The following is a 285,855-nucleotide window of genomic DNA, read 5'->3' as shown; positions in this document are numbered from 1 at the left end:
ACAAGTTAGAGAAGTTGAATATATAAGATTAAAACAAATGTAAAAATAGAATTGCAAAAAACAAAAAAAACCAAAAAATATTTTCATTGGCTTTCTAATCAAAAACAACCAAATTCACATAATGAACACCATTGAGTGTAACAACTTGTTTACTGTAATACTTAACCAGCGGCGGACTTACCATTAGGCAAACACAGGCAATTGCCTGAGGCCCCGAGATTTCCAGGGGCTCCCACAGGAAAGAAAAATTGATTAATAGAAGTTTCTTCGATTTAAAGTAATTATTATTGTTTTAGTCTTAATTCGCGCGCTTAAAAAATACATACAAATGCTTAATCTATCATGATCATTTTGACTTCTCCCCCCTCCCTTCTCATGCAATGGACTATTCCATGATACTGCGCATGTGCAGGCTTGATTCAGGAAGACGGTACCAATCGAAATTTGGCGCGGTTTTGAGTTAAAAAATTAAACGGGGTCACAGTGGAGCGGAGAAGAGGAGAAGGTGAGAGGCAGTAGTCGCACTGCTGTCGGATGAAATGGAGAGTGACACTAGTGGCGCTTTTCATCATGAAGATGTGAGTATTTATATAATATATATATTAAAGCGGTCGAAATGGTAAACTATATTAAATGCTGATTAATGTTCTTATCAATTACACTAAAAGCGTTGAGATGATTCACTTGTCAGATAATAATCCTCAAGAAAGATTTTAAGGAATTTATCTAGCTCAGGAAATAGGAGAATTTTCTCAAATTCACACTTTTTAGTTGATTCAAAATCTTTGTTTGGTGATAAATATTATTCACTGGACAGGGGGACATATAAAAACGATTATGTAACTAGTAACTTAGCTGTCAGATAATTGTAACAGATTTCAAAAGCAGCACAAAGTGGCCTAAATTATTTACTCACCTTTTGTCAAAATTTAACTGAAATACAGCACTTGCATTTAGGATAGAATAGAATAGAATGTCTTTATTTGTCATTGCACAAATACAACGAAGTTAAAAGTACCTTCTCTTAAAGTGCATAAAAAAGAGAACATAAAAGAAAGAAAAGGATAAAAAAAAACATACCACATGTGCACTAGCATTCACATTCACACGTTCACATTCTGCAGTATTGCACGAGTCATAAATATTGCACAGCAGGAGAGGGATAAGTTAATTTAATGCAGTTATGGCTTTTGCATAGAAACTGTTTTTTAGTCTGTTTGTCCGTGATTTTAATTAATGACCTGAAACGTCTGCCCGAGGGCAGCAATTCAAAGTATGAGTGTCCCGGGTGGGATGAGTCCCTGAGAATGTTTTTAGCCCTCCTGAGACAGCGTGAGCTGTACAGGTCTTCCAGGGTGGGGAGAGGGCAGCCGATGATTTTTTGGGCCCTGTTGACAACCCTCTGGAGCGCTTTCCTGTCTGCTACTGTGCAGCTGGCGAACCACACACACACACACAGTAAGTCAAGATGCTCTCTATAGAGCAATGATAGAAGGACACCAGCAGTTTCTGAGTGAGGTTGTTATTCCTGAGTACTCTCAGGAAGTACAGTCTCTGCTGTGCCTTCTTGATGATGGTCGTGGTGTTGATGCTCCAGGTTAGGTCCTCCTCAAATAGCCTTAGTTATTGTGTTGAGGTGAGAATAAAACTTGTCAGTGCAGTACGAGAATGTGGAGGGCCCCAATGACTGGGTTTGCCTTGGGCCCCCAAATGACTAAATATGCCCCTGTATTTAACTTCTTATTTAGATTCACTGAGTGTTTGTGGTTAGTCCTCTGACTGTGATTCCTGATTCAGGAAGAAGAAGAGAATCTTTAAAAATGATGTGAATCAAAAAACCTTCAGCTGGTAGCACCAGGAACTACGTCAACTTGCTGCCCAAGAAATAGGTGCAGAGGAATGTCACGGTTGGATAAGGCATGCAAGAAGATTTTTCCTTCGGTGCATTGCAAGAGAGGACATTGAATGTGATGTGGATGAGGCCATGTGGCCCCATCGTCATGACAGAAGAGACTGAATATCAATAGTGGCTATTTCTTATACTAATAATAATCTTAATAGATTTTTGTTTACATGTATTTTCTGTCATATTTACTGTATTTCAGTTTCCAGCCACAGTTTGAAAAAAAAAAAAAGAATGTCATGGCATCAATAAAAATTGCATCAAAGCATTTCTGATTCTGGATCCACTTTTTGGCAAGAAGGCAAATTTGACACAGCCTATGTAGAAAGACAACAAATGGCACTGGCAATAGGCTACAGTGATTATTGTGTAATGATTGGTTGAAAGAGCTCATATACGTGTTTGAAGGCAAAATTTGCTTCTGTTGCATATTTTAAATGTTTTGGCACGGTTAGAGCCTTTTGCAAAATTTGAAATGTTAGGCCTGTGTGTTAACTGTTTTGAAAATGTGGCGTTTGAGATGAAGGCTACATCAAAGCAATCAAGGAAAATTGTAAGTTCTCAATTTATTTTGTTTGTATTTTAAAAGTTCATTGGTAGAGATTTAGGATTGAATTAACTGCGCTTTATAAGAGAATGTGTCCACTGTTAATAAAACATTTCATGTCTTTAAGTATAATTGCTTTCGTGATCACCCTTTTACTAAAAACACCAGCACAAAATAAAAAATGTAAATGTACTTTATTTATATAGCACCTTACATCGACCCACAGGTGAACCAAGGTGCTTTTAAAAAAAATTAAAACAATGATTTAAAACAACACACCGGAAAACAAGCATATTAGTAAAACTAAAAAAATTAAACGTTTCTCGTGCGCACGAGAAACCTTAGGTTAAGCACAGGTAGTTGTGCTTCCTGTGCGTATGCCTCTAGTCTAGGCTCATTAACAAGGGCCTAGAGGGACAGGGGATTTCCCCGGTGGGCCTGTGGGCCGGTGGCCCGGGCCATGGGAAAAATAAAAATAAAGAGGGAAAAAGCGTCCAACAGCGTCGTGGTCCGCTGGGGGGCTGGGTCGGGCGACTATTATTGTGATAGGCTATACCTGTGTTCACGTATCACTACCTATGCTGATAGCCAATCACATTTCGTCCATGTGGGTAAGTCCCACCCATTTCCTCAGGCTGCTGCAGCTGTCACTTGTAAATCACACTACGCTAACGGTGCAAGACAGCTTTGGTGGATTGAGAGCCAGTGCTGTCTATTTTTAAATAACATTTTTATTGAAATGGGCTAATTGTTGTAATTATGTTGCCGTATACGGTCCTTTGTCTGACTCTGACCGGCCCGCGTAAAGCTTGTCATTTGTTCTCGACAGATCATCCGGACAGGGTTTTTGTTTGTTTTGTTTTTTGCGTGGTGTCCTAAGTTAACATGCTAATACCGTGTTAAACATGCTGCTGTTATTTGGCTAACGGTCACTTTCAGTGTGTCTGTATGTTAGCATGTATGCTAACAGACTGGTGTTTAGCTGCAGTGGTGTTGTCATTTTCCGTTAGCCGTGTGTGCTACCATGGAACACTAGGCTAACAGATTTAGCCTGTTGTCTGCTAACTGGTTACTAAGGGATAATGCCCAACGAGGTGTCCATTAACAGAAATGAATAGACGACGCGGAGGCGTGGTTGCTTCCGCGAAGTGCATTCATTTCTGTTAATGGACACCTCGAAGGGCATTATCCCGCTTATACCATGGTCACTTAGTTTAGTTTAGTTTATTTCGAACATGTGCGGGTAACATGACAAAGTAAACAAACAAATACAATAAGAATAGTCAAAACAAAAATAATAATGTGAACCCAACATGTCCGAAAAGGAGTAGGATGAAGCATATGCTTATTGAACCTACCCCTTTTCCACTACTCAATTAACAATATTTTCTCTCCATATATATATATATATATATATATATATATATATATATATATTTACATAAAAAAAGAAAAGAATTAGAGAAAAAATAAATAAATAAATACATTTTGATTAAATAAACAAATACATAAATCATTTATGAAAATACCGATTGTAAAAGCCCTTCTTCCTCCCTGTACCTCGTGAAAACCATGCTTCTGTACCGCTTTTTAAACTGGATCATGCTTGGACATTGCTTGAGCTCCACACACAGTCTGTTCCACAGCCTCACTCCACAAACTGTAGGACAAAAACTTTTCAATGTTGTGCGTGCTCGCTGATGTTTTAAATTGAGCACACCCCTCAGATTGTAACCCCCATCTCTGTGAAAAAACTATTTTTGAATGTTTCCAGGAAGTAGATTGTTTATTGCTTTGTACATGATTTGTGCTGTTTGGAAATGAACCAGGTCAGTGAATTTTAATGTTTTTGATTTTAAGAATAGTGAATTTGTGTGGTCTCTATAACCGGCATTATGAATTATTCTTATGGCTCTTTTCTGCAGTATGGATAGAGATTGTGTTGTACATTTATAAGTATTGCCCCAAACCTCTGCACAGTATTGTAAATATGGTAATATCAGTGAACAGTAGAGAATGTGGAGTGATTTGTGGTCCAGAATAGGGCTGAACGATATTGTAAAATAATCTAATTGCGATTTTTCATGCCAATATTGCGATTGCAATGCGATATGCGATTTTAAAGGTCTTTGTCTTCTGTATTATTAAGCAAAGACATGCAATACATCATATAGTATGGCCAACACTGTATTAGATTAAAAAGAAACGGTTCTTTCCTGGAAGCCAGACCTGTTATGATGACATGAGGTGATGCAAGAATTGATGACTGACATTTTTATTTGACTAATTCAATCACAATAGTATTTTGAACATACACAATAGTATACTGTCACGTGACCAGAGTGCAGCCTCTGTGATTAGACAATCTCGTTTGCTCACACGTTTTACACGTGCATGTCACGCGCATGTCACGTTGTAGCGGGTTTGACTCGTTTTAATGTTGGGGTGCCAGTCAGAGTCAAGTCTGACAATGTAAAATAAAACAGAACAAAAAAATAATTAGTCAACCCACACAAAATAATAACCACAATTATGATCATCAGTGCCAAAACAAACAAACAAACAAAAAAGGGTGCGCCTTAGTCCGTCTCTTAATTTCAGTTCAGTCCGGTTGGAAAAGTCTGTTTCAGTGTTCCGCAAAATCACAGTTCAGTCCAGTACCTGCGCCCCCACAAAACAACAACTCAAAACTCCGCTCCGGGTTTTACCCATTGACTGTTTTACCGCGGGCTCCGACACAAAATAAGGAAATAACTCAAAATAACGAGCGCCTCTCGTCGCGGTGCAGCAAATGGCACATACAAAACAAAAATGCACACCGAGTACTCACGGTACCGAAGTTTTTTAACGTAGTCAGTCAGTCAGTCAGTCAGAGTCGGACTTGCTCCACTGGAACGGTATCGGCGGGGGCTCACCGGTGACTTGCACTCATCATAAATGTCCTTCCTGGAGGACGGATTCAAACTACGCGGGAATCGGTGGATTATCTCCATTGGAGTAGGAGATGAATGTGGGTGGATGACGGAGGAAGCCATGAATGGAGGTGTGTTTTGTGATTATGACTTTGCGGGCGCTACAACGTGAGCAGGGTATAATCGCAGCCGTAATCGCAGCCTTTGCGGTTAGAAAATTGCACTTGATCATATCGCGATATTATCGCAAATGCAATATATCGTTCAGCCCTAGTCCAGAATGTGTTTTGCTTTGCTCAGGACTGAAATGCTTCTTGACAGTTTGCTTTGTACATGTTTTATGTGAGACTTCCAGTTTATTTTATCATCGATTGTTACCCCAAGAAACTTAATTTCATGTGACCTTTCAACGTCCACCCCATCTACTTGTAACTGTACTTGTGTATTCTTATTGCAATTGCCAAATAACATGAATTTTGTTTTACTTAAGTTTAACGATAATTTATTTCTGTCAAACCACATTTTCAGTTTGCGCATTTCAGTAGTGATCCTCCCCAGTAGTTCACCTAAATCCCCCCCAGAACAAAAAATACTAGTGTCGTCTGCAAATAATACTAATTTTAATGTACTTGAAATTTTGCATATGTCATTTATGTAAAGGATAAATAGTTTTGGACCTAATACTGAGCCCTGTGGGACGCCACGAGCAATGTCCAAGCATGATGATGAATGTTCCCCCAACTTTACAAATTGTTTTCTGTTGCTTAAATAACTTCTCACCCAGTGCAATACTAACCCCCTGATCCTGTACCGTTCAAGTTTATTTATTAATATGCTGTGATTAATTGTATCGAAACCTTTTTTGAGATCTATGAATATTCCAAATTGTTTATGAATTTGTCTAATCTCTTATTGAATAGTTTTTCTAGAATTTTGGAGAATTGTGGAAGTAAAGAAACTGGCCTGTAATTTGTGAAGTGGTGTTTATCCCCAGTTTTATACAGCGGCACAACTTTAGCTATTTTCATGTTGTTAGGAAACGTTCCGGTTTGGAATGATAAGTTACAGATGTATGTAAGTGGTTCAGAAATCCCTTCAATGACCTTTTTTACAACTGTCATATCAATTTCATTTGAATCAGCCTGGAGCCCGGTGCTCTGTATATACAGCTGATTATTATATTTTTCTTTTTTTCTTCACATATTTCAATTGTTATACATTCTAATAAGTTATCAATGACAGTTGTCATATTTTCTACTACTGTATAATTCAAGTTATTATCCACATACACAGCCACTCTTGTTCTTTCTGTTTACACAGTTAAATTCATATCCCTCCAGTTCAAAATCCATTCCTTTATCTGTATTGATCCATGTTTCTGATATTGCAATTATTTTAAATGTTTTTTTTTAACTTGCCCTAGATTAGAGCCCGACCGATATTATCGGCCGATATTAGGCATTTTCAAAACTATCGGTATCGGCATTTATAATGGCCGATAAATGAATATTTCAAAAATAAAATAAAAACGAAACACCCTTCAACCATGTCATGAGTGTTCAATTCAATTCAATTCAATTTTATTTATATAGCGTCAATAACAATACAAATCGTCTCAAGACGCTTTACAAAAACCCGGCCTGAAACCCCCAGAGCAAGCCTGAAGGCAACGGTGGCAAGGAAAAACTCCCTTTTAACAGGAAGAAACCTCAAGCAGAACCCAGCTCATATGGAGGGACCCATCTGCCTAAGGCCAGCCGGGTACAGACAGAAGAAAGAGAGAAGAGAACAGCAAAGAGAGAAGAGAAGAGAACAGCAAGATAAACATACATCTGTCATAGATACACATATCTGACTAAAGTGTACATGTGGAATCTTATGATACAAACTGATGATGTTACATGACAGTTTGAAAATGTAAGAGGAATCATAGGCAGGTTGGAGAATTGTTCATTCAGGTAGGAGTGGATAACTGCAGGATTCCATGAAGACTGGGCAGACTGATGAGACCACGACAACAGATGTAGTATAGAGCTCCACAGGAAACACACCACTCCAGGCCAGAGATACTCACAAGAAGAGGGGGGAAGGGGGGGAAGAGGGGGGAAGGGGGGGAAGGGGGGGGAAGGGGGGTGGGACACACACAGCAGTAAACATTCTACATAGTAATAGCACAGAATTGTATGACTAGTAGTATATAGGAAATTAGAGGGCAAGAGCTCTGTGCCAGAGAAAAGAAAGTGGAGGATGCGAGAGAGGAGAGAGAAGAAAGAAGGAGGACATGTGTTTGGTGCATCGTCCCCCAGCAGCCTAGACCTATAGCAGCATAACTAAGGGATGGTTTAGTCCAGCCCTAACTATAAGCCTGATCAAAAAGGAAAGTCTTAAGCCTGACCTTAAAAATAGAGAGAGTGTCTGCCTCCCGAACCCAAACTGGGAGCTGGTTCCATAGGAGAGGAGCCTGATAGCTGAAAGCTCTACCTCCCATTCTACTTTTTGAAATTCTAGGAACCACAAGTAGGCCTGCACTTTCAGACCGAAGTGATCTGCTGGGATGATATGGTACAATAAGGTCTTTAAGATACGATGGAGCTAGGCCTTTAAGGGCCTTGTATGTAAGGAGGAGGATTTTAAATTCTATTCTAGACTTTAAAGGGAGCCAGTGAAGAGAAGCTAAAACTGGAGTAATATGATCTCTCTTGCTAATTCCTGTCAATGCTCTTGCTGCGGCATTTTGAATCAACTGGAGGCTTTTTAAAGAGCTATTTGGACAGCCAGACAGTAATGAATTACAATAATCCAGTCTGGACGACACAAATGCATGAACTAGTTTTTCAGCATCACTCTGAGACAGGATGTTCCTAATTTTGACGATATTACGCAGGTGAAAGAAGGCAGTCCTGGTCACTTGCTTTATGTGACATTTAAAGGACATATCCTCATCAAATATAACACCAAGGTTTTTTACAGTAGTACTGGAGGCCAAGGTAATGCCATCCAAAGACACCATGTGATTAGATAATGAATCTCTGAGATGCTTAGGACCGAATACAATAACTTCTGTTTTGTCTGAGTTTAAGAGTAGGAAATTACAGGTCATCCAAGCCTTTATGTCTTTAAGGCATGCTTGGAGTTTAACCAACTGATTAGTTTCATCTGGTTTCATAGATAAATATAGCTGGGTGTCGTCTGCATAGCAATGAAAGTTTATGCCATGTTTTCTAATAATCTTGCCTAATGGCAACATGTATAACGTGAAGAGTATTGGTCCTAGCACAGAACCCTGAGGAACTCCATAACTTACTTTTGTATAAGTAGAGGAATCATTATTGACATGAACAAACTGGAATCTGTCAGATAGATAGGATTCAAACCAGTCTAATGCAGTTCCTTTAATCTTGACCTCACTTTCAAGTCTCTGTAGTAAAATATTATGATCAATAGTGTCAAATGCAGCACTAAGATCTAGCAGAACAAGTATAGAGACAAGTCCACTGTCTGAAGCCATGAGGAGATCATTGGTAACTTTAACCAGAGCTGTTTCTGTACTATGATGAACTCTAAAACCTGACTGAAACTCTTCAAACAGACCATTCTTGTTTAAGTGGTCACACAACTGATTAGCAACAACTTTTTCTAGAATTTTGGAAATAAAGGGAAGGTTGGAGATTGGTCTATAGTTGGCTAAAACATCTGGATCTAAAGTGGCTTTCTTAAGTAAGGGCTTAATTACAGCAATCTTAAAAGACTGAGGCACATATCCTGTTAATAAAGATAAATTTATCTGGTTCAATATGGAGATGTTAATTAATGGAAAAACTTCTTTGAGCAATTTAGTTGGGATTGGATCTAGAAGACAGGTTGATGGTTTAGATGCTGTAATTGTTGAAGAGAGCTCAAGAAGATCTACTGGGGAGAAGGATTCCAGATATTGATAAGGTCGTACAAAAGTTTCTAATGTCGCTGTACTTGCATCTTTAACAGCTGTTGGAAGGATGCCTTGAATATTTTCTCTAATGCCGACAATTTTATTAGTAAAGAAGCTCATGAAGTCATTACTACTGAGGGCTAAAGGAATAGATGGCTCAACAGAGCTGTGGCTCTTTGTCAGCCTGGCTACAGTGCTGAAAAGAAATCTGGGGTTGTTCTTGTTTTCTTCTATTAATGATGAATAATATGCTGTTCTAATACTACTGAGAGCTTTTTTATAAGTTGTTAAACTATCTTTCCAGGCTATGCGAGCTTCTTCAGAATTAGTGGAATGCCAAATTCTTTCTAGCTTTCGGGCTGCCTGTTTTAAACAGCGCAACTGTGAATTATACCATGGAGCTAGCCTCCTCCTATTTATGACCTTCTTTTTCAGAGGAGCAACTAAGTTTAAAGTTGAACTAAGCGATGCTGCAGTGCCATCGACAAAATAATCTATTAGTGCAGGGGATAAATTGTGGTTGCTGTCGTCCACAACATTGGTACATGGCACTGAGGTAAATAAAGAAGGAATTAATTCTTTATATCTAGTTACAGCATTGTCAGACAAACATCTACTGTAATGAAATGTCTTTTCGGTTCCTGTGTAATCCATTATTGCAAATTCAAAGGTTATGAGGAAATGATCAGACAAAAGAGGGTTATGAGTAAATACTGTTAAACCTTCAGTTTCTATGCCATATGTTAGGACAAGATCTAAGGTGTGATTAAAACTGTGAGTTGATCCATTTACATTCTGAGAAAAGCCAATCGAATCTAATAATGATGTAAATGAGGAGCTAAGGCTGTCACTGACAACATCAACATGGATGTTAAAGTCACCTACTATAATGACTTGATCTGTTCTAAGAACTAAATCACATAAAAACTCAGAGAATTCAGCTAAAAACTCAGAATAAGGAGCAGGTGGGCGATACACCACAACAAAAAGAATTGGTTTTTGTATTTTCTGTTCTGGATGGGGAAGACTAAGAGTAAGACTTTCAAATGAATTAAAGCTCTCCTTAGGTCTAGGATTAATAGATAAATCAGAGTGGAAGATTGCTGCCACTCCTCCTCCTCTACCTGTGCTTCTAGGAATATGATAATTACTATGACTGGGTGGAGTAGACTCATTTAAACTAACATATTCATCATCCTGTAGCCATGTTTCAGTCAAACTAAATAGATCAATCTGATGATCAGTTATCAGATCATTCACTAAAAGAGATTTAGATGAGAGAGATCTGACATTTAAAAGACCACATTTAATTTTCCTATTCTTCTGTTCTACCAATGAACTTGTACTGATTTGAATAAGGTTCCTATGAGAAACTCCTCTTTTGTTATTTATTGGTTTAAATAATCTGGGAGCAGACAGAACATCTATAGAGTTGATAGAGTTTAGGGTGTGAGACAGTCCTAGAGAAGCGGCAGAGAAGTGTGTAAGACTACAACTCCGCCTCCTGGTCTGAACTCTGGGTTGTCATGGTTTCGGGGGGTTAATAAAATCGGCCATATTCCTAGAGATGAGAGCAGCACCCGCTAAAGTTGGGTGGATGCCATCTCGCCTAATCAGACCAGGCTTTCCCCAGAAAGTGTGCCAATTGTCAATGAAGGCCACGTTGTTTTCTGGACACCACCTAGATAACCAGCGGTGGAATGACGACGTGCGACTAAACATGTCATCATTGGTCAGGTTGGGCAGGGGACCAGAGAAAACTACGGAGTCCGACATAGTTTTAGCAAACTTACACACCGATTCCACGTTAAGTTTTGTGACCTCCGACTGACGTAACCGGGTGTCATTACTGCCGACGTGAATAACAATTTTACTGTATTTAACCTTAGCCTTAGCCAGCAGTTTGAGGTAAGATTTAGTGTCGCCCGCTCTGGCCCCTGGAATGCATCTAACTATGGTCGCTGGTTTCTCTATCTTCACGTTCCGCAAAACAGAGTCGCCAATCACCAGAGTTGGTTTCTCAGCGGGCGTGTCGCTGAGTGGGGAAAATCGGTTGGAGACGTGAAGGGGTTGGTGGTGCTCCACGGGCCTTGTGGGACTATGCTTCCTTCGAACCGTCACCCAGCCGCCCTGGTTTCCCGGCTGCTCGGGAGCTGTCGGGGGACAGCTAACTGGAGCTATGCTAACAGGAGCTACTCTTGGTTGGTCCGCACCGGCTACAGGGCCCTGGCTAGCTGCTGGTTGTTTTTCAATGGTGCGGAACCGTGCTTCCAATTCGGAAAGCCTCGCCTCCAGTGCTACGAATAAACTACATTTGTTACACATACCATTACCACTAAAGGAGGCAGAGGAGTAACTAAACATGTGGCACGAGATGCAGGAGAGAGAAGAGGAAGCAGAGGGAGAAGCCATGTTAATTCGCTAACGTTAGCAGACAAAGTTGATTAGAAGAGAGAGTGTGTGGTTCAAAAAGTAGCTATAGAGGACAGGTGGTTGAAGATACGTAAGAATTCCCCGCAATAAACAGAACGTTTTTTGGAAGTTGAGCGACGCTAACACTCTGTAAACAGCAATACCACACAGTGCAGAAGCAGGAAATGACGCAATACGCTTACTCACGTGACGCTAGACGCTTCAGACGCAGAATGAATGGCGTTGTATAGTTTAGTTTGTCCACCAGAGGGCACTCTACACCGTCCCTGTTGGCAACACTCGTGTATAACTCGTGCTGATCCAGCCAGAGTCGGGCAGAGAGAACAAGTTATCCGCGAGTAAGATCATCGGTGAAGTGTGTTCATGGTGAGTTGGTCACGAGACATACATTGCTTGAATAACAATTAAAAGAACATCCCCATCAGTTCTCTTAACTCAAATAAGCATGACAAAATTCGTGACTATCATGTCCTTTGCTGCTGTTAAATAAGCCGAGAGTGAAGCGGAATTAGCTAGTAGCTAATTACGTTACGTTGTTACAGTGTAGTTGACTGACTGTCCTTTTAACTTTTGACAATGTGACTGAAGTATTTCTTTAATAGCGTGACAGTTATAGCAATGAGACGTATCATCTCTCCTTGGCCTGTTATATTGAAAATGTATGTTTTACAATTTGCAGTATGACGTTATCCATTGCTAAATTATGGCTCATCATAGACTAGCTAACCACAAAGCTAGCTAATGCCACTATCAGTGGAAGACCGCTAACGTTAACATTAATGAGCTTGGAAACCACAACGAACTTATTCTGCCTAAATAAAGTACTGTAATGATTACTGTATTTATAACTAGCATATCTCTAGTTACAGTCCCTGCATTGTAAAATGTAAGTTAGACTTGTGAGGAGTGAACATTTAGACACAGAGAAAAAGTATCAAACGTAGCTTGTGCAGCTTTTCTTTTACACGTGTGTGAAATCCAATGTCGTTCAGCCGCAGCATTAACGAGTCACATAATGGATTTAGATCGCTAAATAGTAGGTTTTAGAAGGCAGGCAGCAACTGATGATTGAAAATGGTTTGATGTAGCTTGATGGAAAGAATTTAAAAAGTGCAGGTAAAGGGATGCATTATCATATTATTTTAGTTAAAACTCATAAATAACTACAAATAACTAATGTTAGGGAAATCAGTTAATGTTTTGTTGCGCGTTTCTGAAAAAAAAAATATCGGCCGATATATCGGTTTTTAAAACCAACAAATATTTGTATCGGTATCGGCCTTCAAAATCCTTTATCGGTCGGGCTCTAATTTAAATAAATGCTTTCTAAACAAAAACAACCAAACTTAATAAAAAAGCGTCATCATATCCTGTGAATAAAATATATCAGCCACATGATGAACACCAGTGAGTTAAACCACTTGTTTACTGCAATATTTAACTTATTTAGATTCTGTTGGATATTAAAGGGTTATGCGAGATCAAAAACAGGAAGAAGCTCTCTTCTTCTATCATATCATACATGGGGTTACTAACCGCTTTGCTGCAGCCCAGCTCACTTAGATAGGATGCACCACACTTTAATGTTTCACCTTGTAGAACCCAGTTAGAGCCGGGGTGGAAAACTACTGATACACGAAAGGCCGCGCTCCTCCCATTGTCTTCGGGTGGAGCCTAGTTAGAATATAACTTTTGTGCGTGCTCTGTTCGGGTTTCCTCTACCAGACCGACCGCCACTAAGGAGGTTGATGAGAAGCCCCAGCGCTGGATCTGTACCAATTCTCTGTGTGAATCTAAACTAAACCTATCGACAGGGTCAAGTTGTCGAGTGATTTGTGCGTAGTTAAACTAGCCTTTCCATTAGGTATAAAGAACCTGGGCTGAAGGAGAGGGAAAAATTCCTCCTTCGACAATTCACTGAGTCGAGTGAAGTCTAGTCTGAGTGTTTTTGGTTTGTCCTCTAACTGACGAAGCATAATTCAGGAAGAAGAAGAAAATCTTTAAACTGACCCCTTCTTTCGCTTCCTTTTTTTCATGGTGTAGTCTTAACGTTAATTTGTTGCGTTGCGTTTTGTTGGATTTTGGTTTCTATGTTGGTCATCGTCGCTAAGTTCCTCATGGGTAATTATGACTCATCTAATAGGATTCAACTTCTGTATATGACCTGTTAATACTCTAAACGATGTCTCTCTGTTTTCCAGTACTATGGCTCGTCTCCCTCTTCATTAATACCAGGGTGGAGTTGTCGAACAAAGAAGTACGACACGAGTGAAGGACAGAGTTGTCTGATGTAACACGAAGGTACGGAAATGTAAACGACAGCCGTTAGAAAACCAAACTACATCCTCCATTTTGTGTTCAGACCTCAGACAAAAGTAATTTTTAATCTATCCGTAACAAAACCACCATAAATCTCTAAAGGAACAATCAAAAAGATACACGAAAAAATGCGCAAGTGTTAAGCTGGTTGCGCAACATCTTCAGCGTGGTGGAGAATAAGCGGAGCTTGACTCGGTCTTTTCTATTTAGCCTTCAGGCACATTTTATTAAGGCCAACACAGCAGGTTACATCTGCATTAGGAATGAACAGAGAAAGTATTTTTTAACGACCGTTCTCGCGGTACCTCCCAGCAACCGTGAACTTAAAAATAACGTGGTGACATCACATCCACACGCACAAGAGGTAAATGCATACAATGAGTAAGTGCGCCCTCTGCTGGCAACACTTAACAGCCCCACTCGCACTTAGCTCAACTAAGTAAAATGAAAATAAAGTTCCTCCTTTACCTGAATAACATGGACATACTTCTGCACTTCTACGTGCCAAACATGTCTTGTGCAAACTTCTTTAGTTTTAGCTTTGTAGCTGGCTTTGTCATTACATCAGTGACCATTTGCTCAGTAGGACAGTACTCCAAGATTACTTTCCCAGTATTCACTGCTTCCCTTATGAAATGGTACTTAATATCGATGTGTTTACATCTTTGCCTGTTTACTGGGTTTCTGGCTAATGCTATAGTACCTTGGTTGTCTTCGTACACCTTTGTTTGTGCATACTGGTAGCTGTCGATACCTTGAAGTAGTTGTTCCAAGTAAGTGCATTCTTGTATGGCTGATGCTAAAGCCATGCATTCTGCCTCACAAGTAGATAATGCTACTGTGGGTTGTTTCCTTGTTTTCCATGAAATCAAAGAGCTTCCTTCACTTAGACTAACACAATACCCTGTTGTGCTACGTCTGTCAGTTACATCTGATGCCCAGTCAGCATCACTGTACACTCTTAATCCTGGTTTCTCAGTGTTATTTCCTTTGAAACACAACTCCTGTTCTGCTGTACCTTTAAGGTATCTGAACACATGTTTTACTGTGTTCCAGTGTTCCACTGTTGGTTCAGCAAAATGCTGAGATAGTTTACTGACCACAAAATGTATGTCGGGTCGAGTACATGTCGATAGGTAAATTAAACTTCCCACTGCTTCTCTGTACTTTCTCGGATCTTTCATCTTTTCAGCATCTGCTGTGTACTCAAGTTTTGGTTCACATGGGGTTTTCTCTGGTTCTGCAATCTTGCATTTCAAATCTCTCTAGTATTTTATTTACATATCTCTTCTGTGACATTTTGACCTGACCTTCTGTTTGGTCAAAATCTATCCCCAGAAAATGTTTCAGTTTTCCCAAATCTTTCATTTGGAACCTCTCAGTAAGCATGCTTTTTACACTTTTTACTATACTCTCGTTACTGGCCGCTATGATTAGATCATCAACCCATATGATTAATATGACTTTTTCATTGTGTTTTTCTTTTGTGTACACGCAGTGATCCGCAGGATTCTGCACAAAACCGTTTTCACTCAGATATGTATGTAACACTGTATTCCAGTTGCGACCTGATTGCTTTAAGCCATAAAGTGATTTTTCTAACTTCCATACAAGTATTTCACCTGTTTCTGATTTTTTCTCATACCCTTCTGGTTGTTCAATATAGATCTCACGATCAATGGGTGCATGCAAATAGGCTGTCTTAACGTCCATTTGATGTAACACCAGATTTTCTTGTGCTGCCTTTTGCATGACCACTCTCACACTCGACATATCAGCTGTAGGTGAGAATGTTTCCTCATAGTCGGTTCCTGGTTTTTGGCTGTAGCCTTTTGCCACAAATCTCGCTTGTATTTGTCTGATCCATCATTGTCACTTTTGAGTGCATAGACCCATCGTCCCCCAACTGTCTGTTTGTCCGGTGGCAATTTGGTGAGGCTGAAAGTCTTGTTCTCCTCCAGTGATTACATTTCTTCATCCATGGCATTTTTCCAGTGCCTTGACTTGGTTGACTCTATGGCGTCCTTATAGGTCTGAGGAATGTTGCATACTGCCCTGTAACATGAATCAACACGTCTGCAGTTTGTCCTCTGCATCATTAGTCTCAAAATCCTGTAGGCGAACTGGTTTTCTCCTAGTTCGCGGTGGATTCCTTCGGATCACAGTAGGGCTGTCAATCTTCCTCTATTACCCCATTCGAATTTCATTCATTATTTTTTTTTAATATTCGAATTATATTCGAATATTTAATGCTCAGTTTACTTATTAATAGCCTATTTAGGCTACTGATCTATCTAAACACACACACTGTAAAAACGGGCTTATGCATTGCCAATGCTAGCCTGGTCGTTACCATCCTACGTTTCCGCCCAAAATTTGATTTCGGTCTCGCACAGAGTCTGGTCCAATTGCACTTCCGCGGTTCGCGTGTAACCGCGCCAATCAGCGAACAGTTGAGTGATGACGCGGAACTCGCCTGCCGAGTTGCTTGTAGTCCAGCAAAGCTTGTAGTTCAACAGCATAGCAACAATGGCGACGGAGGAAGAGACGCTAGAAGCCATCCGCGAAGTTGTCTCAACTCTCTAGAGCATCACGGAATTAAAACCAGAACAAGCATGTTTGCTCGCGGTACAAACTAGCCAGCGGTCTGTTTACTACTGAGAGCGGAAGCCCTGAACTCCGGCGCACAATATACGTCATTACCAAACGTTGCTGATTGGTTAAGGGAACTCCAATGATTTTAAACCTCAAAATAAGCATCCGCCCATTACGGAGACAGATTCCTAGTAGTGATCTCCGTCTCCGTGTGTTCACCGCTGTCAGCCATTTTTAGATTGTGCATCAGGAGTGACAAGCAATTTGTTATCAAACGTTCGCTAAAGATAGTCAACACATTTTTTTTTTCAACACATTAAAAAAAACACCATTCGAATAGTAGTTTTAACATTCGATTAGTATTAATTTTTTAAATATTCGAATTATATTCGACTACCGAAATTTGTTCAAACAGCCCTAGATCACAGCCTCAGCGGCTTTGCCTGGCTGTGTGCATTCAGTCTGTTCGGGTTCAGTCACAGAAACATCACTTTGGACACCCTGACCTGATACATTTTCCACATTTTCATTTTTGTTATCTGCCCTGGGTTGTACAACTCTATCGTTATATTCTGTGTATGACTGGGATGTTTGAGTTTCTTTTTCTTTGGTTGTCTTGGTTGCGAACTTCACCAACCTGTGTTTCTGAACCTTCCCTGAGTCTGGATAGTAGACTAGGTAAGCAGGGCTGTTTTTATCATAGCCAACAAAAATACCTTCCTCGCATCTAGAGTCTAGCTTTCCTTTCTCTTGTTTGTAAGCAAAACACTGTGACCCAAATTTCTGTAGCTTGGCTATATTTGGTTCTTTACCCGTGAACAGTTCATATGGCGTTTTCTTTGTGCGCCTACTGAAGCACCTGTTTCTCACATAAGCTGCTGTCTGCATAGCATAATTCCAAAGCTTGTTTGGTAACTGGCTTTCTAGCAGTAAGCATCTAGTCATATCATAGAGCGTTCGCCAACTTCTCTCTGCTGTTCCGTTTTGGTGTGGCGAATAAGGTGCTGATGTCTCATGCCTAATCTTATTCTCAGTTAACAATGCTTGGAAGTCACGACTTGTAAACTCAGTACCGTTGTCTGAACGGATACACTTGACTTCACCATAAGGTGCTACGTCTGCTATGCACCTTTCTGTGGCTTGTAGCACATCACTTTTGGACTTTAGGAAGTAAACAAACATAGTGCCTGAGTAGTCGTCTGTGAAAGTCTGTGCATACTTGTGTCCTTCTATGCTCAGTGTTTGCATGGGGCCGGCTAAGTCAGTGTGAACAAGTTCCAAGGGTTTCTTAGCCTTTGTGTCTGGCTCCCTATTTCTTGTCTGGGTGAATTTGCCCTGTGTACACACTTCACATAACTGTGCTGGCTTAGCTGTATTCCCTTTTATCTCCATGCCTTTCACTACTGCTTGTAACTTTTGCACATCTTCATAGTTACAGTGACCCAATATTTCATGCCAAGTTTGTATATCATGACACCCTTTACATTTATCAACATTTTCTTCAACAGTTGGCAAGTAATACAAATTTCCACTCTCATGGAAGTCAAACCTGCTGCCATCTTTGGTGACCATGCGACTGTCCCCCCTCCTGAAGGGGACTGTCGCTCCTCCACTCGCAGCTCTTGCCACCGAGAAAATGTTTTGAGGGTATGAAGGTATGTAGAGTGCATCCCGTAGTTGTGCGCGGTGTGGCCATCCAGCGTTGTCCAGCAGGCATACCATCGCCGTTCCCCTCTGCTGTGCCACTCCGCTGCACCTGGTCCCGTCAGCCAACTCCACAGAATGGGCTTTTGGTTGGAATGAGCTGTCAAAGCTTTTGAACTTGTTGATGTCATTAACAATGTGGGACGTCGCTCCTGCATCCACCATGATGCCTTTCACTCTTATGTTGTCTGGTAATGTCTCATTTTCAGTGTACTTGGCCTTAAAGAGGTGGTCATGGTTGTCATTTTGTTCCTCCATGACTTTTCTGGCATTGTCTTGCCCTCCCTTTTTCTTGCATAGGGATTCTTTGTGTGTATTACTTTTACAGTGATTACACCACACTTTGCGATAACATTTTCTTGCCTTGTGGCCTTGAACTCCACACTTGTAACATATCACATTGGCATCTTCATCTTTTCTGTTGCTAGTGGGTGTCTTATTTGAGTTACGACCTTGTTTTACATGCATCTTCATCACATTATCAGTGGACTCTGCCTTGTTCATTTTCTCTGACTCTTCATAGATCGGTAGTCTCCTTTTAAAGTCTGTAAATGTGACAGTATCTTCATTTTGTGTCACATGTACAGCTAGTGGCTTGAAGGAGTCTGGTAGCCCGTTTAGCGTCATGGCTACGGTCAGTCCGTCGCTCAAAGTTTCGCCGGCGTCTCTCAGCGCTGTAATGGTGTTCTCTGCTCTTATTAAATAATTAGTGACGCTCTCATCGTCCGTCATGCGTAGCTTGGTTAACGATGTGTATAGGTTTATTATCCGTGGCTTGCTTTTGCCAGAATAATGCTCTTTCAGTATCCTCAGAGCCTTCCTGCCATCATCTGCGGCCTCATGTCTGATAAGTGATAGGCTTTTGTCATCTATCAGTCTTATTAGCTCAGCGGAGCAGTCAGCATTTTTTCGTGCATCTTCTGCTAGTTGCTCTGCTCTAGCACCGGGGGCAGGCTCATTCAAGATAGTCTCTTTTAGGTTCAGAGTGTGTAAGTTGCCTAGGAATCTTGTCTCCCAAAGGTCATACTTATCTTCTGTGCCGTCGAACAAAATCTGTAGTGTCCAGGCTCCTGCGGCTCTGTTAGCCATCGTGATACGTGTGAGCTAGCTAACTATACTTTTTAAGCTACGCTAACCTAACGCTCGCCGATCTCCAAACCGATTTACTGGGCCCATAACCTGTTAAGCTGGTCGCGCAACATCTTCAGCGTGGTGGAGAATAAGCGGAGCTTGACTCTGTCTTTTCTATTTAGCCTTCAGGCACATTTTATTAAGGCCAACACAGCAGGTTACATCTGCATTAGGAATGAACAGAGAAAGTATTTTTTAACGACCGTTCTCGCGGTACCTCCCAGCAACCGTGAATTTAAAAATAACGTGGTGAAATCACATCCACACGCACAACAGGTAAATGCATACAATGAGTAAGTGCGCCCTCTGCTGGCAACACTTAACAGCAAGCCATATATATCCATAATGCTCTTTTTATTTAGTTTACCTACCCTCCGCGACCCATCACGGAACAAGTGGTTACAGAAGAGGATGGTGACTCAATTTCAGGCAACATAGGGCTTTGGAGAAGTGGTAAAATACAAAGAAAAGAGGAGCTGATTGAGAGAATAACATCAGTCAGCAAAACTGTCGTCAAAACCAAAGGTGTGATATAAGATATAAAACACATTTTCATTTCTATACCCGGTTATTTCTGTTAAGGGTCGCGGGGGTCTGCTGGAGCCTATCCCAGCTGTCATCGGGCGAGAGGCAGGGGTACACCCTGGACAGGTCGCCAGTCCATCGCAGGGCCACACACAGAGTCACACTCACACACACACACCTACGGCCAATTTAGAATCACCAATTAACCTAATGAGCATGTCTTTGGATGGTGGGAGGAAGCCGGAGTACCCGGAGAGAACCCACGCAGACACAGGGAGAACATGCAAACTCCACACAGAAAGGCCAGCCAGCCCATGGATTCGAACCGGTGACCTTCTTGCTGTAAAACACATTTTAGTTTTCTTAATTCTTCTTTGTTTCCTACACAATTCCTCATGTGTTCCTTCATAGTTTTGATGTCTTCTGTATTAATCTACAATCTAGAAAATAATAAAAATACAGAAAAACCATTGAATGAGAAGGTGTGTCCAAACTTTTAGTGAAATCTATAAACTGAAACTCAACTGTACAGTGAATGTACACTGTTATTGATATTTATAACTGTAACTACAATGTATAACCAGGATTCCTGCTGGAAAATGCAGTTTTTGTTAAGATTTAATTTTTCTTACAGATGCTGTTCTGATGTCTTGGATGTTCAAACTCACCTCATCCCAAATCTCACTTAGATGTCTTCAGATCAAGAAAAAATGTACCTGTTATATGACAAGACTTCAAGAAGAACATCTTTGAGAACTTCATCTTTTCTGGTAAAATTCTTTACTGCAGAAAATCACAGGATAATAAATCATAATGCTCCTCCTCTAATCCTCCTAATCCTGGGAGATTCTTTCTATTAGTGGGATAGAAGCAGTGGGGTTGTTCTTGAAGTCCTGTTTACATCTCACATGCATCCAACAACTCAAAGTCAACTGTATGTTCTCTAGTTACCCTCTGATGAGATATGCTGTAGAGCAGAGTTCAACCAGTCATAATACATTCAGTAACACTGAGTGTTATATAGAAAACTCATCCACCATAACAGTACAGAATGAATCCTCTCTGCATTTACAGACCAATCTATTCTATAGTTTAACTTGTATTAGTGTTAAATAACACAAATATCAACAACTCTTATGTGACAGTGTTTGATAAATGACCTGTAACAGAAACTTTCATTATTATAGTAGAACTGATTGTCAGGTGAGTGACAGGATAATTGTTCCACTCTTTAGGAGTTGATTTTTTAAAAGTCAGTGATTTAAACTGTTCTTGAAGTGGAACTGACAGTGAAATCAAGATATTTATGTATATACTTTAACAAATTTACAGTGTTTTAAGAAGAGACTGTCCCCCTGTAAAGAATGCCTTCATCGATTGCTTGTGTAAGCTTCCTATTATGATCTAGACAGGTTTCATTGTTAAGAAAAGTCAGAGGAGAGAGATGGACGGATCAAAGAAACATGAGAGATGATCGTTTTTGTGACGTTGTTTCTTTTAACTTCTCTTCACAGATAATTGTGATGAAAGTCTTGTGCTGTCAAACCTCCATATGTTTTCCAGAGGAGTATCAGATAGAGAATAAATGCTGCCTGAAGTGTCCACCTGGTAAGATCCAACTGAATACTAAGAGTTCCTTGTCCTTTGCCGTTAAATGTATGATCACAAGTGAAAACTGCTACTGAACAAAAAAAAAAAACAAAGAAGTTTTATTTATACTCTTTTTTTAATTTGCTATCATCTGATGGTAGTAATAATAATGACAGTATAACAGATAGCAGTGTGTGAATCTTTGCTTCACAACATGCTCTTTATCCTAAGGTTTTTAAAAAAAAAAAAAAGATTTCTTGAAACATAATCACTGGTTGTCTTTTCAACAGGAAACAGAGTTGGCATAGATTGTACAGAGTTCAGAAGTACGTCATGTCTGCCCTGCATGAATGGAACTTATATGGATAAAGCTACTGGACTTAAGCAGTGCTTCCCATGCACCAACTGTGATGCAGGTACATTTCTGTTAATATTATTTATTTATCAGTAGAAATGTTTTTCCTTTTTTCAACTAGTGAATTTTAAATCAAATTCACACCAGACAAGTTAATTTATGCAGATGTTTCCTGTGAATTCATAAACTGAAGAGACTATTGTGTCACATTTTCTAAAGTTGTTCTAACCACTGGAGGTATCTTTAAATCAGAAACAGATTAAACACAATAGGAGTTTTGTTTCTGCATGTTTTGTAACTTCCATATGTGTTGATAGGTTCTGGTCTGAAGGTAAAGAGGTCATGTACACCAACATCAGATACAGTTTGTGAACCACTTGAGGGATTCTTCTGTATTAACTTAATAAAGGACCAATGTGAAGCAGCACAGAAACACACGGTCTGTCATCCAGGACAATACATCAAGGAGAAAGGTTGGTTTTCTAGTTTTAAATGAGAACAAAGTTTAAGGAAACTGATCTTTGTGACAGTTTGCTGCACATGGTGATTTCTGACCACTAGATGGTAGTAAAGATCACCAAAAGTCTAATAAAGATGTTTCTATCCACATTTACTGATGTAGTTCAGTAAATGAGTAGCACTCCTGTGTTTTTTAGGTTCCAAAACTACTTTGTCATATTAATCCTAAGACGCTTTAAGACAGATTTAACAAGCCATCATGTGGACGTTGCTCAGTTGTCCTGTCATATTGGAGTTTAAATAGGAACGTCTGTGGGTGTTTATCCACCTGGAACTCCTGAAATTGGAGGAATATCTTTTCATCCTGTTTCCTTTTCGCAATGAATGATACTCAAATGACTAATGGTCTGAGACTACAGACTCATGTTATGAATAAGGCTCTATGTACTTAAAAAAAATAAATAAAATAAAATAAAACATTACTTCACTGTTCCGATGATTAATGGTGTAATTTCAGGTGCTTTCTCATTAGTGTGTCTCATCCAATGATGTAAAGCCTGCACTCTAATGTTGTCTTGATAACTGAAGATTTCCTGTCTTTGATTGTAAAACATTGTTCTTAAGTTGTAAACATTACAAGACAATTTGTCATTTAAACGTAGTTAAACATGACATGAATACACTCATCTAGACCATGTTTCTACATTAGTCTGATTCTTCATAGATTAACAAACCACATTCCAACACATTACTTACTCATTAATTCATCTCTTCATACTTTAGACTGAACTAGTTTCAACTTCCATATAATTTGTGTCTGTGCAGGCTCAGCCTCCTCAGACACTGTGTGCTCTGACTGCAGTGATGGAACATTTTCAGATGGAACATTAACATCTTGTCTCCAACACACACAGTAAGTAAATCTTCACATCACACATGGAGACACATTTATTTTTTTATAATAGCCATGAATTTGTTGTATCTGTACATTTCTCTATAAAATGTCCCTTTATTGTTCCAGATGTGAATCAAAAAACCTTCAGCTGATAACACCAGGAACTACGTCAACTGATTCTGTATGTGGAGAACAAACTTCAAATGTTGTAGGGATCATCACTGGTGTGGTGGTTTGTTTAGTCAGTCTAATAGTAGTGGTACCATTGTGCTGCATCTGCAGAAAGAAAATCTATTCAGCAGGTAGGTTTCATTTATAGCAGTAAAATGTTCTTCTTTTCTATGTTTTGTCACATCTTTAATGGATGATAATGTTTTCTGCTGAGTCATGACAGTGCTGGTAATTATGTTTTTCACTGGTTTTGTTCAATTATAGACAAAAACAGAAATGCAGACAACTCCAGAGAGGTATGTTTATTTCTCACTATTTGATTATGTGCACTGTTACAGATCACAGCACTGGGTTTATCTAAGGAATTAAATTATGTCTTTTTTTTTCTTCTCAAAAGAATACCCACGGTACACAAGAAACATTGCTAGAACCAGTCTAAGAATCAGTGCCATGACAGGAGGTAAGACAGCCGTGTGTTCTTCAATGAAATGTTTATTAACTGAGGATCGTCTGGCTGTGTGATGTCTCTACAAATGTTTCTGCTTTAAGTGAATGTGTTTCTCTCCTCAGGGTGAAGCTGAGCAACCAGTCTAAACTCTCAGATGAAACCATTCTCTGTGGAGTATGTTTCCTCCAGAATCCAGTTATTATACGTTTGGATGCTGTCAAATTATCTTTTCAGAGAACAGAAAAGACAGATCAGTAGATCAACTTCTGTCTTGGAACACCCTGCCTCAGTCCACATGAACACCCTGCTGACAGTGACATAGAGACGGTTTATTTTATTTGGAAACTGTGTTATGTATGAATGGTGACTGATTGTTGTATTACATGAATGAAATCTATTGATGCCTTTGCACATGGAAATACCACATATGCTTGTTATAACAGTTTAAATATAAGCTAGTAAGCCTTAAAGTATTAGTAAACATTTCCTAAGATATCATAGATATTTAACTTTTTCATTTTATTTTGTATTTTGCCAAAGAGACTGTCCTGGCTGAACCTGTATGACTTGGCAAAAAAGATGAGCATTAACATTAACGTGTTGCACTGTCAACCCCCCCCCCCCCCCCCCCCCCCCCATAAGCTGATACAGAAAATGAATGTATGAATGAATGTTCTCATGTTTGTATGATTGTAGATACTGGTGGCTGTGTGAATGGGTATCTCTGTTTGTGTTTTTATCTTTGTACTGTTCAGATGTATCATACTATTTTGTTGTACCGATGTATAATGACAATAAAGCATTTAATTCAATATAGAACACTGTCTCTGTGATTTTACACCAGTGTAGAGACTTAAACCTTAGTTATAAATACTTTAATATTTGAAGATACTTCACAGTAACAAAATACCTCGAGGTCGGTGCCAGTCACAACTGTACAGCCAGGAAACCACTTGTGTTACCATGACTATTAAATATTCAAAGTACATATGGAAAATATTAAAATTAAGGTTAGTGAGTTTGATCTGGTTCACTTGAGTCACTTGAACCAGTAGAAGAACAAGTTAGAGACATTGAATATGTCAGATTAAAACACAAATATAAAAATAGTGAAGTCCAGTCTGAGTCTGAGAGGAGAATCTTTAACTTTCTGGTTCAGGACTTCTATTGGCTGAACCAACGGATCACATGACCTCAGAGAAATACAAGACAGTCTTTGACTTATTTTTTTTCTACTTTTCAGGGTGGTGTTCTTAATTAGTTGATCGTTGTCAGTAAGTACCTCATGGGTAGATACCTGTACTGATTCTGACTCATCTTCTAGGATTCAGCTTTTATATATGACCTGTTTAAACTCTAAACCAGGGATGTCAAACTCAATCAGAGAGGGGGCCAAAATTAAGAACTGACTCCAAATCAGAGGCCAACCAGAATGGAAAGTAGTTAGAATAAAACTTGTGGATGTGTTTCAAACAGTTTTCCTGGACAATCAGTCTGCCTAAAATATTATCTTGCAGGCTGGATACAAGTAGAATAGAATAGAATAGAATAGAATGTCTTTATTATCACTGTCCAAGTCCAATGAAATTAAAGTGACCTAATAAGGTCCTCCTTGGTGCCGTAGAAGTACTGTAATAAATTAAAAAAAAAAAAAAAAAAAAGTAAATGTAAAAAAACTACCATGACATAACAATCCCATTCACACATAATAATCAGTCACTGTCACATGAAATGATTGCACTTGTTTGTGTTGCACATTGTTGTGAGAAATTATTGTTTGAATTATTGTTCATTCACATCATTATTTCTTTATTGTTTGAGTTGTCCAGTGTGATTATCGCTCTTACAACACAAGTGAAGGACAGAGCTGTGTGATGAAGGTGCTAACGTATAAACGACAACTGCTAGAAAACACAACTACGGCCTGTGGAAGGAGCTATCAAGAAGTTATCAGCTCTCAGACAAACGTCTCAGACATGGCTCCACCTACTTCTGTAACGGCTCATCTTTCGAAGTGAAGAAGGGAAGGGAAACCCCAGTTCTTTTTTCTAGTTTATTACTATTAATTATTTTTTTGTCATTTGTGGTGGGCAAACCAACCAACTCCCTCCTACTTTAGGATTCCACTTTTATTTATTGTGCATTAGCACAGTTCTGTGCTAATGCACAATAAATAAAAGTTGAATCTGGAAATCTAACACATATTTCATATATTTGCATGTGGAAATACCACATATACTTGCTTTAGTTGTTGCTTTATGAGTTATTTAAGTGAATAAGCATGTCTGCCATATTTTTTTCTTATTTTTTTTATTTTTTTTATTTTTTTTTACCAAAAGCTACAAATGCTGACAGAATTTGTTGAAACGTGAACTGTAACCTTTCATAGAACACTTATTATTTTATTATTTTTTTGTATATAAAAAATACATTAAACATTAAAGTGCTATATTTGCATATTTCAAACTATAAAATGTAAAAGTAAACATGTGGTGTTGTGTTAACATCTTCTATATGTCTAGAGAGCTGACAGTACATGGGATGAAAAGTGGATAAACGATGGGTTTATAGGAACGAGGAAGAGCAGAAGAAGCAAATGTTGTAGCTGGCGACATTTTTAATCACCTGAATATTTTTTAAATTAAAGGAAATCTCTAGAAGCCAAGCAAAGTGAATTTAAAAGCACTGACTCTAAAACTCCAACACTTCACTGTAGATATTTATATCTGTTCAGGATTAAACATTGTGACAACATGTATGTGAACCAGCTCACAAAGGAGATAAAGAGAAATGGAACAGATCACTCATTAGTAATGAGAGACTTTAAAACAGGCAGATAAATGTGAATATAAAAGAATTATCATTAAAGTGAGTAAAGCTTAGTCTGGCACACTGGATTAATCTTAAAGGACATAATGATTCACATTCAACAAGGAATGTATTAAATGACTGAATGAACCAAACATTATAATGCATCATAATATTTTTATTATGTAGTCAAATGATTTATTTTTTTTGTTGTTTTCTATTTAAAGGTGCAGTAGGCAACGTTTATAAAACTAACTTTCTGTCATATTTGCTGAAACTGACCTTATGTTCAAGTATAATTGCATGAAGCAGGTCATTTAAAAAAAAATTCGGCTCCTCTGGCCCCTCCTAGAGCCTGTAGCGCGATTTGCAAGACATCCACCGCTCCACATCCAGATGCACCAATCAAGTCCAGGGGTGTATCTAACAGAGTGTCAATCACTGCTCATGGACACGCATTTCATAGCGCCCTCCCCTCCCTCCACCACCTCGCACCACTTGTCCGTGGGCGTGTAGAAGGAGCCGGGACGTAATCCTCCTCCGAGGCCTGTGCCTCAGCTTCACTCTCAAACGTCTAACCACATCAACAGGTAGCGGTCATATATCTACCACATAGCAAATTGATAAATCTAAACTGTGGAATAAAACGCCACAATGAATGCTTCTAACTGTTATTGATAGCAAACATCACCGATGTAGGCTACTTTCAGAAACATCCTAACCTTGGTTTTGTCCTAAAGTTGACTATTGCTAAATATTTTGACCTAAAATTATTTAGCAATAACGAAGGGTATTATAAAAAGTATTTTGTTGCTGTTACGTCAGTGTGTTCCATGCTAGTTTGTTTATTCGCTCTCTCTCGGTTCTCTGCTCGTGCACAGTATTCCAGGGCCAATATGCACGCGCTCTATCGTGCACAGCTCTCCCTTGTGGGGGGGAGGGGCTTGCGAGACCTTTTTGGGCTTTAGCGGAAAGTGGGGAGGGACTGAGGGACGTCCACACGGAAACGCAAAAACGCTGAAACGCATAAGTTTTTCATCGTTTTGGCCGATCGTCCACACGTATCCTGTAAACGCATAGCCCTAAAACGCACTTTTCTGAAAACGGGTCCCAGGGTGGAGAAATTCGCAAACGCAGCTCTTGTGTTTCTATGTGGACGGCGAAAACGGGGAAAACGATGACGTCATCGCCACACCCCCGAGCAGCCTTCCACCTCCCGCGAGACGTCTAGTAACAACATCAACAACAATGGCGGACTACATGCTAGTTTTCATGCTGGAGACTGGGACTAGGGCAACATATCATGCTCCTGTGCCACCACGCTGAGCAAAAAAGGCGATTTGTAAACAGCGCTCAAGATTTGTGCGCATGCTCCGCCACTTCCTCTCCGTTTTTGGTGAATTTCTGAAACTGAAACAGCGCCACCTATAGGCCTGGAATATGAAGTAGCGTTTTTGGTCGTGCTGAAACGCACAAAGAACAGCTTTGTTGTTAAGTTTGGGTCAAAATACGATAAATATAAAGCGACAGTTCCATATTTCTACATTTCCCATCTGGGAACGCTGAGATACAGTCTATCATTTACACTCTTGCAGTTTTGCAGCGTTTAACAGCTAAAATTAGAACAAAAATGAACCGAGAGGACACATCTTGAATATCATGAGAGGTTAGTTGGTGATTCTAAATTGGCCGTAGGTGTGCATGTGAGTGTGAATAGTTGTCTTTACATGGTGGATGCATCAGTTTAAATCTGAATGAATTTTAATGACTTTTAAGTGTTTTTGTGATTTGCCTTTTGGATTATTAATCAGTAAAAATCCAGTAATGAGGGACTTTAAAGTATAAGTAAACAGAAAATACTTTATTATCACAATAAAAGTTTTTGTTCAGAAACAACACAAAATTGTCACTTGAGAACAAATAAAAACAAATTCTTTTGTTCAGAAACTACACTACAATTATAAAACTAAATCCCTCCCTTCATTGCTCTTCTTCTTGTATTTTTTTCTCTAATAAAAGTGTACAAAATTATTATTAAACAACAAAGGAACACGTGATAGTGTTGGAGTCTGCAGAAACAGGAAGAAAATGGACTGAAAGACAGAAAATAATGAGGAGGCTAGCAAAAAAAAAGGGAGGAGGCACGCGATCTACCCGCACTGCCTTCGCAATGTACCGGTCTATGCCGATCGACACGTCAGGACAGGCACCCCTGCACCATCACTGGGAAACTTTCTTGCTTGGATGTTTGGATTTTAGGTGATAAATTAAACCCGACATGGAGACATTATGTGCAAATGCACACGTCTTGAAATTTCGGCATTACACATTTTGCAAATCGCTATCAGTGGGTGGTATTTATATAATATTTATATAATACTTTATATACAGAAATACGTCCACACGGCAGACATGTCTGTGCTGGCTGCGTTGTTGCTTGCGTCATCACAACATCCTCTTTCTGCCGTGTTGTTTCGGAGATAAAAGTCTTTCAAATAAATAAATAAATAAATAAATAAAACAGACTAATATTTAAATACTTTCAATAGACAAAAAAAAAAAAAAATATATAACCCCCCCCCCCATCCACCCTAGTCTTAGTGTGTACAATGTTCACTTCATGTGGTAGATAAAAGGAAAAGTAGAATAATAAAAAAAGACAATAATAATAGTAACAACAACAATAATAAATAATATCAATGACAATGAAACACTTACTCAAGAACACAAACAGAAAAGAAAGAGAGGTTTTTGATCAAATTTAAGAGTCTATCACAGTTAGAGAGCTAACATAGGAGAGAAAGGGGTCCCATGTTCTATGAAATCGTTCCACAGATCCTCTGACTGTATGTTTGATTTTTTCTAAATGAAGAAAAGACATTAAATCTTTTAACCAAGAGGTTGTGCCAGGGGGATTAGGACTCTTCCAATGCAGCAATATGCGTCGCTTGGCTATGAGGGCAGCAAACGTAACAAGGTCAGCTTGATATTTATTAAACCTGCCCACAGGAGACACACCAAAGATAGCAATTAAAGGACATGGGGTCAGGGGGATGCCCAGAATTACAGAGAGAGAGTTGAAGAAAGACGACCAGAAGGAGTCGAGCTTAGGGCAGGAGAAAAATGTGTGTGTGTGGTCTGCAGGGGAAAGAGAACATCTGATACAAGAATCGTCCGTGTCAGGGAATAATCTCTTTAGCCTGGCCTTAGTGTAGTGGATCCTGCGTACCACCTTAAACTGAATAAGGCTCATACGAGCACAAGTGCAAGTGGAGCTGATCCTAAGCAATGACTCTCTCCACCAGTCCTCGTCTAGCGCCAGCCCAAGCTCTTTTTCCCATGTATCCTTTAGCCATAATTATTGGTTTTGTTTGACAGGGACCTTGCATAGAATAGCCATAAAAGGGAAGATACTTGCGAAGGGAGTAAAAGGTTGTAAATTGACCCAATGGTGTTTTGTGATGCTGACGAAGACATTATATTATCTAAAAGAGTCTCCTCGGGTAGTTTAGGAAAAGATGTCAAATTAATTTTAACAAAACTACAAAGTTGGAAATATCTAAATCGACCATGAATTGATAAGCCAAATTTTGTAACAAGGTTTTCCCAAACTACCAAATATTTTGTCTAAAAAAGATCACAAAAAGAGACCAGTCCTTTCTTTTTCCATAATTTAAAAGCTGGATCTAGCAAAGAAGGTAGAAAGAGGTGGTTATTGCAAATAGGGGAAAGGACAGAGGAAGATTTTAATCCAAAATGTTGCCTGAACTGTTTCCAGATTTTTAGCGAAGAAAGTACAACAGGGTTATTAGTATACTGAGAATGGCGCGTTGTGAGTGGAGCAAAAGCAGTGCGGGTAGAGATGAAGTGCAAGAGTTAGCTTCTATAATGCACCAGTTAGTGTCAGGGGAATGATACCAAGTTTTAAGCTTTTGGAGGTTAGCAGCCCAATAATACAACTGCATATTAGGAAGTGCAAGGCCCCCATCCCGTTTGGGCCTCTGGAGAATTGATATTTGAATTCTGGGGGGCTTGCCTGCCCAGATGTAAGAAAGTACAGTGGCGTTAAGTGATTTAAAAAAAGATTTGAGGAGGAAGATAGGGAGAGTCTGAAAGAGAAATAGGAACCGAGGTAATATGTTCATTTTAATTGTTTCGATACGACCCACCAGTGAAAGTGAGCACACTCCATCTCTGAAGGTCTGATTTAATCTTCTCAGTCAATTCCACAAAGTTATTCTTATAAAGTGAGCTAAGGGAGTGTGAGATGTTTACACCTAAGTATTTAAAGCCACTAAGAGATAAATGGAAGGGTAGTGCGTCAGGAGAAATCAATTTCGCTAACTGGTTAACAGGAAAACATACACTCTTTGTGATATTCAGTTTATAACCAGAAAATACTCCGAAGGCCTCTAACAGATTTACTATTCCGTCAACACAATTTACTGGATCTTGAACATATAATAATAGATCATCAGCATATAGTGCTACTCTGTGTTCGATACCTCCTATGATTATACCTGAGAATAATGTGGACCCTCTCAGGGCTATAGACAGAGGCTCTATAGCGAGTGCAAAGAGCAATGGTGAAAGGGGGCATCCTTGGCGTGTGCCACGCGAGAGAGGAAAAGGAGGTGAGGTTTCTGAATTTGTTTTAACTCTTGCCACTGGAGCAGAGAAGACGAATCCATGAGACGAACTTAGGGCCGAATCCAGATTTTCGGAGGGTTGTAAACAAGTATTGCCATTCCACCCGATCAAATGCCTTCTCCGCATCAATCGAAATAACCATCTCAGGATTTGGAGAAGCAGAGGGAGTCAGAATCACATTTAGAAGTCTATGTACACTAGATGACAGTTGACGGCCCAAAATGAAGCCTGTTTGGTCCTCTGATATAATATCAGAGAGGCAGGTCTCAAGTCGGCATGCCAGTATCTTTGCCAACAACTTAACGTCAATGTTAAGCAAGCTAATTGGTCTATAGCTACTACATAGGTTGGGGTCCTTATCCTTCTTTAGTATAAGAGATATCAGCGCCTTGTTAAATGTTGGTGGCCGGGGCTTTTGTTATTCTGCATCAAAGAAATGCAAGAAGTGATTTCTTGTAGACGTAGTGGTTTATCCAAATTTTAAGCTGTTTCTCTACTTACAGATGGTATATCTAAGTTATTAAGGAATGATTCCATGACCGAAGTATCAGGGGGAGGTTCTGATTTGTAAAGGTTAGAATAAAACGAAGAGAACTCCAAATTTATGTTTGTTGGGTCTGCAGTCAGTTTCTAGGAAGAATCATATATTTGTGAAATAAAGTGAGAGGCACTTTCAATAGCTTTAAAGACAAACACAACCAAACCTGAAAGAAAATGCAAAGTGTCATCACATCATGTGAATAAAATGTATCAGTCACATAATGAACACCAGTGAGTTTAACCACTTCTTATTTAGATTCACTGACAGGAGAGAAGTTCAGTCTTGAGTATGACATGTTTGTGGTTAGTCCTATGACTGATTTCTCATTCAAGAAGAAGAAGAGAATCTTTAACTGTCAACGTATTAAGTGACCTCAGAGAAACACAAGATCATTTTCTTTCACTTCTATTTCTTTATTTTTTTGCCTTTGCATGGTGTTGTTCTTAACGTTAATTATTTGGTTTCTATGTTTTTTGTTGGATTTTGGTTTCTACGTTTTTTGGCAGTTTAGTTACGTCCGTCGTCGTCGGTAAGTTTCTCGTGGGTAGATACTTGTACTGGTTATGAATTATCTTCTAGGATTCAACTTTTATACGTGACCTGTTTAAACTCTAAATACTGTCACTCAGTTTTTAAGTGCTATGGCTCGTCTCCCTCTTCAGACTACCAGGGTGGAGTTGTCAAACTAAGGAGTACAACACAAGTGAAGGACAGAGTTGTCTGATGTGACACGAAGGTACTGAAATATAAACGACAACTGCTAGAAAACTAAACTACATCCTCTATTTTCTGTTCAGACCTCGTGTTCAGTGCTCGGACAAAATTTTTAATCGATCTATAACAAAACTGCCATAACTTTCAAAAGGAACATTGTTAAAAAGTTACATGATAAATCTATATATATACATGATGCATTTTTCCATCTAGAGTTTTTTGATTTTTTTTTTTTAAATAAAGATGGTGCCCTGTTAATTACTAATTAATTACTTTTATGCCATTTGTGGACAAACCAACTACTTCCTCCTACTTTAGGATTCAACTTTTATTTATTGTGCATTTATCAAAGAGCAGCTATGACCATGAACTAGAAGGTACTGAGGAGTACTGTAGGGACTGAATGTATCTTTGCTGTAGAAAGGACAGCAGGCTTTTTATTTTTCTGCAATGATAAACTGCACATGAGCTTTAATTAGAATTAACTCATGACTATTTGAGGCAGCGTACAAAGGTCTTGTAGAGACATGGTAAAATACAGGGGAAAAAAGGAAATGAGCAAAAAAACTAGTCTGACATTGAGGAGCTATTGAGAGAATAACATAAGTCTGCAAAACTGTCATCAAAGCCAAAGATATGATATAAGATATAAAACACATTCTGGTTAATTCTTCTTAATTCCTCATGTGTTCCTTCATAGTTTTGATGTTTTCTGTATTAATCTACAATCTTGAAAATAATAATAAAAAAAATACAGAAAAACCATTGAATGAGAAGGTGTGTCCAAACTTTTAGTGAAATCTATAAACTGAAACTCATCTGTATAGTGAATGTACACTGTTATTGATATATGTAACTGTAACTACAATGTATAACCAGGATTCCTGCTGGAAAATGTGTTTTTATAAACCTTTAATTTTTCTTACAGATGCTGTTCTGAAAATTAGATGTTCAAACTCACCTCATCCCAAATCTCACTGAGATGTCTTCAGGTCAAGAAACAATGTACCTGCTATATAACAAGACTTCAAGAAGAACATCTTGGAGAACTTCAGTTTTTCTGGTAAAATTCTTTACTGCAGAAAATCACAGGATAATAAATCATAATGCTCCTCCTCTAATCCTCCTAATCCTGGGAGATTCTTTCTATTAGTGGGATAGAAGCAGTGGGGTTGTTCTTGAAGTCCTGTTTACATCTCACATGCATCCAACAACTCGAAGAGAACTGTATGTTCTCTAGTTACCCAATGATTAGATTTGGTACCCTTACGTTAAAGAAAGAAAACACACAGTGGTCACTTAAATAACTTGAAATAGACGAAATTTAATAATAAATAAATATGTACTGAAAATTAACAAATGGAAATCAGATATTGCTTCTGAATTGTGGTTCAGCAGAATCATTTTAAATAACAGACAGTACCCCCGGAAAAGGCTGGAAATAATTTGACCATAGGGACATGTTGAACTAAGGTGGGTCCTGTAATTAGCATCACAGATGTCTTCAACCTTGTAATCACTCAGTCTGCCTATTTAAAGGGTGAAAAGTTTTCACTGTGCTGTTTGGTATCACGATGTGTACCACACTGAACACAGGCTACGAGGCCATCTCCAAGCAGCTTGATATTCCTGTGACTACAGCTTCACATATTATTCAGAAGTTTAAGGTCCATGGAACTATAGCCAACCTCCCTGGATGTGACTGCAAGAGGGAAACTGATGACAGATAATATGAAGTGTCCTTTGGACAGATGAGACAAAATTTGAGCTTTTCGGCAAGTCACATCAGCTCTATGTTCATGGAAGCAAAAACACCCAAGAATCGCACTTCAACTTCTAAAGTGGCCTTCCATGAGCCCTGATCTAAATCCTGTTGAACATCTATGGATAGAGCTGAAACATGCAGTCAGGAGAAGGTACTATGTAAACCTGAGACAGCTGTAGCAGATTACTCACAAGGAGTGGGCCAAGTCACCTATTATTAACCATCTCTTCACAGATAATTGTGATGAAAGTCTTGTGCTGTCAGACCCCCCTCACATGTCATCCAGAAGAGTATCAAGCAGGGTATGAATGCTGCCAAAAGTGTCTACCTGGTAAGATCCAACTGAATACTAAAGTGTCCTCGTCCTTTCCTGCTTTTTAATGTACGATCACAAATGAAAACTGCTATTGAACAACAGCAATAGATTAATATTTATTTATACTCTCTTTTATTTGCCTTCATCTGATGGTAGTAATAATAATGACAGTATAACAATCAAAAAAAAAAAAGATTGTTTGAAATATACTAGCTGTTGTCTTTCAGGAAACAGAGTTGAAAGAAATTGCACAATGTCCAGAAGTACATCATGTGTGCCCTGCATGAATGGAACTTATATGCATAAAGCTAATGGGCTTAAGGAGTGCTTCCCATGCACCAACTGTGATGCAGGTACATTTCTGTTAATATTATTTATTTATCAGTAGAAATGTTTTTCCTTTTTTTGTGCATCGATAACATCAACTGGTGAATTTTAAATCAAATCTCCATCAGACAAGTTAATTTATGCAGATGTTTCCTATGAATTCATAAACTGAAGAGACTATTGTGTCACATTTTCTAAAGTTGTTCTAACCACTGAAGGTATCTTTAAATCAGAAACAGATTAAACACAATAGGAGTTTTGTTTCTGCATGTTTTGTAACTTCCATATGTGTTGATAGGTTCTGCTCTGAAGGTAAAGAGGTCATGTACACGAACATCAGATACAGTTTGTGAACCACTTGAGGGATTCTTCTGTACTGGCTTAAAGGACCAATGTGAAGCAGCACAGAAACACACGGTCTGTCATCCAGGACAATACATCAAGGAAAAAGGTTGGTTTTCTAGTTTTAAATGAGAACAAAGTTTAAGGAAACTGATCTTTGTGACAGTTTGCTGCAGTTTGCTCCTGTGTTTTTTAGGTTCCAAAACTACTTTGTCATATTAATCCTATGACAGATTTAAGACAGATCTAACAAGCCACCACGTGGACGTTGCTCAGTTGTCCTGTCATATTGGAGTTTAAATAGGATCATCTGTGGGTGTTTATTCACCTGGAACTCACACCTGAAATTGGAGGAATATCTTTTCATCCTGTTTCCCTTCCCCAATGAATGATACTCAAATGACTAATGATCTGAGACTACAGACTCATGTTATGAATGAGGCTCTATGTACTTAAAAAAAAAAAAAAAAATAAATAAAACATTACTTCGCTGTTCCGATGATTAATGGTGTAATTTCAGGTGCTTTCTCATTGGTGTGTCTTATCCAATGATGTAAAGCCTGCACTCTAATGGTGTCTTGATATCTGAAGATTTCCTGTCTTTGATTGTAAAAGCAAAGCAAGTAGAGCTCCCCTGGAGACTGGATGTAGTACAGGTCATAACCTCCACCTCAAAGATTCAAGGAGTTTTATTGTCATTTCAACACATGTTGGTACATGAGGTGGAACGAAATTAGTTTCCCTGGTCCCGGTGCAAGGAAAAGCAGAAACTGTAAAGGTAAAGAAAACGCAACAATATACAGTGGAGCAATGTACAGTAGAATTAAAGTGACAGTTGTGCAGTACTGGAGCCTGTGCAAAACGTCTGCATTCAGTGCAAAATGCATCTGTGGTTGGTTGGGTGGGTGGTGTCTCTCCTGATGCAGGTAGCCCTTTTCTTGCATCTGGAGTATCTGGAGGTGGTGGTGGATAGACTGTCCCACAGTCTTCTGTGCAGCTTTCACCACACTCTGCAGAGCCGTCTTCTCTGCTGCAGAGAAGCTGCCATGCCACACAGTGATGCAGGAGCACAGGACGCTCTCCACCACACATCTGTAGAAGGATGTCAGGATTGAGGTCCCAAATCCGGCACGCCTCAGCCTCCTGAGAAAATAGAAGTGCTAGTGTGCCTTCCTAATCAGGCAGGAAGTGTTGGTGCTCCAGGTGAGGTCGTTGGTGATGTGGACGCCCAGATACTTGTAGCTGGAGACCACTTCCACCGTTGTCCCTCCAATATGCAGGGGAGGGGAGAGGGGTCTGCCCCTTCTGAAGTCCACGATCATCTCCTTGGTCTTCTTCACGTTGATGCAGTGGTTGTTTTCCCTGCTGAGACATCTCGTCATTTGCCTTAAGTTCATGTCTTGTTTTTCTGATTACTGCCCTTGCCTCTTCCTTTGGACTTGTTTGCCTTTGTGGACTGTCTTTCGTGTACCAAACCACTTTTCTGGAAGTAAACTGTGTTAATTGGAAACCCAAGACTGTTTGTTTGAGTCGTGCATTTGAGTCCTGAATTTGTGGAGCCCCAGTCTTAACACCTGCACCAACACTCCAGGTGTTCTACCTCCTTCCTGTAGTCATTGTTGACGATGTGTCAAATCACAGCTGTATCATTCACAAACTTCACAATCAGACAGCTCGGATGTGAACAGGAGGGGGCTCAGCACACAGCCCTGGGGGCAACTGGTGCTGAAGGTGATGGGGGAGGAGGAGACATTGTGGATCCTCACAGACTCTGGCCTGTCAGTTAGGAAGTCCTGGACCCAGTTGCAAAGGGTGGAGCTCAGTCCGAGTGTTGTCAGTTTATGTACCAGGGTCTGTGGTATGATGGTGTTAAAGGCTGATGTGAAATCCACAAAGAGCATGTGAACATAAGAGTCCTTGTTCTCTAAGTGGGTGAGGGTCATGTGGACCACAGAAGACATGGCATCCTCTGTGGATCGGTTCTTCCTGTATGCGTACTGGTGCGGGTCCACAGAGACATCGATGCAGTCCTTGATGCGGGCCATGACCAGTCTCTCGAAGCACTTCCTGACTATCGGGTCATTCAGGCTTGTCCCTGTGGACGTTTTGGGAATGAGGATGATAGTGGCAGCCTTCAGGCATGGGGACCATATCCTGGGAAAATAGCATCAGTTTGGCCAATGCAAAGAAGTGGGGACCTATTGTCCATATTTATATACAGTCTATGGTTTAGACAAGGTGGATTTTGCTCAGCTGTCCTTTCATATTCATTATTTATCGATTGCAGTTTGATTCTTTGAGGAAGCAGAAACTGATCAGGTTAGGCCAGTTGTAGCCTGAACACCACTTTTTGATCATTTTATGTAACATTACTATAATGGTATCTGTCTTTGATTGTCTATGCAGGCTGTATATTGTGTTCGATCGTCACCAACATTTTCAGGAAAAGCTTATTAGAAAAACATTGTTCTTAAGTTGCAAACATTAAAAAATTGTTTCTCATTTCAGTTTAGGTTAAACATGACATCACACTGTACACTGTTGACCTAACTAGTTTCAACTTCCATATCATTTGTGTCTGTGCAGGCTCAGCCTCCTCAGACACTGTGTGCTCTGACTGCAGTGATGGAACATTTTCAGATGGAACATTAACATCTTGTCTCCAACACACACAGTAAGTAAATCTTCACATCACACACTGGATGTTTTTCTTATAACAGCAGTGGATTTATAGTATCTGTGCATTTTTCTATAAAATGTCCTTTTATTGTTCCAGATGTGAATCAAATAACCTTCAGCTGATAACACCTGGAAACACGTCAACTGATTCTGTATGTGGAGAACAAACTTCAAATGTTGTAGGGATCATCACTGGTGTGGTGGTTTTATTAGTCATTCTAATAGTAGCAGTACTGTGCTACGTCTACAGAGAGAAACTCTGTTCAGCAGGTAGGTTTCATTTATAGCAGGAAAATGTTCTTCTTTTCTATGTTTTGTCACATCTTTGATGGATGATAATGTTTTCTGCTGAGTCATGACAGTGCTGGTAATTATGTTTATCGGTTTTGTTCAGTTATAGTCAGAAACAGAAATGCGGACGACTCCAGAGAGGTATGTTTATTTCTCACTATTTGGTTATGTGCACTGTTACAGATCACAGCACTGGGTTTATCTAAGGAATTAAATTATGTCATTTTCATCTTTTTTTTTTTATTATTATTATTATGAAAAGAATCCCCAAGACGTGCTAGAACCAGTCCAAGAAACGATGCCATTGTCACAGCAGGGGGTGAGACAGCCGTGTGTTCTTCAATGAAATGTTTATTAACTGAGGATCGTCTGGCTGTGTGATGTCTCTACAAATGTTTCTGCTTTAAGTGAATGTGTTTCTCTCCTCAGGGTGAAGCTGTGCAACCAGTCTAAACTCTCAGATGAAACCATTCTCTGTGGAGTACGTTTGGTCCAGAATCCAGTTATTATACATTTGGATGCTGTCAAATTGTCTTTACAGAGAACAGAAAAGACAGATCAGTAGATCAACTTCTGTCTTGGAACACCCTGCCTCAGTCCACATGAACACCCTGCTGACAGTGACATAGAGACGGTTTATTTTATTTGGAAACTGTGTTATGTCTGAATGGTGACTGATTGATGTATTACATGAATGAAAGCTTTTGCTGCCTTTGCACAGGGAAATCCCTCATATACTTGTTTTAATTGTTGCTGTGTCTTTATGAGTTATTTCAGTTAATAATAAGCATCTGTCTTAATAGACTCAATGGCATGTGTTTATAGCATTAACATGTGTTTTATGATGATATGACTTTTTTTTACATTAAATCTAACATTGACAAAAGGTGTGCAAATGCTAACAGAATTTATTGAAACATGATTGTATTGAAACCTTTCATAGAACACTGGAAGTTTATTATATTAAAAAAAAGACAGTAAAGGACTGTATTTGTACATATTTTGAACTATAAAATGTAAAAGTAAACATGTGGTCTTGTGCTAATATCTTTTATATGTCTTAAAAAGTGGGAGGCACATATACAAACTGTTGTAATTCCTACACCGTTCACCTGATTTGGATGTAAATACCCTCAAATTAAAGCTTAAAGTCTGTAGTTAAAGCACATTTGTTCATTTCATTTCAGATCCATTGTGGTGGTGTATAGAGCCAAAAAGATTAGAATTGTGTTGATGTCCCAATATTTATGGACCTGACTGTATCTGTTCAGGACTGAAAACATAATTATTGTGCCAACATACATGTGAAGCAGCTCACAGAGAAGATAAAGAGAAATGGAACAGTTCACACATTAGTAGGACTTTAAAACAGGCAGGTAAATGTAAATATAAAAGAATTATCATTAAAGAGAAGAAGAGTAAAGCTTAGTCTGGCACACTGGATTAATCTTAAAGGACATAATGATTCACATTCAACAAAGAATGTATTAAATGACTGCTGGGAGCATAATGAATCAAATGTTATGAGTTCTGGATGGGTTGGTGATGTGAAAGCAGGAAATATATGACTGAGTCAGTTACGATTTAGTCCCACAGTTCACATTTCACCCATACCCCTCCCTGGTTACTCCCCATGCCACCTATAGATTTCAATATACAGCAGGAAATAAAATGAAAAATCTAAACCTTTATGCTACGTAGTTCAAAAATACTGTAAAAATCACTTCTCATATTTACAGATGGCTCCAAAGATCCTTATACAGCTTGTGCAGGTGCAGCAATTTATATGCCAGATGAATAAATATACATGAAGACAAGGGTTTCTGATCAGTTATGTGTTTATTCCACAGAATGTTTAGTAATAATATTAGGACTGCAGTGGGTTGAGGAGAGTAAGATAACAAACACTGTGAACAGATCTTGTGAATTAAATATTTCACATGTTATATGTCATGGGAGTAAAGAGACTGTCTACTAGCTTCCACTGGTTTCCTCCCTTCCACATCTTGGCCAAACAAGCAGTGAGAACTTCAAGTTCTAAAAAGTGAAAATGAAGCTAAGTCAAGAATTAAATCATATTCACTTTCAGTCTGTCAGGATCACTGGGACAACAATGAAAGAGGGAGACAGCTATACGATCTAGAAAAACTAGTTGGGATTGGGCAGAAAGAAGAAAACATCCGTCACAAACGTCTGAGAATCAGTCATACAGGTCTTAATGACACGTTATATAAAACAGACAAACACCCAACAGGAAAGTGTTGACGCTGCAACCAACCAGAAACTGTTGACCATGCTTCATTGCACCAAGTCCAGTCCACAGAGAAAATCATCTATTTCAGTCATTGAGGAAGATTAAGCTTTGTGATTTTTCATTATCTGGCATCTGAGATGAGACAAAAGACAGAGCAAGAGGTTAAATCATAATATTTTTTATCATGTAGTCAATTTTGTTTTCTATTTAATCTCATGCTCCACACTCCAGTCCAGATGGACCAATGTACCAATGTTTTATTTATTTGTTATTTTTTTGCATCCTCACCCACACAACACCAGAAACAGCTGACGTCTGTGTCAAGAACGTGATTGCGCATCTCCACTGGCACAGCTACAGGCTTAATAGAAACTGAAAGTGAACATGGATTTGGACTCGGAGGAAAAAGATTACTAAAAGAAAAGACACGGACACCGGTAAGAAGACGTTTTACTTTTCTCCTATAAGATAAGATAAGATCTGACTTTCGGACTTTATTTATCCCCGTGGGAAATTAAGGTTATTAGTGATTGTAAATTGGCCGTAGGTGTGGATGTCATTGGTTGTCTCTCTGTGTTAGCCGTGACAGACTGGAGACCTCTCCAGGGCGTATCCCCCCCAGCATCCTTACCACCGCAACCCTCAATTTACACTAGTTGTGTTTTTTTTTTTTTTTGTTTGTTTGTTCCTTTGTTCAACTTTTGGTTAGCTACTTTAAATCTGATGCAATAAGTAAATATTCCACGTTGATTGGAATGCACAAAGGAAATGTGCTTTTGGATCTGAGCGTGCCTCATGTATAGGCCTCTACTTTATTTTACTTGCAAGCACTGCAGTGAAAATAATATAGTATTTTAATTAACTGAAATCTGAAAATTCCCCATCAGTGAAACAATGGATTAATGAGCTCATGTCCTGCTGCACACCTGAAAAGATAGTATATAATGTGAGGGGGAAGAATACATCCTTTGAAAAAATCTGGGCCCCTTCATAGACATTCTGGCTTCTTTAGACTTGGTTGACCGTGGTGGTGTGAACCTTCTTTAGACCGGCTTCATATTAGTAAACTCTGTAAGTTCTTCTCGTATAACTTCCTTATTGGTATTTTTTTAGTTTTGTTGTTGATTTTATTTTTTTTTATTATTTCATTTCCCTTTTGATATTCAAAACTTATCCTTTTGTAGTGTATCTGTAAGTTTATACATTTATGTATATTCCCTCCATAAAATGCGTCTTAATTCACTGTAACAAATTGTAGATGCTTGTTAAACACCATAAATATCCTGTAAAAGCTTCCATTAATAAAAATAAATCTAAATATCATCCATGCAGTAATTATCCAATAGGAGGCTCGTACCTATTGGCTTAGTTAAATCCAGGAGGTGACTTCTTTTTTTGGCCAGACAGTGTATGTAACCAGGATTCCTGCTCAAAAATGCAGTTTTTGTAAACCTTTAATTTTTCTTACAGATGCTGTTCTGATGTCTTGGATGTTCAAACTCACCTCATCCCAAATCTCACTGAATTGCCTTCAGGTCACAAACAAAAATGGACTTGCCAAATGATAAGACTTCAAGAAGAACATCTTGGAGAATTTCATCTTTTCTGGTAAAATTCTTTACTGCAGAAAATCACAGGATAATAAATCATAATGCTCCTCCTCTAATCCTCCTAATCCTGGGAGCTGCACTCACTCCCTCTCCTTTCAGGTCAGCTCTTTCTTTATTTATTTGAATGTTTACTTTTACTTACAGTTTATTTAGAATATTTCTTTGTGCTACTTAAATGAATCCTATTTAGTTGATTTATACTTTTAAGTTAATATATGTTCTTCCAGGTGTTTGTTTGGTTTGATTTTTAATCCTTCTCTCTTTTGGAGGTTTTCCTGTCACATATCCACCAGGTGTTTCCAATCTAGACTGCACCATCTAGTATTCAGAGAGGGAGAGAGGGGGATTGCTTTATTTTGTATTTTCTTTTGTTAAGCCTAATTAATTTAAGATTAAAATATTTGTTTTGAAGTTAATGTATTTAAAAGGGTTTGTTTACATTTGTAGTTCCTTGGTTTGGTGGTTTTCATTTTAACCTACACATCTCAGAGATGGTTTAGTCCAAAAGTATTTAAGATCATGTGTGAAGGCATTCTGTGTCTTCTTCCTTTCTGTGTGTGGGCTTGGGAACATGAGATCCTTGACCTCTAGTATCACTGCTGCCAGGTTGTAATTTATTTTTTTAAAATTTTGTATTAAAACTATCGGAGCTCTGAGTTCGGCTGTGTCATCATTTTGGGGAACTTAATGCTTCTTCAGAAGACTGCCCTCATTCTGTCGGGGGTAAAAACATCAATCCCTAACATAGTGGGATAGAAGCAGTGGGGTTGTTCTTGAAGTCCTGTTTACATCTCACATACATCCAACAACTCAAAGTCAACTGTATGTTCTCTAGTTACCCTCTGATGAGATATGCTGTAGAGCAGAGTTCAACCAGTCTGTACATTCAGTAACACTGTGTGTTATATAGAAAACTCATCCACCATAACAGTAAAGAATGAATCCTCTCTGCATTTACAGACCAATCTATTCTATAGTTTAACTTGTAGTAGTGTTAAATAACACAAATATCAACAACTCTTATGTGACAGTGTTTGATAAATGACCTGTAACAGAAACTTTCATTATTATAGTAGAACAGGTTGTCAGGTGAGTGACAGGATATTTATCCCACTGTTCTGGCTTTTGTTTTATTTTTTTAGACACGGTACTGTTAAGGAGACTTCAACATCATAATGTAATCTTAGTGTGGTAATGGTGAATGTTTAGTCAGTCCACAAACTCCTTTTAGTGATTTGACTGTTCTTGACTTTACTATATAACCAACAGTAAGTACAAATTTACAGCCTGCTTGTACGAGTCACCTTATATGATCCAGATTACATTTTAAAGAAAAGTCAGAGGGGAGAGATGGACGAATCAAAGAAACACGGGAGATGACCGTTTTTATGACGTTGTTTCTTTTACCTTCACAGATAATTGTGATGAACGCCTTGTGCTGTCAAACCCTCACATGTCGTCCAGGACAGTATCTGATAGGGAATAAATGCTGCCCAATGTGTCCACCTGGTAAGATCCAACTGAATACTAAAGGTTCCTCGCCCTTTCCTGCTTTTTAATGCATGATCACAAGTGAAAACTATTATTGAACAACAAAAAATGATGAATGTTTATTTATACCCTTTTTTTTTTATTTGCCTTCATCTGATGGTAGTAATAATAATGACAGTATAAGAGATAACACTGTATGACACTTTGCTTAGCAACCAATTAAACAAAAAGACTGGTTGAAATATAATCACTGGTTGTCTTCTCAACAGGAAACAGAGTTAAAATAGATTGCACAGAGTTCAGAAGTACGTCATGTCTACCCTGCTTGAATGGAACTTATATGGATAAAGCTACTGGACTTAAGCAGTGCTTTTCATGCATCAACTGTGATGCAGGTACATTTCTGTTAATATTTATTTATCAGTAGAAATGTTTTTCTTTTTTTCCAACTGGTGAATTTTAAATCAAATCCACATCAGACAAGTTAATTTATGCAGATGTTTCCTATGAATTCATAAACTGAAGAGACTATTGTGTCACATTTTCTAAAGTTCTTCTAACCACTGAAGGTATCTTTAAATCAGAAACAGATTAAACACAATAGGAGTTTTGTTTCTGCATGTTTTGTAACTTCCATATGTGTTGATAGGTTCTGGTCTGAAGGTAAAGAGGTCATGTACACCAACATCAGATACAGTTTGTGAACCACTTGAGGGATTCTTCTGTATTGACTTAACAAAGGACCAATGTGAAGCAGCACAGAAACACACGGTCTGTCATCCAGGACAATACATCAAGGAAAAAGGTTGGTTTTCTAGTTTTAAATGAGAACAAAGTTTAAAGAAACAGTATGTAGGATTGTGGCCAAAAATGGCCAAAACTGGTACTGCAATCACTTTCAAAATCCAGCAATTACGTTTCACATTGCCATAATCGACGTGCTAATGTTGTTTTCCTCGGCGTTTCAGCATACTGACAGAGAAATGGGCTCATAATGCATCGCTAATGTTAGCAATGACGACACGCCGTTTTTATTTCCTTTATTTCCTTTTCAATTCGATGACCCACCTCCTCTGTATGCGCTAACGTAACGTTACTTTGTACGAACATGCATAACTTTGTTCGACTGTCGTGAATATTTTAAATGTCCATTTACATTATGTACAAGTAAGTTAGCCAGGAGAAAATTAGCAACGTTGGCGTCTGTCTTCAAATTCTTCCCCGTTTTCAGCCGTCTCCATCTTTCAAAGGCATCTCCTATACAAATCCTTGTTTTATTTCGGACTTTTTCACGACGTAGTTCGGATTCATAACGAGGTCTTTTAGGTTTCGTAACGTTATACGTTTTATCCAACACGTTCGTAGCTGCAGCTGCGGTAACTAGAGCAGAGCTGGCAACCCGGATGACGAAACTCTACTGACTTCGTGATTAGTAGACAGGTGGAGGGTGGCGCCTCAGACCAAAACACAACATGACAACAATAACATCAGTTGAGGGCTGCAACTCTCACTTTTAAATGACAATATCCTGGCCGGACCACTGTTGTCAGTGATATAAGTATTTGAAATGAACATGATTTCTTCATGTCTAGTGACATATCAGGGCCATTTTATGATTAATTGAAATACATTTCTTACATACTGTTCCTTTAAGGAAACTGATCTTTGTGACAGTTTGCTCATTAAAGCTGCACATGGTGATTTCTGACCACTAGATGGGAGTAAAGAGCTAAAAGTGTAATAAAGGTCTTTATCATGGAGCTGCTCCTCAAAAGTGAAGCCAAGGCAAGTTCCCCCTGGTGACTGACTGCAGTATAGGTCATAAGCTCCACCCCCTCCATGTTAGTGGATGGAGCCAAACTAAAACACTAAAATACATGTCTGTTTTGTTTTTTTCAAGGATGGTTTCAGTCATTTTAGGTAGTTAATATAATGTTGATGCATGTTCAAGTATCAATTTTTGGGATAAGTTTGGTATGAGTTAGTTATTTGACGCTATAGAAACAGTTGCCATGCCAATAGCTCCATAAAATGTCCCATTGGACCATGAGAGTGGTAAAAAAAAAGAAAAAGTGTATAGTTCAACATTTCTTTGTGACTGGTGGACTCTACTCTTGGACCGTAATGACTAGGCCACTTGTAGCCTGAACACCACTTAAACATTTTAATCTGTCTCATCTATAGTAAAACCTTCACTCTAATTGTGGCTTGAGGATTTCCTGTCTTTGATTGTCTATGCAGGCTGTATTTTGTCTTGATGTCCAATCTTTTTTTTTTTTTTTTTTTTAATTCCCCGATCTTTGTACAGTAATTAAGATGTCATATAACTGGATGACATTTTCCTTAATGACAAAGACAAAGCCTCACCCCTTCACATTTGATATCACTGAAAAGCTAAATGTCCTCTGCAGATAGCAAAATGAGTTAATTCAGTAGTATCTAGTGGGTGGGAGATATTCAGGTTTACAAAGTTTACAAAGGTCAGGAGGATACAGTAAGATTTTCAGGAAGAGCTTATTATTAGAAAAACACTGTTCTTAAGTTGTAAACATTAAAAAATAGTTTCTCATTTCAGTTTAGGTTAAACATGCCATCAAAATACTCATCTAGACCATGTTTCTAGATTAGTCTGATTCTTCATAGATTAATAAACCACATTCCAACACATTACTTACTCATTAATTCATCTCTTCATACTTTAGACTGAACTAGTTTCAACTTCCATATAATTTGTGTCTGTGCAGGCTCAGCCTCCTCAGACACTGTGTGCTCTGACTGCAGTGATGGAACATTTTCAGATGGAACATTAACATCTTGTCTCCAACACACACAGTAAGTAAATCTTCACATCACACATGGAGACACATTTATTTTTTATAACAGCCATTAATTTGTTGTATCTGTACATTTCTCTATAAAATGTCCCTTTATTGTTCCAGATGTGAATCAAAAAACCTTCAGCTGATAACACCAGGAACTACCTCAACTGATTTTGTATGTGGAGAACAAACTTCAAATGTTGTAGGGATCATCACTGGTGTGGTGGTTTTATTAGTCATTCTAGTAGCAGCAGTACTGTGCTACGTCTACAGAAAGAAAATCTATTCAGCAGGTAGGTTTCATTTATAGCAGGAAAATGTTCTTTTCTATGTTTTGTCACATCTTTGATGGATGATAATGTTTTCTGCTGAGTCATGACAGTGCTAGTAATTTGAAATAGTTTTTCACTGGTTTTGTTCAATTAAAGTCAAAAACAGAAATGCAGACAACTCCAGAGAGGTATTTTTATTTCTCACTATTTGGTTATGTGCACTGTTACAGATCACAGCACTGGGTTCATCTAAGGAATTAAATGATGTCTTTGTTTTTTTCTTTAATTCCTTCTAAAAAGAATCTCCAACCTACTCTAGAACCAGTCCAAGAAACGGTGCCATTGTCACTATAGGAGGTAAGACAGCCGTGTGTTCTTCAGTGAAATGTTTATTAACTGAGGATCATCTGGCTGTGTGATGTCTCTACAAATGTTTCTGCTTTAAGTGAATGTGTTTCTCTCCTCAGGGTGAAGCTCTGCAAACAGTCTAAACTCTCAGATGAAACCATTCTCTGTGGAGTACGTTTGCTCCAGAATCCAGTTATTATACGTTTGGATGCTGTTAAATTATCTTTTCAGAGAACAGAAAAGACAGATCAGTAGATCAACTTCTGTCTTGAAACACCCTGCCTCAGTCCACATGAACACCCTGCTGACAGTGACATAGAGACGCTTTATTTTATTTTGAAACTGTGTTATGTATGAATGGTGACTGATTGATGTGTTACATAAATGAAATGTATTGATGCCTTTGCATGTGGAAATACGACATATGCTTGTTATAACTGTTTAAAAATAAGCTAGTCAGCCTTAAAGTATTAGTAAACATTTCCTAAAATATCATAGATATTTCATTTTTTCATTTTATTTTGTATTTTGCCAAAGTTTGAGACTGTCCTGGTTGGATTTGTATGCCTTAGCAAAAAAGTTGAGCATGGAGAAATGTAAGTTGTTGCACTGTTTAAGTGAACTTAAGTTTTATCATCTGAAGTTAATTTTACTTGAAGAAAACAAAATGGTGGCGTGGTGGTTAGCACTGATGCCTCACAGCAAGAAGGTTCTGCTCCTTTCTGTGTGGAGTTGACATGTTTTCCCCTGTGCCACCCACGTTGCCACAAGCCGTTACAGAAAATGAATGATATTGGTGGCTGTGTGAATGGGTATCTTTATGTTTGTTTGTTTTTTTGTTTTTTTATCTTTGTACTCTTTAGATGTGGCATACTATTTTGTTGTACTGATGTACAATGATAATAAAGCATTTTTCAATATAGGACACTGCTTCTGTGATTTTACACCAGTATAGAGACTTGAACCTTAGTTATAAATACTTTTAATAATATTTGAAGATACTTCACAGTAACAAAATACCTTGAGATCGGTGCCAGTCACAACTGTACAGTCAGGAAAACACTTGTGCTTGTGGAGAATATAAAAATAAAATCCATTGTTCATACCTGCCTACAGGTTAGTGTCTTTGATCTGGTTCACTTGAGTCACTTGAACCAGTAGAAGAACAAGTTAGAGAAGTTGAATATATAAGATTAAAACACAAATGTAAAAATAGAATTGCAAAAAACAAACAACAAAAAAAACCAAAATATTTTCATTGGCTTTCTAATCAAAAACAACCAAACCTGAATAAAAATTCAAAGTGTCATCATATCATATGAATAAAATATATCAGTCACATAATGAACACCAGTGAGTTTAACCACTTGTTTACTGTAATACTTAATCAGGGGCGGACTTACCATTAGGCAAACACAGGCAATTGCTTGAGGCCCCGAGATTTCCAGGGGCTCCCACACGTCTCATAAAAACTGATTAATAAAAGTTTCTTCAATTTAAAGCAATTACTATTCGAGCCCTTAAAAATACATACAAATGCTTAATCTATCATGATAGTTTTGACTTTCCCCCCTCCCTTCTCATGCAATGGACTATTCCATGTTACTGCGCATGTACATGCTTGATCCAGGTAGCGGTACCAAAACAAACTTGTTGGCGCAGTTTTGAGTTGAGAAAAACGAAGCGGAGTTATCCCAATGGAGCGGAGAAGAGGAGAAGGCGAGAAGAAAATAAACAGTTTTTATCAAAACTACAAAAGGTGTCAACATTTTTCACAGTGACACCGAATCTAGATACTCGAAAACAGCAAGAGCCAGACGGTCTGTCCAGTTGTAGCACTGCTGTCAGTGTCAGCTGAGGAGGAGATGAAGTGGAGAGAGTGACACAAGTGGCGCTTTTCATGATGAAGATGAGAGTATTAAAGCGGTAGAAATGGTAAACTATATTAAATGCTGATTAGTGTTCTTATCAATTACAGAAAAAGCGTTGAGATGATTCACTTGATAGATAATAATCCTCAAGAAAGATTTTAAGGACTTTATCTAGCTCAGGAAGTAGGAGAATTTTCTCAAATTCACACTTTTTAGTTGATTCAAAATCTTTGTTTGGTGATAAATATTATTCACTGGACAGGGGGACATATAAAAACGGTTATGTAACTAGTAACTTAAGCTGTCAGATAATTGTAACAGATTTCAAAAGCAGGACAAAGTGGCCTAAATTATTTTCTCACCTTTTCTCAAAATTGAACTAAAATACAGCACTTGTAGAAATGCATTTAGTTATTGTGTTGAGGTGAGAATAAAGCTTTTGTCAGTGCAGTATGAGAATGTGGAGGACCCCAATGACTGGGTTTGCCTTGGGCCCCCAAATGACTAAATATGCCCCTGTATTTAACGTCTTATTTAGATTCACTGACTGGAGGGAAGTCCAGTCTGAGTGTTTGTGGTTAGTCCTCTGACTGTGATTCCTGATTCAGGAAGAAGAAGAGAATCTTTAAAAATGATGTGAATCAGAAAACCTTCAGCTGGTAGCACCAGTAACTACGTCAACTTGCTGCCCAAGAAATAGGTGCAGAGGATTGTCACGGTTGGATAAGGCATGCAAGAAGATTTTTCCTTCGGTGCATTGCAAGAGAGGACATTGAATGTGATGTGGATGAGGCCATGTGGCCTCATCGTCATGACAGAAGAGACTGAATAGCTATTTCTTATACTCCAATAGATTTTTGTTTACATGTATTTTCTGTCATATTTACAGTATTTCAGTTTTCAGCCACAGTTTGAAAAAAAAAAAAGTGTCGTGGCATCAATAAAAATTGCATCAAAGCATTTCTGATTCTGGATCCAATTCTTTGCAAGAAGGCAAATTTGACACAGCCTATGTAGAAATACAACAAATGACACTGGCAATAGGCTCCAGTGATTATTGTGTAATGATTGGTTGAAAGAGCTCATATACGTGTTTGCAAGTTGCGGTGTTTGAAGGCAAAATTTGCTTCTATTGCAAATTTTAAACGTTTTGGCACAGATAGAGCCTTGTAAGTTCTCATTTTATTTTGTTTATATTTTAAAAGTTCATTGGTAGAGATTTAGGATTGAATTAACTAATTAAAGTACTGATGCCTCACAGCAAGATGGTTCTGGGTCTGAATCCTTTCTGTGTGGAGTTTGCATATTTTCCCTGTGTCACCCCCTGAATGAATAAATGAATGTTGTCATGTTTGTATCATTGTAGATACTAGTGGCTGTGTGAATGGATATCTCTCTATTTTTTTTTTTTATCTTTGTACTGTTCAGATGTAGCATACTATTTTGTTGTACTGATGTATAATGACAATAAAGCATTAATTCAGTTCAATATAGGACACTGCCTCTGTGATTTTACACCAGTGTAGAGACTTAAACCTTAGTTATAAATACTTTTAATAATATTTGAAGATACTTCACAGTAACAAAATACCTCGAGGTCGGTGTCAGTCATAACTGAGCAGTCAGGAAGCCACTTGTGTTACCATGACTATTAAATATTCAAACTACATATGGAGAATATAAACATAAAATCCATTGTTCATACCTGCCTACAGGTAAGTGTGTCTGTGATTGGCTTCACTTGAGTCACTTGAACCAGTGTTGTCGTACGCTGCTCCCTCCACCACCCCATACAAAATATGTCAGAAGTAAAAAGACAAGTTAGAGAAGTTAAATAAGTTAAATATATAAAAGCAACAAGAATTGCAAAAAATAAAAAAAATGCTTTCTAAACAAAAACAACCAAACTGAATAAAAAAGTGTCATCATATCCTGTGAATAAAATATATCAGTCACACAATGAACACCAGTGAGTTAAACCGCTTGTTTAGTGGAATATTTAACTTATTATTTTGATTCTGTTGGATATTAAAGGGTTATGCGAGGTCAAAAACAGGAAGAAGCGCTCTTCTTCCATCATATCATAAATGGGGTTATTTACCGCTTTGCTGCAGCCTAGCTCACTTAGATAGGATGCACCACACTTTAAAGGAACAGTATGTAAGAAATGTATTTCAATTAATCACAAAATGGCCCTGATATGTCACTAGACATGAAGAAATCATGTTCATTTCAAATACTTATATCACTGACAACAGTGGTCTGGCCAGGATATTGTCATTTAAAAGTGAGAGTTGCAGCCCTCAACTGATGTTATTGTTGTCATGTTGTGTTTTGGTCTGAGGCGCCACCCTCCACCTATCTACTAATCACCAAGTCAGTAGAGTTTCATCATCCGGGTTGCCAGCTCTGCTCTAGTTACCACAGCTGCAGCTACGAACGTGTCGGATAAAACATGTATAACGTTACGAAACCTAAGACCTCGTTATGAATCCAAAATACGTCGTGACAAAGTCCGAAATAAAACAAGGATTTGTATAGGAGATGCCTTTGAAAGATGGAGACGGCTGAAAACGGAGAAGAATTTGAAGACAGACGCCAACGTTGCTAATTTTCTCCTGGCTAACTTACTTGTACATAATGTAAATGGACATTTAAAATATTCACGACAGTCGAACAAAGTTATGCATGTTCGCGCAAAGTAACGTTACGTTAGCGCATACAGAGGAGGTGGGTCATCAAACTGAAAAGGTAAGGAATTGTTTGGGAAATAAAAACGGCGAGTCGTCATTGCTAACATTAGCAATGCATTATGAGCCCGTTTCTCTGTCATTATGCTGAAACGCCGAGGAAAACAACATTAGCACGTCGATTATGGCAATGTGAAACGTAATTGAGACGTATTGAGTAGCCTAACGTTACCTCGGTAACCTGGCAACCTCGAGTCAGGGGGGAGGTTGGAGGGGATACACCGTTCTACAGTATTTTGAAAGTGATTGCAGTACCAGTTTTGGCCACAATCTTACATACTGTTCCTTTAATGTTTCACCTCATAGAAACCAGTTAGAGCCGGGATGGAAGACTACTGATACACGAAAGGCTGCGCTCCTCCCATTGTCATCGGGCGGAGTTAGCATAAAACTTGTGTGCGTGCTATGTTCCGGGCTTCCTCTACCAGACCGCGCCTAAGGAGGTTGATGAGAAGCTCCAGCGCTGGATCTGTACCACTTCTCTGCGTGAATTTAAACTAAACCTATCGACAGGGTCAAGTTGTCGAGTGATTTGTGCATAGTTAAACTAGCCTTTCCGATAGGTATAAAGTACCTGGGGTGAAGGAGATGGAAAATTCCTCCTTCGACAATTCACTGAGTGGAGTGAAGTCTAGTCTGAGTGTTTTTGGTTTGTCCTCTGAAGCATAATTCAGGAAGAAGAAGAAAATCTTTAAACTGACCCCTTCTTTCGCTTCCTTTTTTCATGGTGTAGTTCTTAACGTTAATTTGTTGCGTTCTACGTTTTTTGTTGGATTTTGGTTTCTACGTTGGTCGTTGTCGGTAAGTTCCTCATGGGTCGATATCTGTATAATTATTACTCATGTAACAGGATTCAACTTCTATAAATGACGCGGTTGTTTATACTCTAAACGCTGTCTCTCTGTTCTCCAGTCCTATGGCTCGTCTCCCTCTTCATAATACCAGGATTGAGTTGTCGAACAAAGAAGTAAGACACGAGTGAAGGACAGAGTTGTCTGATGTAACACGAAGGTACTGAAATATAAACGACAGCTGTTAGAAAACGAAACTACATCCTCCATTTTGTGTTCAGACTTCGTGTGTCAGCACTCAGACAAAAGTCATTTTAATCTATCTGCAACAAAACCACCATCAATCACTAAAGGAACATCATCAAAAAGATACACGATAAAAATGCGCAAGCCATGTATATCCATAATGCTCTTCTTATTTAGTTTACCCCCCACGTCCCTTCACTGGACACATGGTTACACAAGAGGATGATGACTCAATTTCAGGCAACGTGCAAAGGGCTTTAGAGAAGTGATAAAATACAAAGAAGAGAGGAGCTGATTGAGAGAATAACATGAGTCTGCAAAACTGTCATCAAAGCCAAAGCCAGTGATATACAATATAAAACACATTCTGGTTTTCTTAATTCTTCTTTGTTTACTACACAATTCCTCATGTGTTCCTTCATAGTTTTGATGTCTTCTGTATTAATCTACAATCTAGAAAATAAGAAAAATACAGAAAAACCATTGAATGAGAAGGTGTGTCCAAACTTTTAGTGAAATCTACAAACTGAAACTCAACTGTATAGTGAATGTACACTGTTATTGATATATGTAACTGTAACTACAATGTATAACCAGGATTCCTGCTGGAAAATGCAGTTTTTGTAAACCTTTAATTTTTCTTACAGATGCTGTTGTGATGTCTTGGATGTTCAAACTCACCTCATCCCAAATCTCACTGAGATGTCTTCAGGTCAAGAACAAATGTACCTGCTATATAACAAGACTTCAAGAAGAACATCTTGGAGAACTTCAGCTTTTCTGGTAAAATTCTTTACTGCAGAAAATCACAGGATAATAAATCCTAATGCTCCTCCTCTAATCCTCCTAATCCTGGGAGATTCTTTCTATTAGTGGGATAGAAGCAGTGGGGTTGTTCTTGAAGTCCTGTTTACATCTCACATGCATCCAACAACTCAAAGTCAACTGTATGTTCTCTAGTTACCCTCTGATGAGATATGCTGTAGAGCAGAGTTCAACCAGTCTGTACATTCAGTAACACTGTGTGTTATATAGAAAACTCATCCACTTTAACAGTACAAAATGAATCCTCTCTGCATTTACAGACCAATCTATTCTATAGTTTAACTTGTATTAGTGTTAAATAACACAAATATCAACAACTCTTATGTGACAGTGTTTGATAAATGACCTGTAACAGAAACTTTCATTATTATAGTAGAACTGGTTGTCAGGTGAGTGACAGGATATTTGTTCCACTCTTTAATTTTAGGAGTTGATTTTTTAAAAGTCAGTGATCTAACCTCAAAATCATGATATTTATGTATATACTTTAACAAATTTACAGTGTTTTAAGAAGAGACTGACCTCCCGTAAAGAATGCCTTCATCGATTGCTTGTGCAAGCTTCCTATTATGATCTAGACATGTTTCATTGTTAAGAAAAGTCAGAGGGGAGAGATGGACGGATCAAAGAAACATGAGATGATCGTTTTTATGACGTTGTTTCTTTTAACTTCACAGATAATTGTGATGAAAGTCTTGTGCTGTCAAACCCTCACATGTCGTCCAGAAGAGTATCAGATAGACAATAGATGCTGCCCTATGTGTCCACCTGGTAAGATCCAACTGAATACTAAAGTTTCCTCATCCTTTCCTGCTGTTTAATGTATGATCACAAGTGAAAACTGTTGGTGAACAATAAAAATAGATTAATATTTATTGATACTCCTTTTTTTATTTGCCTTCATCTGATGATAGTAATACTAACGTCAGTATAACAGATAAAAGTCTATGAATCTTTACTTAGCATGCAGCATGCTCCTTACCCTGAAGATTATATTTCAGTTGAATTAAAACAAAAAAATTGTTTGAAATTAAATTGCTGGTTGTCTTTTCAACAGGAAGCAGAGTTAAAACAGATTGCTCTAGTTTAGAGCCCATAACTATGTCATGTGTGCCCTGCATGAATGGAACTTATATGCATAAACCTACTGGACGTACGCACTGCTTCCCATGCACCAACTGTGATGCAGGTACATTTCTGTTAATATTATTTATTTATCAGTAGAAATGTTTTTTTTTCTGCATCGATAACATCAACTGGTGAATTTTAAATCAAATCCACATCAGACAAGTTAATTTATGCAGATGTTTCCTATGAATTCATAAACTGAAGAGACTATTGTGTCACATTTTCTAAAGTTGTTCTAACCACTGAAGGTATCTTTAAATCAGAAACAGATTAAACACAATAGGAGTTTTGTTTCTGCATGTTTTGTAACTTCCATATGTGTTGATAGGTTCTGGTCTGAAGGTAAAGAGGTCATGTGCACCAACATCAGATACAGTTTGTGAACCACTTGAGGGATTCTTCTGTATTAACATAACAAAGGACCAATGTGCAGCAGCACAGAAACACAAGGTCTGTCATCCAGGACAATACATCAAGGAGAAAGGTTGGTTTTCTAGTTTTAAATGAGAACAGAGTTTATTTTAGGTAGTTCATATAATGTTGGTGCATGTTCACGTGTCAAGTTTTGGGATAAGTCTAGTATTAGATAGTTATATAATTATAATTCAACATTTCTTTGTAACTGGTAGAGAAAAAGCAGAGCAAAATTGTGAGTGAATCTGGAGGAAGTGTGGTCGGGTCATCGGGATCACGACTCTGCTTGGCTCCACTCTAGGACCGTAATGATCAGAGTCTGGCTCCAAAGTCGCAAGATGGCGCTGGTCATCATCTGGGAAATAGCGTCAGTTTGGCCAGTGTGAGGAAGAGGAGACAAATTGTCCATATTTATACACAGTCTGGTCTTAAGACAAAGTGAACTTTGATCACTTGTTCTTTAATTTCGATTGTTTATCAATAGCAGTTTCATTCTTTGAGGAAACAGAAACTGATCAGACTCGACCACTTATAGCCTGAACACTACTTAAAGATTTTAATAAGTCTTATGTATAAAGCCTACACTCTAATGTTATCTTGATACCACACTATTTCCCGTGATTGATTGTCTATGCAGGATGTATTTTGTGTTACAGTAAACCAAGATTTTTGGGAGAAGCTTATTATTAGAAAAATATTGTTCTTAATTTTCAAAAATTAAAAATTAGGTTTTCATTTCAGTTTAGGTTAAACATGACATGAAAACACTCATCTAGACCATGTTTCTACCTTAGTCTGATTCTTCATAGATTAATAAACCACATTCCAACACATTACTTACTCATTAATTCATCTCTTCATACTTTAGACTGAACTAGTTTCAACTTCCATATAATTTGTGTCTGTGCAGGCTCAGCCTCCTCAGACACTGTGTGCTCTGACTGCAGTGATGGAACATTTTCAGATGGAACATTAACATCTTGTCTCCAACACACACAGTAAGTAAATCTTCACATCACACATGGAGACACTTTGAATGTCTTATTTTATTTCTGTACATTTTCATGTAAAACACGTCTCTGTTATTCCAGATGTGAATCAATAAACCTTCGACTGATAACACCAGGAACTACGTCAACTGATTCTGTATGTGGAGGACAAACTTCAAATGCTGAAGGAGGGATCATCACTGGTGTGGTGGTTGTTTTAGTCATTCTAGTAGCAGCAGTACTGTGCTACGTCTACAGAGAGAAAATCTATTCAGCAGGTAGGTTTCATTTATAGCAGGAAAATGTTCTTCTTTTCTATGTTTTGTCACATCTTTGATGTATGATAATGTTTTCTGCTGAGTCATGACAGTGCTGGTAATTATGTTTTTCACTGGGTTTATCTAAGGAATTAAATTATGTCATTTTTTCTTTAATTCTTCTAAAAAGAATCTCCAACCTACATCAGAACAAGTCCAAGAGTCAGTGCCACAGCATGAGGTAAGACAGTCATGTGTTCTTCAATGAAATGTTTATTAACTGAGGATCGTCTGGCTGTGTGATGTCTCTACAAATGTTTCTGCTTTAAGTGAATGTGTTTCTCTCCTCAGGGTGAAGCTGAGCAACCAGTCTAATCTCTCAGATGACACCATTCACTGTGGAGTACATTTGCTCCAGAATCCAGTTATTATACATTTGGACGGATCAGTAGATCAACTTCTGTCTTGGAACACCCTGCCTCAGTCCACATGAACACCCTGCTGACAGTGACATAGAGACGGTTTATGTCACAATAAGTTAGGGATATATTTATTTAAATGAGTGCTTTTCCTATTTGGTCTGAATTTTAATGGAATAAGTAAAAATTCCCTTTGATATAACTAATAATGAATGAGAAGAAACACCATTTTCATTAGTTTAACATTCATTACCCCAAAATTTTAGACAATAACAAGGATAGCCCCAAATTACAAAAATTGACAATGTCAGTAGCGGGTGTGTCCACCATTTGCCGCAATGACAGCTTGACAGCGACGTCTCATGCTCCTCACTGGCCTCATGATGTTGTTCTGAGGCAATGTGTTCCACTCTTCCACAAGTGCTTCACGCAGTTCTGTCAGGTCACGTGGGGATGGGTACGATCATCCAGTCTCTGCTTCAGCTGGCCCCAGACGTGCTCTATGGGGTTCAGGTCAGGGGACATTGCTGGCCATACCATATGAGGCACTCTGACTTCCTGAAGTTGAGCTGTGACAATTCTGGCACGATGTGGTGGAGCATTATCATCCATGAACAGAAAGTTGGGGGTGTGCTGGTGGAATTGGGGGATGATGATGGGTTCTATGATGTCTCTGAGATAAGAATGTGCAGTGACTGAGCCATCTACAATAACCAAATCTGTTTTGCGCTGACTGGTGATGCCTGCCCAGACTGTTGCACCTCCTCCATCAAAGCGAACCTTGGGGACCATGTTCACCTCGGCGTATCGCTCACCTCGCCTTCTCCAGCAACGCTGACGACCATCATTTCTGTGCAAGGTGACCCGACACTCATCAGTGAACAGGACGGTAGACCACTGCTGCATTGTCCAGGTCACATGATCTTGTGCCCACTGCAAACGTTCACGGCGGTGTCTTGGTGTCAGTGGAATCACCTGCAACGGTCGTCTGGCATTCAAGCCAAAGCGGTGGAGTCGGTTGTGAATGGTTTGTCTGGAAACCCTAGTACCCTTCACATCTCGTAAACGGGCCTGGAGCTGTGTGGCAGTTGCATAACGATGTCTGAGTGCATAGGTCCTTAGGTACTGGTCATCGTTGTGGTCTGTCACTGGTGGGGCTCCACTCCTGGGTCTGTCTCAAACTCTGCCAGTAGTTCTTTGTCTTGATGCAAGTCTGCTGATGACACTTTGAGACACACCAAGTTCACGAGCAACATCTGACTGCCTGCCACCGACCCGGAGGCGCGCTATGGCCAGGTGGCGCTGCTCGTCCGTTAAGTGACGTCGTGTGTTCATGGCTGTTTGAATGATGAACTTGGAATGACTTACTGACAATACCAGCTTTTTATACCTACAGAATGTTGAAACTGATGCCACATTGAAAAGGGTTGTCTCTTAGTATTTTTTGGTATTGGCCCCAATATGTAAGGCACACTGTACACAGTGAGACCATTACGTGGAAAACACAAAATGAGGTGTGTCTATCACCCCAATACAATTGCCTCCCTATCCCAAAAATCTCTGAAGTGAAACAAACACCGTATGACATCCGCTGAGTCTCTCACAATATCCCTAACTTATTGTGAGCAGTGTTATGTATGAATGGTGACTGATTGTTGTATTACATAAATGAAATCTGTTGATGCCTTTGCACATAGAAATACCACATATGCATGTTAAAACAGTTTAAAAAATAAGCTAGTAAGCCTTAAAGTATTAGTAAACATTTCCTAAATTATCATAGATATTTCATTTTTTCATTTTATTGTGTATTTTGCCAAAGTCTGAGACTGTCCTGGCTGAACCTGTATGACTTAGCAAAAAAGATGAGCATTAACATTAACGTGTTTTATCAAAGGAAATGTAAGTTGTTGCACTGTCACCCCCCCATAAGCTGATACAGAAAATGAATGTAAGAATGAATGTTCTCATGTTTGTATGATTGTAGATACTGGTGGCTGTGTGAATGGATATCTCTGTTTGTGTTTTTATGTTTGTACTGTTCAGATTTAGCATACTATTTTGTTGTACTGATGTATAATGACAACAAAGCATTTAATTCAATATAGGACACTGCCTCTGTGATTTTACACCAGTGTAGAGACTTAAACCTTAGTTATAAATACTTTAATATTTGAAGATACTTCACAGTAACAAAATACCTTGAGGTCGGTGCCAGTCATAACTGTACAGTCAGGAAACCACTTGTGCTACCATGACTATTAAATATTCAAAGTAGCCTACATATGGAGAATATAAAAATAAGGTTAGTGTGTTTGATCTGTTTCACTTGAGTCACTTGAACCAGTCGAAGAACAAGTTAGAGAAGTTGAATATATCAGATTAAAACACAAATATAAAAATAGTGAAGTCCAGTCTGAGTCTGAGAGGAGAATCTTTAACCTTCTGGTTCAGGACTTTTATTGGCTGAACCAACAGATCACATGACCTCAGAGAAATACAAGACAGGCGTAACTTAATTTTTTTAATTTTCATGGTGTTGTTCTTAATGTTAATTAATTGATTTCTACGTTGGTTGTCGTCAGTAAGTCCCTCATGGGTAGATACCTGTACTGATTCTGACTCATCTTCTAGGATTCAGCTTTTATAAATGACCTGTTTAAACTCTAAACCAGGGATGTCAAACTCAGTCAGAGAGGGGGCCAAAATTAAGAACTGACCTCAAATCAGAGGCCAACCAGAATGAAAAGAAGTTAGAATAAAACTTGTGGGTGTGTTTCAAACAGTTTTCCTGGACAATCAGTCTGCCTAAAATATTATCTTACAGGCTGGATACAAGTAGAATAGAATAGAATAGAATAGAATATCTTTATTGTCATTGTACAAGTACAGTGAACTTAAAGTGACCAATAAGGTCCTCCTTGCCATAGAAGTACTGGAATAATTTAGTTTTTAAAAAAAAGTAAATGTAAAAACACTACCATGACATAACAATCCCATTCACACATAATAATAAGTCACTGTCACATGAAATGTTTGCACTTGTTTGTGTTGCATCATTATTTCTTTATTGTTTGAGTGAAGGACAGAGCTGTGTGATGAAGGTACTAACGTATAAACGACAACTGCTAGAAAACACAACTACGGCCTGTGGAAGAAGTTATCAAGAAGTTATCAACTCTCAGACAAACGTCGTTTTTAATTGATCTGTAACAAAACCACAATAACTTTCAAAAGTCACATTGTTAAAAGATACATGATAAAAAGGCACAAATTTTTATATCTATAATGCTCTTTTTGATGATGTTTGTTTGAGTTTTTGGAGTTTTTTGTTTTTTAAATAAAGATGGCTCCACCTGCATACTTCTTTAATGGCTCATCTTTTGAAGGGTGTCATGGTTTGTTTAGTTTCCTGGGTTTCTGTTTATTGTATTTTAACTTCTTGGTTTTTCATAGTCGTGGTTTAGTGTTTAGTTTTTCTGTTTCCTGTTTTATTTTGTTAAGTTCTTGATTTCCTGTTGTGTTACTTCCATATTTTCCTTTTGATTAGATCATTGGTTTCACCTTGTGTTATTTCTTGATTTACTTCACCTGTGTCAGTCACCCCTCTCTTCCTTTTGTGTATATATAGCCCTGCCTTCCCCTTTTTTCCTTGTCGTGTCATACTGTTTGTCTGCCATGCTCATGTGTTCCAGGTCATAGTTTTTTCATGTCTTGTTCTTGAATGAAATAGTGTTTTAATTTTTGTTTTTGGAAATCCTGCCGCATCAGCAGCGCTTTTGGTCTTTTTTTTGTGAAATACTTTTTCACCTACTCCTGCCTCAGCCTCTTAAGTCCTGCATTTGGGTCCGAACCTCCATTCCCCGCTACCTCAACTTGACAGAAGGGTTTAGTAAGGAAACACCAGTTCTTTTTTCTAGTTTATTACTATTAATTTTTTTTTTTTTTTGTCATTTGTGGCGGGCAAACCAACTTCTCCCTCCTACTTTTAGTCTGCATATTTTTAGAAATATTTTTACGTGTTTTACTTCTCCATAATGTGTAGTAATACCTTCTAAAAGTGGTTGTAATGAAATCATATGACTATTATATCATTTTGGTCATTTTGGTTTGGCATTGAGAGGAAAGCATCTTTTCCATCACACCAAAAAATGTGATTTTAAAACAAAATTACTAACATGCATTTTCAAATTAACAATTTCAAAACTCCTCAATATTATTAGTCTGTGTTATTATGAATGTTATGTAAAAAAAAAAATGTGTTGTGATGGAGATGACACTGCGTGGTGGAAAAGACATATGACACGGAGCATTGCAAAACAAAGTTAATTTTTATTATCCTTGACACAAAATAGCATCATCTTTGAAACATAACATTAATTAAAAAATTAATTCAGATGGTAAAAAGAATAGCTCCTTCCCTGCTTCCCTCTATGTGCTGAAACCTACAAGCAAGTTGCAAAAGTCGAACTGGCTGTTGGAAGAGAAACATGAACAGTTTACGGTGATCAGACTCAAACCACAGATTTTTCCATTATCAAATGACTGGACCTTGTTTCTGGCATAAAATACGATCGAAACACATGGTCTGTCATCCAGGACAATACATCAAGAAAAAAGGTTGATTGTAAATTAGAACAAAGTTTAAAGAAACTGATCTCTGTGACAGTTTGCTCATTAAAGCTGCACATGATGATTTCTGACCACTAGATGGGAGTAAAGAACACCAAAAGTCTGATAAAGGTCTTTCTGGGTTAAAACAAGGTGGACTTTCTTTCACATCAATTATCTGTCAATTACAGTTTGAAGCTTTAAGAAGCAGAAACTGATCAGACTAAGCCAGTTGTAGCCTGAACACCACTTTTTAATCAGTCTTATGTAAAGTAAAGCATACATTCTAATGTAATCTTGATACCTGAAGATTTCTTGTCTTTGATTGTCTATGCAGGCTGATTCTGTATGTGGAGAACAAACTTCAAATGTGGGAGTTATTGTGACCATCATCATTGGTATGGTATTTTTTTTTAGCCACACTAACAGGTGTATTAATATTTTACTGTTACAAAAGTAAGACTTGTTTTCAAAAATTTATCACATCTTTGATGCAAGATGTTTTCTGCTGAGTCATGACAGTGCTGGTAATTGTGTTTTTCACTGGTTTTGTTTAGTTACAGACAGAAACCTAAATGCAGACAGCTCCAGAGAGGTATGTTTATTTCTCACTATTTGGTTATGTGCACTGTTACAGATCATAGCACTGGGTTTATCTAAGGAATTAAATTTTGATTTAAAAAAAAAAAAAAAAAAAATCTTCTAAAAAGAAACACCAGGGTTCATTAGAATCATTGCTAGAACCGGTGCAAGAAGAACCAGTTCAATAATTAGTGTCACTACAGGAGGTAAGACAGCCGTGTGTTCTTCAATGAAATGTTTATTAACTGAGGATCGTCTGGCTGTGTGATGTCTCTACAAATGTTTCTGCTTTAAGTGAATGTGTTTCTCTCCTCAGGGTGAAGCTGAGCAACCAGTCTAAACTCTCAGATGAAACCATTCACTGTGGAGTACATTTGCTCCAGAATCTCGTTATTATACATTTGGATGCTGTCAAATTATCTTTTCAGAGAACAGAAAAGACAGATCAGTAGATCAACTTCTGTCTTGGAACACCCTGCCTCAGTCCACATGAACACCCTGCTGACAGTGACATAGAGACGCTTTATTTTATTTGGAAACTGTTATGTATGAATGGTGACTGGTTGTTGTATTACATAAATGAAATCTGTTCTTTATTTATTATTCTTTATTCTGAAAGTATTTTATTTGATATTTTGCTAAAGTTTGAGACTGTCCTGGTTGGACCTGTATGACTTGACAAAAAAGGTTGAGCATTAACTTGTGTTTTATATAAGTTGTTGCATTGTTCCTAACTTCAGTTTTAACATTTGAAGTTCATTTTACTTAAAGAAAAAAAAAATCTAATAACACTTTATATTAAGGTACACCTATTCACCATTAACTAGTTGCTTATGTTGGGCCTGGTACTAAGGCACTCAGTATTGGGGTTTGGCTATCATGAATAATTAATAATTATCAAAAATAATTATTTATTATTAAATAATTGGATCTGAATTACTAGATCACCTCGGGGCACCACCCTTCTAGGAAGGGAAAAGATAGCCAATTAATCAAAACAGTCTCATAAATTATACTAAATTGTCAATTTGGAGTTCGGATTAATAATTAACTTAATAACTATAACCAAAATTACCATGTTAACAACTAGTTACAGTTGAAGGAATTTGGAGTTCTTGACAGTGTAGAGGTTGGCAACATTCACTCTTGTGCAATATTAAACAGACAGGTATGGTTAAAAGACATTTATTAACAAGAATAAAAGTAAACATACAAGCTAACTACAGTGTACTCAATACAGGTGTGTGTGTGAGCCAAAATGGCCGCTGGTTGTGTGTGAGCCAAAATGGCCGCCGGTTGGGGCGTGTCAAGATGGCCGCCGGTTGTGGGCGTGCCAAGATGGCCGCCGGTTGTGGGTGTGTCAAGATGGCCGCTGGGCCTTGAGGTCTTGAACACAAAGGAAACAATGGCTGCTGAGTGGGGACACTCAGACCATGTGCTGGCTAGTAGATATGTGGAATGTGATAAGGGTTTTATGAGGTGCCAGGTTAGAGGAAGAGTGGTTAGTTAAGCATGCAAGACCCTGAGTCTATGTGTTGCACAATCTAAACTAACATCAAACCACTATACTATAAACAACTCAATAAACACAAATATCACATTCAATCAAAGTTTAAGTTCTGTGCTTTGCTTAGCTTAACTAGGCCCAGGTCATACTACCAGTTGGTGGAAAGTCCATTTCTGGTGTGTTGCTCCTTAAGCTGGCTGATGGAAGGGCCGAGCTGGGAAAAGTTGTAGTCCTTGCTGTGTTTTCCTGATGGCAGACGATGGAGGGAAACTGGCCGCTCCTTGAAGTCCTTTGAAGTGGCTTGTTAGCAGCTCGGTGCTAACTAGCCGTGTGGCTCCTGTTGTTTGGGAGTTTAGCCTGCAAACCTTCTGTTTGTTGGCTAAAAGACCTGGTGTAGATTCCTCAGCAGGATCTCGCTTCGCTGCTGTATGGAGAACAGGCCTGCAAGTAGTTGCTCTTTGTTAGCAGACTACCTGGCGCCCAGCTGCAGCTTAGCAGCTGGGGGTCTCCACCGGGGAGGTGTGGAGTGGAGGAGAAGAGGTAAGAGAATAAGAGAGAGAACAAAGTCCAAACGGTGCATTTTATATGACCTGATGACCTCATAGGTCACATGCCACTGTCAGCCAGTGAACTGCTTGGTCAGTTTTCACACCTAGAGGATTGTGGGATACTGGGGTTTTTCCAGGGCTCCTTTGTTCCCAAGACAAAAGCAGCCATGTGGTTACCTGATTATGCACCACCAGGTTCAGATCCCAACACTTATTAGCATGCAAATTAGTAACATATTGGCTCTTAAATAGTCATTATTCAGAACTTATTAATGCCTTATTCTGCATGGCCTTATTACACAACCAGTAAGCCATTAACTAAGAGTTTTCCCTCAGTAACCTCAGAATTATTGCTTATTAGCAGTAAGTTAAGAAGTTGTTGTATATGAATTACGATCTCAAAATGCTTTGCTTAGTATGGACTTTATAAGGTGGTAGTACCACAAGAAGTTATTCTCCCTTAATAACACTTAATGAATACGGTCTGTTCTTATATAACAAAACATAAAACTACAAGTGTTAATAGTGTCCAAATAACTCTAAATTAAGTCTTTGTTACTTAGAATATGTTCCCCATACTAAAGTGACATCTCGATCATTACTAATTCACTAATAGTTGAACATTTATTAACCAACACTTGTTCCCTAATCTAAAGTTGCCTCATTTTCACACTTAGTTAATATATTATAGCACGTAACTACTGCAATGAACAAGTGATAGGTTACACCTTTGAAAAAAAAGGATCCATCTATAGGTTCCCTCTCATTCAGTGGTAGAAAAACAAAGACAGCACAAGTACAAATACCTCATTTATTAAACTACTGGTTCGGGTTTTGCTAGATGAACTTGCTGTGTAGTTTAACTTACAGGTAATGGGGTCAGCTTGAAAGTTCAAGCACTGACAAGTATCAGTGTATATAAACATGTCACAAACATGTATCAAATGTATAAGCAGGTCATACTGTATGATAATACAGGTAGTCTTGTAAATCTGTTGGATCCTTTAACCAAAATCTGCCTTTTTTAAAAAAAACAAAACAAAACAAAACAAAAAGGACAATATAAAATACTGCACAATTTTAAGTACAAAAATACAAGAAATATCACATAATTGCTCTTTATCATCTACACTACACTTGTCAACGCTTAGAACAAATGTACTGAACATTTTAATACTTTACCAAGGGAAGGAGTTGGCATTTGGCCTTCATGTCCATGATAATAGCCTTTTTCTCAGAGGTAACAGTACATTTAGTGTGTCAAAACTTTTGACTGGTAGTATAAATTTCAACTTGATATCTTTATCTACATTTCATACTGGATATTTTTTCCTAATGTCATGCAAAAGCATTCCAAGTGTTCCATTACTGTGATGGTTTCCACGCCAATAGGTCCACTCAATTACATCTAAGTGATCCCTCAACAGTTTCTGTGTGCGGTTCCCTCTTTGTCTCCAGATAGTTGACTTGCAAATACCCCAAAATCTCTCCAGGTTTTGTGTATGTGCACCTGTAACAGGGTCAACAAAAACATCTTGATGGTTGACAGTCAGGTGATTGTAACCTTCATCCTGAAGACGACGGTAAGACCTCCACCCATCTGAAATGATTGAGCTTCCACGACGAACGTGCTTCTTTATTAGAGGCAAGAGATGCCTGGCTGAACGGTGATGCACAATCTTAAGAATGGGTCTCCTCCTGTCATCCTTAATCCCTAGCATTCCGAAAACCCAGGAACTCCTGTTGCTTGCCCGTCCTCTGTTGTACTGAAATACACAAGAGCAAATACTTCAAAATGAGGACAATGGCACTTACAATACAATGATTCTGCAATAATGGTGGGAAATGGGAGAGAATAAATCACAAATCAAAAATTCAAAAGTTCTCTCTAGCTCTAGAGTATTGGTGCATGTTTACAAATATTGAACTGTTCTGGGTAGGAATAATCTTATCCCATAATGCAGTAGTTACTTCTCGAGATACAGGAGATACACCTCCAAGCACCTCAGACAAAAACAGGTTTTAAATGTATGTATATTGTCTCTACTTTTAGTAGCTGAGTTTAGCCGAGTAATTCCTTCCTGCAGCATGTCCACTTGTCTCAGTCGAAGGCCTTGGGCGAATCTGTAATAGATCAACCAGATTAATATTTCAATGAAACAATTTAGAAGTGGGGGGGTTAAAACCAATTTCTTAAGTTGTCATTGGTCTTTTTATAACCGTAATTATAACCTTTCTCAGCATTTCTCATTTGCAGTCCCATTTGCAGACACAGCAGATACACATAACCTGAGTATAAGAGTGTATTTAACCTGAAACAACAAATCTCAAAAACAAAGCAGGGTGAAGAACATTCCTTGTAGGAGGGGAGGAATGGAATAAAACCCCAAAACAAATTAAATCTGCTGTATCTTTGAAGAGTTTTAAGAAACAACTGAAAAATGGATGTTGAGTAAATCAGCACAGTGAAGTGTCTGTTTAGAAAAGTTAAGTTCTTTTGAACTTGTGTGGGTTTTTTTCCCAATTAAGTTCTTTTGAGACAATTTCCGGGAACCACCTAACACCTAAAAATCCACAAGACCTTTGTACTACATTGGACTCTTCGCAGCCGAGCACTTATACAATAGCACATACTTGATTAATTCAACCAATATTCAGAATTCTTCTCATATACTGTATAAACTCATGTCTCGTAAGCATTGGCTCTTATAGGACCCATCCCAACCAACAGTATAGTGAGAACATTAAAAAAAACATTATGGTCTGAGTTAGAGTTTGTCTTTGATGGCTTTTGTTATTATACAATGTAAAACCACGTACCTGTAGATATAATGCATCCACGTATGCAGTTGAATGTGAGAATTCTCAAATATGGAGCCACTTCGGATGGATCTCGACACCGTTTTCCCTTTGTGACAGGAATCTCGGCATATCCTGGTGATTAAATACAGGTTAATGTAACAAAATAAAAACCCATAATACTGTACTGATTTCACTAAATATTCCTTGCATGTACAACATGCTTGGCAATAAAGTTGATTCTGATTCTGAAATAGAGGGGGACATAGATGTTTATGTATAGGTGTTGAAACAGCTAAGATTGGGACTGAACAAGATGCACTTGTACTCTTAGTAGTCCTTGTGTTTCTGTCCCCCCATGCAATCTCAAAGCACAACAGAACAGTCCCATTTCTAGGCCTACTTGACAAGTAATATCTACAACTGTTACACCTTAAATTGGGTTAGACATTTGAGTAAATGTAGCTGTGTCTACTCTACTCTACTTGTCACCACTTAACAATGGTGCATGATGCTTCCGTGCCATGCAGCATGAAAAAGGTGATATCAAGCAATTAATCCCTGTGCATACAAGTCTAAAGTCAATCTGACTGGTGGTATTTATTGTTAAATAGATTAACAATATGACCAGGAATGTTATCTGAAATTGTTAAAAAGGCATTTTTCATTTCAGATTTTGAACACATGTAGAACACCCCTATCTCTACCAAATAAACAGTAGCTCACTTAAAAATTAAAATATGCAGCTGTGTGATCTGTATTGTGACTTAGCATATTTTGTGTGTACACCACTCATAGCTTCTGTATTAAAAAATTGTCGTAAAATATAGGATTTGGCACTGAATTCTAGCAGATACAATTTGATGGCTGCATGCTGCGAACTCCCCTATGCTTACACACATTAATTAATAAATAAGGCACATGTCTAGTTGTTCTACTCACCATGCTGCCTCCTTTTTGCCGTAGGGCCGTTTCAACTTCATAACATGAGAGCAAGAGGGGCATTTCATCCATTTTCGAAGTAGGCCTTCTTTCATTAATCATTTGGTGAACTTGTAGTTTTCCTTGGGGCACTGTCTAAAATGTATTCGACTCAAAAACTCATAACCCAACAACATACTTGTTAAACCTATAGCCTACCTATGAAATAATGTCAGATTCAAAGCTCCTAATATTGCACTGCGCGCCCTTCTTCTTTTATGTCTAAACGGTGTCGTGTCGGATTTTTTTTTAATTTTTTCTTTTTTAAATTAAGTCCTGCATCAAAAAAGGCGCAAAGTGACATAACAATCTACCAATCCGTAGCCGTGCTCCTCCGATGTGTTGCTCTCATCCAATCATTGACTGTTACTAGCTGTCATGTGACATCCTCATCCGAAGGGAGCCACCAGTCACGTCAAAGATCCGGAGAAGGTGGTAATTTGCCGTTCTATTTCGTATAGGCTACGCCCTCTAAGAGCTATCGCTGTTGGGTTTATCCCTCGCGCACCTGCGCAGTACTGAGAAAAAATAGTCCACGCCCACCCACAGGGGGCCCCACCTAGACGGAGTATAAATACCCGTGTTAACATACAATCAGCTCCCATTTTCTTTCAGCCACCAAGCTGCAAGTACTTTTGAGAACTAAAAACTCTTCAAGAAGCTAGCTAGCTAGCAAGAACTCACCATGTCGACGGCGACGGCAGCCTCCTCGGCGGACGAGGACAGGCCGTGTTCTTCCTGCGATGGCCGTGTCTCCGGCTTCGACCTCCACACCCGCTGCGGGATCTGCCTGGGAGCCCAGCACGCTGGCTTGGCCTTGACCTCGCGGTCCTCCTGCCCGTACTGCGCGCTCCTCCCTCCTGAAGAGAAGCGGCGGCGGGTTGAACTCTTCACCACGGCGGTGGACGACGTCTGGCCTCTGCGAGAGACCTACACCGTGGAGGAGGCCCTGGATGTCCTGGACCCGCCTGACTTATCGGACTCGGACGAGTCTGAGCTCTCGCAGGCTGACTTCCCTGTCCCTCCCCTCTCCCAGCCGGAAGAGCTGGAGCACGCTGGGACAGGATGTGTCCCCGGGATCCCTTCCTCTGCCACCACCGCCCTGCCATCGATTGGCGGTCTAATTAAAGAGCTGCCAAACATCATTAAGCAGGCGGCCGCTCGCCGGGAGCTTCCGGTTCCGCCGGCTCAAGAGTCCGCACAGCCGGACGAAATGTGCGGTGTGTTTCCCCTCGCTCAGCCGAGCAGGCGAGACGCCGTGTGGCCTCTCTTCCCGCCCATCCGGAAGTACCAGGAGGGCGCGGCGGAGGACCCGAAGAACCTGAAGGCACCTGTCTCCACCTACGTGCCAATCACCAAAGTCGGTGGTTTCAGCGACAGAGGGTTCCCGGCGGTACCTCCGCTGGAGGACAACCTCACCACCTTCTTTGGTGTCAGCGGTACGGCAGCCGGACGGCGGCCCTTACTGCCTGCACCCAGAGACCAGTACGTCGCTCGGCAGGCAGACCGGATCCACCAGTGTGCCTTCCAAGCATCTGCTGCGACGAACAACATCGCCCTGCTGCTCTCCAGCGTTCTGAAGATCGCAGCAGATCCCGGGATGCCTCCCGAGCTAGCCACGGAGCTAAGCAACGCAGCCAGCGCCGCCCTCACACTCTGCGCTTGCTCCGCCGTCTGCATGGCCCGACAGGCCGCCTGGGCGACTCTGCAGCACCGCCGCCTGTGGCTGGAGCAGACTCGCATTCCCGAGGCATCCAGAAGAGAACTCCTGGAGGCTCCGATCCACCCGGACGGGTTGTTTGGGCCGCGTTTTCGTGCCATGGTGGACTCCATGAAAGCTGCTTCCGAGGAAGCGGAGTCCATCAGACGTCACGTGCGCTGGGGCCAGCCTCCTCCGCGCCAGCAGCGCTTTGTGGAGCGTCGTCCGAACCGTCCCGGCGGCGGACGGTACGACAACGAGCAGCGTCGGGGCCGGAGGCGACCTCCTGCAGCTGCGGGAACTGCACCTCACCACTCGGCTTCCTCCGCCACACCGGGTCGGCCTCCCTTCCCACCCTCCTCGGCTGGTCGGCAGGCTTTTCAGAAGGCCCCGAAAGCCGCCCACTCTGGCTACGGCGGGGCCAACCCTCCCTTTGAGCCTCCGAATAAGCAGGGCCGGAGACGCTGACGTGAGGGGGGGGACATGTGTGTTAATGTTCTTGATGTTAACGCTGCCGTTAGTGGGACAGATTGTTTTGAAATAAAACAAAAACATCTCCCCTTAATGAGCAACATCCTACCGAACAAACAACCTGCACCTGTCTCTGCTGACACAGCTGTAGTTACTCACATGTTCCCCACAAAGAGCGAGCCGGCTCTCCCTAACCTGCCGGTTAGCGGACAGCTCGGTCTCGAAGTGTTGAAGCACTACACAACCTCTGTTTATCAAACAGATTTTTCCCCATCACAAGGAAACCTGTGTGACAATGAGCCCACGAGAGCTGCACGTGCGCCTCGTGTGGACAACGCACACTCACACACTCACCTGCCCGTAAACTGCGGCTCCTCTCTCTCAGCAGAGAGCGAGTGCGCTGACATGTCGCATCATCGCGTTTGTGGACCTTCTCCCACTAAACGGCCATGTAAAGTCACTGCTGTTAGTGCGTCTAACGCGGCTTCAGGGAGATCCTCCGCTGCAGCGCAGCTCTCGGGGATTCCCTCTCAGCCCTTTCGTCAGCAGCCCCCCATGGGTCACTTCCGGGGTTTCCCCGCCTCACGTGACGGCGGCGAGGGCTCTGTCGCAGCTCGTTTCCATGACAACGGCAGCGAAGCAGGAAAATGTACGCCCGCTCTCCGAGCGCTCCTCGGTGTGGCAGCGCGTTTGTGTGATGGACAGATGGATGAGCAGGCTGATAAACAGGGGCTACACCCTGCAGTTCGCCTCTCCACCTCCCCGCTTCAACGGGATTGTGGAGACGGTTCTGTCGTCTCAGGACCAGCGTCTAGCTCTCCAGTCAGAGTTGCAGGAACTTCTGGCGAAAAATGCAATCTCCAGAGTTCCTCACGGGGAGGAAAACCGGGGGTTTTACTCCCGTTATTTTCTGGTTCCCAAGAAAACAGGGGGAATGAGACCCATTCTGGATCTGTCCCTGTTCAACAAATCAATAATGGTCAGACCTTTCCACATGCTGACGGTCAAGAGAGTGCTGGAGTGTGTGCGTCTCGGAGATTACTGTGTGTCAGTGGATCTGAAAGACGCATATTTTCACGTTCCCATCATCCCAAAGCACAGACAGTTCCTGCGCTTTTCATTCCAGGGGATTCAATATCAGTACAACCGCCTGCCGTTCGGTTATTCCCTGGCCCCTCGCACTTTCTCCAAATGTGTGGAAACAGCTCTGCAGCCGTTACACAAAAGAGGGATGAGAGTGCTGTTTTACTTGGACGATCTACTGCTGCTAGCTCGATCCGAGGAAGAAGCTCTGGTGCAAACGACAGAGTTGCTGTCACATCTGTCAAACCTGGGCTTCACCATAAACTGGGAGAAAAGCTCTCTCTTCCCCTCCCAGTCCATCACATACCTGGGCGTGGACTTGAACTCTGCCAGCATGACAGCACGGTTGTCACAGCAGCGAGTGGCTGCTCTGACAGCCCTGTTGCAGCGTGTCGCGCCTCCCCGGGTGGTGACAGCGCTGTCGCTCATGCGGCTGCTGGGGATGATGTCAGCAGCTCACGTGGTTGTCCCTCTGGGTCTCCTCCACATGAGGCGTTTACAGAGATGGTTCATTCGGTTACGCGTCGACCCCGTGCGTCACCGGAGGAGAATGATCTCCGTTCCTCCCTCCGTGGGTCCCGATTTGGCTTACTGGGGAAATCCCCGCATCCTGTCGGGCGGGATTCCCCTGGGCAGAGCTACGTCACATATCTCGGTGTTCACAGACGCATCTCTCTCAGGGTGGGGGGGGACGTGTCTGTCTCAGGTGGTGAGTGGCCGGTGGCCAGCTCACATGTCTCTCCACATAAATGCTCTGGAGCTTCTCACAGTGTGGAAAGTGGTTCAGCACTTCGCCCCTGTGCTGCGCGATCAGCACGTGCTGATTCGCACAGACAACAAGGCTACAGCGGCATACATAAACCGTCAAGGGGGGGTTCGATCTGCTCGGCTGCTGAATATAGCGAGACAGCTCTTATGCTGGACGCACACACACTGTCTGTCCATCAGAGCAGCGTATATACCGGGCGAACTGAACAGAGGCGCAGACATCATGTCGAGGGGAGGCCCCCGTCAGGGGGACTGGAGCCTCCATTCCGATCTGATTTCCCAGGTGTGGATCAGATTCGGCAGAGCCGAAGTGGATCTGTTTGCTGCACTCGGGAACGCACAGTGCGACCTGTGGTTCAGTCTGAGCTCACGGGACAATCCTCCGCTGGGAGTGGACGCGTTCGCACATCGTCCGTGGCCCAGGATGTTTCTGTACGCTTTCCCACCGGTTCCGCTCATCCCTCGGGTTCTGGACCGAGTGCTGGAGGAGCGGCTGTCCATGGTTCTGATAGCCCCGGTGCGCACGAATGCGTCATGGTTTCCGTGTCTGCGGCGGCTAGTGTCGGGCCGGCCCTGGGAACTGCCGTGGCGCGGGGACGCGCTTTCACAGGCAGAAGGGGTAATCAGGAGTTACCCGGTGCTGGGGCAACGGTTATGGGCCTGGCCGCTGAGCGGCAACGTTTAGAGAGGTTAGGCCTCTCTCAGGATGTTGTGCGCACGATACAGGGCGCACGGGCCGCGTCTACTAGAGCGTCATACACGGCGAAGTGGGCGGCCTTTCAGCGCTGGTGCGTAGAAAGGAATTTAGACCCCACTGCGTGTCCTCTGCCTCATGTGCTTTCTTTCCTGCAAACACTGGTTGACAGGAATCTGGCTTTCAGCACGGTTAAGACTTACACTGCGGCTGTGTCATCCTGTCACGAAGGTTTTGGCGACAGATCAGTTTACAGTCATCCGCTGGTGAAGCGTTTTCTGAGAGGTGTGCGGAGAAATCGACCTGTGTCTCGCTCATTTGCTCCTCAGTGGGATTTGGCGCTGGTTTTACGCGCGCTGATTAAACCTCCTTTTGAGCCATTGGATCAGGTTCCGCTCAAGTTTCTGTCCATTAAAGCGGCCCTGCTTTTGGCTTTAACATCTGCAAAAAGAGTCAGTGATTTGTCTGCTCTTTCTGTGGCTCCATCATGTCTCAGAATACAGGGAGATGGCAGTTCAGCTGTCCTGCGCCCGAACCCAGCTTTTACGCCTAAAAGCATCACCAGTTCGTTCAGATCAAGAGTGGTAACGCTGGAGGGGTTCTTCCCCCCTCCTCACAGATCAGAGGAAGAAGCCATGTCTCATCTTCTCTGTCCAGTGCGTGCGCTGTCATGCTATGTGGCGCGCACGGCTTCTACACGCCGCTCTCAGCGTCTATTTGTTCATTACAGAGACCGATCTAAGGGGCTTCCTCTGTCTTCACAGCGCCTGTCACACTGGCTGTGTGAGGCGGTTACACAGGCGTACGTTGCGTCCGGGTCGGACCCCCCGGAGCGCATCAGGGCGCACTCCACCAGAGGAATCGCGTCCTCCACAGCTTTATATGGAGGAATGACGGTGGAAGACATATGCACGGCGGCATCTTGGTCTTCCCCCTGTTCTTTTGTTCGCTTTTATCTGCGGGATGTGTCCCAGTTTTCCATGACTCACTCTGTTCTGAGTGTTCTGTCAGAGTGATGTGTTTATTCTTGTCTCTGCTTTGTTCCTCTGTTGCAATGCGAGACTTCATCATTCGTCTTGATTTTTCCCAACTGTCCTTTCTCCTCAGTATATTCTGAGGAATGTGGACTGCGTCATTACGCACAGCGTAATGGTTGGGCATGGATGGAGCTGTGTTTATTTAAGTAGCGGGTATGTTTGTGCTTCTGGTACTGTATGGAACCAGTGTGGCATAGACTATATCCTGCTACGCCCTTATCCCAACAGCGATAGCTCTTAGAGGGCGTAGCCTATACGAAATAGAACGTTAGTTACGTATTGTAACTCCAGATTCTATGAGTATAGGCGCAGCCCTCTAAGCTAGGGGCCCCACTGGTTCCCTGTGGCTAAAAGAAAAGCCTTTTATTTGGGAGCTGATTGTATGTTAACACGGGTATTTATACTCCGTCTAGGTGGGGCCCCCTGTGGGTGGGCGTGGACTATTTTTTCTCAGTACTGCGCAGGTGCGCGAGGGATAAACCCAACAGCGATAGCTCTTAGAGGGCTGCGCCTATACTCATAGAATCTGGAGTTACAATACGTAACTAACGTTTTGTTCACCGCTTGGAGAGTGAAGAGGAAATTCGCGTAACAAAAATGGTAAGTTAAGTGCTAGCCTTTTAATTGAAACTCCCTCTGAGGTTTGTAAGCACATCATAACACCCGTCTCCGGGCCGTTTACATAGTTAAGAGTAGTAAACCCTCCTATTTATCTGCAGCGTAGAGGCTAATTAGCTAATGTAATGTTAAGCTAGCCGAGTGCGCGAGTATGCACGTGAGCTGGATGAATAGTAGGAAATAAACAGTAACATTAACATAAAATGTGAATGTAGGTGCATGCAGTGCTTTATTTAATGAAAAATAAATTATGCACTATGCAGTTGTAACCAAATACTGTAATAGAATTACTCAGAGTCCTGATAGCAGTTTACTATCCCCAGGATTTATTCACAGTTCTGGGATAGAAATGTATCTCACACTCATACTTCTTTTCGAACACTCAAAATATACGGAACCCACTGTGAGTAGTAATAATCCCAAAAGACAGTGATATTCAAATTGACAAAATGTAATATTCACTGTTGTATCTATATAATAAATGAACTTAAACTCTCCCTCATGAAAAGGAAATAAAAAAAACACTTTACAGTTCTGCTTGAGTTAATTGTCTCTCAGGGTAGGGAGTTATTTACTCCATAAACAAAAGAAAAGAAAATCACCACTCAGGTGTAAAGAGTCTTTCAATTGTCCAGGAAAAAAATAAAAATTGGCTGGCCAGCAAAAAAAAAAAAATAGAGAGCGCTCTTTTATTTATGTGGATGTGTGAGTGTGTAATATGTGCAGGGGAAGGGACTGGGGCTGTATGTCTGTGTGTTTGCCTGAAGAATGGTCAAGGGGTCTGAAGACGTTCTCCTCTGCGGCCGCAGGGGCACCTTGGCAGTCTCTCTCTCCGAAGCCGACCGTCACCGGACTAGTAATGGAAACACCACAGTAATATACTTGTGGAGGCATGGAAGTAACGTGCTCTGCTGCAGCTACAGTAAATCCCTCTCTGAGCCCGCGATACACACTAGGGGGCGTAAAAAAACAGCTGGCAGTCGTAAAACTGCCGTGATGCGGTGCTTAAAGGGCAATGCATTCAAAACAGACCTGCAGACATTACAACATTACAACAACAGTAACTGTAGTTACCTCTGGGTTACATCCTCCCCCACTTAGACTGTGACGTCCCCGTCACTGCTATTAGTCATAGCATGTGCTAACCATGCAATTTGCTGCTGCAAAGATAAAAAAAAACAATGCAACAGTGTCTGCTGTGTGGAGGGACCTACACTGTGCTGTTTACAGTGTATTCTGCCACCTACTTGGTAATCACTAAGGTAAGATGGTGGTACCCTTCGTCTCTGTGGCCTAACCTGTGGCGGAGTAGGACCAACCTCTGCATCAATATCTGACAAATCTGCCTGTTCTGAAATGAAATCAGGGGCTTCAGGATTCAGAGGATGTTCAACCTGAGATACAGACTGTTCAATGGCTTCAGGTGATGAGCACTGGGACTCCCCGTTTGTATTCTCCCCCACAAAAGACAACTCATCTGCACCACTCTCTTCTTCAGGTGTCTCAGGCGCCTGCGCCTGACTGACCTGCACATCATTATCCTCCTCATCTTCCCTCACTGCTGCAGGTAAGAACCCACAGGGAAGAAGCATGTCGCGATGCAGAACCCGTTCTCTGCCTTCTCCATCTTCAGGCTTTACTACATATACAGGGATACTCTCATCAGGCTGTTTGACAACGACATGAACAGTATATTCCCACTTATCTGAGATTTTGTGCTTTTTCCTCAGACTCAGATTTCTCACAAGAACTCTGTCTCCTACTTCCAAGGGCAGAGCAGTCACTTTAGCATCCCAGCGTCTTTTGTTCAACAACTGTCGTTTTTCTGCATTTCTTGACGCCAACTCATATGCGTGTCTGAGTCTTTTCCTTAGGTCTCGCACATACTGTGAGTGTGTTTTGCAATTGTGGCCGGGAGGGCTGATGCCAAAGCAGAGGTCAATGGGGAGACGTGGTTCCCTCCCGAACATGAGAAGAAAAGGAGCTTCCTTAGTCACATCATGCTTAGTACAATTGTAAGCGTGAACGAGGGGTCTGACGTATTTTCTCCATTCCTCTTTCTTTTTCTCCTCCAGAGTTCCCAGGAGATCCAGCAGCGTCCTATTAAACCTTTCCACCGGATTCCCTCTCGGGTGGTAGGGAGTTGTGCGAGATTTTGAGATCCCAGCATGCTTACAGAGCTCTGCTACAACTTCTGACTCAAAACAGGCTCCCTGATCACTGTGCAGTCTGCGAGGGAAGCCGTAATGACTAATAAAGTTCTCCCATAACACTGTGGCAACAGTTTTTGCTGTCTGATCTCTCGTTGGATATGCCTGTGCATATTTTGTATAGTGATCAGTTACTACCAGTATGTTCCTGGTGTCTTTTGAGTCAGGTTCTAGTGTCAAAAAATCGATACAAACTAACTCTAAGGGACCAGTGACCTTGATGTTAACGAGTTTGGACGCTTTTTGGACCCTAGATTTACGCCTCACACATCTTTCACAACTCTTACATTTAGTTTCAATATATTTTGACATCTTTGGCCAGTAAAACCTTGCTCTGGCTAGCTCCAAGGTTCTTTCTATGCCCATATGGCCTACCTCATCATGAACACCTTGAAAAGCCCTCTCTCTGTGGCTACTGGGAATGACAAGCTGATTAAAAGCTTCACCTCTTTGGTTGAGAACTTTACGAAACAGTACACCATCTACCAAAAGTAACTTTGTCCTCTCCCTCAACAGGAGAGCTACCTCTGGTTCCTCAGACTTTTTATCTACTGTTTCAGCATCTGGGTCGACTTCTAATATCTGAATAACTCTCCACAAGGTGGCGTCTTCCCTCTGCAGCCTATGCCAATCCTCCATAGACATTTCAGGCAAGGCAGAGTGGCCTGGCCCTGGGAGGGGGTCTTCCAGATCATCAGGGACAGCACTTTCATCACATAAAAGTGTCTCAACTGCTGGTATCCCATTGTCAGACTCCTGTTCATTTTGTGGGACTGTATGAATATAGACACCATGACGCATGCAAAGAGTGTGAACTGTCTCCTCATCCAAGAAATTGAAACCCTCAGTTGACAGGCGGGCTCGATCCATCATACTGGAGATTCTCCTGTCCATCTCTTGAGACTCCTCATCCTCTTCAGACGGCTCCTGAGGCCTCCTTGAGAGTCCGTCTGCATCAACATTTTGCTGACCACATTTGTAACGAATGTCAAAATTGTACAATGACAGAGCAGCGAGCCACCGGTGGCTTGTGGCATCCAGCTTTGCGCTTGTCAACACATATGTTAAAGGATTATTATCTGTCATTACTGTGAAACTAGCCCCATACAAAAAGTCGTGAAATTTCTCACTGACTGCCCATTTTAGGGCCAAGAACTCTAACTTATGCACAGGATAATTTTTCTCACTTTTGGAGAGGCCACGACTAGCATAAGCTACGACTCGGGTTTGCCCATCTTGAACCTGATAGAGGGCTGCACCTAAACCAGTCATGCTGGCATCAGTGTGGAGCAAATATGGGAGCTGCCAGTTGGAAAAAGCAAGCACAGGTACTGATGTTAACTTTTCAATGATGAGATCAAACGCTGCTTGGCAGGTGGGGGTCCATTCTGCTCCAAGTGGGTGCGACTGTTTGCGTTGCCAGTGATTAGGGCCTTTGTGCCTGGGGGCTAAGTCTCCTTTCAGCAAATCATTTAAAGGTCTGACAATTTTGGCATAATCCCTGACAAAGCGCCGATAATATCCGGTGAAACCTAGAAATGATCGGAGCTCTTTGGCTGTTTGAGGCCGGGGCCATTCTCTGACGGCTGCAACCTTGTCAGGGTCAGGTTGAATACCCTGAGCCGATATCACATGGCCGAGGTATTTTACTGAGGTCTGAAAAAACTTACATTTGGAGGGGGACAGTTTGAGACCAAAATCAGCAATGCGTTTAAGGACTTTCATTAATCTTTCCTCATGTTCCTCGAGAGAGCTTGAGAATATTATGAGGTCGTCGAGGAAAGCAACGACTTCCTGGAGGTTAATGTCTTCCATCACTTTCTCCATAGTCCGCTGAAAGGTTGCTGGGGAGTTGGTCAGACCCTGCGGCATTCTCCTGAATTGCCATGTGCCAAAGGGGGTTGTGAATGCTGTCTTTGGCCGATCAGCTGGTTCAACCTCCAGCTGGTAATAACCACTCTTGAGGTCTAGGACAGTAAACCATTTTGAGCCAGACAGCAGGGTGAATGTCTCCTCTATACGAGGTAATGGGTAGGCATCTTTTTTAGTCAAATTATTTAGTCTGCGGTAATCTACCACCATTCGCAAGTCTCCATTTTTTTTCCGAACAAGCACAATTGGAGAGGCGTAGGGACTGTGTGATTCCTCTATGATGCCTGCAGCCAAGAGATCTTGAAGATGCCTTTTCAAATCATTGAAGTCTGCAGGTGAAACACGCCTGGTTCGCTCTTTGAATGGTACATGTGGCTCTAGCTCTATGCGATGAGTGACCCCTGCTACACTTCCAACGTCCAGATCATGTCTTGAGAATGCACTGGGGACTTCTTTATTTATCCTAGCCTCTATGTGCTCCTTTAACTGTGGGGATATGGGGCTTTCATCAAAATCAAGGTGGAGGGTGTCGGCCACAGAACTGATTTTTTCATTATGAGAGACCAGCAAAGCTTGTACCTGCTGCTGTGAAACTTCTGACTGGATGCTCGGGTCCGAGGGAAAACCAGGCACAGCCCACTCAATGGCGGAGCACTCAGCAATTACTGTTTTTGGATACAAAATGATGTCATGTTGGGAAACATTTTTGACGGCAAGCTTGAACCTACTGTGGGATTCTGATTTTACATCAACTATCTGATCATAAATAATCAGGCCTCCAGGTGCGGGAAATTCCTCTGCACCACTCACTAGAGCTTGGAAATCACCACGGCCAGGCTTAGTGTGACAGATGCCTTTTAGTGTGTAAACCCTGCTGCGCTTGAGGTGTACGGGTACTTTGCTGCTGAGTGTCACACGCATAACCTTAGCTTCTGTTGTTTGAGAATCTATCAGTTTATGGCACTCTGAATATGCCATTTGCCAATTAGCCTGGATGGGCAGGACTTCCTGGAATTTGGTTCCAGCCTGCTTTATGCAGGCTTGCCTCATTGGGCGTAGGATGTTTGTGCCAACGAGAAGGGGATACTTGGTGTTGTATGACTGATCTGGGCTCACTAAAGCCAGAATGTGAAAATTTTTGTCTGTGCCACACATATTTTTAGGGAACTGCACATCAACTTCTACATATCCCACATAAGGGACCTTTTGTCCCGCTGCACCCTCAATGTCCAGTGCCTCTTTGATAGAGAATAACTGTCTGTGAGTAAGATAATGGGAATAAAATGACTGAGATATGATTGTCACTTGTGACCCCGTGTCAATAATGCAGTTGCATTGGACGCCATCCAGCCATGCTTCACTGTCACAAGGCTCTCCCACCAGCCCGTTTGGAATCTTAAAAGTCTCTGTCCCATTTGGGGGATGCATGGAATGGCTCAACACAGAGGAACTAGTTGGACAGTGAGCTCCTGCTTGTTCCACAGCAGGAGCCCCTACCTGTTTAAAGGCAGGTTCGGCTGGGGGCTTGTTTGTGGTGAGCTTAGTGGACGTGGATTTTGTCTAGTCTGATGCCTCTCACACAGTTTCTTTTGTACTAACACAGCATTAGTTGGATTAGTGCATTGGGGTAGCATATGGAAGTCGTCGCCACAGTTGTAACAAAATTTTCCAACTTTTGTGAGGGTCTCAGCAGGAGCAGTTGGGACGGGGGGAGCTGGGGTGCTGCTTTTAGCTCTTTGGAGAAACCTCCGACCAGCTTTTTCATTTCTGGGTGGGGGGTCAGTTGGAGCAGGAGTATTCTTCCTAAGCTCAGCCTCAAGTTGCCTGATTCTCTCCTCAAGTTGCTCCCTAATAGTAGAATGTACGTCTGACACTATGGGGACATTGTTACTAGGAGGTGCAGGCTCAGCAGTAGTTAAATGTGTCTTAGTATGGACTTTGGTGGAGTTTCCCCCCATGTGTCGTTTTCTCCTCATTTCCTTTAGCTGACTTTCTTTCTCATAAGTTCTGATTCTGAATAGCAGCTCTGAGAAGCTGAGAGTCCTCCTGGAAAGGCCAGTCAGGGGTTCTTTTAGGTGCAACGTGGTTATCAAAGAGTCGTCCCAGCAGCCCCTAAGAAACTGTTTCAATAGCTGAGAGTCAGCATCTTGTTTAGTCACTCCATTACTTTCAACAACTTCCTGCAATAGAGTTTGAAGTCGGCGCAGATAGTCAGATGCTCTCTCCCCACTGTTCTGATGGGTTTCTAAGAACTGAATATACAACTCCTCCCCTCCTGTTACATTGCCATAAGCCTTGTCTAACTCCTGGAGATAGGCACTTGGTGGGGCTTGTGCTCCAATAGAGAGAGCCACGGTTAGAGCTGGGGCCAATAAACTATCAAGCAATGTGCGGCGCTGCTGTACCTCGGAGACACTGGAGTCATTTAGTACCTGCTTAGTACGGAGCCGCCACACGCTGTAGTCTACCTCAGAAGGGGGTTTGGGGAAGTTTCCGGAGAAAAGACGTAGCTCTCTTGTAGGAGGAAGATGCACGGGTGAATCATGCTTCACAATATGCTCTACTATGACTTTCTGGACATCTGCTGGCAGAGGGTTGATAAGAAGAGAGTCATTAGGAGTCTGTTTACTGCTGCACGGATGATTAACATCACTGGAAACTACAAATCTTGGGCTGTGGGAAGGCTGTGCCTTGAGTGCAGCTGCTGGGGTTGATGTTGCTGGCCCTTTAGGATGATCAACTTTTCCACAAATCTGATTCACTGCTACCTGACTCAAGGTAGTGGGGCTGACATTATACACAAACGCTAGCTCATCTACTTGTTCTTTGAAATGAACTGTCATGTCACCAATAGCTCGGGCAAGGGGCACTAGACCATCTCTGAGTGGCTCACTATCTGGCTGGGGTGGAGTGAACTCATCAATCTGGATAATCTCCCAATGCGAATCATCAACTACATGCTCATTGTCCAGTAGCATTGGAGTTATAGACTCACTGAACTGGCATAGGATAGTGTTTGGAAGACTACCAATAGGGTGCACTCTGACAACGTCATCTAATGTTGCAAAAGCCCTTTTTACTGTTTCTGTTTCTAACTTGTCTGGAACACCCCTTATGATTACAGAAAACTCTGGGTCAAAGCCATACCTGTCACAAAGCTCCATTGTTGCTAAATTCTCAAATGATAGTACTGAAGCAAAGAAAATAATTGAAGATGAGGTGGATGCACTTCTAGTCCCTGTTCGGGCGCCAATTTTTTTTTCTACTACTATTGGTGTAACCAAATACTGTAATAGAATTACTCAGAGTCCTGATAGCAGTTTACTATCCCCAGGATTTATTCACAGTTCTGGGATAGAAATGTATCTCACACTCATACTTCTTTTCGAACACTCAAAATATACGGAACCCACTGTGAGTAGTAATAATCCCAAAAGACAGTGATATTCAAATTGACAAAATGTAATATTCACTGTTGTATCTATATAATAAATGAACTTAAACTCTCCCTCATGAAAAGGAAATAAAAAAAACACTTTACAGTTCTGCTTGAGTTAATTGTCTCTCAGGGTAGGGAGTTATTTACTCCATAAACAAAAGAAAAGAAAATCACCACTCAGGTGTAAAGAGTCTTTCAATTGTCCAGGAAAAAAATAAAAATTGGCTGGCCAGCAAAAAAAAAAAAATAGAGAGCGCTCTTTTATTTATGTGGATGTGTGAGTGTGTAATATGTGCAGGGGAAGGGACTGGGGCTGTATGTCTGTGTGTTTGCCTGAAGAATGGTCAAGGGGTCTGAAGACGTTCTCCTCTGCGGCCGCAGGGGCACCTTGGCAGTCTCTCTCTCCGAAGCCGACCGTCACCGGACTAGTAATGGAAACACCACAGTAATATACTTGTGGAGGCATGGAAGTAACGTGCTCTGCTGCAGCTACAGTAAATCCCTCTCTGAGCCCGCGATACACACTAGGGGGCGTAAAAAAACAGCTGGCAGTCGTAAAACTGCCGTGATGCGGTGCTTAAAGGGCAATGCATTCAAAACAGACCTGCAGACATTACAACATTACAACAACAGTAACTGTAGTTACCTCTGGGTTACACAGTCATTAGAACAAGAAGAGCTTTTGATCTTGTGTAGATTATCTAAGTTACATTTTGCTGGTTATAGTGACATGAATTTGTTATATTATTACAGCCTAAGGCCAAGAAGAAAATGTCCCTAAAAGTCCCTAAAGTTGACTCGATGACAGAGGTGACCAAAAATGATCTGGATGGTAAATTTTTCTTTGTCAACTTTCAAGGAACCTTAATACTTAAATAATTAGCTTGTCCAAATGTGTTTAAACATTTAAAGTCCTTAGTTTATATGTTGATTTTGTTGTACCTATGCCGTACTGTAGGTCCTGAAGATAAAGGAAGCTCTGCTCCAAGTTGCAGCAGTATAAGCAGCATTGGATCAGGTAATGATTTCTCATTTTCTAGCAGTGTATCTTTGTTGTCCAAAATGACAGAGTTTCATTTCTTGCTGGAGATTTTTCTGCTTGAGATTAAGGTTGTTGGCAGGTTTTGTCAGTATACCTGTGCTTACAAATCAAGTTAAGGCACACACCATATCTGGTCCTTTGTTGTATGCATGTCATTCTCTCTCTAATAATAATACAGCAATAATAATAATAATAATCTTTTTTGTATCCTGCTCTTATTTTTGTTTTTAAGGATCAGTCTCCAAAGTGGAGTTCCTAGAAGCCAAGATCCAATGGCAAGAAAAATTAATAATGGATCTTGAGCAAGAGCGCAATTTCTTGCGTGAGCAAGTAATGGGAAAGAAGAAATCATGTGAGTGATTTGGGAGCCACTTGTATCTGCAAAATATAATGTAATTGTAATGAAAGGTGTGATATATCTTCATAACAATCTGATCTTTGTCTCATCTATCCTCTATTTCATCAAAGCTCAACCAAAAGTATTTACTTTGGAGGACGACGATGAGGATGACAATGGCAACATGGATGAAGATGACGTCATTCCCCAATCTTCTCCAGACATCAGTGAGTCCTCAGACAGTGATGTTGTCATCCAAAGACGGAAGACACGTCGGACACAGCCACCTGCATCTGCAACTGTGGCTGTGCCTGGAAAAGCTCATGTGAGAGGTAAGAATGGCATAACTTCAACCACCTGCCCTGTTAGCAACAAGTGGTCATGAAAAGTAATTATTAATAAAAGCGTTGGAAGAGCTGTTAAAAATATGTTCTGAAGTAATTATGAGGCAAAAATACAGATTTTCAGTTGTAGTTTCTGAATATACTAGGAATTTGATGATGAATAAAAATTAAATGTCTAAAGTAAAAAATGTGGCTCTCATCAAGAATAAAGCTCCACTTATTTTACAGCATTCACACTAATTATTATCCAACATCAAATGTATTGCTAGAAAGATTTGTCTCTCAGAAATAAACATAATTCTGAACTGTAAGACTTACCAACTAAACAGATCTGAGTATCATTTTTGTATTGAATTCTGAACCACATATTGTGCATGGAATCATATCAGGAGATGAGCAGATTGTCCCATTCCTAGAATATGCTTCATACTTTTATCAAAAGAGAAGTGACCAGTTTTAGCAATTTCAGCTGACCTTAAGCTGTTGTTTGTGCTCATTTCTCGTGTTCTTTTGTTTTTGTTTTATATCTTTTTCAGTGAAAGGGCCAGCTGAGGTTATCAGCAGATATAAAAAAGTCTTGAAAAGCTTCAGCAAAGTCCGCACCATGACTGAAGCCTTCAGAATCAATGGCGTGGACCGGGGAACCATCAAGATGACTGCTGCAATTGCAGAGCTCAGCATTGTGGATCCTGAAACCTTCAAGACCCTGAAGTATGATCCTGCAACTGAGACCCTGCAGTCCTTTGCTCAGAGATGTGCAACCCACATTACCCCTGAGAAGAAGAGCATTATAGAGGACATGAAGGTCAAAAGCCAACTCCTCCCCTTGTTGATGAAATATTAAGACCTGATGCAGTAATTATAAAGCAAGTTTAGGCTGTGAAAGTGCAATGTTTGTACAGTTCAGTACATTTGTTCTAAGTGTTGACAGGTGTAGTGTAGATGATAAAGAGCAAGTTCATGTTGAGCTGTGAAGGTTTTATATTTTTTAGATTATGCAATATTTTTGTATTTTTGTGCTTAAAATTGTGCAGTATTTTATATTGTCCTGTTTTTTTGTTGTTTTTTTTTTAAGCAGGCAGATTTTGGTTTATGTTTATATACACTGGTATACAATGTTTGAATTTTCAGGCAGATCCCATTACCTTTAACTTAAACTACACAGCAAGTTCATCTAGCATTTGTTGTCAGCCTACCCGAACCAGTAGTTTAATAAATGAGATGTCACTTTAGTATGGGGAACATATTCTAAGTAACAAAGACTTAATTTAGAGTTATTTGGACACTATTAACACTTGTAGTTTTATGTTTTGTTATATAAGAACAGACCGTATTCATTAAGTGTTATTAAGGGAGAATAACTTCTTGTGGTACTACCACCTTATAAAGTCCATACTAAGCAAAGCATTTTGAGATCGTAATTCATATACAACAACTTCTTAACTTACTGCTAATAAGCAATAATTCTGAGGTTACTGAGGGAAAACTCTTAGTTAATGGCTTACTGGTTGTGTAATAAGGCCATGCAGAATAAGGCATTAATAAGTTCTGAATAGTGACTATTTAAGAGCCAATATGTTACTAATTTGCATGCTAATAAGCAACTAGTTAATGGTGAATAGGTGTACCTTAATATAAAGTGTTACCACATATGTATATTATTTATTTATTATTTGTTTTTCAAGTTAAAAAAAAAAGTACTGATGCCTCACAGCAAGATGGCTCTGGGTCTGAATCCTTTCTGTGTGGAGTTTGCATATTCTCCCTGTGTCACCCCTCTCCCCCCCACAACCGGTTACAGAAAATTAATAAATGAATGAATGTTCTCATGTTTGTATGATTGTGGATACTGGTGGCTGTGTGAATGGGTATCTCTCTAATTTATTTTTTTTATTATCTTTGTACTGTTCAGATGTGGCATACTATTTTGTTGAACTGATGCATAATGACAATAAAGCATTAATTTAGTTCAGTATAGAACAGTATAGCCTCTGTGATTTTACACCTTAAAAGACTCAAACCTTAGTTATAAATACTTTTAATAGTAATATAATATTTTATATTATAATAATATTTGAAGATACTTCACAGTAACAAAATATCTTAAAATATATCAAATATCAAAATATCTAGTTAGCATAAAACTGTGTGCTCTGTTCCGGGCATCCCCTACCATACCGCGCGTAAGGAGGTTAATGAGAAGCCCCAGCGCTGGCTCTGTACCAGTTTACCAAATACTCTGCGTGACTCTAAAGTAAACCTATTGACAGGGTCAAGTTGTCGAGTGATTTGTGCATGGTTAAACTAGCCTTTCCAATAGGTATAAATAACCTGGGCTGAAGGAGAGGGAAAAATGCCTCCTTCGACATTTCACTGAGTGGAGTGAAGTCCAGTCTGAGTGTTTGTGGTTTGTCCTCTAACTGACGAAGCATAATTCAGGAAGAAGAAAGGAATCTTTAAACTGACCCCTTCTTTCGCTTCCTTTTTTTTTTTTTAACGTTAATTCGTTGGTTTCTATGTTTTTTGTTGGGTTTTGATTTCTACGTTGGTCATCGTCGGTAAGTTCCTCATGGGTCGATATCTGTACAATTATGACCCATCCAATAGGATCCAACTTCTATATATGACCTGTTTAAACTCTAAACCAGGGGTGTCAAACTGATCCGTGAAAGGGCCGCTGTGGCTGCAGGTTTTCATTCCAACCATGCAGCACCCATGCAGTGGGTGTGGCTGGCAAGTTTTTGTTCCAATCAAGCAAGAGGACACCTGAAATGACTGCGTAAAGGCAGTTCAGTTGATTGATTAAGCTAAGTCAGGTGTGCTGCTGCATGGTTGGAATGAAAACCTGCAGCCACAGCGGCCCTTTCACGGATCAGTTTGACACCCCTGCTCTAAACACTGTCTCTGTTCTCCAGTCCTATGGCTCGTCTCCCTCTTCATAATACCAAGGTTGAGTTATCGAACAAAGAAGTACAACACGAGTGAAGAACAGAGTTGTCGGATGTAACATTAAGGTACTGATGTCCAGAACTGTCAGAAAACGGAACTACATCCTCCATTTTGTGTTCAGACCCCCCCGCGTCCCTTCACAGGACAAGCGGTTACAGAGGAAGATGACTCAGTTTCAGGCAACGTACAAAGGGCAGAGGAGCTGATTGAGAGAATAACATAAGTCTGCAAAACTGTCATCAACTGTCAACTGTCATATATATTTTTTGTATTACCTTAGCAACTGTCACTTTCTAGGAGCAACAGCAACAAAACAATTTCCTTGAAGGATTAATAAAGTATTCCAATTCTGATTCTGATTCTGATTCTGAAAGCCAAAGCCAGTGATATAAGATATAAAACACATTCTGGTTTGATTAATTCTTCTTTGTTTACAATTCCTCGTGTGTTCCTTCATAGTTTTGATGTCTTCTGTATTAATCTACAATCTAGAAAATAATACAAATACAGAAAAACCATTGAATGAGAAGGTGTGTCCAAACTTTTAGTGGAATCTATAAACTGAAACTCATCTGTATAGTGAATGTACATTCTTTCATTCATTCATCTTCTATACCCGCTTATTCCTGTTAAGGGTCGCAGGGGTCTGCTGGAGCCTATCCCAGCTGTCATCGGGCGAAAGGCAGGGGTACAGCCTGGACAGGTCGCCAGTCCATCGCAGGGCCAACACAGAGAGACAGACAACCATTCACACTCACATGCACACCTACGGCCAATTTAGAATCACCAATTAACCTAATAAGCATGTTTTTGGATGGTGGGAGGAAGCCGGAGTACCCGGAGAGAACCCACGCAGACACAGGGAGAACATGCAAACTCCACACAGAAAGGCCAGCCTTCTCGCTGTGAGGCATCAGTGCTAACCACCTCACCACTGTGCCGCCCTGAATGTACACTGTTATTGATATATTGAGAGAGAAACTTTTAACAAAATTACAAGATTTTTTTTACAAGAACCATCTCAAACTGTAAAAAACCTGGGTGTGATTTTTGACTCTGAGCTTAGTTTTATCCCACATATCAAAAACATAACAAAGATTGTTTTTTACCATCTTAAGAATATAGCCAGAGTCCGCCCATTTCTCTCTCAGGCCAGCACAGAGGTGCTGATGCATGCTTTTATCTCTTGTCGTTTAAATTATTGTAATGCCCTGCTCTGTGGTCTCCCCAAAAAAAGTATCTCTAATCTCCAACTAGTATAGAATTCAGCTGCACGAGTGCTGACGAAGACCAGAGGGCAGGAGCACATTACACCGGTTTTAAAATTGCTGCATTGGCTTCCCGTGTGCTTCAGGATTGATTTCAAGGTTCTTTTACTGGTTTTTAAGTGTCTTAACAGTCTTGGGCCTTCTTATTTATCTGACTTACTTTTACCATATCAACCCTCGCAGACCCTGAGGTCTTCCGGCACTGGCCTTTTAACCATACCAAAAATTAGATCGAAAACACATGGGGAGGCGGCTTTTAGTTATTAGGCGCGTTCGACTTCATGCAGATCTGAGCAGATCTGACTTGACGTGATGCATGCTGGGTAGAACAAGTTCATTTTAAGCAATCATATTCGAGATCTATGAGCATGACAACCCAGCATGCATCACGTCAAGTCAGATCTGCACAGATCTGCATGAAGTCGAACGCGCCTAATATGGTGTTGTGGCTGGAATGCAGGGTGGACCCAAAATGCAGAGATATCAGTTGGCAAGGTTTAACAAATGTTTATTTTCCAGTTCTTCAACACAAGGCAAAAACTACAAACTCAAAATAGTCGCTTAATGTAACAAAGCACGGCAGGCGGCGACCGGAGGTTGGCAGACAGCAAGGAACTGAAGCAGTTGAAAATGGAATCATCCGACAGTGGTGTCGAGGGTGAACCGGCTTTTATGGGGTGGTGATTGTGAGATGGAACTCAGGTGTGCTCTGCAGATCCTAAGGAGAAAGTGGGTCAGCCACGCCTCCGAGCCACCACCTGCACTGCTGGAGAAAAAGAAAAGGGAAAAACTGAACATGGCCACAAACCAAGAATATAAGACAAAAAACCTCAAACCGTAACATATGGCCCCCGATTGTGGAACAGCCTGCCGGAGAACCTCAGGACCGCAGAGACTGTTGATGTTTTTAAAAAGAGGCTCAAGACCCAGCTTTTCAATCAGGCTTTTAACTGATTTCATTGATTTCCTTTATTCCTTTTAATCACACTTTTTATCATATTTAATCTCTATTCTATACTACTTTAATTATATGCTTTAACTACATGTTTTAATTTTATGAGCTGAAAAGCATTTTATTTATTTTGTTCATTTTTATCCTATTTTACAGTTTTAGTCCCTCAGTTAGTAGTAGCTCCAGTGTCTCCTCATCGGGGCCTACCACACTGGGAGTTGCTGCTGGTCTACTGACGGGGGTGCTGTCCTGTGGGCGGCTCTGGCCCAGGTGGCTGGAGGGCTCTGCACCTTGGTGTGGGGCCTCCTGTCTGCCCGGGTCAGGACTGTCTCTATGGCGGCGCTCCCTGTAGTGGTGGGCTGGAGGCCCTCTCGGTGTGGTCGGCCCCCAAAGGTGGCTTTTTCCTTGCTCCAGGTCTAGGTGCCCGGCCATGTCTCTTTTCTAGCGTGTACAGTGAGCGTGAGCTTGTGTGTGGGTGTGGGTGCGTGCGTGTGTGTGGGTGTGTCTGTATGTCTCTGTGTCTCGGTTACTCTCTGTGTTTTTACGGGGGTGGGAGGGTTGGGGTTTTGTCCTTGCTGTTTTTAGCCGCTGTGAGGTACTTTGTATTGCTTTTAAGTATGAAAAGTGCCATATAATATATAGTAGAACTGGTGAGTGGCAAGATGTTTGTTCCACTCTTTAATTTTAGGAGTTCCTGATTATTTTAAAGTCAGTGATTTAAGCTGTTCATGAAGTGGAACCAACAGCAAAATCAAGATATTTCTGTATATACGTTAACAAATTTACAGTGTGTTAAGAAGAGACTGTCCTCCCATAAAGAATGACTTTTCTCATCGATTGTACAAGCCTCCTACTATGATCCAGACAGGTTTAGAAAAGTCAGAGGAGAGAGATGGACGGATCAAAGAAACATGGGAGATGATTGTTTTTATTGTTTTAATTATGTTGGTTTTTTAACTTCTCTTCACAGATAATTGTGATGAAAGTCTTGTGCTGTCAAACCTTCACATGAGTATCAGATAGAGAATAAATGCTGCCCCATGTGTACACCTGGTAAGATCCAACTGAATACTAAAAGGTCCTTGTCCTTTCCTGCTTTTTAATGTATGATCACAAGTGAAAACTACTATTGAACAACAGCAATAGATTAATATTTATTTATACTCTTTGTTTTATCTACCTTCATCTGATGGTAGTAATAATAATGACAGTATAAGAGGTAACAGTGTATGACACTATACTTAGCATGCAACGGATTGTATTTTAATTGAATTAAAAAAAGATTTCTTGAAATATAATCACTGGTTGTCTTCTCAACAGGAAACAGAGTTAAAATAGATTGCACAGAGTTCAGAGCTACGTCATGTCTGCCCTGCATGAATGGAACTTATATGGATAAACCTAATGGACTTAAGCAGTGCTTCCCATGCACCAACTGTGATGCAGGTACATTTCTGTTAATATTATTTATTTATCAGTAGAAATGAAAAAAATTTCTGCATCAATAACATCAACTGGTGAATTTTAAATCAAATCCACATCAGACCAGTTAATTTATGCAGATGTTTCCTATGAATTCATAAACTGAAGAGACTATTGTGTCACATTTTCTAAAGTTGTTCTAACCACTGAAGGTATCTTTAAATCAGAAAAACATTAAACAGAATAGGAGTTTTGTTTCTGCATGTTTTGTAACTTCCATATGTGTTGATAGGTTCTGGTCTGAAGGTAAAGAGGTCATGTACACCAACATCAGACACAGTTTGTGAACCACTTGAGGGATTCTTCTGTATTGACTTAACAAAGGACCAATGTGAAGCAGCACAGAAACACACGGTCTGTCATCCAGGACAATACATCAAGGAGAAAGGTTGGTTTTCTAGTTTTAAATGAGAACAAAGTTTAAGGAAACTGATCTTTGTGACAGTTTGCTCATTAAAGCTGCACATGGTGATTTCTGACCACTAGATGGGAGTAAAGAGCACCCAAGATGTAATAAAAAGGTCTTTATTATAGAACTGCTCCTCGAAAATGAACTGGTGGCTAACTGCAGTAAACGTCATAAGCTCCAGTTATGGTTTCAGTCACCATTGGAGAATATAAAAATAAAATCTATTGTTCATACCTGCCTACAGGTTAGTATGTTTGTGATTGGGTTTATCATTCGAAACAAAAACAACCAAACTGAATAAAAAGCCTAGCTCACTTAGATAGGATGCACCACACTTTAATGTTTCACCTTGTAGAAACCATTTAGAGCCAGGGTGGAAAGCTACTGATACACGAAAGGCCGCGCTCCTCACATTGTCTTTGGGTGGAGTTAGCATAAAACTTCCGCGCGTGCTATGTTCCGGGCTTCCTCTACCAGACCGAGCCTAACGAGGCTGATGAGAAGCCCCATCGCTGACTCTGTACCAGTTCTCTGCGTGAATCTAAAGTAAACCTACTGACAGGGTCAAGTTGTCGAGTGATTTGTGCATAGTTAAACTAGCCTAAACTCCTCCTTCGACAATTCACTGAGTGGAGTGAAGTCCAGTCTGAGTTTTAATGGTTAGTCCTCTAACTGACGAAGCATAATTGACCTTTGGCTAAGCCCCGCCCCCCTTAGTTACTGTTGCTACGTCCGACATTCTCTTCTGGGCTGTGGTTTTCTGGTTATCTATAAGGCTCTGGTATCAATATCAAGGAGCAACACTGTTCATGCAAAGCTGGGTACGTCTCTATTCACTTCTATAATCGTTATTACGAAGCAAACGGACTAACGTTACGCACGTATAACGTTGTATTTCTTCAGCGTGTGTTAGCGTATCAACAACTATGCAACTTAAGCTGTAACGGTGATGTTTTGGTTAGCTCCGCAGGGTTTTGCGCGCACATCATTGGGCTTATCCATACCCTGGATGCTGGATATATACCGACAGTATAGCCTGCCGAGACCGAAAATATGAGACGCCTGCGTTAAAGTCAATGGAGCGCTGTGGAAAAAGTGTCGGACCCCTGTGGGAGCTCTCTTGGCTGTGACTGGTCAATCTACATTCTAGGGCGGGGCTTAGCCAAAGGTCAATTCAGGAAGAAGAAGAGAATCTTTAAACTGACTGTTCTTCTTTTGGCGGAGTCAACGTATCACGTAACCCCTCCTTTCGCTTCCTTTTCTTTTCATGTTGTTCTTATTGTTAACTCGTTGGTTTCTACGTTTTTTGTTGGATTTTGGTTTCTACGTTGGCTGTTGTTGGTAAGTTCCTCACTGGTCGATATCTGTATAATTATGACCCATCTAATAGGATTCAACTTCTATATATGACCTGTTTATACTCTAAACACTGTCTCTCTGTTTTCCAGTACTATGGCTCGTCTCCCTCTTCACAATACCAGGGTGGAGTTGTCAAACAAAGAAGTACGACATGAGTGAAGAACAGAGTTGTCGGATGTAACATGAAGGTACTGAAATATAAACGAAAACTGTCAGAAAACGAAACTAAATCCTCCATTTTGTTCAGACCTCGTGTTCAGCACTCAGACAAAAGTATTTTTTAATCTATCCATAACAAAATCACAATAAATGTCTAAAGGAATAATCCAAAAGATCCAACCCCCCCCCCGCCCCCGCGCGTCCCTTCACTTTCCAGCGGTTACAGAAGAGGAAGATGACTCAGTTTCAGCCAACGTACAAAGGGCTTTAGAGAAGTGGTAAACCACAAAGAAAAGAGGAGCTGATTGAGAGAATAACATGAGTCTGCAAAACTGTCATCAAAGCCAAAGCCAGTGATATACAATATAAAACACATTCTGGTTTTCTTAATTCTTCTTTGTTCACTACACAATTGCTCATGTGTTCCTTCATAGTTTTGATGTCTTCTGTATTAATCTACAATCTATAAAATTATAAAAAATACAGAAAAATCACTGAATGAGAAGGTGTGTCCAAACTTTTAGTGAAATCTATAAACTGAAACTCAACTGTGTAGTGAATGTACACTGTTATTGATATATATAACTGTAACTACAATGTATAACCAGGATTCCTGCTGGAAAATGTGTTTTTGTAAACCTTTAATTTTTCTTACAGATGATGTTTTGATGTCTTGGATGTTCAAACTCACCTCATCCCAAATCTCACTGAGATGTCTTCAGGTCAAGAAAAAATGTACCTGCCATATAACAAGACTTCAAGAAGAACATCTTGCAGAACTTCAGCTTTTCTGGTAAAATTCTTTACTGCAGAAAATCACAGGATAATAAATCCTAATGCTCCTCCTCTAATACTCCTAATCCCGGGAGATTCTTTCTATTAGTGGGATAGAAGCAGTGGGGTTGTTCTTGAAGTCCTGTTTACATCTCACATGCATCCAACAACTCAAAGAGAACTGTATGTTCTCTAGTTACCCTCTGATGAGATATGCTGTAGAGCAGAGTTCAACCAGTCTGTACATTCACTAACACTGTGTGTTATGTAGGGTAGTCTACACCTTTTAAATGTCTCGTTAGGGCACCACCTCCTGTTATCTAGGAAGAACACGGTTTAAATCAATTTATCAGTCTCAGTTAAATAATTTGCATATCTGAAGGAGTGAATCCTTTTCTACAATTTGTACCAGTCATTCTCTGCCGTAAAACAACATCACAAACAACTTCTTAAGTGTGAACAAATATTTATTTAATAAAGTGACAACTATGAATAAATGAGGGACTAATAGAATATAGGATTGTAATCAAATAAACGAATATGATAAGGTATGAAATAGTTAATTTCTGGAGCGATGGTGAGAGATGGAGATGTTTTAAGTCCTAAACTAAAGGGAATAGATTTGATCTCTAATCTAATCAATCTTCTCTAAAAGATGTTAGTAGGGAGTTTCAAAGTAGTGACACCAACTCTTTGTCTTAAGCGGTAGGAACGATTCAAGCCTACTTTTGTCGAGTCTTCTTGGCGTCGGTGATGGCGGAGCGTCGGTGTGACGACGTGGTGATGAAGCGGCACAGCTGATGCAGGTCTCTCTTGGACCGGTAGATAGGACTTGTTGCTTGATCTGCAACTCCAACACCCAGCTTTGCTTGAGAGCGCTGTAGGTGTTCAGTCAAAGGCAGATGACACTTGGCAATGTCTTTGTGTTTGAAGAAAGAAGTCGGATCGTCACGTCTTCTTGATGTCGTTGCTATGGCAACAGCTTCTTGGTTTCTTGATCCGTCGAAGAGAGTGGGTCTTTCTCTGATATCCCAGCTGACTACGCTGGCTTACTTATAAACGACATTGGTTAGTACTTCGGTTCGTAGAGTATAAAAATGCGTAGAACTAGAAAAATATTTAAGTCACTATAAAAATCGTACGTCGGGAAAAACATCCGACAAGAAACAAACAGAGCTTGAAAAGGACCGGATGGTCAATTTTCAAGTTGTTCTTAAAACAAAATTACTAAGTATAAACGTGACTAAGTACGTAAAGAAGAAGAGTGAAATAAAAGTGAAACGTGAACGGAAAGTGGAAAGTGCAAAAGTCCGGAGAAAGAGCAGCGTCTCTCTGGTTTTATGAGTTAATTATTCAGGGCGTGTTTGGATCGGGTTTCCATAATCTTCGCGCGGAAAGAGAAGAGCACGCCTAGTTCTTTGTTTCGAGATGTCTTACTGCCTGATCTTCTTAATTTATTTTATATTACTAAATTTAATCATTCCATCACTCATCATGGCTCTTTAGCAATGTTTTTCGTATGCGACAACACTCAACATTACAACATGACAAGATGACGTATCAGAATGACCACATCAAAATAACTCAAAAGCATCAATAAATTAATAAACTCAAGTTCTCTTTACAGTGACATTTTGCTAATAATAAAAGTTGAGGTTTCTAAAATAACAATTTCAACAGTTATGATTTCAATAGCTACTATTAGTATAAGAACATATCAAAGGTTCTGCATTCTTTAACTTCAACAATCGATTAAAAGAGAGAAAATACTTTTAAAGATAGCCACTTGATGGCAATGTTGATCCATCCTTACTGTGACAAATTATGTGAATTTGGGCTAGCTTTATCGTACAAGGATCAAAATCGTCTCATTGTGATCGTAAGCACTTCCTTAACAATAATATATAACTTACCAGGTTATTACATTTTCAATAGTCATATTATCAAACTTAGGCTCTTTTAGAGAAGAGAAATGCAGATCAGGGTCTGGTTCTGGGGAAAGAAAGTTATTTACGACAGGCTTATCAGTGTTTCACTCTCTTTGTCATTCTCGGAGAGGGGGCAAAACCTGTGTATAAGCATGTTTGCATGTATGTCTCTGAAAAAGGAAAATTAGTACATCACAAGTTTAAAACATAATTGAACATAACATTAAGGTTTCTAGACTTTGTCCATACGAAGTCAATTAATTCATTCTTTGTAGTTCCTGATATCGTGTTGATGTTCTTTCGATTCAGGACTAATTAGTCCAGAAACAAGAGTGGGAAATTCCACAAGAAGTGTAAATCTGTCTTTTTGGCTCAGATGACGTCCTCAGCATTAGGGAGTTCCGATAGCATGGGTCTGTCCAGCATCTGGACATGGCACATTTATGGCTAAGGTGTAAAAGGTTGATCTGTTAGAAGAGTTCTTCTGCAAAACAACTTTGTAAATTTAAATTCCAGAGAGGGGGAGAATTGAGAGGACACTGGTTCCCCTACAGTTATATAGAAAACTCCTCCACCATAACAGTACAAAATGAATCCTCTCTGCATTTACAGACCAGTCTATTCTATAGTTTAACTTGTATTAGTGTTGAATAACACAAATATCAAGAACTCTTATGTGACAGTGTTTGATAAATGACCTGTAACAGAAACCTTCATTATTATAGTAGAACTGGTTGTCAGATGAGGCAGGATATTTGTTCCACTCTTTAATTTTAGGAGTTGATTTTTTAGAAGTCAGTGACTTAAATTGTTTATGAAGTAGAACCAACAGCAGAAAGATATTTATGTATATACTTTAATAAATTTGCAGTGTGTTAATAAAAGAATGTCTTCCTTTAAATAATGACTCCATCGATTGCTTGTGTAAGCTTCCTATTATGATCCAGACAGGTTTCATTGTTAAGAAAAGTCAGAGGGGAGAGATGGACGGATCAAAGAAACATGAGAGATGATCGTTTTTATGACGTTGTTTCTTTTAACTTCTCTTCACAGATAATTGTGATGAAAGTCTTGTGCTGTCAAACCCTCACATGTCATCCAGCAGAGTATCAGATAAGGAATGAATGCTGTCAAAAGTGTCCACCTGGTAAGATCCAACTGAATACTAAAGTGTCCTCATCCTTTCCTGCTGTTTAATGTATGATCACAAGTGAAAACTGCAATTGAACAACAGCAATACATTCATATTTATTTATACTCTTTTTTATTTACCTTCATCTGATGGTAGTAATAATAATGACAGTATAAGACATAACAGTGTATGACAATTTTGCTTCACAACATGCTCCTTACCATGAGTTTTGCATTTTAATCCAATCAAAAAAAGAAAAAGATTGCTTGCATTCATTAATACACAGGATTAGATGTAACAATCCCTTGTGCCAAAATCCCAGGCAAAACACATTTAGAGGCCCTGTCCAACTGAGAAACCCTGATAAACTTATAGTTATGTGATAACCTACAATCTAAATTAACTAAGTAAATGCTGCTGGCTTGTATGGCCCGCTCAGCAGCAGACGCTAACTCAAACCTTGTGAAAAATAAGCTAACCAAATACTGCTGGCTAGCTTAACCCTCATATTGTGTAGAAAGCTGCCCACGTCTTTGGTGTTAGCGGGTCAAAATTGACCCGTGGCTTAATCCAGCCCAAAATCATCAAAGAACATTGTTTGTCAACCAGTTTTGTTTTTCACCTCATATCTAACTTGTTTTGCATTCATATCCATGTAATCATTGTATTAAATGTTATTTTTTGGCCAAATAGAGCTTTTATCTTAGAATACACCACTCGTTTTCATTTGAAAAAATATTTAAATTCACTTTGTTATAGTGAAGACAATGGACAAATATTCCATCTGACTATCATAGATTAATATTAGAACATAGCACCAAAAATAAATTACATGTGGAGTTTTTATACTTAATATTATTAACCATAGTGACATCTGTTGTGTTACAGGTAAAAACTGACCCGTACATATTTATAGGATAGAGGTAAAAAAAAAAAGTCTGTTTCACAAAACCAAACTTTATTTTGCTCAAAATTGCAAATGCAAATATAGGCCCTGGTTTGTACATGTATGGCAAGTTTGTCATTTACACTGGGACCAGCTGGGACCAGTTTGTCGTTTCCAATCCAGCTGTTGCACAACACTCTTCTACCTTCAATGTTTGTCATCTCAAGAAAGATGTTCTCAACATATGGTGGTATAAAGAGCTCAAATGTTGTCTTGATGTCTTGAACATGTGACACAGCATATCTGGTAGGCCCTTCTTCATGATCATACTCAAAGTCATCCTCATTCTCAGACACATCTTCCTCAATATCACTTTGGTTTCTGTCTTCATCAATTTGTGAAGTGGGGGATGAAATGTCATCATTTTTGTATTTTAAGACCTCACTTTGAGCATCTTTGTCCCCAAAGATGCTTAAATCACATGTTCGGAAAGTTGTGTTGCCCTGGGATGAGGTGCCCCAAGGGGAGAGAGGTGTAGCGGAATGGGGAGGGGATGGGATATGGTGGGGGGTGTGGAAGGGTGGTGGGGGGTCTGGTAGGGTGGTGTGTTGTGGGGAGAGTGTAAATTGAGCCAAATTTGATCGGTATCCGATTGGTAATCCAACAACCCAAAACTGTTTAAATGATGCATGGATACATGCAACTACCAATATTCTTGGCGGGTCATTTTTGACCCATAACACCACAGATGTCACTTTTTTTTTTAGAGGCTTTTAGAATTTACTAAAATGGTGAAAAACTATTTTGTTGTGTTAAGATAGATGTTCCTGACAATATCATGAAGTCTTGTTCCAATCAAAACAAGGAAACTGTACTTTTTACACATTTTAAATGGTAAACGGGTCAAATTTGACCCTAACACAATATAAGGGTTAACCTACAATATAAATAAACTAAGTAAATGCTGCTGGCTCGTAGGCCCACAGAGCAGCAGAGGATAATGCAAACCTTGTAAAATATAAGCTAACCTAACGCTGCTGGCTTGTAAGGCCCGCTCAGCAGCTAACCATAGCTACCAAGCAATATGTAGACATCAGGAACCTGGCCTAAACAACAGCAGTATGCAGCATGTCATTGGGGTTCAAGTGGGCACCTTCCTTCACCGATGTTTCGTTAAAGGAACCGTATGTAAGAAATGTATTTCAATTAATCACAAAATGGCCCTGATATGTCACTAGACATGAATAAATCATGTTCATTTCAAATACTTATATCACTGACAACAGTGGTCCGGCCAGGATATTGTCATTTAAAAGTGAAAGTTGCAGCCCTCAACTGATGTTGATGTTGTCATGTTGTGTTTTGGCCTGAGGCGCCACCCTCAAGCTATCTACTAATCACGAAGTCAGTAGAGTTTCGTCATCCGGGTTGCCAGCTCTGCTCTAGTTACCGCAGCTGCAGCTACGAACGTGTCGGATAAAACATGTATAACGTTACGAAACCTAAAAGACCTCCGAAACGTCGTGACAAAGTCCGAAATAAAACAAGGATTTGTATAGGAGATGCCTTTGAAAGATAGAGACGGCTGAAAACGGAGAAGAATTTGAAAACAGACGCCAACGTTGCTAATTTTCTCCTGGACAGGTAAGATTCATCTATGTTTGGCTAATTTACTTGTACATAATGTAAATGGACATTTCAAATATTCACGACAGTCGAACAAAGTTATGCATGTTCGTGCAAAGTAACGTTACGTTAGCGCATACAGAGGAGGTGGGTCATCGAATTGAAAAGGTAAGGAATTGTTTGGGAAATAAAAACGGCGAGTCGTCATTGCTAACATTAGCAATGCATTATGAGCCCGTTTCTCTGTCATTATGCTGAAACGCCGAGGAAAACAACATTAGCACGTCGATTATGGCAATGTGAAACGTAATTGAGACGTATTGAATAGCCTAACGTTACCTCGGTAAAAATGATTCCTCATTCGTTCTTCGCGTATATTGTGGACTACAAATGCTGCAAGTTGACCTGTATGACCATTGCTAATGTTATTTAGTTACTCTCAATCTTCTCTGATGGGACTGAAAACAACCTTGTGATAGCCATTGGTGATATTGAACGCCGACATGGCGTAATTTGCAATTACACCGTTCTACAGTATTTTGAAAGTGATTGCAGTACCAGTTTTGGCCAGTTTTGGCCACAATCCTACATACGGTTCCTTTAAGTTAGGCCCACGACACCTCGAGAAGGCTTAACAGTGAAATATAATAGCTTGTTGTCTTTCAGGAAACAGAGATGAAAGAAATTGCACAATATACATAAGTACGTCATGTGTGCCCTGCATGAATGGAACTTATATGGATAAAGCTAATGGACGTATGCAGTGCTTCCCATGCACCAACTGTGATGCAGGTACATTTCTGTTAATATTATTTATTTATCAGTAGAAATGTTTTTCATTTTTTTCTGCATCAATAACATCAACTGGTGAATTTTAAGTCAAATCTCCATCAGACAAGTTAATTTACGCAGATGTTTAGTATGAATTCATAAACTGACTATGAATGAAGACTATTGTGTCACATTTTCTAAAGTTGTTCTAACCACTGAAGGTATCTTTAAATCAGAAACAGATTAAACACAATAGGAGTTTTGTTTCTGTATGTTTTGTAACTTCCATATGTGTTGATAGGTTCTGGTCTGAAGGTAAAGAGGTCATGTACACCAACATCAGATACAGTTTGTGAACCACTTGAGGGATTCTTCTGTACTGACTTAAAGGACCAATGTGAAGCAGCACAGAAACACACGGTCTGTCATCCAGGACAATACATCAAGGAAAAAGGTTGGTTTTCTAGTTTTAAATGAGAACAAAGTTTAAGGAAACTGATCTTTGTGACAGTTTGCTCATTAAAGCTGCACATGATGATTTCTGACCACTAGATGGGAGTAAAGAGCATCAAATGTCTAATAAAGGTGTTATCATGGAACTGCTCCTCAAAACTGAAGCCAAAGCGAGTAGAGCTCCCCCTGGTGCTGTTCTACTGATACTGTTGCTGCAGTATAGGTCATAAGCTCCACATCCTCCGTGTTAGTGGGCGGGACTTGGGCCGAATTAAAACACTATAATACACGTCAGTTTTTTTTTTTTTTTCAAGGATGGTTTCAGTCATTTTAGGTAGTTCATATAATGTTGATGCATGTTCAAGTGTCAATTTTTGGGATAAGTTTAGTATGAGTTAGTTATTGAGTCCTCATCAGGGACTCTTACTTGATGGTACATCGCTTCAATGTCGGAGATGAGTGCGATGTGTTCATGTCAAAACCTCGTCAGGACTCCAACCAGACCGTTAGTGAGGTCTGGACCCTGCAACAGTTCCTCGTTCAGCGACTTCCCTTGAAACGAAACGGCACAATCAAAAACAACCCGCAGCTTTCCCTTTTGTGGATGGGTCACGCCATGATGGGATATGTACCATACTCTGCCGTCGTTGCGGTTGGGTTCGTCTTCAGGAACTTACAATGTGTAGCCTTTGTTCAGCAGGTCTGACATGAAGGTCTTGTAGTCATCGTGGAAGCTGGAGTTCTTGGGAGTTTCCTTTTCAGGTTAGATGCTCGTTGCTCAGCAACACATTTGTTGTTTGGCATTACCACATTTTTGTTCCTGAGAGGCATCCCAAGGCTGTAGTGCCCATTGATTTTCTTGATTGTCTCAGTCACAGACTTCATGAACTGAACGACTTCCCACGACATTTCTGACTTCTCTTCACAGGCTTGCACCGGAAAGTCATGATTGTATTGTTTCAGCAGCATACTGTCCAAGCTGCTGACTGAGATTCTGTTGACTGAAGTCCTTTGACTGTAGTCGCTTGTCTTGTGGTGATCGTCACTTTTCTTGAGAGGGCCATTAACTACCCAACCGAGGATGGTCTTTACCGCGTAAGCCCCGTCATCTTGGCTGTGGATTATCTTCCACGGCTCCATCGCAGAGGGAGCGTTCATTGCGTCGATCTGTGGCAGCCTTACTTCTTTCTGCAGATACGGCCATCTTTCCAAGTCCTTCTCAACAGGAACATTGTGACGGAACAGTTTCAGTGGTGATACTCTGGCTGTGTCTATACTGGCCTAATCCTCCGGTCAGAGAAGACGCAGCAGCTTCTCTCCTTTAGATGACTTTATTGACCTCTATCCAACTGAACAGGACACTGTAGTATGAGTGTGTGGTTTGTGATGTCTGCAGAGGACAACAATAATAAACAATAGTAATGATAATTAACCTACTATACAGTAGCATTAATAACAGAATAACACAAATTACGGCAGACGTGTCATACTGCAAATCACCAGTAGGAGGCAGTGTAGGATCATTAAACAGCACAACAGCTTGGCGCAACAGGCAGGTCACATGACCAAGCTAAACTGAGACAGCCCCGTCGGCTACCGATCGGGTCAATTTGACACGCTAGCATCAATATAATCATCCCGTCCACCGCTTATACACCCTACAACTGCAGAGTCATCAGAAAATTTCTGTTTCTGACATGAGTTGTGCTGAAAGTCAGTGGTGTATAAGGTGAATAGGAACAGAGAAAGCACAGTGCCCTGTGGGGCTCACACACCACTCACCACCACATCAGACAGGACATGACCCAGACGCACGAACTGTGGCCTGTCTGTCAGGTAGTCAGTGATCCAGGAGACACCCATCGGCCGCAGCTTCTCACCCAGCAACAAAGGCTGGATGGTGTTGAACGCACTGGGGAAATCAAAGAATGTGATTCTCACTGAGCCTCCACCACCATCCAGGTGTGAGTGAGCTCGGTGCAGCAGATAGATGACAGCGTCATCCACCCCCAGACACAGCTGGTAGGCAAACTGTAGGGGGTCTAAAGAAGATCTCACCTGTGGCTTTAGGTGGGCCAACACCAACCTCTCCAGCACCTTCATCACATGGGACGTAAGGGCAACTGGACGGTAATCACTGAAGCCAGATGGGGACGACTTCTTGGGCACAGGAACCAGGCAGGAGGTGTAGTGAGTTTAGCTCCCATGGTCTGATCCTGGAGTCTCACCGCAGGGGGAGGAGCAGGGGGCATGAAATGTGGGAGCGTTGGCGTCAGTGGGGAGGTGTGGGGGAAAGGGGTAGAGGAGACAGAAGTCTTGGAGCTAAACCTGTTGAAGAAGGTGTTAAGCTCGTTCGCACGCTCCAAGCCTGCTTCTCCCCCCACAGCCCGTTATTTCCTTCATTCCTGACCACACCTCCCTCATGTTCTTCTGCTGGAGTTTGGCCTCTCTCAGCTTGTCCCGCAGTTGGTGCTGTACCCTCCTTAGCTCCTCCTTGTTTTCGGACCTGAAGGCTCTCCTCTTGTTGTTCAGCAGAGTCCTCTTGTCGCTAGTAATCGATGGCTTGTTGTTGGAATAACAATGAGCCGTCTGGGGTGTTATGACGGTATTCTCACAGAATTTAATGTATTCTGTGATGTAGTCCGCCATGCTGCTGATGTCTTCCCCATGAGGCTGGCAGAGTGTCTCCCAGTCAGTTCACTCAAAGCAGTCCTGAAGGGCCTCCTCAGCCTCTAGTGTCCACCTCCTTACAGTCTTTTTGGACACAGGCTGCCGTTGGACAAGCGGGACATACTTAGGAGTTAGCAGGACAAGGTTGTGACCTAACCTGCCGGGGGGAGTGGCACTGTATGCATTGAGATGACAAACATTGAAGGTAGAAGAGTGTTGTGCAACAGCTGGATTGGAAACGACAAACTGGTCCCAGCTGGTCCCAGTGTTTTGTTGTCACGGGTGTGGCAATCCACATACTGGGTGGAGTCTGTGAGGGTTCTGTCCAAGGTGACATGACTGAAGTCCCCATTTATCACCATAAAGGCGTTTGGCTGCTGCGTCTGCAGACGGGAGATGGTGGTGGTGATGACGTCAGCAGCCACTTCGGCCTCAGCTGATGGGGAGATGTAGATGGTGATCACTATGGCGGACGTGAACTCCCTGGGCAAACAGAGAAAGGTACCAAAGCCTCACCCCTTCACATCTGGTATCATTAAAAAGCCCTAAATGTCCTCTGTAGATAGCAAATATACCCACAGCATACCCACTTGTGATGCCTCCTCCATGTCTGCCACACTGTCTGTATATCATACTTAATATAACTCTTATTACACAGTGCAACAGTAACGTTGATCATATGGAAAAAGTAACGTCAACATGACATAAACGTTTCCTACTTTACGTGGTGGAATAAAAATTTCCAACTTCACACAGATGCGCTGTATTTAAAAGTATCATCCCTCTAAATTCTAAAACTTCAATATTACGTTTTAACTTGGGTGCCGGTTTGATAACCGTGACAAGCTCCCGCTCCCGTTAGCCTCGCTAACACACCGAAGCTATGCTGGAAGGCTACCCTAAGGTTAATTCATTAGCCGGCTAGTTATCTAATTAACTTCTGCTGCCAGGCTAGCTATGTTGGGCACAGACACTTTACATATAAATAATCCTCAAAATTAACTCAGTGAATAAAGTTCTGAGATGTTCTGTTAGGAGTTGCAGCAAAGCAGTCAGGTATTATTTGTATTTAAAATGATCAAAATGGACCAAAACCTCAAACACTGCCGAGAAGGAGTCATTAACTCCTCGCGAGGATCGGGGTTTGAGCAAACGAGGTCCATCGCTTTTTAGGTTTTTTTGCAGCGCATTTCTGAACTTGCACGTGATTTTTATTGAAAAACAAGATAATTTCAGCTGAGTTAGGCTTTAGTATGTTCCTCTTGTATGTATGTATACAGGTATGTAAATCAGTGTATAGTGTGTGAATGCCTATGTGCCAATGTGAGTATGCAAGTTAATCTAATGTTATACTAATCTTACCTTAAGCTTCACTCTCCCTCGTTCTAAATGAATGAAACTATGTAACATATGCAAAACTCTGCTCCTCTCAAAAACCCACAACCATCTGAGGGATTGTGCCCATTTATAAGCATTGTGAGCAGTGGCGGTTCTACATTGAATTACCTGATGGCTTTGACCTTTTTCTGTCCATCTCTGTTTATTTGACACTCAACAATCAAGAGATTTCCATCCCCCAGCGCTGTCACTCAAGACCAGAAGTCAAGACTAAACCAATTCACCTTGGTAACCACATAATCGTTTTGTATTACCTATTTTTATTTGACCATTTCACACAATTCATAAAAACAAAAATGTGCAGGAATTATAGGCCTGTATTTATAATATTATGAATGAAATGTGCGTTATATGGAAGAAAGTCAAGGTGTGATTGACTTTAGCCCTTTTATACAGTGGACCCCCCTACCGTCCTTCAATTTGGGAGAGACCCAGAGGTGAACTGTCCCCCGCGTCCCCCTTTCCCTTTCTCACACACACCTTCTCAGCAAGCAGGGGCGCCTGCAGCTGCAGGGGGCGACAATATCCCCACACAGATATGACAGATAATAGAAAACTATGTAGCGGCGCAGATTTATTTGTTTATTTTTTTCCAAGTGCTCGTGCCGCCCCCTTTGTGTCATGTAAAAATGCTGCCCCGGGCGACTGCCCGGTTCGCCCGTGCCTAAAACCGCTACTGATTGTGAATTTGACAATCCCGTGACACGTCGCCGATGACGGCCAATACGCGTGTGACGTAATGAAGCTTCATTTGGGGAGTCACGTGATTTTTCAACTGATGAAGCGAGGTATCGAAACATCTTGTCGCGATACTTCCGCTTTGAATGCTCGACACTGACGAAGAAGAAAAGAAGAGAATCTTTAAACTGACTGTTCTTCTTTTGGCGGAGTCAACGCATCACGTAAGCCCTTTTTCATGTTGTTCTTAACGTTAACTCGTTGGTTTCTACGTTTTTTGTTGGATTTTGGTTTCTACGTTGGTCGTCGTCGGTAAGTTCCTCATGGGTCGATATCTGTATAATTATGACTCATCTAATAGGATTCAACTTCTATATATGACCTGTTTACTCTAAACACCGTCTCTGTTCTCCAGTACTATGGCTCGTCTCCCTCTTCATAATACCAGGGTGGAGTTGTCGAACAAATAAGTACGACACGAGTGAAGAACAGAGTTGTAGGATGTAACACACCCGTCAGAAACTAAATCCTCCATTTTGTTCAGACCTTGTGTTCAGCACTCAGACAAAAGTAATTTTAAAATGAATCTATCCGTAACAAAACCACCATAAATCTGTAAAGGAACATCATCAAAAAGATGCACGATAAAAATACGCAAGCCATATATATCCATAATGCTCTTTTTATTTAGTTTACCGCCCCCCGCGTCCCATCACTGGACAAGCGGTTAATTAAATTCAATTCAAATTTATTTATATAGCCTCAATAACAATACAAATCGTGAGCAGAAGGCGGCAACCTCCGGGTCTGAAAATTGAAGCCAATGCGGAAGTGCAAAAAACTGCAGTTCATCGAGTGACCGCTTGAGGCTGGCTCCAAAAGGGAGCAAATCCCCATAGACCCCCATGTTAAAATGCCCAACTTTACAGTCAATGAGCAGAACCCAGCTCATATGGAGGAACCCATCTGCCTAAGGCCAGTCGGGTACAGACAGAAGAAAGAGAGAAGAGAACAGCAAGATAAACATACATCTGTCATACAGTAGATACACATATCTGACCAAAGCATACATGTGGAATCTTAGGATACAAACTGATGATATTACATGAAAGTTTGAAAATGTAAGAGGAATCACAGGCAGGTCTGAGAATTGTTCATTCAGGTAGGAGTGGATAACTGCAGGAGGCCATGAAGACTGGGCAGACTGATGAGACCACGACAACAGATGTAGTATAGTGCTCCACAGGAAACGCACAACTCCAGGCCAGAGATACTCACAAGGAGAGGGGGGAGGGGGGGGGGGAACAGTAAACATTCTACATAGTGAATGGGCAAGAGCTCTGTGCCAGAGAAAAGAAAGTGGAGGATGCGAGAGAGGAGAGAGAAGAAAGAAGGAGGACACGTGTTTGGTGCATCGTCCCCCAGCAGCCTAGGCCTATAGCAGCATAACTAAGGGATGGTTTAGTCCAGCCCTAACTATAAGCTTGATCAAAAAGGAAAGTCTTAAGCCTGACCTTAAAAATAGAGAGAGTGTCTGCCTCCCAAACCCAAACTGGGAACTGGTTCCACAGGAGAAGAGCCTGATAGCTGAAAGCTCTACCTCTCTCTTCCTCCCATTCTACTTTTTGAAAGTAGGTTACAGAAGAGGAAGATGACTCAGTTTCAGGCAACGTACAAAGGGCTTTAGAAAGGTGGTAAAATACAAAGAAAAGAGGAGCTGATTGAGAGAATAACATGAGTCTGCAAAACTGTCATCAAAGCCAAAGCCAGTGATATAAGATATAAAACACATTCTGGTTTTCTTAAGTCTTCTTTGTTCACTACACAATTCCTCATGTGTTCCTTCATAGTTTTGATGTCTTCTGTATTAATCTACAATCTAGAAAATTATAAAAATACAGAAGAACCATTGAATGAGAAGGTGTGTCCAAACTTTTAGTGAAATCTATAAACTGAAACTCAACTGTATAGTGAATGTACACTGTTATTGATATATGTAACTGTAACTACAATGTATAACCAGGATTCCTGCTGGAAAATGCAGTTTTTGTAAACCTTTAATTTTTCTTACAGACGATGTTCTGATGTCTTTGATGTTCAAACTCACCTCATCCCAAATCTCACTGAGATGTCTTCAGGTCAAGAAAAGTTTTACCTGCTATATAACAAGACTTCAAGAAGTACATCTTGGAGAACTTCAGTTTTTCTGGTAAGATTCTTTACTGCAGAAAATCACAGGATAATAAATCCTAATGCTCCTCCTCTAATCCTCCTAATCCTGGGAGATTCTTTCTATTAGTGGGATAGAAGCAGTGGGGTTGTTCTTGAAGTCCTGTTTACATCTCACATGCATCCAACAACTCAAAGTCAACTGTATGTTCTCTAGTTACCCTCTGATGAGATATGCTGTAGAGCAGAGTTCAACCAGTCTGAACTAGAGATGCACCGATTACAGTTTTTCCGGCCGATTCCGATTTCCGATTTTTCATTGAGTTTGACCTGCCGATACCGATTTTAGCCGATTCCGATTTCATTTTTTCTAACCACTTTACAACACACACAAAGATTTATCTTCTCTTCTTTAATAGAATATTAATATTATCTTTTCTTTAATAGAACGTTTTTTGAACAGATAATCGCTATCACTATAAAAATAGAACTATATAAATTACTCCTGGTGTGGGGGAAAAAAAAATTTAATATTTGATTTACATAAAAGCTTTTTATTTGTTTTCTTCCTAATTGTCCTTGAAATAGTGGTCAAGAACCCCCCCCCCCCCCCCCACCCCCACCACAAAAATGGTTTGGCCACTGATCACAATTTGATGTTGCCGTTTGATTTGAAGTTCAGTACGCTCAAAATGTCCGGTCAGCATTAGTCCGGTGCTCAGAAAAGGAAAGAAAAGAGAAAAAGAGAAGAAAATAGAGGCCTTAAAGATTTTCTTAACAAATATTTAAAAAAAGGTGGTGACGGTGAAGCTGGGACTAGTAAAGTGAACGTAGGTTAGAAACAGCGCAGCCAACGTTTACCAGCCTTGTAACGTAAGCTAACAGGCTAGCTCTAATGTTAACGTCCATTAGCTTGTATAAAAGCCCGACACAACACGTTATCTTTGACAGAAACAGTTGAGTTTGGTAGCTCCGTCAGAGAGGATGAGACAGAGAGGAGAGAGATCCGGCTGCAGTCAGGTGACAGAGAGAGTGATGCGGGAGGGGCCCGCTGTCCCGGAGCGGCGGAGGGACAGAGTCAGGCTACCGTTGAGAGAAGAGAGAAGATCGTCTAAGATTATCTCGTCCCGGGCCCAGGCAAGACTTTCAACTGGCCTGCGTGTGATGCTGATGTTGCGCGATGTAAATGCGAGTGCATTTGTCCGGCAAAAAATCGGCATATGTCAGACTGACCGGCCGGTCTCCGGTCATGGCCGATCACGTGAAAATCGGCCGATTCCGGTCACCAGCCGATATATCGGTGCATCTCTAGTCTGTACATTCGGTAACACTGTGTCTTAGATAGAAAACTCCTCCACCATAACAGTACAGAATGAATCCTCTCTGCATTTACAGACCAATCTATTCTATAGTTTAACTTGTATTAGTGTTAAATAACACAAATACCAACAACTCTTATGTGACAGTGTTTGATAAATGACCTGTAACAGAAACTTTCATTATTATAGTAGAACTGGTTGTCAGATGAGTGACGGGATATTTGTTCCTTCTCTTTAATTTTAGGAGTTGATTTTTTAAAAGTCAGTGATTTAACCTCAAAATCATGATATTTATGTATATACTTTAACAAATTTACAGTGTTTTAAGAAGAGACTGACCTCCCGTAAAGAATGCCTTCATCGGTTGCTTGTGCAAGCTTCCTATTATGATCCAGACATGTTTCATTGTTAAGAAAAGTCAGAGGGGAGAGATGGACGGATCAAAGAAACATGAGATGATCGTTTTTATGACGTCGTTTCTTTTAACTTCTCTTCACAGATAATTGTGATGAAAGTCTTGTGCTGTCAAACCCTCACATGTAATCCAGAGGAGTATCAGATAGACAATAGATGCTGCCTGAAGTGTCTACCTGGTAAGAAAATACATTAATGTTTATTAATACTCCTTTTTTTATTTGCCTTCATCTGATGATAGTAATACTAACGTCAGTATAACAGATAACAGTGTATGAATCTTTACTTAGCATGCAGCATGCTCCTTACCCTGAAGATTATATTTCAGTTGAATTAAAACAAAAAGATTGTTTGAAATGAAATTGCTGGTTGTTTTTTCAACAGGAACCAGTGTTAAAAGAGATTGCTCTAGTTTAGAGTCCATAAGTACGTCATGTCTGCCCTGCATGAATGGAACTTATATGGATAAACCTACTGGACGTTTGCACTGCTTCCCATGCACCAACTGTGATCCAGGTACATTTCTGTTAATATTATTTATTTATCAGTAGAAATGTTTTTCCTTTTTCAACTGGTGAATTTTAAATCAAATCCACATCAGACAAGTTAATTTATGCAGATGTTTCCTATGAATTCATAAACTGAAGAGACTATTGTGTCACATTTTCTAAAGTTGTTCTAACCACTGAAGGTATCTTTAAATCAGAAACAGATTAAACACAATAGGAGTTTTGTTTCTGCATGTTTTGTAACTTCCATATGTGTTGACAGGTTCTGTTCTGAAGGTAAAGAGGTCATGTACATCAACATCAGATACAGTTTGTGAACCACTTGAGGGATTCTTCTGTATTGACTCAATAAAGGACCAATGTGCAGCAGCACAGAAACACACGGTCTGTCATCCAGGACAATACATCAGGGAAAAAGGTTGGTTTTCTAGTTTTAAATGAGAACAAAGTTTAAGGAAACTGATCTTTGTGACAGTTTGCTCATTTAAGCTGCACATGATGATTTTTGACCACTAGATGGGAGTAAAGAGCTAAAAGTCTAATAAATGTCTTTATCATAGAGCTGCTCCTCTGAAGTGAAGCCAAAGCAACTAGAGCTCCCCCTGGTGGCTGGCTGCAGTAAAGTAGTAGTTTTAAATGAGAACAAAGGAAACTGATCTTTTTGACAGTTTGCTCCACGTGTTGATTTCTGACCACTAGATACAAGTAAATAAGCACCAAAAGTCTAATAAAGATGTTTCTATCCACCTTTACTGATGTGGTGCAGTAAATGAGTAGCACTCCAGTGTTTTTTAGGTTCCAAAACTACTTTGTCATATTAATCCTGTGACAGATTTAAGACAAATTTAACAAGCCATCATGTGGACGTTGCTCAGTTGTCCTGTCATATTGGAGTTTAAATAGGAACGTCTGTGGGTGTTTATCCACCTGGAACTCACACCTGAAACTGGAGGACTATCTTTTCATCCTGTTTCCTTTTCCCAATGAATGATACTCAAATGACTAATGGTCTGAGACTACAGACTCATGTTATGAACGAGGCTCTATGTACTTAAAAATAAATAAATAAAACATTACTTCACTGTTCCGATGATTAATGGTGTAATTTCAGGTGTTTTCTCATTCTAAAGCCTGCACTCTAATGGTGTCTTGATATCTGAAGATTTCCTGTCTTTGATTGTAAAACATTGTTCTTAAGTTGTAAACATTACAAGACAATTTGTCATTTAAACGTAATTAAACATGACATGAATATACTCATCTAGACCATGTTTCTACGTTAGTCTGACTCTTCATAGATTAATAAACCACATTCCAACACATTACTTACTCATTAATTCATCTCTTCATACTTTAGACTGAACTAGTTTCAACTTCCATATAACTTGTGTCTGTGCAGGCTCAGCCTCCTCAGACACTGTGTGCTCTGACTGCAGTGATGGAACATTTTCAGATGGAACATTAACATCTTGTCTCCAACACACACAGTAAGTAAATCTTCACATCACACATGGAGACACATTTATTTTTTTATAATAACCATGAATTTGTTGTATCTGTACATTTCTCTATAAAATGTCCCTTTATTGTTCCAGATGTGAATCAATGAACCTTCAGCTGATAACACCAGGAAACACGTCAACTGATTCTGTATGTGGAGGACAAACTTCAAATGTTGTAAGGACCATCACTGGTGTGGTGGTTTTATTAGTCATTCTAATAGTAGCAGGATTGTGCTACGTCTACAGAAAGAAAATATGTCCAACAGGTAGGTTTCATTTATAGCAGGAAAATGTTCTTCTTTTCTATGTTTTGTCACATCTTTGATGGATGATAATGTTTTCTGCTGAGTCATGACAGTGCTGGTAATTATGTTTTTCACTGGTTTTGTTCAATTATAGTCAGAAACAGAAATGCAGACAACTCCAGAGAGGTATGTTTATTTCTCACTATTTGGTTATGTGCACTGTTACAGATCACAGCACTGGGTTTATCTAAGGAATTAAAGTCTTTTTTTTTTGTTTTTTTTTTCTTCCCAAAAGAATGTCCAAGGTACACAAGAACCAGTCCAAGAATCGATGCCATTCTCAGAGGAGGTAAGAAAGCCGGTGTTCTTCAGTGAAATGTTTATTAACTGAGGATCGTCTGGCTGTGTGATGTCTCTACAAATGTTTCTGCTTTAAGTGAATGTGTTTCTCTCCTCAGGATGTTGCTGTGTAACCAGTCTAAACTCTCAGATGAAACCATTCTCTGTGGAGTACGTTTCTTCCAGAATCCAGTTATTATACGTTTGGATGCTGTCAAATTATCTTTTCAGAGAACAGAAAAGACAGATCAGTAGATCAACTTCTGTCTTGGAACACCCTGCCTCAGTCCACATGAACACCCTGCTGACAGTGACATAGAGACGCTTTATTTTATTTGGAAACTGTGTCATGTATGAATGGTGACTGATTGTTGTATTACATGAATGAAATCTATTGATGCCTTTGCATGTGAAAATACCGCATATGCCTGTTATAACAGTTTAAATATAAGCTAGTTAGCCTTAAAGTATTAGTAAACATTTCCTAAAATATCACAGACATTTCATTTTTTCATTTTATTTTGTATTTTGCCAAAGTTTGAGACTGTCCTGGTTGGACCTGTGTGCCTTAGCAAAAAAGTTGAGCATGGAGAAATGTAAGTTGTTGCACTGTTTCTAACTTAAGTTTTAACATTTGAAGTTCATTTTACTTGAAGAAAACAAAATGGTGACGTGGTGGTTAGCACTGATGCCTCACAGCAAGAAGGTACTGCTCCTTTCTGTGTGGAGATGACATGTTTTCAGTGTGCCACCCACGTTGCCACAAGCCGTTACAGAAAATATAATATCTTTATGTTTGTTTTTTTTTGTTTTTTTTATCTTTGTACTCTTTAGATGTGGCATACTATTTTGCTGTACTGATGTAATGACAATAAAGCATTTTTCAATATGGGACACTGCCTCTGTGATTTTACATCAGTGTAGAGACTTAAACCTTAGTTATAAATACTTTTAATAATATCTGAAGATACTTCACAGTAACAAAATACCTCGAGGTCAGTGTCAGTCATAACTGTACCGTCAGGAAACCGCTTGTGTTACCATGACTATTATATATTCAATGTATGTATGGATAATATAAGAATAAAACCCATTGTTTATACCTGCTTACAGGTTAGTGAGTTTGATCTGTTTCACTTGAGTCACTTGAACCAGTAGAAGAACAAGTTAGAGAAGTTGAATATATAAGATTAAAACACAAATATAAAAATAGAAAGAATTGCAAAAAAACAAACCAAAAAAATAGAAAATATTTTCAATAGCTTTCTAATCAAAAACAACCAAACCTGAATAAAAATAATTCAAAGTGTCATCATATCATGTGAATAAAATATATCAGTCACTTGTTTACTGTAATACTTAAGGGGCGGACTTACCATTAGGCAAACACAGGCAATTGCCCGAGGCCCCGAGATTTCCAGGGGCCCCCACACGTCTCATAAAAACTGATTAATAAAAGTTTCTTCGATTTAAAGCACTTATTATTGGTGTAGTCTTAATTCGAGCTCTTAAAAATACATACAAATGCTTAATCTATCATGATCGTTTTGACTTTCCCCCCTCCCTTCTCATGCAATGGACTATTCCATGTTACTGCGCATGTGCAAGCTTGATCGCAGTTTTGAGTTGAGAAAAATGAGGCGGAGTTATCCCAGTGGAGCGGAGAAGAGGAGAAGGCGAGAGGAAAATAAACAGTTTTTATCAAAACTACAAAAGGTGTCAACATTTTTCACAGTGACACCGAATCTAGATACTCGACGACAGCCAGAGCCAGACGGTCTGTCCAGTAGTAGCACTGCTGTCAGTGTCAGCTGAGGAGGAGATGAAGTGGAGAGTGTGACACAAGCGGTCGAAATGGTAAACTATATTAAATGCTGATTAATATAGTTCTCATCAATTACAGTAAAAGCGTTGAGATGATTCACTTGTCAGATAATAATCCTCAAGAAAGATTTTAAGGACTTTATCTAGCTCAGGAAATAGGAGAATTTTCTCAAATTCACACTTTTTAGTTGATTCAACATCTTTGTTTTTGTGATAAATATTATTCACTGGACAGGGGGACCAGGGCCGGATCAGTACCCCCAGGGGCCCCTCGGCACTCAAGTTCATGGGCCCCCTCCCCTCCCAAACACCCACACCCTCCAAAGTAGTAGATTGCTACCCCACCAGACAGCCATACACCAGACAGATACAAACGCAAAATGCTACACACCCTGGTCATTAAAGCCCACCTTAATTATTTGAACTCCCAGCCAATCTGACATGTCAAATCACACATCTATTGGTCAAAAGATGAAACTAATCCAACTGAGCAAGGAGAAAGTATGCCTGACCAGTTCAATAAATCTCCAGCCATCTCCAACACAAGCAATAAGACAATGATAGAATGAATCAAATATAGTGTTCATTGAAAACAATCAGCCTACATTATCAGGTCACACAGTCACATCAAATTATACTACTCATTTCACAGACAGCATAATAGCTCTTACCTTTAGAAATTCTTTTTTCGTGTGTTTTTCTTTGCGAAGTTGCAGATCAAGTCCTCAAAGTCCAGCTCCCTCACCAGCTCAGACTCAATAGCCATCAAAGACAATGAAGAGAGCCTCTTCTGACCCATGGTTGTCCTGAGTTCATTTTTTATACCGTTTCAGTCGTGAAAATGTCCTCTCTCCCTCACAGTTGGACACAGGCAGTGTGAGGAAAAGTCTGAGTGCGACAAAAACGTTGGGGAATGTTGTCTGCAGTCAATTCCTGAGAACAACCTGCAATAGATTTGCAGGTGTCTTTTCTTGTTCAGTGCTGACAAAGATAGAGTCTTTACTGTCCTATAAAGGATATTCTTCTTCACACATCAATTCATTCCATAAAAGAAAGACAGCAGCATTTGATGTTAACATCACAGTCTCATACAAAAAATCACACATCACATATAACATATAACATATAATATGACACGCCATACCCCCCCCCCCCCCCCCCCCCCCAGTTACCCTCCCTCCTCAACACAGTGCAAGCAAAAGTGGACAGTGCAGACAACATAAACACAAAAGAATAGAGGGGATGGATTATTGTCACTGGAGTTTGTTTAATGCAGTGATGGCTGAGGGTACAAAACTCTTCTTAAAGTGTGCTTTTTTCCAGTCCAGGGCTCTGTATCTGCGGCCAGATGGGAGTAGGGTGAAAAACCGGTTCAGGGGATGGTCAGGGCTACTTGTTATGGTGCGGGCAAGGCGTGTGGTGGCTGTGTCGTTTGCATCAGTGAGGCTGGGGGTGGGAAGCTGTATTATCTTGGATGCTAAGTGTGAGATTTTAATGAGTTTGTTCTTGCTGGCAACAGTTAGTATGGTGAAGAAACAGGGGGAACAGTAGAGTAGAAGGGGTTGGATGATGCTTTTTGTAAAGGCCCTAAACTGGATCAAACTGTGTCACCTGTGACAGCCCGAGCAGATGTCTCAAAGTCAGCAAATTGTCTTCTTAGTGATGCAACATAAGTGTGCAGTGATTCCAAAAGGTGCACAGCGGTCATTAGGTCCACATCCCTCTTTTGCAAACCATTGCTCGTAAGCTTGAAACGGTGTAGCACAGTGTCCCAAAATATTGTCATGAGTGCAGTCTCCAGTTTCCTGAGCTTGTTACACAGCGCAGTAGCCTTGCGCCTTGTGTCCTGCCGCTCTTCGTCGTCAGATGCTAACATCTGTAAGGCTCCTCTTATTTCAGCATAATTTTCACAAATAGCTCTTGTGGAGTCTCCTCTGCAGCTCCATCTTGTAGAGGAGAGCGATTTTAGCATCAGTGTGATGTTGGAAGTAAACACTTTATTCCATCGGTGGGTCGAAGCAGAGCAAAACGCATATAGTGCTTGAACGAAGTCAAAAAACTGGCTTGCTTCCCGGCAGCTATTTTCAACACAGTTCACACCAACCAAATTCAAAGAATGTGCTGCGCATGGAATGTAATGAATCAGTGGGTTGTGTTTCTTGAGATGAGCTTGCAACCCATTATATTTCCCCGACATGTTTGATGCGTTTGAAGCTTGGCCACGACAGTTGGAGAGATCCAGCCCCAAGTCGCTGACCATCTTGATCACACAGTCAGCCAGACTTGACCCAGTGTGACTGTGAATGGGTTCAAATCCGATAAATCGCTCTACTACTTTCCCTTTATCATTCACAAATCGGAACACAAAAGTTAGCTGGTCCACATGAGACATGTCAGGTGTAGAGTCCACTACAACGGAAAAATACTTTGCTCGCTTTAGTTCTGTAGCTATGGTTTGCTTTATCTTGCCACCCATCAGGCCAATAAATTCCTCGCAGATAGTTGATGACAAATATGAAACCTTGCCACGACCCTTCTGACCATACTTTTGCAAATGTTCCATTAAAAATGGATCAAACTGTGCTAGCAGCTCGATGCTTCCCAAGTAATTACCATTGTGTGGGGATCCCAAAAGTTCATTATCTCCCCGGAATGGAAGTCCCCTTTCACTCAGAAATTTTATGACGGCAACAACACGCCTCAATACATCCTTCCAGTACTGACTTTCAGCTTCAATTTGTCTCCCAAGAGAAGCATCCACAGTGCCCAGATGTTTAGTGCGATGTATAAGTGACAGCATGCATTTTTTGTGCTCACCGCTCATTTTGTGCTCCGTTATTCTCTGCGGATGTTTCCAGTCACTGAATCCGGTGACAAATGCGGTGCAGTGTGTTGATAAAACTTTGCAAGCGAAGCAATAAATTTCTCCAGTGGACGGTGAATAAATAATCCATTCTCGTGACATAGTTTCACCATTTTGAAGATGTCGGGTCAACGCTTCGTTAGTGAGAGAGCGGGACTTGCTGCCAGCCTCGCCCCCCCTCCGTGATGCTGGATACTTGCTGCCCGATTCTGAAAGGCTGAAACTCCTTTGAGAATAATTTCCTCCCGGACACTCTCTGTAATTGATCCCCATTGTGCGGGGTCCTCTGAGATGACGGTATCCGCCACTGTAAATGAACGTGAAGAAATCGCGTTACCTTGTTCCGTTTGGTGACCGGTGTCATCTCTCTCTTTTCCCGCATCCCCGCTAACGTTAGCTGCTGCTAGCTGAGGCTGAGGATCGCTGCTAGCGCAGGGCGAGCTAGCATTGTCTAGTTCGCCATTCTCCTCCTCTTCATTTCTCGCTTTTTTGAAAAAGCTACTTATTAGCGGGACATTTTTTAATGCCGCCGCTTCTTTCTCCTCCTTTTCTCGTTTCTTTTTCCTTTTTGCAGCTCCGCTGGGCTTTTGGCCAATACCGCTATCCATCTTCCGCGCAACTTTAACTGATCTTGAACCAGCAAGACGTACCACCCGCTATGCCCGCCCACCTTTACCACTCGCCAATCAACACAGTGCATTGCAGCCTGCTGCCAATCATTACCGTCCAGTAACTGACAAATAAAACAGGCAATCGGAAGACAGAATTTTTGTAAACAACTATTTTTATCTCCTGATTGGGTACTTATCAAGCACAAGGGGCAAGTTTAAACTTCGGGGAGAAAAAAAAAAAAAAAAAAAACTCGGATCGTGAAGGGCCCTTTTCTGCCCAAGGGCCCCTGGGCACGTGCCCAGATTGCCCATATGATAGATCCGGGCTTGCCCGTAGTCCACCTCTGGCCACTCCTTTGGGTTGTTCGCCCAGAGACCAGATTCCAGCGTGAAGGGACATCCGACATTGCCTATTAATTTAAGTTTTTCTAAATATCGACATCGGTCAGCACTTGGGAGAGAGTTTGTATAACTGGTCCGCTGGCTGGCCATACCATTAGATCTGTATAAATATCTATATATAAAAGTTGGGTAACGTTCAAAAATTTAATGCACCGAATTTCTCATAGACCACCATTCAACTATTTCCGGGTAGGTTTCACCCGGTTTCACCTAAAAATACCCGGATGTGTCAGCGGAGCAGTAAGTACCCGGATTGTTGTTCTCATGTATCGAAACATCTTGTCGCGATACTTCCTTGAATGCTCGACACGGAAGGAGAGGGAAAAATTCCTCCATCGACAATTAAGAAGAAGAGAATCTTTAAACTGACTGTTCTTCATTTGGCGGAGTCAACTTATCACGTAACCCCTTCTTTTTCATGTTGTTCTTAACGTTAACTCGTTGGTTTCTACGTTTTTTGTTGGATTTTGGTTTCTACGTTGGTCGTCGTCAGTAAGTTCGGTCCTCAACCGTCGATATCTGTATAATTATGACCCATCTAATAGGATTCAACTTTATATGACCTGTTTACTCTAAACACAGTCTCTCTGTTCTCCAGTACTATGGCTCGTCTCCCTCTTCATAATACCAGGGTTGAGTTGTTAAACTAAGAAGTACAACACGAGTGAAGAACAGAGTTGTAGGATGTAACACACCTGTCAGAAACTAAATCCTCCATTTTGTTCAGACCTTGTGTTCAGCACTCAGACAAAAGTAATTTTAAAATGAATCTATCCGTAACAAAACCACCATAAATCTGTAAAGGAACATCATCAAAAAGATGCACGATAAAAATACGCAAGCCATATCCATAATGCTCTTTTTATTTAGTTTACCGCCCCCGCGTCCCGTCACTGGACAAGCAGTTAATTAAATTCAATTCAAATTTATTTATATAGCCTCAATAACAATACAAATTGTCTCAAGACACTTTACAAAAACACAGCAGTAAACATTCTACATAGTAATAGCACAGAATTGTATGACTAGTAGTAGATAGGAAATTAGAGGGCAAGAGCTCTGTGCCAGAGAAAAGAAAGTAGAGGATGCAAGAGAGGAGAGAGAATAAAGAAGGAGGACATGTGTTTGGTGCATCGTCCCCCAGCAGCCGAGGCCTATAGCAACATAACTAAGGGATGGTTTAGTCCAACCCTAACTATAAGCTTGATCAAAAATGAAAGTCTTAAGCCTGACCTTAAAAATAGAGAGAGTGTCTGCCTCCTGAACCCAAACTGGGAGCTGGTTCCACAGGAGAGGAGCCTGATAGCTGAAAGCTCTACCTCTCTCTAACTCCCATTCTACTTTTTGAAAGTAGGTTACAGAAGAGGAAGATGACTCGGTTTCAGGCAACGTACAAAGGGCTTTAGAGAAGTGGTAAAATACAAAGAAAAGAGGAGCTGATTGAGAGAATAACATAAGTCTGCAAAACTGTCATCAAAGCCAAAGCCAGTGATGTAAGATATAAAACACATTCTGGTTTGATTAATTCTTCTTTCTTTACTACACAAGTCCTCATGTGTTCCTTCATAGTTTTGATGTCTTCTGTATTAATCTACAATCTAGAAAATAATAAAAAATACAGAAAAACCACTGAATGAGAAGGTGTGTCCAAACTTTTTGTGAAATCTATAAACTGAAACTCAACTGTATAGTGAATGTACACTGTTATTGATATATGTAACTGTAACTACAATGTATAACCAGGATTCCTGCTGGAAAATGTGTTTTTGTAAACCTTTAATTTTTCTTACAGATGCTGTTCTGATGTCTTGGATGTTCAAACTCACCTCATCCCAAATCTCACTGAGATGTCTTCAGATCAAGAAACAATGTACCTGCTATATAACAAGACTTCAAGAAGAACATCTTGGAGAACTTCAGCTTTTCTGGTAAGATTCTTTACTGCAGAAAATCACAGGATAATAATTCATAATGCTCCTCTTCTAATCCTCCTAATCCTGGGAGATTCTTTCTATTAGTGGGATAGAAGCAGTGGGGTTGTTCTTGAAGTCCTGTTTACATCTCACATGCATCCAACAACTCAAAGTCAACTGTATGTTCTCTAGTTACCCTCTGATGAGATATGCTGTAGAGCAGAGTTCAACCAGTCTGTACATTCAGTAACACTGTGTGTTATATAGAAAACTCATCCACTTTAACAGTACAAAATGAATCTTCTCTGCATTTACAGACCAATCTAGTCTATAGTTTAACTTGTATTAGTGTTAAATAACACAAATATCAAGTACTCTTATGTAACAGTGTTTGATAAATGACCTGTAACAGAAACCTTCATTATTATAGTAGAACTGGTCGTCAGATGAGGCAGGATATTTGTTCCACTCTTCAATTTTAGAAGTTGATTTTTTAGAAGTCAGTGATTTAAATTGTTTATGAAGTAGAACCAACAGCAGAATCAAGATATTTATGTATATACTTTAATAAATTTGCAGTGTGTTAATAAAAGAATGTCTTCCTTTAAATAATGACTTCATCGATTGCTTGTGCAAGCTTCCTATTATGACCCAGACAGGTTTCATTGTTAAGAAAAGTCAGAGGGGAGCGATGGACGGATCAAGAAACATGAGAGATGATCGTTTTTATGACGTTGTTTCTTTTAACTTCTCTTCACAGATAATTGTGATGAAAGTCTTGTGCTGTCAAACCTTCACATGTCATCCAGCAGAGTATCAGATAAGGAATGAATGCTGTCAAAAGTGTCCACCTGGTAAGATCCAACTGAATACTAAAGTGTCCTCATCCTTTCCTGCTGTTTAATGAATGATCACAAGTGAAAACTGCAATTGAACAACAGCAATACATTCATATTTATTTATACTCTTTTTTATTTACCTTCATCTGATGGTAGTAATAATAATGACAGTATAAGACATAACAGTGTATGACAATTTTGCTTCACAACATGCTCCTTACCATGAGTTTTGCATTTTAATCCAATCAAAAAAAGAAAAAGATTGCTTGCATTCATTAATACACAGGATTAGATGTAACAATCCCTTGTGCCAAAATCCCAGGCAAAACACATTTAGAGGCCCTGTCCAACTGAGAAACCCTGATAAACTTATAGTCATGTGATAACCTACAATCTAAATTAACTAAGTAAATGCCGCTGGCTTGTATGGCCCGCTCAGCAGCAGACGCTAACTCAAACCTTGTGAAAAATAAGCTAACCAAATACTGCTGGCTAGCTTAACCTACAATCTAAATAAACTAAGTAAATGCTGCTGGCTTGTAGGCCCACAGAGCAGTAGAGGATAATGCAAACCTTGTAAAATATAAGCTAACCTAACGCTGCTGGCTTGTAAGGCCCGCTCAGCAGCTAACCATCGCTACCAAGCAATATGTAGACATCAGGAACCTGGCCTAAACAACAGCAGTATGCAGCATGTCATTGGGGTTCAAGTGGGCACCTTCCTTCACCGATGTTTCGTTTAAGGAACCTTATGTAAGAAATGTATTTCAATTAATCATAAAATGGCCCTGATATGTCACTAGACATGAATAAATCATGTTCATTTCAAATACTTATATCACTGACAACAGTGGTCCGGCCAGGATATTGTCATTTAAAAGTGAAAGTTGCAGCCCTCAACTGATGTTGATGTTGTCATGTTGTGTTTTGGCCTGAGGCGCCACCCTCCAGCTGTCTACTAATCACAAAGTCAGTAGAGTTTCGTCATCCGGGTTGCCAGCTCTGCTCTAGTTACCACAGCTGCAGCTACGAACGTGTCGGATAAAACATGTATAACGTTACTAAACCTAAAAGACCTCGTTATGAATCCGAAATACGTCGTGACAAAGTCTGAAATAAAACAAGGATTTGTATAGGAGATGCCTTTGAAAGATGGAGACGGCTGAAAACGGAGAAGAATTTGAAGACAGACGCCAACGTTGCTAATTTTCTCCTGGACAGGTAAGATTCATCTGGCTAACTTACTTGTACATAATGTAAATGGACATTTCAAATATTCACAACAGTCGAACAAAGTTATGCATGTTCGTGCAAAGTAACATTACGTTAGCGCATACAGAGGAGGTGGGTCATCGAATTGAAAAGGTAAGGAATTGTTTGGGAAATAAAAACGGCGAGTCGTCATTGCTAACATTAGCAATGCATTATGAGCCCGTTTCTCTGTCATTATGCTGAAACGCCGAGGAAAACAACATTAGCACATCGATTATGGCAATGTGAAACGTAATTGAGACGTATTGAGTAGCCTAATGTTACCTCGGTAAAAATGATTCCTCATTCGTTCTTCGCGTATATTGTGGACTACACATGCTGCAAGTTGACACCGTTCTACAGTATTTTGAAAGTGATTGCAGTACCAGTTTTGGCCAGTTTTGGCCACAATCCTACATACGGTTCCTTTAAGTTAGGCCCACGACACCTCGAGAAGGCTTAACAGTGAAATATAATAGCTGGTTGTCTTTCAGGAAACAGAGTTGAAAGAAATTGCACAATATACATAAGTACGTCATGTGTGCCCTGCATGAATGGAACTTATATGGATAAAGCTAATGGACGTATGCAGTGCTTCCCATGCACCAACTGTGATGCAGGTACATTTCTGTTAATATTATTTATTTATCAGTAGAAATTTTTTTCCTTTTTTTCTGCATCAATAACATCAACTGATGAATTTTAAATCAAATCTCCATCAAACAAGTTAATTTATGCAGATGTTTCTTATGAATTCATAAACTGAAGAGACTATTGTGTCACATTTTCTAAAGTTGTTCTAACCACTGAAGGTATCTTTAAATCAGAAACAGATTAAACACAATAGGAGTTTTGTTTCTGTATGTTTTGTAACTTCCATATGTGTTGATAGGTTCTGGTCTGAAGGTAAAGAGGTCATGTACACCAACATCAGATACAGTTTGTGAACCACTTGAGGGATTCTTCTGTACTGACTTAAAGGACCATTGTGAAGCAGCACAGAAACACACGGTCTGTCATCCAGGACAATACATCAAGGAGAAAGGTTGGTTTTCTAGTTTTAAATGAGAACAAAGTTTAAGGAAACTGATCTTTGTGACAGTTTGCTCATTAAAGCTGCACATGATGATTTCTGACCACTAGATGGGAGTAAAGAGCATCAAATGACTAATAAAGGTGTTATCATGGAACTGCTCCTCAAAACTGAAGCCAAAGCAAGTAGAGCTCCCCCTGGTGGCTTGCTGCAGTATAGGTCATAAGCTCCACATCCTCCGTGTTAGTTGTCGGGACTTGGGCTGAATTAAAACACTATAATACACGTCAATTTTTTTTTTTTCAAGGATGGTTTCAGTCATTTTAGGTAGTTCATATAATGTTGATGCATGTTCAAGTGTCAATTTTTGGGATAAGTTTAGTATGAGTTAGTTATCTGACGCTGTGAATGGCTCATCGATTATTGCGGCTCACACTGTAGTGGCTAAAGTTTCCTCCTTGTGGTCGGTAAGTATTTCACAACATATTCATTCACTTAACCACTCTCAGACGGAGCTGAGAGTGGTTACGAGTCTCTACGCGTGTTTGATCATGAACGACGGTAGAAAACAGTGTGTTCGCTCCGTCCTTTAATGAATACCGAAAAACCAAAACAAATCACACCAGTTTTTTACTCTCCTTCTGCCAGCGAGCTAACCATGTCATGGCTCAGCACACACTTCTATGCCTCTCTGGTCAATCTAGGTACTGCAATGCATGTACACTAAACGTGCACTGAACTAGAACGCAAAATATAAAATACAACAATGCAAATCATAGCACAAGCAAATCATGCTATAATAAACAATCAGTAAATATGAATCTAAATAATATATCTAAATCTGAGTCTAAATTACAATTTGGAAAATGGCACTAACATTTCCGGCCCCTAATTGCTCATCATGGGGATGACAATTACCTAACTAAACTAAAGAGTCATTTTCTACATTTTAATCCTTTTCTGTACTCTTTCATTAGTGACGTTTTTACATTAGCACTTGCATTAGCACTTTTACGTCTGATTTTTCATCAGACGTAAAAGTGCTCTAGGACTGTAGTTACTGCTTCAGGTGATGACCTGTCTTTCCCATCCTCTGCAGTCCGCCTTAACGCATAGTTGGCACAGCTCGGGCTTGATTTGGCCCCGAACAAGTGTACCACCATCTTGTACTTGCGCAGAGGCTGGCTTAGATCCCCCTGTGGCCACCAGAGGAATCGTAGAAGATCGGAGTTCTCATCAGGGACTCTTACTTGATGGTACACCGCTTCAATGTCGGAGATGAGTGCGATGTGTTCATGTCAAAACCTCTCCAGGACTCCAACCAGACCGTCTGGACCCTGCAACAGTTCCTCGTTCAGCGACTTCCCTTGAAACGAAGCGGCACAATCAAAAACAGCCCGCAGCTTTCCCTTTTGTGGATGGGTCACGCCGTGATGGGAAATGTACCATACTCTGCCGTCGTTGCGGTTGCGCTCGTCTTCAGGAACTTCCACTGTGTAGCCTTTGTTCAGCAGGTCTGACATGAAGGTCTTGTAGTCATCGTGGAAGCTGGAGTTCTTGGGAGTTTCCTTTTCAGGTTAGATGCTCGTTGCTTGGCAACACATTTGTTGTTTGGCATCACCACATTTTTGTTCCTGAGAGGCATCCCAAAAGTGTAGTGCCCATTGATTTTCTAGATTGTCTCAGTCACAGACTTCATGAACTGAACGTCTTCCCACGACATTTCGGACTTCTCTTCACAGGCTTGCACTGGAAAGTCATGATTGTATTGTTGCAGCAGCATACTGTCCAGGCTGCTGACTGAGATTCTGTTGACTGAAGTCCTTTGACTGTAGTGGCTTGACTTGTGGTGATCGTCACTTTTCTTGAGAGGGCCATTAACTACCCAACCGAGGATGGTCTTTACCGCGTAAGCCCCGTCATCTTGGCTGTGGATTATCTTCCACGGCTCCATCGCAGAGTGAGCGTTCATTCCGTTCATTAGTATCTCAACATCTGCGTCGATCTGTGGTAGCCTTACTTCTTTCTGCAGATACGGCCATCTTTCCAGGTCCTTCTCAACAGGAACATTGTGACGGAACAGTTTCAGTGATGATACTCTGGCTGTGTCTATACTGGCCTAATCCTCCGGTCAGAGAAGACGCAGCAACTTCTCTCCTTTAGATGACTTTATTGACCTCTATCCAACTGAACAGGACACTGTAGTACATGAGTGTGTGGTTTGTGATGTCTGCAGAGGACAACAATAATAAACAATAGTAATGATAATTAACCTACTATACAGTAGCATTAATAACAGAATAACACAAATTACGGCAGACGTGTCATACTGCAAATCACCAGTAGGACGCAGTGTAGGATCATTAAACAGCACAACAGCTTGGCGCAACAGGCAGGTCACATGACCAAGCTAAACTGAGACAGCCCCGTCGGCTACCGATCGGGTCAATTTCACACGCTAGCATCAATATAATAGCAGCCTCAATGAACGACAGTAGTGATGGGTAGATGAGCCCTCGTGAAGCGTTGCGGCACATTACCCAAACCGTATCGATACTGTGTCGGTGCTGTGTCACTCAATAGGGACACCTGCTGGACCATAAACATTATTGCAGGCAACACAGTTGAGACTCCACTGACATACTGATTGAATGACCTAGTATATACACAATATCATTCGTTATTGTTGTTTATATTGTGTTATTTTATATCTTAATCTAAGTGTAAAAAATCTTTGATATCTTTAAAATGTAGTCAATAAATAATGTGAACATGTGAAAATTATAGTGAATGTGTGAATGTGCTTATGTACTTGTCTTTGAGGCAGAGAGGGTTTTTTTTTTTATTTTATTTTATTTTTATTTTACAAATTTTTATTCAAAAAAAAAACAAGCTTTTCCAGGGTTTTCGCATTAAGTCGATTTCGTTTTTTCGATGCAAGTTCTCCAGCTTTGGAGAACACCCGCTCGCATAGGAATGAAGAAGCTGGGGTGCTTAAAAACTGTAGTGACAGCCGGAAGAGGTGTGGATAATTATTCTTCTGGCTGGCCCAGTACAGTAAAGGATCCTGGGATCTGGGGAGGTTGCCCTCAGCAAGGTACCGCTGCACCTCAATAATTGAGTCCGCTGTGGCATTACTCGTCTGCCTGCCAACGTCCTCATCGAGCTGCTGCCAGAGGTTATCTAAAAAACAACAAATTGGCATTTTAGTTTGAGTCATCAATTACAAGCCTGTGCATGATTTGTAAGCAAATACATGCACAAATAAACTGATAAAACTGAACATAACATGCCTGCAGTGGGTGCCGATAACTGTTGTGAAGACGGTCCAGGCTGTGGCTCGGTTGCTACGCGCCCAATTACAGCTGCACATTCCGATTTTAATCTATTCACTGCTTCACAGCATTTGGAGGAACTCCGAAATCCGAGTGATTTAAATCTGAGGTCCAGAAGTATGGATAGTGTGACGGAGGGAGGAGATTCCTCCCAGTCCTGGTGCTGCCTGCTCATCAGGCTGAATAGCTGGCACCTGGCAAGGTGTGGGGGTGGCCACTAGGCCTGAGCATAAGTACTCTGCTCAGGCCATGCAGTCTCTCTCTGGATGCTCTCTGGATTCTCTCGGTATGGGCTCGGCATTGTCTCTGCATTTGGTCTGGCCACCACATGGTGTGGGAACGGTTTGGGACCTGATGTTGTTTGGTGATAATTAGGTTGGAGTAACTTTAGGTTTTTGCATCCACACACTCATACACATTCAGCCACCTCACTTACCTACACGCATCCATAAAACACAACTGACTACTGATTTTTTGGTTTTTATGTTGTTTAATAAACTTCTTTCTTTAAAAAGTACTTGTCTGGTGTGGTCTCCACATTTTTGTCTGTTTCCCTGAGTAGGAAACGTGACAAAATGGGGGCTCGTCCGGGATTTGAACCCGGGACCTCTCGCACCCGAAGCGGGAATCATACCCCTAGACGTGACAATAGGGTCAGCACACTCAATGACTCCAGATTGGAAGCAGTGTCTGTGACTCGTCGCCTAAGGTGTTGGTGTAGGTGCATGGCTGCCTGTGTGTGCAAAGCTGAAGCATTACGCTCAAGTGCATGACATAGCATTTTCATCATAGGGATGACCTTTGACCCTGAAACTCTCTGCTCCCCAGACAACTCCACTGTGGCTTGATGGAAAGGAGCAAGCACAAGAAGTGCTTCTCCTATGATGTTAAACTCATCAGCCGTTAGTGGAGTTATGTCTGTTGTTAGTGAGGCCAGAGATACCCACACTTGTTCCTTCTCATCATTTAGCCTCACCAGCATCTGATATGTGCTGTTCCAACGTGTTGGTACCTCATTGATAGGTTTCAGGGTTGGCCGTCCCATCTGTTGCTGCACTTGAGCAAGCTTCTCTTTGGCTGTGGTGCTTGATCTGGAGTATGTTCCAATTTGCCTACATTTGTGTGTGATTGCTGTAAATGCTGGGATTTGATCACATGATTTTTTTTACTATTACATTTAGACTATGTGCAATGTAAACCGAATGCCGAATCTGGAGCTGTTTTGTGGATGCAATCATGTTTGGTGCTGCGTCGGTCACGAGACACTTTACTTTATGAGTTATGGCCCAGTCATCCATCGTGCCCCTTTTGACTTGGGCCAAATTGTCTGCAGTGTGACTTTGCGGAAAGTGTTGCACTCCCAGCACAGATGTACACAGCTGCATATTCTCATTAATATAGTGACAGGTTAGAGCCAAGTAAGCATCCATATTCACAGATGTCCACATGTCAGCTGTTATACTCACTGCGACAGCTTGCTGTACTTCCATTTTTACTCGTTCTCGTTCCTCCTCATATTTTTTGGCCACCATTTCTTGGACAGTCTGAAAATTAAACCAAGTTAAGCCAAAAGCACGTCAATATATTTAAATTCTATACCACATTAATTAAATATAAGTACTTCTGTAGACCTTTTCTATACAAACCTTTCTGGTTGGCAAAACATATGATGGCTCCAGGACCTGAAGCAGTTCCCTGATGCCCTCACTCTCAACCGTACTGAAGGGTTGGCAGTTCTTGATGATAAAATTTACTATGGCCTGGTCAACCACATGCTTCCTGGAAGCTTGATGGTCAAAAATGAAATAATAAAAACAATATATGTATTCATTAATAACAAAAGCGACCATGAGGAAGTTGTAAAATGTCTGTTTATGCCTGTTTAGGCCTACCTGTGTTTATTGCAGGTGTATTTGTGGCCTCCTCATTTTCGTGCCTAGCTCTATAATGTCTTAGCATTGAGGAGGTGCTTTTATTTATATACGATAGTTCCGTATAACAAATGCGGCATTTAACCTGCAGAAAATAAAATGAGTAATTTAAACTAAGAGTCACTTTGATTTGAATTCTGACAGATCAAGTGGAAACTAAGAGCAATTGGATGAAATAAAAACAAATACCTTATTTGCCGATATAAGATCAAAATGGTCCCACACGGCGGAGACCTTTCTCTTTCTTTGGGGTTCCATATTACAACTTGATTTGATTCCACAGTTCCAGGATTTTTTTTGGCAAACACCATCCCTTTGATAGATGCGCTTCCTTATAAACACAGTTTGGCGCCTCGGTGACGACCGAAACAGCGTCTGTATCGGTCACGTGAGTTTTTCTTAACGCGATACGCGCACCGACACGGGGTTTCGCTCTATGAGCTCCGCACATGCGCCGACGCATCGGTTTTGCTGGACCCATCACTAAACGACAGCTACACCGCTAAATAAACATTCACAGAAGGAAATAAAATGTATGATAATTAACTGAGTTACATATCGGCCGTCCATATTTTATGGGGCTCAGTAAGACATGCTAAATACTAAGCTAACAAACAAAACCGAGCTTATTACCCTGCTAATATTATTAGCTCTTGTCACACTGGAAATATGAACAACATTCACTCATCACGTAACTTACATCGTCACCAACGCACACTGTTGTACAGTACAAAGGAATGAAGAAAAGCACTGATGATCGGCAGAAGATTAACTCAACTAAGTAACTGCACAGAAAGTTTATCGAACACACTGCGCATGCGCAAACAGTCCATCAGTCTCTTTGTGACGTGTACTCCTCGCAGCAGGGAATTCACAACAAACATTATCCTTCGTTACAGGTATGTCTGTGTGGGTGTAGACGCCTGGCAGGCTGATGTACTTGTTCTCTGTCAGACCACACACTTCTAGATCTGAGAGCACGAAGCATGACACAGGCTTCTCCTGGCCCATTGTACGGGGTAGCACTTGAGCCTTCTTACCATGAACCCCAAGTTGTCTCATCAACCTTTTGGAGCAAAACGTAGCGGAACTTCCTGAGTCCATGAACGCGTACGTCTCTAGTGTCGCGTTGCTCCTCTTGGATTTGATGCACATGGGCACAATAGAAAGGATACAGTCATTGCCTCCGGATCCGGTGACTGCTGTGACTTCACTCTTGGCTGACGCATCTTCTTGTAGGGTTGAGTGCCCGCTATTAGAGCATTGACTTTTCTCAGGCTTGGCATTCTCTTGGTCGGCATTCTCATCCCATTTGCTGTGAAGCAGACTTGGATGTTTCTTGCTGCAGATTTCACATGTGGCTCTTCTTTTACAGTCTTTTCCCATGTGCCCTTGGGTCAGACACCCGAAACAAAGTCCTTTACCTTTAAGGAACTCAATTCTCTCTTTGTTTGGCAGACTTCTTATTTTGCTACATGCGCTCAGCGTGTGTCTTTTGTTGCAGTACAGGCATGGCTCTTGAAAGGCGTTGTTTGTCTGCTTGTTCTTTCTTGGTTCTGAGGCATCCCATTCATCTGGTTTAACACTAGTAGCACAACCAATGGTTCTTTTCAGTCCGCCTCCCTTGGCATAGCTACTGTCTGACTTGCTCTTTTCTTTCACTCTGGAGGACTCTTTGAGATCACCGAACAGTGTGTCTGAAACTATCTTAGCTTGTCTGTTGATGTACGTCACAAGATCAGAGAACTTTGCTCTTCTTCCTTCCCTTTCTTGTATGTCGAAAACTACGACTCTCCATCTTTCACGATGTCTGAAGGGCAACTTTGAGATGACGATCCGAAGGTTGCTCGGGCTGTTCATCTCCTCGAGATACTCCATGTCCTTCATGACATTGTTACTTCCGGAGAGAAAGATGGAGAAGCTGTGAAGTGACTTGGCATCTTCTGGCTTGATTTGAGGCCATTTGACAGCCTTGTCCACATAGGCCGCAGCTATTTTCTGCTCATTGCCATAGTGATAAGTCAAGAGCTTTCTTGCTTCACTGTAGCCTCATCGTGCGCTCATGTGTTGGCAACTTCTCACAAGTTGTCTTGGTTCACCACTGGTGAATTGCTCTAAATAGTACAAGCGGTCTTCATCGTTGTCTGTACGACTGTGGATGATGTGCTCAAACACCCTCAGGAATGGCTCAGCACACACTTCTATGCCTCTCTGGTCAGTCTAGGTACTGCAATGCATGTACACTAAACGTGCACTGAACTAGAACGCAAAATAGAACAATGCAAATCATAGCACAAGCAAATCATGCTATAATAAACAATCGGTAAATATGAATCTAAATAATATATCTAAATCTGAGTCTAAATTACAATATGGAAAATGGCACTAACACACATTGTCTTTTTTAAATTCCCCAATCTTTGTACAGTAATTGGAACACTGACAAGTTTTTATTTAAGATAACATAACTGATGGACATTTTCCTTAATAAGGAAGATAGATAGATAGTTTCTTTATTAATCCCAAACTGGGAAATTCTTCTGTTGCAGGAGCAATGTACAGGCATTCAACACCATACATAAATATAACAAAAAGCTAAAAATCAACAATAAAAAATAGAGAACTAGAAAAAGAACAAAAATATATACACAATATTTACAAGAATTATAAGATAAGTGAATAAGTGACTATTAAAACTGAATATTAAAAAGGTTAAATTAGATTGCAATGAAATGTAATGAAATTACAACCAATAACCAAACAAACGTGCAAATGTGCAAGGAAAAACAAAAGTCCAGGTATTTGTAATCCTCCACCATCTCCACATCCCTACCCAGGATGCTGAGGGGCAGAGGAGCTGTTCCCTTCCTCCTGAAGTCGATCACCATCTCTTTGGTCTTGTCCACAATAAGCAGCAGGTGATTCCTTCCAGCCCACCCCACAAATCTGTCCACCAGCCTCCTATACTCCTCCTCATCCCGTCCAACGCTTATACACCCTACAACTGCAGAGTCATCAGAAAATTTCTGTTTCTGACATGACTCTGAGTTGTGCTGAAAGTCAGTGGTGTATAAGGTGAATAGGAACAGAGAAAGCACAGTGCCCTGTGGGGCTCACACACCACTCACCACCACATCAGACAGGACATGACCCAGACGCACGAACTGTGGCCTGTCTGTCTGGTAGTCAGTGATCCAGGAGACAGTGGACGCACCAACACCCATCGGCCACAGCTTCTCACCCAGCAACAAAGGCTGGATGGTGTTGAACGCACTGGGGAAATCAAAGAATGTGATTCTCACTGAGCCTCCACCACCATCCAGGTGTGAGTGAGCTCGGTGCAGCAGATAGATGACAGCGTCATCCACCCCCAGACACAGCTGGTAGGCAAACTGTAGGGGGTCTAAAGAAGATCTCACCTGTTGCTTTAGGTGGGCCAACACCAACCTCTCCAGCACCTTCATCACATGGGACGTAAGGGCAACTGGACAGTAATCACTGAAGCCAGATGGGGATGACTTCTTGGGCACAGGAACCAGGCAGGAGGTGTAGTGAGTTTAGCTCCCATGGTCTGATCCTGGAGTCTCACCGCAGGGGGAGGAGTAGGGGGCATGAGATGTGGGAGCGTTGGCGTCAGTGGGGAGGTGTGGGGGAAAGGGGAAGAGGAGACAGAAGTCTTGGAGCTAAACCTTTCGAAGAAGGTGATAAGCTCGTTCGCATGCTCCAAGCCTGCTTCTCCCCCCACAGCCCGTTATTTCCTTCATTCCTGACCACACCTCCCTCATGTTCTTCTGCTGGAGTTTGGCCTCTCTCAGCTTGTCCCGCAGTTGGTGCTGTACCCTCCTTAGCTCCTCCTTGTTTTCGGACCTGAAGGCTCTCCTCTTGTTGTTCAGCAGAGTCCTCTTGTCGCTGGTAATCGATGGCTTGTTGTTGGAATAACAACGAGCCGTCTGGGGTGTTATGACGGTATTCTCACAGAATTTAATGTATTCTGTGATGCAGTCCGCCATGCTGCTGATGTCTTCCCCATGAGGCTGGCAGAGTGCCTCCCAGTCAGTGCACTCAAAGCAGTCCTGCAGGGCCTCCTCAGCCTCTAGTGTCCACCTCCTTACAGTCTTTTTGGACACAGGCTGCCGTTGGACAAGCGGGACATACTTAGGAGTTAGCAGGACAAGGTTGTGATCTGATGCCTCCTCCATGTCTGCCACACTGTCTGTATATCATACTTAATATAACTCTTATTACACAGTGCAACAGTAACGTTGATCATATGGAAAAAGTAACGTCAACATGACATAAACGTTTCCTACTTTACGTGGTGGAATAAAAATTTAAAAGTATCATCCCTCTAAATTCTAAAACTTCAATATTACGTTTTAACTTGGGTGCCGGTTTGATAACCGTGACAAGCTTCCGCTCCCGTTAGCCTCGCTAACACACCGAAGCTATGCTGGAAGGCTACCCTAAGGTTAATTCATTAGCCGGCTAGTTATCTAATTAACTTCTGCTGCCAGGCTAGCTATGTTGGGCACAGACACTTTACATATAAATAATCCTCAAAATTAACTTACCAAATAAAGTTCTGAGATGTTCTGTTAGGAGTTGCAGCAAAGCAGTCAGGTATTATTTGTATTTAAAATGATCAAAATGGACCAAAACCTCAAACACTGCCGAGAAGGAGTCATTAACTCCTCGCGAGGATCGGGGTTTGAGCAAACGAGGTCCATCGCTTTTTAGGTATTTTGCAGCGTGTTTCTGAACTTGCAGCGCGTTTCTGTGCTTGCAGCGCATTTATGTGTTTGCAGTGCGTTTTTGAGTTTGCAGCGCGTTTTTGTATTTGCTGGTGTTGTAAGTCTATTTGCACGTGTTTTCTGAAGTTGCAGTTCGTTGAGCTCTCTCGGCCACCATACAAAAGGCCTCGCTCCTCCCATTTTCTTCGGGCGGAGCGTAGTTAGAATAAAACTTCTGTGCATGCTCTGTTCCGGGCTTCCTCTACCAGACCGCGCCTAAGGAGGCTGATGAGAAGCCCCAGCGCTGGCTCTGTATCAATTACTGATGGAGAAACCGAAGCTTTCTGAACCACTGAATCAATCTGAAGCAATTGCGTTGAAATGGTTAAGGTTTTTCGAAGTATTTGATACAATTAAATGTAGAGACATCTGCTGGATAATATTATACATAGCATTCGCATGAAACGAAGGGTCGTGAAACAGAAAGTTGTGTTTGTTTAACAAAAGGATGTACAGTATGTGCATCTTGAAATTTTTTCTTTTATGGAAAATAATATACTTGTATGAGTTTGACATCATATAATACTGTATGTTTTAAATATATGCTTTTATAAGATCGATAGAAATACAAAAATATATTTACAAAATAAGTGAAATGCTTGTGCATCTAGGGACGGTGATGACAGTAGTTGTACAAAATGCTTGTGGGGGACTGGGGAGGGGATTTGGGTGGTTTAGAGATTTTTATTTAAAAACAAGATAATTTCAGCTGAGTTAGGCTTTAGTATGTTCCTCTTGTATGTAATTATACAGGTATGTAAATCAATGTATAGTGTGTGAATGCCTATGTGCCAATGTGAGTATGCAAGTTAATCTAATGTTATACTAATCTTACCTTAAGCTTCACTCTCCCTCGTTCTAAATCTGTCACGTTTGCCGATTTAATTTGGACACAAATCTCAAACACAAACCCGAAGCAGTAGTTGTGGTTATAAAACCGGTTTATTGTAGGAAACAAGATGCTGGCAGGTCTGAAGCAGGTTGTGAGGTTTCCAGGGAGAACCGGGGAAGAGGTGCAGGGAAGATGGCAGGCGAACTGGTGGAGCTGGTGAGGATCTCAAGGAGAAGGCGAAAAAACTGGTGAGTGGGTCGATCCGGGAGCTAAAGACAAAGAGACAAAAATGAGTTCGCTACACTTGAAGGAATCGTTAGCACAAACGCCAAGGCACTGTACTACTGAGGTAAGCAGACGATCTGGCGACGAGTGGAGGACTGAACCAGGATTTTATTGACAAGGAGAGTAGGTGGCTGATGAGGCTCCATTGCTTGCAGGTGTGTTTGCAGGTGGCTCCAGTTCCGCCCAGCTCCAGAGAGAAACAGACAGAAGCAATCCAAAAGAGAAACATAGATCCTGACAAAATCAATGAAACTACGTAACATATGCAAAACTCTCCTCCTCTCAAAAATCCACAACCATCTGAGGGATTGTGCCCATTTATAAGCATTGTGAGCAGTGGCGGTTCTACATTGAATTACCTGATGGTTTTGACCTTTTTCTGTCCATCTCTGTTTATTTGACACTCGACAATCAACAGATTTCTATCCCCCAGCGCTGTCACTCAAGACCAGAAGTCAAGACTAAACCAATTCACCTTGGTGACCACATAATCGTTTTGTATTACCTATTTTTATTTGACCATTTCACACAATTCATAAAAACTAAAATGTGCAGGAATTATAGGCCTGTATTTATAATATTATGAATGAAATGTGCGTTATATGGAAGAAAGTCAAGGTGTGATTGACTTTAGCCCTTTTATACAGTGGACCCCCCCCCCCCCCGTCCGTTCAATTTGGGAGAGACCCAGAGGTGAACTGTCCCCCGCGTCCCCCTTTCCCTTTCTCACACACACCTTCTCAGCAAGCAGGGGCGCCTGCAGCTGCAGGGGGCGACAATATCCCCACACAGATATGACAGATAATAGAAAACTATGTAGCGGCGCAGATTTATTTGTTTATTTTTTTCCAAGTGCTCGTGCCGCCCCCTTTGTGTCATGAAAAAATGCCGCCCCGGGCGACTGCCCGGTTTCGCCCGTGCCTAAAACCGCTACTGATTGTGAATTTGACAATCCCGTGACACGTCGCCGATGACGGCCAATACGCGTGTGACGTAATGAAGCGTCATTTGGGGAGTCACGTGATTTTTCAACTGATGAAGCGAGGTATCGAAACATCTTGTCGCGATACTTCTGCTTTGAATGCTCGACACTGACGAAGAAGAAAAGAAGAGAATCTTTAAACTGACTGTTCTTTTGGCGGAGTCAACGCATCACGTAACCCCTTTTTCATGTTGTTCTTAACGTTAACTCGTTGGTTTCTACGTTTTTTGTTGGATTTTGGTTTCTACGTTGGTCGTCGTCGGTAAGTTCCTCATGGGTCGATATCTGTATAATTATGACTCATCTAATAGGATTCAACTTCTATATATGACCTGTTTACTCTAAACACCGTCTCCGTTCTCCAGTGCTATGGCTCGTCTCCCTCTTCATAATACCAGGGTGGAGTTGTCGAACAAATAAGTACGACACGAGTGAAGAACAGAGTTGTAGGATGTAACACACCTGTCAGAAACTAAATCCTCCATTTTATTCAGACCTCGTGTTCAGCACTCAGACAAAAGTAATTTTAAAATGAATCTATCCGTAACAAAACCACCACAAATCTCTAAAGGAACATCATCAAAAAGATACACGATAAAAATGCACAAGCCATATCCATAATGCTCTTTTTATTTAGTTTACCGCCCCCCGCGTCCCATCACTGGACAAGCGGTTAATTAAATTCAATTCAAATTTATTTATATAGCCTCAATAACAATACAAATCGTGAGCAGAAGGCGGCAACCTCCGGGTCTGAAAATTGAAGCCAATGCGGAAGTGCAAAAAACTGCAGTTCATCGAGTGACCGCTTGAGGCTGGCTCCAAAAGGGAGCAAATCCCCATAGACCCCCATGTTAAAATGCCCAACTTTACAGTCAATGAGCAGAACCCAGCTCATATGGAGGGACCCATCTGCCTAAGGCCAGTCGGGTACAGACAGAAGAAAGAGAGAAGAGAACAGCAAGATAAACATACATCTGTCATACAGTAGATACGCATATCTGACCAAAGCATACATGTGGAATCTTAGGATACAAACTGATGATATTACATGAAAGTTTGAAAATGTAAGAGGAATCACAGGCAGGTCTGAGAATTGTTCATTCAGGTAGGAGTGGATAACTGCAGGAGGCCATGAAGACTGGGCAGGCTGATGAGACCACGACAACAGATGTAGTATAGTGCTCCACAGGAAACGCACAACTCCAGGCCAGAGATACTCACAAGGAGAGGGGGGAGAGGGGGGGGGAGCAGTAAACATTCTACATAGTAATAGCACAGAATTGCGTGACGAGTAGTAGATAGGAAATTAGAGGGCATTAGAGGGCAATAGCTCTGTGCCAGAGAAAAGAAAGTGGAGGATGCGAGAGAGGAGAGAGAAGAAAGAAGGAGGACATGTGTTTGGTGCATCGTCCCCCAGCAGCCTAGGCCTATAGCAGCATAACTAAGGGATGGTTTAGTCCAGCCCTAACTATAAGCTTGATCAAAAAGGAAAGTCTTAAGCCCGACCTTAAAAATAGAGAGAGTGTCTGCCTCCCAAACCCAAACTGGGAGCTGGTTCCACAGGAGAAGAGCCTGATAGCTGAAAGCTCTACCTCCCTCTAACTCCCATTCTACTTTTTGAAAGTAGGTTACAGAAGAGGAAGATGACTCGGTTTCAGGCAACGTACAAAGGGCTTTAGAAAGGTGGTAAAATACAAAGAAAAGAGGAGCTGATTGAGAGAATAACATGAGTCTGCAAAACTGTCATCAAAGCCAAAGCCAGTGATATAAGATATAAAACACATTCTGGTTTTCTTAAGTCTTCTTTGTTCACTACACAATTCCTCATGTGTTCCTTCATAGTTTTGATGTCTTCTGTATTAATCTACAATCTAGAAAATAATAAATATACAGAAAAACCATTGAATGAGAAGGTGTGTCCAAACTTTTAGTGAAATCTATAAACTGAAACTCAACTGTATAGTGAATGTACACTGTTATTGATATATGTAACTGTAACTACAATGTATAACCAGGATTCCTGCTGGAAAATGCAGTTTTTGTAAACCTTTCATTTTTCTTACAGACGATGTTCTGATGTCTTTGATGTTCAAACTCACCTCATCCCAAATCTCACTGAGATGTCTTCAGGTCAAGAAAAGTTTTACCTGCTATATAACAAGACTTCAAGAAGAACATCTTGGAGAACTTCAGTTTTTCTGGTAAGATTCTTTACTACAGAAAATCACAGGATAATAAATCATAATGCTCCTCCTCTAATCCTCCTAATCCTGGGAGATTCTTTCTGTTAGTGGGATAGAAGCAGTGGGGTTGTTCTTGAAGTCCTGTTTACATCTCACATGCATCCAACAACTCAAAGTGAACTGTATGTTCTCTAGTTACCCTCTGATGAGATATGCTGTAGAGCAGAGTTCAACCAGTCTGAACTAGAGATGCACCGATTACAGTTTTTCCGGCCGATTCCGATTTCCGATTTTTCATTGAGTTTGACCTGCCGATACCGATTTTAGCCGATTCCGATTTCATTTTTTCTAACCACTTTACAACACACACAAAGATTTATCTTCTCTTCTTTAATAGAATATTAATATTATCTTTTCTTTAATAGAACGTTTTTTGAACAGATAATCGCTATCACTATAAAAATAGAACTATATAAATTACTCCTGGTGTGGGGGAAAAAAAAAATAAATAGGCCTATTTGTGGGGGAAAAAAAATTTAATATTTGATTTACATAAAAGCTTTTTATTTGTTTTCTTCCTAATTGTCCTTGAAATAGTGGTCAAGAACCCCCCCACCCCCAACACAAAAATGGTTTGGCCACTGATCAAAATTTGATGTTGCCGTTTGATTTGAAGTTAAGTAGGCTACGCTCAAAATGTCCGGTCAGCAGAAGTCCGGTGCTCAGAAAAGGAAAGAAAAGAGAAGAAAATAGAGGCCTTAAAGATTTTCTTAACAAATATTTAAAAAAAGGTGGTGACGGTGAAGCTGGGACTAGTAAAGTGAACGTAGGTTAGAAACAGCGCAGCCAACGTTTACCAGCCTTGTAACGTAAGCTAACAGGCTAGCTCTAATGCTAACGTCCATTAGCTTGTATAAAAGCCCGACACAACACGTTATCTTTGACAGAAACAGTTGAGTTTGGTAGCTCCGTCAGAGAGGATGAGACAGAGAGGAGAGAGATCCGGCTGCAGTCAGGTGACAGAGAGAGTGATGCGGGAGGGGCCCGCTGTCCCGGAGCGGCGGAGGGACAGAGTCAGGCTACCGTTGAGAGAAGAGAGAAGATCGTCTAAGATTATCTCGTCCCGGGCCCAGGCAAGACTTTCAACTGGCCTGCGTGTGATGCTGATGTTGCGCGATGTAAATGCGAGTGCATTTGTCCGGCAAAAAATCGGCATATGTCAGACTGACCGGCCGGTCTCCGGTCATGGCCGATCACGTGAAAATCGGCCGATTCCGGTCACCAGCCGATATATCGGTGCATCTCTAGTCTGTACATTCGGTAACACTGTGTCTTAGATAGAAAACTCCTCCACCATAACAGTACAGAATGAATCCTCTCTGCATTTACAGACCAATCTATTCTATAGTTTAACTTGTATTAGTGTTAAATAACACAAATACCAACAACTCTTATGTGACAGTGTTTGATAAATGACCTGTAACAGAAACTTTCATTATTATAGTAGAACTGGTTGTCAGATGAGTGACGGGATATTTGTTCCTTCTCTTTAATTTTAGGAGTTGATTTTTTAAAAGTCAGTGATTTAACCTCAAAATCATGATATTTATGTATATACTTTAACAAATTTACAGTGTTTTAAGAAGAGACTGACCTCCCGTAAAGAATGCCTTCATCGGTTGCTTGTGCAAGCTTCCTATTATGATCCAGACATGTTTCATTGTTAAGAAAAGTCAGAGGGGAGAGATGGACGGATCAAAGAAACATGAGATGATCGTTTTTATGACGTCGTTTCTTTTAACTTCTCTTCACAGATAATTGTGATGAAAGTCTTGTGCTGTCAAACCCTCACATGTAATCCAGAGGAGTATCAGATAGACAATAGATGCTGCCTGAAGTGTCTACCTGGTAAGAAAATACATTAATGTTTATTAATACTCCTTTTTTTATTTGCCTTCATCTGATGATAGTAATACTAACGTCAGTATAACAGATAACAGTGTATGAATCTTTACTTAGCATGCAGCATGCTCCTTACCCTGAAGATTATATTTCAGTTGAATTAAAACAAAAAGATTGTTTGAAATGAAATTGCTGGTTGTTTTTTCAACAGGAACCAGTGTTAAAAGAGATTGCTCTAGTTTAGAGTCCATAAGTACGTCATGTCTGCCCTGCATGAATGGAACTTATATGGATAAACCTACTGGACGTTTGCACTGCTTCCCATGCACCAACTGTGATCCAGGTACATTTCTGTTAATATTATTTATTTATCAGTAGAAATGTTTTTCCTTTTTCAACTGGTGAATTTTAAATCAAATCCACATCAGACAAGTTAATTTATGCAGATGTTTCCTATGAATTCATAAACTGAAGAGACTATTGTGTCACATTTTCTAAAGTTGTTCTAACCACTGAAGGTATCTTTAAATCAGAAACAGATTAAACACAATAGGAGTTTTGTTTCTGCATGTTTTGTAACTTCCATATGTGTTGACAGGTTCTGTTCTGAAGGTAAAGAGGTCATGTACATCAACATCAGATACAGTTTGTGAACCACTTGAGGGATTCTTCTGTATTGACTCAATAAAGGACCAATGTGCAGCAGCACAGAAACACACGGTCTGTCATCCAGGACAATACATCAGGGAAAAAGGTTGGTTTTCTAGTTTTAAATGAGAACAAAGTTTAAGGAAACTGATCTTTGTGACAGTTTGCTCATTTAAGCTGCACATGATGATTTTTGACCACTAGATGGGAGTAAAGAGCTAAAAGTCTAATAAATGTCTTTATCATAGAGCTGCTCCTCTGAAGTGAAGCCAAAGCAACTAGAGCTCCCCCTGGTGGCTGGCTGCAGTAAAGTAGTAGTTTTAAATGAGAACAAAGGAAACTGATCTTTTTGACAGTTTGCTCCACGTGTTGATTTCTGACCACTAGATACAAGTAAATAAGCACCAAAAGTCTAATAAAGATGTTTCTATCCACCTTTACTGATGTGGTGCAGTAAATGAGTAGCACTCCAGTGTTTTTTAGGTTCCAAAACTACTTTGTCATATTAATCCTGTGACAGATTTAAGACAAATTTAACAAGCCATCATGTGGACGTTGCTCAGTTGTCCTGTCATATTGGAGTTTAAATAGGAACGTCTGTGGGTGTTTATCCACCTGGAACTCACACCTGAAACTGGAGGACTATCTTTTCATCCTGTTTCCTTTTCCCAATGAATGATACTCAAATGACTAATGGTCTGAGACTACAGACTCATGTTATGAACGAGGCTCTATGTACTTAAAAATAAATAAATAAAACATTACTTCACTGTTCCGATGATTAATGGTGTAATTTCAGGTGTTTTCTCATTCTAAAGCCTGCACTCTAATGGTGTCTTGATATCTGAAGATTTCCTGTCTTTGATTGTAAAACATTGTTCTTAAGTTGTAAACATTACAAGACAATTTGTCATTTAAACGTAATTAAACATGACATGAATATACTCATCTAGACCATGTTTCTACGTTAGTCTGACTCTTCATAGATTAATAAACCACATTCCAACACATTACTTACTCATTAATTCATCTCTTCATACTTTAGACTGAACTAGTTTCAACTTCCATATAACTTGTGTCTGTGCAGGCTCAGCCTCCTCAGACACTGTGTGCTCTGACTGCAGTGATGGAACATTTTCAGATGGAACATTAACATCTTGTCTCCAACACACACAGTAAGTAAATCTTCACATCACACATGGAGACACATTTATTTTTTTATAATAACCATGAATTTGTTGTATCTGTACATTTCTCTATAAAATGTCCCTTTATTGTTCCAGATGTGAATCAATGAACCTTCAGCTGATAACACCAGGAAACACGTCAACTGATTCTGTATGTGGAGGACAAACTTCAAATGTTGTAAGGACCATCACTGGTGTGGTGGTTTTATTAGACATTCTAATAGTAGCAGGATTGTGCTACGTCTACAGAAAGAAAATATGTCCAACAGGTAGGTTTCATTTATAGCAGGAAAATGTTCTTCTTTTCTATGTTTTGTCACATCTTTGATGGATGATAATGTTTTCTGCTGAGTCATGACAGTGCTGGTAATTATGTTTTTCACTGGTTTTGTTCAATTATAGTCAGAAACAGAAATGCAGACAACTCCAGAGAGGTATGTTTATTTCTCACTATTTGGTTATGTGCACTGTTACAGATCACAGCACTGGGTTTATCTAAGGAATTAAAGTCTTTTTTTTTTGTTTTTTTTTTCTTCCCAAAAGAATGTCCAAGGTACACAAGAACCAGTCCAAGAATCGATGCCATTCTCAGAGGAGGTAAGACAGCCGGTGTTCTTCAGTGAAATGTTTATTAACTGAGGATCGTCTGGCTGTGTGATGTCTCTACAAATGTTTCTGCTTTAAGTGAATGTGTTTCTCTCCTCAGGATGTTGCTGTGTAACCAGTCTAAACTCTCAGATGAAACCATTCTCTGTGGAGTACGTTTCTTCCAGAATCCAGTTATTATACGTTTGGATGCTGTCAAATTATCTTTTCAGAGAACAGAAAAGACAGATCAGTAGATCAACTTCTGTCTTGGAACACCCTGCCTCAGTCCACATGAACACCCTGCTGACAGTGACATAGAGACGCTTTATTTTATTTGGAAACTGTGTCATGTATGAATGGTGACTGATTGTTGTATTACATGAATGAAATCTATTGATGCCTTTGCATGTGAAAATACCGCATATGCCTGTTATAACAGTTTAAATATAAGCTAGTTAGCCTTAAAGTATTAGTAAACATTTCCTAAAATATCACAGACATTTCATTTTTTCATTTTATTTTGTATTTTGCCAAAGTTTGAGACTGTCCTGGTTGGACCTGTGTGCCTTAGCAAAAAAGTTGAGCATGGAGAAATGTAAGTTGTTGCACTGTTTCTAACTTAAGTTTTAACATTTGAAGTTCATTTTACTTGAAGAAAACAAAATGGTGACGTGGTGGTTAGCACTGATGCCTCACAGCAAGAAGGTACTGCTCCTTTCTGTGTGGAGATGACATGTTTTCAGTGTGCCACCCACGTTGCCACAAGCCGTTACAGAAAATATAATATCTTTATGTTTGTTTTTTTTTGTTTTTTTTATCTTTGTACTCTTTAGATGTGGCATACTATTTTGCTGTACTGATGTAATGACAATAAAGCATTTTTCAATATGGGACACTGCCTCTGTGATTTTACATCAGTGTAGAGACTTAAACCTTAGTTATAAATACTTTTAATAATATCTGAAGATACTTCACAGTAACAAAATACCTCGAGGTCAGTGTCAGTCATAACTGTACCGTCAGGAAACCGCTTGTGTTACCATGACTATTATATATTCAATGTATGTATGGATAATATAAGAATAAAACCCATTGTTTATACCTGCTTACAGGTTAGTGAGTTTGATCTGTTTCACTTGAGTCACTTGAACCAGTAGAAGAACAAGTTAGAGAAGTTGAATATATAAGATTAAAACACAAATATAAAAATAGAAAGAATTGCAAAAAAACAAACCAAAAAAATAGAAAATATTTTCAATAGCTTTCTAATCAAAAACAACCAAACCTGAATAAAAATAATTCAAAGTGTCATCATATCATGTGAATAAAATATATCAGTCACTTGTTTACTGTAATACTTAAGGGGCGGACTTACCATTAGGCAAACACAGGCAATTGCCCGAGGCCCCGAGATTTCCAGGGGCCCCCACACGTCTCATAAAAACTGATTAATAAAAGTTTCTTCGATTTAAAGCACTTATTATTGGTGTAGTCTTAATTCGAGCTCTTAAAAATACATACAAATGCTTAATCTATCATGATCGTTTTGACTTTCCCCCCTCCCTTCTCATGCAATGGACTATTCCATGTTACTGCGCATGTGCAAGCTTGATCGCAGTTTTGAGTTGAGAAAAATGAGGCGGAGTTATCCCAGTGGAGCGGAGAAGAGGAGAAGGCGAGAGGAAAATAAACAGTTTTTATCAAAACTACAAAAGGTGTCAACATTTTTCACAGTGACACCGAATCTAGATACTCGACGACAGCCAGAGCCAGACGGTCTGTCCAGTAGTAGCACTGCTGTCAGTGTCAGCTGAGGAGGAGATGAAGTGGAGAGTGTGACACAAGCGGTCGAAATGGTAAACTATATTAAATGCTGATTAATATAGTTCTCATCAATTACAGTAAAAGCGTTGAGATGATTCACTTGTCAGATAATAATCCTCAAGAAAGATTTTAAGGACTTTATCTAGCTCAGGAAATAGGAGAATTTTCTCAAATTCACACTTTTTAGTTGATTCAACATCTTTGTTTTTGTGATAAATATTATTCACTGGACAGGGGGACCAGGGCCGGATCAGTACCCCCAGGGGCCCCTCGGCACTCAAGTTCATGGGCCCCCTCCCCTCCCAAACACCCACACCCTCCAAAGTAGTAGATTGCTACCCCACCAGACAGCCATACACCAGACAGATACAAACGCAAAATGCTACACACCCTGGTCATTAAAGCCCACCTTAATTATTTGAACTCCCAGCCAATCTGACATGTCAAATCACACATCTATTGGTCAAAAGATGAAACTAATCCAACTGAGCAAGGAGAAAGTATGCCTGACCAGTTCAATAAATCTCCAGCCATCTCCAACACAAGCAATAAGACAATGATAGAATGAATCAAATATAGTGTTCATTGAAAACAATCAGCCTACATTATCAGGTCACACAGTCACATCAAATTATACTACTCATTTCACAGACAGCATAATAGCTCTTACCTTTAGAAATTCTTTTTTCGTGTGTTTTTCTTTGCGAAGTTGCAGATCAAGTCCTCAAAGTCCAGCTCCCTCACCAGCTCAGACTCAATAGCCATCAAAGACAATGAAGAGAGCCTCTTCTGACCCATGGTTGTCCTGAGTTCATTTTTTTATACCGTTTCAGTCGTGAAAATGTCCTCTCTCCCTCACAGTTGGACACAGGCAGTGTGAGGAAAAGTCTGAGTGCGACAAAAACGTTGGGGAATGTTGTCTGCAGTCAATTCCTGAGAACAACCTGCAATAGATTTGCAGGTGTCTTTTCTTGTTCAGTGCTGACAAAGATAGAGTCTTTACTGTCCTATAAAGGATATTCTTCTTCACACATCAATTCATTCCATAAAAGAAAGACAGCAGCATTTGATGTTAACATCACAGTCTCATACAAAAAATCACACATCACATATAACATATAACATATAATATGACACGCCATACCCCCCCCCCCCCCCCCCCCCCCAGTTACCCTCCCTCCTCAACACAGTGCAAGCAAAAGTGGACAGTGCAGACAACATAAACACAAAAGAATAGAGGGGATGGATTATTGTCACTGGAGTTTGTTTAATGCAGTGATGGCTGAGGGTACAAAACTCTTCTTAAAGTGTGCTTTTTTCCAGTCCAGGGGCTCTGTATCTGCGGCCAGATGGGAGTAGGGTGAAAAACCGGTTCAGGGGATGGTCAGGGCTACTTGTTATGGTGCGGGCAAGGCGTGTGGTGGCTGTGTCGTTTGCATCAGTGAGGCTGGGGGTGGGAAGCTGTATTATCTTGGATGCTAAGTGTGAGATTTTAATGAGTTTGTTCTTGCTGGCAACAGTTAGTATGGTGAAGAAACAGGGGGAACAGTAGAGTAGAAGGGGTTGGATGATGCTTTTTGTAAAGGCCCTAAACTGGATCAAACTGTGTCACCTGTGACAGCCCGAGCAGATGTCTCAAAGTCAGCAAATTGTCTTCTTAGTGATGCAACATAAGTGTGCAGTGATTCCAAAAGGTGCACAGCGGTCATTAGGTCCACATCCCTCTTTTGCAAACCATTGCTCGTAAGCTTGAAACGGTGTAGCACAGTGTCCCAAAATATTGTCATGAGTGCAGTCTCCAGTTTCCTGAGCTTGTTACACAGCGCAGTAGCCTTGCGCCTTGTGTCCTGCCGCTCTTCGTCGTCAGATGCTAACATCTGTAAGGCTCCTCTTATTTCAGCATAATTTTCACAAATAGCTCTTGTGGAGTCTCCTCTGCAGCTCCATCTTGTAGAGGAGAGCGATTTTAGCATCAGTGTGATGTTGGAAGTAAACACTTTATTCCATCGGTGGGTCGAAGCAGAGCAAAACGCATATAGTGCTTGAACGAAGTCAAAAAACTGGCTTGCTTCCCGGCAGCTATTTTCAACACAGTTCACACCAACCAAATTCAAAGAATGTGCTGCGCATGGAATGTAATGAATCAGTGGGTTGTGTTTCTTGAGATGAGCTTGCAACCCATTATATTTCCCCGACATGTTTGATGCGTTTGAAGCTTGGCCACGACAGTTGGAGAGATCCAGCCCCAAGTCGCTGACCATCTTGATCACACAGTCAGCCAGACTTGACCCAGTGTGACTGTGAATGGGTTCAAATCCGATAAATCGCTCTACTACTTTCCCTTTATCATTCACAAATCGGAACACAAAAGTTAGCTGGTCCACATGAGACATGTCAGGTGTAGAGTCCACTACAACGGAAAAATACTTTGCTCGCTTTAGTTCTGTAGCTATGGTTTGCTTTATCTTGTCACCCATCAGGCCAATAAATTCCTCGCAGATAGTTGATGACAAATATGAAACCTTGCCACGACCCTTCTGACCATACTTTTGCAAATGTTCCATTAAAAATGGATCAAACTGTGCTAGCAGCTCGATGCTTCCCAAGTAATTACCATTGTGTGGGGATCCCAAAAGTTCATTATCTCCCCGGAATGGAAGTCCCCTTTCACTCAGAAATTTTATGACGGCAACAACACGCCTCAATACATCCTTCCAGTACTGACTTTCAGCTTCAATTTGTCTCCCAAGAGAAGCATCCACAGTGCCCAGATGTTTAGTGCGATGTATAAGTGACAGCAGCATTTTTTGTGCTCACCGCTCATTTTGTGCTCGTTATTCTCTGCGGATGTTTCCAGTCACTGAATCCGGTGACAAATGCGGTGCAGTGTGTTGATAAAACTTTGCAAGCGAAGCAATAAATTTCTCCAGTGGACGGTGAATAAATAATCCATTCTCGTGACATAGTTTCACCATTTTGAAGATGTCGGGTCAACGCTTCGTTAGTGAGAGAGCGGGACTTGCTGCCAGCCTCGCCCCCCCTCCGTGATGCTGGATACTTGCTGCCCGATTCTGAAAGGCTGAAACTCCTTTGAGAATAATTTCCTCCCGGACACTCTCTGTAATTGATCCCCATTGTGCGGGGTCCTCTGAGATGACGGTATCCGCCACTGTAAATGAACGTGAAGAAATCGCGTTACCTTGTTCCGTTTGGTGACCGGTGTCATCTCTCTCTTTTCCCGCATCCCCGCTAACGTTAGCTGCTGCTAGCTGAGGCTGAGGATCGCTGCTAGCGCAGGGCGAGCTAGCGTTGTCTAGTTCGCCATTCTCCTCCTCTTCATTTCTCGCTTTTTTGAAAAAGCTACTTATTAGCGGGACATTTTTTAATGCCGCCGCTTCTTTCTCCTCCTTTTCTCGTTTCTTTTTCCTTTTTGCAGCTCCGCTGGGCTTTTGGCCAATACCGCTATCCATCTTCCGCGCAACTTTAACTGATCTTGAACCAGCAAGACGTACCACCCGCTATGCCCGCCCACCTTTACCACTCGCCAGTCAACACAGTGCATTGCAGCCTGCTGCCAATCATTACCGTCCAGTAACTGACAAATAAAACAGGCAATCGGGAGACAGAATTTTTGTAAACAACTATTTTTATCTCCTGATTGGGTACTTATCAAGCACAAGGGGCAAGTTTAAACTTCGGGGAGAAAAAAAAAAAAAAAAAAAACTCGGATCGTGAAGGGCCCTTTTCTGCCCAAGGGCCCCTGGGCACGTGCCCAGATTGCCCATATGATAGATCCGGGCTTGCCCGTAGTCCACCTCTGGCCACTCCTTTGGGTTGTTCGCCCAGAGACCAGATTCCAGCGTGAAGGGACATCCGACATTGCCTATTAATTTAAGTTTTTCTAAATATCGACATCGGTCAGCACTTGGGAGAGAGTTTGTATAACTGGTCCGCTGGCTGGCCATACCATTAGATCTGTATAAATATCTATATATAAAAGTTGGGTAACGTTCAAAAATTTAATGCACCGAATTTCTCATAGACCACCATTCAACTATTTCCGGGTAGGTTTCACCCGGTTTCACCTAAAAATACCCGGATGTGTCAGCGGAGCAGTAAGTACCCGGATTGTTGTTCTCATGTATCGAAACATCTTGTCGCGATACTTCCTTGAATGCTCGACACGGAAGGAGAGGGAAAAATTCCTCCATCGACAATTAAGAAGAAGAGAATCTTTAAACTGACTGTTCTTCATTTGGCGGAGTCAACTTATCACGTAACCCCTTCTTTTTCATGTTGTTCTTAACGTTAACTCGTTGGTTTCTACGTTTTTTGTTGGATTTTGGTTTCTACGTTGGTCGTCGTCAGTAAGTTCGGTCCTCAACCGTCGATATCTGTATAATTATGACCCATCTAATAGGATTCAACTTTATATGACCTGTTTACTCTAAACACAGTCTCTCTGTTCTCCAGTACTATGGCTCGTCTCCCTCTTCATAATACCAGGGTTGAGTTGTTAAACTAAGAAGTACAACACGAGTGAAGAACAGAGTTGTAGGATGTAACACACCTGTCAGAAACTAAATCCTCCATTTTGTTCAGACCTTGTGTTCAGCACTCAGACAAAAGTAATTTTAAAATGAATCTATCCGTAACAAAACCACCATAAATCTGTAAAGGAACATCATCAAAAAGATACACGATAAAAATACGCAAGCCATATCCATAATGCTCTTTTTATTTAGTTTACCGCCCCCGCGTCCCGTCACTGGACAAGCAGTTAATTAAATTCAATTCAAATTTATTTATATAGCCTCAATAACAATACAAATTGTCTCAAGACACTTTACAAAAACACAGCAGTAAACATTCTACATAGTAATAGCACAGAATTGTATGACTAGTAGTAGATAGGAAATTAGAGGGCAAGAGCTCTGTGCCAGAGAAAAGAAAGTAGAGGATGCAAGAGAGGAGAGAGAATAAAGAAGGAGGACATGTGTTTGGTGCATCGTCCCCCAGCAGCCGAGGCCTATAGCAACATAACTAAGGGATGGTTTAGTCCAACCCTAACTATAAGCTTGATCAAAAATGAAAGTCTTAAGCCTGACCTTAAAAATAGAGAGAGTGTCTGCCTCCTGAACCCAAACTGGGAGCTGGTTCCACAGGAGAGGAGCCTGATAGCTGAAAGCTCTACCTCTCTCTAACTCCCATTCTACTTTTTGAAAGTAGGTTACAGAAGAGGAAGATGACTCGGTTTCAGGCAACGTACAAAGGGCTTTAGAGAAGTGGTAAAATACAAAGAAAAGAGGAGCTGATTGAGAGAATAACATAAGTCTGCAAAACTGTCATCAAAGCCAAAGCCAGTGATGTAAGATATAAAACACATTCTGGTTTGATTAATTCTTCTTTCTTTACTACACAAGTCCTCATGTGTTCCTTCATAGTTTTGATGTCTTCTGTATTAATCTACAATCTAGAAAATAATAAAAAATACAGAAAAACCACTGAATGAGAAGGTGTGTCCAAACTTTTTGTGAAATCTATAAACTGAAACTCAACTGTATAGTGAATGTACACTGTTATTGATATATGTAACTGTAACTACAATGTATAACCAGGATTCCTGCTGGAAAATGTGTTTTTGTAAACCTTTATTTTTTCTTACAGATGCTGTTCTGATGTCTTGGATGTTCAAACTCACCTCATCCCAAATCTCACTGAGATGTCTTCAGATCAAGAAACAATGTACCTGCTATATAACAAGACTTCAAGAAGAACATCTTGGAGAACTTCAGCTTTTCTGGTAAGATTCTTTACTGCAGAAAATCACAGGATAATAATTCATAATGCTCCTCTTCTAATCCTCCTAATCCTGGGAGATTCTTTCTATTAGTGGGATAGAAGCAGTGGGGTTGTTCTTGAAGTCCTGTTTACATCTCACATGCATCCAACAACTCAAAGTCAACTGTATGTTCTCTAGTTACCCTCTGATGAGATATGCTGTAGAGCAGAGTTCAACCAGTCTGTACATTCAGTAACACTGTGTGTTATATAGAAAACTCATCCACTTTAACAGTACAAAATGAATCTTCTCTGCATTTACAGACCAATCTAGTCTATAGTTTAACTTGTATTAGTGTTAAATAACACAAATATCAAGTACTCTTATGTAACAGTGTTTGATAAATGACCTGTAACAGAAACCTTCATTATTATAGTAGAACTGGTCGTCAGATGAGGCAGGATATTTGTTCCACTCTTCAATTTTAGAAGTTGATTTTTTAGAAGTCAGTGATTTAAATTGTTTATGAAGTAGAACCAACAGCAGAATCAAGATATTTATGTATATACTTTAATAAATTTGCAGTGTGTTAATAAAAGAATGTCTTCCTTTAAATAATGACTTCATCGATTGCTTGTGCAAGCTTCCTATTATGACCCAGACAGGTTTCATTGTTAAGAAAAGTCAGAGGGGAGCGATGGACGGATCAAGAAACATGAGAGATGATCGTTTTTATGACGTTGTTTCTTTTAACTTCTCTTCACAGATAATTGTGATGAAAGTCTTGTGCTGTCAAACCTTCACATGTCATCCAGCAGAGTATCAGATAAGGAATGAATGCTGTCAAAAGTGTCCACCTGGTAAGATCCAACTGAATACTAAAGTGTCCTCATCCTTTCCTGCTGTTTAATGAATGATCACAAGTGAAAACTGCAATTGAACAACAGCAATACATTCATATTTATTTATACTCTTTTTTATTTACCTTCATCTGATGGTAGTAATAATAATGACAGTATAAGACATAACAGTGTATGACAATTTTGCTTCACAACATGCTCCTTACCATGAGTTTTGCATTTTAATCCAATCAAAAAAAGAAAAAGATTGCTTGCATTCATTAATACACAGGATTAGATGTAACAATCCCTTGTGCCAAAATCCCAGGCAAAACACATTTAGAGGCCCTGTCCAACTGAGAAACCCTGATAAACTTATAGTCATGTGATAACCTACAATCTAAATTAACTAAGTAAATGCCGCTGGCTTGTATGGCCCGCTCAGCAGCAGACGCTAACTCAAACCTTGTGAAAAATAAGCTAACCAAATACTGCTGGCTAGCTTAACCTACAATCTAAATAAACTAAGTAAATGCTGCTGGCTTGTAGGCCCACAGAGCAGTAGAGGATAATGCAAACCTTGTAAAATATAAGCTAACCTAACGCTGCTGGCTTGTAAGGCCCGCTCAGCAGCTAACCATCGCTACCAAGCAATATGTAGACATCAGGAACCTGGCCTAAACAACAGCAGTATGCAGCATGTCATTGGGGTTCAAGTGGGCACCTTCCTTCACCGATGTTTCGTTTAAGGAACCTTATGTAAGAAATGTATTTCAATTAATCATAAAATGGCCCTGATATGTCACTAGACATGAATAAATCATGTTCATTTCAAATACTTATATCACTGACAACAGTGGTCCGGCCAGGATATTGTCATTTAAAAGTGAAAGTTGCAGCCCTCAACTGATGTTGATGTTGTCATGTTGTGTTTTGGCCTGAGGCGCCACCCTCCAGCTGTCTACTAATCACAAAGTCAGTAGAGTTTCGTCATCCGGGTTGCCAGCTCTGCTCTAGTTACCACAGCTGCAGCTACGAACGTGTCGGATAAAACATGTATAACGTTACTAAACCTAAAAGACCTCGTTATGAATCCGAAATACGTCGTGACAAAGTCTGAAATAAAACAAGGATTTGTATAGGAGATGCCTTTGAAAGATGGAGACGGCTGAAAACGGAGAAGAATTTGAAGACAGACGCCAACGTTGCTAATTTTCTCCTGGACAGGTAAGATTCATCTGGCTAACTTACTTGTACATAATGTAAATGGACATTTCAAATATTCACAACAGTCGAACAAAGTTATGCATGTTCGTGCAAAGTAACATTACGTTAGCGCATACAGAGGAGGTGGGTCATCGAATTGAAAAGGTAAGGAATTGTTTGGGAAATAAAAACGGCGAGTCGTCATTGCTAACATTAGCAATGCATTATGAGCCCGTTTCTCTGTCATTATGCTGAAACGCCGAGGAAAACAACATTAGCACATCGATTATGGCAATGTGAAACGTAATTGAGACGTATTGAGTAGCCTAATGTTACCTCGGTAAAAATGATTCCTCATTCGTTCTTCGCGTATATTGTGGACTACACATGCTGCAAGTTGACACCGTTCTACAGTATTTTGAAAGTGATTGCAGTACCAGTTTTGGCCAGTTTTGGCCACAATCCTACATACGGTTCCTTTAAGTTAGGCCCACGACACCTCGAGAAGGCTTAACAGTGAAATATAATAGCTGGTTGTCTTTCAGGAAACAGAGTTGAAAGAAATTGCACAATATACATAAGTACGTCATGTGTGCCCTGCATGAATGGAACTTATATGGATAAAGCTAATGGACGTATGCAGTGCTTCCCATGCACCAACTGTGATGCAGGTACATTTCTGTTAATATTATTTATTTATCAGTAGAAATTTTTTTCCTTTTTTTCTGCATCAATAACATCAACTGATGAATTTTAAATCAAATCTCCATCAGACAAGTTAATTTATGCAGATGTTTCTTATGAATTCATAAACTGAAGAGACTATTGTGTCACATTTTCTAAAGTTGTTCTAACCACTGAAGGTATCTTTAAATCAGAAACAGATTAAACACAATAGGAGTTTTGTTTCTGTATGTTTTGTAACTTCCATATGTGTTGATAGGTTCTGGTCTGAAGGTAAAGAGGTCATGTACACCAACATCAGATACAGTTTGTGAACCACTTGAGGGATTCTTCTGTACTGACTTAAAGGACCATTGTGAAGCAGCACAGAAACACACGGTCTGTCATCCAGGACAATACATCAAGGAGAAAGGTTGGTTTTCTAGTTTTAAATGAGAACAAAGTTTAAGGAAACTGATCTTTGTGACAGTTTGCTCATTAAAGCTGCACATGATGATTTCTGACCACTAGATGGGAGTAAAGAGCATCAAATGACTAATAAAGGTGTTATCATGGAACTGCTCCTCAAAACTGAAGCCAAAGCAAGTAGAGCTCCCCCTGGTGGCTTGCTGCAGTATAGGTCATAAGCTCCACATCCTCCGTGTTAGTTGTCGGGACTTGGGCTGAATTAAAACACTATAATACACGTCAATTTTTTTTTTTTCAAGGATGGTTTCAGTCATTTTAGGTAGTTCATATAATGTTGATGCATGTTCAAGTGTCAATTTTTGGGATAAGTTTAGTATGAGTTAGTTATCTGACGCTGTGAATGGCTCATCGATTATTGCGGCTCACACTGTAGTGGCTAAAGTTTCCTCCTTGTGGTCGGTAAGTATTTCACAACATATTCATTCACTTAACCACTCTCAGACGGAGCTGAGAGTGGTTACGAGTCTCTACGCGTGTTTGATCATGAACGACGGTAGAAAACAGTGTGTTCGCTCCGTCCTTTAATGAATACCGAAAAACCAAAACAAATCACACCAGTTTTTTACTCTCCTTCTGCCAGCGAGCTAACCATGTCATGGCTCAGCACACACTTCTATGCCTCTCTGGTCAATCTAGGTACTGCAATGCATGTACACTAAACGTGCACTGAACTAGAACGCAAAATATAAAATACAACAATGCAAATCATAGCACAAGCAAATCATGCTATAATAAACAATCAGTAAATATGAATCTAAATAATATATCTAAATCTGAGTCTAAATTACAATTTGGAAAATGGCACTAACATTTCCGGCCCCTAATTGCTCATCATGGGGATGACAATTACCTAACTAAACTAAAGGGTCATTTTCTACATTTTAATCCTTTTCTGTACTCTTTCATTAGTGACGTTTTTACATTAGCACTTGCATTAGCACTTTTACGTCTGATTTTTCATCAGACGTAAAAGTGCTCTAGGACTGTAGTTACTGCTTCAGGTGATGACCTGTCTTTCCCATCCTCTGCAGTCCGCCTTAACGCATAGTTGGCACAGCTCGGGCTTGATTTGGCCCCGAACAAGTGTACCACCATCTTGTACTTGCGCAGAGGCTGGCTTAGATCCCCCTGTGGCCACCAGAGGTATCGTAGAAGATCGGAGTTCTCATCAGGGACTCTTACTTGATGGTACACCGCTTCAATGTCGGAGATGAGTGCGATGTGTTCATGTCAAAACCTCGTCAGGACTCCAACCAGACCGTTAGTGAGGTCTGGACCCTGCAACAGTTCCTCGTTCAGCGACTTCCCTTGAAACGAAGCGGCACAATCAAAAACAGCCCGCAGGTTTCCCTTTTGTGGATGGGTCACGCCGTGATGGGAAATGTACCATACTCTGCCGTCGTTGCGGTTGCGCTCGTCTTCAGGAACTTCCACTGTGTAGCCTTTGTTCAGCAGGTCTGACATGAAGGTCTTGTAGTCATCGTGGAAGCTGGAGTTCTTGGGAGAACTCCAGCAAGTAGAGCTATAGATGCTCGTTGCTTGGCAACACATTTGTTGTTTGGCATCACCACATTTTTGTTCCTGAGAGGCATCCCAAAAGTGTAGTGCCCATTGATTTTCTTGATTGTCTCAGTCACAGACTTCATGAACTGAACGTCTTCCCACGACATTTCGGACTTCTCTTCACAGGCTTGCACTGGAAAGTCATGATTGTATTGTTGCAGCAGCATACTGTCCAGGCTGCTGACTGAGATTCTGTTGACTGAAGTCCTTTGACTGTAGTGGCTTGACTTGTGGTGATCGTCACTTTTCTTGAGAGGGCCATTAACTACCCAACCGAGGATGGTCTTTACCACGTAAGCCCCGTCATCTTGGCTGTGGATTATCTTCCACGGCTCCATCGCAGAGTGAGCGTTCATTCCGTTCATTAGTATCTCAACATCTGCGTCGATCTGTGGTAGCCTTACTTCTTTCTGCAGATACGGCCATCTTTCCAGGTCCTTCTCAACAGGCACATTGTGACGGAACAGTTTCAGTGATGATACTCTGGCTGTGTCTATACTGGCCTAATCCTCTGGTCAGAGAAGACGCAGCAACTTCTCTCCTTTAGATGACTTTATTGACCTCTATCCAACTGAACAGGACACTGTAGTATGAGTGTGTGGTTTGTGATGTCTGCAGAGGACAACAATAATAAACAATAGTAATGATAATTAACCTACTATACAGTAGTATTAATAACAGAATAACACAAATTACGGCAGACGTGTCATACTGCAAATCACCAGTAGGAGGCAGTGTAGGATCATTAACAGCACAACAGCTTGGCGCAACAGGCAGGTCACATGACCAAGCTAAACTGAGACAGCCCCGTCGGCTACCGATCGGGTCAATTTGACACGCTAGCATCAATATAATCATCCCGTCCACCGCTTATACACCCTACAACTGCAGAGTCATCAGAAAATTTCTGTTTCTGACATGACTCTGAGTTGTGCTTAAAGTCAGTGGTGTATAAGGTGAATAGGAACAGAGAAAGCACAGTGCCCTGTGGGGCTCACACACCCAGGGACGTGCACAGGAATTTTGAGGGGCAGTTGCTCTGACCTGAAAAAAGGGCACCCCCCCCCCCCCCCCCCCCCAAAAAAAAAACAAAAACTCACGGGCTATATGAAGGACTGAGAATAACAGGGTCTTTATTAAAATATATATACACAAAGAGTTAAAACACTGAAATACAGCACTCAATCACCTTAACTACTACTAATAATAACACAGAAAAACATGACTTGAGTCATGAAAATCCCTACATCAATATCCCTATCAATATCCTATCAAGTCACTGATACTGTAGGTTTCTCCAAATTTACATACTAAACATGAAAACTTACAATACCAAAAATAGTGATAGGATTTAACCATTTTGAATAAAATAATTAATGTGATGCATTACTTCCATCATTCATTCTTCTTGCTAAAACGAAATGTGAGAAACTAACTATCAGCAGACATGTAGCTTAGTTTGTCTAATGCCTAAAAAATAGCCTAGGCTATGTGATAACGGGCTGCTTGTCTGCAAGCTATCTGTCTGATTATTTAGGCAAAACGTGGCAAACTCAGAATATAATAATTACCGTATTTTCCGGACTATAAGGCACACCTGAATATAAGCCGCACCAGCTAAATTTGGGGGAAAAGACAGATTGTGCCATAAGCCGCACCCGACTATAAGCCGCACCCGACTATAAACCGCTGGTGTTTTAATGTTTAATTACCGTAAGGGTTTCTTCTACCACGGAGGGGATTGTCGGGACAGAAATGACTGTTTGGAAACGCAAAGCGTCCCATTTATTTACTTTTGACAAACATAAATCTTTCGATCAATCAAACAAAAAATCAATTGATCAAACTTTCACATCTTTGACATTACAAGCAGCATTCGTGCAGTGCACAGATAATACAACGGTGCGCTCCTAGCGCACTTCCTGCAGTCATAGTACCGTAGTAGTGCAGTATAACAAAAAACAAAGCTTACAACGCTTGACGAGGCAATAACGTTAAATGGGTAAATTTAATTTGTTTGTAAAAGTGCTTGCCTGTAACACGGCTGCAAAAGTGCAGTAACCCGGCTGCTCAACTAAATAACCAGCATCTTATTACATCGTTTTCGAAAACAGCCAACACAGCAGTAAAGGTGCAGTAACACGGCCGTTTACTGTATCAGAATAACCAGCCTACTATACCAGAAAAGTCAGTTCTTAATCCTCGTGTCATCGTCCATGACATGACAGTGCGCCCCTGGTGACCGTCCGCCGTTGTATAAGCCGCAGGGTCCAAAGCAAGTGACAAAAGTAGCGGCTTATAGTCCGGAATTTACGGTAATGTGATGCATTACTTCCATCATTCATTCTTCTTGCTAAAACGAAATGTGAGAAACTAACTATCAGCAGACATGTAGTTTAGTTTGCCTAAGGCCTAAAAAATAGCCTAGGCTGTGTGATAACGGGCTGCTTGTCTGCAAGCTATCTGTCTGCTAAACGTGGCAAACTCAGCCTGGATTTATGAAGATTTTAATTCATTTAATAAAACTTGATGATGATGATCGTTCGTTTGTTATACATCACAAACTCACCTTCTCCGACAACGTTGAGTCGTCTCACCCGACAACCCTATCTTTTACTGTCTATGCGACAACCTCGACGTGCTCCTACTAGGGCCGCTGCCGGTCGCGTGCAGCGCTGCAGCCACGTAAACAGAGTTTGCCCCTACTGACTTTCACTTTCGGTGCCCGAATGGAAGTGAATGAGGCTTTGCGATTATTTATTTTTTTATCTAGGCCTACGTGAAATTCTGCATCCATTGTACAATTTTTTTTTTTTTCCCCCTCAGAAGGGCAACGTGAGTCGAGAAGGACATATGGGCAGTTGCCCGAGCAACCTGAGCAACCCCCCTGTGCACGTCCCTGCACACACCACTCACCACCACATCAGACAGGACATGACCCAGACGCACGAACTGTGGCCTGTCAGGTAGTCAGTGATCCAGGAGACAGTGGACGCACCAACACTCATCGGCCGCAGCTTCTCACCCAGCAACAAAGGCTGGATGGTGTTGAACGCACTGGGGAAATCAAAGAATGTGATTCTCACTGAGCCTCCACCACCATCCAGGTGTGAGTGAGCTCGGTGCAGCAGATAGATGACAGCGTCATCCACCCCCAGACACAGCTGGTAGTCAAACTGTAGGGGGTCTAAAGAAGATCTCACCTGTGGCTTTAGGTGGGCCAACACCAACCTCTCCAGCACCTTCATCACATGGGACGTAAGGGCAACTGGACGGTAATCACTGAAGCCAGATGGGGACGACTTCTCGGGCACAGGAACCAGGCAGGAGGTGTAGTGAGTTTAGCTCCCATGGTCTGATCCTGGAGTCTCACCGCAGGGGGAGGAGCAGGGGGCATGAAATGTGGGAGCGTTGGCGTCAGTGGGGAGGTGTGGGGGAAAGGGGTAGAGGAGACAGAAGTCTTGGAGCTAAACCTGTTGAAGAAGGTGTTAAGCTCGTTCGCACGCTCCAAGCCTGCTTCTCCCCCCACAGCCCATTATTTCCTTCATTCCTGACCACACCTCCCTCATGTTCTTCTGCTGGAGTTTGGCCTCTCTCAGCTTGTCCCGCAGTTGGTGCTGTACCCTCCTTAGCTCCTCCTTGTTTTCGGACCTGAAGGCTCTCCTCTTGTTGTTCAGCAGAGTCCTCTTGTCGCTAGTAATCGATGGCTTGTTGTTGGAATAACAATGAGCCGTCTGGGGTGTTATGACGGTATTCTCACAGAATTTAATGTATTCTGTGATGCAGTCCGCCATGCTGCTGATGTCTTCCCCATGAGGCTGGCAGAGTGTCTCCCAGTCGGTTCACTCAAAGCAGTCCTGCAGGGCCTCCTCAGCCTCTAGTGTCCACCTCCTTACAGTCTTTTTGGACACAGGCTGCCGTTGGACAAGCGGGACATACTTAGGAGTTAGCAGGACAAGGTTGTGATCTAACCTGCCGGGGGGAGTGGCACTGTATGCATTGAGGGTATTTGCATACAGCAGGTCCAGGGTTTTGTTGTCACGGGTGTGGCAATCCACATACTGGGTGGAGTCTGTGAGGGTTCTGTCCAAGGTGACATGAAGTCCCCATTTATCACCATAAAGGCGTTTGGCTGCTGCGTCTGCAGACGGGAGATGGTGGTGGTGATGACGTCAGCAGCCACTTCGGCCTCAGCTGATGGGGGGATGTAGATGGTGATCACTATGGCGGAAGTGAACTCCCTGGGCAAATAGAGAAAGGTACCAAAGCCTCACCCCTTCACATCTGGTATCATTAAAAAGCCCTAAATGTCCTCTGTAGATAGCAAATATACCCACAGCATACCCACTTGTGATGCCTCCTCCATGTCTGCCACACTGTCTGTATATCATACTTATAACTCTTATTACACAGTGCAACAGTAACGTTGATCATATGGAAAAAGTAACGTCAACATGACATAAACGTTTCCTACTTTACATGCTGGAATAAAAATTTCCAACTTCACACAGATGCGCTGTATTTAAAAGTATCATCCCTCTAAATTCTAAAACTTCAATATTACGTTTTAACTTGGGTGCCGGTTTGATAACCGTGACAAGCTCCCGCTCCCGTTAGCCTCGCTAACACACCGAAGCTATGCTGGAAGGCTACCCTAAGGTTAATTCATTAGCCGTCTAGTTATCTAATTAACTTCTGCTGCCAGGCTAGCTATGTTGGGCACAGACACTTTACATATAAATAATCCTCAAAATTAACTTAGCGAATAAAGTTCTGAGATGTTCTGTTAGGAGTTGCAGCAAAGCAGTCAGGTATTATTTGTATTTAAAATGATCAAAATGGACCAAAACCTCAAACACTGCCGAGAAGGAGTCATTAACTCCTCGCGAGGATCGGGGTTTGAGCAAACGAGGTCCATCGCTTTTTAGTTTTTTTTGCAGCGCATTTCTGAACTTGCAGCGCGTTTCTGTGTTTGCAGCGCATTTTTGTATTTGCTGGTGTTGTAAGTCTATTTGCACGTGTTTTCTGAAGTTGCAGTTCGTTGAGCTCTCTCGGCCACCGTACAAAAGGCCTCGCTCCTCCCATTTTCTTCGGGCGGAGCGTAGTTAGAATAAAACTTCTGTGCGTGCTCTGTTCCGGGCTTCCTCTACCAGACCGCGCCTAAGGAGGCTGATGAGAAGCCCCAGCGCTGGCTCTGTACCAATTAGTGATGGAGAAACAGGAGCTTTCTGAACCACTGAATCAATCTGAAGCAATTGCGTTGAAATGGTTCAGGTGTTTCGAAGTATTTGATACAATTAAATGTAGCGACATCTGCTGGATAATATTATACATAGCATTCGCATGAAACGAAAGGTCGTGAAACAGAAAGTTGTGTTTGTTTAACAATAAGGGATGTACAGTATGTGCGTCTTGAAATGCTTTTTCTTTTACTTTTATGGAAAATAATATACTTGTATGAGTTTGACATCATATAATACTGTATGTTTTAAATATATGCTTTCATAAGATCGATAGAAATACAAAAATATATTTACAAAATAAGTGAAATGCTTGTGCATCTAGGGACGGTGATGACAGTAGTTGTACAAAATGCTTGTGGGGGACTGGGGAGGGGATTTGGGTGGTTTAGAGATTTTTATTTAAAAACAAGATCATTTCAGCTGAGTTAGGCTTTAGTATGTTCCTCTTGTATGTATGTATACAGGTATGTAAATCAGTGTATAGTGTGTGAATGCCTATGTGCCAATGTGAGTATGCAAGTTAATCTAATGTTATACTAATCTTACCTTAAGCTTCACTCTCCCTCGTTCTAAATGAATGAAACTATGTAACATATGCAAAACTCTGCTCCTCTCAAAAACCCACAACCATCTGAGGGATTGTGCCCATTTATAAGCATTGTGAGCAGTGGCGGTTCTACATTGAATTACCTGATGGCTTTGACCTTTTTCTGTCCATCTCTGTTTATTTGACACTCGACAATCAACAGATTTCCATCCCCCAGCGCTGTCACTCAAGACCAGAAGTCAAGACTAAACCAATTCACCTTGGTGACCACATAATCGTTTTGTATTACCTATTTTTATTTGACCATTTCACACAATTCATAAAAACAAAAATGTGCAGGAATTATAGGCCTGTATTTATAATATTATGAATGAAATGTGCGTTATATGGAAGAAAGTCAAGGTGTGATTGACTTTAGCCCTTTTATACAGTGGACCCCCCTACCGTCCGTTCAATTTGGGAGAGACCCAGAGGTGAACTGTCCCCCGCGTCCCCCTTTCCCTTTCTCACACACACCTTCTCAGCAAGCAGGGGCGCCTGCAGCTGCAGGGGGCGACAATATCCCCACACAGATATGACAGATAATAGAAAACTATGTAGCGGCGCAGATTTATTTGTTTATTTTTTTCCAAGTGCTCGTGCCGCCCCCTTTGTGTCATGAAAAAATGCCGCCCCGGGCGACTGCCCGGTTTCGCCCGTGCCTAAAACCGCTACTGATTGTGAATTTGACAATCCCGTGACACGTCGCCGATGACGGCCAATACGCGTGACGTAATGAAGCGTCATTTGGGGAGTCACGTGATTTTTCAACTGATGAAGCGAGGTATCGAAACATCTTGTCGCGATACTTCTGCTTTGAATGCTCGACACTGACGAAGAAGAAAAGAAGAGAATCTTTAAACTGACTGTTCTTTTGGCGGAGTCAACGCATCACGTAACCCCTTTTTCATGTTGTTCTTAACGTTAACTCGTTGGTTTCTACGTTTTTTGTTGGATTTTGGTTTCTACGTTGGTCGTCGTCGGTAAGTTCCTCATGGGTCGATATCTGTATAATTATGACTCATCTAATAGGATTCAACTTCTATATATGACCTGTTTACTCTAAACACCGTCTCCGTTCTCCAGTGCTATGGCTCGTCTCCCTCTTCATAATACCAGGGTGGAGTTGTCGAACAAATAAGTACGACACGAGTGAAGAACAGAGTTGTAGGATGTAACACACCTGTCAGAAACTAAATCCTCCATTTTATTCAGACCTCGTGTTCAGCACTCAGACAAAAGTAATTTTAAAATGAATCTATCCGTAACAAAACCACCACAAATCTCTAAAGGAACATCATCAAAAAGATACACGATAAAAATGCACAAGCCATATCCATAATGCTCTTTTTATTTAGTTTACCGCCCCCCGCGTCCCATCACTGGACAAGCGGTTAATTAAATTAAATTCAAATTTATTTATATAGCCTCAATAACAATACAAATCGTGAGCAGAAGGCGGCAACCTCCGGGTCTGAAAATTGAAGCCAATGCGGAAGTGCAAAAAACTGCAGTTCATCGAGTGACCGCTTGAGGCTGGCTCCAAAAGGGAGCAAATCCCCATAGACCCCCATGTTAAAATGCCCAACTTTACAGTCAATGAGCAGAACCCAGCTCATATGGAGGGACCCATCTGCCTAAGGCCAGTCGGGTACAGACAGAAGAAAGAGAGAAGAGAACAGCAAGATAAACATACATCTGTCATACAGTAGATACACATATCTGACCAAAGCGTACATGTGGAATCTTATGATACAAACTGATGATATTACATGACAGTTTGAAAATGTAAGAGGAGTCACAGGCAGGTTGGAGAATTGTTCATTCAGGTAGGAGTGGATAACTGCAGGAGGCCATGAAGACTGGGCAGACTGATGAGACCACGACAACAGATGTAGTATAGTGCTCCACAGGAAATGCACAACTCCAGGCCAGAGATACTCACAAGAGGGGGGGGGGGGGGGGGGCACAGAGCAGTAAACATTCTACATAGTAATAGCACAGAATTGCGTAACTAGTAGTAGATATGAAATTAGAGGGCATTAGAGGGCAATAGCTCTGTGCCAGAGAAAAGAGAGGATGCGAGAGAGAGGAGAGAGAAGAAAGAAGGAGGACATGTGTTTGGTGCATCGTCCCCCAGCAGCCTAGGCCTATAGCAGCATAACTAAGGGATGGTTTAGTCCAACCCTAACTATAAGCTTGATCAATAGGAAAGTCTTAAGCCTGACCTTAAAAATAGAGAGAGTGTCTGCCTCCCAAACCCAAACTGGGAACTGGTTCCACAGGAGAAGAGCCTGATAGCTGAAAGCTCTACCTCTCTCTTCCTCCCATTCTACTTTTTGAAAGTAGGTTACAGAAGAGGAAGATGACTCAGTTTCAGGCAACGTACAAAGGGCTTTAGAAAGGTGGTAAAATACAAAGAAAAGAGGAGCTGATTGAGAGAATAACACGAGTCTGCAAAACTGTCATCAAAGCCAAAGCCAGTGATATAAGATATAAAACACATTCTGGTTTTCTTAAGTCTTCTTTGTTCACTACACAATTCCTCATGTGTTCCTTCATAGTTTTGATGTCTTCTGTATTAATCTACAATCTAGAAAATTATAAAAATACAGAAGAACCATTGAATGAGAAGGTGTGTCCAAACTTTTAGTGAAATCTATAAACTGAAACTCAACTGTATAGTGAATGTACACTGTTATTGATATATGTAACTGTAACTACAATGTATAACCAGGATTCCTGCTGGAAAATGCAGTTTTTGTAAAGATTTAATTTTTCTTACAGACGATGTTCTGATGTCTTTGATGTTCAAACTCACCTCATCCCAAATCTCACTGAGATGTCTTCAGGTCAAGAAAAGTTTTACCTGCTATATAACAAGACTTCAAGAAGAACATCTTGGAGAACTTCAGTTTTTCTGGTAAGATTCTTTACTGCAGAAAATCACAGGATAATAAATCCTAATGCTCCTCCTCTAATCCTCCTAATCCTGGGAGATTCTTTCTATTAGTGGGATAGAAGCAGTGGGGTTGTTCTTGAAGTCCTGTTTACATCTCACATGCATCCAACAACTCAAAGTGAACTGTATGTTCTCTAGTTACCCTCTGATGAGATATGCTGTAGAGCAGAGTTCAACCAGTCTGTACATTCAGTAACACTGTGTGTTATATAGAAAACTCATCCACCATAACAGTACAGAATGAATCCTCTCTGCATTTACAGACCAATCTATTCTATAGTTTAACTTGTATTAGTGTTAAATAACACAAATATCAACAACTCTTATGTGACAGTGTTTGATAAATGACCTGTAACAGAAACTTTCATTATTATAGTAGAACTGGTTGTCAGGTGAGTGACAGGATATTTGTTCCTTCGCTTTAATTTTAGGAGTTGATTTTTTAAAAGTCAGTGATTTACACTGTTCTTGAAGTGGAACTGACAGCGAAATCAAGATATTTATGAATATACTTAAACAAATTTACAGTGTTTTAAGAAGAGACTGTCCCCCTGTAAAGAACGCCTTCATCGAATGCTTGTGCAAGCTTCCTATTATGATCCTGCCAGTTGTTATTGTTAGGAGACTAAAGTCAGAGGAGAGAGATGGACGGATCAAAGAAACATGGGAGATGACTGTTTTTGTGACGTTGTTTCTTTAAACTTCTCTTCACAGATAATTGTGATGAAAGTCTTGTGCTGTCAAACCTTCATATGTTTTCCAGAGGAGTATCGGATAGGGGATGAATGCTGCCGTATGTGTCCACCTGGTAAGATCCAACTGAATACTAAAGGTTCCTTGTCCTTTGCCGTTAAATGTATGATCACAAGTGAAAACTGCTACTTAACAAAAAAAACAATGAAGTTTTATTTATACTCTTTTTTTAATTTGCTATCATCTGATGGTAGTAATAATAATGACAGTTTAACAGATAGCACTGTATGAATCTTTGCTTCACAACATGCTCTTTATCCTAAGGTTTAAAAAAAAAAAAAAGATTTCTTGAAACATAATCACTGGTTGTCTTCTCATCAGGAAACAGAGTTGACATAGATTGCACAGAGTCCAGAAGTACGTCATGTCTGCCCTGCATGAATGGAACTTATATAGATAAAGATAATGAACGTAAGCAGTGCTTCACATGCACCAACTGTGATGCAGGTACATTTCTGTTAATATTATTTATTTATCAGTAGAAATGTTTTTCCTTTTTTCAACTAGTGAATTTTAAATCAAATTCACATCAGAGAAGTTAATTTATGCAGATGTTTCCTATGAATTCATAAACTGAAGAGACTATTGTGTCACATTTTCTAAAGTTGTTCTAACCACTGAAGGTATCTTTAAATCAGAAACAGATTAAACACAATAGGAGTTTTGTTTCTGCATGTTTTGTAACTTCCATATGTGTTGATAGGTTCTGGTCTGAAGGTAAAGAGGTCATGTACACCAACATCAGATACAGTTTGTGAACCACTTGAGGGATTCTTCTGTATTAACTTAATAAAGGACCAATGTGAAGCAGCACAGAAGCACACGGTCTGTTATCCAGGACAATACATCAAGGAAAAAGGTTGGTTTTCTAGTTTTAAATGAGAACAAAGTTTAAGGAAACTGATCTTTGTGACAGTTTTCACCAAGTTGCACGTGGTGATTTCTGACCACTAGATGGTAGTAAATAAGCACCAAAAGTCTAATAAAGATGTTTCTATCCACCTTTACTGATGTAGTACAGTAAATGAGTAGCACTCCTGTGTTTTCTAGGTTCCAAAACTACTTTGTCATATTAATCCTAAGACGCTTTAAGACAGATTTAACAAGCCACCAGGTGGACGTTGCTCAGCTGTCCTGTCGTATTGGAGTTTAAATAGAATCATCTGTGGGTGTTTATTCACCTGAAGCTCACACCTGAAATTGGTTGAATATCTTTTCATCCTGTTTCCTTTTCACAATGAATGATACTCAAATGATTAATAGTCTGAGACTACAGACTCATGTTATGAACAAGGCTCTTTGTACTATCCAATGATGTAAAGCCTGCACTCCAATGGTGTCTTGATATCTAAAGATTTCCTGTCTTTGATTGTAAAACATTGTTCTTAAGTTGTAAACATTACAAGACAATTTGTCATTTAAACGTAGTTAAACATTACATGAATACACTCATCTAGACCATGTTTCTACCTTTGTCTGATTCTTCATAGATTAATAAACCACATTCCAACACATTACTTACTCATTAATTCATCTCTTCATACTTTAGACTGAACTAGTTTCAACTTCCATATAATTTGTGTGTGTGCAGGCTCAGCCTCCTCAGACACTGTGTGCTCTGACTGCAGTGATGGAACATTTTCAGATGGAACATTAACATCTTGTCTCCAACACACAAATGTTGTAGGGATCATCACTGGTGTGGTGTTTTTATTAGTCATTCTAATAGCAGCAGTACTGTGCTACGTCTACAGAAAGAAAATCTATTCAGCAGGTAGGTTTCATTTGTAGCAGGAAAATGTTCTTCTTTTCTATGTTTTGTCACATCTTTGATGGATGATAATGTTTTCTGCTGAGTCATGACAGTGCTGGTAATTATGTTTTTCACTGGTTTTGTTCAGTTATAGTCAGAAACAGAAATGCAGACGACTCCAGAGAGGTATGTTTATTTCTCACTATTTGGTTATGTGCACTGTTACAGATCACAGCACTGGGTTTATCTAAGGAATTAAATTATGTCTTTTTTTACTTCTCAAAAGAATACCCACGGTACACAAGAAACATTGCTAGAACCAGTCCAAGAATCGATGCCACTACAGGAGGTAAGACAGTCGTGTGTTCTTCAGTGAAATGTTTAGTAACTGAGGATCGTCTGGCTGTGTGATGTCTCTACAAATGTTTCTGCTTTAAGTGAATGTGTTTCTCTCCTCAGGGTGAAGCTGTGCAACCAGTCTAAACTCTCAGATGAAACCATTCTCTGTGGCGTACAGTTGCTCCAGATTCTGGTTATTATACATTTAGATGCTGTTAAATTGTCTTTACAGAGAACAGAAAAGACAGATCAGTAGATCAACTTCTGTCTTGGAACACCCTGCCTCAGTCCACATGAACACCCTGCTGACAGTGACATAGAGACGGTTTATTTTATTTGGAAACTGTGTTATGTATGAATGGTGACTGATTGTTGTATTACATAAATGAAATCTATTGATGCCTTTGCACATGGAAATACCACATGCCTGTTATAACAGTTTAAAAATAAGCTAGTCAGCCTTAAAGTATTAGTAAACATTTCCGAACTTATTGATATTTAATTTTTTCATTTTATTTTATATTTTGCCAAAGTTTGAGACTGTCCTGGCTGAACCTGTATGACTTAGCAAAAAAGATGAGCATTTACATTAACGTGTTTTATCAAAGGAAATGTAAGTTGTTGCACTGTCAACTCCTCCCCCCCATAAGCTGATACAGAAAATGAATGTATGAATGAATGTTCTCATGTTTGTATGATTGTAGATACTGGTGACTGTGTGAATGGGTATCTCTCTCTTTTTGTTTTTTTATCTTTGTACTCTTTAGATGTAGCATACTATTTCATTGTACTGATGTATAATGACAATAAAGCATTTAATTCAATATAGGACACTGCCTCTGTGATTTTACACCAGTGTAGAGACTTAAACCTTAGTTATAAATACTTTTAATAATATTTGAAGATACTTCACAGTAACAAAATACCTTGAGGTCGGTGCCAGTCACAACTGTACAGTCAGGAAACCGTTTGTGTTACCATGACTATTATATATTCAATGTATGTATGGAGAATATAAAAATAAAATCCACTGTTACCTGCCTACAGGTTAGTGTGTTCGTGATTGGGTTCACTTGAGTCACTTGAACCAGTAGAAGAACAAGTTAAATAAGTTAAATATATAAAAGCAACAAGAATTGCAAAAAGATAAATAAAATAAAAGCTTTCTAAACAACAACCAAACTGAATAAAAAAGTGTCATCATATCCTGTGAATAAAATATATCAGCCACATAATGAACACCAGTGAGTTAAACCACTTGTTTACTGCAATATTTAACTTATTTAGATTCTGTTGGATATTAAAGGGTAGGGCTGGGCGATAAATCGATTTTATCGATTAACTCGAATTTGACGTTTAGGGCGATTTGTTTTTAATGAAAATCGGTTTTCTCTTTAACTTCCACGACCGACGCTCCCCTTAGGCTTCCGTAGTTCAGAGTGGGATCGGCCCTCCCGCCGCTTTCCTTACAGTCAGCTACACAGACAACATGGCCGTCAACAGGGAGGAGCTCGTTCCAAAGAAAGGCACAGTTACATCCGTTGTTTGGAATTGGTTCGCTTTTTCAGTGTCAGACGCAGAACAAATAACGCCACATTGCAAAGTGTGTTTAAAAGCTATTGCTACCAAAGGTAGCAGCACTACAAACTTCTTCCAGCATCTTAAACAGAGGCATGCAGCCGAGTGGGAGGTGTGTGCCTCTCAACGAAACGAACAAGACCGCAGTTCGAACACAACCACAAAAAAACAAACTACAGTCTTGGAATGTTTTTCGAACTGTATCCCCTATGACAAGAAAGGGCCCTGGTGGAAAGCAAACACAGATGCAGTGGCGAAATATATTGCAGGAGGTATGGTGCCCATATACACTGTGGAAAAGCCGTGGTTTATTAACATGCTAAAAGTTCTCGACCCCAGGTATGTGCTACCAAGCCGCAAATATTTTGCCGAAGTTGCCTTGCCTCGCCTGTACAACAGTACTCGTGAAAAGATCGCTAGAGAGCTGGAGGGGGTGTCGTTTTACTCCGCCACAACGGACCTGTGGTCCAGTCGAACGATGTTATTTGACCAAACGTGTTTTATCAAAAAGTGACACACAATTTTATTTTTGATTTATATTTTAAGTTATTTTGAAGCTGCATTGTGTCACTATAAGTTACATGTAACCGGGCATGCCTCAAGCCAGAGGTAGTAGACAGGCTTGTCTTCCTGGCTAAAATGCATAAAAGAAGAATGTTGAAACTAAAGTAATGGATGCAGATTTTTCATTTTGTTTACAATTTCAGGGATTCAGGAAAACTGTTTAAAGTTTTGTTTGCACTTTATGAATACAACTGCTGTATGTATTTTTGTAATCTAATTTTGTCATTTTTGCTACATTTATTTGACGTAAAAAGGGCATAAAGGAAAATCACAACAAAATAAAGAGTACATTTGTTTTGAGCAATTTCTTTGTCAGTTGTAGTTTGTTTTTAAATAGAAAAAAATGAATCGATTAAAATCGAAAATCGGGTTTGGTGTGAAAAAATCGGAGATTTTTTTTTTAAGCCATATCGCCCAGCCCTATTAAAGGGTTATGCGAGGTCAAAAACAGGAAGAACTGCTCTTCTTCTACCATGTCATAAATGGGGTTATTTACTGCTTTGCTGCAGCCTAGCTCACTTAGATAGGATGCACCACACTTTAATGTTTCACCTTGTAGAAACCAGTTAGAGCCGGGCAGGGCCGTTGCTAGGAATTCTGGGCCCCCTGAAAGAATATCGGCGTGGGCCCCTCTACCCCATTCATTGCCACTTTTTTTACAACTGTGTATTATGATGTTTTTTCTTTGTTTTTCTGTTGATGCCTGGTGTATAATCACTCAACAATGAGTTAGAGTATTGTTATGTAAATTATTCCCATTTCTCTGATTTGGAACCCGTTATTACACCTCTGATTGCATATATCTTCAATTAACCACTTAACAAATAGGTAGTACAAATCTTGTTGGAACATTTAACTTTTTTGTATTTTCAAATGTCCCACCATAGCTGACACATTTTTACAAGACCACATTTGAACACATCATGATAACGTTATTGACCTTCGCCTAATGCTCATAATTACTGAGTAGAACTTGAATGCGTCATAATACATTTCAACGTAGCCTCGTAACTGAGCGGGTGCTTGGTGCTGACTGGACTGGAGCACTGTCCGACAGTAATATGTGTGAAACACACAGTCCGCTGTAGATAGCCTCCACATTAGTAACGTTCAGTTATCTACACTAGGAATCGCTGCTCTACAATGAACTGGCCACTTCCCGCCTCTCACCCGATGATTGACAGCTAACGTAAGCTACAGCCCCTGCGCCCCGTCAGCTACGCGTTACAGACAATAAATAAATGAATGGACAACGTAGGCGCCCTCGGTAGTTTTACTCTCACCATTAGAATTTTTTTTTTTTTTGATGTCCTGGGCCCCTGCTCTGTTGCTCCTAGCCCTGGCCTCCCTCTCTAGTCTTTTCTAGTCTCCAGATCTGTGTTTTTTGTTCCATCATCTTCATCTCCCTCACTCCCTGCTGGAGTTCGCTCGCGCTCAATTCGAACCCGCGGTGTGGACCAAACCACTTTTTTAAGAAGGGGCCAAGAGGGTTATTGAAATTATTAAAATTAAAATATTGCGTGACTTTGTGGCTTTATTTTAGTTCGGATTCATTACTATGAATATATATTAGTTAAGCCTATGCATAATAATTTAGTCGTAGAGGCTACTGGGGGCTGTGTGTGGGCCCTGATGGGCTGTGGGCCCTTAGAATTGTCATCACTTTTCCCCCCTATACGACGGCGCTGGAGCCGGGGTAGAAAACTACTGATACACGAAAGGCCGCGCTCCTCCCATTGTCTTCGGGTGGATTGAGCATAAAACTGTGCGTGCTCTGTTCCGGGCTTCCTCTACCAGACCGCCCCCAAGGAGGTTGATGAGAAGCCTCAGCGCTGGATCTGTACCAATTCTCTGCGTGAATCTAAACTAAACCTATCGACAGGGTCAAGTTGTCGAGTGATTTGTGCATAGTTAAACTAGCCTTTCCAATAGGTATAAAGTACCTGGGCTGAAGGAGAGGGAAAATTTCCTACTTCGACAATTCACTGAGTGGAGTGAAGTCTAGTCTGAGTGTTTTTGGTTAGTCCTAACTGACGAATCCTGATTCAGGAAGAAGAAGAGAATCTTTAAAATGACCCCTTCTTTCGCTTCCTTTTTTTCATGGTGTAGTCTTAACGTTAATTTGCTGCGTTCTACGTTTTTTGTGGGATTTAGGTTTCTACATCCGTCGTCATCGGTCAGTTCCTCATGGGTAGATATCTGTACAATTATTACTCATCTAATAGGATTCAACTTCTATATATGACCTGTTTATACTCTAAACGCTGTCTCTCTGTTCTACAGTACTATGGCTCGTTCCCTCTTCATAATACCAGGGTGGAGTTGTCGAACGAAGAAGTACGACACGAGTGAAGGACAGAGTTGTCAGATGTAACACGAAGGTACGGAAATATAAACGACAACTGCTAGAAAACGAAACTACATCCTCCATTTTGTTCAGAGCTCGTGTTTCAGTGCTCAGACAAAAGTAATTTTAATCTATCTGTAACAAAACCACCATAAATCTCCATAAATCTCTAAAGGAACATCATCAAAAAGATACACGATAAAAACGCGCAAGCCATATATATCCTTAATGCTCTTTTTATTTAGATTACCCCCCGCGTCCCATCACAGAACAAGCGGTTACAGAAGAGGATGATGACTCTGTTTCAGTCAGCGTAGGGCTTTAGAGAAGTGGTAAAACACAAAGAAAAGAGGAGCTGATTGAGAGAACAACATAAGTCAGCAAAACTGTCATCAAAGCCAAAGATGTGATTTAAGATATAAAACACATTCTGGTTTTCTTAATTCTTCTTGTTTGTTTCCTTCATAGTTTTGATGTCTTCTGTATTAATCTACAATCTAGAAAATAATAAAAATACAGAAAAACCATTGAATGAGAAGGTGTGTCCAAACTTTTAGTGAAATCTATAAACTGAAACTCAACTGTATAGTGAATGTACACTGTTATTGATATATGTAACTGTAACTACAATGTATAACCAGGATTCTTGCTGGAAAATACAGTTTTTGTAAAGATTTAATTTTTCTTACAGATGCTGTTCTGATGTCTTGGATGTTCAAACTCACCTCATCCCAAATATCACTGAGATGTCTTCAGTTCAGGAAAAAATGTACCTGCTATATATCAAGACTTCAAGGAGAACATTTTTGAGAACTTCATCTTTTCTGGTAAAATTCTTTACTGCAGAAAATCACAGGATAATAAATCATAATGCTCCTCCTCTAATCCTCCTAATCCTGGGAGATTCTTTCAATTAGTGGGATAGAAGCAGTGGGGTTGTTCTTGAAGTCCTGTTTACATCTCACATGCATCCAACAACTCAAAGTCAACTGTATGTTCTCTAGTTACCCTCTGATGAGATATGCTGTAGAGCAGAGTTCAACCAGTCTGTACATTCAGTAACACTGTGTGTTATACAGAAAACTCATCCACCATAACAGTACAGAATGAATCCTCTCTGCATTTACAGACCAATCTATTCTATAGTTTAACTTGTATTAGTGTTAAATAACACAAATATCAACAACTCTTATGTGACAGTGTTTGATAAATGACCTGTAACAGAAACTTTCATTATTATAGTAGAACTGGTTGTCAGATGAGTGACAGGATATTTGTTCCTTCGCTTTAATTTTAGGAGTTGATTTTTTTTCTTGAAGTGGAACTGACAGCAAAATCAAGATATTTATGAATATACTTAAACAAATTTACAGTGTTTTAAGAAGAGACTGTCCCCCTGTAAAGAACGCCTTCATCGAATGCTTGTGCAAGCTTCCTATTATGATCCGACCAGTTGTTATTGTTAGGAGACTAAAGTCAGAGGAGAGAGATGGACGGATCAAAGAAACATGGGAGATGACTGTTTTTGTGATGTTGTTTCTTTTAACTTCTCTTCACAGATAATTGTGATGAAAGTCTTGTGCTGTCAAACCTCCATATGTTTTCCAGAGGAGTATCAGATAGAGAATAAATGCTGCCTGAAGTGTCCACCTGGTAAGATCCAACTGAATACTAAAGGTTCCTTGTCCTTTGCCGTTAAATGTATGATCATAAGTGAAAACTGCTACTTAACAAAAAAAACAATGAAGTTTTATTTATACTCTTTTTTTTAATTTGCCATCATCTGATGGTAGTAATAATAATGACAGTTTAACAGATAACAGTGTGTGAATCTTTGCTTCACAACATGCTCTTTATCCTAAGGTTTTAAAAAAAAAGATTTCTTGAAACATAATAACTGGTTGTCTTCTCAACAGGAGGCAGAGTTAAAATAGATTGCACAGAGTCCAGCCTTACATCATGTCTGCCCTGCTTGAATGGAACTTATATGGATAAAGATAATGAACGTAAGCAGTGCTTCACATGCACCAACTGTGATGCAGGTACAGTTCTGTTAATATTATTTATTTATCAGTAGAAATGTTTTTCCTTTTTTCAACTGATGAATTTTAAATCAAATCCACATCAGACAAGTTAATTTATGCAGATGTTTCCTATGAATTCATAAACTGAAGAGACTATCGTGTCACATTTTCTAAAGTTGTTCTAACCACTGAAGGTATCTTTAAATCAGAAACAGATTAAACACAATAGGAGTTTTGTTTCTGCATGTTTTGTAACTTCCATATGTGTTGATAGGTTCTGCTCTGAAGGTAAAGAGGTCATGTACACCAACATCAGATACAGTTTGTGAACCACTTGAGGGATTCTTCTGTATTGACTTAACAAAGGACCAATGTGAAGCAGCACAGAAACACACGGTCTGTTATCCAGGACAATACATCAAGGAAAAAGGTTGGTTTTCTAGTTTAAAATGAGAACAAAGTTTAAGGAAACTGATCTTTGTGACAGTTTGCTCATTAAAGCTGCACGTGTTGATTTCTGACCACTAGATGGTAGTAAAGAGCTAAAAGTGTAATAAATGTCTTTATCATAGAGCTGCCCCTCTAAAGTGAAGCCAAAGCAAGTAGAGCTCCCCCTGGTGGCTAACTGCAGTAAAGTAGTAGTTTTAAATGAGAACAAAGGAAACTGATCTTTTTGACAGTTTGCTGCACGTGTTGATTTCTGACCACTAGATACAAGTAAATAAGCACCAAAAGTCTAACAAAAATGTTTCTAACCACATTTACTGAGTAGTACAGTAAATGAGTAGCACTCCAGTGTTTTTTAGGTTCCAAAACTACTTTGTCATATTAATCCTATGACAGATTTAAGACAGATGTAACAAGCCACCAGGTGGACGTTGCTCAGCTGTCCTGTCATATTGGAGTTTAAATAGGAACGTCTGTGGGTGTTTATTCACCTGGAGCTCACACCTGAAATTGGAGGAATATCTTTTCATCCTGTTTCCTTTTCGCAATGAATGATACTCAAATGACTAATTGTCTGAGACTACAGACTCATGTTATGAATGAGGCTCTATGTACTTAAAAAGAAATTAAATAAAAAAATAAAATATTACTTCACTGTTCCGATGATTAATGGTGTAATTTCAGGTGTTTTCTCATTGGTGTGTCTTATCCAGTGATGTAAAGCCTGCACTCTAATGGTGTCTTGATATCTGAAGATTTCCTGTCTTTGATTGTAAAACATTGTTCTTAAGTTGTAAACATTACAAGACAATTTGTCATTTTAACGTAGTTAAACATGACATGAATACTCTCATCTAGACCATGTTTCTACCTTTGTCTGATTCTTCATAGATTAATAAACCACATTCCAACACATTACTTACTCATTAATTCATCTCTTCATACTTTAGACTGAACTAGTTTCAACTTCCATATAATTTGTGTCTGTGCAGGCTCAGCCTCCTCAGACACTGTGTGCTCTGACTGCAGTGATGGAACATTTTCAGATGGAACATTAACATCTTGTCTCCAACACACACAGTAAGTAAATCTTCACATCACACATGGAGACACATTGGATTTTTTTATAATAGCCATGAATTTGTTGTATCTGTACATTTCTCTATAAAATGTCCCTTTATTGTTCCAGATGTGAATCAAAAAACCTTCAGCTGATAACACCAGGAACTAGCTCAACTGATTCTGTATGTGGAGAACAAACTTCAAATGTTGTAGGGATCATCACTGGTGTGGTGGTTTTATTAGTCATTCTAATAGCAGCAGTACTGTGCTACGTCTACAGAGAGAAAATCTATTCAGCAGGTAGGTTTCATTTGTAGCAGGAAAATGTTCTTCTTTTCTATGTTTTGTCACATCTTTGATGGATGATAATGTTTTCTGCTGAGTCATGACAGTGCTGGTAATTATGTTTTTCACTGGTTTTGTTCAATTATAGACAGAAACAGAAATGCAGCCAACTCCAGAGAGGTATGTTTATTTCTCACTATTTGGTTATGTGCACTGTTACAGATCACAGCACTGGGTTTATCTAAGGAATTAAATTATGTCTTTTTTTTCTTTTGTTTTCTTTTTTTAAATTATTATTCTAAGAAGAAACCCCAACCTACAGTAGAACCAGTCCAAGAATCAGTGCCACTACAGGAGGTAAGACAGCCGTGTGTTCTTCAATGAAATGTTTATTAACTGAGGATCGTCTGGCTGTGTGATGTCTCTACAAATGTTTCTGCTTTAAGTGAATGTGTTTCTCTCCTCAGGGTGAAGCTGAGCAACCAGTCTAAACTCTCAGATGAAACCATTCACTGTGGAGTACGTTTCCTCCAGAATCCAGTTATTATACATTTGGATGCTGTCAAATTGTCTTTTCAGAGAACAGAAAAGACAGATCAGTAGATCAGCTTCTGTCTTGGAACACCCTGCCTCAGTCCACATGAACACCCTGCTGACAGTGACATAGAGACGCTTTATTTTATTTGGAAACTGTGTTATGTATGAATGGTGACTGATTGTTGTATTATATGAATGAAATCTGTTGATGCCTTTGAATGTGGAAATACCACATATGCTTGTTTTAGTTGTTGCTGTGTCTGAGTTATTTCAGTATTGACGATAACATGACATTTTTTTTACATTAAGTCTAACATTGATAAAAGGTATGCATATGACATAACCTATTATTTTTTACATATTAAAAAATATATATCAAACATTATAGAACTATATTTGTATATATTTTAAACAATAAAATGTAAAAGTAAACGTGGTGTTGTGTTAACATCTTCTATATGTCTAGAGAGCTGAGAGTGCATGGGATGAAAAGTGGATAAAAGATGGGTTTATAGGAATGAGGAAGAGTAGGGGAAGCAAATGTTGTAGCTAGCGACATTTTTAATCACCTTAATGAATATTTAAAATGAAAGGAAATCTCTAGAAGCCGAGCAAAGTTAATTTAAAAGCACTGACTGTAAAACTCCAACTCTAAAAACACTTCACTGTAGATATTTATATCTGCCACCTATAGATTTCAATATACACCAGGAAATAAAAGGAAAAATCTAAACCTTTATGCTACGTAGTTCAAAAATACTGTAAAAATCACTTCTCATATTTACAGATGGCTCCAAAGATCCTTATACAGCTTGTGCAGGTGGAGCAGTTCATATTCCAGATATATAAATATACATGAAGACAAGGGTTTCTGATCAGTTACGTGTTTATTCCACAGAACGTTTAGCAGTAATATTAGGACTGCAGTGGGTTGAGGAGAGTAAGATAACAAACACTGTGAACAGATCTTGTGAATTAAATATTTGACATGTTATATATCATGGGAGTAAAGAGACTGTCTACTAGCGTCCACTGGGTCCCTCCCTTCCACATCTTGGCCAAACAAGCAGTGAGAACTTCAAGTTCCAAAAAGTGAAAATGAAGCTAAGTCAAGAATTAAATCATATTCACTTTCAGTCTGGGAGGATCACTGGGACAACAATGAAAGAGGGAGACATCCATACGATCTAGAAAAACTAGTTGGGATTGGGCAGAAAGAAGAAAACATCCGTCACAAACGTCTGAGAATCAGTCATACAGGTCTTAATGACACGTTATATAAAACAGACAAACACCCAACAGGAAAGTGTTGACACTGCAACCAACCAGAAACTGTTGACCATGCTTCATAGCACCAAGTCCAGTCCACAAAGAAAATCATCTATTTCAGTCATTGAGGAAGATTAAGCTTTGTGATTTTTCATTATCTGGCATCTTAGATGAGACAAAACACAGAGCAAGACGTTAAATCATAATATTTTTTATCATGTAGTCAATTTTTTTTTTCTATTTAATCTCATGCTCCACACTCCAGTCCAGATGGACCAATGTACCATGGTTTTGGCATTTTTTATTTTTATTTATTTGTATTTATTTTTTTTGCATCCCCACCCACACATCACCAGAAACAGCTGACGTCTGCGTCAAGAACGTGCTCGCGCATCTCCACTGGCACAGCTACAGGCTTAATAGAAACTGAAAGTGAACATGGATTTGGACTCGGAGGAAAAAGATTACTAAAAGAAAAGACACGGACACCGGTAAGAAGACGTTTTACTTTTCTCCTATAAGATAAGATAAGATAAGATCTGACTTTCGGACTTTATTTATCCCCGTGGGAAATTAAGGTTATTAGTGATTGTAAATTGGCCGTAGGTGTGGATGTCATTGGATGTCTGTCTGTGTTAGCCCTGTGATAGACTGGAGACCTCTCCTGGGCGTATCCCGCCCCCCAGCATCCTCACCCTCCCTCAATTTACACTAGTTGTGTTTTATTTTTTTGTTGTTCTTTTTTTCAACTTTTGGTTAGCTACTTTAAATCTGATGCAATAAGTAAATATTCCACGTTGATTGGAATGCACAAAGGAAATGTGCTTTTGGATCTGAGCGTGCCTCATGTATAGGCCTCTACTTTATTTTACTTGCAAGCACTGCAGTGAAAATAATATAGTATTTTAATTAACTGAAATCTGAAATTTCCCCATCAGTGAAACAGTGGATTAATGAGCTCATGTCCTGCTGCACACCTGAAAATATAGTATATAATGTGAGGGGGAAGAATACATCCTTTGAAAAAATCTGGGCCCCTTCATAGACATTCTGGCTTCTTTAGACTTGGTTGACCGTGGTGGTGTGAACCTTCTTTTGACCGGCTTCAAATTAGTAAACTCTGTAAGTTCTTCACGTATAACTTCCTTATTGGTATTTTTTTTTAGTTTTGTTGTTGATTTTAATTTTTATTATTATTTAATTTCCCTTTTGATATTCAAAACTCATCCTTTTGTAGTGTATCTGTAAGTTTATACATTTATGTATATTCCTTTCGTAAAATGCGTCTTAATTCACTGTAACAAATTGTAGATGCTTGTTAAACACCATAAACATCATGTAAAAGCTTCCATTAATAAAAATAAATCTAAATATCATCCATGCAGTAATTATCCAATAGAAGGCTCGTACCTATTGGCTTAGTTAAATCCAGGAGGTGACTTCTTTTTTAGGCCAGACAGTGTATGTAACCAGGATTCCTGCTGGAAAATGCAGTTTTTGTAAACCTTTAATTTTTCTTACAGATGCTGTTCTGATGTCTTGGATGTTCAAACTCACCTCATCCCAAATCTCACTGAGTTGCCTTCAGGTCACAAACAAAAATGGACTTGCCAAATGACAAGACTTCAAGAAGAACATCTTGGAGAACTTCATCTTTTCTGGTAAAATTCTTTACTGCAGAAAATCACAGGATAATAAATCCTAATGCTCCTCCTCTAATCCTCCTAATCCTGGGAGCTGCACTCACTCCCTCTCCTTTCAGGTCAGCTCTTTATTTATTTATTTGAATGTTTACTTTTACTTACAATTTATTTAGAATATTTCTTTGTGCTACTTAAATGAATCCTATTTAGTTGATTTATACTTTTAAGTTAATATATGTTCTTCCAGGTGTTTGTTTGGTTTGATTTTTAATCCTCTCTTTTGGAGGTTTTCCTGTCACATATCCACCAGGTGTTTCCAATCTAGACTGCACCATCTAGTATTCAGAGAGGGAGAGAGGGGGATTGCTTTATTTTGTATTTTCTTTTGTTAAGCCTAATTAATTTAAGATTAAAATATTTGTTTTGAAGTTAATGTATTTAAAAGGGTTTGTTTACATTTGTAGTTCCTTGGTTTGGTGGTTTTCATTTTAACCTACACATCTCAGAGATGGTTTAGTCCAAAAGTATTTAAGATCATGTGTTAAGGCGTTCTGTGTCTTCTTCCTTTCTGTGTGTGGGCTTGGGAACCTGAGATCCTTGACCTCTAGTATCACTGCTGCCAGGTTGTAATTTATTTTTTTTAAATTTTGTATTAAAACTATCGGAGCTCTGAGTTCGGCTGTGTCATCATTTTGGGGAACTTAATGCTTCTTCAGAAGACTGCCCTCATTCTGTCGGGGGTAAAAACATCAATCCCTAACATAGTGGGATAGAAGCAGTGGGGTTGTTCTTGAAGTCCTGTTTACATCTCACATGCATCTAACAACTCAAAGTCAACTGTATGTTCTCTAGTTACCCTCTGATGAGATATGCTGTAGAGCAGAGTTCAACCAGTCTGTACATTCAGTAACACTGTGTGTTATATAGAAAACTCATCCACCATAACAGTACAGAATGAATCCTCTCTGCATTTACAGACCAATCTATTCTATAGTTTAACTTGTATTAGTGTTAAATAACACAAATATCAACAACTCTTATGTGACAGTGTTTGATAAATGACCTGTAACAGAAACTTCCATTATTATAGTAGAACTGGTTGTCAGGCGAGTGACAGGATATTTATCCCACTGTTCTGGCTTTTGTTTTATTTTTTTAGACACGGTACTGTTAAGGAGACTTCAACATCATAATGTAATCTTAGTGTGGTAATGGTGAATGTTTAGTCAGTCCACAAACTCCTTTTAGTGATTTGACTGTTCTTGACTTTACTATATAACCAACAGTAAGTACAAATTTACAGCCTGCTTGTACGAGTCACCTTATATGATCCAGATTACATTTTAAAGAAAAGTCAGAGGAGAGAGATGGACGAATCAAAGAAACACGGGAGATGACCGTTTTTATGACGTTTCTTTTAACTTCACAGATAATTGTGATGAACGCCTTGTGCTGTCAAACCCTCACATGTCGTCCAGGACAGTATCTGATAGGGAATAAATGCTGCCCAATGTGTCCACCTGGTAAGATCCAACTGAATACTAAAGGTTCTTCGCCCTTTCCTGCTTTTTAATGCATGATCACAAGTGAAAACTATTATTGAACAACAAAAAATGATGAATGTTTATTTATACCCTTTTTTTTTTATTTGCCTTCATCTGATAGTAGTAATAATAATGACAGTATAAGAGATAACACTGTATGACACTTTGCTTAGCAACCAATTAAACAAAAAGACTGGTTGAAATATAATCACTGGTTGTCTTCTCAACAGGAAACAGAGTTAAAATAGATTGCACAGAGTTCAGAAGTACGTCATGTCTACCCTGCTTGAATGGAACTTATATGGATAAAGCTACTGGACTTAAGCAGTGCTTTTCATGCATCAACTGTGATGCAGGTACGTTTCTGTTAATATTATTTATTTATCAGTAGAAATGTTTTTCTTTTTTTCCAACTGGTGAATTTTAAATCAAATCCACATCAGACGAGTTAATTTATGCAGATGTTTCCTATGAATTCATAAACTGAAGAGACTATTGTGTCACATTTTCTAAAGTTGTTCTAACCACTGAAGGTATCTTTAAATCAGAAACAGATTAAACACAATAGGAGTTTTGTTTCTGCATGTTTTGTAACTTCCATATGTGTTGATAGGTTCTGGTCTGAAGGTAAAGAGGTCATGTACAACAACATCAGATACAGTTTGTGAACCACTTGAGGGATTCTTCTGTATTGACTTAACAAAGGACCATTGTGAAGCAGCACAGAAACACACGGTCTGTCATCCAGGACAATACATCAAGGAAAAAGGTTGGTTTTCTAGTTTTAAATGAGAATAAAGTTTAAGGAAACTGATCTTTGTGACAGTTTGCTCATTAAAGCTGCACGTGTTGATTTCTGACCACTAGATGGGAGTAAAGAGCACCAAAAGTCTAATAAAGATGTTTCTCACCACATTTACTGATGTAGTGCAGTAAATGAGTAGCACTCCTGTGTTTTTTAGGTTCCAAAACTACTTTGTCATATTAATCCTATGACAGATTTAAGACAGATTTAACAAGCCACCAGGTGGACGTTGCTCAGTTGTCCTGTCATATTGGAGTTTAAATAGGAACGTCTGTGGGTGTTTATCCACCTGGAACTCCTGAAATTGGAGGAATATCTTTTCATCCTGTTTCCTTTTCGCAATGAATGATACTCAAATGACTAATTGTCTGAGACTACAGACTCATGTTATGAATGAGGCTCTATGTACTTAAAAAGAAATTAAATAAATAAAATATTACTTCACTGTTCCGATGATTAATGGTGTAATTTCAGGTGTTTTCTCATTGGTGTGTCTTATCCAGTGATGTAAAGCCTGCACTCTGATGATGTCTTGATGTCTGAAGATTTCCTGTCTTTGATTGTAAAACATTGTTCTTAAGTTGTAAACATTACAAGACAATTTGTCATTTAAAGGTAGTTAAACATGGCGTGAATACACTCATCTGTGTGAGTTTAACAACTTGTTTACTGTAATAATTAACCAGGGGCGGACTTACCATTAGGCAAACACAGGCAATTGCCTGAGGCCCCGAGATTTCCAGGGGCCCCCACACGTCTCATAACAACTGATTAATAAAAGTTTCTTTGATTTAAAGCCATTTTTATTGTTTTAGTCTTAATTCGCGCGCTTAAAAATACATACAAATGCTTAATCTATCATGATCATTTTGACTTTTCCCCCCTCCCTTCTCATGCAATGGACTATTCCATGTTACTGCGCATGTGCAAGCTTGATTCAGGAAGACGGTACCAAAACAAACTTGTTGGCGCAGTTTTGAGTTGAGAAAAACGAAGCGGAGTTATCCCAGTGGAGCGGAGAAGAGGAGAAGGCGAGAGGATAATAAACAGTTTTTATCAAAACTACAAAAGGTGTCAACATTTTTCACAGTGACACCGAATCTAGATACTCGACAACAGCCAGAGACAGACGGTCTGTCCAGTTGTAGCACTGCTGTCAGTGTCAGCTGAGGAGGAGATGAAGTGGAGAGAGTGACACAAGTGGTAGAAATGGTAAACTATATTAAATGCTGATTAATGTTCTTATCAGTTACAGAAAAAGCGTTGAGATGATTCACTTGTCAGATAATAATCCTCAAGAAAGATTTTAAGGACTTTATCTAGCTCAGGAAATAGGAGAATTTTTTTCAAATTCACACTTTTTAGTTGATTCAAAATCTTTGTTTGGTGATAAATATCATTCACTGGACAGGAGGACATAAAAACAGTTATGTAACTAGTAACTTAAGCTGTCAAATAACTGTAACAGATTTCAAAAGCAGGACAAAGTGGCCTAAATTATTTACTCACCTTTTCTCAAAATTTAACTAAAATACAGCACTTGTAGAAATGCATTTCAGTTATTTTGTTGAGGTGAGAATAAAACTTTTGACAGTGCAGTACGAGAATGTGGAGGACCCCAGTGACTAAATATGCCCCTGTATTTAACGTCTTATTTAGATTCACTGACTGGAGGGAAGTCCAGTCTGAGTGTTTGTGGTTAGTCCTCTGACTGTGATTCCTGATTCAGGAAGAAGAAGCGAATCTTTTAAAAGGATGTGAATCAAAAAACCAGCAGCTGGTAGCACCAGGAACTACGTCAACTTGCTGCCCAAGAAATAGGTGCAGAGGAATGTCAAGGTTGGATAAGGCATGCAAGAAGATTTTTCCTTCAGTGCATTGCAAGAGAGGACATTGAATGTGATGTGGATGAGACCATGTGGCTCCATCGTCAGAACAGAAGAGACTGAATATCAATGTTACGTTTCCCTTTTTAACGGAAACAATAACTCTGGCAATCAACAAGGAAAGAACCCAGGGAGTATGGAATGCAGTCAAAAAAAGTTTTATTTACAATTAATTAAACGAAAAACTCAAACAATCTATGCAGTTTGGAAAAGTGTGGGGGGAGGGTGACTGTGGGGATTGCGCCAAACAAAAGGAGTAAAGTACAAAAAAACAGGGCCTAACTCAACCTGACACAAAAGAAAAAGGAAAACAAAAGGTCTGACTCTTCTCTAAGAAATATCCGAAAGTAATAAAAAATACAATGGTGGCAACATCCCTTAACCTAGTGTATTAACAAATGGCAGTCTACGTGAGCGAATGTATAGGGTACCCCAGCCTTACCTCAGCCTGTCCTCCCCACCACAAAAAAAATGACAGTATCATACAGAGAACAGCACAAGTGAGAGGCCTTTTTAAAAAAGGTGTCCACCGTCCTGATTGGCTGGAGAGAGGGCCAATCCACAGCTCCTCTGGAGCTCACAGGTGGCAGCCAATCCTCCATTTTCTCACCTGTAGAACAAGGAAGAGAGAGAGACACACCTCTGTACGTAACAGTGGCTATTTCTTATACTCTAATAGATTTTTGTTTACATGTATTTTCTGTCATATTTACTGTATTTCATTTTTCAGCCACAGTTTGAAAAAAAAGACTGTCGTGGCATCAATAAAAATTGCATCAAAGCATTTCTGATTCTGGATCCAATTCTTTGCAAGAAGGCAAATTTGACACAGCCTATGTAGAAAGACAACAAATGACACTGGCAATAGGCTACAGTGATTATCGTGTAATGATTGATTGAAAGAGCTCATATATGTGTTTGCAAGTTGCGGTGTTTGAAGGCAAAATTTGCTTCTGTTGCATATTTTAAATGTTTTGGCACAGATAGAGCCTTGTAAGTTCTCATTTTATTTTGTTTATATTTTAAAAGTTCATTGGTAGAGATTTAGGATTGAATTAACTAATTAAAGTACTGATGCCTCACAGCAAGATGGTTCTTTGTCTGAATCCTTTCTGTGTGGAGTTTGCATATTTTCCCTGTGTCACCCCCTCCCAGCCACAACTGGTTACCGAAAATGAATGAATGAATGTTCTCATGTTTGTATCATTGTAGATACTGGTGGCTGTGTGAATGGGTATCTCTCTATTTTTTTTTTATCTTTGTATTGTTCAGATGTAACATACTATTTCATTGTACTGATGTATAATGCCAATAAAGCATTAATTCAGTTCAATATAGGACACTGCCTCTGTGATTTTACACCAGTATACAGACTTAAACATTAGTTATAAATACTTTTAATGATATTTGAAGATACTTCACAGTAACAAAATACCTCAAGGTCGGTGCCAGTCATAACTGTCAGGAAACCACTTGTGTTACCATGACTATTAAATATTGAAAGTACATGTGGAGAATATAAAACTAAAATCTATTGTTCATACCTGCCTACAGGTTAGTGTGTTCGTGACTGGGTTCACTTGAGTCACTTGAACCGGTGTTGTCATACGCTGCTCCCTCCACCACCCCATACAAAATATGTCAAAAGTCGAACAACAAGTTAGAGAAGTTAAATAAGTTAAATATATAAAAGCAACAATAATTGCAAAAATAAAAATAAATGCTTTCTAAACAAAAACAACCAAACTTAATAAAAAAGCGTCATCATATCCTGTGAATAAAATATATCAGTCACATAATGAACACCAGTGAGTTAAACCACTTGTTTAGTGGAATATTTAACTTATTATTTAGATTCTGTTGGATATTAAAGGGTTATGAGAGGTCAAAAACAGGAAGAAACGCTCTTCTTCTATCATATCATAAACGGGGTTGTTTACCGCTTTGCTGCAGCCTAGCTCACTTAGATAGGATGCACCACACTTTAATGTTTCACCTAGAAACCTGTTAGAGCCAGGGTGGAAAACTACTGATACACGAAAGGCCGCGCTCCTCCCATTGTCTTCGGGTGGAGCCTAGTTAGAATAAAACTGTGCGTGCTCTGTTCCGGGCTTCCTCTACCAGACCGACCGCCATGGGAGGTTAATGAGAAGCCCCAGCGCTGGATCTGTACCAATTTTCTGCGTGAATCTAAAGTAAACCTATCGACAGGGTCAAGTTGTCGAGTGATTTGTGCATAGTTAAACTAGCCTTTCCAATAGGTATAAAGAACCTGGGCTGAAGGAGAGGGAAAATTTCCTACTTCGACAATTCACTGAGTGGAGTGAAGTCTAGTCTGAGTGTTTTTGGTTTGTCCTCTCACTGATGAATTCAAGAAGAAGAAGAAAATATTTGAACGGACTGTTCTTCTTTTCCTTCTTTCGCCTCCTTTTTTTCATGATGTTGTTCTTAACGTTAATTTGTTGCGTTCTACATTTTTTGTTGGATTTTGGTTTCTATGTTGGTCATCGTCGGTAAGTTCCTCATGGGTAGATATCTGTACAATTATTACTCATCTAATAGGATTCAACTTCTATATATGACCTGTTTATACTCTAAACGCTGTCTCTCTGTTCTACAGTACTATGGCTCGTTCCCTCTTCATAATACCAGGGTGGAGTTGTCGAACGAAGAAGTACGACACGAGTGAAGGACAGAGTTGTCTGATGTAACACGAAGGTACGGAAATGTAAACGACAGCCGTTAGAAAACGAAACTACATCCTCCATTTTGTGTTCAGACTTCGTGTTTCAGCACTCAGACAAAAGTAATTTTTAATCTATTCGTAACAAAAATCTCACCATAAATCTCCATAAATCTCTAAAGGAACATCATCAAAAAGATACACGATAAAAAATTAGCAAGCCATATATATCCTTAATGTTTTTTTTATTTAGTTTTACCTTCCGCGACCCATCACGGGACAAGCGGTTACAGAAGAGGATGATGACTCAATTTCAGTCAGTGTAGGGCTTTAGAGAAGTGGTAAAATACATAGAAAAGAGGAGCTGATTGAGAGAATAACATAAGTCAGCAAAACTGTCGTCAAAACCAAAGGTGTGATATAAGATATAAAACACATTCTGGTTTTCTTAATTCTTCTTTGTTCACTACACAATTCCTCATGTGTTCCTTCATAGTTTTGATGTCTTCTGTATTAATCTACAATCTAGAAAATAATAAAAATACAGAAAAACCATTGAATGAGAAGGTGTGTCCGAACTTTTAGTGAAATCTATAAACTGAAACTCAACTGTATAGTGAATGTACACTGTTATTGATATATGTAACTGTAACTACAATTTATAACCAGGATTCCTGCTGGAAAATGCAGTTTTTGTAAACCTTTAATTTTTCTTACAGATGCTGTTCTGATGTCTTGGATGTTCAAACTCACCTCATCCCAAATCTCACTGAGATGTCTTCAGGTCAAGAAACAATGTACCTGCCATATAACAAGACTTCAGGAAGAACATCTTGGAGAACTTCAGCTTTTCTGGTAAAATTCTTTACTGCAGAAAATCACAGGATAATAAATCATAATGCTCCTCCTCTAATCCTCCTAATCCTGGGAGATTCTTTCTATTAGTGGGATAGAAGCAGTGGGGTTGTTCTTGAAGTCCTGTTTACATCTCACATGCATCCAACAACTCAAAGTCAACTGTATGTTCTCTACTTACCCTCTGATGAGATATGCTGTAGAGCAGAGTTCAACCAGTCTGTACATTCAGTAACACTGTGTGTTATATAGAAAACTCATCCACCATAACAGTACAGAATGAATCCTCTCTGCATTTACAGACCAATCTATTCTATAGTTTAACTTGTATTAGTGTTAAATAACACAAATATCAACAACTCTTATCTGACAGTGTTTGATAAATGACCTGTAACAGAAACTTTCATTATTATAGTAGAACTGATTGTCAGGTGAGTGACAGGATAATTGTTCCACTCTTTAGGAGTTGATTTTTTAAAAGTCAGTGATTTAAACTGTTCTTGAAGTGGAACTGACAGCGAAATCAAGATATTTATGTATATACTTTAACAAATTTACAGTGTTTTAAGAAGAGACTGTCCCTCTGTAAAGAATGCCTTCATCAATTGCTTGTGTAAGCTTCCTATTATGATCTAGACAGGTTTCATTGTTAAGAAAAGTCAGAGGGGAGAGATGGACGGATCAAAGAAACATGAGAGATGATCGTTTTTGTGACGTTGTTTCTTTTAACTTCTCTTCACAGATAATTGTGATGAAAGTCTTGTGCTGTCAAACCTCCATATGTTTTCCAGAGGAGTATCAGATAGAGAATAAATGCTGCCTGAAGTGTCTACCTGGTAAGATCCAACTGAATACTAAGAGTTCCTTGTCCTTTGCCGTTAAATGTATGATCATAAGTGAAAACTGCTACTTAACAAAAAAAACAATGAAGTTTTATTTATACTCTTTTTTTTAATTTGCTATCATCTGATGGTAGTAATAATAATGACAGTATAACAGATAACAGTGTGTGAATCTTTGCTTCACAACATGCTCTTTATCCTAAGGTTTTAAAAAAAAAGATTTCTTGAAACATAATAACTGGTTGTCTTCTCAACAGGAAACAGAGTTGGCATAGATTGCTCAGAGTTCAGAGCTACGTCATGTCTGCCCTGCATGAATGGAACTTATATGGATAAAGCTACTGGACTTAAGCAGTGCTTCCCATGCACCAACTGTGATGCAGGTACATTTCTGTTATTATTTATTTATCAGTAGAAATGTTTTTCCTTTTTTCAACTAGTGAATTTTAAATCAAATTCACACCAGACAAGTTAATTTATGCAGATGTTTCCTATGAATTTATAAACTGAAGAGACTATTGTGTCACATTTTCTAAAGTTGTTCTAACCACTGAAGGTATCTTTAAATCAGACACAGATTAAACACAATAGGAGTTTTGTTTCTGCATGTTTTGTAACTTCCATATGTGTTGATAGGTTCTGGTCTGAAGGTAAAGAGGTCATGTACACCAACATCAGATACAGTTTGTGAACCACTTGAGGGATTCTTCTGTATTAACTTAATAAAGGACCAATGTGAAGCAGCACAGAAACACACGGTCTGTCATCCAGGACAATACATCAAGGAGAAAGGTTGGTTTTCTAGTTTTAAATGAGAACAAAGTTTAAGGAAACTGATCTTTGTGACAGTTTGCTGCGCATGTTGATTTCTGACCACTAGATGGTAGTAAAGATCACCAAAAGTCTAATAAAGACGTTTCTATCCACATTTACTGATGTAGTGCAGTAAATGAGAAGCACTCCTGTGTTTTCTAGGTTCCAAAAATTCTTTGTCATATTAATCCTAAAACGCTTTAAGACAGATTTAACAAGCCACCAGGTGGACGTTGCTCAGCTGTCCTGTCGTATTGGAGTTTAAATAGAATCATCTGTGGGTGTTTATTCACCTGAAGCTCACACCTGAAATTGGTTGAATATCTTTTCATCCTGTTTCCTTTTCACAATGAATGATACTCAAATGATTAATAGTCTGAGACTACAGACTCATGTTATGAACAAGGCTCTTTGTACTATCCAATGATGTAAAGCCTGCACTCCAATGGTGTCTTGATATCTAAAGACTTCCTGTCTTTGATTGTAAAACATTGTTCTTAAGTTGTAAACATTACAAGACAATTTGTCATTTTAACTTAGTTAAACATGACATGAATATACTCATCTAGACCATAGATTCTCAACCGGGGGTCCGCGGACCCCTAGTGGTCTGTGGTTTAATTGCAAGGGGTCCGTGAAAATAAAATATCTTTTAAAAAAGATCCTGTGACATTCATACAAAAAGTATTATTTTATTCAAATGTGACTGATACCTTTATCTACCGAAACTACAGAGGGTAACATGACTTTTTTTTTTTTCTAATTCCATCTGTTTCACAAGTGTAACTCATTGTATTTTAAGATCTCCCCTGACAGCAAAAAGAGACTTTACAATGAAGCAGGGACGTGCGGTTAGGGGAAGCAGGTGAGGCAGTGCCTCACCTAGCATCATGAAAAGTAATAACGATGAAATAAATTGTACTATTGATAAAATAAATCATACTATTTGTCCATTGGTCTGATATAAGTCATTTCGATCATTTTTATAGTCAAAATCGCTGAATTTACGTATTTCTTGTGTGAATATAGAGCGACCACAGGGAGCGACACGAGTTGAGGCAGCGAGCCGAGCCTCGGATTGCGTAATCTCTCTCAAACTGGGTTAGGCCCGTGTCCTTGGCGCGTGCCTGTGGCTAACTCTCTGTATGCCATCAATATATTGGTTGTGTACATTTGTATCATGTGTCCTAATCTTCCATAGCCTAGTTAATTATAGTTTAGACTGAACTAGTTTCAACTTCCATATAATTTGTGTCTGTGCAGGCTCAGTCTCCTCAGACACTGTGTGCTCTGACTGCAGTGATGGAACATTTTCAAATGGAACATTAACATCTTGTCTCCAACACACACAGTAAGTAAATCTTCACATCACACATGGAGACACATTTATTTATTATAACAGCAGTGAATTTGTAGTATCTGTACATTTCTCTATAAAATGTCCCTTTATTGTTCCAGATGTGAATCAATAAACCTTCATCTGATAACACCAGGAACTACGTCAACTGATTCTGTATGTGGAGAACAAACTTCAAATGTTGTAGGGATCATCACTGGTGTGGTGATTTTATTAGTCATTCTAATAGTAGCAGTACTGTGCTACGTCTACAGAGAGAAAATCTATTCAGCAGGTAGGTTTCATTTATAGCAGGAAAATGTTCTTCTTTTCTATGTTTTGTCACATCTTTGATGGATGATAATGTTTTCTGCTGAGTCATGACAGTGCTGGTAATTATGTTTTTCACTGGTTTTGTTCAGTTATAGACGAAAATAGAAATGCAGCCAACTCCAGAGAGGTATGTTTATTTCTCACTATTTGGTTATGTGCACTGTTACAGATCACAGCACTGGGTTTATCTAAGATATTAAAGTATTTCTTTTTTTTCCTTTTTTTTTCTTCTCAAAAGAATGTCCAAGGTACACAAGAACCAGTCCAAGAATCAGTGTCACTACAGGAGGTAAGACAGCCGTGTGTTCTTCAATGAAATGTTTATTAACTGAGGATCGTCTGGCTGTGTGATGTCTCTACAAATGTTTCTGCTTTAAGTGAATGTGTTTCTCTCCTCAGGGTGAAGCTGAGCAACCAGTATAAACTCTCAGATGAAACCATTCTCTGTGGAGTACATTTCCTCCAGAATCCAGTTATTATACTTTTGGATGCTGTCAAATTATCTTTTCAGAGAACAGATAAGACAGATCAGTAGATCAACTTCTGTCTTGGAACACCCTGCCTCAGTCCACATGAACACCCTGCTGACAGTGACATAGAGACCCAGATAGCAGTAGACTCTGGAGCGACTCCGCTCTCAAGCTGGCAAATCCGAGTAACTGTCACCTCTGTTTTACTGCCGTATAGAGTTCCGGGGGATGACGCTTTTAGGGGACAGGAAACCGTGGGCACCGCCATTTTGGCAGCATTCGGCAGACTGGCAGACTGTTGTGATAGAGGAGGCTAAACATGGTCGATAACTGTTGTGCACCAGGTTGCACAAATAAACGAGGGAAAAAGAAAGGTTCGTCGTTTTACCGCATTCCTAAAGATGCGGAGAGGCGAGCAAAGTGGATCAGCGCCATTAAAAGAGCCAGGAACCAGCAAAACAAGACTGAGAGATGGGACCCCCCAGCCGTTGGATTCCGCTTGTGCAGCGATCACTTCATATCAGGTAAGCTACAGAATGAACATACAAAGCTTACTAACCGTGTCTTCATTATTTAATAAGCTATAATTGTGGTTTCTGATCAGTTTAATACGACATAGCTAGTTGAATTATAGCATGCAATTCGTGGGGCTAACGTCATGTTTTGTAAGCTAGCAAGCGCTAAAACGTAGTAAACAAACCCAAGTTCACACTGAAATGTTTCTTGTATTTATTTTGTAGGGAGAAAGAGTGATAATCCCTTGAGTCCAGACTTTGTTCCATCTATGTTCAACCACGTTCCATCTCCAGAGAAGAGGAAAAGAAAAATGAGACTTGAGGTTTTCAACAGACGGCAGAAAGCAAAGCTACAGAAGATGGCTTTGTCTGCTCTATCTGCGAAATCCATCCCTCCCAGGTGAATATATCAAAGTTCCTTAATCTGTTCGACCCCACTTCCATGGACTTGGTAAAAATATAAACCAAAAAGTTTTCGTACAATTCATTTTAGTTTTAATAACATCCAATGAGATAAAAAAAAAATAACATCTGTGATTAGTAAAAAACATAACATCTGTGACTGGTTTGAAATCATCACACACCTCTACCGACTTGCATTTGGCAGCCACTGACTATGCATGTGATTTGTCACTGTCATTGTCAATATCCCTGTCATTGTCTTTCTGTTGATTTTATTTTATTACATCGTGTATATACTGACTATAAAGCACTTTAAAATTTACTTACTTTCTTACTAATGAAAGCTAGTATATACTGCAGAAAACAGCGAGTGATTGACAAAAAAAATTACAAACTGTCATCAGTAGTGTATATACTCTTTATACTACTTTTGTGTTTTAACCAGAGCACCAGAGCATCAACCGATTGTCCCCAGCAACAAGGATCCTACTGCAGACCAAACTCCCACCACAGAGTAGGGCTGGGCGATAAATCGATTTTATCGATTAACTCGAATTTGACGTTTAGGGCGATTTGTTTTTAATGAAAATCGGTTTTCTCTTTAACTTCCACGACCGACGCTCCCCTTAGGCTTCCGTAGTTCAGAGTGGGATCGGCCCTCCCGCCGCTTTCCTTACAGTCAGCTACACAGACAACATGGCCGTCAACAGGGAGGAGCTCGTTCCAAAGAAAGGCACAGTTACATCCGTTGTTTGGAATTGGTTCGCTTTTTCAGTGTCAGACGCAGAACAAATAACGCCACATTGCAAAGTGTGTTTAAAAGCTATTGCTACCAAAGGTAGCAGCACTACAAACTTGTTCCAGCATCTTAAACAGAGGCATGCAGCCGAGTGGGAGGTGTGTGCCTCTCAACGAAACGAACAAGACCGCAGTTCGAACACAACCACAAAAAAACAAACTACAGTCTTGGAATGTTTTTCGAACTGTATCCCCTATGACAAGAAAGGGCCCTGGTGGAAAGCAAACACAGATGCAGTGGCGAAATATATTGCAGGAGGTATGGTGCCCATATACACTGTGGAAAAGCCGTGGTTTATTAACATGCTAAAAGTTCTCGACCCCAGGTATGTGCTACCAAGCCGCAAATATTTTGCCGAAGTTGCCTTGCCTCGCCTGTACAACAGTACTCGTGAAAAGATCGCTAGAGAGCTGGAGGGGGTGTCGTTTTACTCCGCCACAACGGACCTGTGGTCCAGTCGAACGATGTTATTTGACCAAACGTGTTTTATCAAAAAGTGACACACAATTTTATTTTTGATTTATATTTTAAGTTATTTTGAAGCTGCATTGTGTCACTATAAGTTACATGTAACCGGGCATGCCTCAAGCCAGAGGTAGTAGACAGGCTTGTCTTCCTGGCTAAAATGCATAAAAGAAGAATGTTGAAACTAAAGTAATGGATGCAGATTTTTCATTTTGTTTACAATTTCAGGGATTCAGGAAAACTGTTTAAAGTTTTGTTTGCACTTTATGAATACAACTGCTGTATGTATTTTTGTAATCTAATTTTGTCATTTTTGCTACATTTATTTGACGTAAAAAGGGCATAAAGGAAAATCACAACAAAATAAAGAGTACATTTGTTTTGAGCAATTTCTTTGTCAGTTGTAGTTTGTTTTTAAATAGAAAAAAATGAATCGATTAAAATCGAAAATCGGGTTTGGTGTGAAAAAATCGGAGATTTTTTTTTTAAGCCATATCGCCCAGCCCTAAATGCCACCCCACATTGGTACCTCCCCGCTCTTTCAAAAGGATACTACTTGGTTTTACACTCCTGCTTTTTTAGAATAGCACCTCCTGTATTTACCCTCCCTGTTATTTTACCTACTTCACATTCACTTGATTGTACACCATCTGGACATGACAATTTTACACACAGGAGCAGTTACACACTGCATGCCCTATTTTACCCTAACCCTCCTATGCTCATGAATACCTGGTAGCCTCACTGGTGAAACTATGGGACTTTGGGTAGCATATTTGTCTTATCAGAGATACTGAAGGCTTTCTGACATCTGTCTTTGTGGCTGCTCTGAAGGTAGATCCTGTTACCCTACCACTCCTTTGCTCAAACCAGATTTTGGACTTGGACTGGGCTCGGGTCTCCTCCTCTACAATATCACTCTGAAAACATGACAATCCAAACTGTTACACATAACATTTTAAGTTAGCACAGATTGTACACATGCAGTACATGATAGATTTCAGTTATTAGCTCCTGTTATTTGAAACAAAATAACATTTTCTGTACCTGTTCTTTGGTCACAGTTATGTCTTCAAATAGTCCTTCTGCTCGATCTTGTAACTCTGCCAGGTTGAGGTCTCTTGCCTGCTTGTTATACAGGTTGGTGAGGGGTTCTGGTAAATCCAGCATGACAGCCTTTGGCACATAGGATGCTGCATACTCTTTGACTACAGACAGGACTACTGGTTTGATGTTCTGCTCCTCTTGTGTGCGGCATTGGGAGAGGTTGTTGTAGAGTTGGGCTTGCTCAGCAGCAGTCAGAGGTGGGAAAGCTGGGGGGGCAGAATGACCTTTTGAAGATTTTCCTTTTTTATACTGTTGAGAGTTGTTAAAAATGATGTCCTTGCCCTGCTGATACTCCACTTTCTTTATAGAGTCCTCACTTGGGGTGGCATACTTGCACTTCTTAGATGTTACAGCGATCTCTTCTTTTCTTCCATTGTTATGCTGCCATATGCTGAACAACACAGCTGACACATGGGAGCAGCTCTCACCAAGTCCAGCTGTGCAATTGCAGTGGGCTCCCAAGACAACCCCATCATTCCTCACCACCATCCATGGCTTTAACTGAGGATCATTAAGCCTTTGGGAATGATTAACCTATACATAAAATTAAAAATGTTAGCTAACTTGGTTGAGTACATCAAAGATACAAACTAGCAACAGATAGTCAGACACACCGCGGTAACTAGCCAAGCTAACATAAACAAACAACCCGGACCTCTACTAGCCATGCCAACGTTACACTACCTATTAAACTGGGACACTTACCCTTCCAGTGATGATGCAGGAATTTTTTGCTTGAAGATTCCACAGCTGGATGTTCGTTACAAAGCCAGACTGAGTCCATTTGTAACCCTCCAGGCTTTTGTAGGCTTTCAGAGAGTCACCCGAGTAAGACGATGGGAAGTTTATCAGGTAGTTGTATATATCCGGATACTGCAGATCTGGGACGTCTTCTTCAGCAGAGATGCATTTGAAAAGCACCCCGAGGTTTCCAGGGGCCCCGAAATGTGTCATAAAAACGGATTAATAAAAGTTTCTTTGATTTAAAGTACTTATTATTGTTTTAGTTTTAATTCGCGCGCTTAAAAAATACATACAAATGCTTAATCTATCATGATCATTTTGACATCTCCCCCCTTCCGTCTCATGCAATGGACTATTCCATGTTACTACGCATGTGCAAGCTTGATTCAGGAAGACGGTACCAAAACAAACTTGTTGACGCAGTTTTGAGTTGAGAAAAATGAAGCGGAGTTATCCCAGTGGAGCGGAGAAGAGGAGAAGGCGAGAGGAAAGTAAACAGTTTTTATCAAAACTACAAAAGGTGTCAACATTTTTCACAGTGACACCGAATCTAGATACTCGACGACAGCAAGAGCCTGACGGTCTGTCCAGTAGTAGAACTGCTGTGAGTGTCAGCTGAGGAGGAGATGAAGTGGAGAGAGTGACACAAGCGGTCGAAATGGTAAACTATATTAAATGCTGATTAATGTTCTTATCAATTACAGTAAAAGCGTTGAGATGATTCACTTGATAGATAATCCTCAAGAAAGATTTTAAGGACTTTATCTTGCTCAGGAAATAGGAGAATTTTCTCAAATTCACACTTTTTAGTTGATTCAAAATCTTTGTTTGGTGATAAATATTATTCACTGGACAGGGGGACATATAAAAACGGTTATGTAACTAGTAACTTAAGCTGTCAGATAATTGCAACAGATTTCAAAAGCAGGACAAAGTGGCCTAAATTATTCACTCACCTTTTCTCAAAATTTAACTAAAATACAGCACTTGTAGAAATGCATTTAGTTATTGTGTTGCGGTGAGAATATAACTTTTGACAGTGCAGTACGAGAATGTGGAGGGCCCCAATGACTGGGTTTGCCTTGGGCCCCCAAATGACTAAATATGCCCCTGTATTTAACTTCTTATTTAGATTCACTGACTGGAGGGAAGTCCAGTCTGAGTGTTTGTGGTTAGTCCTCTGACTGTGATTCCTGATTCAGGAAGAAGAAGTGAATCTTTAAAAAGGATGTGAATCAGAAAACCTTCAGCTGATAGCACCAGGAACTACGTCAACTTGCTGCCCAAGAAATAGGTGCAGAGGAATGTCACGGTTGGATAAGGCATGCAAGAAGATTTTTCCTTCGGTGCATTGCAAGAGAGGACATTGAATGTGATGTGGATGAGGCCATGTGGCCCCATCGTCAAGACAGAAGAGAGTATCAATAGTGGCTATTTCTTATACTCTAATAGATTTTTGTTTACATGTATTTTCTGTCATGTTTACAGTATTTCAGTTTTCAGCCACAGTTTGAAAAAAAAGACTGTCGTGGCATCAGTAAAAATTGCATCAAAGCATTTCTGATTCTGGATCCAATTCTTTGCAAGAAGGCAAATTTGACACAGCCTATGTAGAAAGACAACAAATGGCACTGGCAATAGGCTCCAGTGATTATTGTGTAATGATTGATTGAAAGAGCTCATATACAGTTGCAATCAAAATTATTCAACCCCCACTGCAAATAAGGTTTATTGGCAAAATGTACAAATTAGTACCTGTTTGCAATAAACAAATCAAGCAAGAGCAACTTAGATAGCTCAACACAACTAATATTACAAGTGGTTTCTCCAAATTCAACACAAAAATATCATTTTTAATGACCACTGCATTGTCAAAATTATTCAACCCCTTAATGATAAGCAACTTTAATACTTAGTAGAGCACCCTTTTGCTGTTATGACCTGCTGCAAACGTGATGCATAGCCAGACACCAGCTTCTGGCAGCGTTCCTGGGGAATCTTAGCCCATTCCTCATGGGCAAAGGCCTCCAGTTCACTAATGTTCTTGGGTTTGCGTGCTGCAACCGCCTTTTTCAAATCCCACCACAGATTTTCAACGGGGTTCAAGTCAGGCGACTGTGATGGCCACTCTAATATCTTCCAGGACTTCTTCTGAAACCAAGCCTTGGTGGACTTTGAGGTATGCTTGGGATCATTGTCCTGTTGGAAGGTCCAATGACGTCCAAGCTTCAGCTTCCTCACAGACAGCATGACATTTTCTCCCAGGATTTCCTGATACTTGATTGAATCCATCTTGCCCTCTACACGCTGCAGGTTTCCAGTGCCAGAGGAAGCAAAACAGCCCCAGAGCATCACTGAGCCACCACCATGCTTCACTGTAGGCAGGGTGTTCTTTTCTGCATATGCTTCATTCTTCCTCCTCCAGACATACCGCTGATCCATAGGCCCGAAAAGTTCCAGTTTTGTTTCATCGCTCCACAGAACAGAATCCCAAAAGCTTTTTGGCTTTTCAATATAGTGTTGAGCAAATTGGAGCCGACTTTTCTTGTGCCTTTGGGTCAGTAGTGGTGTACGTCTTGGAATTCGGGCATGGAGCCCTTCAACATTTAGTGTGCGCCTTACTGTGGACACTGAAACCTCAGTCCCTGCTGCCACCAAGTCTTGCTGCAGGTCTTTCGCAGTCAGTCGAGGATTTTTAACCACCTGCCTCCTCAGGACTCTGGTAGCAGCCATTGATAACTTCTTCTTTCTGCCACGTCCAGGTAGTGTAGCCACTGTTCCTTTCTCTTTAAACTTGCGAACTATGCTTCCAACTGTATCTCTAGGAACATTCAGTGCCCTTGCTATCTTTTTATAACCTTTTCCTTGTTTATGTAAGTCAATAATCTCTTCTCTGAATTTTTTGGACAATTCTCTTGACTTAGCCATATTTCCAACATGCAATACAACATCACCATCAACAGTCTAGGTATTTGAGGTGTTCTAGCTCAAGCACAACTGATGCAAATAATAAAGACCTTGATTGGTTGCATCAGGGGAGCTTCAAATCACACCTGATTTCCAAATATGTACTCTCATGAGGAATTCTATTCAGGGGGTTGAATAATTCTGACACTGCAGTGGTCATTAAAAGTGGCATTTTGTGTTGAATTTGGAGAAACCACTTGTAATATTAGTTGTGTTGAGCTATCTAAGTTGCTCTTGCTTGATTTGTTTATTGCAAACCTTTGCTAATTTGTACATTTTGCAAATAAACCTTATTTGCAGTGGGGGTTGAATAATTTTGATTGCAACTGTATGTGTTTGCAAGTTGTGGTGTTTGAAGGCAAAATTTGCTTCTGTTGCATATTTTAAATGTTTTGGCACAGATAGAGCCTTGTAAGTTCTAATTTTATTTTGTTTATATTTTAAAAGTTCATTGGTAGAGATTTAGGATTGAATTAACTAATTAAAGTACTGATGCCTCACAGCAAGATGGTTCTGAGTCTGAATCCTTTCTGTGTGGAGTTTGCATATTTTCCCTGTGTCACCCCCTGAATGAATAAATGAATGTTCTCATGTTTGTATGACTGTGGATACTGGTGGCTGTGTGAATGGGTATCTCTCTATTTTTTTTTTTTATCTTTGTATTGTACAGATGTAGCATACTATTTTGTTGTACTGATGTATAATGACAATAAAGCATTAATTCAGTTCAATATAGGACACTGTCTCTGTGATTTTACACCAGTATAGAGACTTAAACCTTAGTTATAAATACTTTTAATAATATCTGAAGATACTTCACAGTAACAAAATACCTCAAGGTCGGTGCCAGTCATAACTGTACAGTCAGGAAACCACTTGTGTTACCATGACTATTAAATATTGAAAGTACATGTGGAGAATATAAAACTAAAATCCATTGTTCATACCTGCCTACAGGTTAGTGAGTCACTTGAACCGGTGTTGTCGTACGCTGCTCCCTCCACCACCCCATACAAAATATGTCAAAAGTAGCAGAACAAGTTGGAGAAGTTAAATAAGTTAAATATATAAGAGCAACAAGAATTGCAAAAGAAAAAATAAATGCTTTCTAAACAAAAACAAAACTTAATAAAAAAGCGTCATCATATCCTGTGAATAAAATATATCAGCCACACAATGAACACCAGTGAGTTAAACCGCTTGTTTACTGTAATATTTAACTTATTATTTAGATTCTGTTGGATATTAAAGGGTTATGCAAGGTCAAAAACAGGAAGAAGCACTCTTCTGCTATCATATCATAAATGGGGTTATTTACCGCTTTGCTGCAGCCTAGCTCACTTAGATAGAATGCACCACACTTTAATGTTTTACCTTGTAGAAACCAGTTAGAGCCGGGGTGGAAAACTACTGATAAACCAAAGGCCGCGCTCCTCCCATTGTCTTCGGGTGGAGCCTAGTTAGAATAAAACTGTGCCTGCTCCGTTCCGGGCTTCCTCTACCAGACCGACCGCCAGTAAGGAGGTTGATGAGAAGCCCCAGCGCTGGATCTGTACCAATTCTCTGCGTGAATCTAAAGTAAACCTATCGACAGTTGTTGAGTGATTTGTGCATAGTTAAACTAGCCTTTCCAATAGATATAAAGAACCTGGGCTGAAGGAGAGGGAAACATTTCTCCTTCGACAATTCACTGAGTCGAGTGAAGTCTAGTCTGAGTGTTTGTTGTTAGTCCTCTAACTGTTCTTCTTTTCCGTCTTTCTCTTCCTTTTTTTTCATGGTGTTGTACTCTTCATAATACCAGGGTGGAGTTGTCGAACAAAGAAGTACGACACGAGTGAAGGACAGAGTTGTCTGATGTAACACGAAGGTACTGAAATATAAACGACAACTGTTAGAAAACGGAACTACGTCCTCCATTTTGTTTTCAGAGCACGTGTTCAGCGCTCAGACAAAAGTAATTTTTAATCTATCCGTAACAAAACCACCATAAATCTCTAAAGGAACATCATCAAAAAGATACATGATAAAAATGCGGAAGCCATATATATCCATAATGCTCTTTTTATTTAGTTTACCTCCCCCCGCGTCGCTTCACAGCGGTTACAGAAGAGGAAGATGACTCAATTTCAGTCAGCAAAACTGTCATCAAAGCCACATTCTGGTTTTCTTAATTCTTCTTTGTTCACTACACAATTCCTCATGTGTTCCTTCATAGTTTTGATGTCTTCTGTATTAATCTACAATCTAGAAAATAATAAAAATACAGAAAAACCACTGAATGAGAAGGTGTGTCCAAACTTTTAGTGAAATCTATAAACTGAAACTCAACTGTATAGTGAATGTACTCTGTTATTGATATATGTAACTGTAACTACAATGTATAACCAGGATTCCTGCTGGAAAATGCAGTTTTTGTAAACCTTTAATTTTTCTTACAGATGTTGTTCTGGGGCGGCACAGTGGCGAGGTGGTTAGCACTGATGCCTCACAGCAAGAAGGTCACCGGTTCGAATCTATGGGCCGGCTGGCCTTTCTGTGTGGAGTTTGCATGTTCTCCCTGTGTCTGCATGGGTTCTCTCCGGGTACTCCGGCTTCCTCCCACCATCCAAAGACATGCTCATTAGGTTAATTGGTGATTCTAAATTGGCCGTAGGTGTGCATGTGAGTGTGAATGGTTGTCTCTGTGTTAGCCCTGCGATGGACTGGCGACCTGTCCAGGGTGTACCCCTGCCTCTCGCCCGATGACAGCTGGGATAGGCTCCAGCAGACCCCCGTGACCCTTAACAGGACTAAAACGGGTATAGAAGATGAATGAATGAATGAATGAATGTTGTTCTGATGTTTTGGATGTTCAAACTCACCTCATCCCAAATCTCACTGAGATGTCTTCAGTTCAAGAAAAAATGGACCTGCTATATAACAAGACTTCAAGAAGAACATCTTGGAGAACTTCAGCTTTTCTGGTAAAATTCTTTACTGCAGAAAATCACAGGATAATAAATCATAATGCTCCTCCTCTAATCCTCCTAATCCTGGGAGATTATTTCTATTATGCACGCAAAAATGATGCATACAAAGAAAACAACACTGTACCTACTGTAAAACATGTAGGAGGCTCGGTTCAAGGTTCAAGGTTCTTAATTTGGCCATTTGTGCATAAATCTTGTGCAGGGCTCTCAGAGTCAACAGTTTAGTTAAAATATAGAAATCACTATACAACAAGGAGGACTATTTTTTCTAGGCACTTCATGGCGACTGGTGTGAGTGCCACTGGCCTGAAGTCGTTTAGGGAGGGTGTGTCTGGTCTTTTGGGGACTGGTATGATGGTGGAGGTTTTAAAGATACGGGGGACTACAGCCTGGGATAATGACATGTTGAAAATGTCAGCATACACACCGGCTAGCTGTTCCCCACAGGCCTTCAGTACTCTGGGAGGCACTCCATTGGGTCCCACCGCCTTGTGGGGGTTCACATTCTTCAGAGCCTTTGTCTTGAGTTCTGGGGCTACTTTGCTGCATCTGGTGCAGGAAGTTTTGTTTCTGTGCTGTGTACAGTGTAATCTCAAGACTATGAAGGCATTCTGGAGCAAAATGTGCTGATCATCGTCTGAAAGCTTGGTCTCAGTCATAGGTCATGGGTCCTCTAGCAGGATAATGCTCCAAAACAAACAGCTAAAAACACCCAATAATGGCTGAGAACAACATACTTGAACTTCTAAAGTGGCCTTTTAATGAGCAATGATCTAAATCCTATTGAACATCTATGGATAGAGCTGAAACATGCAGTCTGGAGAAGGCACCCTTCAAACCTGAGGCAGCTGGAGCAGTTTGCTCACAAGGAGTGGCCCAAAATACCTGTCAACTTTTTAATTAAATTTAATTAAACAAAAGGAAACACAACGCGCTGCTGAGATGGCAAGTGAACCAAAAACAAAAAACAAAACCTTCAAAAAGACAAGAACATAACATAACAAGACCAGAGGTAGGAAACACAGGGAAACAGTGGAAAACAGTATGACGCGTGGGGGACAAAGGGAAAGGGAGAACTACACACACACACACACACACACACACACACACACACATACTCACACACACAAAACACACACAAAATCATGGCGGGCTATAAAATAAATGAATTTATGTGTACATTTAGTGTCTGTATATCCATCAACCTGCAAATGGTGTTATTGAGGGAAGAGTTGCAGGTTAAGAATAATACTGTCACACTCACACACGCACGTACAGGTAGGCACACACACATACACACACACGCACATCCACAGATTCTACACACACACATACACACACACACACACACACACACATACAATTGCACAAACAGAAATACAGGAAAGTTGACAAGTGTCATTTATTTTTGTGGAGAGAATGTGTAAAACTGAGCGGCGGTCATGTTGTGTACCGCTATGTGGTACATCTAGTTGCATAAGCACTTCTCAGAAACCTCCAGTCATATCTCCAAAACACTGATGTTGAAATACTTGTCATCTCACTTCACAGCATGTGTGATATCCGAATCAAGTTTCAAGCAATAAGTCTATTCACATTTTAAAATGTTGACAAAGCTGCTTAAGAATGACTTGACTGCATGTGATTCAGTCCGTGACTGCTATAATTGCAGCTGACCACTAGATGTCACTGATACGATCTGTCTTTGAGGCATCGAAGCTTAGAATATATTTTCGATAGAGACTGGTTAAGAGCAACGGTAAATTGGTAAATTCATTTATTTTGATTTTCTACATGAAATTTAAAATTTTGAAAGATTTTCACAAAAGTAAAAAAGTCTCCTTAAGCCGTACAATAACACTCCAGGGTTGAAATTTTGACTTGCCAACTATTTCAATAAGTTTAAGTTTCGAAAACTTATTAAGTTGAGTTCAGTATCAAAATTTTAAGGAATTTAATTGGAATTAAAGAAAAGAAATACGGTCACATAAGTTAATGGGGCTAATGTCTCACAGGGCACGCCACTCACCACAAACATTGGCGCACAAGCATAAAAGCAAAAAAACCCAAAAAACTACTGGACCGTAACACCACGAATACATGGTTAAGATAACTAAGGTAGTTGATTACTTTTTTTTCTTTTTCTTTTTCTTTTTCTTTTTCTTTTTCTTTTTTAGATTTTGATTTTTACGTTGATGTTTTTTGTCAGTTGGTTCCTACTTTTGTCGTCATCGGTAAGTGGCAGAATGGACTTATATGGATAAAGCTAATGGATGTTAGCGGTTCTTCCCATGCACCAACTGTGATGCAGGTACATTTTTCAGTAGGAATGTTTTTCCTTTTTTCTGCATCACTAACATCAACTGGTGAATTTTACATCAAATCCACATCAGACAAGTTAATTTATGCAGATGTTTCCTATGAATTCATAAACTGAAGAGACTATTGTGTCACATTTTCTAAAGTTGTTCTAACCACTGAAATTATCTTTAAATCAGAAACAGATTAAACAGAATAGGAGTTTTGTTTCTGCAGGACCAATGTGAAGCAGCACAGAAACACACGGTCTGTCATCCAGGACAATACATCAAGGAAAAAGGTTGGTTTAAGGAAACTGATCTTTGTGACAGTTTTCTCATTAAAGCTGCATATGGTGATTTCTGGCCACTAGATGGTAGTAAAGAGCACCAAAAGTGTAATGAATGTCTTTCTAGCTTTAGACAAGGTGGACTTGACGCAGTTGTCGTTTGATTCTTTGAGGAAGCAGAAACTACTGAGACTAGGCCAGTTGTAGAACGCCACTAAAACATTCGTTCATTCATTTTCTGTAACCACTTGTCCTCTGGAGGATGGGGGGGATTTTCACCTCACACATGGAGACACATTGGATGTCTTCTTTTATTTCTGTACATTTTCAGGTAAAACATGTCTCTGTTATTCCAGATTAGAATCAATAAACCTTCATCTGAAAACACCAGGAACTACGTCAACTGATTCTGTATGTGGAGGACTAACTTCAAATTTTGAAGGAGGGACCATCATCATCAGTGTGGTGGTTTTATTTGGCATTCTCATAGTAGTAGTAGTAGTAGTACTATTGTACTACATCAAAAGAAAGAACATACAGTCAATAGGTAGGTTTCATTTATTGCAGGAAAATTAATAAATGAATGAGAAAATGTTTGTATGATTGTGGATATTGGTGGCTGTATGAACGGGTATCTATGTTTGTGTTTTTATCTTTGTACTGTTCAGATGTAGCATACTATTTTGTTGTACTGATGTATAATGACAATAAAGCATTAATTTAATTCAATTCAGTATAGGACACTGCCTCTGTGATTTTACACCAGTGTAGAGACTTAAACCTTAGTTATAAATACATTTAATAATATCTGAAGATACTTCACAGCAGGGGTCACCAAACTACGGCCCGCGGGCCGACTCCGGCCCGCCACCCCCCTTTGACCGGCCCCCCCAGCCCCTTTGCCCCCCACCACTTGAACCGGCCCTATGAGACAATCCCCAAAAGTCGTCATGGCCTATTTTTTTTAATTGCATTTTGGAAAATAATAGCATGTCTGCATCTGGTATTTTGTTGATTTTTTCAGTTAAAAATTGATATTTCCATCACATGCTCGCGATCATAGCCCCGGGAACATATTCTCAGCAGGGGGTGCTGAGAAAAAAAAAAAATCTCGGCGCTGCAACTCGATACATTAATAAAAATTTTATCCTACAACAAGAACAGAAGGGATTTTGAAAATGAGATAAACGGGTCCAAAACGGACCCGGGCCGGATGAGCCTTTATGAGTCCGCTGCGGGTCCGCGGTATGTATCAATTTGCGGGTCCCAAACGGACCCGCGGCGGAGGTGAGGCTTTAATCGCGGATGCGGAGCGGATGCAGCGCAGAGCCACGGCGGATCCGCGATCCGCCTTCGTAGCGGATCCGTTCCTGAGTGCATCTGGATCCCGATACGGGTCCGTTTCGCGGGTCCGTTCCGGAAGCCGCCATACATCCGCGGCGGATCCGCCGCGGAGTCCTTTTGCAGTGTGGGACACCATGGCAATATTGTTACGTGCAGCGGTGACACATAGTCAACTGCGTTATTTATTCACGAAGCCACCCATAAAATACACAATGATACAGTGAAGCATGTGTAGCCTACGTGTAGTATACACACTGATATGAATCTCATTATTAGAAATAAAGAGAAAATCATGAAACGCAAGAGATCAGTTCTCAATCGAAAACCGAAAGGAACTTTTAATTCAAAGATAATTCAGAGCTGATTGGTCGTAGGTTTGCAATAACAATGAACCCGGAGCCTCGGCCACATTAATTAAACGTGCAAAAATCTTAACTTGCACAAAACAGTATATTACATACACATAGTACATAGTGGAACCAGAACAAACAATGTGTCACAGAGTCCGTGTACTAACTGTTTATGGTGCTGATCACTTTGGCAACAGTAAACAATTTGTCACAGCTGTCCGTGTAACTGTGGTGCTGAACACCTTGCGTAAAGGCGTCGTGCTGCGCGGTTGCAGCATTTGAAAAAGAAACGTGACTTACCGCCTGCATCACACAACTCCAAATGTGGCCTTCCTCTCTGGGTTGGCGCTGATCAGACTGCAACAATTTATAGTTATTAGTGTTTCCAGTTTTAACTTTTAGCATGTTATTTTTTCCCCCACTTTTTTCACTTTATTTCGTGTATTTATTTTTGGGTAAATACATTTTTGGGGTGCAGCAGCCCCACCAGCAGGGGGTGCTGCAGCACCCCTACTTCCCGCGGTACTGCTCGAGATCAAGCAGTGACAGACAACGTATGCGCAGAGAACTGCCAGTGTTCAGGACAGCAAAATGGCTAGCAATATTATTTAGGTCCTAAATAATGTCTACTGAACATGCTCACCTGGATAGGCATAAGAGCTGGCTAGTTGTTCTATTACTCATGTTATTATAATTTCAATGTTTTTTTTTTTTTATTAGTGATGCAGTGCTACGCAATGCAAACTATTGACCCTCATAGCAAAGCTATGGGAGTCAATAGTTTGCAGTGCGAAGCACTGCAAACTATTGTTCTTCACTACGTTTTTTCTTTTTATTATTAGTGCCGAGTGCCTATGACACGAGGCCACTCCTCCCATAGCAAGCTATGGGAGGAGTGGCCTCGTGATCTTCTGCGTGTTTCTTTGCAGTTTTATTTTTTTTTTTACTTATTATTCATTTTCCGCCCTTTTTCGCCGATTAATGCGGCCCGAACCGGCGAGAGGACCCCAACACATGATATATCAAAACGTGTGTTTTGATCCCGAATCCCGTGCTATTACTTTTATAAGGGATTGACGAGTTTTTCGCGAATTTATTCGCGAAAAACCGCGAGAAATTTCCCATTGAAATGAATGGAGAAGCCCGAAAAAAAAAAAAAATCAACAGACATTTTCAACAATGAACTGCTCTGGCATACTTTCACCGAGAGACTCCATTTAAATTTTAAAACGTAGGTACTCTTGCCTTCTCTTCAGCGATTCACTTCACTTATCGACAACTTTTACCGTTTTTAAACTATGAAGCCTCAGAGTTGTGTAGGTTTTTACTCAAATTTCAGGGTTTATAATGGGTGTGTATTGCGCGGAATGTTGGTGCTAGAGTGGCAGGTAGAGTGAGGAGGAGAGAAGAAAATAGGCAAAAAATAAAACAGAAACTGCTCCCGTGGCCACAAATTTCACACCTCAGACATAATTTATACATAGAAACGTAGGAAAATTTGTCTTCTCGCTCAAATTCGTCTGCTAAAGCTGTAAAGTCTTATAGTTTTGGCGTGAGACGCAAAGATGCGCCAGCAACACCCATCCACAGCTTCATAGACTGCCATGTTAAATTTCTGGAGCAAAGCAGAAGCAATCCTTTCTTTGAATCGCTCTTTATAGCTCACATTTCTTCATTTTACCCACAAACTGCATATCTAGACGTTCAGGAAAGACTCAAGATGCCCAAAGTGAAGTCGGTTCAATGATTGGAAACACGGTTTGGCCACAAGGCCTTCCTGTTCGAGGAGGTTTGTTTCAGCATTTTCTCTCCCTCTAGCCATCTTCTAACTGAAATTCAAACTGGTAACCGTGACAACAAGGCCCCAACGGGCATACACACGCTCACACGCAGCAGAAGAGGAGGGTCTCCACAGAAAGAGGCGGGAAACTTCCAACTGACATAAGTAACTGGTATGTGGGGCAGCCATTTTGGCTTTTGGCACCTAAGTTGAACAATGACAGGTGTCTGTCTGTCATTGGCTAGCGCGTCATGTTAATTGCTAACATTAGCGGCTAATGCTACTTTTTAGTGGCAAGAAATTGGTGGTAGCATTAGTGGCAGCATTAGCATGTTAGCGAATAGCATATTAGCAATTAGCATGTTAGCAATTAGCATGTATTTAATTTTTAGTGGCTTAAAAGACATGCTAACACTAAACCAATGTTAAAATTAGTGGCTAGCGCGTCATGTTAATTGTTACCATTAGCGGCTAATGCTACTTTTTAGTGGCAAGAAATTGGTGGTAGCATTAGTGGCAGCATTAGCATGTTAGCGAATAGCATATTAGCAATTAGCATGTTAGCAATTAGCATGTATTTAATTTTTAGTGGCTTAAAAGACATGCTAACACTAAACCAATGTTAAAATTAGTGGCTAGCGCGTCATGTTAATTGTTACCATTAGCGGCTAATGCTAATTTTTAGTGGTAGAAATTGGTGGTAGCATTAGTGGCACCATTAGCATGTTAGCGAATAGCTAGCCACTAATTTCTTGCCACTAAAAATTAAAGACATGCATTAACCTAATGCTAACATTAGGCAGCCATTTTAGTAGTTCTTAGCACTTAATTTGAATCTGCGTGTGTAAAATGACAGACAGAGAAAGCAGAGCAGCTAGCGCGTCAGCGCTAGCCACTATTTAAGCTCCCAGTGGAAAACAGGATCTGCCAAAACATTAAAACCCCCCAAACCATCCCTGTCTCCCTTGGTGCTTTCACACAGCTGCTGGGCCTCTTAGCTATTGCTCTTCTCATTGACTGAATGACAACTTCTCAGTCATGTTTGACCTTTTTTCTTTATTTTAAACACAAATTATATCTGGCTGCTTTGCTGAAACTCCTGACACAACATCCCTGACCCGTTTCCTTCATCTTATTAGGTCAGTGAATAGCTAAACTGCTAACAGACGCTAACGACTAGCCGTCCACCATAGCTCATGTATGTTAGCGAGCTAGCGGAGCTAACGGAGCTAGCTAGCCGCTACCTTAACGCCGCGGACTCAACCGCGGAGTTAGCCTCGAGCTAACCGCTAGCTAACCGCTAGCTAACCGGGATTTAACCGCAGACCCGCGGGAGTTAAACACGAATTAGCCGCGGTGGTTAGCCGTGAGCTAATGCGGAGGCTAGTGGGGTTAGCCGCCGGCTAATTCGCCGCGTTGCTCGCGGGAGCTTATCACAGTAATAATGTTGACGTTTTACAATTTAAAGGGATAGGATATTTTTAAATTAAACTGTGTCAAACTGAAAAATATATTATTCCACCACATAAAGTAGGAAACATTTATGGCTTGCAACAACATTAATGACAGTATATATATATAATTGGAGTAATTTAATATATGATGTTTTTAATTAAATAAATAATGAGCTGTTGAACACTCATAAGAGTTATATTAAGTATGTTACATAACATTATTTGACAGGTCTATTTGTCTGCGTATAGTATTCCTCCAGCTGATCCAGACAGACTGCAGTGACGTCCAACGTGAGACGAAGAGCTGGACTCACAGGACAATTTGAAGGTCTTCACTTCATCGCTGATTCCTTGTTACAGCCTGGATGTGTTAAGTTTAATATTGATGTTTTTCTAACTGTAAGACTGTGCCGTGAACTGTTAAACTATTGCTCAGGCAGGAGTAATGAGTTTTATTGTTAAAATTATTATGATTAACGATCAATTATCACGATTTGCTGTTCTTTGTCTGGGGATCCTAGTGAGGACACCCCTCTTAAAGGTGGGGGTGTGACGATCCGTCTCGCTCTCTTCCTTATTTGATGCTGGCTTTCAGGTGGAGCTGGGAGGGGTCTGCTGCCTGTACCTGTCCTTCAGTTTGTAGAAGGCGAAGCATAAAGGACGACCCTTCTCAGTGTCTCTCTCTCTCAGCCAGGCCTACTGCATCCTCCTCATCCTGTTTGGTTTGTTGTACCCTGCATGACATCAAACTCACACCCATCCTGTCAGTAGGAACCAGGCCTTAAATGACTATTTGAGTTGTGCTTTTTGTTATAGCTGCTGCTCATGGTAGTAAAGACATGCTACTTAGTAAAGACATGCTAATTGCTAACATTAGTGGCTAATGCTTTACTACCAAGAGCATCCAGCGTGCCAGCTGCTCATGGTAGTAAAGACATGCTAATTGCTAACATTAGCGGCTAATGCTTGACTGCATGTAAAGACATGCTAATTGCTAACATTTGTGGCTATTTGAGGTGTGCTTTTTCAATACAGAACCCCGGCAACAGCCCACTCGGCACTTCAAAAATTTCCGCGGGAATTTTCTAGTTAGTGATGCAGTGCTACGCAATGCAAACTATTGACCCTCATAGCAAAGCTATGGGAGTCAATAGTTTGCAGTGCGAAGCACTGCAAACTATTGTTCTTCACTACGTTTTTTCTTCTTATTATTATTAAACTTTTTCCTACGGATTTTCGAAACTTTTCAACTCAAATACCGTTCGTCGCACACAGACACAAAATACATCAAAACGTGCGTCTCGATCGGACTCGGTGTGCTTCTATACAGTTCTTTCAAACAAGATTTTTTCGCGACGTAGTCGCGAAAAAACTGCGACAAATTTCCCATTGAAATGAATGGAGAAGCCCGAAAAAAGCGGCAACATTCCAAAATTTACAGCTTGGCTTTGTCGAGTGATTACTCGGCCATGCTTTGTAGTAGAAACTTGCTTGGAAGTTTGTACGAGGCACGGGAAGTGTAGCTTTCTCTTCCTGAAAACGGCGTTTCGATACCTTTTACGGTTTGGTCAGGGTCGCAGTTTACGTTTTGGTGAAATTTGGGGAAAAAAATTAAAAATCAGCGTTTATAATGGGGCTCTATGGGCCCACTCTGACCGACACTCTAACTTCAGAGTTTCGGTGATATTGTGAAAAAAAAAGGTTCAATCTCACGTGGTGGCCACAGATTTTGAGGTTCAGAGGTAAAAAATACGTAAAAACGTAGGGATTTTTGTTGGCTTTCAGATGGTGTGGGTTTTATTTGTGTGGGACGTACGGTTTGGGCTGCAGGCTCCTCCGAGCGAGGAGTGCGCCGACCAGTTTTCGAATTTTTCCCCATGTGTGTGTATGTGGAAAGCGAGAGCGATTTTTCGACGATTTTTCACGTCGCATACTTTTTTTCTAAAACGACTACGGCCACAATTTTCGCAGTAGGCGCGTGGGAACAACACTAAATTGTAGAAAACCCTCGGCTGACGCTCACGATGTGTTCATTTTCCCGATAGGACTTGTAGTTTTTGATTTATGAGCATTTGTTCGGAGGGCAAATCCTAGTTTGCACTTTCCCTCTGACTCAGGCAGAGGTGAGAGAGAGAAGGCGACTTCAGCGTCAGTTGACCCTGGTAGCCATGACAACCAGACCCCAACCAGCTTACACACGCAGCAGGAGGGGACGAGAGGCGGGAAAAGAGCTCTCAGTGGAAAACATGATCTGCCAAAACATTAAAACCCCCCAAACCATAGCTGTCTCCCTTGGTGCTTTCACACAGCTGCTGGGCCTCTTAGCTATAGCTCTTCTCATTGACTGAATGAAAATTTCTCAGTCATGTTTGACCTTTTCCTTTATTTTAAACACAAATTATATCTGGCTGCTTTGCTGAAACTCCTGACACAACATCCCTGACCCGTTTCCTTCATCTTATTAGGTCAGTGAATAGCTCAACTGGTAACAGACGCTAACTACTAGCCGCCCAGTGATTTAGCCGACGACTAGCCTTCCAGCATAGCTCATGTATGTTAGCAAGCTAGCGGAGCTAACGGAGCTAGCTAGCCGCTAGCTAACCGCCGCGGACTCAACCGCGGAGTTAGCCTCGAGCTAACCGCGAGCTAGCCTCGAGCTAACCGCGAGCTAACCGGGATTTAACCGCTAGCTAACCGGGATTTAACCGCGGACCCGCGGGAGTTAAACACGAATTAGCCGCGGCAGTTAGCCGTGAGCTAACGCGGAGGCTAGTGGGGTTAGCCGCCGGCTAATTCGCCGCCTTGCTAGCGGGTGCTTATCACAGTAATAATGTTGAAGTTTTACAATTTAAAGGGAAGATATTTTTAAATTAAACTGTGTCAAACTGAAAAATATATTATTCCACCACATAACGTAGGAAACATTTATGGCTTGCAACAACATTAATGACAGTATATATATAATTGGAGTAATTTAATATAATATGTTTTTAATTAAATAAATAATGAGCTGTTGAACACTCATAAGAGTTATATTAAGTATGTTACATAACATTATTTGACATGTCTATTTGTCTGCCTATAGTTTTCCTCCAGCTGATCCAGACAGACTGCAGTGACGTCCAACATGAGACAAAGAGCTGGACTCGCAGGACAATTTGAAGGTCTTCACTTCATCGCTGATTCCTTGTTACAGCCTGGATGTGTTAAGTTTAATATTATTGTTTTTCTAACTGTAAGACTGTGCCGTAAACTGTTAAACTATTGCTCAGGTAGGAGTAATGAGTTTTATTGTTAAAATTATTATGATTAACGAGCAAATTGTAATAATTGATCGTTAATCATAATAATTCACCTGTTCATATAGTCATAATATAATCCTGGTGGGGGTGTGACGATCCCTCCCACTCTCTTCCTTATGTGATGCTGGCTTTCAGGTGGAGCTGGGAGGGGTCTGCTGCCTGTACCTGCCCTTCAGTTTGTAGAAGGGCGTAAAGGACGACCCTTCTCAGTGTCTCTCTCTCTCTCAGCCAGGCCTACTGCATCCTCCTCATCCTGTTTGGTTTGTTGTACCCTGCATGACATCAAACTCACACCCATCCAGTCAGAAGGAACCAGGCCTTAAATGACTATTTGAGTTGTGCTTTTTGTTATAGCTGCTGCTCATGGGAGTAAAGACATGCTACTTAGTAAAGACATTCGCGACGTAAGTCGCGAATACTTTCATACCTGTCTTGACCTGACCATTACTTTTTGTAGTCAAACATGAAATTATTTGCAACGTAAGTCGCAAATATTTTCACCAGGATTATATTATGACTATATGAACAGGTGATCATTAAAGCATCATAGCATCTTAGTATAATTGCATTGTAACATCTTAGCATCGTAGCAACATAGTATCTTAGCTTTGTAGCATCTTAGTATCATAGCATCTTAGTATCTTAGCATCATAGCATTGTAGCATCTTGGCATAGTAGCATCATCATAGCATCGTACTATCACAGCAATATAGCATGGTATCGCAGACTGCTGCGGCCACTGCATCACTCTCGCGATTTCCCGCAGTTGAATTGTCTAGTTAGTGATGCAGTGCTACGCAATGCAAACTATTGACCCCCCTCATAGCAAAGCTATGGGGGTCAATAGTTTGCAGTGCGAAGCACTGCAAACTATTGTTCTTCACTACGTTTTTCTTCTTATTAGTGATGCAGTGCTACGCAATGCAAACTATTGACCCCCCTCATAGCAAAGCTATGGGGGTCAATAGTTTGCAGTGCGAAGCACTGCAAACTATTGTTCTTCACTACGTTTTTCTTCTTATTATTATTATTATTATTAAACTTTTTCCTACGCATTTTCGAAACCTTTCAACTCAAATACCGTTCGTCGCACACAGACACAAAATACATCAAAACGTGCGTCTCGATCGGACTCGGTGTGCTTCTATACAGTTCTTTCAAACAAGATTTTTTCGCGACGTAGTCGCGAAAAAACTGCGACAAATTTCCCTATTGAAATGAATGGAGAAGCCCGAAAAAAAAAAAAATTCAACAGACATTTTCAACAATGAACTGCTCTGGCATACTTTAACCGAGAGACTTCATTTAAACTTTAAAACGTAGGTACTCTTGCCTTCTCTTCAGAGATTCACTTCACTTAGCGACAACTTTTACCGTTTTTAAACTATGAAGCCTCAGAGTTGTGTAGGTTTTTACTCAAATTTCAGGGTTTATAATGGGTGTGTATTGCGCGGAATGTTTGTGCTAGAGTGGATGACATCATCAGCTAGAGTGAGGAGGGGAGAAGAAAGTTAGTCAAAAAACTGCACAGAAACTGCTCCCGTGGCCACAAATTTCACACGACAGACATAATTTATACATAGAAACGTAGGAAAATGTGTCTTCTCACTCAAATTCGTCTGCTAAAGCTGTAAGTCTTATAGTTTTGGCGTCAGACACAAAGATGCGCCAGCAACACCCACCCACAGCTCCATAGACTGCCATGTTAAAAAGGCAGGGAAATTTCTGGAGGAAAGCAGACGTAACCTTTCTTTGAATCGCTTTAATAGGTCACATTTCGTCATTTTACCCACAAACTGCATATGTAGACGTTCAGGAAAGCCTCAAGATGCCCAAAGTTAAGTCGGTTCAATGATTGGAAATACGGTTTGGCCACAAGTCCTTCCTGTTCGAGGCGATTTTTCAGCATTTTCTCTCTCTCTCCCTGTCTTCCAACTGACATTCTAACAGGAGCAGTTGACCCTGGTAGCCATGACAACCAGACCCCAACCAGCTTACGCACGTTCACACACGCAGCTGCTGGGGACGAGAGGCGGGAAAAGAGCTCTCAGTGGAAAACATGATCTGCCAAAACATTAAAACCCCCCAAACCATTACTGCAGTACTGTAGGGGGCCAGAACCTGACATTATGACCTTTTCCTTTATTTTAAACACAAATTATATCTGGCTGCTTTGCTGAAACTCCTGACACAACATCCCTGACCCGTTTCCTTCATCTTATTAGGTCAGTGAATAGCTAAACTGGTAACAGACGCTAACGACTAGCCGCCCAGTGATTTAGCCGACGACTAGCCTTCCAGCATAGCTCATGTATGTTAGCAAGCTAGCGGAGCTAACGGAGCTAGCTAGCCGCTACCTTAACGCCGCGGACTCAACCGCGGAGTTAGCCTCGAGCTAACCGCTAGCTAACCGCGAGCTAACCGGGATTTAACCGCTAGCTAACCGGGATTTAACCGCGGACCCGCGGGAGTTAAACACGAATTAGCCGCGGCAGTTAGCCTTGAGCTAACGCGGGGGCTAGTGGGGTTAGCCGCCGGCTAATTCGCCGCCTTGCTAGCGGGTGCTTATCACAGTAATAATGTTGAAGTTTTACAATTTAAAGGGAAGATATTTTTAAATTAAACTGTGTCAAACTGAAAAATATATTATTCCACCACATAAAGTAGGAAACATTTATGGCTTGCAACAACATTAATGACAGTATATATATATAATTGGAGTAATTTAATATAATATGATGTTTTTAATTAAATAAATAATGAGCTGTTGAACACTCATAAGAGTTATATTAAGTATGTTAAATAACATTATTTGACATGTCTATTTGTCTGCCTATAGTTTTCCTCCGGCTGATCCAGACAGACTGCAGTGACGTCCAACATGAGACAAAGAGCTGGACTCGCAGGACAATTTTGAAGGTCTTCACTTCATCGCTGATTCCTTGTTACAGCCTGGATGTGTTAAGTTTAATATTATTGTTTTTCTAACTGTAAGACTGTGCCGTAAACTGTTAAACTATTGCTCAGGTAGGAGTAATGAGTTTTATTGTTAAAATTATTATGATTAACGATCAATTGTTACGATTTGCTCGTTCTTTGTCTGGGGATCCTAGTGAGATCCCTCCCACTCTCTTCCTTATTTGATGCTGGCTTTCAGGTGGAGCTGGGAGGGCTCTGCTGCCTGTACCTGCCCTTCAGTTTGTAGAAGGGCGTAAAGGACGACCCTTCTCAGTGTCTCTTTCTCTCAGCCAGGCCTACTGCATCCTCCTCATCCTGTTTGGTTTGTTGTACCCTGCATGACATCAAACTCACACCCATCCAGTCAGAAGGAACCAGGCCTTAAATGACTATTTGAGTTGTGCTTTTTGTTATAGCTGCTGCTCATGGTAGTAAAGACATGCTACTTAGTAAAGACATTCGCGACGTAAGTCGCGAATACCTTCATACCTGTCTTGACCTGACCATTACTTTTTGTAGTCAAACATGAAATTATTTGCGACGTAAGTCGCAAATAATTTCACCAGGATTATATTATGACTATATGAACAGGTGATCATTAAAGCATCATAGCATGGTAGCATCATTAAAGCATCTTAGCATCATAGCATTGTAGCATCATTAAAGCATCTTAGCATTGTAGTATCTTAGCATCATAGCATCTTAGTATAAGGAAAACACACACTTTATGACAACTACAGATGTTTAACATGTGTCTGCTTTGTTATTAGTTTGTTGCTTACATTTACTTATAACATTTGAAAGACATTTAAATTTTTTTGCATTGTCTTTGATAGGATTAAAGGGTTCCTGTGCTTCGACAGCTGAGAGTGATCATCGTCGATTCATCGCCCTCAACCATCGCAGAGCAGTATCGCCACCTCACCCACACACATACATTCACCACACCTTCATCTACACAGATTTAATTTAAGTATAACATATTACATTAATTTGTCTTAGATTAGATTATTTTACATTAGGTAGTTAGAGTTTAGGTAAAGGTTAGGGTTTAGGTTAGTTTGATAGGTTTGATAGCCCGTTAAGCTTTGAAAAGTATTTTGTCTTTTTTTTTTTTTCTGTCTATTTTTTGTCAGCAGGATGCCTAGGAAGTCCAGACGTTCCATGGCGGTGAAGCAGCGCTGGAGGAGGCTCGACCTGGAGGAGCTGAGGTCCACCCCTTCCCCCCTGGAGGTATTTACACAGTAGATAAGCTTCTGTGCCACAATGACATCTGTCTGCGTGAAAATGGCTCTAGAAATGTTACATCTATTGTTTTCTCCTTAACTGCTGAGTTCTGTATGTGTTTGGTCTTAATGTTTCATTAGACGTCCCCCCCGGCCGGAGAGGAGCCTTCCCACCGACCCTGCTCTCAAGCTCGTCCCCCCGTTCGTGCTCGTGATTATCTCTCAATGATCAATAAATTAATTCATTCATTCAGCATTGTAGCATCTTGGCATAGTAGCATCATCGTAGCATCATAGCATCGTACTATCACAGCAATATAGCATGGTATCGCAGACTGCTGCGGCCACTGCATCACTCTCGCGATTTCCCGCAGGGGAATTGTCTAGTTATTATTATTATTAGTGCCGAGTGCCTATGACACGAGGCCACTATTGATCTTCTGCGTGTTTCTTTGCAGTTTTATTTTTTTTACTTATTATTCATTTTCCGCCCTTTTTCGCCGATTAATGCGGCCCGAACCGGCGAGAGGACCCCAACACATGATATATCAAAACGTGTGTTTTGATCCCGAATCCCGTGCTATTACTTTTATAAGGGATTCGTGAGTTTTTCGCGAATTTATTCGCGAAAAACCGCGATAAATTTCCCATTGAAATGAATGGAGAAGCCCGAAAAAATAAATAAATCAACAGACATTTTCAACAATGAACTGCTCTGGCATACTTTAACCGAGAGACTTCATTTGAACTTTAAAACGTAGGTACTCTTGCCTTCTCTTCAGAGATTCACTTCACTTATCGACAACTTTTACCGTTTTTAAACTATGAAGCCTCAGAGTTGTGTAGGTTTTTACTCAAATTTCAGGGTTTATAATGGGTGTGTATTGCGCGGAATGTTTGTGCTAGAGTGGATGACATCATCAGCTAGAGTGAGGAGGAGAGAAGAAAATTAGTCAAAAAACTGTACAGAAACTGCTCCCATGGCCACAAATTTCACACGACAGACATAATTTATACATAGAAACGTAGGAAAATTTGTCTTCTCACTCATATCCGTCTGCTAAAGCTGTAAGTCTTATAGTTTTGGCGTCAGACACAAAGATGCGCCAGCAACACCCATCCACAGCTCCATAGACTGCCATGTTAAAAAGGCAGGGAAATTTCTGGAGGAAAGCAGAAGTAACCTTTTTTGAATCGCTTTAAATAGGTCACATTTCTTCATTTTACCCACAAATTGCATATGTAGACGTTCAGGAAAGCCTCAAGATGCCCAAAGTTAAGTCGGTTCAATGATTGGAAATACGGTTTGGCCACAAGTCCTTCCTGTTCGAGGCGTTTTTTCAGCATTTTCTCTCTCTCTCCCCGTCTTCCAACTGACATTCTGACAGGAGCAGTTGACCCTGGTAGCCATGACAACCAGACCCCAACCAGCTTACACACGTTCACACACGCAGCTGCTGGAAAACATGATCTGCCAAAACATTAAAACCCCCTCAAACCATTACTGCAGTACTGTAGGGGGCCAGAACCTGACATTATGACCCCCCCACTCCAACCCCCCCCCCACCCCCCCTCCCACTATAGCATTACAGACACAGACTGCCAAAACATTATGACCACTTAAGCCATTACAGGACTATAGTTGGGCTGCAGAATCTGACACTATGACCCCCCTCCACTCCATTTAAGCATTACAGTAATAGACTGCCAAAACATTATGACCCCCTAAACCCATTACAGGACTATAGTAGGGAGCCAGAACCTGACACTATGACCCCCCCACTCCAACCCCCCCACCTCCCCTCCCACTATAGCATTACAGACACAGACTGACAAAACATTAGGGACTCTCAGACTGTTACAATGGGGAGACTAAACCGCGGAGTTAGCCTCGAGCTAACCGCGAGCTAGCCTCGAGCTAACGGCAAGCTAACCGGGATTTAACCGCGAGCTAACCGGGACTTAACCGCGAGCTAACCGGGATTTAACCGCAGACCCGCGGGAGTTTGCCGCGAGCTAACGTGGAGGCTAGTGGGGTTAGCCACTAAAACTGTGTCAAACTGAAAAATATATTATTCCATCACATAAAGTACGAAACGTTTATGGCTTGTAACAACATTAATGATAGTATATATATATAATTGGAGTAATTTAATATAATATGATGTTTTTAATGAAATAAATAATGAGCTGTTGAACACTCATAAGAGTTATATTCAGTATGTTACATAACATTATTTGACATGTCTATTTGTCTGCATATAGTTTTCCTCCAGCTGATCCAGACAGACTGCAGTGACGTCCAACATGAGACAAAGAGCTGGACTAACAGGACAATTTGAAGGTCTTCACTTCATCGCTGATTCCTTGTTACAGCCTGGATGTGTTAAGTTTAATATTGATGTTTTTCTAACTGTAAGACTGTGCCGTAAACTGTTCAACTATTGCTCAGGTAGGAGTAATGAGTTTTATTGTTGAAATTATTATGATTAACGATCAATTGTTACGATTTGCTCGTTCTTTGTCTGGGGATCCTAGTGAGGATGCCCCTCTTAAAGGTGGGGGTGTGACGATCCCTCCCACTCTCTTCCTTATTTGATGCTGGCTTTCAGGTGGAGCTGGGAGGGCTCTGCTGCCTGTACCTGCCCTTCAGTTTGTAGAAGGGCATAAAGGACGACCCTTCTCAGTGTCTCGCTCTCTCAGCCAGGCCTACTGCATCCTCCTCATCCTGTTTGGTTTGTTGTACCCTGCATGACATCAAACTCACACCCATCCAGTCAGAAGGAACCAGGCCTTAAATGACTATTTGAGTTGTGCTTTTTGTTATAGCTGCTGCTCATGGGAGTAAAGACATGCTACTTAGTAAAGACATGCTAATTGCTAACATTAGTGGCTAATGCTTTACTACCAAGAGCGGCCAGCGTGCTAGCTGCTCATGGTCGTAAAGACATGCTAATTGCTAACATTAGCAGCTAATGCTTGACTGCATGTAAAGACATGCTAATTGCTAACAATTGTGGCTAATGGTAGAATTAGTGGCTCATGTGTGTAAATATACATGTTAAAAATTACTATTTGAGGTGTGCTTTTTCAATACACAACCCCGGCAACAGCCCACTCGGCACTTCAAAAATTTCCGCGGGAATTTTCTAGTTAGTGATGCAGTGCTACGCAATGCAAACTATTGACCCTCATAGCAAAGCTATGGGAGTCAATAGTTTGCAGTGCGAAGCACTGCAAACTATTGTTCTTCACTACGTTTTTCTTCTTATTAGTGATGCAGTGCTACGCAATGCAAACTATTGACCCCCTCATAGCAAAGCTATGGGGGCCAATAGTTTGCAGTGCGAAGCACTGCAAACTATTGTTCTTCACTACGTTTTTTCTTTTTATTATTATTATTATTAAACTTTTTCCTACGCATTTTCGAAACTTTTCAACTCAAATACCGTCCGTCGCACACAGGTCAAAATACATCAAAACGTGCGTCTCGATCGGACTCGGTGTGCTTCTATACAGTTCTTTCAAACAAGATTTTTTCGCGACGTAGTCGCGAAAAAACTGCGACAAATTTCCCAATTGAAATGAATGGAGAAGCCCGAAAAAAAAAAAATTCAACAGACATTTTCAACAATGAACTGCTCTGGCATACTTTAACCGAGAGACTTCATTTGAACTTTAAAACGTAGGTACTCTTGCCTTCTCTTCAGAGATTCACTTCACTTATCGACAACTTTTACCGTTTTTAAACTATGAAGCCTCAGAGTTGTGTAGGTTTTTACTCAAATTTCAGGGTTTATAATGGGTGTGTATTGCGCGGAATGTTTGTGCTAGAGTGGATGACATCATCAGCTAGAGTGAGGAGGAGAGAAGAAAATTAGTCAAAAAACTGTACAGAAACTGCTCCCGTGGCCACAAATTTCACACGACAGACATAATTTATACATAGAAACGTAGGAAAATTTGTCTTCTCACTCAAATTCGTCTGCTAAAGCTGTAAGTCTTATAGTTTTGGCGTCAGACACAAAGATGCGCCAGCAACACCCATCCACAGCTCCATAGGCTGCCATGTTAAAAAGGCAGGGAAATTTCTGGAGGAAAGCAGACGTAACCTTTCTTTGAATCGCTCTTAATAGGTCACATTTCTTCATTTTACCCACAAATTGCATATGTAGACGTTCAGGAAAGCCTCAAGATGCCCAAAGTTAAGTCGGTTCAATGATTGGAAATACGGTTTGGCCACAAGTCCTTCCTGTTCGAGGCGTTTTTTCAGCATTTTCTCTCTCTCTCCCCGTCTTCCAACTGACATTCAAACAGGAGCAGTTGACCCTGGTAGCCATGACAACCAGACCCCAACCAGCTTACACACGTTCACACACGCAGCTGCTGGGGACGAGAGGCGGGAAAAGAGCTCTCAGTGGAAAACATGATCTGCCAAAACATTAAAACCCCCCAAACCATTACTGCAGTACTGTAGGGGGCCAGAACCTGACATTGTGACCTTTTCCTTTATTTTAAACACAAATTATATCTGGCTGCTTTGCTGAAACTCCTGACACAACATCCCTGACCCGTTTCCTTCATCTTATTAGGTCAGTGAATAGCTAAACTGCTAACAGACGCTAACGACTAGCCGCCCAGTGATTTAGCCGACGACTAGCCTTCCAGCATAGCTCATGTATGTTAGCAAGCTAGCGGAGCTAACGGAGCTAGCTAGCCGCTACCTTAACGCCGCGGACTCAACCGCGGAGTTAGCCTCGAGCTAACCGCTAACTAACCGCTAGCTAACCGGGATTTAACCGCGGACCCGCGGGAGTTAAACACGAATTAGCCGCGGCAGTTAGCCGTGAGCTAACGCGGAGGCTAGTGGGGTTAGCCGCCGGCTAATTCGCCGCCTTGCTAGCGGGTGCTTATCACAGTAATAATGTTGAAGTTTTACAATTTAAAGGGAAGATATTTTTAAACTGTGTCAAACTGAAAAATATATTATTCCACCACATAAAGTAGGAAACATTTATGGCTTGCAACAACATTAATGACAGCAGGGCCTGAAGTTAACTTTTTTGGCCACCAGCCACTGTGGCAGGTGGATTTCCACCTGCCACAGTAGTTTTTTACCAGCCAAAATTTTTTTGTGCCTAAAATAAAGGTGAACGACTCAGAAAATGCATAAGAATGGTTCTTGAACTTGTACAGAATACACATTAAAGTGCTGTCTGGTTATTAACCAACTTAACCAATCTCATTTATGACTAGACGTACATAATGATTATAACTGTATCTGACCTGGTGTCGTGGCAGGCATTTAGAATAAAAATTAACATAAATACAAACATCCCCGTATACATGATAAATACCAGTAACCCGTTTTCCGATCACTGTATCCTGTCTGCGCATGCGTGTTTCACGTTTTTTTTTTCAATGTTTTCCAACGCGACCTAACTTGTTCAACGGAGCGAGGTGGAAAACCAGCGTCACGTAGCTTTTCCGCAACAGATTTGAATACATCAGCATGTCGGTGTTTTCTGCGTCTAAACACTTCGTTATGTTTAGTTCTTTCATTACTTTAAGGGAAAATTCTGTCTCTTCGTCGCTCCAAAAGTGAGACGTTCTCGTTGCCGCCATGTTGTTTGTATATCTAGTGCGTCACTTGGCGTCACTCGCGCCTGCGCAGACAGTGGGCAGCCGTCAGAAATCGGGATAAGGTGTATGCTCCAGTATCCCGGCTTCTATCGGAGTACTCCAGGTAGCAAAACCGGGTTTCTTGAAATCGTGAAATGAGCATATCCCGATTTCTGAATTCGGGATATGGTGTTTACATGGACAAACACAAAAACGGGATACTTCAAAAAACCCGATCAAAATCGGGATACTTAAGACCATGGAATTGGCTACCCGCCAACGTGGCAGGTAGATTGACAGTTTCACCCGCCAATCACAAAAGTTACCCGCATTTGGCGGGTGGGCGGGTGCCAATTTCATGCCCTGAATGACAGTATATATATAATTGGAGTAATTTAATATAATATGATGTTTTTAATTAAATAAATAATGAGCTGTTGAACACTCATAAGAGTTATATTAAGTATGTTACATAACATTATTTGACATGTCTGTTTGTCTGCCTATAGTTTTCCTCCAGCTGATCCAGACAGACTGCAGTGACGTCCAACATGAGACAAAGAGCTGGACTCGCAGGACAATTTGAAGGTCTTCACTTCATCGCTGATTCCTTGTTACAGCCTGGATGTGTTAAGTTTAATATTATTGTTTTTCTAACTGTAAGACTGTGCCGTAAACTGTTAAACTATTGCTCAGGTAGGAGTAATGAGTTTTATTGTTAAAATTATTATGATTAACGATCAATTGTTACGATTTGCTCGTTCTTTGTCTGGGGATCCTAGTGAGATCCCTCCCACTCTCTTCCTTATTTGATGCTGGCTTTCAGGTGGAGCTGGGAGGGGTCTGCTGCCTGTACCTGCCCTTCAGTTTGTAGAAGGCGAAGCATAAAGGACGACCCTTCTCAGTGTCTCTCTCTCTCAGCCAGGCCTACTGCATCCTCCTCATCCTGTTTGGTTTGTTGTACCCTGCATGACATCAAACTCACACCCATCCAGTCAGAAGGAACCAGGCCTTAAATGACTATTTGAGTTGTGCTTTTTGTTATAGCTGCTGCTCATGGTAGTAAAGACATGCTACTTAGTAAAGACATTCGCGACGTAAGTCGCGAATACTTTCATACCTGTCTTGACCTGACCATTACTTTTTGTAGTCAAACATGGATTATATTATGACTATATGAACAGGTGATCATTAAAGCATCATAGCATGGTAGAATCATGGTAGCATCATTAAAGCATCTTAGCATCATAGCATTGTAGCATCATTAAAGCATCTTAGCATTGTAGTATCTTAGCATCATAGCATCTTAGTATAAGGAAAACACACACTTTATGACAACTACAGATGTTTAACATGTGTCTGCTTTGTTATTAGCTTGTTGCTTACATTTACTTATAACATTTGAAAGACATTTCAATTTTTTTGCATTGTCTTTGATAGGATTAAAGGGTTCCTGTGCTTCGACAGCTGAGAGTGATCATCGTTGATTCATCGCCCTCAACCATCGCAGAGCAGTATCGCCACCTCACCCACACACATACATTCACCACACCTTCATCTACACAGATTTAATTTAAGTATAACATATTACATTAATTTGTCTTAGATTAGATTATTTTACATTAGGTAGTTAGAGTTTAGGTAAAGGTTAGGGTTTAGGTTAGTTTGATAGGTTTGATAGCCTGTTAAGCTTTGAAAAGTATTTTGTCTTGTTTTTTTTTTCTGTCTATTTTTTGTCAGCAGGATGCCTAGGAAGTCCAGACGTTCCATGGCGGTGAAGCAGCGCTGGAGGAGGCTCGACCTGGAGGAGCTGAGGTCCACCCCTTCCCCCCTGGAGGTATTTACACAGTAGATAAGCTTCTGTGCCACAATGACATCTGTCTGCGTGAAAATGGCTCTAGAAATCTATTGTTTTCTCCTTAACTGCTGAGTTCTGTATGTGTTTGGTCTTAATGTTTCATCAGACGTCCCCCCCGGCCGGAGAGGAGCCTTCCCACCGACCCTGCTCTCAAGCTCGTCCCCCCGTTCGTGCTCGTGAGTATCTCTCAATGATCAATAAATTCATTCATTCATTCAGCATTGTAGCATCTTGGCATAGCAGCATCATCGTAGCATCGTAGCATTGTACTATCACAGCAATATAGCATGGTATCGCAGACTGCTGCGGCCACTGCATCACTCTCGCGATTTCCCGCAGGGGAATTGTCTAGTTATTATTAAACTTTTTCCTACGCATTTTCGAAACCTTTCAACTCAAATACCGTTCGTCGCACACAGACACAAAATACATCAAAACGTGCGTTTCGATCGGACTCGGTGTGCTTCTATACAGTTCTTTCAAACAAGATTTTTTCGCGACGTAGTCGCGAAAAAACTGCGACAAATTTCCCAATTGAAATGAATGGAGAAGCCCGAAAAAAAAAATATTTCAACAATGAACTGCTCTGGCATACTTTAACCGAGAGACTTCATTTCAACTTTAAAACGTAGGTACTCTTGCCTTCTCTTCAGAGATTCACTTCACTTGTCGACAACTTTTACCGTTTTTAAACTATGAAGCCTCAGATTTGTGTAGGTTTTTACTCAAATTTCAGGGTTTATAATGGGTGTGTATTGCGCGGAATGTTTGTGCTAGAGTGGATGACATCATCAGCTAGAGTGAGGAGGGGAGAAGAAAGTTAGTCAAAAAACTGCACAGAAACTGCTCCCGTGGCCACAAATTTCACACGACAGACATAATTTATACATAGAAACGTAGGAAAATTTGTCTTCTCACTCAAATTCGTCTGCTAAAGCTGTAAGTCTTATAGTTTTGGCGTCAGACACAAAGATGCGCCAGCAACACCCACCCACAGCTCCATAGACTGCCATGTTAAAAAGGCAGGGAAATTTCTGGAGGAAAGCAGACGTAACCTTTCTTTGAATCGCTTTGAATAGGTCACATTTCTTCATTTTACCTACAAATTACACATCTAGACGTTCAGGAAAGCCTCAAGATGCCCAAAGTTAAGTCGGTTCAATGATTGGAAATACGGTTTGGCCACAAGTCCTTCCTGTTCGAGGCGATTTTTCAGCATTTTCTCTCTCTTTCCCCGTCTTCCAACTGACATTCTAACAGGAGCAGTTGACCCTGGTAGCCATGACAACCAGACCCCAACCAGCTTACACACGTTCACACACGCAGCTGCTGGGGACGAGAGGCGGGAAAAGAGCTCTCAGTGGAAAACATGATCTGCCAAAACATTAAAACCCCCCAAACCATCCCTGTCTGCCTTGGTGCTTTCACACAGCTGCTGGGCCTCTTAGCTACAGCTCTTCTCATTGACTGAATGACAACTTCATGTTTGACCTTTTCCTTTATTTTAGACACAAATTATATCTGGCTGCTTCGAAACTCCTGACCCAACATCCCTGACCCGTTTCCTTCATCTTATTAGGTCAGTGAATAGCTTAACTGCTAACAGACGCTAACGACTAGCCGCCCAGTGATTTAGCCGACGACTAGCCTTCCAGCATAGCTCATGTATGTTAGCAAGCTAGCGGAGCTAACGGAGCTAGCTAGCCGCTACCTTAACGCCGCGGACTCAACCGCGGAGTTAGCCTCGAGCTAACCGCTAGCTAACCGGGATTTAACCGCGGACCCGCGGGAGTTAAACACGAATTAGCCGCGGCAGTTAGCCGTGAGCTAACAAGGAAATTATTTGCGAGGTCAGTTGTGAATAATTTCATGAGGATTTCATCTTTAATAGACTATAGATAGACATCTTTAATATTCCCCTGCGGGAATTCGCGAGAGTGATGCAGTGGCCACAGCAGTCTGTGATATGATATGATGCTATGATGATATCATGCTACAATAATCCTTTGCTTTAATGATATAATTTAAAAAAAGGATAGTATGAGTTAAAATAAATAGTATATATACTTATATATATATATACACTAAATATGTATATATATATATATTTACATACATACATTTACACACACACACACATCTATCTATAACAGCATCATAGCTCAGGAATCTAACCTGTGTCCATGAGAGAGACAGAGAGATCGTGAACGCGCATATGTGTGTGCGTGTCTGTGAATCTGTGAAGCCCGCGAAAAATTCATCCATCTGATTGGACAGTAGCAATGACGTGTTCACGGGGAGGACTCTGATTGGTCAGGTCCGTTACTACGGAGTTAAATACCCTCGTCTGAATCTGCTCCTCCCCTTTCTTCTCGGCAGAGGTAAGTGTACGTTTCATTCCTCTTTAGATAACAAATATTTTATTAAATTGTTAAAGAAAAGTGATATTATTGAAGCTAGATATTGTTCTGTCCTTATTCTGTAAATGTATTTAATTATTTATGTTCGGTGTGTTTATATTAAAGAATATTAAGCCACGGTAAAAGCTCGGTAAAAGTGACTGTGCCTTTTCTATATAAAACATTAAACAAAGACAAAAGCAAACAGCTCTAACTGTGGTAATATGTATATATCTTTATCAAAAGAGAGATTATTAAAGCTAAATATTACTTTCTGGTGATTTTACGGTTGGTTTGTTTCAATACAAGAACATTAAACCGAGCTAAAAAGCTAACCGAGCTAACTGGCTATAGACAGAGCTAAGCTAGCGGCCTGTACCGCCGCCATTATGCTAATGAAGGGCTAACGAAGCTCACTGGCTGTAGACGGAGCTCCGGTCAAGGCCCGAAGGGCCGCTATTGTGTTAATGAAAAGCCTACAAAGCTAACTGGCTGTGGCGCGAACGGCAGCCATTATGCTAATGAAAAGCTAACGGGGCTAACTGGCTGTAGATAGAGCTTGGTTAAAATAGCTAGGCTAATATGTTAAACACTTTTACATCATACCTTCATTAAATAGAAAAGCATTTTGATACAAGACTATTTTTTTTTACTTTTGGTAATAAATGTTCATTCAGATGTTGATACAATCCTGTACATTTGCTGAAGTTAATGTTATCTTTACTTGTGTGGAATATCTATTTGTCATAGTAATTATTTGTTTTTATGAAAAAAAAACTTATAATATGATACTGTTTAAAATAAATTAATATAGTAGTATAATTATCATCCATAGTTATTATAATATAGAAATATTGTGCCCAAAAACACACACTTTATGACAACTACAGATGTTTAACATGTGTCTGCTTTGTTATTGGCTTGTTGCTTACACTTACTTATAACATTTGAAAGACATTTCAATTTTTTTGCATTGTCTTTGATAGGATTAAAGGTTTCCTGTGCTTCGACAGCTGAGAGTTGATTCATCGCCCTCAACCATCGCAGAGTAGTATCGCCACCTCACCCACACACATACATTCACCACACCTTCATCTACACAGATTTAATTTAAATATAACATATTACATTAATTTGTCTTAGATTAGATTATTTTACATTAGGTAGTTAGAGTTTAGGTAAAGGTTAGGGTTTAGGTTAGTTTGATAGGTTTGATAGCCTGTTAAGCTTTGAAAAGTATTTTGTCTTGTTTTTTTTTTCTGTCTATTTTTTGTCAGCAGGATGCCTAGGAAGTCCAGACGTTCCATGGCGGTGAAGCAGCGCTGGAGGAGGCTCGACCTGGAGGAGCTGAGGTCCACCCCTTCCCCCCTGGAGGTATTTACACAGTAGATAAGCTTCTGTGCCACAATGACATCTGTCTGCGTGAAAATGGCTCTAGAAATGTTACATCTATTGTTTTCTCCTTAACTGCTGAGTTCTGTATGTGTTTGGTCTTAATGTTTCATCAGACGTCCCCCCCGGCCAGAGAGGAGCCTTCCCACCGACCCTGCTCTCAAGCTCGTCCCCCCGTTCGTGCTCGTGAGTATCTCTCAATGATCAATAAATTAATTCAGCATCAGTATTTAACTTTCTAAACTGTTTTTTTCTGTCCTGTTGTACTCATATTAACAAATGATTGTTGACATTTCCTGGTTTGTTTTCAATTCAGTAACACCGTTATCTCGTGACGTGTTTTGTCGTTTACTAAACAGGCCGCGGTACCGGCTACCGCCATCGGGTCCTGCGGTGGCCAACTTCGTCGCTCACTGGACGGAGCCACAAGTTGGTCATCCCACCGGAGTCTCCTGACAAGAAGGTGATATTATTAGCCACTTTATGAAGAAAGTGATTGATGTTTAGAGGGATTAATGATTTTCATGCTAATTACATTTTCTTGGTTGTTACAGTTCGTTCTGATTGTCGGGGACTCCCACCTGCGCTCCATCGCTGACGGATTCGCTGTGATGCCAGACACTAAGTATTCGTTTGGTATCATGTCGACCCCTGGGGCCCATGCCGCTCAGTTGCGGACTGAGGTCCTTAATGCTAATGTACCTCTCTCACCTGATGCTGTTTGTGTTCTTGCTCCTAGTAACAACCTGACAGCCAGCAGGACCATCGAGGAGGCGGCCGTCGACTACGCCCGTTTCCTCACTGCGGTGAGGAGCCGTTGGCCAGAGGTAAGTTTAATTTCATGTCTCACTTGTCCTGTATTTGTAGTAGTTTAACAAGACTAGAAGTTCATTGACTCTGCTTAAACGTATGAGATTTAAAAAAAGAGATTTAAAAAAAGAGATTTAAAAAAATTTATGTGTATTTATTGTAACGTGTGTGATTTTGAAAGAAAATGTCAATTGGTAGCGAACATGTTTTGTTTTGGAAAATTTTGCTTTATTACAGGTCTTTGTGGTGGACTTCCCCCCCCGCCTGACGGAGGACCAGACGTACCAGGACCTTCTTCGCCAGGAGTACCACCGCGTGTCGGCTCGTATGGGTGTGTACAAATTATCATGTCAATAAAAACAAGGAAAAAGAACTTAAAAATGTCTGTGATTCATGGTACATGTTGTAATTGCTTGTTGTTTTCTTTTGTGTATTTTCAGGTGTGAGGTACTTCTCTGCGGCGGAGTACTTCCCCCTGACGCGCCTGGAGCTCTGGAGCAGAGACGGCGTAAGTAGAAAATCAATGTGTGATAGAAAAAGTCGAATTTGTTATAATGTCTTGTGTGTTGATACGAAACATTCAACACGAGCTACTGTTCTATACCTGAACTTTGTATGTGTCTTTGTGGGTTTGTGTTCATGTGTGCAGGTTCACCTGAGTGACCGTGAGGGGATGGCCATCCTGACCAGCCTGCTGTGGTCCGCGACGGAGCAGTACCTGGAGACACCACCTCCCCCCCCGGTGTCTCCTACTCCTCCACAGCCACTTAGGAAGGTTTCTCCTAAGCTGGTTGTGAGGGGAGAGGTACGTGCTCCGCTGGCTTCTGACCCCTTCCGTTGGAAGGTCGTTGGTCAGAGCAGCAAGGTTAGTAAAGTTTTACTATTGTATCATCATGTGTGTTTACATGTGTTTGTGAACATGTTGGAGATCGGGTTCACAGTCTTAAAAAGCACCTATTTAATCAAATGTGATGTGAACTTTTCCAGGTTCCCTCCCCGGCCAGCGCGACTCAGCAGCAGGAGAAGGAGTTCTTCCTCCCACTGAACCCTGTTTGGTTCAGCAGCACGCTTCTTCGTGCTGTGGAGGAAGTGTCTCCTTCTCAGCTGTCTGGTGTCGTGGACCCCCCGTCTCCTCCAGCGCGGAAGAAGGTAAGTTGTCTGATTCTTCTCAGCTGTAAAGTTTCTCCTTGTTCCCTACAGTTACTGTTGCTATGTTCTATCTGACTGTGCAGGTGGCCTCCCCAGCAGCAGCCAGAGGACGCAGGACCCCCCGCCCCCAGACTACAGTGACTAATGTACGTTTTTATCTGCCACAACACACACAATGTGACACAGAACACACAGTGTGTTCACTGAGTGAATTTTAACGTGTCTATTCTCATGTGTCAACAGCTGGTTGGATCCCCTCCTACCAGGTTGGCCTGCAGTCTGGGATCTCCGGAGACCCCCACCTGTTCACCGGTGGCCAAGGTACATATTATTCCTATTGAATAAAGTTGATGATGTCATCAAAGTCTTCATTCTACTGAATTGTTGTTATGATTTGTTCTCAGGTGGCCAGGATCCAGACACCTTCCCCGGCTGGACCTTCCCTTTCCCTCACCGCTGTGGCCCGCTCCTCTCCTCGCCCAGCTAAGGTATTTAATCCACAACTGACACACACACAACGTTTACTGTAAAATCAGCTGTAACTACATTAACCTGGTTCATCTTCCTCTGCAGTTCATAAATGCAGAGGAAGTGAGTAATAAAAATACATTTAGAAAACTTTTCTCGTAACAACTTAGTGCTTGTTCTAATACTGGTCTTATGACTTGTCACAGACCCGGACACCGTTCCCCTCATCAACTTCCTGGCCCTGGATCATCGACGACGGCCTGTCCACCTCCTCTGCTAAAGAGGTAAGAACATTTACCTTCTGGTTTATCGTGGGCTCAATAAAGTGTTTGTTTGAGGGAGAGTGTAATTTCCTTTAAACTGTAATGTATAAAAAAGTTGAGGAAATGAAGGAGAGATTTAATTTGTTTTTTGATCATTATTAATATCTTGGTAAACTTACCAAGATATTAATAATGTTCAGAATACCAGTAATGTGTTCTAGTCAAGTGTGCTCATGATATGTGTGTAAGATTGTGTCAGCTTTTTATAGATGTTTAGTTGATCTGAAAAACTTGCTGGAATTGATGTTCTATAACAATTTGTAACTTGATTCATTACTGCTTCTGCTATTAATACTAGTAATAATAATAAAGCTAACTATAATAATACTGATACTAATAATGTGTAGTAATTAATAGTATTTGAATACTAATAGACTAATAAAATTAATTATGACTAACCTACTAATAATTAACCATTGAACATCTTTACAGGCAAGCATAAAGGTAGGTACTCAGGTAAGTGGGGGTCAGGCTGTCACTGTTAGGGCTAGTCATAGTCAGAGGGACAGGAGGTACAGTAAGTTCTCTAGGAACAGTCAGTGTACCTGCATGTCCCTGACTTTTCTCGCTTTCGAGAATGAGGGTTGTAGCTTTAACACAGCTACCCTCGACAGAGTGCTGGCTCAGGGAGATTCACTCTACGTAGGAGTGAAACAACAGCTGATCCTGGAGCACAGGTATGAAAATGATCATCTCACCGTCGAGAAAATGCCTAAACAAGTCCTGACAGACACTGCAATGTACGATGTCCACATGGACGAAGTTAAATGTGGACCCGTCAAAGCCTCCAGCGACGGAAACGGCGACTTAATTTCCCTTGCTGAAGAGCTGCAGTGTCTGTCAGGAGATGTGAGGCATGCGTTTATCATAGTAAATCCAGAATGCATTGCAGTGTTCCGTACCCAAACAGGGACGTATGGTGTGTTTGATTCACACACCAGAGATTCGGCAGGTTTTCCAAAATTCAACGGAACTGCAATCATGAAGACCTTCACTGAAATCAGTGACCTGGCTGAACACCTGCACAACCTCTTTGCTGATCGTGGACCTTCTGCCAGCTATGAGCTTGTGCCTGTGTCATTTGAAGCCGTCGGTTCCAGTGAAGGTCTTCAACAACCGACGGTAGAAGTAGATTTAGAAGTCTCCAGGACAGCTCTCCCTCCAGCTAAAAAAACAGTCATAAAACTAGGTAAATTAGGTAAACAACGAAGACAAAAAGTTAAAAGGAGGGAAAGTGACAGCCATGTTATCAAAAGTGAAAAAAACATTAATGAAAAAAATAGGTATGACAACTTCAGAAATTATTATTCAAAAGTTAAAAATACAAAAAAAATAAAACTTAATCAAAAATATAAGGAAGACTCAACATTCCGGAGCAGTAGAAAAAAACATTATACAGACAAATACAGGGCCGATCCTGCTTTCCAGAGCAGGAAGAAAAAAATTTTTACAGAGAAATATAACATGGATCCTGCCTTTCAAACTAGGCAAAAAAATTATATTAAAGAAAAGTATAAGGCAGACCCTGCCTTTCAAACTAGGCAAAAAAATTATATTAAAGAAAAGTATAAGGCAGACCCTGCCTTTCAAACTAGGCAAAAAAATTATATTAAAGAAAAGTATAAGGCAGACCCTGCCTTTCAAACTAGGCAAAAAAATTATATTAAAGAAAAGTATAAGGCAGACCCTGCCTTTCAAACTAGGCAAAAAAATTATATTAAAGAAAAGTATAAGGAGGATCCTGCCTTTCAGAGTAGGCACAAAAATTACATTAAACAGAAATATAGGGCAGATCCTGATTTTTGTACCAAAAACAAAATGTACATGTTAACTAGGTACAAATCTAATCTTAGATTTAGACAAAAGAAAAAAGAAAGTTTAAATAGAAGGTATCACAATGATCCTGAGTTTAGGTTACGCTGTATCCAACGCTGTAGCCAGCGCAGAGTAACTAAACTCGCAACAAATGCTACTTTTTGCATCTTTAACAAGATGCAAAACGCATTAAGGATCAAACAAAAATATAGAAGGATCGTGCCCTATAACCCCCCCCAACCGCAGCCGATAATAAATCCTGTGATGGAAGCCGCCATCACAGTGTTTCGTGAAACTATTCGACACGGGCCGACGTATGTCTGCACCGTGTGTAACAGAGCAATGTTTCCTAATCAGGTCAGATTGTGCAAAAGAGAAAAATATAGACAAAAACCTGCAGTGGCAGCATCCTGTTTAACAGGAAATTATGTCCACTTTTGTGACAACGACTGCGCTGCACATTGCTCTGTTACACACGAGCGACTAAAAGAGTGGATCTGTCACACGTGTGACAGCCACTTGAAGAGAGGACGGATGCCACCGGTTGCGACGGCGAACAACTTAGAGTTGTCGCCCATCCCCCCAGAGTTAGCGAGGCTCAACGTGCTCGAGAGGCAGCTAATTGCTAAAATACTGCCTTTTGCTAAGGTTGTCGCTCTGCCGAAAGGACAACAAAAAGCAGTCCATGGAGCTGTTGTCTGTGTTCCATCAGAGGTGGAAGCAACAGTCAACAGTCTCCCAAGACCCAGATCTGAGTCACAACTACTTCAGGTTAAATTAAAGAGGCGCATTAACTACAAGGGCTACCAGCACTTTTACACTGTTAATATGAGAAATGTATTAGCTAGTCTCGCCACACTTAAAAGGATACATTCTGAGTATCAGGATGTATCCATAGACGATAGTGTTGTTTTTGATGAGTCAGTCGACGATGACGACTCACAACTCAATGTTGCTGATGCTGCTCAGTCAGAGCAGCATCAGGGAGACATTGAGGCAGACGTGGACCTCGAGGAGGTCTTTAATAGGAAAAACGACCCAGACCAACCACAAAGGCAGCAGCCAGACCCAGACATGGACAAAGACTTAGAGGAAGTTTTTTCTAGTCAGAACGACCCAGACTCTAGTAGAAGTCAGCAGCCTCAGGGAGCTGACGACGAACAGGAGGAGCTGAGGCCTGGCCTGACTCTGGACACGTGTATGCAGCCGCCTGACATTGCACAGGAGAGTCTTTCGTATGGTGATGGAATATTTAGCATTGCCCCCGCCCAGGGCAACAGACCAGTAGGCTTCTTCACCATACCAAAGCTGGAAGCCATGGCTTTCCCTGTGCAATTCCCGACAGGAGAGAACACACTGGATGAACCCAGAACCTTCTCCCTGTCACCTAGCATGTATTTTAACTGCAGGTTGTTTGCTGTTGATACACGTTTCGCTAGCGACCAAAGCTACCTTTTCTTTGCGCAGTTTGTCACAGAAACCCACCTGGCGACAAACAGCATGTCAATTCAGATGCGCAAAGGAAAGTCCAGAGCTAGAGACGGCCGTCGTATTAACAACCTCATGCTCCTGGACCAAGACGAGGTGCAGCGGCTCATTATGAGCCAAGACGCAACTCGCTTCATGCAGCCTCTCAGAGGCACTCCAGCCTATTGGACCAAGACTCTGAAAGATGTCCACGCCATGGTGCGACAAATAGGCAAACCCACATTTTTTGTCACGTTCTCGGCTGCTGAGATGAGATGGCCTGAGGTCATAGAGGTCATCAAAGCTCAGCAGGGAGAACACGGGGACTTTTCAGAGCTCGACTGGAAATCAAAGTGCGACATTCTGCGGAGCAATCCGGTCACAGTAATGCGCATGTTTGAAAAGAGAGTCGACGCTCTGATGACCAACCTTCTCCTCTCACCAGCGCAGCCCATTGGCGAGGTGGAGGATTATTTTTATAGGGTTGAGTTCCAGGCTAGAGGAAGTCCCCACATCCACATGCTAATTTGGATTAAAAATGCACCTAAATTTGAAGAAGAGCCCGACCAGAAGGTCGCGGCTTTCATAGATAGGTACATAACATGCAAGATGCCTGATCCTGAGACAGACCTGGAGCTCCACAAAATTGTCTCAGAGGTTCAGGTTCACAGCAGGAAACATTCCAAGTCCTGCAAAAAAGGCAACGTTGCCTGTAGGTTTGGCTTCCCGAAGCAGCCCATGGATGATACATTCATCACTAGACCCCCCATTAGTGCTGGCACCTCAAAACCTTTAGATCAAGACCAGAACCAAGATGAGGTCGCCAGAATACTGGAGCAGAAGCGGGCACTCGCTAAGAAGCGAAAGGAAGCCAAAGTCAAACTTCAGCAAGTTAGAGACTTGCTCTTGGATGCAAACGCTTCATTCAGTAGTTTGACAGACTTGCTCGACCAGTGCAGCTTGACGTACACGGAATACCGAGCCCTTGTCCACCGCCTGGCGAGCAGCCATGTCGTGATCCTGAAGCGGCATCCAAACGATTGCTGGGTTAACGCCTATAACCCAGACCTGCTCCGAGCCTGGAACGCCAACATGGACATTCAGTACGTTGTGGACGATTATAGCTGCATAATGTACATGATGTCCTACGTGTCCAAGCCGGAGCACGAGATGACGCAATTCCTTAAGAACGTCATCGGAAATGTTAAACAGTCCAATGTTAACGAGCGTGACGAAATGAAGCAGATCATGCAGGCCTATGCTAAACATAGGGAAGTCAGCGCTCAAGAGGCTGTTGCTCGCACCTGCAGCTTACGGCTGAAGAGGTGCTCCCGGACCGTGGTGTTCCTTCAGACCGACGAGGACGGTCAGAGGATGAGTCACCCTATCGGTAGACTCCAACAGATGGAACCGGGTTCAGAGGAGGTGTGGATGTCCGGCCTGCCAGAAAAATACGTCAACAGACCTCACGGTGCTGAGTTTGCGCGTATGTGCATGGCCGAGTTTGCGTCAGAGTACAGGGTGCTGTACGGTGAGCAAACTAAAAGTAAAAGCGCCATCCCCCTCCTGAATGAAATGGGCTTTATTCAGAAAAGAACTGCTGGAAAGCCGGCAATTATCAGATTTCCTCGCTTCTCAGAGAAGAAAGCTCCTGAGAAGTTTTATAGACGACTGCTCAAACTTTATCTCCCACACCGATCTGATGACGACCTGAGAGATGAAGCTAACCCCACTTATGAGCAGTTTTATACGTGTGGCGAGATCCCGGGTATGAGTGTTAGAGATCTCGTAACCCGTAACAAAAAACGCTACGAAGGTCAGGGTAAAAGGATCGACGAAGCGTTAGAACAGTATCAGGTGCTGGGCCCTATAGTAAATGAGTGGAACTGTTTTGCGCCTGAAGTAGAAGCTGAACGGTTAGAGTGTCTTGCAGAGCGACAACCTGCCGAGCACGAAGACCCAGGAGAGGTCCCAGAGTTTCAGGTCACTAGAGATAGGGGGAGCTCCATGCCGAGGATAGAAGCGCCGCAGTTGAGTCCAGACTTTGTTAGAAAAATGTATCAAAGTCTGAACGAAACGCAGGCTTCTATCTTCTACAGCATTCGTCAGTGGTGCTTTGAGCTGGTGTGGGGCCGCGATGTAGAGCCGTTTTATTACTTTTTGACAGGGGGAGCTGGCTGTGGTAAATCGCACGTAATCAAGTGCGTTCACCAGGAGGCAACGAGGATTCTGCGTGAGCTCCCCAGATTCAGGGACCAAGCAGACATGACGCAGCCTGCAGTGCTGCTGACTGCCTTCACTGGCACAGCAGCCTTCAACATTTCAGGCGTCACGTTGCACTCACTGCTCAAACTGCCGAGGTCCTTGAAGGCACCGTATCAAGGTCTCGGCAACGCCCTGGATGAGGTCCGAGCGACACTTTCCAACGCGGAGATTCTCATCATCGATGAGGTCTCCATGGTTTCCAAGGAGCTGTTTGCTTACGTCAACTGGCGTTTTCAACAGATCCGAGGAAACAGGAAGCCGTTCGGGGGGATTTCTGTCCTCGCTGTTGGTGACTTTTACCAACTGCCGCCTTTAGGCAGAGCCAAGCCACTGTGTGTGTATGAGGAGACTGAGTTTGATCTCTGGAAGGATCACTTCAAGATGGTCATCCTTACAGAGATCATGCGACAGAAGGACGATCGAGCTTTTGCTGAACTCTTGAACCGCCTCAGAGTGAAGCAAAAGCTGGATCCTTTGAGTGGTGAGGACAGAGAGTTGCTCACACAGGCAGTGGCTGACGTCAAAGATTGTCCAGTAGATAGGCTACACATTTTTGCTACCAACAAAGAAGTTGACCGTCACAACTCTGGTACTGTAGCCTCCCTCCACGACGACGCTATCGACATCGCAGCTCGGGATTATAGGAAAATGCCTACGACCGGCTGCATGACGATAGTGTCGAACGTTAACGGCACCAAGCGAGATTTGCCTGACAACATAGTGGCTGCTCCAGGAGTACGCGTTATGTTGACCAGGAATCTCGACGTGGAGGACGGAATTGTTAATGGAACATTCGGAACCATCTCGCACATTGTAATGACGGACAGCGAGCCAAAGTCTGTTAAGTTAATTGGACTCGAGCTGGACAATCCCACAGCAGGACAGAGATTCCGCAAAAAGATCTTGGGTCCCTCAGATGACTTGGTCTACATTGAAAGATCTGAGGAGAGCCTGAGTAACACAAAAGGGGTCATTCGGCGCCAGTTCCCCATGAAGTTGGCTTTTGCGTGTACGGCCCACAAAGTTCAAGGTATGACGATGGCGTCAGCGGTTGTGTGTCTGAAGCGCGTGTTTGAACCGGGCATGGCTTATGTAGCGCTCAGCCGCACAACTTCGCTGGGAGGTCTCACTATCTGTGACTTCGACGAGAAAAAGATATATGCTGACCCCGAAATCAAGACAGCTCTGGAAAGTATGCCTCAAGCCTCTTTCCAGAGCTGTCGACCATTGTTAGCATTTTATAGATTGATGGAACAAACTCCAAAGACCTTGACAATCATCCACCACAATACTCAGGGACTTCCGTCCCACATTTCAGACCTGAAGGCTCATCACGAACTGCAACTAGCAGACGTGCTGTGCCTCACAGAGACACATTTGTCAGGGTCCTCTGTATCCCCAATTTTCGACCTGGAGGGATACACCATGTTCACACGCAGTAGGTTGCTGTCTTACAACAGCTGTGTGGACATGGCTCGAAAAGATGGAGGTGGAGTTGCAGTGTACTGTAGATGCAACGTGCAAGCAGAGCCTCGCAGGTACATGCAACAGGTCACTGATTTGGAGTTTGTTGTCATCAAAATTGAGGCTCCAGTCAAACTACTTTTAGCGACTGTTTACAAACCACCAAATTTCCGATTGGCTATGTTCTTACAAAACTTGAGAAACCTCTTAGACTCATTGGACGTGATAAATCACCAGCCCATCATTGTTTGTGGCGACTTTAATGAGGATCTCCTCAGTAGAGGCAAAAAAAGTATAAAAGACTTGTTTCAGGCCAGAGGTTACACTCAACTAATTAGTGAATCCACCACTGAGAAGAACACTCTGATTGATCACATTTATATTTCACATCCTGATAAATGTCTTCAATCAGGTGTTCTCCAAACTTATTACAGTTACCACAGTCCAGTCTATTGTATTTTGACTGACTAAGTCTCTCCAGCCAACACATGGTCCATAGAAAAGTAAGTGTGACTTTATGTATTTTGTAGATATGTAAGTGTTATCTAGTATTATATATATGTAGTATATCTATGTAGTTTCTAGTCACTCATTGAGCCTGTTCAATGAGTAGGTCGTTCTATTGTTTGTTATTGTAAACTCCTCTGTAATGTTAATTGACTTTAAACAAATAAATGTTTGTTTAAATCTTCTCTTTGTGTCATTTTATACTCGTGTGTGTGTGAGCGTTGTTTCTTATTTCCTATGTAATTGTTATTTATATTCATGTTGTTTAGGCTTTTAAATTGTGTTGTATTTGATCAATGTTTAAATTGTAAACTTTAATCATGATGTTGTAATGGCATGTGTTGGCTGGAAATAGTTGAATCATGTATTGATGTAGTGTTTTTTTATATTTATTAATGTAACAAAGGGGTCAGCATTATCTTATCAAGCCGTTCTCATCATCTATTGAGATGATGAGAACGGCTTTCAATGTATAATGTTAAATATTTTGTAATTAGCTTAGCTAATGTAATTATTTAAATTTAAATTACATTAGCTAACCTAAATAATGTAAATCATGTATTGTAAATTAAATCATGTAAGTTACAGGTCGACAATCTACGTGTCAACCAGGTCCATCAAAAGGTGAGTATCTCTCTTTAAAATGATTAATCACATTGAATATTTGAACTAACCTCCCTTCTCTTCTCCTGTCTGTCTGTTCTGTCTTTACTGTCATTCATGTTCAACAGGAGGAGACATCAAGAGGACCACAGCTGATCTCTCTCCAGTAGAGACAGCAAACCAACACCAAAAAAAAAAAGGGAAGTAATATTTCACATTTTTTGATCAAATGTTTTAACTTAATGTTTTGAACCTTTAACTTATGTCTGTTTTTGTTTAAATTGTGTGAACTAGATCTAGGAAGAAGACGCCCAGATGACAGCAACACAACAACAATAAGGGAAGTAATATTTCACATTTTTTGATCAAATGTTTTAACTTAATGTTTTGAACCTTTAACTTATGTCTGTTTTTGTTTAAATTGTGTGAACTAGATCTAGGAAGAAGACGTCCAGAAGACAGCAACACAACAACAATAAGGGAAGTAATATTTCATTAAGTTTGTGATCAAATGTCTCCATGATGATTTGAAACCTCTAACCTATTGATCTTTTAAATCCAGGATCAAGGACCCAAGATCCAGGAAGAAGACGTCCAGAGGACTTTTTTTTTTCCTTTGTATCTTTAGTTTCCTGATGGGTTCGGTGGCTGTGTTTTTACAACTTTGTTTCTTGTTAGATTAATGTTTTTTACCGACTCATCAGATGTTTTCGTGTTCCTTGATTGTTTTGTTGAAAAATAAACTTAATTTCTGTTGCAAACTGTCTGTTTATGGCTGTTTTATCACTTATCTTATAGTTTCAGCTTAGTTAAAGGTATATTGTAGCATTTTAGCATCTTAGCATTAAAGCATCATTTAAACATCTTAGCATTGTAGCATCATAGCATTGTAGCGAATTGGCATTGTAGCATCTTAGCATCATAGCATTTCAGCATCATTAAAGCATCTTAGCATCATAGTATGGTAGCATGATAGCATTGTAGCAAATTGGCATTGTAGCATCTTAGCATCATAGCATGGTAGCATCATTAAAGCATCTTAGCATCATAGCATGGTAGCATCATTAAAGCATCTTAGCATCATTAAAGCATCTTAGCATCATAGCATTGTAGCATCTTGGCATAGTAGCATCATCGTAGCATCGTAGCATCGTACTATCACAGCAATATAGCATGGTATCGCAGACTGCTGCGGCCACTGCATCACTCTCGCGATTTCCCGCAGGGGAATTGTCTAGTTAGTGATGCAGTGCTACGCAATGCAAACTATTGACCCCCCTCATAGCAAAGCTATGGGGGTCAATAGTTTGCAGTGCGAAGCACTGCAAACTATTGTTCTTCACTACGTTTTTCTTCTTATTATTATTATTATTATTAAACTTTTTCCTACGCATTTTCGAAACCTTTCAACTCAAATACCGTTCGTCGCACACAGACACAAAATACATCAAAACGTGCGTCTCGATCGGACTCGGTGTGCTTCTATACAGTTCTTTCAAACAAGATTTTTTCGCGACGTAGTCGCGAAAAAACTGCGACAAATTTCCCTATTGAAATGAATGGAGAAGCCCGAAAAAAAAAAAAATTCAACAGACATTTTCAACAATGAACTGCTCTGGCATACTTTAACCGAGAGACTTCATTTAAACTTTAAAACGTAGGTACTCTTGCCTTCTCTTCAGAGATTCACTTCACTTAGCGACAACTTTTACCGTTTTTAAACTATGAAGCCTCAGAGTTGTGTAGGTTTTTACTCAAATTTCAGGGTTTATAATGGGTGTGTATTGCGCGGAATGTTTGTGCTAGAGTGGATGACATCATCAGCTAGAGTGAGGAGGGGAGAAGAAAGTTAGTCAAAAAACTGCACAGAAACTGCTCCCGTGGCCACAAATTTCACACGACAGACATAATTTATACATAGAAACGTAGGAAAATGTGTCTTCTCACTCAAATTCGTCTGCTAAAGCTGTAAGTCTTATAGTTTTGGCGTCAGACACAAAGATGCGCCAGCAACACCCACCCACAGCTCCATAGACTGCCATGTTAAAAAGGCAGGGAAATTTCTGGAGGAAAGCAGACGTAACCTTTCTTTGAATCGCTTTAATAGGTCACATTTCGTCATTTTACCCACAAACTGCATATGTAGACGTTCAGGAAAGCCTCAAGATGCCCAAAGTTAAGTCGGTTCAATGATTGGAAATACGGTTTGGCCACAAGTCCTTCCTGTTCGAGGCGATTTTTCAGCATTTTCTCTCTCTCTCCCTGTCTTCCAACTGACATTCTAACAGGAGCAGTTGACCCTGGTAGCCATGACAACCAGACCCCAACCAGCTTACGCACGTTCACACACGCAGCTGCTGGGGACGAGAGGCGGGAAAAGAGCTCTCAGTGGAAAACATGATCTGCCAAAACATTAAAACCCCCCAAACCATTACTGCAGTACTGTAGGGGGCCAGAACCTGACATTATGACCTTTTCCTTTATTTTAAACACAAATTATATCTGGCTGCTTTGCTGAAACTCCTGACACAACATCCCTGACCCGTTTCCTTCATCTTATTAGGTCAGTGAATAGCTAAACTGGTAACAGACGCTAACGACTAGCCGCCCAGTGATTTAGCCGACGACTAGCCTTCCAGCATAGCTCATGTATGTTAGCAAGCTAGCGGAGCTAACGGAGCTAGCTAGCCGCTACCTTAACGCCGCGGACTCAACCGCGGAGTTAGCCTCGAGCTAACCGCTAGCTAACCGCGAGCTAACCGGGATTTAACCGCTAGCTAACCGGGATTTAACCGCGGACCCGCGGGAGTTAAACACGAATTAGCCGCGGCAGTTAGCCTTGAGCTAACGCGGGGGCTAGTGGGGTTAGCCGCCGGCTAATTCGCCGCCTTGCTAGCGGGTGCTTATCACAGTAATAATGTTGAAGTTTTACAATTTAAAGGGAAGATATTTTTAAATTAAACTGTGTCAAACTGAAAAATATATTATTCCACCACATAAAGTAGGAAACATTTATGGCTTGCAACAACATTAATGACAGTATATATATATAATTGGAGTAATTTAATATAATATGATGTTTTTAATTAAATAAATAATGAGCTGTTGAACACTCATAAGAGTTATATTAAGTATGTTAAATAACATTATTTGACATGTCTATTTGTCTGCCTATAGTTTTCCTCCGGCTGATCCAGACAGACTGCAGTGACGTCCAACATGAGACAAAGAGCTGGACTCGCAGGACAATTTTGAAGGTCTTCACTTCATCGCTGATTCCTTGTTACAGCCTGGATGTGTTAAGTTTAATATTATTGTTTTTCTAACTGTAAGACTGTGCCGTAAACTGTTAAACTATTGCTCAGGTAGGAGTAATGAGTTTTATTGTTAAAATTATTATGATTAACGATCAATTGTTACGATTTGCTCGTTCTTTGTCTGGGGATCCTAGTGAGATCCCTCCCACTCTCTTCCTTATTTGATGCTGGCTTTCAGGTGGAGCTGGGAGGGCTCTGCTGCCTGTACCTGCCCTTCAGTTTGTAGAAGGGCGTAAAGGACGACCCTTCTCAGTGTCTCTTTCTCTCAGCCAGGCCTACTGCATCCTCCTCATCCTGTTTGGTTTGTTGTACCCTGCATGACATCAAACTCACACCCATCCAGTCAGAAGGAACCAGGCCTTAAATGACTATTTGAGTTGTGCTTTTTGTTATAGCTGCTGCTCATGGTAGTAAAGACATGCTACTTAGTAAAGACATTCGCGACGTAAGTCGCGAATACCTTCATACCTGTCTTGACCTGACCATTACTTTTTGTAGTCAAACATGAAATTATTTGCGACGTAAGTCGCAAATAATTTCACCAGGATTATATTATGACTATATGAACAGGTGATCATTAAAGCATCATAGCATGGTAGCATCATTAAAGCATCTTAGCATCATAGCATTGTAGCATCATTAAAGCATCTTAGCATTGTAGTATCTTAGCATCATAGCATCTTAGTATAAGGAAAACACACACTTTATGACAACTACAGATGTTTAACATGTGTCTGCTTTGTTATTAGTTTGTTGCTTACATTTACTTATAACATTTGAAAGACATTTAAATTTTTTTGCATTGTCTTTGATAGGATTAAAGGGTTCCTGTGCTTCGACAGCTGAGAGTGATCATCGTCGATTCATCGCCCTCAACCATCGCAGAGCAGTATCGCCACCTCACCCACACACATACATTCACCACACCTTCATCTACACAGATTTAATTTAAGTATAACATATTACATTAATTTGTCTTAGATTAGATTATTTTACATTAGGTAGTTAGAGTTTAGGTAAAGGTTAGGGTTTAGGTTAGTTTGATAGGTTTGATAGCCCGTTAAGCTTTGAAAAGTATTTTGTCTTTTTTTTTTTTTCTGTCTATTTTTTGTCAGCAGGATGCCTAGGAAGTCCAGACGTTCCATGGCGGTGAAGCAGCGCTGGAGGAGGCTCGACCTGGAGGAGCTGAGGTCCACCCCTTCCCCCCTGGAGGTATTTACACAGTAGATAAGCTTCTGTGCCACAATGACATCTGTCTGCGTGAAAATGGCTCTAGAAATGTTACATCTATTGTTTTCTCCTTAACTGCTGAGTTCTGTATGTGTTTGGTCTTAATGTTTCATTAGACGTCCCCCCCGGCCGGAGAGGAGCCTTCCCACCGACCCTGCTCTCAAGCTCGTCCCCCCGTTCGTGCTCGTGATTATCTCTCAATGATCAATAAATTAATTCATTCATTCAGCATTGTAGCATCTTGGCATAGTAGCATCATCGTAGCATCATAGCATCGTACTATCACAGCAATATAGCATGGTATCGCAGACTGCTGCGGCCACTGCATCACTCTCGCGATTTCCCGCAGGGGAATTGTCTAGTTATTATTATTATTAAACTTTTTCCTACGCATTTTCGAAACCTTTCAACTCAAATACCGTTCGTCGCACACAGGTCAAAATACATCAAAACGTGCGTCTCGATCGGACTCGGTGTGCTTCTATACAGTTCTTTCAAACAAGATTTTTTTGCGACGTAGTCGCGAAAAAACTGCGACAAATTTCCCAATTGAAATGAATGGAGAAGCCCGAAAAAAATAAAAATTCAACAGACATTTTCAACAATGAACTGCTCTGGCATACTTTAACCGAGAGACTTCATTTCAACTTTAAAACGTAGGTACTCTTTCCTTCTCTTCAGAGATTCACTTCACTTGTCGACAACTTTTACCGTTTTTAAACTATGAAGCCTCAGAGTTGTGTAGGTTTTTACTCAAATTTCAGGGTTTATAATGGGTGTGTATTGCGCGGAATGTTTGTGCTAGAGTGGATGACATCATCAGCTAGAGTGAGGAGGGGAGAAGAAAGTTAGTCAAAAAACTGCACAGAAACTGCTCCCGTGGCCACAAATTTCACACGACAGACATAATTTATACATAGAAACGTAGGAAAATTTGTCTTCTCACTCAAATTCGTCTGCTAAAGCTGTAAGTCTTATAGTTTTGGCGTCAGACACAAAGATGCGCCAGCAACACCCACCCACAGCTCCATAGACTGCCATGTTAAAAAGGCAGGGAAATTTCTGGAGGAAAGCAGACGTAACCTTTCTTTGAATCGCTTTAATAGGTCACATTTCTTCATTTTACCCACAAACTGCATATGTAGACGTTCAGGAAAGCCTCAAGATGCCCAAAGTTAAGTCGGTTCAATGATTGGAAATACGGTTTGGCCACAAGTCCTTCCTGTTCGAGGCGATTTTTCAGCATTTTCTCTCTCTTTCCCCGTCTTCCAACTGACATTCTAACAGGAGCAGTTGACCCTGGTAGCCATGACAACCAGACCCCAACCAGCTTACACACGTTCACACACGCAGCTGCTGGGGACGAGAGGCGGGAAAAGAGCTCTCAGTGGAAAACATGATCTGCCAAAACATTAAAACCCCCCAAACCATTACTGCAGTACTGTAGGGGGCCAGAACCTGACATTATGACCTTTTCCTTTATTTTAAACACAAATTATATCTGGCTGCTTTGCTGAAACTCCTGACACAACATCCCTGACCCGTTTCCTTCATCTTATTAGGTCAGTGAATAGCTAAACTGCTAACAGACGCTAACGACTAGCCGCCCAGTGATTTAGCCGACGACTACCCTTCCAGCATAGCTCATGTATGTTAGCAAGCTAGCGGAGCTAACGGAGCTAGCTAGCCGCTACCTTAACGCCGCGGACTCAACCGCGGAGTTAGCCTCGAGCTAACCGCTAACTAACCGCTAGCTAACCGGGATTTAACCGCGGACCCGCGGGAGTTAAACACGAATTAGCCGCGGCAGTTCGCCGTGAGCTAACGCGGAGGCTAGTGGGGTTAGCCGCCGGCTAATTCGCCGCCTTGCTAGCGGGTGCTTATCACAGTAATAATGTTGAAGTTTTACAATTTAAAGGGAAGATATTTTTAAATTAAACTGTGTCAAACTGAAAAATATATTATTCCACCACATAAAGTAGGAAACATTTATGGCTTGCAACAACATTAATGACAGTATATATATAATTGGAGTAATTTAATATAATATGATGTTTTTAATTAAATAAATAATGAGCTGTTGAACACTCATAAGAGTTATATTAAGTATGTTACATAACATTATTTGACATGTCTGTTTGTCTGCCTATAGTTTTCCTCCAGCTGATCCAGACAGACTGCAGTGACGTCCAACATGAGACAAAGAGCTGGACTCGCAGGACAATTTGAAGGTCTTCACTTCATCGCTGATTCCTTGTTACAGCCTGGATGTGTTAAGTTTAATATTATTGTTTATCTAACTGTAAGACTGTGCCGTAAACTGTTAAACTATTGCTCAGGTAGGAGTAATGAGTTTTATTGTTAAAATTATTATGATTAACGATCAATTGTTACGATTTGCTCGTTCTTTGTCTGGGGATCCTAGTGAGATCCCTCCCACTCTCTTCCTTATTTGATGCTGGCTTTCAGGTGGAGCTGGGAGGGGTCTGCTGCCTGTACCTGCCCTTCAGTTTGTAGAAGGGCGTAAAGGACGACCATTTCTCAGTGTCTCTCTCTCTCAGCCAGGCCTACTGCATCCTCCTCATCCTGTTTGGTTTGTTGTACCCTGCATGACATCAAACTCACACCCATCCAGTCAGAAGGAACCAGGCCTTAAATGACTATTTGAGTTGTGCTTTTTGTTATAGCTGCTGCTCATGGTAGTAAAGACATGCTACTTAGTAAAGACATTCGCAACGTAAGTATACGAATACTTTCATACCTGTCTTGACCTGACCATTACTTTTTGTAGTCAAACATGAAATTATTTGCAACGTAAGTCGCAAATATTTTCACCAGGATTATATTATGACTATATGAATAGGTGATCATTAAAGCATCATAGCATCTTAGTATAATTGCATTGTAACATCTTAGCATCGTAGCAACATAGTATCTTAGCTTTGTAGCATCTTAGTATCATAGCATCTTAGTATCTTAGCATCATAGCATTGTAGTAGCATCTTGGCATAGTAGCATCATCGTAGCATCGTACTATCACAGCAATATAGCATGGTATCGCAGACTGCTGCGGCCACTGCATCACTCTCGCGATTTCCCGCAGGGGAATTGTCTAGTTAGTGATGCAGTGCTACGCAATGCAAACTATTGACCCTCATAGCAAAGCTATGGGAGTCAATAGTTTGCAGTGCGAAGCACTGCAAACTATTGTTCTTCACTACGTTTTTCTTCTTATTATTATTAAACTTTTTCCTACGGCCGATTTTCGAAACCTTTCAACTCAAATACCGTTCGTCGCACACAGACACAAAATACATCAAAACGTGCGTCTCGATCGGACTCGGTGTGCTTCTATACAGTTCTTTCAAACAAGATTTTTTCGCGACATAGTCGCGAAAAAAACGCGATCAATTTCCCATTGAAATGAATGGAGAAGCCCGAAAAAAGCGGCAACATTCCAAAATGTCCAGCTTGGCTTTGTCCAGCGATTACTCGGCCATGCTTTGTAGTAGAAACTTGCTTGGAAGTTTGTACGAGGCACGGGAAGTGTAGCTTTCTCTTCCTGAAAACGGCGTTTCGATACCTTTTACGGTTTGGTCAGGGTCGCAGTTTACATTTGGTGAAATCTGGGGAAAAAAATTAAAAATCCCTCCCTCTGAGCCTCACTCTAACTTCAGAGTTTCGGTGATATTCTGAAAAAAAAAAGGTTCAATCTCATGTGGTGGCCACAGTTTTTGAGGTACAGAGATAAAAAATACATAAAAACGTAGGGATTTTTGTTGGCTTTAAGATGGTGTTGGTTTGATTTGTGTGGGACGTACGGTTTGGACTGGAGGCTCCTCTGAGCGAGGAGTGCGGCGACAGCTTTTCGAATTTTTCCCCATGTGTGTGTATGTGGAAATCGAGAGGGATTTCTCGACGATTTTCGTGTCGCATACTTTCTTTCCAAAACCACTACGGCCACAATTTTGGCAGTACGCGCGTGGCAACAACACTAAATTGTAGAAAACCCTTGGCTGACGCTCACGATGTGTTTGTTTTCTCGATAGCACTTGTAGTTTTTGAGATACAAGCATTTGTTCGGAGGGCAAATCCTAGTCTGCACTTTCCCTCTGACTCAGGCAGAGGTGAGAGGGAGAAGGAGAAGGAGCAGCAGTTGACCCTGGTAGCCATGACAACCAGACCCGAGTGGCGGGAAAAGAGTTCTCAGTGGATAACAGGATCTGCCAAAACATTAAAACCCCCTCAAACCATTACTGCAGTACTGTAGGGGGCCAGAACCTGACATTATGACGCCCCCACTCCAACCCCCCCCCACCCCCCCTCCCACTATAGCATTACAGACACAGACTGCCAAAACATTATGACCCCTCAACCCATTACAGGACTATAGTAGGGAGCCAGAATCTGACACTATGACCCCCCCCCCTCCACTCCATTTAAGCATTACAGACACAGACTGCCAAAACATTATGACCCCCTAAACCTATTACAGGACTATAGTAGGGAGCCAGAACCTGACACTATGACCCCCCCCACTCCAACCCCCCCACCTCCCCTCCCACTATAGCATTACAGACACAGACTGACAAAACATTAGGGACTCTCAGACTGTTACAATGGGGAGACAGAAAACTCCATGACCCCCCCCCCCCTCCCTCTCTCTCTCCCTCTCCCTCCTTCCCTCTCTCTCTCCCTCCCTCCTCTGTTGGTGCTATCACTTTATTAGGTAAGTGAGTTTCTAGAATTATTTATATGTTAACCCAGATAGCAAACATTCTGGCTGTAGTTTGGCATATATGTGGTGTTTTTGGCTTTGTTTTGGCATAAAAGTAAGCAAGGTAAAGCTTTCGTATTAACTTTGGCATGATTATGGTTTGCCATAAAAGATAAAAAGGCGCCAGCGAATAGATAACTATACGGGTGAGTTATGGCATATGTCTGGGTAGCCATAACACTGGGTGAAGAGCGGGACCATACAGTCTAGAGCGGGACAGCGTCTACTGACGTATATGGGCTCGTTTTGGCATCTTTGTGGTTAGCCAAAAGATGGAGCAAAGACCGGGAATTTTCAGAATTACTACCCAGAGAAGAGCCCGCCTACATCACTCTTCCAGCGTTAACAACACTGAAGGTAAGTACATTTTTCGTTCTCTAAATATTCTTTAGACTTGTATACAAACATAGCCTTTATCTACACATTAAACATTACAGAAAATGTATGTGTATAGCTTCGTTTTGAGAAATCGCTTTGTACCGATCCCCTATGCAAACAATACCGTTATTAATGATGTTTTGAGTGTGCTAGTGAGTTAGCTCCTAGGTAACGTTAGCAAGCTAAATGGAAGCAAAGTAATGAAACGGGCAGATTTAATAAATTAGGATTAAGTACGGATCCGATGGTCAGTCACGCTTACTTTAAAAAATTCTGAGTATCTTACCTATTAGTTCGTGTGACTTTCAGTTACCGCTGCCAGCGTGTTTCTCCTGTGTAAGCTTCATTTACCGCTGCCGGTGTAATTATCCTGGAGCGGTACTATCCTTTCTGACACGTTCAGGACTTAACACTTATCTTTCCATCGCTTTCGCATGCGTATTTCATTCATAATTCAGCCAAAGAGAAATGACTATCAACTACCTCTCGTGTCCGACAGGTGGCTTATGTTAAAACACGGTGAAACTCGGAGGTAGTCACTAATACACATGCAATACACAGTAAGGGTGTGCAGATATATTGACAGCAGTAGGGGATTTATTACTAAAGGAAACACGACATTAATTGGTAGCCAATCCCATGAAAGACAATGAAACATTCATTACGAGACAATCCAAAATTATTCTACTCATAGTCACACTCGCATAGAATCATGGGAAAACTCACTCGACAGTAGGCCTAAACACGGAGGGGATTATATGACACTCATCACGGTCCAACTTTCATATCAAATTAACACAAATGCCTATAGGCTACACAACATAACCCTATAGGCTACTTTACCAATATGAGTTGTACATGGAGTGCAATAATATTAAGGCTGTCAACATGGCACATGTAACCTATAGCCTATGGCATTGTTTATTGTTGAATTTCTTTTTGTTTATTCATTCTGCAGTAGAAGTAATTATGTTTTCCATTTTTCTCTTTTATTTTCAGAGCATAATGGCTTACAGTCAGCGGAGTAACATTCGCAAAAGAGCCCTTAAAAGAGTAAATGCCATGCTTGGCTCTTTGGAGACTGAAATATCTGGCAATTCTGAGATAGGGCTAGCTCAGGATAATGATGTGGCAAACAGTAGTGCTGATAGTTCTCAGTTCCGTGATCTGGTTATGGCTGAAGAGGGTTTTAGCACTGAAACTTCTGATGATGATGATGATGATGATGACAGTGATTCCCAGCCCGACTTGACATCTGTGTTATCAGACTGGGCCATTAGGTTTGATGTTTCTTTAGTTGCTCTTTCAGCACTTCTTTCTATACTCAGAGTTTTCCACCCTTGCCTTCCAAAGGATGGTCGGTCTTTGCTGAAAACTCAGACACATTATGTGGTGGAAAACTTAGCAGGTGGCTCTTTCTATTATTTTGGAATTCTGAATACACTCAGGACAACTTTTGAGAAATTGTCAAGCAAAGTCCAAGATAGACACTTATTTAAAATACAGCTGAATATTGATGGTTTACCACTTTTTAAAAGTTCCTCTGTGCAGTTCTGGCCTGTCTTGGGTATGTTACAAGACATGAAAAGACCTGTATTGATTGCGCTGTTCTGTGGTAGATCCAAGCCTACATCCTTGCCAGAGTACCTCGGGGCTCTTATAAATGAGCTGAAAACGTTGGCAGAGGGAGTTGTCATAGGTGGAAAGACTGTTTTTGTTCAAGTGAGTTCAGTTATATGTGACGCTCCAGCTAGAGCTTACGTCAAAGCCATTAAGGGTCACACTGGGTATTCCGGATGTGATAAATGTGTTCAGCCAGGTGTTTACATTGACCATCGTATGACTTTCCCTGATATGCATGCTGTTCATAGGACTGACGAGTTTTTCAAGGGATGTAGTGATGAAGATCACCATCATGGGCACTCTCCTTTTTCTGAATTGAATATTGGCATGGTCAGCTGTTTTCCCCATGATTATATGCATTTGGTTTGTCTTGGTGTGGTACGCAAGCTTTTAGATTTATGGATGGGTACTGCTGGGCCTCGACGTTGTCGCATTTCTGCTGGTCAGTGCAGTGTTGTATCTGACAAACTGACTAGTTTGAAAGCCTTTGTACCTGCTGAGTTTGCCAGGAAACCAAGAGCGCTTACAGAGAGACTGAGGTGGAAAGCAACTGAACTGAGACAATTTCTGTTGTATACAGGTCCAGTTGTTTTAAGGGGTGTGTTATCTGAGGAGGTTTACAATAACTTCATGCTGCTTTCCGTTGCCATTCATGTTTTAGCTAGTCCTTCGTTATGTTTAGTGTGGAACGATTTTGCTAAGACATTACTGTACTCATTTGTGGACCATTTCAGTCAGTTGTATGGTGCCCAGTTTGTAGTATACAACATACATGGTCTAGTTCACCTTAGTGATGACGTCAAAGTTCATGGTCACGTAGACCTCATATCGGGATTTCCTTTTGAAAATTATTTACAGACATTAAAGAAAATGGTTAGGAAACCACACAGTCCTCTGACTCAAGTAATTAGACGTGTCTCCGAAATTGACAGGATTAGTGCTGAGAGCATTAATGAAAAACCCAGAAACGTAGCCAAAAGGCAGCACAGAGATGGACCTGTGCCTCAGTCAATGGACAGCACTGTCACACAATTTAAACACGTAATTATTGATGGTGTGACAATCAGAACGTCATATGGTGATAACTGCCTTAGAATTGACAATGATGTTGCTTTAGTGCAAAACATTCTTCTGCATGAAGGGTTTTATTATGTGATGTATAAGCAGTACACAAAAACAGAGAGTTTTTTTAGTTGTCCTGTGGACTCTTCTGAACTAGGCATCCTGGTTGTTTCAGGTCTGTCACCACACTTTAAATGTGCAAGGCTTGACAGGAATATCAGAAAATATGTTAGAATTCCACTTGAGATTAGGGACAGCTTTGTTGTTTTACCTCTACTACACCTTAATTATTAACTGACTTTAATCCTCAATTTTAGTATATATATTTGTTCATTAGACCTCCCATACTGTGTTGTTGGTATGTGTTGGTAGAGTGAAATGCTCTTGATGGCTGTTCTGGTGGTGATGTTGTTTGTTCCTGGTTTGGTTCTTTTCTCTCGGTGATTAGGCTTTAGTTTTGCTTAGAGACCATGCCTAGGTTGGTTAAGAGTATTTGATAACTGGCTCATTTGTTTTGTGTTTGTGACGGACCGTGCCTGGGTCGACGGTGGTTGGTTAGGGTTTTTAGGGTTATGGTTCAGTCCGCATCAACGGGACGGACCAACCTAACCATGGCATGGTCTAGCTAGACCATAAGAGTATTGAGATGATAAGAGTATTTTGCTAGTGAAGCCTAGTGCTGTCTGGTTTGTTTTTTGACTGTCTGTTGTCTATTATTTGTAAAATAGTTTATTGAAAAAACACACAAAAAACAAAAAGAAAAAAAATGTCTTAACCTTGTCTTCGTCATACTAACACCCCACTGGTTTGGTCTGTTGCCTATTATTTGTAAAATAGTTTATTGAAAAAAAAAAGTGATTTTCATAGATTTATCTCATATTGTTCCTAAAGCTTTACTACCTTAAATATTGTTAATAGGCCTACATTTACCGATTATCATTTAATAGGCCTACATTTACCGATTATCATAAATGTCTTAACCTTGTCTTCGTCATACTAACACCCCACTCGTAGCCTGTACCTTGACGTGGTGAGTGGGCTTACAACTAAACAGGTCTTGCTTTCATCAGTGATGTTATTTCATGTGGTGTGGACTCTGCAGTGTATCACAGCACCCCTAGACCATTCATTCTACTCACAAACTTTATACCATTTTCATTTTTTAATGTTGGTTATGTTTAGATATTAGGATGTACCATATCGTAAGTTTCGAAGATACAGCGGAGGTAGAGGTGGTGCCAGCCTTGTGGGTGAGAGATGGGGTCTGCCGGTGGCCCCCATACAAGAGGGATTGTATGCAGAAGGCCATCAAAACGATGGAGGCACCAGACAACACCTGGGTGGTGTACAATGCCAGGGTGTTGTACACATCAAGTATGTGTAAATATACTTCAATAATAAACCGATCACAGTTATAAGGTCAGTAACATAATATTAAAATTGAGCTCTGTTACAGATGATTATCATGAGTGTCGACGGAAGTTGCCCCTCGCAGAGCAGCAGACCGATCTGCAGTCTGAGGCTGAGTGTGATGTTGGAAGGCCCAAAAAGAGGAAGATCAAGTAAGAATTTTGTGAATCTAAAAGTGTTTTTTTCTTTTCTCCCAGTTATTGTATATTGTATATATCCTTACATATCCGTGCATCCATGTTGTTTGAACATGTTTCAACTCAGTCTTTGTTTAAACTTATGTCTTTGTCTTTTATTATATGTTTGTCTCGAAAGGCCAAGTAGATACGTGCTTGAGGATGAGAGCGAGGATGACACTGTGGTGAAAAGACCTTTGCCAAAAGCCCCCACAATAGAGCAGCCATCTTTCAGGAGATACATGGTATCCCAGGATACCAGGGGATGTATTGAGATACCTAAAGATAGCTGTTTGGATAGCCCAGAATATCAGGTAGTAGTGGAAAATTTGGAATTATATTCAGACCTATTCCTTACTAATAAGTAATTTGTAGTGAAGTAAAAAGTTGTCCTTTATTCAGCTGTGTTTTCGTTCACTGAATTACAAATTAAACAATTTGATCGGTATGGTCCTTTATAAGCAGTAAAATCATAATTGTATAAAAGTGAAATAAATATAATTGTTAGATGTTTAAATCGGTCAAATGTAAGGATTCAAATCCTGACTGTTATGTATATTTTTCATACCCATTTCTAGCATGTAATGACTATAGGGACTTCCCTTCGCCAGGCCATTGAGGTGACAAATGGTTCAGCACAGTTAGGGGCCAGGAGCAGCGGGACCACAGGGCAAATGGGCCATCAGGAGGTTTCAGGGGTAGGAAGCCAGGGACCTGTGAGGGGCTCCTCAGGGCCAGTGCCGTACCAGGGCCAGTCTGTCAGGGAGGTAGAGGCAAGCCAGGCAGCTCCATCCATCTGGGAGCAACCTGAGGTCTCACCAGGGCAGAGGTTACGAAACATGCCCACCTGTGGCAACGTGTGTGGATGTAAGATTTATTATGTTACACTCCAGCCTTTACTTGTTACATATGGATTTGCATAGCTAAATAGATAAACAGGTGAATAGGTAAATACTGTCCTGAAATAGCAGTGTTTCCTCTACACTGATTTTGCCATGGCGGCCCCCCACAGTAAAATTATTGACCCCACTCTATCAGAATTAGGGCAGACGCCCAATGTAGTCACAGTTGCCTTTTAAAACCTGCCGACGTGTCTTCCCCATGGCTGGCGTTCACATTGCAATTTAACACTAAGTAGAAGTGAAATAGATGGATGAATACATACATACAGGATTTTAAACTGACTTATATGACTAACTTGTGTCTCGCTTGTTTGTTCTCTTTGAAATGGGGTTCAGCTCTTCTTCACGACGTTTTGGTGAAACAGGAGATGATCATGGAACAGCAAAGGACCATGATCGGAATGATCCAAAACCTATATGCTGCCATAAACAGCGGCAGCAACAGCGGCAGCAATAATTTCGCCACCACTGACAGGCATCAAGCCTATTTTCCTGTCGAAAATCTTCAGGCACTAATGGCTTTGGAGAGAGACCTCCAAACTGTTCCTGAATTAAAGAAACAATTGGTGAGCTATCTTTGATTATGCAATAACTATTTATTTGGCTTCCATCGCCTTCTCCCTCCCTCACCCCCACCCATTTAAATCCATGTAGGTAATTTTCAGTTTCTATTTTTAGACAATCACTCTCGGACTGTCAGGGGGTACCACAGTCAAGGAAACAGTTTGGAGGATTTTGAAGGCGGCCATCAAAAATGACCTTGCCAAAATGGTTACCTGGCGGGGAATTAGTGGCAAAGTCAGCTTTGAAAAGCTGCACTTTAAAGCAGTTGTAATGGGTAAGTTTTTTTCACTGTAACACCAAAGGCCCCTGCAGGTATGCTTTACGTTGTTATGTGAGATCATAAATGTACTCTGAATTCCTATCTCTAAAAATGATAACCTGTTTAGTGACTTAAACAGGTTTCACTAAACAGTAATTATTTTTCCTTTGTCTTTGTGTGTTGTCTGTATTTCTTTCTTAGATGCCGTCAGAAGAAACCCTGCCTGCTCTGCCGCCACAGACGCAGACATTGCACAGTCCATCAAACGATGGTTCTACTGGGCTGCGGATAGGGAAGGAGGGCGGAAAAAACGCCTGCCACCAGCCAACCAGGAATCAGCCGATTAATTAATTTAAATGTAATCAAAAAAATGTAATTCAAAACATTCGTCACACACACTTACACGCACAGACATATCTATTCATGTATTCATGCACACACGCACGCACGCACACACGCACACACACGCTCCTCCCCCAACCCCATAATAATAATAATTGAATAAATAAATACAAATTACCATGACATGCATTTGATCTTCTTGTTTTTTTTTTTTACAAACTATAGACATACACAATATAATTAAACCGTATGAGCCTAGATACTAGGACATAGCAATTCATAATTATTAGCAATAAACTCACATTGACAGATTAAAAGTTTTTTTAAAAACATTTAAAAAAATATTTTTTAAGAGGAATTTTAATGTAGCAGCAATCATTTGGCATACTTATGGCCTCACTTTGGGCCACTTGTGGCTACTTTTTGGCACCTTTTTGGCTGGATTTGGGGGATTTTGGGCTCTTTTTGGGGCAGTTATGGACATATTTTGGAATGCCACAATTGGTTTTGGGTGAGTTTTGGCCTACTTTTGGCCTACTTTTGTTTTGATTCTGGCATGCCAAATTTGGGCCATTTATGGGCCGTACATCCATCCAAAACTCTGCCAAAATGGCAAGCCAGTTTTGGGCCAAATTTGGGCCATAATGATTTTGCTATCTGGGAAGTGTTTGTGCCCAACATAGCTGAACTGTTAATAGAAGTTAACTACTAGCTGCCCAATGTTTTAGCCTTAGGCTAGCCTTCCAGCATAGCTCATTTATGTTAGCGAGCTAGCGGAGCTAGCAGCTAGCTAACCGCCGCGGACTAAACCGCGGAGTTAGCCTCGAGCTAACCGCAAGCTAACCGGGATTTAACCGCGAGCTAACCGGGACTTAACCGCGAGCTAACCGGGATTTAACCGCGGACCCGCGGGACTTAACCGCGAGTTAGCCGCGGGAGTTAGCCGCGAGCTAACGCGGAGGCTAGTGGGGTTAGCCACTAAAACTGTGTCAAACTGAAAAATATATTATTCCACCACATAAAGTAGGAAACGTTTATGGCTTGTAACAACATTAATGACAGTATATATAAATAATTGGAGTAATTTAATATAATATGATATTTTTAATTAAATAAATAATGAGCTGTTGAACACTCATAAGAGTTATATTAAGTATGTTACATAACATTATTTGACATGTCTATTTGTCTGCGTATAGTTTTCCTCCAGCTGATCCAGACAGACTGCAGTGACGTCCAACATGAGACAAAGAGGTGGACTAACAGGACAGTTTGAAGGTCTTCACTTCATCGCTGATTCCTTGTTACAGCCTGGATGTGTTAAGTTTAATATTGACGTTTTTCTAACTGTAAGACTGTGCCGTAAACTGTTAAACTATTGCTCAGGTAGGAGTAATGAGTTTTATTGTTAAAATTATTATGATTAACGATCAATTATTACGATTTGCTCGTTCTTTGTCTGGGGATCCTAGTGAGGACACCCCTCTTAATGGTGGGGGTGTGACGATCCCTCCCACTCTCTTCCTTATTTGATGCTGGCTTTCAGGTGGAGCTGGGAGGGGTCTGCTGCCTGTACCTGCCCTTCAGTTTGTAGAAGGGCGTAAAGGACGACCCTTCTCAGTGTCTCTCTCTCTCAGCCAGGCCTACTGCATCCTCCTCATCCTGTTTGGTTTGTTGTACCCTGCATGACATCAAACTCACACCCATGCAGTCAGAAGGAACCAGGCCTTAAATGACTATTTGAGTTGTGCTTTTTGTTATAGCTGCTGCTCATGGTAGTAAAGACATGCTACTTAGTAAAGACATTCGCGACGTAAGTCGCGAATACTTTCATACCTGTCTTGACGTGACCATTACTTTTTGTAGTCAAACATGAAATTATTTGCAACGTAAGTCGCAAATATTTTCACCAGGATTATATTATGACTATATGAACAGGTGATCATTAAAGCATCATAGCATCTTAGTATAATTGCATTGTAGCATCTTAGCATCGTAGCAACATAGTATCTTAGCTTTGTAGCATCTTACTATCATAGCATCTTAGTATCTTAGCATCATAGCATCATAGCATTGTAGCATCTTGGCATAGTAGCATCATCATAGCATCGTAGCATCGTACTATCACAGCAATATAGCATGGTATCGCAGACTGCTGCGGCCACTGCATCACTCTCGCGATTTCCCGCAGGGGAATTGTCTAGTTATTATTAAACTTTTTCCTACGCATTTTCGAAACCTTTCAACTCAAATACCGTTCGTCGCACACAGACACAAAATACATCAAAACGTGCGTCTCGATCGGACTCGGTGTGCTTCTATACAGTTCTTCCAAACAAGATTTTTTCGCGACGTAGTCGTGAAAAAACTGCGACAAATTTCCCTATTGAAATGAATGGAGAAGCCCGAAAAAAAAAAAAATTCAACAGACATTTTCAACAATGAACTGCTCTGGCATACTTTAACCGAGAGACTTCATTTAAACTTTAAAACGTAGGTACTCTTGCCTTCTCTTCAGAGATTCACTTCACTTGTCGACAACTTTTACCGTTTTTAAACTATGAAGCCTCAGAGTTGTGTAGGTTTTTACTCAAATTTCAGGGTTTATAATGGGTGTGTATTGCACGGAATGTTTGTGCTAGAGTGGATGACATCATCAGCTAGAGTGAGGAGGGGAGAAGAAAGTTAGTCAAAAAACTGCACAGAAACTGCTCCCGTGGCCACAAATTTCACACGACAGACATAATTTATACATAGAAACGTAGGAAAATGTGTCTTCTCACTCAAATTCGTCTGCTAAAGCTGTAAGTCTTATAGTTTTGGCGTCAGACACAAAGATGCGCCAGCAACACCCACCCACAGCTCCATAGACTGCCATGTTAAAAAGGCAGGGAAATTTCTGGAGGAAAGCAGACGTAACCTTTCTTTGAATCGCTTTGAATAGGTCACATTTCTTCATTTTACCTACAAATTACACATCTAGACGTTCAGGAAAGCCTCAAGATGCCCAAAGTTAAGTCGGTTCAATGATTGGAAATACGGTTTGGCCACAAGTCCTTCCTGTTCGAGGCGATTTTTCAGCATTTTCTCTCTCTTTCCCCGTCTTCCAACTGACATTCTAACAGGAGCAGTTGACCCTGGTAGCCATGACAACCAGACCCCAACCAGCTTACACACGTTCACACACGCAGCTGCTGGGGACGAGAGGCGGGAAAAGAGCTCTCAGTGGAAAACATGATCTGCCAAAACATTAAAACCCCCCAAACCATTACTGCAGTACTGTAGGGGGCCAGAACCTGACATTATGACCTTTTCCTTTATTTTAAACACAAATTATATCTGGCTGCTTTGCTGAAACTCCTGACACAACATCCCTGACCCGTTTCCTTCATCTTATTAGGTCAGTGAATAGCTAAACTGGTAACAGACGCTAACGACTAGCCGCCCAGTGATTTAGCCGACGACTAGCCTTCCAGCATAGCTCATGTATGTTAGCAAGCTAGCGGAGCTAACGGAGCTAGCTAGCCGCTACCTTAACGCCGCGGACTCAACCGCGGAGTTAGCCTCGAGTTTTTCCACACCCGATTTTTCGAAACTTTTCAACTCAAATACCGTTCGTCGCACAGAGACCCAAAATACATCAAAACGTGCGTCTCGATCGGACTCGGTGTGCTTCTATACAGTTCTTCCAAACAAGATTTTTTCGCGACGTAGTCGCGAAAAAACTGCGATAAATTTCCCATTGAAATGAATGGAGAAGCCCGAAAAAAGCGGCAACATTCCAAAATGTCCAGCTTGGCTTTGTCGAGCGATTACTCGGCCATGCTTTGTAGTAGAAACTTGCTTGGAAGTTTGTACGAGGCACGGGAAGTGTAGCTTTCTCTTCCTGAAAACGGCGTTTCGATACCTTTTACGGTTTGGTCAGGGTCGCAGTTTACGTTTGGTGAAATTTGGGGAAAAAAATTAAAAATCCCTCCCTCTGGCGCTCACTCTAACTTCAGAGTTTCGGTGATATTCTGAAAAAAAAAGGTTCAATCTCATGTGGTGGCCACAGTTTTTGCGGTACAGAGATAAAAAATACATAAAAACGTAGGGATTTTTGTTGGCTTTAAGATGGTGTTGTTTTGATTTGTGTGGGACGTACGGTTTGGACTGGAGGCACCTCTGAGCGAGGAGTGCGGCGACAGCTTTTCGAATTTTTCCCCATGTGTGTGTATGTGGAAATCGAGAGGGATTTCTCGACGATTTTCGTGTCGCATACTTTCTTTCCAAAATGACTACGGCCACAATTTTGGCAGTACGCGCGTGGCAACAACACTAAATTGTAGAAAACCCTTGGCTGACACTCACGATGTGTTTGTTTTCTCGATAGCACTTGTAGTTTTTGAGATATAAGCATTTGTTCGGAGGGCAAATCCTAGTTTGCACTTTCCCTCTGACTCAGGCAGAGGTGAGAGGGAGACTTCAGCAGCAGTTGACCCTGGTAGCCATGACAACCAGACCCCAACCAGCTTACACACGCAGCAGGAGGGGACGAGAGGCGGGAAAAGAGCTCTCAGTGGAAAACAGTATCTGCCAAAACATTAAAACCCCCCAAACCATCGCTGTCTCCCTTGGTGCTTTCACACAGCTGCTGGGCCTCTTAGCTATAGCTCTTCTCATTGACTGACTGACAATTTCTCAGTCATGTTTGACCTTTTCCTTTATTTTAAACACAAATTATATCTGGCTGCTTTGCTGAAACTCCTGACACAACATCCCTGACCCGTTTCCTTCATCTTATTAGGTCAGTGAATAGCTTAACTGCTAACAGACGCTAACGACTAGCCGCCCAGTGATTTAGCCGACGACTAGCCTTCCAGCATAGCTCATGCATGTTAGCAAGCTAGCGGAGCTAACGGAGCTAGCTAGCCGCTACCTTAACGCCGCGGACTCAACCGCGGAGTTAGCCTCGAGCTAACCGCTAGCTAACCGCTAGCTAACCGGGATTTAACCGCGGACCCGCGGGAGTTAAACACGAATTAGCCGCGGCAGTTAGCCGTGAGCTAACGCGGAGGCTAGTGGGGTTAGCCGCCGGCTAATTCGCCGCCTTGCTAGCGGGTGCTTATCACAGTAATAATGTTGAAGTTTTACAATTTAAAGGGAAGATATTTTTAAACTGTGTCAAACTGAAAAATATATTATTCCACCACATAAAGTAGGAAACATTTATGGCTTGCAACAACATTAATGACAGTATATATATATAATTGGAGTAATTTAATATAATATGATGTTTTTAATTAAATAAATAATGAGCTGTTGAACACTCATAAGAGTTATATTAAGTATGTTACATAACATTATTTGACATGTCTATTTGTCTGCCTATAGTTTTCCTCCAGCTGATCCAGACAGACTGCAGTGACGTCCAACATGAGACAAAGAGCTGGACTCGCAGGACAATTTGAAGGTCTTCACTTCATCGCTGATTCCTTGTTACAGCCTGGATGTGTTAAGTTTAATATTATTGTTTATCTAACTGTAAGACTGTGCCGTAAACTGTTAAACTATTGCTCAGGTAGGAGTAATGAGTTTTATTGTTAAAATTATTATGATTAACGATCAATTGTTACGATTTGCTCGTTCTTTGTCTGGGGATCCTAGTGAGATCCCTCCCACTCTCTTCCTTATTTGATGCTGGCTTTCAGGTGGAGCTGGGAGGGCTCTGCCGCCTGTACCTGCCCTTCAGTTTGTAGAAGGGCGTAAAGGACGACCCTTCTCAGTGTCTCTCTCTCTCAGCCAGGCCTACTGCATCCTCCTCATCCTGTTTGGTTTGTTGTACCCTGCATGACATCAAACTCACACCCATCCAGTCAGAAGGAACCAGGCCTTAAATGACTATTTGAGTTGTGCTTTTTGTTATAGCTGCTGCTAATGGTAGTAAAGACATGCTACTTAGTAAAGACATTCGCGACGTAAGTCGCGAATACTTTCATACCTGTCTTGACGTGACCATTACTTTTTGTAGTCAAACATGAAATTATTTGCAACGTAAGTCGCAAATATTTTCACCAGGATTATATTATGACTATATGAACAGGTGATCATTAAAGCATCATAGCATCTTGGTATAATTGCATTGTAGCATCGTAGCAACATAGTATCTTAGCTTTGTAGCATCTTAGTATCATAGCATCTTAGTATCTTAGCATCATAGCATTGTAGCATCTTGGCATAGTAGCATCATCATAGCATCGTAGCATCGTACTATCGCAGCAATATAGCATGGTATCGCAGACTGCTGCGGCCACTGCATCACTCTCGCGATTTCCCGCAGGGGAATTGTCTAGTTAGTGACTCGAGGCTACGCACGAGACACGACTCCCCATATAGCTCTAAGCTATATGGGGAGTCGTGTCTCGTGGCGAAGCCACGAGACACTATTGTTCTTCTGCGTGTTTCTTCTATATTATTCATCTTCCGTACCTTTTTTCGATTTCAAACTCGCCCCGCAATTTTGGGGCGACACCGACAAAAATTACATCAAAACGTGCGCCTTTATCGGGATCGGTGTGCTATTACTTTTATAAGGAATCCACGAATTTTTCGCGAATTTATTCGCGAAAAACTTCGAAAATCGTCCCATTGAAATGAATGGGAAACTGCGAAAAAACGAAAAAACTGACACTTTTGAGGGGCATTTTCAAAAGCTAACTCCTCCCGCAAAATTTCACCTAGAGACTTCATTTAAACTTTAAAATGTAGGTAAATTTGTCCTCTATAAAAGTTCTATTCAGATTTTTGATATCTTTTATACTTTTCGATCAATCACTCGTCAATCATCGTGATCAATCATGTGAAATTTCTGAGTTTATAATGGGTGTGTATTGCGTGGAATGTTCGGCCTAGAGTGGGAGACCTCAGAGGCTAGAGTGGTAGAGGCTGTCTGAAATTCACTGAAATTTTTCTCTTTCCACGATGCTCCTGGGCACATCTTACATCGTAGACATTAGATTTTTTCCACTTTTGTAGAGGAACTTGTCCTGATTCATACAATGTGCTCGCCTAAGACGAGACATTTTCTGAATTTGAATGGTGTGCCGCAGAGTGAGGAGTGTCCCGCTCCAACTGCCAATAAACTCCCATTCAAAATATGAAGCTGATTTTCGAGGAAAGCTGAATCCACCCTCTTCTTATACTCGCCACAGTTTCCACAATATTTACTCCAGAGACACCAAAATTACATCAGTGTGTTCGGGAACTTCTCCTGCCAATCACTGTCTGTTTTTTTTTTCTGATGTGAGCTTTGGTTTTGCCTCAGTGAGCCCAAATGCGAGGACTGTCAGAGGGCAAAAAATCAAAATTTCTTCCTTCTCCTCCCCTGTGTCTGTGAGTAGTCATGGCAACCAGCAGAGTCACCATGGCAGCCTCAGGCCAGGGCCACAGCTGCAGCCATTTTTGTAGTCCTTGGCAGTTAATTTCAGTTTATTTAAGTAAATAACAAAGAAAGAGACAGAGAGAGGGTAAAAGACAGACAGGCAGTAACAGAGAGGTAAAGCAAGACATTTTTTGAGGTGACTGTCACTCTGCTTGCTCTGTGTGTACATCTGAGCTGAATGTTTTCTATTGATGCGGGTCAATCACGTGACCTTTTTGTTGTGGCCGCCATCTTTAGGACCATAGCGCCACTCAGCGGCGGGAGAAATGGCTAGCGTTAACGTTCAAGAAACGGGCTCTGCTAACGTTACTCAGATGATGTCGCATCCCTCTGACACAGAAAAGCAACGATATTAATTTTTTTTTGATATTTTAGGTTTTGACCCGTATGTACTTCCGAATCAACTACTGACACCGCTGAAATCTGCCGTTAACTTGCCAAACATATCTTTTGGCGACATTTACATTTATCTGATCCACAACCCCTCCCCATACTCCGGCGAGTCCCTCAAGGCATACAAGAGCACGGAAGCCTTCATGTATTTCAAAGCAGGATGGGTGACAGATCCACGAGTTTATCATCTGGACATGAGGGAACTTTTCTTATTTACAGGAAAGGTAAGATATATGTTTACTTAAAGGGGAACTCCGGCGCAAAATGAACCTGGGGTTAATAACACGTCCGGCTATGCGTCCGGCTCGCATATCCAAGCGGGCGCCATCTTGGGGAAACTGAACTCTCTTCGTTCAGTGCTCTCAGTGCTTTCTTCCGGCAACAGACGGTTCAGATCCCCAAGATGGCGCCCGCTTGGATATGCGAGCCGGACGCGAACGGTACTGTATTCCTTTTTTAATAAACTGCCTGTATACTTGCAAAGTTATCAGTGCTTCGGTTTACATGTAGAGACCCTAGTTATGCTACCGTGTAAGTGTGGTGATATTGTGAGCCTTGTTAGTGGTATAGAAATAGCGATTTCTTTTTATGTGTCGGTGTGCCCCGAAGGCTAGCGTTGTACGCTAATTAGCGGTTTGCAAGAAAACTGGTCACATTTGACTAACAAAACAAATGCATGAAAACAAATACCAGAGAACGGTCGAACTCGGTACACATGTGTTATTAACCCCAGGTTCATTTTGCGCCAGAGTTCCCCTTTAAGTTTACTACGCTACTAACTTGCTAGGTGGTGGTGCTACTGAGTGCTACAGAGCTGGTAGCCTCCTAGGTCAATGCTAGGATAATAATGGCATCTCGTTTTTTTAACTGACCTTAAATTTGTTAGCGAAAACATAGTAAAGTAAATTTAATTTAGAAAGCACTTTTACAAACAGCATAAGCTGACCAAAGTGCTGTACAGTGAACGACTAAACACAGCCTAAGCTAAGCAACACATACATACAGAGAATAAGCAGAAGTACAGGGTTAAAGAAAAAAAAATGCCAGGGAGTAGAGGTGGGTTTTTATCCTGGCTAACCACTTATGTCTTCTTTCAGCGTTTTTAGGAATGTTATAAAACGTATGTCCCGTTTTTTTTTTTGACTTGCTGTTATCACAGCCCACAGTACAGCAGATAGAAGGCATTTTCTGTTTACTTCCTGTCACTGGCGGTCCCTGGGCGGTCCTAAAGATGGCGCCGGTATTATACAGTGACGTAACAAGATATCCACGTATTGTGTGTGTGCGTGACTGTGCTAATCTCTAGCCTTAGCCTAGTTTAGTGTTTCAGCGCCGCGCGTTAGCGTGGCAAATGGTAATGCCAACATTAGTAATGGTAATGCTAACATCTTTTTCCTTTTCTTTTTTTAATAACCCCGGCAGCAGCCCTCGAGTCACTCTCAAAATTTCCTGCAGGAATTTTCTAGTTATTATTAAACTTTTTCCACACCCGATTTTTCGAAACTTTTCAACTCAAATACCGTTCGTCGCACACAGACCCAAAATACATCAAAACGTGCGTCTCGATCGGACTCGGTGTGCTTCTATACAGTTCTTCCAAAAAAGATTTTTTCGCGACGTAGTCGCGAAAAAACTGCGACAAATTTCCCATTGAAATGAATGGAGAAGCCCGAAAAAAAAAAAAATCAACAGACATTTTCAACAATGAACTGCTCTGGCATACTTTAACCGAGAGACTTCATTTAAACTTTAAAACGTAGGTACTCTTGCCTTCTCTTCAGAGATTCACTTCACTTGTCGACAACTTTTACCGTTTTTAAACTATGAAGCCTCAGAATTGTGTAGGTTTTTACTCAAATTTCAGGGTTTATAATGGGTGTGTATTGCGCGGAATGTTTGTGCTAGAGTGGATGACATCATCAGCTAGAGTGAGGAGGGGAGAAGAAAGTTAGTCAAAAAACTGCACAGAAACTGCTCCCGTGGCCACAAATTTGACACGACAGACATAATTCATACATAGAAACGTAGGAAAATGTGTCTTCTCACTCAAATTTGTCTGCTAAAGCTGTAAGTCTTATAGTTTTGGCGTCAGACACAAAGATGCGCCAGCAACACCCATCCACAGCTCCATAGACTGCCATGTTAAAAAGGCAGGGAAATTTCTGGAGGAAAGCAGACGTAACCTTTCTTTGAATCGCTTTGAATAGGTCACATTTCGTCATTTTACCCACAAACTGCATATGTAGACGTTCAGGAAAGCCTCAAGATGCCCAAAGTTAAGTCGGTTCAATGATTGGAAATACGGTTTGGCCACAAGTCCTTCCTGTTCGAGGCGATATTTCAGCATTTTCTCTCTCTTTCCCCGTCTTCCAACTGACATTCTAACAGGAGCAGTTGACCCTGGTAGCCATGACAACCAGACCCCAACCAGCTTACACACGTTCACACACGCAGCTGCTGGGGACGAGAGGCGGGAAAAGAGCTCTCAGTGGAAAACATGATCTGCCAAAACATTAAAACCCCCCAAACCATTCATTTTAAACACAAATTATATCTGGCTGCTTTGCTGAAACTCCTGACACAACATCCCTGACCCGTTTCCTTCATCTTATTAGGTCAGTGAATAGCTTAACTGCTAACAGACGCTAACGACTGGCCGCCCAGTGATTTAGCCGACGACTAGCCTTCCAGCATAGCGCATGTATGTTAGCAAGCTAGCGGAGCTAACGGAGCTAGCTAGCCGCTACCTTAACGCCGCGGACTCAACCGCGGAGTTAGCCTCGAGCTAACCGCTAGCTAACCGCTAGCTAACCGGGATTTAACCGCGGACCCGCGGGAGTTAAACACGAATTAGCCGCGGCAGTTAGCCGTGAGCTAACGCGGAGGCTAGTGGGGTTAGCCGCCGGCTAATTCGCTGCGTTGCAAGCCGGGGGCTTATCACAGTAATAATGTTGAAGTTTTACAATTTAAAGGGAAGATATTTTTAAATGAAACTGTGTCAAACTGAAAAATATATTATTCCACCACATAAAGTAGGAAACATTTATGGCTTGCAACAACATTAATGACAGTATATATATATATATATATATATATATATAATTGGAGTAATTTATTTTTTTTGTTTTTAATTAAATAAATAATGAGCTGTTGAACACTCATAAGAGTTATATTAAGTATGTTACATAACATTATTTGACATGTCTATTTGTCTGCCTATAGTTTTCCTCCAGCTGATCCAGACAGACTGCAGTGACGTCCAATATGAGACAAAGAGCTGGACTCGCAGGACAATTTGAAGGTCTTCACTTCATCGCTGATTCCTTGTTACAGCCTGGATGTGTTAAGTTTAATATTATTGTTTTTCTAACTGTAAGACTGTGCCGTAAACTGTTAAACTATTGCTCAGGTAGGGGTAATGAGTTTTATTGTTAAAATTATTATGATTAACGATCAATTGTTACGATTTGCTCGTTCTTTGTCTGGGGATCCTAGTGAGATCCCTCCCACTCTCTTCCTTATTTGATGCTGGCTTTCAGGTGGAGCTGGGAGGGGTCTGCTGCCTGTACCTGCCCTTGTGGACTCGGTTTGTAGAAGGTCATAAAGGACGACCCTTCTCAGTGTCTCTCTCTCTCAGCCAGGCCTACTGCATCCTCCTCATCCTGTTTGGTTTGTTGTACCCTGCATGACATCAAACTCACACCCATCCAGTCAGAAGGAACCAGGCCTTAAATGACTATTTGAGTTGTGCTTTTTGTATAGCTGCTGCTCATGGTAGTAAAGACATGCTACTTAGTAAAGACATTCGCGACGTAAGTCGCGAATACTTTCATACCTGTCTTGACCTGACCATTACTTTTTGTAGTCAAACATGAAATTATTTGCAACGTAAGTCGCAAATATTTTCACCAGGATTATATTATGACTATATGAACAGGTGATCATTAAAGCATCATAGCATCTTAGTATAATTGCATTGTAGCATCTTAGCATCGTAGCAACATAGTATCTTAGCTTTGTAGCATCTTAGTATCATAGCATCTTAGTATCTTAGCATCATAGCGTTGTAGCATCTTGGCATAGTAGCATCATCATAGCATCGTAGCATCGTACTATCACAGCAATATAGCATGGTATCGCAGACTGCTGCGGCCACTGCATCACTCTCGCGATTTCCCGCAGGGGAATTGTCTAGTTCTTTTATTTATTTTATAGGCCTATTTATTTGACCTTTATTAAGTGCTGCACACAATTATTATTAAAACAAAGTGTGAAGACTCGATTGCTACTTTTGCAAAACACTAGTAAAGATAAACAAATATGTGGCAGGAATCAAGTGTTGATATAGTTATGTGGATATAGTAGTGGGGTCATACAATTCTATGTTATATAGCTGACCAGGCCCCGGCCCCCCATCACAGTCAGGAACGATAATGTGGCCCCCAGAGAAAAAAGTTTGGTGACCCCTGCTTCACAGTAACAAAATACCTCGAGGTCGGTGCCAGTCATAACTGTACAGTCAGGAAACCACTTGTGTTACCATGACGATTAAATATTTAAAGTACATAAGGCTAATAAAAAAATAAAATCCATTGCGGATACCTGTTTATTGCCTGTTATTGCCTTGTTTACTGCAATATTTTAACTCAGTCCACTCTGAGTGTTTGTGGTTAGTCCTCTGACTGTAATTCCTGATTCGGGAAGAGGAAGTGAATCTTTAGCCTGATTGGTTCAGGACTTTTATTGGCTGAGTCAACAGATTATATGACCAGCATATGTGACCAGCTGGATTTGATAGCACACACCTTTCCTGTCTTTTTAGTCTCTTGAATGTGTACCAATGTACAACTATTTAAAACCATTCTTACCTTAAACCATGCAATGCGTTAATGAGAATCAGTGAGAGTGGACACATTAAATACTTCCAAAAACTGTCATTTATCAACACTGTATACTCCACCACTTCATCACAGTAATGAATCTTAAAGCAACATTAATCTGTTTTTACTGGTCAATACCCTTTGCATTGTTGGACTTTTGCCATTTTGTTGTGGGTGGTGATCCAAAAAGCTCTGTAACATAGAAGACTCAGGACGGCGAAGTAATCTATGTCCTCCTGCTCTCTGCTCTCCTCTCCCTCAATAACACTCTCATCTTCTGGGGAAGATATCTCAACCTATCTCAACAAAACATGAACAGAGACTGAGGAGTGAGCTGTTTTGAGTTTTTTTGGGTGAAGAATTATTGGATTCTCTGATAAACAGACACACAGGTGCATTGACATAACACTGGCAATGAACAAAATGATGTCATTTTAAAAAGTCTGATTTTCTTTCATTGTAGCCTACATTGTCTTTAGCCTCCGAGGCTTCATAAAAACTGCCCCATACTAATTTTTCCAGGCCTAAAAGTCTCACAGTCCTTATTGTGCCTCAGCAGGTGGCTATTATCAGACTATTAAATATTCAAAGTACTTATAAAGAATACAAAAATAAAATCCATTGTGCATGCTCCTCCTAGTCCCCTGTTTAATGTATGATCACAAACTGTTGGTAAACAACAAAAGTAGATTAATATTTATTGATACTCTTTTTTTTATTATTTGCCTTCATCTGATGGTAGTAATAATAATGACAGTATAACAGATAATAGTGTATTAATCTTTACTTAGCATGCAGCATGCTCCTTACCTTAAAGATTGTATTTTAATTGAGGAACCAGAGTTAAACTAGACTGCATAGAGCTCAGAAATACGTCATGTGTGCCCTGCATAAATGGACATTATATGGATAAAGCAGTGCTTCCCATGCACCAACTGTGATGCAGGTACATTTCTGTTAATATTATTTATTTATCAGTAGAAATGTTTTTACTTTTTTCAACTGGTGAATTTTAAATGAATTCATAAACTGAAGAGACTATTGTGTCACATTTTCTTAAGTTGTTGTAAAGTTTGTGGTTAGTCCTCTGACTGTGATTCATGATTCAGGAAGAAGAAGAAGAGAACCTTTAACCTGTTGGCTCTACTTTTAGAGTTTTATGGTCAGCGAATACGTGCCCTATAACACAATCTTGTTCCTCCTTTCTTTCTTTCCTTTCTCCTTCCTTTCACTTCAGTTTTTACTTTTCATGGTGTTGTTCTTAACGTTGCTACGTCGTCGTCGGTAAGTTCCTATACACCTGTATTATTATGATTCATCTAATAGGATTCAGCTTATCACCTGTTTAAACTCTAAATCTCTGCTTTCCACTACTATGGTTTGTCTCCCTCTTCATACTACCAGGGCTTCTTGTGTGCTTTTAAAAGCAGTGATTGTAACTGCAGCTGTAACAGTGTTAAATGCTAGAAAATGGAATTACATCCTCCATTTTCTGTTCACACCTCGTTATAGACAAAGTCATTTTTAACTGATCTATAACAAAACCACCATAAGAACTTTCAAAAGTAACATCGTTAAAAAGACACGATAAAAATGCGCAAGCTGTATATATCCACAATTTATCAGTTTGTTTATATTTATAATTTACTCATAAATAAAGATGGATCCACCCACATACTTCTTCTTTAACACGTGTCTTTTGAAGGGTTTAGTAAGCGAGAAACCCCAGTTCTTTTTTCTAGTTAATTACTAATTCATTTTGTTTTTATTTTATTGTCATTTTTGGTGGACAAACCACCTACTTCCTCCTACTTTAGGACTCAACTTTTATTTATTATGCATTTATCAGAGAGCAGCTATGACCATGAACTAGAAGGTACTGAGGAGTACTGTAGGGACTGGATGTATCTTTGCTGTAAAAAGGTGTGTCCAAACTTTCTGTAAATTGATATATGTAACTGTAACTACAATGTATAACCAGGATTCCTGCTGGAAAATGCAGTTTTTGTAAACATTTAATTTTTCTTACAGATGTTGTTCTGATGTCTTGGATGTTCAAACTCACCTCATCCCAAATCTCACTGAGATGTCTTCAGGTCAAGAAACAATGTACCTGCTATATAACAAGACTTCAAGAAGAACATCTTTGAGAACTTCATCTTTTCTGGTAAAATTCTTTACTGCAGAAAATCACAGGATAATAAATCATAATGCTCCTCCTCTAATCCTCCTGATCCTGGGAGATTCTTTCTATTAGTGGGATAGAAGCAGTGGGGTTGTTCTTGAAGTCCTGTTTACATCTCACATGCATCCAACAACTCAAAGTCAACTGTATGTTCTCTCGTTACCCTCTGATGAGATATGCTGTAGAGCAGAGTTCAACCAGTCTGTACATTCAGTAACACTGTGTGTTATATAGAAAACTCATCCACCATAACAGTACAGAATGAATCCTCTCTGCATTTACAGACCAATCTATTCTATAGTTTAACTTGTATTAGTGTTAAATAACACAATTATCAACAACTCTTATGTGACAGTGTTTGATAAATGACCTGTAACAGAAACTTTCATTATTATAGTAGAACTGGTTGTCAGTTGAGTGACAGGATATTTGTTCCACTCTTTAATTTTAGGAGCTTATTTTTAAAAGTCAGTGATTTAAACTGTGTATGAAGTAGAACTAACAGCATAATCAAGATATTTATATATGTTAACAAATTTACAGTGTTTTAAGAAGAGACTGTCCTCACATAAATAATTACTTTATCGATTGCTTGTGTAAGCTTCCTCCTATGATCCAGAGATGTTTTATTGTTAAGAAAAGTCAGAGAAGAGAGATGGACAGATCAAAGAAACATGAGAGATTATCGTTTTTATGACGTTGTTTCTTTTACCTTCTCTTCACAGATAATTGTGATGAAAGTCTTGTACTGTCAAACCCTCACATGTAATCCAGAAGAGTATCAGATAAGGAATGAATGCTGCCCTATGTGTCCACCTGGTAAGATCCAACTGAATACTAAAGGTTCCTCATCCTTTCCTGCTGTTAAATGTATGATCACAAGTGAAAACTACTATTGAACAACAACATTAGATTAAAAATTATACTGCATTTTTTTATATGCAACATGCTCTTTACCCTGATTATTGTGTTTTAACAAGGTTGATAGAACTATAATCACTGGTTGTCTTTTCAACAGGAAACAGAGTTGAAATGGATTGCAGTAGTTTAGAGTCCAGAAGTACGTCATGTGTGCCCTGCTTGAATGGGACTTATATGGATAAAGCTACTAAACGTACGCTGTGCTTTACATGCACCAACTGTGATGCAGGTACATTTCTGTTAATATTATTTATTCATCAGTAGAAATGTTTTCAACTGGTGAATTTTAAATCAAATCCACATCAGACAATTTATGCAGATGTTTCCTATGAATTCATAAACTGAAGAGACTATTGTGTCACATTTTCTAAAGTTGTTCTAAACACTGAAGGTATCTTTAAATCAGAAACAGATGAAACACAATAGGAGTTTTGTTTCTGCATGTTTTGTAACTTCCATATGTGTTGATAGGTTCTGGTCTGAAGGTAAAGAGGTCATGTACACCAACATCAGATACAGTTTGTGAACCACTTGAGGGACACTTCTGTATTGACTTAACAAAGGACCAATGTGAAGCAGCACAGAAACACACGGTCTGTCATCCAGGACAATACATCAAGGAAAAAGGTTGGTTTTCTAGTTTTGAATGAGAACAAAGTTTGAGGAAAATTATCTTTGTGACAGCTTGCTAATTAAAGCTGCACACGGTGATTTCTGACCACTAGATGGTAGTAAAGAGCTAAAAGTGTAATAAAGGTCTTCCCAGGTTAAGAGAAGGTGGACTTTGCTCATTTGCTCTTTAACGTCGATTATCTATCATTCACAGTTTGATTTTGTTACGACTCCTTAGATGTTTAAAGGCAAGGAGACATAAACACACCAATCAAAATTAATGATGACAGAGTTCGTGTGGTGAAGGAAAGAAAAATGCTTTATTAAACAAACAACACTACTAATACAAAATCACAATTGTGGAGGAGAGTGAGACAGTGTGGTTGTGCCAAACAATCATAAAAACATACAACAAAACTAGGCCTATACTGAGGCTACAACTGAAACAAAATGCAAACAAAAAGCTCTCTCTTATCTAAAAATGGAGTTTAACAAAAATAAATAGAAAAGTGGCACCAACCCTAAAACCTAGTGTGTATATACAATGAAATACTGCATGAACGGGAAAAATGCATGGAGTACTCCAAATTTACCTAATCTCACTTTCTCACTCCATAAACCTATTATTTAATTATACGAAGCATTTCACAGAAAACCAACAATGCAGGCAGGCAGAGAATAGCTGTCCTTGCTACTGCAGGCACGGTCCTTTTATAGGGAACCTGAGGTGATTGGCCAGGTGCGATTCACAGGTGTATCCTAATTGAGTTGAGTTAACCTGAGGACTGAGAAGGAGGAGGGGAAGAGGAGAACAGGAGGGAAAAACACACATGCAAAGAATTCTGCCCCCTGACCCTGCCTGTCATGTAACAGATTCTTTGAGGAAGCAGAAACTACTGAGACAAGGCCAGTTGTAGAACACCACTCAAACATTTTAGTCAATCTCATCTAAAGTAAAACCTTCACTCTAATGGTATCTTGATACCTGACTATTACCTGTCTTTAATTGCCTATGCAGGCTGTAGATCGCCTTAGGAAAAGCTTATTATTAGAATTAAGTTGCCCTACGATGGACTGACGACCTGTCCAGGGTGTACCCCTGCCTCTCGGCCGATGACAGCTGGGATAGGCTCCAGCAGACCCCCGTGACCCTTAACAGGACTAAACAGGTATAGAAGATGAATGAATGAATGAAAGAATATTCTTAAGTTTCAAACATTAAAAAATAGTTTCTCATTTCAGTTTAGGTTAAACATGACATCAATATACTCATCTAGACCATGTTTCTACATTGGTCTGATTCTTCATAGATTAATAAACCACATTCCAACACATTAGAATAGAATAGAATAGAATAAAACTTTATTGTCCACCGAGGTGGAAATTTGGCTTCGGCTCACCAACACAAAGAACAATACTAATATACCAGACCTTACCTTACTTACTCATTAATTCATCTCTTCATACTTTAGACTGAACTAGTTTCAACTTCCATATAATTTGTGTCTGTGCAGGCTCAGCCTCCTCAGACACTGTGTGCTCTGACTGCAGTGATGGAACATTTTCAGATGGAACATTAACATCTTGTCTCCAACACAAACGGTAAGTAAATCTTCACATCACACATGTAGCCATGAATTTGTTGTACCTGTTCATTTCTCTATAAAATGTCCCTTTATTGTTCCAGATGTGAATCAATAAACCTTCAGCTGATAACACCAGGAAATACATCAACTGATTCTGTATGTGGAGGACAAACTTCAAATGTTGGAGGGACCATCACTGGTGTGGTGTTTTTATTAGTCATTCTAATAGCAGCAGTACTGTGCTCCGTCTACAGAGAGAAAATCTATTCAGCAGGTAGATTTCATTTATAGCAGGGAAATGTTCTTCTTTTTTATGTTTTGTCACATCTTTGATGGATGATAATGTTTTCTGCTGAGTCATGACAGTGCTGGTAATTATGTTTTCACTGGTTTTATTCAGTTGTAGAGAAAAACAGAAATGCAGACAACTCCATAGAGGTATGTTTATTTCTCACTATTTGGTTATGTGCACTGTTACGGATCACAGCACTGGGTTTATCTAAGGAATTAAATTACGTATTTTTTGTTTTAATCTATTCTAAAAAGAAACACCAACCTTCAATAGAACCAGTCCAAGAATCAGTGGCATCTATCTATCTATCTATCTATCTATCTATCTATCTATCTATCTATCTATCTATCTATCTATCAGTACAGGAGATAAGACAGCCGTGTGTTCTTCAATGAAATGTTTATTAACTGAGGATCGTCGGGCTGTGTGATGTCTCTACAAATGTTTCTGCTTTAAGTGAATGTGTTTCTCTCCCCAGGGTGAAGCTGTGGAACCAGTCTAAACTCTGAGAACCGTTCAGTCCACATGAACACCCTGCTGACAGTGACATAGATTGGTGACTGATTATTGTATAACATGAATGAGATCTATTGATGTGTTTGCACAGGGAAATACCACATATACTTCTTTTAATTGTCTTTATGTGTTATTTCTGTTTAAAAGTTAGCCTGACTTGATATATTAGTAATATTTTCCTAAAATATCATAGATATTTCATATCTGTAAATATTGTATTTTATATTTTGACACAGTTTTAGACTGTCCTGGTTGGACCTGGATCTCTTGGTTAAAAAGGTTGAGCATTAACTTGTGTTTTATACAAGTTGTTGTACTCTAACTTCAGTTTTAACATTTGAAGTTCATTTTACTTGAAAACATAATGTACATGAATTTTTATTATTGCTACATTTAGTTTTATATATAATTCATGTTCTTATGTTCCCTTTCTCTTCTGCTGCTGAGCTTCTTTTTGGGACATACAGTATATACAACCTGTCATTATCTCACATCTTTCTAGTTGCAATACTTGGTAAAATCCTATTGGAGTTCGTTGTTTTATTCATGATATTCATGAATGTCAATGTCAATATATATATTTAACCTCCTTAACACCTCAACCCTCAATCTACACAAGTTGGTTGTTTCAACTTCTGACTAACCCTGTAAACCTGATGCAATATGTAAATATTTTTTGTACATAACATATTTGTCTGCCGTATTGTGTCTTTTTGTATCTGCACTGTTGTTTCCTGCCGCTGTAACACCCTAATTTCCCCACAGAGATGAATAAAGTCCTATCTTACCCTATCTTATCTTATCATCTCATCTGGGTGACACCCTACGACCCTCCGGAGGACAAGTGGTTAAAGAATGAATGTTCTCATGTTTGTATGATTGTGGATACTGGTGGCTGTGTGAATGGGTATCTCTATGTTTGTTTGTGTTTTTATCTTTGTACTGTTCAGATGTAGCATATTATTTTGCTATACTGATGTATAATGACAATAAAGCATTAATTCAGTTCAATATAGGACACTGCCTCTGTGATTTTACACCAGTGTAGAGAGTTAAACCTTAGTTATAAATACATTTCTTAATATCTGAAGATACTTCACAGTAACAAAATACCACAAGGTCTGTGTCAGTCATAACTGTACAGTCAGGAAACCACTTGTGCTACCATGATGTTTAAATATTTAAAGTACATAAGGCTAATAAAAAATTTAAATCCTTTGCGTATAGCTGTTTATTGCCTGTTATTGTCTTGTTTCCTGTAATATTTAACTTCTTATTTAGATTCACTAACTGGAGTGAAGTCCACTCTGAGTGTTTGAGGTTAGTCCTCTGACCCTGATTCATGATTCAGGAAGAAGAAGAAGTGAACCTTTAACCTTCTGGTTCGGGACTTTTATGGGCGGAGTCAATGGTTACGTCTTCAGGGAAATATGAGACACACTTTTACTTTCACTTCAGTTTTTCTTTTCATTCACACAGGGGCATTGACATAACACTGGCAATGAACAAAATGATAACATTTTAAAAACTCTGATGTTCTTTCATTGTAGCCTACATTGTCTTTAGCCTCCTAGGCTTCATAAAAACTGCCCCAAACTAATTTTTTTCCAGGCCTAAAAGTCTCACAGTATTTTTTGTGCCTCAGCAGGCGGCTATTATAAAAAAAAAAACAAAAAAAACATTGCATCCGACAATACCCTACCTACTCAGCACCAAAACCATAGAGAAACACAGTTACCAAATAACTTGTGAAAACAGAGGAGCTACATCATTGGAAGAAGTGGGTAATTCCTCAGAAGCTGTCAGAGGCCAAAATATTGGATGCTTTTCTCACTAAAGTAGATGCATTGCAGCACTGCATATCTGCATATTTGCAAGCAGAAAACCGGCCTACTTTTTGAAGTTAATCCCGGTTGTAAACACTAACTAAATTGCTGGGAGACGAATGTTATGTGCAATCAGGGTGGGTCTGTCTTCAAGCTCATGATTGCCTTCCTAGTCAGCTGAGATTCTTTACCTATGTGCTAAAACTATTCACGGCAGTGACTGTTACTCACCTCACTTGTTTCTCCAATAAGGACACAGACACAACAGCCTGAGGAAATGGGTGGGACTTACCCGCATGGACGAAATGTGATTGGCTATCAGCATAGGCATAAGGACACAAGGAAGAAAAATTAAACTCTGACGGATGAGTTTGATAAGCTTAACATGAGGTCAAAGGAATGGAACAAGAAAATCTAAGAAGCACATACACAGCTGGGATATTGGAATGTATTATGCCTGTACATTCAGTAATACTGCGTGTTACATAGAAAACTCACACTAAACTATTAACAATATTACGTTGTGTTAAGAAGAGACTGTCCTTACATATAGAATGCCTTTATTGGTCTCCTGTGAAAGCCTCATTATGATCCAGACAGGTTTTATTGTTAAGAAAAGATGTTGCTGTTGATGATGAGGGGAGAGATGAATGGATCAAAGAAACATGAGAGATGTTTCTTTTAAACTTCTCTTCACAGATAATTGTGATGAACGTCTCGTGCTGTCAAACCCTCACATGTCGTCCAACAGAGTATCAGATAGAGAATGAATGCTGCCCAATGTGTCAACCTGGTAAGATCCAAATGAATGCAAAAGTTTCCTCATCCTTTCCTGCTGTTTAATGTATGATCACAAGTGAAAACTGTTGGTAAACAATAAAAGTAGATTAATATTTTTTGATACACTCTATTTTTTTTATCTACCCTCATCTGATGGTAGTAATAATAATGACAGTATAACAGATAACAGTGTATGAATCTTTACTTCACCTGCAGCATGCTCTTAACCCTGAATTAAACAAAATATTGCTTGAACTATAATCACTGGTTGTCTACTCAACAGGAGCCAGAAATAAACTATGCATAGAGTTCAGAAATACATCATGTCGGCCCTGCTTGAATGGACATTGCATGGATAAAGTTACTGGACGTAAGCAGTGCTTTACATGCACCAACTGTGTACATTTCTGTTAATATTATTTATCAGTAGAATTTTTTTTCCTTTTTTCAACTGGTGAATTTTAAATCAAATCCACATCAGACAGTTTCATTTATGCAGCCACATGATGAATATTTAACTTCTTATTTAGATTCACTGACTGGAGTGAAGTCCAGTCTGAGTGCTTGAGGTTAGTCCTCTGACTCTGATTCATGATTCAGGAAGAAGAAGAAGAGAACCTTTAACTTTCTGGTTAATAAGTTTTATGGGTGGAGTCAACGATTACATGTCCTCAGTGAAGTATGACACAGTCTTTTTCTGTCACTTCAGCTTTTACTTTTCAGGGTGTTGTTCTTAAGGTTAATTAGTTGGTTTCTAAATTGTTGTTTTTTGACAGTTGGTTCCTACGTTGGTCGTCGTCGGTAAGTTCCTATACACCTGTATTAATTCTAACTCATCTAACAGGATTCAATAATGACCTGTTTAAACTCTAAATCTCTGCTTTCCACTACTATGGTTTGTCTCCCTCTTCATACTACCAGGGCTTTTGGGGGGACTTAACTGCAGCTGTAACAGTGTTAAATGCTATGAAACGGAACTGCATCCTCCATTTTCTGTTCACACCTCGTTATCGGCTCGACAAAGTAATTCTTAATCGATCTAAGGGCGGACTGGCGTACCGCCACACCGGGGATTTCCCCGGTGTGGCGCCTATTCATGGGTTTCACCAGGTCCCTTTCCACAGGTGTTTAAAATCAAGCACCTAGATTATGAATGTAGACTGGTGCTTGATTAAAACACCTGTGGAAAGGGACCTGATGAAACCCATGAATTGTTGTGAAATTTTGCACACAGCTTAAGGGCCGTCTCAACATTACTTTGACAGAGTTTCATGTAAGCACTAAGCACGCTGTAGCGCCACCAACGGGTCAAAATTTGAAGTACATTTGTGCATGTAACTTTTGAACCGTATGTCCGATTTTTGAAAACAAGGTATCCTCGGCATCCTTGGACCACGCCGGGTTCAACGCACTATATGGCGTCAATTTCCGCCATGATGGATTTTCCGCCATTTTGGATTTCATCAAAAACACGAAAAAAGTTTCAGCGGTCACAAATTTTGTCCAATTCTCACGAAAATTGGCACAGACTGTCTTCTGACCAATGCGCACAAAAGTTATCAGAAGGAATCTTCAGATTCGAAACCGTTTGGCCGTAACAGCCAATCAAAATTGGCTGCGAAGGCGCCGTTTTCCATTTGAGCTCATATCTCGGCAACGTTTTGGTGCAATGAAACCAAATTTGGTGCCACGCTTCCAGACTCTGTCCCAAGTCCACGATAAAAATCTGGTGTCATTTCTCCACTAGGGGGCGCTATAATTAGCAAAACATTGTTTTTGCTCATATCGCTTGATGCGTTTTTATTTGAAATGAAATTGTGATATCCGCACATACCATGGGATGCCCCAGTGACAGTTCATACCAACTTTTCGCGTTAGCCAATCGCAGTCGGCGGCAACGCCGCCAAACAGGAAGTTTTCTTATATCTCGGCGACGCTTTGACTTCCGAAGATCAAACTCGGTCACACGCTTCGACACTCCCCTAGAAGTGCGCAATAAAAATTTGGTGTCATTCGGCCACTAGGGGGCGATGTAATTAGCAAAATTGCGTTTTTGCTTATAACTTTTGACCCGTATGCCTGATATTCAAAAACCTGGTACTGTTGGACTCCTTGGATCATGCCGAGATCAACGATACCTATGATGTTAATTTCGCCCCATTGGAATTTCCGCCATTTTGGATTTTATCGAAAACACTTAAAAGTTTTCACAGGTCACAAATTTTGTCCCATCGACACCAAACTTCACACACATCATCTACGGACCAAGCTTCATTAACACATTACTTTTTGTCTTCGGAACTAAAACCGTTCTCCCGTAACAGCCAATCGAAATTTGCAGCGAAGCCCCTAACAGGAAGTGAGCTCATATCTCAGCAGCCCTGGCATGTCTCAAAGCCAAACTCGGTGCATGGACTCAGGACCCAATCAGGGGAACGCTCAAGAAATTTTGGCGACCTTTGACCTCTAGGGGGCGCTGCAATTAGCAACCATGCATTTTGGCCTGTAGCTGTTGATGTGTTTGGAATTAAAATGTACTAATGGTGTCTGGTAATACTGTTAGACGTCCTTAGGCCGACCCACGTCAACTTGTGATGTCATCGTAATTGATTCGGCCGCCATATTGGATTTAATCAGAAACATCAAAACATTTTCACAGGTCACAAATTTCATCTGATCTTCACCAAAATTGGAACAGGCCATCTTCAGACCATGCCTTATCAATGCATTGCTTTCTGGAACAATTGGCAAAAGCATTCGCCAAACAGGAAGTGACCTTATATCTCAACCAATCCTGGGTTTTTTGGCTTGAAACCTGCTGTGACTGCTTAATGCTTTATGTCTGATGCAACTGCATTGAGTTACGTGGCAAATCTGCACTGCTGAACTTTCTGCTTGGCCACCTCAATGCTGCTTGCAGCTTTAATTTTAAATAACATTTTTATTGAAATGGGCTAATTGTTGTAATTATGTTGCTGTATACAGTCCTTTGTCTGACTCTGACCAGCCCGCCTAAAGCTTGTCATTCTCGACAGATCATCCGGACAGAACATGCTGCCCCCCCCCAACAAATCCACCCCCCCCGTCTATAACAAACCCACCATAGAAACTTTCAAAAGTCGTTAGAAAGTTAAAAAGGCACATGATAAAAATGTACAAGCCATATATATCCACAATGCACTTCTTATTTATCTATTTGTTTATATATATTACTTTGTTTGAAAGTTTGAAAGAAAGATGGATCCACCCACATACTTCTTCTTTAACTCGTGTTTGAAGGGTTTAGTAAGCGAGAAACCCCAGTTCTTAATTACTAATTAATTATGTTTTTATTTTATTGTCATTTGTGGAGAACAAACCATGTACTCCCTCCTATGTTAGGATTCAGCTTCGATTTGCATTTATCAGAGAGCAGCTATGACCATGAACTAGAAACTACTGAGGAGTACTGTAGGGACTGGATGTATCTTTGCTGTAGAAGGTGTGTCCAAAGTTTTAGTGAAATCTATAAACTGAAACTCAACTGTATAGTGAATGTACGCTGTTATTGATATATGTAACTGTAACTACAATGTATAACCAGGATTCCTGCTGGAAAATGTCGTTTTTGTAAACCTTTAATTTTTCTTACAGATGCTGTTCTGATGTCTTGGATGTTCAAACTCACCTCATCCCAAATCTCACTGAGTTGTCTTCAGGTGGAGAAAACAATGGACCTGCTATATAACAAGACTTCAAGAAGAACATCTTTGAGAACTTCATCTTTTCTGGTAAAATTCTTTACTGCAGAAAATCACAGGATAATAAATCATAATGCTCCTCCTCTAATCCTCCTAATCCTGGGAGATTCTTTCTATTAGTGGGATAGAAGCAGTGGGGTTGTTCTTGAAGTCCTGTTTACATCTCACATGCATCCAACAACTCAAAGTGAACTGTATGTTCTCTAGTTACCCTCTGATGAGATATGCTGTAGAGCAGAGTTCAACCAGTCTGTACATTCAGTAACACTGTGTGTTATATAGAAAACTCATCCACCATAACAGTACAGAATGAATCCTCTCTGCATTTACAGACCAATCTATTCTATAGTTTAACTTGTATTAGTGTTAAATAACACAAATATCAACAACTCTTATGTGACAGTGTTTGATAAATGACCTGTAACAGAAACTTTCATTATTATAGTAGAACTGGTTGTCAGATGAGTGACAGGATATTTGTTCTACTCTTTAATTTTAGGAGTTGATTTTTTAAAAGTCAGTGATTTGAACTGTTCTTGAAGTGGAACCAACAGCATAATCAAGATATTTATATATGTTAACAAATTTACAGTGTTTTAAGAAGAGACTGTCCTCACATAAAGAATGCCTTCATCAATTGCTTGTGCAAGCTTCCTCCTATGATCCAGAGATGTTTTATTGTTAAGAAAAGTCAGAGGAGAGAGATGGATGGATCAAAGAAACATGAGAGATTATCGTTTTCATGACACTGTTTCTTTTACCTTCTCTTCACAGATAATTGTGATGAAAGTCTTGTGCTGTCAAACCCTCACATGTCATCCAGAAGAGTATCAGATAAGGAATGAATGCTGCCTGAAGTGTCCACCTGGTAAGATCCAACTGAATACTAAAGTGTCTTCGTTCTTTCCTGCTGTTTAATGTATGATCACAAGTAAAACTACTATTGAACAACAACATTAGATTGAAAATTATACTTTTTACATAAATTTTTACATACAACATGTTCTTTACCCTGATAATTGTGTTTCAACAAGGTTGCTAGAGCTATAAACACTGGTTGTCTTTTCAACAGGAAACAGAGTTGAAATGGATTGCAGTAGTTTAGAGTCCAGAAGTACGTCATGTGTGCCCTGCTTGAATGGGACTTATATGGATAAAGCTACTAAACGTACGCTGTGCTTTTCATGCACCAACTGTGATGCAGGTACATTTCTGTTAATATTATTTATTCATCAGTAGAAATGTTTTCAACTGGTGAATTTTAAATCAAATCCACATCAGACAAGTTAATTTATGCAGATGTTTCCTATGAATTCATAAACTGAAGAGACTACTGTGTCACATTTTCTAAAGTTGTTCTAACCACTGAAGGTATCTTTAAATCAGAAACAGATGAAACACAATAGGAGTTTTGTTTCTGCATCTTTTGTAACTTCCATATGTGTTGATAGGTTCTGGTCTGAAGGTAAAGAGGTCATGTACACCAACATCAGATACAGTTTGTGAACCACTTGAGGGATTCTTCTGTATTGACTTAACAAAGGACCAATGTGAAGCAGCACAGAAACACACGGTCTGTCATCCAGGACAATACATCAAGGAAAAAGGTTGGTTTTCTAGTTTTAAATGAGAATAAAGTTTAAGTAAAATTATCTTTGTGACAGTTTGCTCATTAAAGCTGCACATCGTGATTTCTGACCACTAGATGGAAGTAAAGAGCACCACAATTGTAATAAAGGTCTTTCCGGGTTAAGACAAGGTGGACTTTGCTCATTTCTTCCTTATCTATGTCGATTATCTATCATTTGCAGTTTGATTCTTTGAGGAAGGAGGAACTACTGAGATTAGGCCAGTTGGAGAACACCACTAAAACATTTTAGTCAGTCTCATCTAAAGTAAAGCCTACACTCCAATGCAGGGGTGCTCACTTCGATCGACAGGTAGATCGCGTGTCATTGAAATTTTTTTTTTAGATGTTAGTCTAAAACATTTATAAATGGTTTAGACTGATGTCTGTTGCACCTCCAAAAGAAACAAAAAGACGAACATTCATCTTTATTTATTTTTACTTTATATTTGCAACATGCCCTCAGTTCAGCGGCACAGCGCTATTTTTCTTGCTAAAAATAAAAAAAAGATTGATAGAGCTTTATAATATAATTCAATCCGTATAATTTGTGTCTGTGCAGGCTCAGCCTCCTCAGACACTGTGTGCTCTGACTGCAATAATGGAACATTTTCAGATGGAACATTAACATCTTGTCTCCAACACACACAGTAAGTAAATCTTCACATCACGCATGGAGACACATTGGATGTCATTTTTTCTTTCTGTACATCTTCATGTAAAACACGTCTCTGTTATTCCAGATGTGAATCAATAAACCTTCATCTGATAACACCAGGAACTACGTCGACTGATTCTGTATGTGGAGAAAAAACTTCAAATGTGGGAGTTATTGTGACCATCATCATCGTCATGGTGTTTTTTTTAGCCACACTAATAGGTGTATTAATATATAACCTTAAGAAAATAATGGAAAGCTGTATAACAAGTAAGATTTGTTTTCAATCCAGCAAAAAAATATCACGTTTTTGATGTATGATAATGTTTTCTGCCAACCCATGACAGTGCTGATAGTCATGTTTTTCATTGTGTTTAATTGCAGACAGAGGAACTGTGGTGGTATGTATGTTTCACACTATTTGAAACTATAATGTCCACTGTTATATATGTCAACACTTTTATATAATAGATGTTATATATTTTTTAATCCCATCAAACAGTAAAAAGAAGATACAGCAGAATGAGCTGTATACGAACAGCAGCAGGTAAGACAGCAGTGTGTTTTTCACACACAAATTATAATTAACTGAGGATGGTCTCAGTTAAAACCAAGGAGATGGTGGTGGATTTCCAGAGGTCCAGGCCCCAGCTGCAGCTCGTAACCATCAACGAAGAGTGTGTAGAGGTGGATCAGACCTCTAAGTCTAAATAGGTTTGACAGGCTGAACACAGACTCACCCTCAAAAGCCCCCTGTGACCCCACGGGCACTGCCTTCCAAGTTACAGGTGCTGAAGGCTCTGAAGAAGGTGAAACCCCACAAGGGAACCCGATGGAGTGCCTCTCAGAGCACTGAAGGCCTGTGGGGAACAGCTAGCCAGTGTGTATGCTGACATCTTCAACATGTCATTATCCCAGGCTGTAGTCCCCCTTATCTTCAAAACCTCCACCATCATACCAGTCCCCAAAAGACCAGACACACCCAAACGACTTCAGGCCAGTGGCACTGACACCAGTCACCATGAAGTGCCTAGAAAAAATAGTCCTCACCCACATCAACGACACGGTCCCAGACACGGTCGACCCCCTCCAGTTTGCATACCGCCCCAACCGATCAGTGGACAACGCGACTCAGGGTCAGCACAGGATCACCACAGGGCTGCTGCCTCAGCCCCAAACTCTTCATCCTGTACACACACGACTGCGTCTCCACCCAGGACGGCACCATCATCATCAAATATGCTGATGACACCACCATCCTGGGGCTCATCAAGGGGGGTGACGAGTCAGGATACAGGGCCCTGGTCAACAACATCCTTGTCTGGAGAGGAGAATGACCTCATCCTCAACACAGACAAGACCAAGGAAATAATTCTGGACTTCAGGAAGAATCCTCCCCCTCTACAGCCTCTTTTCATCAGAGGGACTGAGGTGGAGAGGGCAGACAGCTACAGATTCCTGGGACTGCAGGTCACATCTGACCTGAGCTGGACTCTCAACACCACATCCACAGTGAAAAAAGCCCAGCAAAGGCTCTATTTCATCAGGCTGCTCAGGAAAGCTGATCTGAACCATCGCCCCCTCACCCAGGCCTACAGAGGGCTGATAGAGAGCATCCTCAACGCAGGCATCACTGTCTACGGCAACACCACACAGACAGAGAGGAAGGCTCTGCAAAGAGTCATAAAGACAGCGGAGAGGATTATAGGGACAAAACTTCCTTCCATGGACTCTATGTACATGCAGCGCTGTAGGAAACGAGCAGAGGGAATCATCAGAGACTCACTCCATCCAGCTCACTCTCTGCTCAGACACAAACACTGCACGTACAACCTGAGACACAGCAGAGCAGACAGCATAATCACACATAGAACTTGCTTCTTCCCTGCCACAGTCAGACTGATGGCAAAACAAAACCACTGAACTTGTGCAAAAATAACCAAACACTACCTCACTTTAATTACATGTGCAATAGTTGACTTAATATTATCTGTGAAAAAGGACGATGTGCCATATCCCCTCCCCTCCTGTACAATGTGCAATTTCCTGATCAACGTGTAGTTCTCCGATCAGAAGCTAATAATGTGTGCATATCACTACCTTCTGCATAACGCCTTCATACTTCTTGTATTGTGTTCTTACTGTTGTATAATGTTTCTATATTTTGTATTTATATTTTTGTTACTATAGTGCCTTTCTTAACGTTGTATAGTGATTTCTATATTTTATACTTCTTTTTCTTTCTTAAATACCTAAACTGTTGACTCTGAGAGCCCTGCACAAGATTTTCAATGTGCCTGGACTGTCCATTATGCACAAATGGCCAAATAAAGAATCTTGAACCTTGAACCTTAAGTACACGGGTCTACATCTGGATCACAAACTTGACTGGTCAGCTAACATAAACTCAGTGTACAAAAAAAGTCAGAGCCGTCTCTATTTCCTCAGGAGAATAATGTTGTTTAATATCTGATGGACATGTTCTACCAGACTATCGTTGCCATTGTCCTTTTCTTCTCTGTCGTGTCCTGGGGAGGCAGCACTAAGACCTTGAACAACCACCCTTCTCCACCCTCTACATGACACCATAGTCAGGCAGAGAAGCTCATTCAGGCTGCTGTATCTGTCCTGCTCCACGGACAGAGACAGCAGCTCCTCAGGACATAAAATTCTACAATGCCTCCCTGTGAGGAACTAACTGGACTGTGGTCATATGTATGGTTTTATCATTATTGTTGTTATCATTATTCAATGTCAGTTTTTAATGTAATGAAGCTACTGGACATTAAATAAAGTATCTATTAAAATACAAACATAGCAATTACAAATTAGAACAGAGACTAAGATGTAATATGTAAATATATTTATTAGCTATATAAACAACAACAACAACCAAACTGAATAAAAATGCAAAACGTCATCATAGAATGTAAAATATATCAGCCACATAATGATCACCAGTGTGTTTCCTGATTCGGTAAGAAGATTGGGATCTTTAACGTTGACAGTATCTTTAACCTGAGTCAGGATGATTTTTTTGTTAGAGTTTGGTTTCTACGTTCTTGTTTTATTTCGCAGTTGGTGTTGGTCGTCGTTGGATTCAACTTTTACATACAAGGTGTATAAGCTGCACACTCTCTCTCTGTTCTCCAGTACTATGGCTCGTCTCCCTCTTCATAATACCAGGGTTATGTTGTTAAACTAAGGAGTACAACACAAGTGAAGGACACAGCTGTCTGATGTACTAGTCAGGTCAGGTACTAACATATAAACGACAGAAAACACAACCACGGCCTCCATTTTCTGTTCAGGCCTTGTTGTTGGTGCCCAGGGAAGTTTTTAATTTGTAATCGATCTATAACAAAACCACCATAACGTTCAAAAGGAATATCGTTAAAAGATGGTCCTTTGTTATGTTATTAACTTAACAAAGGACCAATGTGCAGCAGCACAGAAACACCCAGCCTGTCATCCAGGACAATACATCAAGGAAAAGGGTTGGTTTTCTAGTTTTAAATGAGAACAAAGTTTAAGGAAACTGATCTTTGTTACAGTTTGCTCATAAAAGTTGTACATGGTGATTTCTGACCACTAGATGGAAGTAAAGAGCATCAAATGTGTAGTAAAGTCTTTCTAGATTAAGACAAGGTGGATTTTGCTCAGACTTTGCAGTTTGATACTTTGAGGAAGCAGAAACTAATAGGCCAGTTGTAGAACACCACTAAAACATTTTAATCAATCTTATCTAAAGTAAAGCCTACACTCTAATGGTGTCTTGATATCTGAAGATTTCCTGTGTTTCATTGTCTATGTCATTTTTTTTTTTTTTAAATTTCATTAAAAAAGGTACACTACAACCAGTGCAGTAATCAGTCCAAGAACCAATGGTCAAGGGTGTACCCCACCTCTCACCCAATGACAAGCAGTAACAGAAGATGAATGAATAAATTAACGTTCTCACCTCATGTTCGTATGAGCGGATACTGTTGGCTGTGTGAATGGGTATCTCTATGTTTGTCTGTGTTTTTATCTTTGTACTGTTCAGATGTAGCATACTGTTTTGTTGTACTGATGTATAATGACAATAAAGCATTAATTCAGTTCAATATAGAACACTGTCTCTGTGATTTTGAGTCAACGCTGAGTCAATGGATCACATGACCGGGGGCAGACTTGGACAAAAAATCGGCCCTGGCATTTTGTTCCATACCGGCCCACCACATTTGATAATGCACACCTTTTCTGTCTTTTTGGTCTCTTGAATGTATGTACCAACTGTACAACTATTTAAAACCACCCTTACCTTAAGCCATGCAATGAGTTAATGAGAATCATCAGTGAGAGTGGACACATTTAATACATCCAAAGCTGCATAAGTGATGATGATTGAGTGTGCAGTGTTACTCGTGTCTTGGTGCCGTTGTAGGCGGATGCCTGTTGCTGCAGCACTATCTATCAGTTGGACAGGTGTTGTTTACACACAAACGCGCGCATAGCAGTATCACACAAGCGATCAGAGATAGACTGCAGCAATGGTGAGATTGGAGCATTCAGAGGTAAAGTTGCCATTTTCAAGGTGGAAGTATAGACACTACTTTAACCTCATTGGGGTAAAAGGCAAGGACATACATGTGAAGTGTACATTACGCTCAGAAAAAAATATCTAATTCTTAGACGTATTTAAACATTTTTTTAGTAACGCAATAGTTACTTTCCCTCGTAACTAGTTACTTTTATAGTGGAGTAATTCAGTTACTAACTCAGTTAATTTTTGGGAGAGGTAACGAATAACTATAATTACTTACTTTTTAAAAGTAACAACACTGGTCATTTATTAACACTACAAAAATGCATACTCCACTACTCCATCACAGTAATGAATCTTAAAGCAGCATTCATCTGTTTTTACTGGTCAATACCCTTTGCACTACTGGATTTTTGCCATTTTGTTGTAGGTGGTGATCCAAAAAGCCCTGTAACATAGAAGACTCAGGATGGCCAAAGTAATCTATGTCCTCCTGCTCTCTGCTCTCCTCTCTCTCTCTAACACTCTCCTCTTCTGGGGAAGATATCTCAACCTATCTCAACAAAACATGAACAGAGACTGTGGAGTGAGATATATTTTTTTTTTTGGGGGGGGGGGGGGGGTAAAGAATTATTGGATTCTCTGATAAACAGACACACATTTTAAAAAGTCTGATTTTCTTTCATTGTAGCCTACATTGTCTTTAGCCTCCTAGGCTTCATAAAAAATGCTTCAAACTCATTTTTCCAGCCCTAAAAGTCTCACAGTATGTTGTGCCTCAGCAGGCAGCCATCAGGAAAAAAAAAGTTGTCAGAAGCCAAAATATTGGATGCTTTTCTCACTAAAGTAGTTACACTGCAGCACTGCATATCTGCATATTTGCAAGCAGAAAACCAGCCTACTTTTTGAAGTTAATCCCGGTTGTAAACACTAACTAAATTGCTGGGAGATGAATGTTATGTGCACTTGGGGTGGTTCTGTCTTCAAGCTCATGTTTGCCTTCCTAGTCTGGAAGGAAAGAAGAGAATCTTTCACCTGATTGGTTCATGACTTTTATGGGCGGAATCAACAAATACAGTCCTCAGTGAAATACGGCACGTTCCTCAGTCACTTCAGTTTTTACTTTTCATGGTGTTGTTCTTAACATTAATTAGTTGACTTCTACGTTTTTTTGTTGTTTTTTGTTGTTTTTTTGTTGTTTTTTTGTTGGATTTTGGTTTCTGCATTGTTGTTTTTTTGTCAGTTGGTTCCTACGTCGGTCGTCGTCGGTAATTAAGTTCCTCATTGTTAGACACCTGTATTAATTATGACTCATTTAATAGGATTCAGCTGATTACCTGTTTAAACTCTAAACACTGTCTCTCTGTTTTCTACTATGGTTTGTCTCCCCCTGTAGTGACTAGTCCTGTAGCCAACCCCCAGTACGGTAGACGAGGGAACACTATTCATGTTTCTATCCTGAGTTTTTTGTTTTCTTTTTCAAACAAACATGGCGCCATCTACATACTGCTTCTTTCTCATCTTTAGAAGGGCTTAGTAAGCTGGGGGAAACCCAAGTTCTTTTTTTTCTAATTGTAATAATTAATTATTATTATTATTATTTGTCATTTATGGTGGGCCAACCAACTACTTCCTCCTACTTTATGATTCAACTTTTATTTATTGTGCATTTATCAGAGAGCAGCTATGACCGTGAACTAGAAAGTACTGAGGAGTACTGTAGGGACTGGATGTATCTTTGCTGGAGAAAGGACAGCAGGCTTTTTAGTTTTCTGCAATGATAAACTGCACATGAGCTTTAATTAGAATTAATTCATATTTATACTAGGCTGCATGTGTGTTAGAGAAGAGGTAAAATGAGAAAGAAAATACAAGAAAAAAAAAAAGGAATAGGGAAATGTGCAAAAAAACTAAATCCTGACATTGAGCAGCTGATTGAGTGAATAACCTAAGTCTGGAAAACTGTCATCAAAGCCAAAGGTGTGATATAAGATATAAAACACATTCTGGTTTTCTTAATTCTTCTTTGTTTACTACACAATTCCTCACGTGTTCCTTCATAGTTTTGATGTCTTCTGTATTAATCTACTAATTTAGAAAATAATAAAAATACAGAAAAAAAACATTGAATGAGAAGGTGTGTCCAAACTTTTAGTGAAATCTATAAACTGAAACTCAGCTGTGTAGTGAATGTACAGTGTTATTGATATATGTAACTGATTCCTGCTGGAAAATGCAGTTTTTGTAAACCTTTTTTACAGATGTTGTTCTGATGTCTTGGATGTTCAAACGGCTGTGGCTCAGTAGGTAGAGCGGGTTGTCGATCCCCGGAATGTGCCACATGCCGAAGTGTCCTTGAGCAAGACACTGAACCCCCAGTTGCTGTGAATGTGTATGCTTGTGTGAGCGAATTATGACTGCGTTTACATGGTCTTTAGTATCCCGATTTTGAGGCTTATCCCGGCTTTGAGCATATCCGGGATATGGTGTTTACATGGAACACAGAGAAACCCGGTTATTCATATCCCCGTATACATGATAAATACCAGTAACCCGTTTTCCGATCGCTGCATCCTATCTGCGCATGCGTGTTTTCCAACGCTACCTAACTTGTTCAACGGAGCGAGGTGGAAAACCAGCGTCACGTAGCTTTTCCGCAACATACTTGAATACATCAGCATTTCGGTGTTTTCTGCCATCTAAAGATGTCGTTATATTGAGTTCTTTCATTAGTTTTAGGGAAAATTCTGTCTCTTCGTCGCTCCAAAAGTGAGTTCTCGTTGCGCCATGTTGTTTGTATATCTAGTGCGTCACTTGGCGTCACTCGCGCCATGTAAACGTGGTCATATGACTGTAAAGCGCTTTGAGTACCAATAGGTAGAAAAGCGCTATATAAAAGCAAGGTCATTTACCATTTACCAAACTCACCTCATCCCAAATCTCACTGAGATGTCTTCAGGTCAAGAAACAATGTACCTGCCATATAACAAGACTTCAAGAAGAACATCTTGGAGAACTTCAGTTTTTCTGGTAAAATTCTTTACTGCAGAAAATCACAGGATAATAAATCATAATGCTCCTCCTCTAATCCTCCTAATCCTGGGAGATTCTTTCTATTAGTGGGATAGAAGCAGTGGGGTTGTTCTTGAAG

The 285,855-nt window shown here is 40.5% G+C and overlaps 8 protein-coding genes across 9 annotated transcripts; 7 read left to right on the top strand and 1 right to left on the bottom strand.

Moving 5' to 3' along the window:
* Positions 1 to 20,707: 20,707 nt before the first annotated feature.
* Positions 20,708 to 24,042, top strand: LOC311493742 (tumor necrosis factor receptor superfamily member 14-like; the record flags this gene model as incomplete). The annotated part of the gene is made up of 8 exons (XM_084552519.1): positions 20,708 to 20,767; positions 21,512 to 21,605; positions 21,878 to 22,003; positions 22,260 to 22,415; positions 23,227 to 23,314; positions 23,423 to 23,520; positions 23,865 to 23,927; positions 24,038 to 24,042. The coding sequence occupies 8 exons, from the start codon at positions 20,708 to 20,710 to the stop codon at positions 24,040 to 24,042; spliced, it is 690 nt and encodes a 229-aa protein (XP_084408645.1).
* Positions 24,043 to 42,077: 18,035 nt separating this feature from the next.
* Positions 42,078 to 47,266, top strand: LOC311493727 (tumor necrosis factor receptor superfamily member 5-like; the record flags this gene model as incomplete). The annotated part of the gene is made up of 8 exons (XM_084552499.1): positions 42,078 to 42,210; positions 43,628 to 43,721; positions 43,973 to 44,098; positions 44,353 to 44,508; positions 46,448 to 46,535; positions 46,643 to 46,815; positions 47,095 to 47,151; positions 47,262 to 47,266. Exons 1-8 carry the CDS (start codon positions 42,151 to 42,153, stop codon positions 47,264 to 47,266), a joined length of 759 nt encoding a protein of 252 aa, XP_084408625.1. The 5' UTR covers positions 42,078 to 42,150.
* Positions 47,267 to 53,508: 6,242 nt separating this feature from the next.
* LOC311493726 (tumor necrosis factor receptor superfamily member 14-like) lies at positions 53,509 to 113,483 on the top strand (the record flags this gene model as incomplete). Its single annotated transcript, XM_084552498.1, has 10 exons — positions 53,509 to 53,583; positions 54,303 to 54,396; positions 89,964 to 90,089; positions 90,358 to 90,513; positions 110,179 to 110,266; positions 110,375 to 110,456; positions 110,681 to 110,712; positions 110,822 to 110,875; positions 110,985 to 111,036; positions 113,400 to 113,483. The coding sequence occupies exons 1-10, from the start codon at positions 53,524 to 53,526 to the stop codon at positions 113,481 to 113,483; spliced, it is 828 nt and encodes a 275-aa protein (XP_084408624.1). The 5' UTR covers positions 53,509 to 53,523.
* LOC311493725 (tumor necrosis factor receptor superfamily member 14-like) lies at positions 112,683 to 142,884 on the top strand (the record flags this gene model as incomplete). Its single annotated transcript, XM_084552497.1, has 11 exons — positions 112,683 to 112,722; positions 118,358 to 118,493; positions 137,757 to 137,850; positions 138,056 to 138,187; positions 138,443 to 138,598; positions 139,580 to 139,667; positions 139,776 to 139,857; positions 140,082 to 140,113; positions 140,223 to 140,276; positions 140,386 to 140,437; positions 142,801 to 142,884. Exons 2-11 carry the CDS (start codon positions 118,413 to 118,415, stop codon positions 142,882 to 142,884), a joined length of 855 nt encoding a protein of 284 aa, XP_084408623.1. The 5' UTR covers positions 112,683 to 112,722; positions 118,358 to 118,412.
* Positions 142,885 to 147,834: 4,950 nt separating this feature from the next.
* On the top strand, positions 147,835 to 188,465 carry LOC311494400 (tumor necrosis factor receptor superfamily member 14-like; the record flags this gene model as incomplete). The annotated part of the gene is made up of 10 exons (XM_084553430.1): positions 147,835 to 147,894; positions 177,455 to 177,548; positions 184,898 to 185,023; positions 185,277 to 185,432; positions 186,717 to 186,804; positions 186,912 to 187,084; positions 187,212 to 187,249; positions 187,361 to 187,411; positions 187,522 to 188,116; positions 188,333 to 188,465. 9 exons carry the CDS (start codon positions 147,835 to 147,837, stop codon positions 187,543 to 187,545), a joined length of 810 nt encoding a protein of 269 aa, XP_084409556.1. The 3' UTR covers positions 187,546 to 188,116; positions 188,333 to 188,465.
* LOC311494964 (tumor necrosis factor receptor superfamily member 5-like) lies at positions 161,305 to 173,525 on the top strand (the record flags this gene model as incomplete). The annotated part of the gene is made up of 9 exons (XM_084554245.1): positions 161,305 to 161,385; positions 162,139 to 162,232; positions 170,675 to 170,800; positions 171,057 to 171,212; positions 172,222 to 172,309; positions 172,419 to 172,591; positions 172,725 to 172,756; positions 172,880 to 172,933; positions 173,044 to 173,525. 9 exons carry the CDS (start codon positions 161,305 to 161,307, stop codon positions 173,065 to 173,067), a joined length of 828 nt encoding a protein of 275 aa, XP_084410371.1. The 3' UTR covers positions 173,068 to 173,525.
* LOC311494397 (uncharacterized protein) lies at positions 180,738 to 191,834 on the bottom strand (the record flags this gene model as incomplete). 2 transcript variants are annotated; one of them, XM_084553428.1, is made up of 3 exons in its annotated part: positions 180,738 to 180,870; positions 190,821 to 191,414; positions 191,586 to 191,834. In XM_084553428.1, 3 exons carry the CDS (start codon positions 191,832 to 191,834, stop codon positions 180,838 to 180,840), a joined length of 876 nt encoding a protein of 291 aa, XP_084409554.1. The 2 variants fall into 2 exon arrangements, with proteins under 2 accessions (XP_084409554.1, XP_084409553.1); XM_084553427.1 differs by lacking the exon at positions 180,738 to 180,870 and adding an exon at positions 190,496 to 190,693.
* Positions 191,835 to 265,543: 73,709 nt separating this feature from the next.
* On the top strand, positions 265,544 to 269,515 carry LOC311494963 (tumor necrosis factor receptor superfamily member 14-like; the record flags this gene model as incomplete). The annotated part of the gene is made up of 7 exons (XM_084554244.1): positions 265,544 to 265,603; positions 266,347 to 266,440; positions 266,640 to 266,771; positions 267,014 to 267,169; positions 268,669 to 268,756; positions 268,842 to 269,014; positions 269,511 to 269,515. The coding sequence occupies 7 exons, from the start codon at positions 265,544 to 265,546 to the stop codon at positions 269,513 to 269,515; spliced, it is 708 nt and encodes a 235-aa protein (XP_084410370.1).
* Between the last annotated feature and the right edge of the window lie 16,340 nt (positions 269,516 to 285,855).

The sequence above is a fragment of the Chelon labrosus genome, assembly GCF_963514085.1.
Source record: "Chelon labrosus genome assembly, chromosome: 10".
In the NCBI taxonomy this organism is placed as follows: Eukaryota; Metazoa; Chordata; class Actinopteri; order Mugiliformes; family Mugilidae; genus Chelon; species Chelon labrosus.
This window is presented reverse-complemented; position numbering and strand designations above follow the sequence as displayed.